At 40.4% G+C, this 248,624-nt stretch overlaps 1 protein-coding gene across 1 annotated transcript; it reads right to left on the bottom strand.

Moving 5' to 3' along the window:
* Nucleotides 1–28,014: 28,014 nt before the first annotated feature.
* On the bottom strand, nucleotides 28,015–160,589 carry FIGN (fidgetin, microtubule severing factor). Its single transcript, XM_083153932.1, has 3 exons — nucleotides 159,937–160,589; nucleotides 159,103–159,274; nucleotides 28,015–34,160 (listed from the first exon to the last, which is right to left on the bottom strand). Exons 2-3 carry the CDS (start codon nucleotides 159,125–159,127, stop codon nucleotides 31,942–31,944), a joined length of 2,244 nt encoding a protein of 747 aa, XP_083010058.1. The 5' UTR covers nucleotides 159,128–159,274; nucleotides 159,937–160,589; the 3' UTR covers nucleotides 28,015–31,941.
* Nucleotides 160,590–248,624: the final 88,035 nt, after the last annotated feature.

Here is a 248,624-nt window from a genome sequence, read left to right as displayed (position 1 = left end):
GTAACTCTTTGTCAGTGAAGTAAGTGCTGTACCAGTTTAAGAAGTTAGAGTATTTAAGGTCATTTGGGTATTTATGTAGTACACACAAATAAAATGGTCCTATTGGTATTTATAGATTTCGTTTGTTTACTTAGTTTCTTACTGGTTGGCTAAACCTGATGTAAAGTACATGAGAAAAGCCCCCCAAAAACCAACAGAAGTCCAAATACAGAGACAGTACACCTTTAAGGTTAGTGTTACCACTGTTCAAGGGAGGATTAAGTGAAGAAAGGGTTTAGGTCATTGTTTCCTAACTTTGAGTCAAGGCACACTAACAGTCCATTTTTTAAGGCTATCCATACTTGAACACAGTTGACTTAATTAGTACCTTAGTTATTTTTACTGAACCATCTTTGCTGAAGCTTGGACTATTAAGGTGCGTAATAGTTCAGAAGTTGGGAAACACTTGTCTATATGGTTGTATTCATTTATATTAGTTTTGTAGGCATCTTCATGATGAATCGATATAAATCTGGGGCCCAAAAAAGGAAGGAAAAGAAAGACCATGAAAAGAGAGATGAAGACCTTAAGAAGAAAAATGTCCTTTTTAGGTATTTTGAGAAGAGGCAGAAGACTGATGATGAAGAGAGACAAAAGATTGATGAAGATGAGAGACCGACTTCTGACAAAGAGGAGACACAGAAGTCTGATGAAGAGGCTGTACGTTTAGATAAGTCACCTGAGACTGCATTAGATTCCCAGGATGAACTAAATGCAACTTGTGAAGCATCAACTTCAACCACAGCCATCCAGGAAATACCGTCTGGGGATGTACCTATCATTTCTGATGAAGAAATGTCTGGACCAAGTAATAGGCAGCTGGATGTGGGCCAGAAGATTCCATTCAACCTAAAAGATCCAGGTGAATGGCCTGAAGTGCTTACAGACCATGATCATCAAGTCATTGTGCAAATTGGTCTACACTCTGAAGAAAAACTAAAAGAAATGGTTGGGCAACTTCCTACAGATGTCGATGGCAACTTGTTTCCCACTTATCTGCTCCACACACGTACACCTAACGGAAGAGAAAAGTCACCCAGAGTTTGGCTGTTTTCAAGTCCAGTAAAAAAGACCTTATACTGTGCCCCATGCCGACTGTTTGCATCTACTTCTCAGGCCAAACATGCTATAAGCTCCCTTGCCACAGAAGAAGGTTTTAATCCCGAGAAACAGCAATGGCGGAAACTTTACAGAAGACTTCCAGAGCATGAGAGTAGTTTTCAACACAAGCAGTTTTATTTGCAGTGGAGAACACTTGAACATGCTGTTATGGGTGACAGTAGAGCAATTGACAGTCAACTACAACAACAGCTGTTATCTGAAAAAGAGAAGTTGATTTGTTTATTGAAATGTTTTCTCGATGTCACTATTCACTTAGGATCACGTGGTCAAGCATTCCGAGGCACCACAGATAAAATAGGAGATGTGCATAATGGTAACTTTCTAGGCAACCTTGAATTAGTTTCTCATTATGATAATTTGCTAGAAGATCACTTAGCTAAAGTAAAAAAGAGCCAAGACCGTGGTAAACAACTTCAAGCTCACTATATGTCACACGAAACTCAAAATGAGTTCATTGAATTGTGTGGGAAACATGTCTTAAATGTTATTTTAAATGAAAGAGCCAAATCTATTTTTTTTCGCTGATATGTGATGCTACACCTGACGCAGCTCACATTGAGCAAAATGTCCTGATTTTGCGCTACATTTATAAGGATAAAGAAACAAGGCAATGGTCCATACAAGAAATATTTATTGAGTTTTTTGATTTCTCCCAGAAAACTGGGATGGAAATTGCAGAGGAGATATTAAGACGACTTCAGCACCATGGCATAAACATAGCTGATTGCAGAGGACAAGGCTATGATAATGGCAGTAACATGTCTGGAAGAGTTAAAGGTGTTCAGGCACGTGTTCAGGCAAAACATCCAACAGCGATCTATTCACCATGTGCTGCGCATTCTCTAAATCTTGTTGGTGTACATGCTGCCTCATGCTGCCATGAATCAATCACTTTTTTTGGATGTGTTAATCGCCTCTATGCTCTGTTTAGTTGCAGCCCTGACAGGTGGAGGTTGATCACTGAAAAAACAGGATGTTCTCTACATAGTCAAAGTGACACCCGTTGAAGTGCTAAAAAAGAAGCAATTCGCCCAGTTGCTCGACATCTTCCCGGTATTATTGAAGCTTTAGATGAATTGACTACCACCAAAAGGAAAGAGCTTACCCATGCTGCTTACTCTGAACTAGTAGGTTTGCGTAAATATTTTGCAAGTTTTACGGCTGTTCTAATGGCAGCCATGTGGGTTAAGATTCTTGAAAGTTTTGATGATAGAAACGTAATCCTTCAGTCAAGGGCAATCACACTGGAAATTGCAGCTGCAAACATAAATGACCTAACTTTAGAAATGAGATCCCTAAGAGAACAATGGGAAGTTATTCTCTCTGAAGCCACAATTGTTGCTAATAATTTGAAGATCCGTTCAAAGCTTAAACAGCCCAGAGAAACAGTTGGTGGTGCCCCTCCTGAGGTTGCATTTAAGAGAGAGGTCTTCTTACTAATTATGGATTCCATTATATCAGAACTCACAGATCGGTTTCAGCACATGGAGCTCATCTCAAATTTGTTTTCACCACTTCTAAATTTCCATGTTCTTAGTGAAGGTGAAATCCGTCAACAATGCAAATCACTGCTTGACAAGTATCCAGGTGACCTGACTTCCAGTTTGGAGAATGAAGTAATACACCTTAAAAGTATCTGCAAAGCGACGTTCGGAGAACATGTGTCTGGACCTCTTACACTGCTGAATGCAATTTACAAGCTGCAGTTGGAAGACATTTTCGTAGAAGTATGTGTTGGATTTCGAATCTTCTGCACACTTCCAATTACGGTTGCAGAAGGGGAGCGAGCATTCAGCAAACTTGCCATCATAAAAAACCACCTGCGAGCAACTATGCTTGAAAGTCGCTTAAATGGGTTAGCATTGCTGTCAATTGAACATGAAATAGCACGGAATATTGATTTCGATGATATTATAAAAGATTTTGCTTCCTTGAAAGTAAGAAGACTTTTATAACTTTAAATGCATTAGGACCCATTTATCGTGGCCTTTAGAAAAAGAAAAATGTTGATGTTGTAAAGTTATTTATCACATTGTTTGTTAAAAATATTTATATTATTTTGTATCTATTTAAATGGATGTTCTATTAAAGTTGTGTTTTCATTATGCTACTCTTTTTTTTATTTATTTTTATTCTTGTGTCCAGTAGGTTCTACATGCACAAGAGGGTTGTGTCGGTTTGGGATTACGTGGTTGGGGGGGGGTCGAAGGGCGGGGGGCCCCGGAAATATCAGTGTACAGGGCCCCAAGATTTCTGTTGCCAGCCCTGTCATTACATGATTATTTATTATGTTTGTGCTACAGTGAAAAAGTTGACACATGTCGATTTCTGTGAATTGAGTGTCCTGCTTTTTAAAGTATACAAAAACACTTTCTGAACGGGTGTAGATGGTTATAAAATAACTACCTTGAGATATATTCTGTAAGCAGGTCTTTGAATGAATCTTACCTAAAATGAAACCAACCTTTACATGTTGAAGTGTAGAAAGATAAGCTTCCAATGTGTTTGAGGGCTGTGTGTGGCTTGCAGGTAGTGAAATCATGGTTTTCATTTAATAGGCTGCAGCATTGCTTATTACATTCAGGTGCAGTAATCAGCGTTAATTAGCAGACCCAGGCGTCGGCTCTCATGCGGTATCTCTAGGGGTGGTCTGGAGCTATCTTTGGCGTCTGCCTGTTTTTGGGCCAAAATGCACGCGCTCGCCGATCGAGGCGGTTGTAGCACCGTACATTTTGGTGCACACCCCCGTGTACGCCCATGTTTACGCCCAGTTTTCCTCATTATTCTGGTCGCTCCCCTAAAAATGCCCCCATGCCGTCCACAATGACCGTACTCTTGCGGACAGGTTTTTTCGCACGGAGAGACCCGTCCGTGAGCGGTGTGAGGTCGCCGCACATGCGCATAGCGAAAGCTACGCATGCGCAGATGGAAAAAAAAAACGATCCGCCCATATACGGTCCCTCCGTACCAAGCAGAATAAACCCCTATGTGTCATTGCTGGAGATAATGGACCTCATTCAAAGATGCTTGTTTTTTCTTTTTATTGTGCATTGTTTATCGATTGGCTACAAAATCCTGGTAGCGACAAATCGAGCGGTCAAAATCCTTATGGATCCCAGTATTTGAATCCTGCCCCAAACCCACCTGTCCAGCAGCCTAACCCCAGGAGTTACCTGCGGGATCTGGTGGGATTCTGCTGTCTGTTTAGAAGAATGTTATTTGCACTTGCTTGGTGCAAGCTGATAATGTTCTAATTTATCAAACATGTCGATTTCACCATACATTTCCCGTACGCGGACGGTGAGCGAAAGTCCGCCAACAGAACAGCCGCATACGGACGGTCACAAACACCGACAATGGGGAGTGGCGTACACTTGAGCGTACGCCACCCTATACGGACGGGTTTCCTCTTAGACACCGTTAACTGGCGTACAACAGAGCGTACGCCACCGTATATGGATGGGTCTCGTCCGTTTTCACACTGACATCTTTCGTATATCTGAGCGTACGCCACAGTGCACTAACGGGTCTTGCCTTTTTTCAATGAAAAACTCAGCGTGTGTCACCGATCATGAGAGTGAGCGTACGTCCGTGCACGGTGGCATACCCTTCACATATATGGCACTGCAAATCTTGCCTTTCAACTGTAATTAAGACAATCAATTAATATTCTAACTGTTATTCAATAATTGTTTTCTATTAGCTCAATTGTCTACCTTAATAAAGACCCTAATAAAACAACATTTTAACCCTCATTACATGATTATTTATTATGTTTGTGCTACAGTGAAAAAGTTGACACATGTCGATTTCTGTGAATTGAGTGTCCTGCTTTTTAAAGTATACAAAAACACTTTCTGAACGGGTGTAGATGGTTATAAAATAACTACCTTGAGATATATACTGTAAGCAGGTCTTTGAATGAATCTTACCTAAAATGAAACCAACCTTTACATGTTGAAGTGTAGAAAGATAAGCTTCCAATGTGTTTGAGGGCTGTGTGTGGCTTGCAGGTAGTGAAATCATGGTTTTCACTTAATAGGCTGCAGCATTGCTTATTACATTCAGGTGCAGTAATCAGCGTTAATTAGCAGACCCAGGCGTCGGCTCTCATGCGGTATCTCTAGGGGTGGTCTGGAGCTATCTTTGGCGTCTGCCTGTTTTTGGGCCAAAATGCACGCGCTCGCCGATCGAGGCGGTTGTAGCACCGTACATTTTGGTGCACACCCCCGTGTACGCCCATGTTTACGCCCAGTTTTCCTCATTATTCTGGTCGCTCCCCTAAAAATGCCCCCATGCCGTCCACAATGACCGTACTCTTGCGGACAGGTTTTTTCGCACGGAGACCCGTCCGTGAGCGGTGTGAGGTCGCCGCACATGCGCATAGCGAAAGCTACGCATGCGCAGATGGAAAAAAAAACAGATCCGCCCGTATACAGTCCCTCCGTACCAAGCAGAATAAACCCCTATGTGTCATTGTTGGAGATAATGGACCTCATTCAAAGATGCTTGTTTTTTCTTTTTATTGTGCATTGTTTATCGATTGGCTACAAAATCCTGGTAGCGACAATTCGAGCGGTCAAAATCCTTATGGATCCCAGTATTTGAATCCTGCCCCAAACCCACCTGTCCAGCAGCCTAACCCCAGGAGTTACCTGCTGGATCTGGTGGGATTCTGCTGTCTGTTTAGAAGAATGTTATTTGCACTTGCTTGGTGCAAGCTGATAATGTTCTAATTTATCAAACATGTTTAAGACACTCCCAATTATGCAAAAGTTCTAAATCTGCAGGATTAAATTGCATTGAATTCAACGTTTTAAAAATAAAGCATGTTATCTACTCTCGACAGAAAAACAGCTGCCGGCATATTTATTTGTGTGGACTTTAGAGTTAATTTGAATGTTACAGGCTTCAAGCAAGTTGGCATACCTCCCAACATGACCCATGCCAGGAGGGACACAAAGCTCTGCTTCTGGACTTTCCTCTTAATGTATGATTGCCATCACCTGTGTTGAACAGGTTTACTAATAAGAAAGGTTTTTCACTACAGGTGATAGCAATCATACATTAAGACAGGGGTTCCCAAACTTTTTTGAATCACGGCGCCCTAGAGCACCAAAATATTTTCGAGGCACCCCTAGGCCAAATGCTTCTTATCGAGAAATTCAGAAAAAAATATTAAATTAAGTGCATTGTGTTTATATGTCACAGTTATCTGGTCAGGATTTGCTTCTATTTGTCCACATATATTATGATTGGCAGCCACAAGCACTGGTTTTTCCTGGTACATTGACCATAAATAATATGAATTGATCATGGTCCACCAACCCAAGGCACCCCTGCAAGTGTCCTGAGGCACCCCAGGGTGCCAAGGCACACAGTTTGGGAACCACTGCATTAAGAGGAAAGTCCAGGAGCAGAGCAATGTGTCCCTCCTGGAAAGGGTCACGTTGAGAGGTATGAGTTGGGTACTTACAGTATATGCACTTTCCTGTAATTTTTCTGCATTATCTGCATCTGCTTCTGTTACCTGTATGGGGAGAGAGACACATTTGCTGCCTACTCAAAGTAAAATGTCGCATTTGTGACCAAGGCCCTTATTCAGATCTGATTGCGGTACATATTTGTTTGGAAAATGGGCAAAACCATGTGCACTGCAGGTGGGGCAGATGTAACATGTTAAGGTGCGTACACACGGGGGCAATTTTGTACAATATTGCGGGAAATATAGTCGCTAAGGGCCCATATTGCCCACGATGGGAGTGTGCACCGGCCATATATTGCCGGGTGCGCGCTCCCATTTTTACCCTTGTAGTGATCGCTGGTCGCAGGAACATGCTCCTGCGACCAGCTGATTACTACTGCCGGGCTCCCCTGGCAGTTTCTTTTTCATCAGCGACCATCTCTGTTCGCTGATGAAAAGGAGAAACTGAGCAATATATTGGCTGAGCAATATATCTCCCCCATGTGTACGGGACTTTAGAGAGAGTTAAATTTGGGTGGGGTGTGTTGAAACAGAAATCTAAATTGCAGTGTAAAAATAATGCAGCCAGTATTTACCCTGCACATAAACAAAATAACTCACACAAATCTAACTCTCTCTGCACATGTTACATCTGCCCCACCTCCAAATACTCCAAATAAGTGGCAATGGGTGAAATGTAATAGGATGAGAGATTCAGAAAGTGAGAGATTTGGTAAGAAATCTCCAGTTTTTTTAAAGTGGCAATCATTGACACAGCAAAATCACACTGGTTTTGCAGTGTAAATGATTGCCACTTTAAAAAAACTGGAGATTTCTTACCAAATCTCTCACTTTCTGAATCTCTCATCCTATTACATTTCACCCATTATCTTTTTTTATTTGATTATTTATGTGCATGTGCCTCTAAAACCTATGAGTGCATTCAAATTTATGCAGAGTCTTGCTTTTTTCTATGGAAGTTACTTAATGCAGGACATCAAAAACTGAGTAACAGTCCTTAGATTAGCAGTGATGACACTATTGTCCATTTTAACCAGAACGGAGTCTGTGAAGTTTGCAAAAGGAACCTGACTGAAAAGGAAAGCTCACAGAAAGGGGGAAATTTACTTAAGGAAATTTGTAAAAAATAGGTGTATTTGTATCCAGAAATACACTTATTTTTGACATTTACTATCCCAAAAATACGGCAATTCGTATTGATAGCATTGATAGTAAAAATAAGTGTATTTCTGGATACAAATACACCTATTTTTTTACAAATTTCGTTTAGTAAATTTCCCCCATAATGTCTACCTTGGAAAGAAAATATAGGACTTTGAAGTAAATTTAATAAGATGTTAGTTCTATTGAAGATGGGATATTGCGCATAGCAACCAATTACATACCTCCCAACATTACCCTCTCCAGGAGGGACACAATGCTCTGCTCCTGCACTTCCCTGATAATGTATGATTGCCATCACCTGTGGTAAAACACCTTTCTCATCAATTACCTAGCTCCTCACAGGTGATGGCCAGGGCAGCCGAGAGGAATGCCGGGCCCTGGTAAAATGTTGGGGGCATGGCCTAAGTGTGGGAGGTGTGGGCACCTCCCACACTCATAGGCGTGCGCAGCCCATTTTCTTTGGGGGTGCACCATTGAAGGGGCGTGTCCATCACCGCCTACTGGATGTGTCCATCGCTGCCTATTGGCCATTAATGCAAACTAAATAGAAGGGGACTTATTTATGTATAAGCACTTCACACTGAAATCATTACCCCCACACACATACCGGAAACAGAGACAGTGCGCGGCGAAGGCGCACTGCAAAAATTTACACTGTAATGTCCTTTACACATAACGCCACACATAGTAATGCCCATCACACAAAATGCCATGCACCATGGGGCTCACACAGGAGGCCATATTTAGACAGATTCTGGGGCTGGTGCAAGTTTCAATTGGTCAGCTGAAATTGTGTAGATGCACCAATTAGTACTTCAGCTCCTGTAGTCAATGCAAGTGGGTGTCTCAGCCCTTACATATAAACATACAGGTACAGTATGTATGTGTGTGTGTGTGTGTGATATCTATCTATAGATCACACACACACACACACACACACACACACACACATTGATAAGTCAACACACTCTCTTCACTGTAATTGCTGCACCCCCTCCCCCATATTACACCCTGTACAGTACATAAAGCACATTGCACAAAACACTATAGTATATTACATGCAGATTCCCCCATATTACCATATACACAGCACCCCCTCCCCCATATTACACCCTGCACAGTACACACAGCACATTGCACAAAACACTATAGTATATTACATGCAGATTCCCCCATATTACACATATTTACATATACACAGCACCCCCCTCCCCCATATTACACCCTGTATAGTACACACAGCACATTGCACTAAAACACTATACAAAACACTATAGTATTTTACATGCAGATTCCCCCCCCATATTACCATATATACAGCACCCCCTCCCCCATATTACACCCTGCACAGTACACACAGCACATTGCACAAAACACTATAGTATATTACATGCAGATTCCCCCATATTACACATATTTACATATACACAGCACCCCCCTCCCCCATATTACACCCTGTATAGTACACACAGCACATTGCACTAAAACACTATACAAAACACTATAGTATTTTACATGCAGATTCCCCCCCCATATTACCATATATACAGCACCCCCTCCCCCATATTACACCCTGCACAGTACACACAGCACATTGTACAAAACACTATAGTATATAACATGCAGATTACCCCCCATATTACACGTATTTACATATACACAGCACCCCCTCCCCCATATTACACCATAATACATTGCACACAGCTAATACATGCAGCACATTGCACACAACATATTCAATTATACATAGCTGCCCCATATTACACGCAGTACACACACATGATACACCAGCCCCCATTTCCTCAGTGCACACAGCACTCACCTGGCTGAGGGCTCATGTCAGGGACTTGCAGGGAACCAGCCATGTGGTGAGGGAGGGAGGTGGAGAGGCAGGAAGAGCTGCTGGTCTGTGTAACACGGAGCTGAGTGTGGGGGCGGGCCCAGCCTCAGGGAAGCCCCGACTGCAGTGCCAGATGAATGCTGCCTCGGCTAGGATCGTGGGAGGAAGGGTGACTACCTATGCGCTCTGCACTGCTGGCTGCTCCTGATCTCAACTCAGGCAAGCAGAGCTGGCTCTGCCTGGCTGTAATCGTGCGGGGGTGCCCGTAATTAGGAGGTGCCTGTGCACCCCTGGCACCCCCTGTGCGCACGCCTATGCCCACACTTATGTCCCGCCCCCAAAATGTTTAGAGGAGGGTGAAAGAAAACTCTGAAAACTGTAATCTCAGCAGCAGCACACACCTACAGCATGTGCTGTGCTGCTGTTGGTACCCGGGAGGGACGGAGGGGGAAGGGAGGGGTCGGACCAGGGCCCTGTGGGGCCCCTCCAGCAAGCCTGGGCCCGGGTAATTATTACCCGCTCCCCCCCCCTCTCGGCTGCCCTGGTGATGGCAATCCTACCTTACCAGGTAAGCCCAGGAGCAGAGCATTGTGTCCCTCCTGGAGAGGGTAATGTTGGGAGGTATGCTATTAGAGTCTATGTCTTATTTATTTTTCACCTTCTTAAAATATAATAGTATCTGATTGGTTGCTACGGGCAACATAATCTTTACTAAATCTCCCATTTTTGTAAATTCACCCATTTGTGTTCAGTGACTCATTTGTAGTGTCTATGTTTTAATGAAAAAGTCCAATTTGTTTTCTTACTTAATTTTTGGCTCATATGTATTTTTCTTTTGTTTGGGCTTTCATGTTTATCTGTGATTTTAGGCAAAAGCAATAAATGTAAAATACTGATGCTTGTCTGCAGTTTCTTGGATGCTGGGAGTGATATGATGCAATGATGCACTGGGTAAGTAATGTTATTTGAATTTATTTTTTTTATTTAATTTGGTGTGAGGGAAGATTAGAATTTTTTTTTTAGGGTTTTAGTAATGTACAAGGCATTATATTAATGCGGTACTGTAAAATGGACAAGATGGATTTATTTTAAAGAAGTTTATATGAATTTGGTAATTTCATTAATATACAGCAATCTCTATTCTGTTCGTTATTATTTTTTTAGTATACAGTAAATTAATATATTTAATTTATTACATTTTTTAATACAAGATTATTAATGGAAAGTGTTTCAGTGCATTTTGTGTTTTGAATCAATCATTTGAAAATTCACATATACTACTACTACTACTACTACTACTACTACTACTACTACTACTACTACTACTACTACTGCTGCTGCTACTACTACTACTACTAATAATAATAATACCATTCCACTGCATAAACTAGCTGGTTCTCCAACCCCTTGCCTGTTTACATCCTGCTATCTAGCCACCACCCACTTGCTTGCACCTCTTGTAATCTGTCTGTCTCCCCTTCCTACTAGATTGTAAGCTCCTCCGAGCAGGGCCCTCTTCCCTCCTATTGTCAAAGCCCACTTCTCTTCACATTTCACTCACAGCTCTCCTATACTCAAACACTCAGTGACCATCTTCGTCCGCATACTCATCTCCATCATCGGCCACAAGCCTCTTACAGTATTTTGATTGAGTCCTCACTACTTATATTTAAGCTGTAATGTGTATTGAACTGTGGCGCTCTTTATTTGTACTCTTTTTTTGTTATTCATTCAATGTTATGTCTTTGTCTCCCTGTATTGTTCCTTTGTATGGCACTGTGAAACACTTGTGGCGCCTTATAAATAGATTTATAATAATAAAAATAATAATAATAATAATAATAATAATAATAATATTTCTATAGCACTTTTTTTCTAATAGGACTAAAAGTCTATTTTTGAAGAATTCTTGATTGTGGGCCTCTCAAACCGTTTGGGTGAAACAGCTCCATAGAGTCTGTGCCACAAAACTGAAAGCTTGACCCACCAAACATCCCAGGAGATTGTAGGTACTAATAAAAGTCCATAATTTATAGATTGCAACAAATGAGTAGAGCAGCAAGGAGTAAGAAGCTGCTTCAAGAACCTTGGAACCTGGTCATGAAGGGTTTTGAAAGTCTGTAAGCCAATCTTGAAAACGATTCACCATTTTTCCAGTAACCAGTGAAAAGGAGTAGAGAATGTTATGTGGATGTACTGTGGCTGGTTGGTAACTAGCCTGGCAGGTGCAGTTTGTACCATCTGCCTGCAATACAATTATTTTGCTGGGAGACCAAGGTAGAGGGCATTGCGGTAATCTAGGCATGAGTACACAAATACATGTAGGACTTTAGGCAGATCTTAAGAGGGAAGTAAATGCTTGATTCTGGCAATGTTAGATGAAAAATAAGGATTTGATGGTGGCTAAATCCCAAAGTTTAAGTGTCAAACCACTATTCAGTACAACACGAAGATTCTGCACATGTTTAGTGTTTCTAGTTTTGTAGTTCTGAACCTTTAAGTGTAAGTCTTATTGGTAAGTTGTGCTGCAGTCTTATCCTTTGACCTAGCATAAGGACCTCTCTCTTTCTCAGGGTTCAGACAAACATTTAGGGTTGTTATTGGGTGCTCAGTACCTGGGACAGGAACAGTTATGTTCCCCCCACCCCCTTTGGGACTATGGATACTTGTAAATAAGTTCAATATCTGTTTGTATTTAATACAGAAAAATTATAAATAATATCTATTTATACTGTTAAATGTATGGGGGTGGATGGATTTCTGTACAGGGCGTGGTGAGAGAATAAAATAGTGTGCCAAGCGCAGCAAGGCAACGTGCCCGAAGCATTGCGAGCAAAGCGAGCTATGCGAGGGGCTGCGGTTCACTTCCAACTGTGTCCACAATCGGGTAAAAAAAAACAGGGAAAAAAACCATGTCGACCTCGCGACCTGTCAACGGAAAGTCATTATTTATTTATTTATTTACAGTTTCTTATATAGCGCAGCAGATTCCGTTGCGCTTTACAATAGTAGACAGTGATAAAACAAACTGGGTAACAACAGACAGACTTGGGGGTTAGAGGGTCCTGCTGCAAGCTTACAATCTATAGGTATATAGGAGGGAAACACAAGGACAGGCATCAGTAATACAGATGTATCGGGTCTCATCTTTGCAGGGGATGGCGATGGCGTCGCCATCGCCATCCCCTGCCCCCGTCGCCATCTGTATGCCGGAAGGGGACGCGCGTGCACCTCGTGCGCGCGCGTCCCTTCCGATGGTGCTGCCCTCGGTCGCCCGGTGCCCACACCGGGCGACCGCACCCCCCGCAGCCTCCTCGGGTCCCCCCTGCCCCCTCGATCAGGAGGCGGACAGTAATGCGCCCGCCTTGCCGCCCCGCCGCCAGGATACTGAGAAGTGCGTGCGTGGGGGACGCACGCGCGTCTCAGTCAGATAGCGGCGTCGTGTTGCTGGCGATCCGCCAGCAGCATGCTGCTGGCGGATCGCCAGCAAGGACGAGACCAGTTACATAGCATAGTCAAGTGCCTCAGAGGGTTATGCGTGTAGCACTTAAATATGATAGGCTTGCCTGAAGAGGTGAGTTTTCAGGGAACGCTTGAAAGTTTGGAGGCTAGTGGAGAGTCTTATTGTGCGTGGAAGGGCATTCCATAGGATGAAAGCAGCCTGATGAAAGTCCTGTAATAGTGAATGGGAGCTGACTGTTTCACCTGTACATTCTATATGTCGGTATTTTGACCCTGTCGGGATTTTAAATGTTGGGATTTTGTCCTTGTCAGGATTTTAAATGTCGGGATTTTGTCCTTGTCGGTATTATGACCCATTCAGGATTTCGACCCTGTCGGGATTTTAACCGTCGGGATTTCATACCGAATCCCTACACCAGTGGCGTATCTATAATGGAAGCAGTGAGTGCAGCACACTCTGCACCTAGTTTTTTAATTATTTCCCTCTGGAGTCCAGTGGCAGTGGCAGGAGCGCTGCCAAAATCTCAGAAAAATGGGGTGGCGGCCAAGTAAAACTGTGACACCCATATGCCTTAAAATATGCTCAGAGTAGAAAAACTACATCATATTTGATTTTTAATCCCATTTAATTAAACTTATTTACATATATGCTGTTAATATGAGTCCTCCAGGAGATCAAATTGGGTGAAAATATATATTTTTTAATTAAAAGGGGGTGCTGTACTAAAACAAAGGACACATTGGAGCTCTAGATGTATGATATATTTTCATACACCTGTTCAGCTGTAGATGATATTCAATTATTTTTGACCACGGTATATAATCTCAAGTGTTTATGGTTATTAAAAATAAATTAAAATAATTTCAAGCATAAACATGTGGTTACTAGGAATGGGGGCAACATAAATATCTTGGAAAACAACCAGCTAGACAGACCTATATAAATGACAATCAACACCTATGAATTTAAAAATAGTCTGATGGTTTGTTCTATAACAGCAGACTTTACACATCAATCTCTATAAACATTGATTTATACAATTATAAAATGTACACCTACCAAAAACACATGGGTCAAGGCAAATCCACTGAACAAAACACCGCAAATTGTATTGAAAGCAAGAAAATTAGACCTTGCAGGTCATTTTATGGTGGCTGAAAACCAATAAAGTAAAATGTCCTAACAAGATAAAAGCTTGATATTTGTTCTGCAATTTACCGTAAGCAAGGCAATGGCTGGCTTAAACACCATCACTACAGGCTAAATATCTAGAGTTATGCCATTCCTGTACCTCGGTGACTATTACAGATCGGCAACAGTCTGGTTTGGAAGTTTCAAAATGATCATGACATCCTCCAAGCTTTTCTTTCAATTGCTTGCAGGTCAGGCCTGAAGGTGGCCAAAATGAATTAAAAAATTTGTAATCAGAGCCTATAAAAACATACCGAAATTCAGGGTTAAATGTTATAGTTAAAATCCGGAGATGTGGGATTTCGTGTGACTCTGGATGTATTTTAAAGCAGCAATCATTTACAGTTAAAATATAACCGCCTTATTCTGTGCAAATGCTTGGTGCTTTAAAAATCCAGCCAGAGTCAAACAATATCCCACACTTCCTGGTTCTTGTAGGCAGTTACAATTAGCCCTCAATGTGAATGCTGGGTGAAGTCTGACTATATACAGTTGAGCTGTTTCATGGTAAGTCCACTTATATACAGGAAAAAGGAGAAAAACAATATTATTGCAGGTGCTAGAATGGGAATATTCTATCAAACAGCAGCAGTTAAGGTGTGTACACACGGGGGTGATATTGGCTAAAATCGCTGAGCGACCAAATTGCTAGTGATTTGTAGTGCTGTGGGCGATATATCGCCGGCTGCACGCTCCCGTGTGTAGCTCCTAATAGTCGCAGGAGCATGCTCCTGCGACCAGCGGCTTCCCCTGGCCCTGTGCATGAGTTCACCGGCAAACTGACACCTATCCCCCCCGCAGAGGTCAGCGGCCGACAGAGTCCCTGTGAAGGAAGCTACTTCTGCCTTCTGCTGACACTGCTGCTCCCTCCGTCCCTCCACCTTCTAGCCTGTGTGTGCTGAGCTGCTTCCTCCTCCCCCCACACCCGTGACAGCAGCAGCAGGAGACGATGAGCCAGCCCACCACATGACCACACTGTCACACACCTGCATCTTCCTGTATCACCCGGTCCCGGACCCTCACAGCACAGACAGCAGCCACTGGTAAGTGTTCTGCTCTTTTCCATGAGCGGTTGGCTGCTGGCTGTGTCCCCCTTCGACAAAGTCTCCTTTTCATCGCTGATGAAAAGGAGACACTGAACAATATGATTGCTGGCGATATATTGCTAGCAATATATCGCTAGCAATCATATCGCCCCATGTGTACACACCATTAGGTATTGGTAGTCTCTCCCGAAGTATAAATAAATAAAGAGCAGATAATAAACAGCAGTACTGTTTATTATTTATATGTTTATATTACTTAGAGTTTACCATTTACAGATGGAGCCTTCTTTAGATAGACTTCTCTGGATAGCCATGGTGAGCCATGTCTCACCAAGGCCTATTGTTCTCAGCTTCAATACAATACATAGAACAATACAGTAGGGGATTAGTAGAGGATTAAGTCTGCTCTGGCTCACTTCCTCCTATTAAAGGGCTAGATGAGGATGGCTCTACCTGTACATACAAATCTTGAAATTTCTTACACAGCAACATGCTTAGTAGCAATAGCTGTAGATACAGTAGGTGCAATAGGTGTGGCTCCAATGGAACCTGAGCTGCCTCTATTGCACAGCCCTTCCCCTGCACCCAGTCACATTACTATCTAAGTGCTCACGTCCTGATCCCTGTGTGTGTGTGTGTGTAAGTGTAAGTGTGTGTGTGTGTGTGTGTGGCTTGTACTTTCACCTTCTACATTATATTCCCTCTCTCTCGCCTCATTGATGATGTGGGAAGGTGTGTCCATGCTGAGACATCCACTTACTATGAAAATGTGAGCGAGGGACCTCCAGCATAATTGTGTAATACCCCTCAAGCCAGAAAGTAGGTCATATGTTGATAACAGCTGTCGTTTGTTCCCTTAGTGTTTTACAAACACACTGATACTTAGGATGCTGCCAGCAGTTAAACCCTTAGTAGCAGGGACCGAATTCACTGGAGTAATAACTATAGGCAGACAAGGAATAGCTGGTAGACAATTAATAGGCATATAACTCTAGAATAATATATTGTTGAGGCTAGGTGTATAAATGATCAATCAGCATAGTAATATGCAGACTGTGGATATGAATTTGATCAAAAGTCTAATGTGAATCCAGGAGTGCAGCCAAATGGTTAACCGCTGGTGGAAAGCAGCTGGAGATTAAATACACAGATCTTAATCAGAGCTTGAATGCAGTAAAATGACATAGTATAATAGATCCTGCTGTTAGTAATAAATAGCCAAGGTAATGGAGATATACTCAATATGTAATTATTAGAGGAGTATTTATTTATTTATTTATTTACAGGTTCTTATATAGCGCAGCAGGTAATAAGAAGACATCACAGTTGTAGTCCAATGCTGAGGGATATGTTGTATCTGCATGCACATTCAATGTGAGTTTGCAGTGGTAATTACCCTCGGCTCTGCATAAAAATCAGGATCAGTGATATCCTGTGCCACAGGCTAATCCCAGGTTCATTGCAGTAATATAAAGTAAATGACAACAGCTACAATTAAATATCAAGTGCATCCATTATACTATATATATATATATATATATATATATATATATATATATATATATATATATACTGTATATATATATTTCTATGCGTGCAGTGGTGCACAGACTTTATTCATTAGTGTAGTCACTGTGCCGTAGAGTATACACAGTTTTTGCAGCACCCCTAATTCAAGATCTTCAAATGTGTATATTCAGAAAAATATAATAGGGGTAATTTAAAAGGATGAAAGATTCAGAAAGTGGGAGATTTGGTAAGAAATCTCTAGATTTTTTAAAGTGCCAATTATTTACACTGCAAAACCAGTTTGATTTCAGTGTAAATGATTGCGGCTTTAAAAAAAAAACGTGAGATTTCTTACCAAATCTCTCACTTTCTGAATCTCCCATCATATTAAATATTACCCATTGCTTTAAATAATTTATGCATGTCATCCTTAGGTATACAGTAGTTATATGGAGAGGGACAAGATTTCTTCTGTTTGTCTACATATTCCATGATTGGAAGCCATGAGCTCTGATTTTCCCTATACATTGTCAGCAAATATTTGACTTGGTCCTGGACCATCAACCCAGTTTGGCAAATGCTGTATTAGCGACTTTTCATATAGAAATCTGCCATATACCCTGACAATACAAAATCCTGCACTTGTACTATCCCCAATAAAGCACAATGCACAAACCTTCTTTATGTTTGTCTTTATATAGCTGTAACTCATAACAGCATTGTACAGTACATACTATAACAATTTCCAAAGTGGATGTTTTTGTCAAATTTAATAGTTAACAGTAGCATCACAATGCAATGTTTTTAGACTGCAAGGTGAGGTCTATTAAACATGTGTAAGGCTCACTATATACATAGGAGATATATTTCAGCCTCCCAGTGTTCAGGATGCCGGCAGTTTGAATACTTATTCCGGAATCGTATTACTGGTCGGAAAACCAGCACCAGACCAAGAACTCCAACACCCCTTACAATGCTGATGCTTAAATTCTGACTGTTGGCATCCCAAGTGTAAGTTTGCTGGGGCTTATTAGGGTAAGGCTGGAGAGTAATAGTTAGGCTTTGGTGGGGAGATTAAGGTTAGGCTGCAGGGTGGGGTGTTTGGAACTAAGAATGGAGGATTAGGATTAGGCACTAAGGCTGTATGGTATGGGTTAGGTCATGAATGGCATGATTAGGTATTATTGGGGGTGCTAGGGTTAAGCTGTGTGGCGGTTAATCTGCAGGTAAAGAGGGTAGGGTTGAATACTTATCGCCCAGATGTCAGGATTCTGTGCATCAGGATGCCGCTTCTGGTCTTCTGACTGTTGGCTTTGGGATGGGATGTCGATACCATCATATACACAGTGATATCAAAGTTTGTCAAACTAAACTATTGTAGCACAATTTCCAAAATTGTTCCCATTAAAATTGACAGGATCATTATTGGACATGGCAGTAGATCTACTGAGCAGATAAAGATCACCATCTGTAGCTCGGTATGCCCTGAGCTTGCACAGCCCATCACCAGTGCATGTAATGTTATGACCTATTATAGCAAATACTGGTGGAGCAGAGGAGGCCAGAAAAATGGGTATAATGTGTTTATTAATGAGGTGCCATGTGCCTTTTATTGCATTGTATTGCCACTCTAGGCAAGCTCAAGATGAAAATGGGTGCAGTTGATGCAGTGAATATGCCTTCCTATATGCCTTATGCCCAGTTATGGCTCATAGTTTTTATGTTCTTTTATCTGTTATCTTGAAAGGCTGAGGTGCGCTTCTACTTCTGCTTCAAGTGGAAAACAATCAGACGAACCCTCATACATTGCTTTGGATAAGCACTATGAAGAACCTGACACTGGCCAGTTTAACCTTATACTGTCCAATGTGTTTGTTGTGATGGTAGATACAGTGAAAGTAATACGTGTAGATATGAAATTGGATCATTGTTTATGGTATATAGACATTTAAATATATATATATATATATTACCCAATAGTGCTATGGCCTGCAAGGTATATATACCTTTACTGAGGTGACTGGTGAATGGAGGAATAATGGTACCTTGGATGACCACACCCCCTGATGAAGTCCACTGCTGATGAAATGCATTGGGCGTGGCCAAAACTCACAACGCTGTGCTCTGATGTTCCTTAGCCCCGGAAGCTACCGCCGGTGAGAAGACTGGTCCCAGTCATTCCTGTTTGCGGTATCCGTGGTTGATATACCTCTGGCATGCTGATTGCTGCTGTATGTGAGCCTACACTTTTATTAAAGTTGTTTTAACTTATTGCTCAACTTTGCGCTTCTTCTCCATTTCTGTTTTACACACACACACACACACACACACATATATATACTTCCGGGCGGTGGCACTCACAGACAGATTCAATCTCAGACAGCCTTTAATGGGTCAATGTTTTGAAGCTTTAATGCTGCTTCTTTATCAGGACATACCCAATGTCCTGATGAAGATGCGGCCTTAAATCTTCGAAACGTCGACCCATTAAAGGCCGACTGAGATTGAATTTCTTTGTAAGTGCTACAGCTCAGAAGTGTATATTTGGCCCCACAGCGTAGGAGCATCTGGAGGGCACCACATAGTAAGATTATTTAATCCCCCACCACTATTTCCGACGGGGGAAATTGTGGTGGGTGCCTATTCAATGCTGTCTTTACCAACAGCATTGAAGAGGCATCTCAGCAAATGACCCCAACTTTAAAAGCAGTCAGGCTCGTTTTGTCGACAACAGCTGAGAACGGCTATAGATTGTTTCTTGTGGCCATGCCCCCTGTTTGGTGCTCAGCAGGCGGAACATTGAATCCCACCTACCGATTATGAGTTGAGCAGGCCAAGAAAGGGACAGAGCCACTACTTTCGGGACATCCCGACAGTCGAGACCAGGGATTGAAAATCCCCCTGGGAGATAATATGAAATTGTAAGGGTTTACAAATAACTAAATATGATCTTTGAGGAACAACTATATTTTAAATATTTATTTTATTAAAAAGGATTGGTACTTGTGAGTTATCCGGGCTGCCGATTTCTAAATCGGGTCGGATCGGGCACATCGCATCGCATCGCATGCGACCATCGGATGCAATGCGATGCGATGACCCGATTTTTCCATAGGAATCAATGTTAAAATGGACTGAGTCCATTTTAACATGGAATTCAATGGGAAAAAGGGGTCCTTTTCATACCCCTACTATCCAAGTGGGCATGGAGTTGGATATAAACCTGTGGCGAGCGTAGCGAGCCACCGAGCCCGAAGCGTGGCGAGCGTAGCGAGCCCCGCGAGGGGACACAGAATACCGTCCCCTCGCGGGGCTCGCTTCGCTCGCCACGCTTCGGGCTCGGTGGCTCGCTACGCTCGCCACAGGTTTATATCCAACTCCATGCCCACTTGGATAGTAGGGGTATGAAAAGGACCCCTTTTTCCCATTGAATTCCATGTTAAAATGGACTCAGTCAATTTTAACATTGATTCCTATGGAAAAATCGGGTCATCGCATCCGATGATCGCATGCGATGCGATGCGATGCGATATCGCATCGCATCTGATTGTATGCCTTAACTTAAGGCATACAATCAAAAAATCGGCAGTCCAGATAACTCACAAGTACCAAAGGATTTAATTAGGATGTAAAAAGAAGCAATTTAAATTAATATTTTGAAAAATGGGTCTCCCACAATGGACCTCTGAATGGACATCCAAAGTGCCATAATTGGCCAAATCATGGCTTGATAATAATAATAATAATAATAATAATAATAATAATATTTTACAGCAACCTGTGTGCAAGACCACATTGAAATAAATCCATGTTTACAACATGTACACATAATTAGAATTTCATCCATTACAGTATAAGTTGATACATTCACCGAAATTTTGTGTAATAAAGAATTATTGTGTCATTAACCACTTCAAAAAACAATACAATCAATGTACTTTAATGCAGAATTTTGTTTATTTGAGGTATGCTTGTTCTTTTCTTATTTCATTATATTATCATAGCTATTTACAACATGTTTACAAGAAAAAAACTTTTCATAAAAATATCTGCTTTGAACCACAATTTTGTTATTATATCCAATGGTTATCAATAAAAAAAAAAGAGTCTGGTATGACTTAAAAAAAAGAACAATATTTTTCAGTGGTAGCAAGTATTTATGAAGAGGAATATTCAGTAGGGACAGTTAGTTACAATACTGAGCACTGGTTTTATGCTTTTATATTACTGCTCCAACACCTAAGAAAATGAGATGCGATGAATTACAATTGGAACTGTAGCTACAGGGACAAAAAGCATTTTCAGATCTCCAAGTTAATTGTACAGCAGCTTTCTACACACACATGATCAATCATCTAATGATTCCATCAACATAAAAATCTAAGCAGAAATGTCTCATTTACATTAATAATGTCCACAAATTATATGAATTCATTTAGCAAGTGATGGATAATTTAAGCTTTCATCATCTAAAGCTTGTCTTTTTTCCGAGAGAAATGGACTATTTCATTTTTAATGAGTGAAATGATGATACATTTAGTTGCAGCAGATGCAAAATAAAACACAACAATAATGCTTTCGAACCGGCAGAATCAGTAAACATACGCAAAAGCAAATAAAAAAAAAAAGGTTTGATATCCCTTAAAAATTAAAATGACATGAACAAAGTATAAAATAAAATCACTCATAATTATTATTTCTGTGGTCTTTTGGCCTGCATCATTCACTAAACAAGAATATTGTATGTTTTGTCTAGTATTGTAAAAAAAATATATATAATTATAATTTTTGTAAATTTTGCACTTGCCTCAAAAGGAAAAGCAAATGATTTACCTAATATACAGTAAAATTAATGTACATATATGACAACTGCCCTTTCTTAAGGTGCCGCTACACTAGTAAGATTTATCTTCAGATCTGGCTGGTTGGAACAAAAACATGGTTATGAATGAGTGACAGTTTTTCAGTTTTCCAGCATTTCCAAGCAAATGGTCAACTGTCATGTGCTCTCATCCATAACCATGTTTGGTACTTGTGGAGTATCACGGCTCCCACGATGGCCATCGTATGCCAAAAAATCGCATCGCATCGCATGCGATTTTGCACTGAAAAGCATCCAAATGCATTGGAATTAGTATTAAACATGTTCAATGGCCCCCAACTGGCATTTTTGAGGCTGTACCACCCCCACTATCAACGCAAACCCGAAGCGTGGCAAGCGCAGCGAGCCCACGAGGGGCGGCGGTACGCGTCCTACGACCTTTTCATACCCCCACTATCCACGTCGGCGTTGAGTTGAGAATAGAAAGTGTGGCGAGAGCAGCGAGCCACCGAGCCCGAAGCGTGGCGAGCGCAGCGAGCCCCGCGTGGGGACGCAGATACCTTCACAGGTATACGCGTCCCCTCACGGGCTTCACAGGTGTCCGCGTCCGCTCGCCACGCTTCGGGCTCGGTGGCTCGCTGCTCTCGCCACACTTTCTATTCTCAACTCAACGCCGACGTGGATAGTGGGGGTATGAAAAGGTCGTAGGACGCGTACCGCTGCGCTCGCCACGCTTCGGGTTCGCGTTGATAGTGGGGGTGGTACATGTTGAACATGTTTAATACTAATTCCAATGCATTTGGATGCTTTTCAGTGCAAAATAGTATGGAATCGCATGCGATCAAATCGCATGCCATACGATTTTGACAAAAAACAGCCAAAATCGGTAAAAATCGTATTGCATCGCATGCCACTATATATGGCATGCGATGGCATGCAATGGGAGCCGTGATACTCCACAAGTACCCCATGTTTTTGTTCCAACCAGCCAGATCTGAAGATAAATCTGCGTGTGTATGGCCACCTTTAGATATTAAACTATTATTTTGGAACTGTTGGAGCTCCTGGATAGTACTAGAGCAATACAGTGAATGTTTTTGTTTGTGTGTTTTTGTGAGTGAGCTATCTTTTCTCATGTTGGCTTTAAACACATAGGGGAAATTATATTTCCATTTATATGCTATATGACATCAACAATATCTCTGGCTTAGCACATTAAAACTTACTAACTTGTTAACCTGAACCCCTCTATGGGGTACTGCACAAGAAAAAAATTGTGATCCATCAGCCCAATCACTTCCAGGGTAAATTTTCATGCATTTCTTAAAGTGGGATTTGGCTGAAAACCTAAGTGTTGAATTATTTTGCACGAGTTAACAATGCAATTTAAATACAGAAAGACATATTGACACACAGAAATACAGCATGGATTTTTATTTTGCAGTTTTAATATAAACCATTATGAAATGATATCAGTGTCAAGTGGTTAAAAGAGCACGTAAAAACAGATGATTGACATAATACTTTTTTTAAACCAATCAAGCCTTTGCTTAGTTTATTTTGACAAACACATTTGTTGTTGTAGATTTAAATATAAAAATTAGTACATTTCCCCTATGTATATATATGATAATAGACTTTAAATGTTATCACCATTAAGTAAATACATCACTGATCATTCAATACATTGAATGTCTTGTAATTTCAAGTTTTCTGCCAGTCACAGAATAAATAAAAATACTTTAGTTGGGACATATTAATACAGGTATAAATAAATATCAGAACAATGAGTTATACAAAAGATTCTTATCTTTTATCAGATACAATGATTTCCACATACAGATCTTCAATCAAACGTTAACCTTCATAAAAAAGCCTTTTACTAGAAGAACATTTCAGCACCTTGATGCCTTAAATATCTGAACCCTTTGGAAAGTACCATTTATTTTTTGGTATTTTAGAACACACTGCTCCTTCATGCTGTCTTTGTTTCAGAAGTATTATGACGTGCCTAGATGTCTGGTAAAGCTGAACATTTTTCCCATTTTTTACACTTATCTCTTAATATATTGAAGTGAATTGAAATTTATTTCAGTTCTTAAGCCAATGTAATGAACTAGAATGCACATTAGTGTGCTACTATGCATATATCCTTTGGGTTAATAGGTCTGATAAATATTTTTATAGCATACATTAAATGTATAAACAACTTATTCATCATTACATAATTATTTTAATTTAATTATTATAAGGTTGAAATAAGTTTTCTGAAGTTGCATGATGATTGGGTAAATTAATATTGGTCTATGTCAAAAATCTATTTATGCAGTCAAATAATGGAGTAGGGTGTAACTAGTGCAATACATGCTTTTGAGTATGACTGATTTAGGATAATGTCCAAGGTGTAAAAAAAACAAATTGATATAACGATATCAGTTGTTACAGTTATGATTCCTAAACTGACTCTTATTTAATTTATTTGGAATAATAATGAGATTTTAGAAATGTTTTGACCTAGAAATATTTTGCTATCATTATTATGGTTTTTACCGAGCACCATTTTGGCTGTCCTAGGTTTAATGTTGTCCTAAATGAATGTTAAATCTCTTTAATTCTTATCAAATATGCCATAAAGCCAAATGCTTGATTACACCCCCATAAGGCAGTACATCAGGTTTAAAGTATGAAGGTTTTTTTAAGCCTTTTAATGATGTACATTTTTTTTTAAATAACCCAAGACATCAGTTGTGAGCAACACATACAACCCCTTTAAAAAAAAAAAAAAAAGAACATTAATGGAAAAAAAACTGCATGGAAAATTGGGGGAAGATTGGTTTGGAGGAATATATTGTTATGAAGACAAATGATAAATAAAACCCACAATATTATCTTTTGATAACATGCTTTCCAAGTGGTGCACAAGAATGAGTTCCTCATAGATAGATAAATATAGATAGCTATATATGCCCAAATTGTATTAAATCTAATGATTTGCCATAGTACATTCCCGAATAAATGTAAGTGGTACTGTAGAATTTTGACTTCATTCTAAAGAGAAATACTGTAAATAAACAATTTGTTTCAACACTGCTTTCACCAGTGTATTTTGCTCAAAGTAGCCTTCATCCCTGTCAAATTTGGTAGGAGGCAGATTACAGTGTGACAGACCAGAGACCACACACCATGACAGATTGCAGTTAAACAATATCTTATGGTGATAAGGATGGATTGATGTTGATTGTTATATGTATTATGGACATCTGCTTGCATACAGTTATTTGGTCAATTTAATGTAAGGCAAACACACTCATATCAAATTTGCTAAGTATACAGGCAGCCTGAATATATTGCATGTATTATGTACAAAAGAATGTTCTTAGAATGAGTGCCATGTTCAACTAAATTTCATTGATTACAGCTGGGAAAATTAAGGAAATGTGTTTCCAAGATGCAGTATCCAATAACTATTAAATGTTCTGTGCATATATTTAATATTTTATTAACAAAAGTTCATGAATACTCCACTTAAGTGGTACACATGATGGTAATATAAACACATGGTTTCATTATAAGGATCAAGTACTGGAGTTTAAGCAAATGGAACTTAAAGAAAAAGGTTTGATATTTGCTGCTCTTCAAATTCTAAAATAATTAGTGGTTGTTTGATTAACAAAACAACATAGGAAGTATAGGTAGACACTCATACCTTAAAACTACATCCATTGAGTTTCCTTTATTAATGTTCTGTACATAATTTGTGAGGAAGTCCCCTTTTCCTTTTAAAAAATGGCATTTGATTTCCTTTTTAAAACCCAGATACTGAAATTGCTCTTAAAATACAATTAGAGATCAAAATAAATTAGCATTACATAAATACAACTTCTTGTCTTGAGTGAGTTATATGTAAATCTCTTTTCTGATTGTTTTAGGTCACCAAATCTCTTTAGTCCGTGAGGGGTCATCATCAGAAAGCAAATGTGTTCTTATCTCAGTGGTACTCAAACAATCTGGGATCTTGGAATATTTTTGGTATCGTATTTCAGATATGGGAGACTAAAGAATATAGATGATAGCATTTGTCATTTATAAACCAGTGGTTCCCAATTGCCTTAACACATATTTTTTTACACCTGTTGTGTATTGTTTCACTCTTGGCCTCCACCTGTGTTAACATTTTATTAGATTATTGGAATTATACATTTATAATAATCAAATTGCATCTATTTTGTTTAAAAATATAGTAGTATCATTCTTAATGGACTCATTTCTGTTTATGATGGAGCTCACTTTAATAGGATCATGTAATCAGGGCTGCCATCAGAAATTTTGGGCCCCGGAACTCATTTTCAGTCCATGCCCAGGGCCCCCCCTCCTCACTTGACTTACCATAACCCGGCTCCTGCTCCCCTATCTCCTCTTCCGCTGAGCTGCAGCCCGGAGCTTCTTCATCTCAGGATGCCAGTGGCCAATTAAAATGCAGCACCGGCTGGTGAGCCAATCAGAGCTTGTGGACTAGCGGCTGCTCTGATTGGCTGCCGGTATGCGAGCTCTGATTGGCTGAAAAGCCAGTGCAGCATTTTAATTGGCTGTCGGCATCCTGGGCTGAATAAGCCTGCACTCCAGGACCTGCTCTTTGTTCAGCGCACTGAGTGCAGTGTAGTGGAGGCAGTTGGGGGTTGCAGTGGGCAAAAGTAGGTGCCCGGGCCCTTCCAGAGGCACCCCTAATTGGCGGCCCTGCATGTAATGCAGGGGTACTTAAAATATTTTGCTCTGAGACCCCATCAGGCAATAAATATAATTACAGGACCCCAGCAAGGTCCTTCAGAACTTCATCACATCACATGTGTAGTCAGCAGATGAAACATGCATGACAGCATTGTGGAGGCACAAAATTATGTGAGGAGTCTAAAATATCAGACAATCAAAACAGATTTTCAGACTCCTTGAATCACTTACTGAGATTAGAAAAGTCATCAGTCTGATGGTCAGCAAAATGGAGTCTCGACCCCATGCTGAGAAGGTCGGGACCCACTTTCGGGTCAGGACCCACAGTTTGAGAACCGCTGATATAATGAATCAATATGGTTAAAAACACATTGCTAAAATAAAGAGAATATGAGTACAGATTATCATCTAGTTGGTTAGTGTTTAAAAATAAGTCAATTACAAGTTAAATTGAAGCTTTAGACCTGGGTATAAGTGGGTTAGGCATGATTGGGTGACAGTTATCATGTTAACACTCGTCATGCTGGCATCAAATAATATATGAACATGATGAACTGTCAAAAAATTGTCCCTGGTCGACCACACATGTGTTACCTCCCAATGGCTGTAATGGTGTAGCACATATTTCTGGGACCTGGCAGTCATAAGGATCAATTGTGGTCTAGGTAAAAGTATTCAAGTACAGTATCTCTACTTGTAAACCTCCTATTGCCAATCCTAAACCTCCATCCGCAGTTTTAATTTAATCCCCCATGCAGTGCCTAACCCTAGCCACTTTCCAGTTCAGATATCAACACTCTGAACATATTGAAATTCTGAGGATATCGACAGCTCGCAACTTTCTAAAGCTGACATTGCGGTATGATGAAGATATTTTGATGATCCACATGGTTACGGTCAATGTTTTGATAAGATACAGATGTGTCTTCATTAGAGATGTGCAGGTTCTGATTTACTCTGATTCCAAAACAGAGTTTTATTGGCTATCAGCTGTCATGTGATTTGGGATAGCCAATAAGATCTTGTTTTGAAATCAGAGTAAAGGCCCCCTTACATTTGTCCAACTTGTCATAACGACAAGTCGGACCCGATTGTCCCAGCAGCTCCCCGGGAGGGATCACATGCGATGGCACTTCATGTGCCAAGTTTTGCATGTGATAAATCGCATGCGATTCATCACATGCCACTCCCGGGGAGCTGCAGGGACAATGGGAGCGGGGGACAGCAGCGGGGATATGCCCGCAACCAGAGAGCGGGCGGGGGGGGAGGCTGGGGGGGCTCGCAGGGAGCCTGGCAAGAAGCCGCTGGGCAAGGAGCAAGGGGGGGCCGCGCAAAGTACCAGGGAGCCGGGCAGGAGAAGACGATGCAGCAGCACCACGAGTGGCATGAGCAGCAGAGCACTTCCAAAAAAAGAAATTCCCCATACAAATGCATAGCAAGCCATTGATTGGCTGAGACCTCTCTCAGCCAATGAGCGATTGGCTGAGAGAGGTATCAGCCAATCGCTGATTGGCTGAGAGAGGTCTCAGCCAATGAATGGCTTCCTATGCGTTTGTATGGGCTTTTTTTTTGGAAGTGCTGCTGCTGCAGCGTCTTCTCCTGCCCGGCTCCCTGGCACTCTGCGCTGCCCCCCTGCTCCCGCTGATGCTGCCCGGCTCCCTGCGCCTGATCCCTCTGCTCTGGTAGGTCCCCTGTTGCGGGGGAGCACGGCTCCGGGCAGCACATAAGATTTAGCAAATCTTATGTGCAGCCCGTCCGACCTCCCGTCTCCGATCCGATGCGCACGGGGCCGCGCATCGGGTCGGAGAGGATGTCTCCATATGCGATTTGGGACGATTTCACGGCCCGATTCATCCGAATCGGGCAAAATCGTGCCCAAATCGCATAATGTAAGGGGGCCTTAAATCAGAGTAAATAAGAACCTGCACATCTCTAGTCTTCATACATCTAGCCTCAAGATGTGTCACAAGATGCATTGTGTGAGCAGTTAGCTCCCTTGCTACTCAGTTATCATCAGGCATCATTTTTGCTGGAGATATGTGGATAAAACACAAAAGAAGAAATTGCTGATTACATTTACAGCAAAATGATATGAGGCATGCCTACATTCTGGGTGTAACACATTAAATGCAACTTTACAGTTATTTTCCAGGAAAACACTGAAGGATATAATTTCATTTGCAGATAGAGCTGCAGTTATATGCAGAAAATAGGCATGCTCCTCAAGGTCTGCTTCTTATTTGAATTGTGAATAAGATGCATTTTAATTGAAAACTTTGCACAAAAATATGCACTGTGCCATGGTACAGCGCATCTAGAAGGACTGTTTAACGCACGGTGAGGCTAGATTTACATGGACACATCTGTACCATATTAAGAACAACTGACAGCTATGAAATACATTATATTCATAATACTATATAACATTTACCTTTTCTTTTTTAAAGAGATTTGGGTATCTAATTCTGTCTTATTCATTTAGCACTGCCATACTGAAAACTGTCTGGATACAATGGTAAAATCTATATTTGGCATACAATTTCACTGTTGTAGTATTTTGGAGGAAGATACCATACAGAATTTCTTATACTATACTCCTACAATTTCTCCTGGAAACTATTTTTGTTACCTTTTTACTGCAGGAAAAACATGGAACTCCAACAACTTCCAGGAAACTCATAAAATTAAAATGGTGTATAAAATACATAGACAGAGCAATATATGCATCAGCAAGAAATGTTTATTATAACAGATTTATTTTTAAAAAGCCCAAATTCACATTTGTGTTGCCAACCATGATACTCTTGCCTATATAAACAGTATAATGAAGTTAAAATTCACTGTATACCACTATCAACATACTAATAGGATGATTGGATACAGGTTTTTCAGCAAATTCAATGTGTCCATATGTAAACAGTTTAAAGAATGCATAAAGTATGTGCACGGCCCCTAATTAAATGTGCCAAAAATGTCTGCCAACTAAGTATTTTGGTATATTAGCAATTGTGTTTTCTAGAAACTGCAGAGCTAATCTATTACTTTGGGAATTTTTGAATGAAGCTGTTAGAAGAGATATACTGGTTTATTTAGAGATTTAAATGATAATTTTGAAATTTGACAATTTACCAAGTAGTATAAAAAATTAGGATATGAAAAAGATACTTGGTGGCTACATAAAAATATGCTTCAAATTACTTTTTTTAATTACAATGTCAGATATTCACAATTAAAAAAACATGCAATTAAAATTGTTAATGTTGTCAACCATTTATTTTAGGTTAGATAATCAATGCGTATTGTGGTCTTTGGACGTGCAAGTTAAAGTTTATTTCTTTTTACATCAACATTTGCTTAAAAATATTTAAAACTGTTTGAAATTTTAAATCCTTTTTGGGAGAAAATAAAGAAGCAAAAAGGTACTGGAATTTCTTCTGTCCGACGTTCAGTGCATTTATTTAATGTCTTAAATGTACATCAATTGCCAGTGCGTTGAAACAGCTTTCTTACTGTCTCCATTTAAAGTAAACAAAACAATACATTCAAAAAAGCCAGGCTGCTCTGTTCTCGAGAATGTTGGCAGGCATGGCACAGCTATGTCCTGCACATTGCTCTTTGATCAGAGACATCACCCAACATCAATTAACTATCACTATATGTTGGAAATAAAGAAACCTCAAAAATAAACAAATACAATGGATGATGGAACAAAATAAGAAAAAATGAAGTAAAACAAAATTCACAAGTATAACACAGCATTTAAACAAAATAAAAAATAAAATAAAATACACAGTGAATGTACTGTAACACAGGAAAACGTTGTCTACAAAAAAAGGATTGACTCTTGGAAGCCAGTAATGGCAATCTTAAAAATATTAACTAAGGGCAAACATTTCACAAATAATCTGTCACTGGTAACACATAAAGCAATGTTAAATATTGGTGAATTAATATAGCCAATAAAGCTAATTTTCCAGTTTGGAAAAGTGTTGACAAGGCTGTTTGTTCAGAGATGGATAGGCATGTGATTTATTAAGATTTTCAAAGCCTAGTCATAGAACCAAAGCTTTTTTTCTTGGCCAATTATGTGGTTTCGAATATATGTTTTCTGGACCAATCACAGCTATATGAACCCCACATTACATTTTGTAAAATAGAAAAACAAGTTCATTAAATGCTATTCACTTTTGTGTGTATTTTGGTTGCAAGTCTTTCATATACATCTTTAGACAGTTAATTATATATTTCATTTTGGAAGGATGAGTTGTCTTGTGCATCTATTTAAAACTCAATATTATAGTCTTAACAAGCTATTACACTTTGGGTCTTTATTTAAAGAAAATACTAGTATTTCCATGTTGCCAAAAGACTGGCTGGAGTGATCTAATGTTAATTTATCACCTACAACCAATTTGCTGGTCATCTCGACCAATTTGATATATGCAAATTAGTACAACATATGATGTTAAAACAAGTAATATATAGCCAGCAAATCTAAAGGCTATCTACAGTGTTACTGTTTACAAGTTAGTTTTCTTAAAATATTTTCTAAATGCCAGATTAAGAATTAGTTCATGGTGGTCAATTTTTGTTTGATCTACATAAATATTGAATTAAAGATTATTTGCACATTCCAAATTGATGTTTTTAAAAAACTTTTCATTTAACAATGTAACTGGTCATTCTAAATAGTGTTTCCTTCAAATATGGAGAAATCAGTTACAATGAACATGGCAAGACATCCACCATTTCTCTTTTGAATCAACCAAATACCTTCAAAGTATTATGAACCATGCCACTTTCCAATTTTTGAGGTAAACATATTTTAATATAAAGCCACAATGACGCCAACCATTTTTCTCTGCAGTAAATAGTGCTTTCAACACATTTCTTTGAGGTACTGTACAAATCAACTTTCCTGAGGTTTGTTTTTTGTTTGTCATTTTTGCAAACAGAACATTAAAAGGAATGAACTACAGATATTAAGTTCCAGATTAAATGAGTCCCTGTTTAATTGTTCAGCAGAACAGACAGGATTGAGGAATACTGTTGTTCATAAAATGGCAAAAAAAAAATCAGTGTGTTTCAACTTAATTGTTCATATCTAGTCCAGTAATGTTTGAAGTTAAAGCTCTTTATATTATAGCACATGCCACCAATGTAATTGTGAGGCAAACAATAAAAACAATAATAATTAAGCACCACTTCAGGCACTTGACAGCAACTAAATCTCAAGAACAGCAGAATGGTATCAACAAACAGGGTTCATGTACATCCAAAATCAACCAATGTCCACCCAGTTTTTGAGTGTTGGCTTTGCTTAAACTAAGCATCAAAATATGCTCACTGTTATAGGTGTTTTAGAACATTGGCTGTGTGATGCACATTTATTTCAAGTCTACTGTCACTCTGTGGATGCAAGGTTATTGTGGCTGCCTTGATACCTTTAACAATGAGGCAACTGCCAAAAAGGGATTCAAAATCCTACATCACCTAGCTTTGTGTGCCAGCATTCATTGCAATATTTAATGTTTATCACTGACTGCAACCAAACATTTTGTTCCATTCAATATATGTATCAAGTTCTTTCTGTGATATGCTAGGTTGAATCTTGCAGAATACATTTTCAAAGTCTTGATATGTTACAGGCCTCAGCTGGCTCGGCATAATGGCTGAAAGGTCTGTTGGTGGCATGGCATGAAGAGGGCCTACCACTGCTTCCTGACACAAGCGAGCCACATCCAGTCCAGAAAAACCTTCTGTGCGCTGGACTAGGAGTGAAACCTCTTTGTCGGTGAGACAGTAATTGTGCTGTGAGAGCAATTGTATTATTATCTGGTGTCTGGCTGTGCTGTCTGGAAGTGGAATAAGAAGTCTTTTCATGAAATATCTCCGTAGAGATTCATCTATATCTTCAGGTTTACTTGTGGCACAAATGACAACTATTTGGTCCTCAGCAGAAGACAGAACAGTATCTAACTGCATAAGAAATTCTGTTCTCATTCGACTTATGGGATTGTGTTCTTCATTCACTTGGGAAGAAAGAAGCATGTCTATATCACTTACAAAAATCACAGATGGTTGCCGACACCTTGCCACAAGAAAGGATGCATGGACAATTTTTTCTCCTTCATTTATCCACTTTGTGACAAGAGTAGAACCAGCAATTTTAAAGAATGTGGCACCCAACTGACTAGCTATACATCTGCCCAATAAGGTTTTGCCTGTTCCCCTAGGTCCAAATAAAAGAAGGCTCCGAGGCAAAGCAGTAAGTCCACTGAATGCATCAGAACGAATTACAGGCCACAAAACCTCTTCTTTTATGAAAGCCTTTACTAACTCAAGACCAGCAATTTCATCCCAGTCAACTGGATGTCCCTGGTTGATTATCTCATTTGTTACAAGGTCAATGAGTTGTGTATCAGTGTTCTTCAGCTGTTCGTCCACAGAGTGGTTAGATGAGGTAGCTGTATGCAGTCCAGGGCCTTGCATTGAATGTGGAATGAGCTGTCTATGTTCATCATTGTGTTCATTAATTGCAGATGAGTTATATTTTCCAAAAGCTTCACTTGATCTTGAATTCTTAGCAGTGCTGTATGAGGGTGGTGTTAAAGCTCTAGTTGACTGACTGCTGAATTTTCTTTGTTGGTCTGAGGCCACCAGCTGCTTTGTTGGCTTGAATGATAATGATGAAGACTCAGAACTTCGGTCAAAGCCATTTCCTCTATTTGAGTTGGATATACTTGTATCAGACATTCTGTACATTGGGCTGTGCGAGGTTCTTTGTTGTCCATAACTATAATTTCCATAACTGGAATCTAAATCGCCCTGTCCTGCCATATAGAAAGCTTTTCTTTTCAGTGAACTAGCAGAGCTTGATGGTGTTATTGGGGTTAACCCATGGGTCTGATAGCTATAGCCTGGCACAGTTGTAGGAGGAAGAGGAGTAGGAGCAGGTATACCTGATGGAAGGTAAGCAGAAGGAGGAGGTGCAGTTCCGGGGCTATAACCTGATCCAACACTGGACTGTGGAGGATAGCTAGAAGGTGGATAGTTGTAGCTGGACAGATTGGAGGCCCCATTGTAGCCTGGTACCAAAGCTGATGGTGGGGGAGGTTGTAAAAGTCCAGAGCTATGTAGGGGAGATGGATGAGGTGATGACAGTGCAGATGCAGATTGGCTGCTGTAGCTTGAATGCAAATATGATCCATTATATCCTGTTCCATATTCCTGAGATGGCAGCCCTGAATGCAGACTCTGCACTGTGTGACTTCCACATGTACTACTGGAATAACTAGGTTCTGTCAGGTTGCTGCCCACTCCAGGTGAACTTCCTATGCTGGCAGAGACATCAGATGGAGGTATAGCGGCTCCCACTCCAGCTTTGCTTGCCACAATGACATCAGTAACACAGTTCATAGGATAAACACTTTCTGAGCTTAAAGAACTTTGCCAAGGCTCACCTTCATTTTTTCGGCCATTCACAAGACCCGATTGAGCTTCAGTATAATTACTGAGAAGAGGTCTTTCCATAGAACCTTCCAAAATTCCTGAATATTTTTCAGCATATTTTTTCAGTAGATTTGATGCAGTTAAAGCTGAAATATCATCATTGGCCCAAGCGTACTGATAGGTGCGTTGTAAGTGTCCACGATATGCTTCCACTTTGTGAGCTGGTGATCGTGTGGTTGATGTAATATCAAAGTGCTGTTCCGGCCATTGAGCATGCTCTGGCGTCCACTGCATCTTTAAGCCTATGTAGATAAGACAGATGAAAATAGGTTTTTAGAAAAAAATACTGCACTTAGAAAAGAATAAAAATGCATTCACCTACAGTATCTTGTAAAACCGAAACATCAATAAAATATAGTCATTTTGTAAAAATATTAATATGTATTTTTGAAAAGACCATAACATTTTCAATTTTTTTTTAGAAAGGCTCAAAATGATATATATGCAACAGTTTTCTCTCTACAACATGAGTTTTAGATTTTTTTCCCAATCTAAAAATATGAGACACAGCTGACAGATCGCATCTAGGATACCTCTCTTATTTGGTGCTGAACACCTAGTTAGCACAGCATAATGCACCCTGTGCAGAACAATATGACACAGACACTGCAGGTCATTCCATAATCCAACTCTCATCTAAAGTGGTTCAAGACAGTTTCAAATCTGCTTCGTGGAGTGCAGCAAAGCAATCTCCTAGGCAGCGGTCCGTCGCTTTCATCAAACAAAGCCTACAACTCGGTATGAATTGCAACAGCCTTTTTTCTATTTATGATCTCTGTTGTTGAACCAAAAAAAGACTAGTCCCCCCCAAAAAAACATAACAAAATATAAAAAGACAAGTATCACTTGGCTGCTTTATCTTTAGGTACAGTATCTATTGTGCAAAATATTAAACAATTGGTGACTAACCACCAAAAGTTTTTTCCTCTACACCTTGTAGTTATAACAGCTTGTTTGCTGTAAGCCACATTAAAAGATCAGACACTTACATCCTTAAAACAATTTTTTTTATCATATTATAAAGTTTATACTGTACTTTTATATTGCATTTTCCAGTGGCATAACAATAGCCCCTGCTGTCCCCTTTTGGCTTGGTGCATGGAGTACTCTCATGCAATGTCAGCTCCATGCACATTTGACACTTAAAAGGTGCCACTTGCCAACTGCCATTCAGAGCTCACTCATGAGCTTGCAACATATTTGAATGGAGGCTTGGACTCAGCATAGAGTAGCAGAAGTGAGCACCATTCTCCTTCCCTCAGAGATGGATGTCTCAGGCAGTAGGGGAGACAGCAGTGGTGGCCTAGCAGCAGTGGCTACGGCCGGGGCAGCGAGTACTACTGGGGGCATTATATGAAAATGGCACTATTGCAGGCATTACATGTATAAGCAGCAGTACTGGTGGCATGATGTGCATAAGTGGCACTAATGGAGGTTTTATGTATTAAACATAAATACAGTTAATATGTTTATGTGTAAGTGGTGTTAAAAATCAATGGGGGTACAAAATTCTAAGTTAAACCATTGTGCACATAGCATTACCCAAATGCAGCATCTTCTGCCATGAAACTCCTGGCAATAATCAGGTGATTTAAAAGTAGTTAGCTTTAATGCATCATTTGTGAGTGCATTATTGTGAATGCGACATAAAATGGTGTTATGGGCAGAAATGTGTGTGGCATAATGTGTAATGAGCATGACAGTGTTTGATTTATTGCATATGCATTTATCTATCATATTGATATATGCATCTATGGGGCACACACATTCTTTGTTTTTTAACAGTCTACAGGGGGTGAGGGCATACAGTATGTTTAACTTGGAGCCAAGTTGCCTAGAAACTACCCTGTTTGTTTTCTCAAAATGCCATGGGGTGTGGGGCACCAGAAACATTTTGTCATGAGGGAGCAAAATGTATACTAATACCACTGGCCACTCCTACTCCTGAACTGCTTCTGTGCAGTATAGTATAATCCACACTGCTCCAAGTAAGTATTTCAAACAGAGCAAGGGAAAAACTATTGGCAGTGCAGCCACAAGTAAGGGTCCCACAGCTAGCAGTATTATAGTGAGTCAGACTCACTTGGTGAAGACTATTTTGCATTGCTCATGGATATGCTGATACGGTTACATTGTGTGCCATGCGGTACATCTATACCCTACAAGACCATGCTGAATCAGAAGGTACTAACATTATTGTTCATAAAGATGAAAGCACATTGTTTTTCAGTTTTGGGTGAATATCTTATGCAGATAAAAATAAAGAATTCACAATGCAACATTATGTAGACACATGCTGAGTAAGAATTAAATCCTTCAATAAAAAAGAATTACGTTCAGAATTGGTGTTACTAGCACTAGAGCCATTGCCTAGAATGAACTCTGCTTTATCAGTAGGAGCTAATGTGAGTTTGAATCATGCTTTAATGACTTACAGAACTCCCCTAATACTGTAGTTTCAAAGATAATCTTTTTTCTTAAAACATACAGTTTCAAGATGTCACACGATCAATTAAGTCATCAACTATATAAGTTTTCTGACACCTTTCCTCTTTAATGGGTGACTGAAAAGATGTGACTGAAGAAAGACTGAAAGTTACTGATTCAAATTGGGTACAAAGATGAATTCAACTTGGAAGCCCATTTTGGGGGCCATTCTGGTTCGCTCGCTAAGCAGTGGTAGTTCGCTGCTTATCAAGCCTAATAATGCCAACCCCCACCCCCCCTCCCCGTGGGTAAGAATGCCCATCCCCAGCTGTCAACTTAAGGTTGACAGGGTTAAGGACAACATGAGAAATAGCCTGACATGGCTAAGGATGACAGGGTCAGAAGGTCGACTCAAGCATTATGTCGACATTGGAAAAGTCAAGAGTCAAAAGGTCAACACAAGTTTTCCACATTTTTTGAGCAGACTTGTGTGGACAGTCAGTATTTCATACCTTACCATCCATTAGGGCATGGAGGGAGAATATAATAGTGTGCTGAGTGCAGCTAAGCACCGTGCTCGAATCGAGAGATGTAGTGGTACACTGATACAGTGTCCATGTTGACTTACATCGAAATTCAGGACAACAAATGTAAAAAACTCATGTCAACCTTTTGACCTTCCCATTGCCGACCTAATGTCTGTGTTGACTTCCTGAACCTGCCAACCTTAGTCATGTCAACCTATTCAAGTGTCAACCTAAGCCATGCCGACCATTAGTGGTCGACCTAATTTATATCGACCTTCCTACAGTCTTACAGTCATACATACAACTCCAAAGGAGTTGCACCCTACTGTTCTTCTAATCTCTATTCTTTTTTCCCACTTTTCCTGTTTAGAGGTACATTTATTAAAGCTAAAAATGAAATGAGGTGATGTTGCGATTAGCAACCAGATTCTATCATTTTCTAGGATGCAATAGAGAAATTGCATACAGAATCTGATCGGTTGCTATAGGCAACATCACATCTATTCATGTTTAATAGCTTTGGTAAATATACCCCTTACGGGATTATGAAATCCATGCTGAGATTTCCGTCAATCAGAAAATCTGTACTTTTCGTATCCAATCCAAGTGTCAAATTTTCGACTGTCGGAAAAATATGGTACAGTCAGAAAATTAAACCGATTTTAACGATGCCGAGTCGACTTTAAGTCAAACCTGCTTCAGCAGAAATGCAGGGGAAAAACAGTCGCTTGGAGTATTTACAGTATATCTGGATTTTTCGAGTAGAAGAGAAGAGTTTCAAAAAATCCAGACAGCATTATATCCCCCTAATGCTGTGTACACTCGGGGGCGATAGGGGCTATAATCGCTGGGAATATGGTCGCAGGCGACCATATTGCCAGTGATTGGAGTGCGCACCAGCGATAAATCGCCGGGTGCGTGCTCCCGTTTTCTGCCCCATTGAAATCGCTGGTCGCAGGAGCATGCTCCTGCAACCAGCTAATTACCTCTGCGGCTCCCCCAGCAGAGCTTCCTTTTCATCAGCGACCATCTCTGGTCGCTGATGTAAAGGAGACACTGAGCAATATATTGCTCAGCAATATATTGCAAGCAATATATTGCTAGCAATATATCTCCCCCCCTGTGTACGCACCTTTAATCTCTGTTTCTTTGTTAGTGGTTCACCATACATGAGGGTGTACTAAGCTACTGGATATTACATGCTATACTGTATGTTGTACAAACTATTTGGGATTTTTGATTTCTATATGTTCCGATATATTGTGCTGTGATCTGCTCAACATACAGTACCTTAAAATATATAGATTTAGCATACTTTTAATTTAATTATTTGAGAATCAAGAAGTATCCGATTTATACTGTTGCTACAATTTTTTCCTTAAAAAGTGAGAAAGAGCGATACATAAATAAAAAAATATAATAAGTATTATCTTTTATTATCATTATTAATAATAATAATTAAGACTAGAAATGATACAGACAAGTTTTTACACCTTATTTAACTTCTAGAAAATAACTGGTGGCAGAAAAATTTTTTTTAGGCTGATGTCATAAACTCATCACAAACCCAATTTTGGCAAATGTCTGAAAACCATTACATATATTCTGAATAATTGATTGCCTTGTTATGGATAGGCCGTTCTGTAGTTGACTTGCTAAGTGACACATACATGTCCCTTGGCTTCTGTCAAATTAAATCTGTATGATATTTCTAAAATCTTTTCATGTTTATCTCTTTAATTTGAAAACCTTTTTTGCTTTTCACTTGACATCTCGTACTGCTCAGCTTGATCTTGGGCAAAGCACAGTTTGCTAACAGAGTGGCTATGGATTCCCTACTGACTATTCTTCTTTGCAAAATGTTTGCACTAGAACCTGAAAGTTAATTAGCAGGGTGGTTTAGTGTTAATTGAGTTAATATACAGGATTTCAGTCAAAAAGAATCATACCAAATCTCACACATCTGTCGTGTCTGAAGCTAAAAGGTTCTGGATAACCACAAATGAATAGAAACAGCACAACAAGTAATATAGTACATGCTGCACAATAAACTTACTGATATCACTTAATGTAAATATACTCATTTATTTCCTTAAACTTTATTTTTCAATGCTAAAATATTTCAAATTATTATTTACAAAAAACTTTACAGCGTTACAAGGAAATCATTTACTTTTACTGTTCATTAAACTAGGTGACAATGTAACCACTAATTTGAATACCCCACCTATTGTATTAAATTAAAGCAAACAGTTTTAGTCACCCCATTATTCTATCGGATTTGGTCAATCTCAGGTTTAAGCCTTCAGCCTGGTAGGACTGAGAAGAATCACAGAATTACTGCAAAAAAATAAAGAAAAAAAAAAAATAAAACTCTTGATCTGAACAGTGAAGCTACAATAATCAATTTTCACAGTATAACCGCTGGCCAGTCTCACACCATCTTGCATCTAGGAGCTATTTCGCTTGGCAATCTTTAAACAAGGCCCCACAGGGCCTCTATTGTCAAAGTCGTATGTGGCAACATCAGCAAGCTGCGGCTTCAGCCCAGGCACAGGAGTAAGGTAATGGCTAGTAATCCTACTTTAAGCAGCTTTGGGAAATAAACAGGAAGTCAATAGTTATGCTTTCTATCCCACTTAAAGTTTTGGTACTTATGTAATATCTGGACTCCCGTTTTTCTTATGAGACCGCGTCCCCTCGCGGGGCTCGCTGCGCTCACCACGCTTCGGGCACGGTGGCTCGCTGCGCTCTCCACACTATATAAAATCAACTCCATGCGTAGTTGGATAGTAGGTGTATGAAAAAATGGGGTGCATTTAACATGGGAGCCCAGATAATACAGAAGTACCAAAGTTTTTTGTTTTAATATTGTCTTAAGCATTATTATGATTATTATTTGCACTGATTTAATGACACCACAGATTTCTGAATTGATACAGTAGTAATACAATGTAGACACTTAAAGGACGAAGGGCCCGATTCAGTAACGATCAGTCCCCGGTGTATTCACACTGGGGACCGACGTTTTTGCTCTGCGCATGTATATATTTTCATATGCACACGTGCAGGGCGGCTATGCGGATGCCTTGCACAGTCGCCAAGGCATTCACACAAGGGGGCGGGATGGAAGCGGACAGGGGGATGGTTTATGGGGAAACGCAGCATTTCCTGGGCGCACCTAGGAAAACCCCGGGCATCCAAACGCAGGCATGTGGAAGCTTGCACGGGTCGGGCAGCTGACATCACATGATGTCAGTGCTCGTCCTGTTCTCGGAGCCATCGCTGCAAATATAGGTCAGTCAAGACTGATTTATATTTGTGAACGGGGAAAATATCATTTGATGGTGAGCGACCATCGAGTGTTTTTATCCCGTACGCTCCCGTACCAATGGATGTTTATGCTAAACATCCATTCGTAATGCAGCGGGGATGTTCACGCAGCGGCGAGCGGGGCAGGCATACGCTCGCCGGCAGGTGGAGTTAGATGGCTCTCTAAGAATTTACGCTGCTTAGTGAGGCATCATGATTCACCCCTAAATAATGAATTTTAATGAAGAACCTCAGTTTGCATTGAGATCTATGTAGCAGATTTTTAGCTGCCTCTGGTTCTCCAGCCGTTTTAGGACTACAAGTCTGTGTGCCTCGGCTATCTGACACACACTCACACACACACACATTAGATGTGTCTTATTTTATTAACAAATGTGATGCTATGTATTTTTGCCCTTTAATTCCTTTATCAAAGTATTTTTTTTTTGTTTAAGATGCCCTTTTCTTTGTGCAATTAAAGCAAAACTGCCACATGGTACGAAGAGACGAGAAAGGAGGTAGAAACATTGAAAATGTCATCTTGCAGACAGACTACTAATGGGAGACATTAAGGAGAGTCCTCTCTTAATCTTTGTAAGCCAGCACATGATTGCAAGGCAATGTCTGCATGAGACGAGAGATGTGAAACAGTATGTAATTTCGCAAATATCCCTGTGCTTTAAAAAGTATGTAGTATGAGACATGTCACACTTTTTAGTCAATCACCAAAACATTAATTAATTCAAATACCATATTTACTTAAACTGGAACAAAAGAAATACAAATCTCTATTAGAATGTTTAATTTAAACAAACACTTTCATCATTAAAGGTTCTACGTTCATACAGGTAAAACTGTAAAATAGGTTTTCTGTACACTTTCTGCAAATTGTCATTAAAGGTACACAGCTTATTCTGCTTTATTGGAATCTAAATCGAAAGGCATTGCAGTTTCAAAAACAGCACATAAATGATCCTTTTTGTCCATTTTTAATTTTAGACTTCGGGAATGCAAGTTGTGTGTGGAGTCTGACAATGAAATTTGTATCTTTGAAAATGTGTGGCAATACTTATGGTGACACGAAGCCTATCTGCGACTTTTGTTGCTGGTAAGGGTAATACAATGCTACTACGGGGTATATATACTAAGCATTGGAGAAAGACAAAGTGTATAAAAGTACCAGACAATAAGCTCCTGTCATGTTACAGGCTTTGTCTAAAAAATGACAAAAGCTTGTTGGTTGGTACTCGTCAAGCTTTAGCAAATATATATATATATATATATATATATATATATATATATGCAAGCTTAGCATTCCATGTTTGTCTAACTTTTTGTGTATAACTCTTTTTCTTCTTGACAACTACTTTTTCCTGTACCCTTTTCCCTGGTACTTAGTTGTCACTAGCTTCAAATACACACTCCTGGTACAAAAGGGCAGATTTATTAAGCCCGGTGAAGGGATAAAGTGGCTAGTGATAATGCAATAGCCAATAAGCTCCTAATTGTAAAGTTGAATGCATAACAAGGTCAATATGAATAGTTGTAACTGTTGTGCTTAAGCAGAAGGTTATAGTGCGAAATCCCCTTAGCTTGTAGACAACTAAAGCAGATTTCAATGTTGTCTGCAGCATTGCAACAAGGACCACAGAAGATAGCTTGGCTACCCAGATGTGGTCCATTGGCCACCAACTGGTCAAGGGTTTACTAGACAATCACTGGCTCTTTAATCAAAAATCCATACACAAGGGCTTATTCAATTGCAGATGAGAAATGTAAAAACCCTTGCAGCAGTGGGGGTTTGGTATTCCGGGGACTGAAAACAGCACACAGTTATTTATTCCTATCACTGCATTTTTGTTCTTATCCCCTCTCTAGAGCAGGGATGGAGAACCTTCGGCCCTCCAGCTGTTGTTGAACTACACATCCCTGCAGGCCTTGCTACAGTTTTGCTATTTGGCTATCCTAAAACTGTTGCAGGGCATGTTGGGATGTGTAGTTTAACAACAGCTGGAGGACCGAAGGTTCCCCATCCCTGCTCTAGAGCAAGTCTGATTTTTCCTAAAATTGTTAATTTTAGGAAAAAACAATGGTACTTGGTCTGGTACCTTGGCTCTATCCCTTTGTCCCTTAAATGGTATGTTCTAGCACAACTGGAGAATATCTGTATTGTGAATAAAATGAAAAGGTCAAATTGATTCTCGCAAGGGTATATAGTCACCATGCCTCAGTTCTTATTTTTTCTCAAGGGTAATATATACACATATATTATATACTAAAAACAATGATGAACCAATTGTTTACATTGTTTTTTAATTCAACATAAGTAAATCCATCATATGTATCTATAAGAATACTGTATGTGTGCATAAATTGTGAAGGTTGTCTATATGTATATTATTTTACAGTATTAAAAGCTGCATTTATTAACTTAATTTTTCATGAAACATTCAGTAAAATTTAAGTAAAAAATTGGTATTAAATGTTGTTCTTGGACAACAATACTGAGTTTCATCATTTAGCCTCTTATAACAGAGGCCTGGGGTAATGTAAAACCTTAAAACCTAATATATACTTGCACTATTATCTGCAGTGCATAATTCTGACTGCATCTATAGGCAGAAAAAATATAGTATTAGGTCTCAACATATGATAACATTGTGAGTTTACAGGCACAGTGCAGCAAATAATACACGATACTTTATCACCAGGTTATTGCAAGCTCCTTATCTAAATGCAATGTTCAAATTACCCCCACACAGACATATACAAACACATATATTCAAACATATAGGGTCAGTTTTAGTATTCCATCAAGGAAAAGATCAATTTGAGTACATTTGAAAGAAGCTGTACTCAATTTTGACCCAATAGACTGAGCTAACAGGGGTCAAAAAACAAATTTATAGGTCTAATAACTGCAGGCCTTAGTCTCGAATGAACAAGGCATCCCTGCTCTTAAATGACTTTTCTCAGTGTTTAACTTACAAGTAAAATAGTACAATACAGAATTTAAAGGAAAAGTATTCTGTGGTGAGGATAATCTTTGAAACAGTGAAGTAAAATTTTTTGATTTAAAAAAATATATATATATATATTTATATAATGTATATTACAGATAGAGTGTGTTTGTGTATGGTATGGATGGCTGAAGAATACATGATTAATGTACCAATAAAAAGTATCTTACCATAAAGAAAATAAATAAATAAAAACTATGTTGATAGGACAGGGTGACATAGTGCATTAATTCCGTGTCCTTCACTCCAGAGACCTCTGTATAATTTAGTCCCCATCTGATGGCTCGGGAAGAAACTACATATAAAATTCATTTGTGTGAGCTGAATGGTGTGTTCTTTCACAAAGAGCTCTTTATGAAGATAAACTAGCTACCAGTAACTGCTTATGGACTATGTGGTAAAGGAAGACCTTCTTCATGGAGTAGGACAGATTTATTCTCCAGTCCAACAAAACTGCAGACCTGTAAAGCGTGTCTACAGAAAATCAGTTGGATCTTGATAATGTAAGCACACAAAACATATTATTGCATATCTGTGCCAAATACTTTAAAATACCAACTTTGTTTGGTATGAGGATTATATTTTATTTGTTCTACAATTACCGGCGAATATCATTCCAGAATAAAATTGGTGAGGTCCACATGTGTACTCTGGAAGAGGGAACAACTTTGAGATCTATAAGCTAAGAAGGCTGTATTCCCACCTGCAGCTGTGTCTATAGTCAGCAGGCCGATTAAACACATGTTTAACCATTGATTAGTTGTTAACTATCGATGGCTTCCTCATTATGGTTTATGGTTTGATCATTGAGGAGGAGGTCTGTTGGCAAAAGCCCATTGATCACCAATACTGAATTGTATGTACATGAGCAGATCTGAACCACCTGTGGTTCCCCAAAAGGTAAATCCTCATCAAATATTGATGACAAATCAATTGATGGTCAACTCTAAGAGAGGCATTACATTAACCAAAAATAACATTAATGCACATATCTACAATTAACTTTTTTACATATTTTACACTTGAATTATATACAATGGGGGACATTTACTAAGATGGAAGTTTTGCATCGGATGGGATGTTGCTATGGGCAACCAATCAGATACTTCACTATCTTATTTTCTAGAAGGTGCTAAATAAAAATTAAGTAAATTCTAATTGGTCACTCATAGCAACATCCCTTGTGAAATAAAACTCCCATTTAAGTAAATATTAGATGGGATATATATATATATATATATATATATATATATTAGCACTTTTACTACATCAAAGTATAACAAAGCACTGCGTAATATATATGCGCTATATAAGAAACTGTTAATAAATAATAAATAAGTAAATAAAAGAGCATGGGGACAAGTTAAGCAATACAGACATTTCATAATTGCTTATAGTGGGTAATAGGGACAAGGTCCATCTTTTATGACACCTCTGGCATTTTATGCAAAAATTACCATAGGTTGGCGTATACAGTATCTGTCTATTACTTTCACAGGTGTTGATATTTTCATTAAGAAGATTTCTTAAACCTTATAAAGACAGGTGTAGGTGTTTTTACTTTATCAACCAATCAGATTCTACCTATAACTGATCTAATACCTTCTATAAAAATGATAGGTATAATCTGATTGGTTGATAGGGGTAGCATGTACACTGGTCCTCTCCCCTCAAAAACCCTAATTACCTCACTGTTATTACTTATCACTACAGTGCAGATGTGAATGATCAAGTGGATTACAAAGGTGTTATTCAACAGCCAGACTTCACATACTGCACTGCTGAACACCAACACTTCCATGAGGCAATGGTACCTCCTCTAAAGTGACTTTTCACAACATAGATATAAACTCTCTAAAAATGCTGCCTGGGACAAGGTTTTCACTTTGTCTAATGCAAGGAACAGCCCTAACAGTCACCTTAGAATTATCTTACAACTCTAATTCAGCATATAAAAAGCATAAAATTACAAAATAAAGGCTTTACACAGTATGTAATTTACTTAAATTAAAACATGCACACCTGACAAGACTAGATTAATAACTTGTAACCTAGGATACTGCCTATGGTCAGGAACTGACAGTACGGTAAAAAGATGACAACATGACTGAAAGTGGTAGTTCTATGTGACAAACACTAAGTCAGTTTTGAGATTTTGAACAAGTCAAAAAGTTGACTCTACAAAAGACCATGTACAATATTGTTTACAATAGAGTCAGGTTTTGGAAAAAATGTGGACCTAACTAAAATGATTACATTTCCTTTTTTTGTAATGGTTAGTGTTCCAGCCTCCTGTTTGATTCCCAAGGTCCAAAATTGTGTGGAATTTGTACCATCTAGGGAAGGAACTGATGGTAATGACTATACCAGTCTTTGTAAAGCACTGCAAAATGTGTTCATTACTACAGTATATGAATAACTGGTAAAAAAATATATAAGTATATACTGCAAACATTCTATTTATTGCAATGATTTAAAGTTGTACAGGGGTACCAGTGGTATGTAACAATGCCTGGTATTAAAGATGCACTAACCAATCTTCAAAGCAATTTCTGAATTATTCTTCCAATAAATCACACCACAGGTTTTCTTGCTAAATTAAGCAACAGAGCAGCCGCACAAACACACAGCCATTATACTGTATATGTTTCAAAATGTATTGCAAATTAGTAATGTATTAAAGCAATAAGCAATACGATTGTTGTCTATGCAATAAAGACCATCACCAATGACCCCCAAAAATACAGCCCATAATGAAAATAAAAGTGATGCAAGGTGTAACTGTTGGATAATAAGTGGACATGTAGAGCTTAAAAAACCAAGCACATCAGTGACAGGGGCTGCCACTTTTGTGGCTGAAGTTCTTGGTTTGTTTACCTCCCCCCTCTGCCAAAAGAAGCTACAAATATGCTTAACTAAAAAGAATTTCACCTGTCGCACGCTGCGCTCACAACCTAATACATATATACATATAAGTCCGTGGGTTTTTTATAATCCTTTCAACTCTTATCCAGTTGGTCACTTCTTCTTTTTGTTCTTTTTATTCCTCCATGATTGGAGTATATGAAAGAGAGAAAAAAACGGATATGGTGTAGTACGTTCGTATAATTCTATAGGCATATGTGACTACCACCCGATAGAGATGTGGTTTGTTATATAGAAGGGTGGCGTACCCTACTCACACCAAATGAGAGTGCATTCTTCTTATAAAAGGTGTCTTTGAAAGTGTACAGGTGTCGTACCGAGACTCACATGGGTTGGATGTGGAAACCTCACATAAAGGCATCTTTTCCCCAAGCCAGGTTCACCTTCACCAAGGGTCTTGAGCACTGTGATTACAAGTACAAAAAGATATGGATGCGGACGTACCCCACTTACACGACACAGTGCAATGTCAATCCTATAAAAGGTATCTTTATGGGGTCATCAGACCCAACACTCCTTCCCTCATTGAAATGTCAGTCGAAAAAGCAGAAAAAAAGTACAGTACTTATGAAATTAACAAGATGTAATTTATTTGAAAATGACAGTTAAAAAACGATACACAATTTAAAATAGGGGGTGTGGTCAAATGAAACTATCTGCATGATAAGATGGAACTATTTAACTTATTTCAGGTCCAGACTGATACCCCTGAATCTGAAGTAAAGTGCCACTGGAACCCCACGACTCTCCACCTACGTGTTTCAACCTATGCAGGTCTTCACTAAGCTTGCACTAATTACGGCACACTGGCAACTAACAAACATTTTTTTTACGGGTTTTAGTTTTGTACCATGCCTTCTCTGTACAACACAGTCCATAACAGTCACAGTAATAGTGACACAGTAGTGCTTGAACCCAACAGCCCTTCCCTGACATGGGGTGTATTGAATGACTTTTGCGAGCTGTGGCAGCGAGCAGTGCTGAAAACTTGCCATCACAGCTCGCAATCACAGCTCGCAGAGTCAGTATTCAATTGACCCCCTGCACACGGCTTGTGCAGCCGCTAAAACAGTGAGGCTCGCTGCTAAATGCAGCGGGCTCACTGGCGGCCAGTGCGGGGGTTAAATGGCGTAGGACACTTGTTTTCGGCGATCCCACCTGTTTAACACCCTTGCCGGCCGCATTGAATACGACCCATTGTTTTAGCTCTGCAATCCACAGCCTTTCAGTCTGCAACAGCACAGTTACAGTAGTTGTACAAATCAGCCCTTTAATGTCACTTAGGGCCTTATTCTGATAGGTGCGGATATTCCCGAATTCTTTCGGTGCGGGCCGCACGCATCGCTGTGCGGCAGCGTGCGGCCATCGTCCGTAGAAACGCCCACGTGTCCTCCGCATTCGGACGGACTCACTCTGTAAGAACAGGGCGTGTGTACGGACGACATATAAACCATGCGTGTGCGGGGGAAACACTCAGATTCTACACGGTCTGTCCGCGTATGCACGGCCTTCCCGCGTCAGAACGGACGCGAACCGGCCACTACGCACAGATGCGGTGTACATCCGCATACAACAAGACTACTGTTATCAAAGTTCCCACATAGATCACATGACACACTTATGCAATTAGCAAACCACTTTGAGAACAGATTGTTGCTCCTGGTCATCTGTTATTTAGCTAAATGATCCTGGTATGGTACCATTTGTTTTGTTATGTATTTTCATTTTTTGCCTAAGTTTGTTTAATAAATGTTATTTTGGCCCCACAAATGTCTGTATTAATTTAGACATGCAGAAGTGGCATGTGTATTAGTATTAATATTATTAAGTTGTGTGCATTATTTGCAATGTTAAAGTGTGTGACAAGTGCAGCATGTAATGTTCCCTTTAAGCTGCAATGCTTCCAATTGTAGCAGTGAGAAGCGTGTAATTAACAAGTAATGGTGTGATTGTATTGGGTTCAGGTGACATTGGTTGAGGTGCGTCCGTCCTGATTAGGCGTTCCGATTGCCTAGCGCATGACCGAGTGGTGTCCGCAAAGCAAGAGTAACCTTTTGGACACCGCACATTTCTTCCCTTTTTGTTCGCGTGCATTCGGCGTGCTGTCCGAATGCACGCCTACCAATATATGTGTACTCCCCCGTGTCCGCCCATGTTTCCGCCCAGTTTAGCCCACTTTTAAACTACGCCCCTGTGTCATTCCGCATGACGCCCATAACACACCCCTATTGGCCGAATGTATGCGGTGCACAGTTCTGTACGGGATTAGTGAGAACAAGTACGGAGACCATGCGTGGCACATGCGCGTCGCGTTCTCCACGCATGCGCAGACGGCTAAAAAACGCCATCCGAAAGAATGCGGAAAAGTCCGCACCGATCAGAATAAGGGCCTTAGTACAGCAGCCCACAGCCCACCCTAATTCTCCGTCTCTCTGTGTAAAAGGAATTTTTATAGGATCAAAAACTTGAGAGATCCAACACCACAAAAATGATGTTTTGCCTTATTCTGAATATGAATCTGGTGAGAGATACACAATTACTTTACTATACGAAATTCGGGTGAGGTTAGTTTACAGAAAACCGAGCAAGCATATACTTTGATTATTTTGGATTACAAGGATACACTATTTACTTATTTTCCAATATTTATTCTTGGTTGTTTGTGCCTTATTTCTTTTGAGTCTGATATAAACACACAGTAAATGAAGATGCATTTGTTCTCGCTCTTCACAATACCAGAATGAAATTCCTATCATCCCCAATGCTGCTACTCAGCACATATTGCTAGGCGTTCTTTTATAGCACTCATTTTATTACCCTATACTAGTTCAGAAATGTTTTTATCTAGCTCAATGTCAAATGGCATTTTTTTTTGAAGGCATATGCTGAAGATGGCACAAAACAGCGACTGGCCTGTGGTGTCCGCAGAACTTGCAAATGCATTAAAATGTTACTGAAGCAACCAGTTGATGAAAAATGACAGCTTAATCACCATAAAGCAATTCACATTAACAGAGGGTTTTTTCCAATTTGAGAAGCAATGTCTCAGAATAATTTAATGGGGGTTAGATATTTAATGTTGTTAAATAACCTACATTTTGCTCCTAAATCGAGTGTATTATCTATTAAATATTAACTTACAAATTTTAGAGCACCGTAACATGTTTGGAAGAAGTAATTGTGTAATATAGATGAATAATTATTTTATGGGCTTCTGCTATCATATAAAGAATAATGAAAAAGAGAAATACAATGTAAAAATGTTAAAATGAAAATATATATATATATTATCAGTAGCACGTACATACAAACATATTGTACACACATATACACTTTGATATATAGATACTGTACAGAATCCTACAATTTATTTTCTCATTCCACACACTGTATAAACATGAATTTTAGGTCTTTTGTAAGCAAATGGGTATTGTTTTTAATGCTGTCCATCCAGTTTTCCAGCATAAATTGCCCTAAGACTCATTTTCAACTCATTATGGCTATAGAAAGGTAGGATATATAATCTTTTTTTTCTCCTTCCTTTCTTTTCCTAAGCATTGAATGTGTTGCCAAATCAAGTCACATGTAGTAGATTTTTCTTGCTTGACAAGTTGTTGTAATTGAAATGAAGTCTAATCAGACTCATTACTGTTTTCAGCAATTTGCACCACCGAAGATGCTTATTAGGTAACTGTGTTTAATAAACCACCCTCTAGAAAAATAACAGTAATGAGCCCTTAACAGTCAATCCTCAGTGTGAATGTAATTTGAAAAGTGTTACTGGTGCTGAATTGATTTTCGCATTTAGTAGTGTCCTAATAAAGTCATAAAATTGCCATAGAAAAGGCCAAGAAGAGGTAAGTTGCACAAACATTGCTCAAAAGAAAATGGAATATCTGAATTGCAGAGTAAACTACCGGGACAAACAATCAATGGCCTTGAACAGCTATTGCTTTTCTCTGAGACAAATAAGGCTGCTTAAACAACAAAAATCGGCTTGTAAATAGATTAACCCTTTGAGTGCCGGCGAGTGTCAGAGATGTGCACAACATCTGCTAAAAATGCCAGTATTGCTCACATTTGTTATATAAATTCAAATAAAAAAATGTTGTGTAAAAAAAGATTATATTTCCTATATAAGGTAAACATTACAGGTCATTATGATGAATAAAAATGTTTGCTTTGCAATTTTCACACCTATTTTGACAAATTCACTTGGCCCTCAAAGGGTTAATTTTTTTGTATTTATGGAAAACCCATCAATAACAATATAGTAATTCTAATAAATGTATTCTACATTTTCTTTACCTTGAAACCTTAAATGTCTACTTCTTACAAAACAATTGAGCCACATATTTAATTTTGGCCATCATGATTCCATTTAAAAATGTTATGCAAGCACATTTGAATGCATAATCCAATGAAGTGTATGGATCAGTACTAAGATGACCTCTAACTTACCTTTCTTCTTAATTGTTGGTTAGATTTTGGAAATAGTATAATGCATGTGATTACAGTTGGGAAATATAGCAAAATCATTTATTAATAAAACATTTAACTATAGATCATAAAGTAGCTTCACACGTATCTGTCTTCAGGGTTGGACTGGCCCCACTGCATGAAGAACCAAACCCTTCTATTTTCACAAAATGCACTCAAATAATACCTTATTATTATGTTAGAGGGTCCATTAAATGGTCACTTATGGTTGCAAGAGCCACTTTGGGGACTGATTTCACCTTGTGCTAACTGACCACAACCGGTAAGCATGGCCCCTACCACTGCATTTCCCTGGTGGGTCCTTCATCTGCCTGTGTAACAATCAAAGGTGAGAAATGTGCAGCTGGTACTGGGGTTGTCAGCCCCGAATAAACAAAAGAATAATGATCAAGCAACACAGGCTGTATGACATATAATAAAAAATATAACAGTATCTTTCAAAATAAACAATTTTTAATTAGTCATTTTAGTTCAATAATTAAAACTTGTTTAATTTACACCCCCCCTTGTCCAGTGTGACCAAGGGCCCATACAAATTAAATTTTATTGTTTGTTCTGGTTCTGGTTGATACATTGACAGTGTCTAGGTCGACAGTCAATATGTTGACCCCCTATTGATCGACAGACAATAGGTTGACACATGGAAACGTTTGAAATGCAAAGGTTGACATTGAGAAAAGGTCCACACAACCAAAACATAGACTTGCTAATTAATGGTCAACCATAAAAAGGTTTTCCACAATTTTTTTTTTTTTTAACTGACTTGTTCTTATGTCATGATCCGAGTGGGCATAGAGGGAGAATATCATAGTATGCCCAAAGCATGGCAAGTGCAGTGAGCCATGCGAGGTGACGTGAAACCCTTATACGGTGTTCATGTTGACAGATGTCGACCTAGACAACAAAAACTTGAAAAACTCGTCTGCCTTTTTCTGTGTCGACAATTTCCATGTTCACATTTTGCTTTATTCAACCTTTTGTCAATGTCATCCTTCACCATGTCTACCTTTTTCATATGTCAACATATTGCCTGCCGACCAATAGAGGTTGACCTATTGATTGTCGACCTTATAATCCACACTTGCTTTTTCTATTAATATAAATAAACAAAATGATAGGGGAATTATACTCGGTTTGCTTCTGTTCCAATAATCTATGCTTCTGCCAAGCTAGCAGCATGCTCTAAGCATGTTAACTGCTGGATGAAGAGGTAGGAGGTCCATACATACTCGTTGATTGGTGTATTGTTAAAGCCATTCACCAATGTGTTAAAAAAGAGCTATAAGAAAGCAGTAACTGTCATCATCTTGCTATCCATCTCCAACAATTAGAAAATTTAATGACTCCTAGACAATTTGTACACTAGTAATACTTTCATTCTATTGAAACCGTGGGCACTGATGACACAATATGTAAAGATGTGCTCATCTCAATTTATTCCCCATTTGGCTCAAATATTAATTCTAATAACCAGGGCTTCCATCAAAAAGACCATATAGGCAGTTACCCCCCCCCCCCCTTCTACCAGAATAAAAAAAGACCCCCACAGACTAGATGAAACGATAAACCAATAAAATTATATTGGCCGCAGGTATAAATTAGGCACACACACTGATAGATAGCAGTAAACAATATATAGCCAAAATCAAGCTCATGTTCAGCTGATAGGGGAGGGGGTCATTAATGATGCGCGGGAAGCACAGGGCAGAGAAGGCAGGGCTAGGGGGGCATAGGGCAGAGAAGGCTGGACTAGGGAGGCACAGGGCAGAGAAGGCAGGGCTAGGGAGGCACAAGGCAGAGAAGGCAGGGCTAGGGGGCACAGGGCAGAGAAGGCAGGGCTAGGGGGGCACAGGGCAGAGAAGGCAGGGCTAAGGGTGGGCAGGGAAGGCAGGACTAGGGAGGCACAGGTTAGAGAAGGCAGGGCTAGGGGGGCACAGGGCAGAGAAGGCAGGGCTAGGGGGGCACAGAGCAGGTAAGACTGGACTAGGGAGGCACAGGGCATGAAAGGCTGTACTAGGGGGGCACAGGGCAATGAAGGCTGGACTAGGGGGGCACAGGCCAGATAAGGCAGGGCTAGAGGGGCACATTTCAGGAAAGCTTGGACTAAATGGGTAGAGGGTAGGGAAGGCAGGGCTAGAGGCACAGGGCAGGGAAGGCTGGACTAAGGAGATTAGGAATATGGCATGGAAGACTGTACTAGGGGGGCACAGGGCAGGGAAGGCTATGCATATACATATTCCTCTTGATGCCATGTGGGCTCCTCCTGCAGTAAACATACCACGTGACAGAGAATTCTTCCCAGTAGTGAATTGCAGGTGGTGGGGTCACACACAGTCACTGCAGAGAGGAGGGGGAGGGGGCTAGACACAACTTAGATTGGCTGGGAGTGCTCTCTTCATCTCTGCAATCTGCTGCTGTCCTGCTTCTCTCCCCGGTGGTGTGTCACTGTGCTGGGGCAGGGAATAATATGCTCCAGCCTCCAGCCCACACAGCAGCATTGCAGTACGAAGCTGTATCATCACAATCCGTGTGCCTACCCGAGCCCTGGGATCCACCAGTACACAGTAGGTAACTCTGCCCAAAGCCAAGATCCTGCAGCCTCCGTTCCTGACTCGGTGCTGCTTTATTAAAAAGGAATAAATGATTAGCAGCTGCTCTGATGGCGGGTGGGGAATGGCTATGCTGCACACCCTGTACCTTGAGGAATCTGCCGCTGCTTCCTCCATGACCCTCTCAGGCAGTAGCTGCTGCAGAACATGTGTACTCTGGTCCCTGGCCAATCACTGGCAAGCAAACAGCTTCCCTCGGAGCATAGAGAGAAGCTGGGGACTGGGAAGCGTAGCAGCCTCCCGCGACTTCTATGTAAACAGTGTGTTTGTTCGCAGCATTGCTTACTGCTGTAGCAAAGAGGTAGAAGCCTCTGCACTCTGTGGGGCCCTCTCTGAGCCTGGGGCCTGGGACTGTTGTACCCCCACAGTACCCCCCTGATGGCGGCCCTGCTAATAACTAATGGCCTAAGCATAACAGCAAGGCTAGTCTTAGTCTTTCTTGTCTGCTACCAAATTAACACACTCCAAATGTTGTGTTATTGTCTCTATGGATAAATTATATTAGCTGGTTCACATGTAACTATCCACTTAATGCACAATAGGGCTTATAACAAGTATATTTTCAAAGAAAAATTGTATAACCTACATAAAAAGTGCCTCAATAAGCTATGGCTTGAGGACCACAGGAAACACAATATTATAAAGCACTGACATCAATCTGCTCATGTGTTTTTAGAGCATTCCTCAATACACTGCCAGAGAAGCAAAGCTTGCCCACTGGAACACAGCAGCTTACATTGCCCTTGAGTGATCAATACTGGTGGGCCTGGTGTCTGGACTGACAGTGGTAATTTTGGTCCTGCGGTGTGCTGTGCTCCTCCATGACCTATAGAGTTGTAACCACATGACACCATAGAGTATCAGTAACATTCATTTGGATTTGTGGAGTGATCAGCCCTTGCAGCTGGCAGCCTAGGCACTGAAGTGATTCATTTCTTGTGCTGCAGCACAATTTTTAATGTAAACTATCGGCACTAGGTGCCATGTACTGCATATGTATATTTAATAATGTGTTTTTAATTTTTGTTCAAGCTCATGCTGTAGCTTAGAGCTAACTCCAGAAGTGGTGATGCAAGGTGTGTTATTCTCGGGTGTGCTGTGTAAAGGTATCAGCCAGGGGCAAGGTGCATCACTGGAGTAAGGAGTGCTTAATTTTATTACTGTATAAAGGGCTGACATGGCCTAAAAGAGTGTGTATGAACATCAAGGGTATTGTATGAATGAAGTATGAATACTTGTATGCTCTGATGGTCCCAAGCACCTTTAGCAAGGGACTACTCCAGGGGTGGGCAATAAGCGGCCCTCCAGCTGTTTAGGAACTACACATCCCAGCATGCCTTGCATCAGTTTCAGCATGGTCAAATAACAAAACGAAGGCAAGGCATGTGTAGTTACTCAACAGCTGGAGGTCTGCTTATTGCCCACCCCCTGGACTACTCTTTTAAAGACTTTTGAGCAATTAACTTCCTGCCTTAAGATGCATTTATCTGCTTCAATCCTGTGACTACCAGAGAAACTCCAAATAGTACTCGGTTCTCGAGCTGTTCGGGATTGAGCCACATAACTTATCCATAGTGAGAAACCAGTGTGAATTAGCCAACAATAACCAGGAAGCATTACAGAAGCATGTCCACAATACTCAGACGTAGGTGGTTACAGGTGCTGGTGGTAGGTACCTGTTTAAAACAAGTGGTTCTTTCTGCTGGTGTAAAAGCCTGGAGGTCACATCAAGTTACTAAACCACTATGTACTGGGAGGCGTCAATAACGTGATTACTGATGGTAAGCGAGAATCCCTAGTGATGGCCAGTAAGCAAACTCAGGTCACTCAGAGACATGTAACCACATAATATCAAATGTGATGTTCTTGACAAAATGGTAATGGTAGAAAAGTAGATGAACTGGTATGGAATCTGGAAGTACTGTATGGATAAAATGAAGATAAAGATTTTAACAGATGAAATCAAATTGGAGTAAATTGACAGTATCAAAAACCAGTAAAATAATAAAGTAAGTGAAAGTTGAATAGCTACTGATGGAAAGAGCAGAGAGAAGATCAACCACTACAGAAGGCAGTTCTCTCAATGTTCGCTCAATGAAAACCAGAGAGCAAAAGCTCCAAAAGATCATCGGTGTGAAGATAGATGAAAATGAGCAAGGCGTTTTAAAAACTTGGAGGTCAAGAGTAGACTGGAAACAGTAGCAAATGGACAAGTGGTATGGGTCAAAGCGTTTTGTGTAAAGGATTGGAGTGAACCATGCATGCTTACATGAATAGAGAACAATTCAAGAAAAATTACAGATGTGGATAAGTACAGAGATCATGAGGGGGCTAAGGGTTGAGCAGTTGAACAGGTATAGGGTCGTGAGTGCAGACAGTGAACGAAGGAGAGATCAGGTCAGTTCCAAGTCATAAGAGAAATGTAATAAAAAGTGGATGTTCAAGGTTAGACAGGATCAGGTATTTTTCACAGAGATGATTAGGAAACTGTTTTTATACAAAGTCCACTTTGATTATGACGAAGTTCACAGATGACTTGCAGAGAGTTAATGGAAAAGAGGAAGCAATAGAAGGATGCAAATAGTTAAAAATTAATCTAATCAACATGGCCTGGCTTATCTTATTATTGTTTGTGGTAGCACTCATTATGATGGGTGAAGGGAAATAGTATTGAAGTACAGTATGAGGTTAAGAGAATAACAAATCGCCAGTAGGAAAAGAAAGTGAAAATAAACCATACTCAAATATGGATTCAATATTTTATTTAAGGAGAAACAAAATAATAAATAATATTTTATTATTTCCCATTGTCATGGGCAGGGTGCATAGCAAAGTTATAGGAAACCTTTAAGTTTGCTCAGAACCTCAACAAAGATAGTAAAACACTAGAGTTACACCTGATACACACTCCATATACCCCTCGCTGGAGAAGATCACAGGCGAAAAGGGGGCATGTTCTAAGTTAAAGGTGAAATGGCCTCCTTGGGATTCCTGATGACATCACTGTGGAGGACAGTGCAGCATTCCTGGAGATACTGGGCAGCCCCCCGGAGACTAGTACCTAGGTTGCCTTTCTATGACAGGAGCGGGGTGCAGCAGGACAATGTCACACTGCAACACCTTTCTATTGCCACTGTTGAGAAGATGACATTTTGGAGTCAACCCTTCTGAGTTTGACACTGGTTGTGGCCCTCACCCTGTGCATCCCTCTTCTTAAGTCACTGATAACACTGTATGTTTAATATAAGCATCCCACTGTTTCAAGCCACTTATGCAAAGAAGAATGTTTGAATTTAGCGCCCTTTAAACATTTTGTTGAGTATTAGAATCATGAGTATCAGTCCTACCATTTTTCTCTAATTGCATATATTGTATGTAACATTTCTGAATGAAGCACAACATGACAAATTCACACTATTAATACAATGCAGAAATACTGCATTAGTCATTAAGCAACAATGCAATTGAAAAAAATATCCTAAAATGATTTCTTTAGTGTAGGATTTTATAGTCTTAAAAGTGCTGTCTACAGTATGTGGAGAGGTTGGCTTTTATCTGTGATTTCTGCCTTCCAGCCATTACTCTTTTTCCGCAGCTTTTAAATCCGCAATTGTTTTCCCTATTGCACAGCTGTAGTGAGGGAGAGATCAAAGAGGAAGTTGGGAAGGCTGCGGATAGCACCAAGAACAGGAAAGAATTATACTCTGTGGCTGTGCCGGCATGTCTGTGATTGCTTTTTATAAAAACTATGAACCTGATCAGTGTTATTCACTACTGCAGAAGATAGCCTTATGAGGCCGGCTTCTCCTGTGGAGAGGGAATAGCCTTCATAAGCAAGTGGCCACCATTAACAGCATACAAAGAACAGGCTCTCGTTACCGACAACCATTTACTCATTAAAGAGACAGCAGGGGCAATGAAAACTTTTAGTCCCTCTTTTTTAAGACTTTGCCATGTTTTTCTTTTTTGAGTCAATGATAACATGAGGAAAAAAACATGGCATTAAAAAAAAAAATCACACCAAGAATCACAATAATATATACTATACAGTATCTATCTATCTATCTATCTATCTATCTATCTATCTATCTATCTATCTCTCTATCTATGTATCCTGTCATCTACAGCATACTTGCCTACTTTTGAAAACTAGTTTCAGGGAGATTATAGTTGCACAGCGCCCCATTGAGAGGGGGCATGTCATGCTCCATCCAAAGGGCGTGTCTAGTTCTAGTGTCATATATGGAGAGATTGTGAAAAGAGGAATCTTTTAAAATGACTTATATCCAAATGTAGATGAGCCCCAAAGCAGTTAGTAAGAGATACTATACTTGGTAAAGTGCTGGGAAATGCTGATGATGATTCAATGTAAATGTATCTATCTCTCACTCCTTTTTCCCCCAAAAAATGTAACAGTGTAATGTCGGCTAGGTGACATGAGGGAGATTGATACACTAATGAGGGAGATTGCTGCTATTTCATGGAGTCTCCAGCAGAATGCAGGAGGGGAGGTAACTATGATGTAACAGTGTAATGTGCGCTAGGTGATATGAGAGAGATTGCAAGACTAACGAGGGAGAGAAGGAGATTGCTGCTTTTTCAGGGAGTCTCCTACAGAATGCATGAGGGTAGGCAGCTATGATCTACAGTATATATAAATATATCACTTAAAAAGAGTGCACCAGAATCCAATTGTGCATGTGAAAGAGAGTGTGTGTGTGTATCTGAATTTGCTTGGAACTTTCATAGTCACCAGAGAGAAGGTGCATTTAGAATGCACAGGGCATCCTACTGACACATATAAATGCAGCATCCAACACTATAGTGTACAGTACAGTAAAATACATATTACCAATACAGTACTTACAGTATAATGTCACAGTGGATCTTCAATTAAATGGGTGTGGTATAGGGTTCTGACAGTCGGGATCCTGACTGCCCGGACTCAGACAGCATGGTGAGCGCAACAAAGCCCCTTGCTGGGGAAAATAGCGGGTGGCCGTCAGACACCTGTCTGTCAGCGTTTTGACAGTCAGGATCCCGACATCGGGTAAATGACTGTTGGGATCCCGACTGTCAGGAACGCGTCCGGCACCCCAATTAAATATAATGGCACCAGGACACAATATGCATTGTTTTAGCTTCTGTGCAATGGAAGAGACATATTAAACTCTGACAAACTGGAATTATTTTAAATAAACTCTCATGCTAATACAATACTTTAAAACACTGCATGATTAATAACATTTAATGTTTCACTTTGTATCATTAGGAAAGCATGTATTGCTATGATTATATTAAGTGTGCTCCATTATCTTCCTCATTGACAGTATAATCAGGCTGTAAAAGCAGACTGGCCAAATAATATAGAGAAGCACAAAAAAAAACCAGAATAAATGAAATTATATATTGTTTATTTCATGCATTGTTTCAAATTAGAAGGGACCTCCACCAGCACTGTAGGGAGTCTGTATATCCCGCTGGTAATTCCATTGTCAAGGTTTAGTTGTACTGTTCAAAATGTATTACACATCCATAATCAACACTACACATCTGAATCATTATTTATATAAACCAAACATCTGTTAGGATCCTTTTCTTAATTGTTTGTATCAAACATGGAATGATGTTATAAAGGATCACTTGTGACTGGTATTCACCAAAGCTCTTCATCAATAATTTTACTGGGCAATCCTAGCTGAATGCAAACTCTTTATTGGGGAAATCACAATGAAGGTGAATGAAGTAAAATTGAATTAACACAATGCAATCACCAAGTGCCCTCTTGAGTCATAGTCATCAAGGCTTAGTCATCATAGTCATCACTTACTGATGGAACCATTACTTTATGTACATTGTGATAAAGCGCCGGCTGGTCATTCTAAAGCCAAAGTCTCCTTCACAGGCTACAAGCACTAAAACTTACATAGCAGTTGTATACCCTTCCTTACATGCACATGGGCAGTATAAATAGCGAGTTCCAGAGCTCCCATACACGTGTGTTTAGCATAATTACAATAAGAGCTACGTGTGTATTAGCCTAGAGCGCCTGGAACCTTTAATCAGGCCCTAATAAATGCTGTTCAAAATGTATTGATGCACTTTAATGTACCACAGGTAATATGCCTGCTTTTTATGCAGTGATGAATAATATGTAATGTCATCATTGCGCAACAGTATTTACAGCCATATACAGGTAGGGTCTCCCTTATCCGTGTATTCCAAAAACCAAAATATTCCGAAAACAGTGGATTTTCAGAATATTTTGGGGTCTTTTTGTATGTTTTTTATCCCCCCAGCCCCTTTTTTCATACTTACATCAACCCCGATGTCCGTGGCAGCCTCAGGTATCTTCAGTGGCATCTCTGCTCCCAGTGGTGCATTGCACGCCGGTGATGTAACCAGCACACAAGCGCACTCGCGCAATGCACCCCTGGGACCGGAAATGCTGCTGAAGAGGATCCTGGGGGCCACCGGGGAATACCAGGGTACACCGTGGACATCAGTAGACCATCAGGGCACCACCAGGAGACCAGGTAAGTATGAAAAAAAAATATTCCAAAATCCCAAAAAATCCCTTATCCAAAATGCTTGTGGTTCCGAGCATTTCAGATAAGGAATACCCAACCCGTACTTATGTCATGCAAGCCATCTTTTTGCTCCAGTTCTTAAAAATCAATAAAGTTGTTTTAATTAAAATAATTAAAATTGTAAGTAGTTCACAGTGTTAAAGCAAAACAAAGCTGACCCTATGAGACATTAAGACTACAGTACTCGGGACTGTAGTCTTAATCCATACATCTGCTAGAAAATAAAGGCAAGAAAAAAAATGGTATTTGACAGTTAGTACAAGGGGAAAAAAAAGCTATTAATGAACATTAAACTTGCAAATGTATAAATATCATGTGGCCCAGTCTCTAAGATGAAGAAAAAAACACATTTACAAGAAAAATGAGAAAGGTTTGTTACAACCGTTTTAAAGCCTATCAATAAATATTCCATTTTGCAGTAGCTGACTGTAAATCAAATGTGCTTTTCTCTGGAGGTAGACAAAATGTTAAAAAGGTGCTGCCGCATCTCGCGTCTAACATAAAACTACTCATCCGGATCTGAAAATTCCATAATGATAAGGTGGATAATGTAAAGCAGATATGCATTCACTAGCTTATTGAGATTTATATTTATTTCAATAAAAACTATTACACGACAAGCAGAAACAAATACAATTCAGTTAACTTAATCATATTTTTACAGTGTATTCACATAAGAAGTACGATTGTAATATACAGTATATACAGTAGCTGAAGAAACCAATTTGTAGCAGGAAATTCAGTTTGCAGGTTAATTCTCAAACCAACCTTAGGAAGTTGCCACATTTTATGACCCCTTCACAAGAACATATGTGAATTATACCAGCTGCCTCTTTGAATAGTTTTATATAAGTGAAGGTCCTAATTAGCAGAAAGAACACATGGGTCACAATTTTTCTACTGCAAATTTACACCCACTACAGTATTCTCTAGACGGCCTCAACCTACTCTAATATACTCCATCAAGCACAAGTATTCCAATGAATACATCCACTTGAACATCTTCTAGGTATGTATTCTCCAGACAGCTTTCACCATTATCTGTGCCTGCTCTACAATGTTCTTGAGACAGCAAATGTGTCTTACAACAGAATTTTACAATATACAAAAGATCCCTATGTTGTACAATAAATATTCATGGTCTTCTGCAATACAACAGTGCTTACCATTGAAAAAAATGTGTCCATCGTTAGGATCAAACTATATGGGTATAGTTTATTAGGTCAACAGTAAATAGGTTTACAGTGTTTAGGTTGACCACAAAAGGTCAACTTGTACAACAAGACCTTCTCCAGGAGGGACACAATGCTCGGCTCCTGGAATCCCCCCTTAATGTATGATTGCCAACACCTGTATTGAACAGGTTAATTGATAAGAAAGGTGTTTCAACTCAGGTGATGGCAATCATACATTAAGAGGGAAGCCCAGGAGCAGAGCATTGTGTCCCTCCTGGAGAGGGTCATGTTGGGAGGTATGCCTAAGCCATGAATTTTAATTGCTACTATTGGGCTGCAAATCAAAATACATGATATATTGGCATTTCTGGCTTTTCGATTAAAAATGCCGGCATCCCCTTCCCACTGCCATTAATTGAATAACCACTATGTATTATGTGTTCTACATTGATGTGATGTTAACAGTTATCATTGACCAATTGAATAAAGGAAGCCAAAATGTATACACACGTACACACACACACATGTATTTATTGGATTAGATTATTATTATTTGTTGACTACAGTTCTGTAGGCTTAATGATAAACGAGAACAGTCATTTGTACACTAATTTTAAGTGTAGATCTAGAGGTTGTGCAATTCAAATCCAAATGAAAAGAAGAAATCTTTCCTAATGGCATTTAAAAATGAAATGTACTATTATGGAAAACATTTCTAATTTGACTCACAATGAACTAAAACTAAAATAAAAAGAAATCTTTCATGTTTACAAAATGACTTTTGACCATACATGGTTAGAGGGAATTTGCTGATATTTAAGAAGTACGTTACACTAAAGAAGATTTGAAGGGCCATTTTACATTATACAAAACCAGATATGACATTTTCTAAAAAGGTCTCATGGCTAAGACGAAGGATGCCCAAATGGTTCACTTAAAAACGGTTGTTAAGCTTGACTGCCTTTTTAATATATGTAATGTTTTTGATAGAAAGACAGTAATAGCGGACATGTTTTTCTAATATAAATCTCTGGTGAGAACTGGGTATTTTCAAGATCAGTTACATAGCATACTCTAGGAATGATTAAAGTGTCTCCCACAGTACTTTCAGTGATATACTATTTGAGGGAATGGACTAGCGCTCTGTGTTAGAATCCATGCTGTGATTAATAGGTTAGAATCCGTTCTAGGATGATGTTTTATAATACACAGCACACTTATTATAGGGCACTCTATAACTTTTTCTGTCAATCTTTCTAGCTTATAGAGAAATACTTGTCCTATGGTGAATGCAAGCCAGGGAAGACTGTAAAAGACCCTCAACCATTAGGAATAAACAAACTTCCAACAAGGCTCATCTTTATGGAAAGGCAGGAAATTTTATTCTATATTATCTGCAGGTATAAACTCAGCAAAGGACACTCTGATGTTAATGTTAAAGTTCATTTTTATCTAAAAACTCTTATTTCCATTTTTGAAGGAAAAAAGCTCTGTTAAATGAGGCATGCTTCTTGAACATATGTAACACTCTTTATCTGTAAGATACACTAAGGGGCAGATTTATTAAGCTTGGAGAAGAGATAAACTGGAGATAAAGCGGAGAAAAGGTAAAAGGAGATAAAGCACCAGCCAATCAACTCCCAATTGTCTTTTTCAAACACAGCTGATTGGCTGGTGCTTTATCTCCTTTTACCTTTTCTCTGCTTTATCTCCAGTTTATCTCTTCTCCAAGCTTAATAAATCTGCCCCTAAATGAGGTGATGTGACTGGCAGCCATTGTTGTCCATTACACTATGTAGAATTCTAAATCACTAACTGCAGCCTACAAAAGCAAAAATACAAATAAATACAGATCTTTTTTTTTTTTGTCACATTGGAGATACTTCATTAGTTACATGAACTATAAGAAATATAAATACATTATCAATAACAAATATATAAGAGACTAAAAAAAACTTGGATTGTCCCAAAAACAGTGGCACAGTCTTGTCCTTGTCATCCTATTAAGATGAGGCTGCTAGAGGGACACAGGGAGGAAAAGGTTGCTGGAAAGACACAGAGAGAATGAGGCTGCTAGAGGGACACAGGTAGGATGAAGGCTGCTGGAGAACCACAGGAATGATGAAACTAATAGAAAGACACAGGGAGCACGAGGCTGCCAGAAAGATACACAGATGATGAGGCTGTCTGAGAGACATAGGGAGGCTGAGGCTGTCAGAAAGACACCGAAAAAATGATACTGCAGGTCAGATGCAGAGATGATGAAGCTGCTGGCGAGACACAGGCGGTATAAGGCAGAGAGCAAAACATAGGGAGGATGAGGCTTCCAGAGAGGCACAGGGAGGCTGATGCTTCTGGAGAGACACAGGAAGGAGGAAGCTGTCAGAGACACAGGGAGAATGAGGCTTCCAGAAAGACACAGGGCCAGATGCAGAAAGCTTCAAAAGCGATAAAATGGAGAGTGATAAGCAACCAGCCAATGAGCTCCTACCTGTCATTTCACAGGGTGGGTTGGAAAAATGACCGGTAGGAGCTGATTGGCTGGTTGTTTATCACTCTCCATTTTATCACTTTTGAAGTTTGATACATCTGTCCCACAGGAAGAATGCGACTGTATGAAGCTGCTGGAGAGATACAGGGAGGATGAGGCTGCTAGAGAGACACAGGGAGGATAAGGTTGCTGAAAAGACACAGGGAGAATAATGCTGCTGGGGAGACACATGGCCAGATGCACTAAGCTTCAAAATTGATAAAATGGAGAGTGATTAAAAAACCAACCAATCAATCAACTACTGTCTGACATTTTTCGAACACAGTCTGTGACAGGACAGGTAGGAGCTGATTGGCTGGTTGTTTATCACTTACCATTTTATCACTTTTGAAACTTAGTGCATCTGGCCCACAGGGAGAATGAGACTGCTGGAGACAAAGGGATAATGAGGCTGCTGGAGAGACACAGGGAGGATGAGGGTGGGTTAGGATTAGGCACTATAAGGAAGTTTAAGGTTAGTCTGCAGGAAGCGAGGGTTAAGGATTGTGGGCCAGATTCTCTAAGCTTCAAAAGTGATAAAATGGAGAGTGATAAACAGCCAGCCAATCAGCTTCTCTCTGACATTTTTCAAACACAGTCTGTGACATGGCAGGTAGGAGCTGATTGGCTGGCTGCTTATTACTCTCCATTTTATCGCTTTTGAAGCTTAGAGAATCTAGCCCAGTATGTGAGAAAGAAGGATTTGAGTTAGGCTGTGGGTAGGGAGCATTATGGTTAAGGGGAGAAAAAGGAGAGGATTAGCCTACTTACCTAATGGTATCAGGTTTATAACCATCGGGATACTGCTGTCTGTATTCTGACTGTTGCGATCCCATACCCAATCCACTAGAAACAGCATACTGGGGCAGACGTATTAAGCCTTTACAAGAGATAAATTCAGGGTTATAAAAAGAGATAAACGTCCAGCCAATCACCTGCTAACTGCCATGTTACAGGCTGTGTTTGAAAAAAGTCAGTAAGGAGCTGATTGGCTAGACGTTTATCTCTCATTATCAGCCTTGCATTTATCTCTTGTTAAGTCTTAATACATATGCCCCACTATGAGCTATAACTCACTGTTCCAGCAACATAACCACTATAATTGTGTTTTTGCTGCTACAGATTATAACATTAAAGAAAAACAAAATAATAGCGAATTTCATCAGAAAGGCTATTGTCCTCCCAAAACTCTATACCCTTTTGGAATTGCAACCAATTCTTTCCCAGTTATCCCCTGTTATCATAATATATAAACTTCACATGGCCAAGTCTGTAACTTTGCAATTTAAATTGATATATTTTACCTCTCTTACAAAGAATACCAATGGGAGGTGGGGGAAGGCCACTTACATTGTTACCTGCCATTATGTCTTCTGGTGACTTAAGAAGAGGATATCTTAAGTGGCGAGACAAGCTAAATTGTAGGTTTCATCATCTGAAATTTGCCAAAATGAAGACTCGTGTCCACATAAGCACGTTAAGTGAACTGTGTCAGGAGAATCCACATGGGATCAAATGCTAGAATTGTTTTCAATAAAGATCACATGCAGATAATGTCAACAGCTTTATGTATATTAAATATATTTGCAGTGCTTGGATTGACACATAGGGAGCGTGGAAGGACTGAGCAAGGTTTTAAAGCTTTAAGGTGATTCTACCCACGGAAACAAGACAGATATATTTTTAAACGCCATTGCATTCATTCTGTACTTATAGTACCATATTTTCAAGTTAAGAGATGGCAGCAGAAAGAATTAAAGTCATAGCTGGCACTTCTAGAGGTCGCAAAATGCAGCAAAAAAGCAAAAAAAGGGGTTTCCTGTTAATCAAATGCCTTCTTTAAAATGAGCTAATCTGTGCAAGTAAATATCTATTATACAGTACTGTTAATTTCACGTACATAACATTTTCAATGATAAAATAAGAAATCAATGATTTTTTAAAACAACTTTTACTTTCTATGCACATACTGTATGTAAATAGTTTCCAAAATATTTAATTTAATTTGAAAGTTATATGTACAGTTACAAATCCAATCGCATGCTGCCCCACGGAGGAGAAATCATACAATGATCGCTAATTTTTTTAACACGATGAATGTGCTCACTGTGGGGCTTTGCACATGCACATAATTGCGCATGCGCAAACACCCAACATCGTCTGGTGGGGCTAATTTGGACCACAACGAGCAGATCTGAATCACCCCTATTATCATCTCAATACATCTTTAGAACAGAGTATGCACCTTTATTTATTGTAAATTATTTTTATATATATTGTAGAATCAACTACAGTATACCATGAGTAGCATTTTAGCAATAATTAATTACATTGGCAACAATAAGTGTTTTACTCCTATTTACGCAATGATCACTTGCATGCACTCTATTGCATGGCACATGGGTCTACTCTTGTCAATTTGGTCCATCTAAATTAAGGCCACGTTTAGAAGTTATTTTAGGGCTATTTTATATTTTTAATACACCCACACTCAAGAATTAAATGTCTCACTTGGTACAAATAGTACCCAAAGCTAGTAGCTACCTGTGATTTTTGACTGCAGAAATGTGCAGAAACCCACAATGTCAAGAATGAAGGGGGTGATTCATTAATGGGGCCGAATTCAATCCCTGTTCCGATAGTGAGGGGTCTTCGAATGGCTACAGAGTGTTACACACTGTCCGGGCTGTTTGTTGCGGGGGTGGAGGGCATGGGGCAGATGGGGGTGGACGGGGGCTTGCCCATGGGAACGCCCAGCATCTATGGGCGTCCCCATGAAAATGCTAGGTGCTCCCATGGGAATGCAAGCGGCCCGATGCCTGCCAGTGGTGGGCAGCTGACATCACAGGACGTCAGTGCCCGCCCCCTCTTCGGCAGACCCAGTGAAGGAAATAAAAGTCAGTTGAGACTGAATTTTATTTCCGAAGGCAAGAGAGTGCCCATAGGGATATGCAGTGTTTTACTGAGGATAACTGGGCACGTTTTGTCATTAAACCATACAAAAGTAAATCAGCAGAATGCAGGAAAGCCAACAACACTTATTGCAGTATGTGAAACTCACAAAAATTCAGCAATCTCCTGTACTAGAGCCATAATTAGACATTTTGGTGCATTGTGTAAAAGGGTGGCTTGTGGAAAAGGGTGTGGCCTCACAGTATTCCTGGATGTACTGGGCTACCCCAAGGCTCTTTTCCACACTTTATAGATGCTGGTGAGAGCCTGGAAGCAGCCAAGCAGAGGCAGAGTAGTGGTATGAAATCCCAATGCTGCAGGGAGAGTAAAGCAGGGCAGGTATCCTCTGGAGCCATCTATGCACAGCAGCAGGTGCCCAGCAATAGGGACTGTGGCGGCATGATGCAGTGGGTGACCAACGCTTGTTCCATCCTACAGAGCATCCTGCCTGAAGGCATTACTGCACCACCCTACTTACAGCCCTATCCTTGAAACTTTTTGAGAGTGGGTAAGTATTGCCCATGTTAAATGGTCTTATGAACTGTTTCCCCACATTTCCAAGATTAGAAATTCTTCAGGATCATCGTTACTTTTTTTATATACATGTTTGTATTATGTTGCTTTCAATGCCCCAACAGCTCTGTATAATAAGCTGGTACTTTATAAACCAAACTTATTCAATAATAATACATGATTTTCATTACGGTGGATTGTTCCGGACAATACAATATCAATGCCTCCAAATATGTTTAAATATAATTTGATTCAGACCATAACACCAGGTGACTGATCATCCATTGACCACCAGAGCGAGGAACATCCCTGTATAATAAATATTATTATCATTAACCGGACCTTTAATCTTTAAAAACAAAAAAATGCTAACCCAGATGAGAATTCAGATATCTGCTTTGGCAGTAAATCAAAAAGGAATAAAAACGTAAATCATAAAAAAATGTGACAAATAGACAATAGAAAAAGAACAAACTAAAAGTATTCAACCCTCTAAAACCTCGACAAAGATGTTGATACATTCCATAATACACAATCATTAAGATCCCTGGATGGTAAAAATAAATAAAAAAAAGCTGTGCGATATTCATTATTTAATGTCCTGGAACATATCCAAAGTCAACAGAATAACAAAGCACAGATGGAGTTGTTTAGAAGGCAAATAATTGGCTTGACACCAATTGTAGAATAATTAAAACCCGTTAATTCACCATTCACCATATTAAATATAATCAGTTTACACTCACATCTTTACGCTGTAATACACATCATGATAATAGAGTCTTAACTGTTACTTCGGTATTTGTGAATTATACGCATTCCGGTACCCGCTTGTCTGTTAATTTGATGACACTTTGCTAAACTGGTTTATGTTCAGCCTGGAGAGTTAAATTGCGTATTTAGCTAGCCATGTTTATTTAATATTTACCACCTGTGTCTCAGAGGAAAAGATCATGTAGCAGAAATAAAGGAATGCCAAAAAGTGCTGCTGCTTCGCAATTCTCACTTTGAATGAAATGTCATTTAGACTTGCTTCATGTACCCTGATACTACTTGTCACAAAATGTAAAAATCTACAAAATGATTCAGTCTAACTACAAAGCTCACATTTAAACAATAACAAATAAATGCTAACACCTGTGGGTGTTAAGAGGGCAGAGTGAGACACGTTTTATTCATCACTATGGAAAAAGTGTGTCAAACAATGGTTTTTCAACCAATTAAAAAGAATCTTTAAAGTTACCTAGGTTTTAACAGCTTTATAAACTGGTTGGTGACATTGATATTACTTTGAAGATAGTAGACATATTCTATTATTACTCATCGATCTACAGTAGTAAACAGGAGCAAGCTGGTTACACATGCACGTTTCTTTCACATATTTTTATGTATTCAGTCACGGAACATTTCCCCACCAAATCCTTTCATGCTACAAATGGGAGGCAGGGCCGTAAGTAGGGAACTCTTGCTGGGGGTGTCAGTAATGTGTGCTGGGGGGGAGGGATCACTAATGTGACCTGGGAGGGGGGTAGGGGGGTGTCAGTAATGTGTGCTGGTAGGGGAAGGAGCTGTCAGTAATGTGTGCTTGGAGGGGGGGTGTTACTAATGTGCTCTGGGGAGGGTTGGTAATGTGTGCTGGGAGGGGGTGTCAGTAATGTGTGTATTGAGGAGGGGTGTTAGTAATGTGTGCTGGCAGAGGGAGGAGCTGTCAGTAATGTGCGCTGGGAGGGGGGTGTAACTAATGGGCTCTGGGGAGGGTTGGTAATGTGTGCTTGGAGGGGGGGTCAGTAATGTGACCTAGGAGGGGGATGGGGGGTTTCAGTAATGTGTGTTGGAAGGGGGGTGTAATGTAAATTGGTACTACTATGTGGTTAAACCCCTTCCTCATAAGCCACGCCCATACATTTTTTGGCATTTGCCCCTTTGCTCCGCAACCTAACCATTCCTGCCCCCTTTTGAGTGCCTAAACCTTATGCTTCCCAGGAGGATTTTGTGCTGCCTAAGCTTGCTTACATGGATTTTACATGCACCTAACATGCACCTAACATGGATTTCTAGTCGCACCTCAGGAAATTGCAAACAGTCCTCCACATTAATTGCACTCTGTGCTTACAGCACTGGGTAATTGAATAGCTCTGACCACTAAAATCGCTGGGAGATGCGGCTTTCTGTGGGATATAACTGATAGCTCTGGATATTTCAACCAAATCGCACTGATATCCCTCTTTCATTAATCCACATTCCCTTTACTGGACATAGTATGTTTTAATTTTTGGGGATAGGGGGCATGGCCATACTTTTCCAATTTGGCCACGCCCCCAGTACATAGGCCTGTCCCCACTTCCGACAGCCATGTGCATTCATAAGAAAAGGTCATCCCCTTTTTCACATAGATCTTTCATCGTGCACATGGTTGATGTTATTATAAAACCGAGCATAAAGATGGAGGCAGTCTGGACTCTGGGATGGTTAAAATGCTTCATATGGGCTAATATGCACATCTAGGGGGTTATTTTGGTTCACTCTCTGACAAATTCCTTCTTAGATGGACAAAACCATGTGCACTGCAAGGGGGGCAGATGTAACATGTGCAGAGAGAATTTGATTTGGGTGAGTTATTTTGTTTCTGTGCAGGGAAAATACAGACTGCTTTATTTTTACACTGCCATGTAGATCTCACTTTGAAGTAAAACCCCACCAAATCTAACTCTATCTGCACAAGTAACATCTGCCCCACCTGCATTGCACATGGTTTTGTCCCTCTAAGAATTTGTCAGAAAGAGTGAACCAAAATAACCACCCTCGTTCCAAGCATGTAATGTGGGAACGAAGACAACTTGCATTCAGCTCTGAATAAGCTTTCTGTATATTCTTTTCCTGCACACTTCGCATCTTATCCTATTTCTGACAACCTTCGTTATTCCATTCCACTAAAACTGCCTGCTTCCAACACAGGGGAGATTTGTAGTCATAATATTGTACATGATTTGTATCGATTTTTATTATATTGCGTAACTATTGCATGACCCCAACAAGCATGCACACAAAATTAAAACTAAGTGTTTGTGCCTATACTTTCCATCACAATCTTTTAAATGCAATCACTACAGATAGAACCAAGCAAGTGAAATAATAACTCACCTACAGCCATACAGTACAGCCTTATACCTAAGTGCTCATTTTTTTGCTTTCTCACATCTAGACTAACACAGCTACTATGGTTGCATCAATTAATTTTGATATGAAGGGATACATCAGATACAACTGTGGAATCCAGTAATACTGATCCTATCAAGGTGATTTCCAATCAGCTGTGCAATGAAGCAGAAATTATTAGAGTGAACTGAGGGAGACCCTTTCATTTCCTTTAATAGTGCTCTTTAAATTGTGAATACTAATCCAGAAATCAACATAAATGTCTGGTTAGTATACACAATTATATTCGAAATAGTCATTTCAGAATTTAACAATAAGTTATTTTGCTGTGAGAATGGCTAATGCATTGCAATTTCAACATGATAACCTAACGGTAACGAGTTTAGCCCCTTTCATTTCAGCGTAACAAGAGTAAAACCAATGACAAAACATTGCAGCGGAGAGTGATGTACTTCAATAGTGTGATCAGACTATTTTAAGCATATTCATATTTTCGGCATTCACTATGCTGAATATACGCCTATTCCTATTCATGGCACATTCGTACTCGTATTTACGAATACGAATGTATACGCCATCAAATAAATACGACTAGGAATCACAATTCTTTTGAAAGGTGATTCTTACTTTACTAAGCTACCGTATTTAACATAGCGGGATATGGGCGCTAATTGCAGGCAAAATACGTGTATGAAGTGTATTTGGAAGGCTGCAGTGTAAAAAATAGTGAAAAATAAATAAATAATAAAAAAAAAAAGGCGTGGGGTCTGCCCCCACAGCCGTAACCAGCCCCGGGCTCAAAGAGTTGGTCCTTGTTTAATAAATTAGAGAACCAAACAAGTAGGGGTTCCCTGTATTTTAAAAAACCAGCACCAGACTCAAGTGCTGGTTCCCAAAATACTGGGGGACAAAAAGAGTAGAGGGTCCCCCATATTTTGTGAACCAGAAGCGGGCTAAACAGCCAGCAGAGTAATGACACAGCTGGGGACTCTTACTATACAAGGTCCCGTGGCCAGAGCATTAACCCCTACTGACCAGTCAGCCTGGGCAGGGGCATCCTTGGGGGAGAGTAGAAACCCCCAATGAAGGGGTCCCCCCTCCAGGGTTAACTCTGACCGGGCTGAAGCCTGGGGCTGTCCCCGATGGCCCTGGGGCGGTAGCCGCCAGGCTTATTAACATGTGTAAAAAATAGAATAAACTATTGGGCGATTGAGTTGTATTCATATTCTTAGTAAATTTCCCCCCTAGACTATCTCCGAATGGATAATTTTTACCAATTGGCTTTTAATGTTCAGAACCTTATCATCACTTAAAAATAAATGACTATGGCACTGGTTCCCAAACTGGGTACCTAGGCACCCTTGGGTATCAGGATACACTTGCTGGGGTGCCTCAGGGTTGGCGGTCCAGTATGAAATCGAATTATTTATTGTTACCAGACAGGTAAAACAAATTATAAAGTATGTGGGCAATCAGAACACGCATCAAGCCATAACTGACCCTAAGGATAACAGGAAGGTACAATTTATTTATTTATTTAACATTTTTACCTAATAAAGTATATTAAGCTTATCCTAGGCATGCCGTGAAGAAATGATTATACTCCAGACCACCATGATTTAAGAAAGTTTGGGAGCAACACTACTAGGGATTAATAATGAAATACAGTATATTCATGTCTCCTAAATGTAAAACATATAAACGACACATCTGGATATACTCCCCAATATTCTACTGGAAGTCTATTCTGCTTGCAGGGAACAAGGATTAAGGGAAGTGGAATATGAGCGATTTTCACAATGATGCTTTTACAGTTTGCAAAGTGCTTAGTCTTCATTTCTAAAGTATTATTTAGTGCAAGTCTTGCATAGCAAATAGCTTTCAAAGCTATCTGTATGTATGGAGGGATATGGACACTTTCCATTTGTTGCAGTCCAAGCAATGAAATCGTCCATGTATTACATGCCTACTTTTCTGGAATGGCTGGGAAGTTCCTGAAAATTTGGAGACACTTCCAGCTGCTTGGAAGGGTAGGCAAGTCCCTGGAGCCTGCCACCATTTACATACAGCCAAGCAAAAGTGGGCAGTCCAGGTGGCTGATTTTTGTACTACCCTCAATTTCATGGTAATCATGGCATTGTGTAGCAGGGCAGGACCGCAATGATGCCCAATACCTCCTCAGTTAGGTTCCTCTGTGAGATCCTGCTTAGTGGCAACATGTCACCATGTCTATCAAACATATGTATATGATGCCATATGAACTAAGATTTGGAGGGAAAAAAGTATCAGCTCATAACTGTCAAGTTACAGGCTGTGGTTCAAAAATGATATTTAGGAGATGATCGGTTGGTACTTTATCTCTGTCAAGTTTATCACTGTCCAAGGCTTATGCTGGATATACACAATAAAATTATCTATCCAATCTTTCTGGCTGGAGCTAAAAATTTGGTAAGGTATGTAAGCAAATGATAATCAACCATTTGCTCCCAAAAGCCGGGAAATGGGAAGAATTAGTAATTAAGTTACATTGGTTAAATCAAATGCGTTTAATCAATTTGTCTAACTGTCCATTTGTGTCCCTATTATAGTGTTTGGGAGCAAATGGTCAATTGTTATTTGCCTCCAGACATTTCATCCCAACCAGAAAGATTATTCAGATAATCTGTATATCCAGCTCAGTACATATATTCTAAATAAATATAAAATTAGAACATTTCTTTAATACTGCTGAGAGATATAACCTCACACTACAACTGCAACAAACACACCATCTTTCGTTGATACTTTTACTCTGTACTTTACTCCATTTACTTTTAGATACTTTTTATGGTGTGTTGAACTGGACTCTTATAAAGGGTGCACAAAAACTCATGGAATCATTCATTAATTTAAAGGTATACTGTTGCTATGAGAGGATTTATAGATGATTAGGAAAAGACTTAGTAATAACTGTATAATTTGGGGTTGAATTTTATTTGTGCAGTCTCTAGAGTGCCATGTGGCTACCATGACAACCACAGTCACATGGCACATGATGTAGTGAGCACTGAGCATAATGGCTTTTAAACTCCCCCTGAGCAATGGTCTTTACTTCAAAGTCCTCTGTCTATTTATGACATGCAAGTCTGTGCATGACTGAAAGTTATATGGATCTGCAGTCCAGAGTATACCACACTAATACATATTTGTCAGTTTTTCAACAAATGCCTCATGTCCTTATATGGCTTATCTCCAAGAGCGTAACCTTCACAGTGCGCCCAACACGTGTTCCTCTCTTGGTACACATGTGGATGAGATGAAAATACTGGATCCATTGGCATATCTATAATGGGTGCAAGGTGTGCGTGCACACATGCCCTGGGTCCAGGAGGACCCACATACTATACACCCTCTTTAAATCATACTCACCCCTCCATCACACCAGCACCATCATCAGCAAAAGTCAAAGGGAAAATGGTTGCCACAACCGTTTTAAGATGATTTGCGCAACAAGGCAAGGGCACCATGTTCCAGGAGACCTGCATGCCTACCGATACCTTACCAGGAGGCAGAATCGCATGCAATATATCACATTGCATGTGATATAATGCATGCGACCCCGTACCCCACCAGGGAGTTTAAGTAGAGCAGGTAGGTCCGACCTCCGATAGGATGCAAATGGGAAAGAGCATTGTATCGGTTGCAATGTCAAACACATGCAATTTGGGCCGATTTCACCCTATTCCTCGGCCCGATCTGATGGAATTGGGTGAAATCAGCCCAAATCACATAAGTGTAGGAAGGCCTTTACAGTGCCTCATGCACATATCTGCCTCTCCTGGCACCTTGTTAGGGGTGGAGTACCCGTAGAAGTTACTACGGAGTACCCGTAGAAGTTATTACCCAAAAAGTATGCACCAACAATACATTACTTACTTTTGTTTTACCGTATTACTTAATTACTTAACCGTTTGTACTATGCACTTTTGGCCTGTAAAGTGCCTTGCATCCTTTGAGAGAAAGAGCGTGATAATAAATAAAAGTATTCTTAATATTATTAAAGTTGTGGAAAGTATAGTAAGTAATGTAAAAATTGGATTGGGCTTTTTTCTTGGTTTCTTATTGGGGAACCGAAGGAATATGCAATAGGTGTTTGATTTTTTCCTTTTTAGTTAAAATGCTAAATTAAAATACCAATAAATATAATTGGAAAACATAATATAAATATTTGTGGTCAGCTAATTTAAAATTCACACAGGTTTGAAATTACAGTCCATTAAGGTCATCTCCTTAAATAATATATGTCTGTTTATTTTGGCTATTTTGTCTTTGCGCTCTACATTCTTAAATTTTGTTTGATCGGGATCAATTGGGTAGGAATTGTCTCGGTACATTATGTGTCAGAATGTGAAAGTAACAAGACCAGACAATAAGGCAGGAGGGACAGAAGCTTTACACCTAAGAGAGTTAAAAACCATTTTAAAAAATCCCATTAGCTTCAGTGAGAAAATTGATTTCCCAGATAATGAAAACTCTTTTTTATCTCCCAGAAAAGGATTCCAAAGCCAAGAAGGGAAGCAGTCAGAATACTGTAGATGGATTATAAGAGTGAAATAGATGCATCCATACTATTCTTATACTATAAAATGGTACATTTTAGTACTGCTTTTCTTTCTATGGACAATATGTCACAGTGAATTCCTAAACCTATTTTTTTTCTTTTACACAGTTGATAATTTCTTTAAACATATCAAAGTTAAGAATTAAAAGAATCATTGCAATCAGAGTACAGTGTTTTTATGTGCTGCTAAGTTAAAGTATCTTATTACAGCTTTAGGATGACCATTTCTACTGGCGCCAATTGTGACATACTGTAGTCATAGATGTGGCTGCAGACTATCCTCTGCAAAGTAAACATTATGCAAACATGGCTACAAATATCAGAATCATCTTATTTATTTAGTGCCATCTAAAAAAATCAAAGTATCTGATTGGTTGCCCATAGCAATAACCAAGGGCGTAACTACCATAGGTGCAGGGGGTGCAGCTGCTATGGGGCCCAGAGCTGAAAGGGCCCACTTTACCTGTCAAAGTATCATGTGCTGTATACATTTTTCAGCATTAGGTGATAAAATAGGGGCCCTAACATAGTTTTGCTATGGGGCCCACATGTATCTAGTTATGCCACTGGCAATAACCCATGTGATATATAACTCCCTGCCGTGTATTACAATGAGCATTGAGATAAGAAATTAAAACAACAGGAAACTGTACATGGACAATCTCATGGTTATAGATCAATCTTCAGAGACAATGATGTTTCTATTTCAACTTCATTTCATGTTATTTGTTGAAACCACAGCACTACAGACAACTAAAGGTGTCACTAAGGGATGGTGACGCCTGCTGCACCACATACTGTACATTGCGTGCACTAGTCTACAAAGGAAGTGCTGAATCAGGGTAGGGAGAATAGTCGGGGCTGCAAGATAATGTAGCAGTGCGGCACGTGGCTCCCTGCCACTGAGGACCTGTCATTTTGGTGCCAACCCATGGTTGGGTGTTACCTGGGTTTGTTGCACACTATTTGATAATGCCAGTGCAACCAACTTTTTCTCTCAGAAATTAACTTTACTTATCACTGCATATACATATTTTTGTTGAGGGTTGGTATAAACTTGTGGTTCCCTGGAAATGGACTTAAATAAGAGCCATCCAAGTGGGGAAAAAGAAGTAGCAAAGCCATCATGCCATATATGTGCACTATGACCAAGATGCAATGGGTAATGGGTTTACTCCCACTAATTTTAGAGGTATTGCAAGATGCCGTAGAAAAGCAGGCTAACGCCATCTAAAGAGAGAACTTTATAGCTATAGCCAACATGTTCAAGAAATCTAAGCAGTTTGGAACTTGTCGCAGTATTCTATGGAGAGTGTTCCAGTGAAGACTAATGATTGGAAAGCAGGGCAATGGCAATTGATATATTCTAGAATTGAAATGCGAGAGCCCTCTGACGAAGTCCAGGTGACAAAACATGTAGGGGCTGGTGTGGGAGCAAGTGGAAGGAACTGACAGAGCAATGTTCTGGTCTATCCATATAGTGCTGTGCACTTTATTATGATTCTGTAGGTTACCTAAAACCACTCATTGTGGTATGTGTTTTTTAAGCCTTTGCCTTTTTGTGTCTGAATAAAATCTTTTTGAATCTCATTCATGCACTATAGAACACCTCTTCTTTCGATTTTAGAGTGTTTTTTACCTGGAGGATACAGTATTTATTTGAGAAAGGAGCAGAAGGTCCATTTGGCATGATCGAAGTGCAAGGAGAACTTGGAAATCTCATTAAAAAAAGTGTATATGGAAAATCATCGATATGTTCAGAGAACATAAAATTAAGCTTACAGTAAAACACAGGGGAGGGTGATTGTTATCCTGGAGTTCCTGTGCTGCAATGGACACCATAACATTTGGAAATAACAAGGCCTTATTGCTCTGCAATGTTAAATCCAGTCTCTGAAGGTTGACTTTCTGTCATGGACAATGTTGTAACTACCTGGTTACCGGGGAGTGCGGGGGTGTGTGCAGTGGATACAGGTCCTAGAATACTTCCAGTATCCACCCTCTGCCCCATAATCACCTCACTAAGTCCATTGAATGGCGAGCTGTCACTTCTATTAGTCCATAATCTGTAAAGAATGGCCATACGTTGAAAATAAAAGCAGCTGAAATGATTACAGCCTTCTGCTCTAAGCTCTGATGTCTTCCTCTATGTCACACTGGGGTGTTGCTACACAAGGCAAGTGAAGCAAAATGGGGTGCCGCCAGATGCTGCAGCTGGGTCTCTCAGAACCAACATTTCAATGTGTTCCCCAGAACCCACCTCCCTATGTGTTCCTCAGAACCCATTTCCACATGTGATCCCCGCAACCATGACTGAGGGGTCTGCGGGGCTATTGTTACGCCGCTGTTTACCAAAGATCAGAATATTAAACAATTATGAGTTTGTAAATAGTTACCTGGTTATTAGCTATCTTTTGATTCCCATGATTCTTACGGGTATATTTACCAATGCTTCTAAATATAGGAAGGAGGTGTTAACTATAGCAACCAATCAGATTCTGTCTATCATTTTCTAGGATGCAATAGACAAATTATAGACATAATCTGATTGGTTGCTATGTGCAACATCACAACTTTAAATTTTTAGAAGCTTTAGTAAATGTAATAGTTGTTACTGATCAACCATTTAGTTGTTAATGGCAGATTATATGGGCCAAGTGGTTCTTATCTGCTGTCAAATTCTATGTTTCTATGTTTACACTATCTAGTGTACTCCAAGACAAACTAATACACGCAATTTATGGTATAATACAGTATGTTATTTTGTGTTTTATTCAGTCATGGATTTTCATTTGATGAAAATTTGAAAAGAATTTCTGAAACCATTATTTTTAGGTTCTGGTACCATTGCAAAGTGCTCATCAGACCAAATTCTCCAATTGAATTACTTTTTGTCCTAAACCTCCACAATTTATGACTTTGACTTTGCATCAAATATTGTAGTTGTGGGTGATTTACAAGATGAGTTATGGCAGCAAGATGAAATTGTGATGGAAAACCATGTATCAGAAAACAGAGGTCACAGCTATATACTCATGATCAAATTGGATATTCTTGTTTATTCTTTAATAATTTAAAACTGGAATTAGAATCATTTCACTCCAAAAACAAATTTAAAAAATGTCAAAGTAATGACCGACTACAAAATGTGTTTGTATAGATGCTAGATAGATAGATAGATAGATAGATAGATAGATAGATAGATAATCCAATATAATAAAAGACTAACACTGCTCCTCGGCTCTTTATGGGCAAATAAAATGTTTTTTTTTGTGGTGGTGGACAATAGATGGTGCCCTACTTAATTATAATAATGCACAAATATGATAGATTTATTAATTTATGAACAGTTTCTTTGATAGCGCACATATATTCCACAGCGCTTTACAGAGAATAGTTGAACACTCACATCAGTCCCTGCCCCAGTGGAGCTTACAATCTATGTTCCCTACCACATGTAAACGCACATACACAGACATTCTAGGGTTAATTTTGTTGGGAGACAATTTGCCTACCAGTATACTTTTTTGGATTGTGGGAGGAAACCGGAGTACCTGGAGAAACCCACGCAAGTACGGGGAGAATATACAAACTCCGCACAGTTAGAGCCATGGTGGGAATCATACACATAACCTCAGTGCTTGGATGCAGTAATGCTGACCATTACACCATCCGTACTGCCCCATGTACTATAATCTGTAATGTGTGCTCCATAAAATTGAATTTCATGATTCTTTTGCTGGATTCCCACTATCCCCCGATCATTTTTCTCAGAAAAAAAATGGCTGATGGTCATTATCAAGGTATCCCATAAGCCTGTTTTTTTCAGGAGAAAGAAAAATGTTGTGTTTTCATGCGATAACACATGCGATGGGGAATAAGTATCCGGTGCATCGGGGTCGACTGGTTATCAGGGCTAATTGGCTCGCCAACGGAAAATGCATCGCCCACCAAAAGTTGCCATGGCTAATTGGATAACACCTTTTATTGGCATGATAATGTTCTGTTGTGCTAAATGCAATACTTATAAATGCTACATTTAGTAGGTCATCTTATAGCAGCAGTCATTTCTCTGTTGTCTTCCGCCGATGCTATAATGCACCCATTTAAAGCAGTAGCAAAAGGAGCAATAATTCATCTAAGACCGGCATGGCCAAACTGTGGCCCTCCAGCTATTATGAAACTACACATCCCAGCAACAGCTGGAGGGCCATAGTTTGGACATGCCTGATCTAAGAGAACAGATGTATATGGTGAAATTGGTTTTAGGATGAGGACATTTCTGAAATATGTACGAAGATTGTTTTATACTGTATCTCATGAGCCTTATGTATTTCCAGTAGGACAGCTTAAACATGGCATACATTTAAATACATGCAGTTTGTGAAATCAAATTTATTAAGTAATTGTAATCTGCAGTTTCCAGTGTTACATTACATGATTTTATCTAGGTTTCCTGCTTGCACTCATGAAGGGAAGAAAAACAGTAATGCTGCCTGTTATAAAATCCCTTACAGTACAATTTAGGCTGGTACCCAGATTTATGCCTAGACCTTTCTGCTAAATCATTTACAAGAAATAAATTACTTGCTCTGCTCCAAGGAAAATGTATTTTTTCCCAAGTCGGATACAGATCATATAAAATATTTTGCAAACATAACCCTATGGGAATATAGAAGTGAACAGCAACTTAAAGAAGGCTGCGATACACTTCTGTATGGAGACCCTAAAGTTTCTCTTATAACAAGGACATTTATATATGTGTGTGTGTGTGTGTGTGTGTGTGTGTAAGGTAAATGGAAGAACTGCACAATGAGCATAAGTTCAATAAAAAGCTCACATACACATCAGTTTAGAAAATGAACATAGGTAGCAATCACCACAAAGTGTGTACAGTGACACCCAGTTGTTCAGAGAAGGTGGCTGGATGCTTGCAGACACGAGCGATCATTGGAGACGGATTGACCAGATGTGGACCCGGCGAGACTGGAAACAATGCTCTCAATGCCCTACATCACGAGGAACTTTGTCAGGAGTCCCTCGTGGTGAAATGCATTGAGGGCGGGGTTTCCAGTCTTGCCGAGTCCGCATCTGGTCTGTCCGGCTCCGATGATCGCTTGTGTCTGCCTACTCTGAACAGCTGCAGCTACCTGGGTGTCGCTGTACACACTTTGTGATAATTGCTACCCTATGTTCCTCTTTCTAAACTGATGTGTATGTGAGCTTTTTACTCTTACTAAATTTTTATTGAATTTATGCTCATTATGCGCTTCTTCCATTTTTCTTCCATGTGAAATACTCGAGTGGGCTTGCGTAAGCCCTCATTGGAGGATAAACTGGTTTCGGAAAGCTGAGACAGACACTCCTATTATTTGGACTTTGCGCAGTTTGGACTATTGTATAGATATATTCTTTCTCAGCCTACATAAATCTATGCTTCTGATTATAAATACATCATCCAGTGGCAGTAGTTGAGAAGTGGCAGAAATGGGATGGGAGGCAGAAGCATTTTTCCGCATCATGCTCCAACTGCAATGACAAATACAAGGTCATTCCTGTAATGACCACAACAACTGTCCAGAGATGCTCACCCAATGTGACCTCAGTGGCAGAATTATTTACCTGAAAGTCTCCCCAGGAAACCTTTTGCGCTACTATGAGCGTGCATATAAAATCTTCTGGAATGTGTAGAAGTGCCTTGAATTCTGGTGGCTCTTCGTGGCTCCTGAGAGAGTAAACCAGTCTCCTGCATGAATTTCACATTGGCTTGTATCATCATGGTAACAAACTCCCATATTAAAGTGGCACCAATTGCTTTCATTAGTGAAGTGCATAGCCAAGACTGATTGTGTCATTACAACCCCTCACACCTTGGATATGGGACACCCTTGGCTATTCTTGGAAGGGGCTTTTTAAAAGTCAACAAGTATGAGTAGAAAGTGGGTTATCTGACTGCTAGAGGCACAAGCAGAAATAAGAAATAAAATCCTGTAATTATACACAATGTGCACAATGGAACCTTGGTCTTAATTGAATATACCCCTTAGAGACATTAAGCACTAGTGCTAACAAGCTCTTCAAAGGGGTGTGGTATACATTATCAACATTTATCATGTTGACATTCATTCATTATGTTGAGAGGAGAATCTCCACATTGACCATATCGACATTCATCATGTGGACACTGACAAAATAATCCCTGTTGGTCTAGTGGTGAGGTCTAGTGGTGAGGTCTAGTGGTGAGGTCTAGTGGTGAGGTCTAGTGGGGAGGTCCTGATTAGCTTCAGTTGTTGCTTCTGGGTCACTTGTAGAGCAGTTACAGCACAGACATCTGATAAACAGCTTTCTGGTAAGTCTTCGTCCATATCCATAACCCGAATTCCTACATCTCCCCTTGGTGTCACTTTAACCCTGCTGTCCCACAGCCTAACCCTAATTTTGACATCCTGAGAATACTTGGATTTCACATCATTAATGAAATGTTGAAAACAACATATCAAAATCTTTTGAATGTTGACATTGTGCACCATGTTGCCTTCAACATTTTAATGATGACTTAATCAGAACTGTCAACATCGTTGTGTCCATATTATGACTGTAGCTCCTCCCAAGAATCCTCACTAAGGGGAGGTACACTCCTTCTGGCAAATTCCTTCTTAGATGGGCAAAACCATGTGCACTGCAGGTGGGGCAGATGTAAAATGTGCAGAGAGAATTAGATTTGGGTACGTTATTTTGTTTCTGTGCAGGGAAAATACTGACTGCTTTATTTTTGCACTGCAAAATAGATCTCACTTTGAAGTAAAACCACACCCAAATCTAACTCTCTCTGCACAAGTAACATCTGCCCCCCCTGCAGTGCACATGGTTTTGTCCATCTAAGAAGGAATTTGCCAGAAGGAGTGAACCAAAATAAACCCCTTAGTGTACTTCCGACAAGTATCTGCTATACATTTTTCACAATATTTATTTGTGGATTATTTATTTATTTATTTATTTATTTACAGGTTCTTATATAGCGCAGCAGATTCCGTTGCGCTTTACAATAGTAGACAGTGATAAAACAAACTGGGTAACAACATACAGACTTGGAGGTAGGAGGGCCCTGCTGCAAGCTTACAATCTATAGGGATATAGGGGGAAACACAAGGACAGGCACCAGTAATACCATAGCAGTCCCACCAAGTTACAAGTCCAGAAGGGTAGCTATATAATACATAAGTGCCTCAGAGGGTTATGCATGTAGAACTTAAACATTATAGGCTTGCCTGAAGAGGTGAGTTTTCAGGGAACGCTTGAATGTTTGGAGGCTATTGGAGAGTCTTATTGTGCGTGGAAGGGCATTCCATAGGATGGGAGCAGCCCGATGAAAGTCCTGTAATAGTGAATGGGAGCTGGTGATCCGTGGATGATTATAGTTTGAAGTTGAAAAGTCATTCCACATCGATCAAAAGTAAAACGATGAACTTAGAATGCCATTATAGATTGTAATTGGTCCTTAGCACAAACTGTGAATCAAGTTTTTATCTCTGTATTAATTTAGTCTGCTAGTGATCTAAACTATTATTTACAATAGATATACAGTATATTATATCTGCTTTCTTCAGCATTGGGATGCTATTTAGTTTGATGTACAGTCTGCTTGCAGAGACAACGCTGACTTGCTTATAATCCTCGATTCCTGCATCTTTGACAGAGAAGCTTGCCCATAACTTTGAGGATGCTTGTGTTTAATTGTGACAAGCTCAGAGAGAATGGCGGAATGACAGATAAAGAGCCCAGTTAACAAGGAGAGTCACCAAAGTTCGGTTTCTCAGTGTACTGACGATAAGCTTTGTTTAAAGATGTCAATCACCGAGACGGTCTAGAAATTATTTAAATATGTATTTGCCATATGACAGATAAATCAGTCTAAAAAATAATGTTTGGCAGACTCCCTTGAAATGTTCTGTAGCTCTCTGTAAGAGTGGAATCTATCTACATGGAAAGTCAAAGAGTGTCGCTACCTCAATATGACAGGAGTCTTTGAGATAAAATAAAAGAATGACAAGGAGCAAGAGGTATTGTAATCACTAGTAAACCAAGACCAAAGGCAAAGCTACACAACAAGATATCAATGCAGATATTATTATAGTTAAAAAAAAGCTACCACTTTCACTATCTCAAATAAAAATATTATAGGGATATAATACTTCCAGTACTGTAAGTTATGGAAATAGTAGCTAAATAATTAACATCTGATACCTAATATTTAGGTCAACACGGACGTGTAATGGTTAGCATTACTGCCTCACAGCACTGAGGTGATGGGTTTGATTAATACTTAACTTTGTGGAGTTTGCATATTCTCCACGTGCTTGTGTGGGATTACTCCGGGTAATCTGGTTTTCCCCCACAATCCCAAAATATGCTGATATTGGCTCCCAACAAAATGAACCCTAGAATGACTGTGTGTGTGTGTACCGGTGGTAGCTCCACTGGGGCAGGGACTGATGTTAACCACTTGAGTGGTATGCACGGAAGTTTCTCGGGCTCAGTTGCGCTGCCGCAGCGGGCTGTCCTGGAAAATTTCCAGGCATACCACTAAAATGAAGGTGTGCGCCAGTGGTGTTCAGGTGTGCACCACTGGCGCATCACCTGTCTGGGCACCCCCCAGTGGCCACTCTGCTGTCCCCTCCCCTCAATCCCCCGCACCTCGTCTCAGCTCCGGTGTATATGCCGGAGCTCCCCTACCCTCGCCGCCATTAGTAGTAGTAATTGACAGGCGGCAGGCTCGGGGATGTTCGGGGCGGCTCGGGGAGACTCGGGAGAGTTCAGGCACCCGAGTCCTCCCGAGCCGCCGCAAAACATCCCCGAGCTTGCCGCCTGTGTGATCACTGACAGGCAGCAGGCGGCAGCGGCGGTAGGGGAGCTCCGGCAAGCTCTGGCATCTCCATGATCTGTGGTGGGTTTTGGGGGGGCAGGACAAACCTGCCCTGGTAGATTTGTCCTGCCCCAGCAAAACCCACCACTCAAGGGGTTAATATTCAATTATTCGCTGTAGCAGCAGAATATGTGTGTGCTATAAAAATAACTGGTAAAAAAAATTCTATATATATTTATATGATTATATAATATTTCATACAAATCTAGTTAAGGATTTTTGTAGTCTTCAGTAAATTCTGTTTACTTTATAAATAATGTAATTGCAAGTCTTCTTTGGGTGTACTGATCTCGGCTTACTCTACAGTAATAGTATATATATGCAAGTGATCCTGATGATGGCTCTGTTTTAAAACTACAGACAATGGGCGGGATGTATTAAAATACATTGCCGCCCCTCGCTGCACTACCACAGTGATGCTCTCTCATATGTACTAACATATGCGACTAGCATTGCAATGCGGTGATGGAGCCCCCCCGCGATGTGATGTGATTCAAGTTCTCCTCTGGCCTTTATGGGAAGCGGCTGTCCTGTCCCCGGAGCCTCCTCCTCCCCCCTGCAGCTGGAAGGACCTAAGGCTGTAACATGTTGCTAGGAGGAGTTTAATGCAGGACGGGACTCTAGAGGGGTCAGTGTCTTCAGCGGGAGGCTATAAGAAGCCCATAGGCTTCTATAGGGTATCGCCACCCGAAGGTGGCGATACCCTGCCCAGCGAAGACGCGGCGGCCGGGTCTTAGTACATTTTTATCTTAGTACATCCCACCCAATGTCATATTGTTTTAAGCAGGTGCTGTGATGCTTTAAGGATCTGTTTGCTTGACTCTGATTTTTCCCAAGGGAGAATCTCATGTGCGTAAGAGTTCTTGAGAAAGGCATGAGCAGTCGCCCCCATCCCCACCCCTGCCATTTCCCAATGGAGAAACTTTTATGCTTTAGAGGCATTTCCAAAACTTACAGAATAGGAATATGGCCGGTGAGTGACATTTACTAGATGACTGTCTCACCTAGTTCCTTCATGGCACATATTGGAAGACAATGCAGTGGCACATATTGGAAGACAAAATTGATCACTAGCCACGCAGTTATGATGGAATATCAGGAGAGTCTATTAAGCAAATATAAAAGTGTTATTCAAGGAAAGTGGGAATCATTTTAAAGTGATGGAGCTTACATGTCATCTTTGACAGATCACAAAGCTTAAAACATAAGTGGTTTTATATGAAGTCCTAATAGCACTGATCACACTGTGCTGTGCAGATAGTGAGGTCAAATACATCTATGCAGATTGCACTGAATGATAAAGGGGACATACTTCCCAACATTTTATATTACCAAAGCAAGCGTCTCAAATAACGGACCTGTGATTTCTGAGCAAACCATTTACATGGCAGTACTTTAAATACAGCTTCATCCCCTGGGAATTCTGAGCAGAATAATATCTACAGAAATACTGATTGACCCTACTTGAAGCTCATCATCCTGTGAAAAGCAAAAACCACAATATCACTGACAAAGTGAAAAGGGTTAGGTACATCCTTATTTAACCCTTCTCCCTGAAAAATGAATACTGTCATGTCAATCGTGCTACAGCCTCCTAGACCATGGGCTGGTTGTAATACCACCTGAGTTTGGTGGCAGTTTGGGATGCCGGCTGAACGCTGAATTTTTTGTAAAGGGGCATTCATATACAAGGCATGGTTTTGCCTTGAAAGACTGCTCCTTTCAAAAAATTGTTCAAGTTTGGCCAACATGCCACACTGCCGGCAGACTCTGGCAGCATTACATTCTGCCCATTGTATTCACACGTGGAGCAGAAGACTCCACACCGTATAAAGATGTGTGCCACTCAATGGGGTAAGTATATTTAAGAGCTTTTAGAAAGATGAGGCCTTAATATTAATTCTCATTAGTGAATGTATGTATATGCAGATTAGACAGTTTAAATGAACATTATAGCAGAATAACTTAATTATCGACAGATTTATGATTCTACCCCTGAATTTTAAGCATGCGAACTATATTCATATTGGATGTCAGTGTTTCCCTTTTTAAATATACTGAACAATAATTGCAGATTATTTAAATAAATACATTTGTATTTAAATTCAACTTTCTTCAATAAAATATATTTAAAAATGTTATGGAATGAATCCTGTGACGAATACAGCTATAGAAATACAAATTTGTTTTGCAAATCCGAGAGATTTTGGAAAACTATAATTTAAACTTTACAGGATCATTTTCTGGAAGGTTTCTTGTTACAGTGTGTGTTTTCAAGACACCCATATTGAGGTTTACTATGTAGCCATGAAGAGAAAAAACGTTCACTTCCTTCTCTAAGGGATCATTATGTTCTAAGGGTATCCGAATGATAGATCTACGATCTCTAAGTATACACTCAAAGAGTCGACACCATATGGTTGACATGCATTAGGTAAACAGGTTCAAAAGGACAACGGGTACAAAAGATCAAAAGATGAAAGTTTGATAGGTAAAAAAGGTCAAAAGATAAAAGGTTGACAGGTTCAAAAGGTCAAAAGAGGAAAGGTTAAGGGGTACAAAAGCTCAAAAGAAGAAAGGTTGACAGATACAAAAAGGTGAACAGATGAAAGGTTGACAGGTGCAAACAGTCAACAGGTTCAAAAGGCCAAAAACAACAGTCGACACACAAATGATCACCCTTTTAATTTATGATTTTCCAACATTTGCTTGATTTACTCTCCAAATAGAGTACAGTTGGGAATAATAACCTGTGGTGAGTGGAGAGAGACACCTTGATGTAGAAAGTGAGCCCCCCAGGATATATGTTTCTACTGATGCTGGTTACATATTACCAAAATTACAAATTGACCCAAAAAAAATGAAAAACACTTGTCAACCATTTCCCTGTCAACTTACTGACCCCGTAAACCTTCTAACTGTTGACCTTTTGCACGTGTCAACCATACTCGTCCAACTTATCGCCTTTCGACATAGGCACTGTAGATCTCCTATATGACACCTGTGAGCACAGCACAGTCATATAGCGACTGAGGAAGAGGTCAGCAGACAATGAAACATGGTGCTATTTTCTGCTGAGCAGTATATATTCTAGAACAGTATTCTTATTCCTTTCTCCCTCTTCTTATAAGTAACATTTTTTTTTTTTTACCATATAATTTTTTGCAAATTATCTTTAAACTTTATAATACATCTTTATTTTAATTTATTTAAACAGACTGTTTATTTGTATTTATTTATTTGCACTTATTACTGGATTTATGGGCTGGTTATAGAATATATTTCATACTGTATTACACTGACGAGCATCAGGATAAAGTAATATCCAAAGCTACACTATCGTTTATTAAAAGGTGAATGCAATCACTATAAGAATCTGCAACCATCACTGGGTTTTGAAGGATATACAACTTTGTGGGTGAGATTTAATAGGATGAGAGATTCAGAAAGTGAGAGATTTGGTAAGAAATCTCCAGGTTTTTTTAAAGCGACAATCATTTACACTGCAAAACAAGTTTTATTTTGCAGTGTAAATGATTGGCGCTTTAAAAAACTGGAGATTTCTCACCAAATCTCTCACTTTCTGAATCTCTCATCCTATTAAATCTCACCCATTGTCTCCTGAATTTTGGAACCATAATACTGAACAACCACATGTAAAGAGGACACACTGTTGCTGGGCAACCACTACAAGAAGACAGTGTTAAAAATGTCCAATGTCTACTTTTAGTTTTTATATGGTGACTTTTGTTTTTATATACCACCATACACCTATACAACTGTAACTGAACAGTACTATGATCTCACTTTATTTTCCTTTCAGTTTATAACCACATTGCTGGGAGAACATTTTATTACCTTTACACTCTAATAAGACCGATAAAGCACCAAGACAAGACTCTATCGATACTCATGTCAGGGAAACCCCAGCTTGGCCTATTCTGTTGAAGGCGCAGTTGTAACTGAACAACTTACTGCAGAACTGTAAATTTTCAGCATGAAAAAAAAAGTCAAATACTTTGTAAAAGAGAAAAATAAGTTTCCAAGTGGTAGAAGTGAATTTATTTCTACTGATCAAGGACCTGTGTGGTGTCTACATTCACCATCAGTGGCAAACGCAGGATTTTTAGAGGGGGTTCAAATGTAATCCAAAATCTATCACTCTGTAGTGTGAGTAAGGGGAGTGTGTAGGGGAGTCTGGGGAGTGGTAAAAGCCCTGAATATTGGTCTTTTTATACACTGGATACTGTACGGAATACAGTAATAATATTTAAAGGCACAGATGGTCTATAGTATAGACTGTTTCAAACACTTAAATAAGTGGTCACTTTTTTTATTATTATTTACAGTTTATTATATAGCGCAGCAGATTCCGTTGCACTTTACAATAGTAGACAGTGATAAAACAAACTGAGTAACAACAGACAGACTTGGAGGTAGGAGGGCCCTGCTGCAAGCTTACAATCTATAGGGATATAGGAGGGAAACACAAGGACAGGCACCAGTAATAGCATAGCAGTCCCACCAAGTTGCAAGTCCAGAAGAAAAGCTATATAATACATAAGTGCCTCAGAGGGTTATGCATGTAGAACTTAACTATGATAGGCTTTCCTGAAGAGGTGAGTTTTCAGGGAACACTTGAAAGTTTGGAGGCTAGTAGAGAGTCTTATTGTGCATGGAAGGGCATTCTATAGGATGGGAGCAGCCCGATGAAAGTCCTGTAATAGTGAATAGGAGCTAATCATCCATGCAGAAGAGAGACGCAGAACTTGTGCAGAGCATAGTGGTCGAGATGGGAGATATTTTGTGATAAGTAAAGAGATATAAGCTGGTGCAGTATGGTTAATAGCTTTATATGCGAGTAGAAGTGTTTTAAATTGAATATGGTAAGATACAGGCAACCAATGGATGGACTGGCAGAGCGGATCAGCAGATGATGAGCATCTTGCAAGGAATATCAGCCTAGCAGCAGCATTTAAAATGGATTGCAGTTGCGAGAGTCTGTTCTTGGGAAGACCAGTTAGGCCACTATTGCAGTAATCAATGCGGGATATAATGAGTGCATTGATTTAGTAGTGTTTTGTGTAAGATACGGTCGTATTTTGGATATGTTTTTTTAGATGCATGTAACATGATTTGGAGACAGATTGAATGTGGGGAAGAAATGACAGTTCAGAATCGAGGATGACCACTAGGCAATGAGCTTGTGGGGTAGGGTAGAGTGTCGAGTTAACAACAGTTATGGAGATATCAGGATGGTAACTGTTCTTGGATGGTGGGAATATAAGTAATTCTGTTTTGGAAATATTGTGTTTGAGTTGGCGAGAAGACATCCAAGATTAGTTTGCCAAGAGAGGAAGATTGAGTATAGATTGAGAAAAGCAGAGGACCTAAGACTGAGCCTTGTGGAACTCCACCTGACAGAGGTAGTGAAGGGAAGTAGAGTCAGAGAAGTGAACACTGAAAGAGCGATCAGATAGGTAAGATGAGAACCAGGAAAGGGGTTTATCATTAAGACTTAGGGAGTGTAGTGTTTTTAAGAGAAAAGTGTGATCCACAGTGTCAAACGCAGCAGAAAGATCTAGAATAATAAGTAGTGGGTAATGGCCTTTAGACTTAGCAGTTACCAGATCATTCACCACTTTAGTCAGTGCTGTCTCAGTGGAGTGTTGGGAACGAAATCCTGACTGAAGTGGGTCTAATAGGGCGTGAGAGTTAAGAAAGTGTGTGAAGCGAGAGTAGACAAGTCTTTCAAGTAGCTTGGAGAGGCATGGGACCTGAGAGATAGGACGGTAGTTAGAGAGAGAGTTAGGGTCAGAATTGTGTTTTTTCAGAATGGGAGTAATCACTGCATGCTTGAACAAAGAAGGAAAAGTACCAGTAGCAAGAGAGAGATTGCAGATTTTAGTTAAGGTTGGAATAAGCATAGGAGATAGAGTTTTAATGACTTATCCTAGGTATAGGATCAAGAGGAGAGGTAGTAGAGTAGGGGGGTAAAAAAAAGGTTAAACATATAATAAATAAATACACAAACATAATGGAAACAGTACTGCACTTTCTAACCTCACAATCTCCCACTTTATGGTAAGCCTCCTGTCTATTCCTCCTGGCAGCTACTCTCCATTGTAACGTTTGAGGGCTCAGATCCACACATACAGTAAATGTGGTAGAGAAGCTGGTACAATGAGCATGTGCAGCAACCATACTCTGTCCCTTACACTGCATGGTGCTGTGGCAGCTCTATTGATCATATTATATACCAGTGCTATTGTCATAATTTAAGGCACTTGCCAAGAGGAGGGATGTTTCTGGGCAACCAGAAACCCCCCTGCGTTTGCCTATAACCATGAAATAACTTGCAGCAATGTTCACTCTGATTTTCAATTTTGGGATAGCTCCTCACACTACTTATAATCATAGATCACAATTACCTTAATGAAAGCAATGAGGATAATTTGTATTATAATGAAGCATTGTAAAGTTATGTTAAGTGCTAAATGTTGTGATGAAAGAAAGCATACATTATATAGTGTTCATTCTAGCACCCGCCATATTTGAAAACCCATGCAGTTCCTCTTCCCTGCCTGGGGTGTCGCTGTCTGCTGTAGTGCTTCTAGCACAGTGTGGTCTGTACATCAGCACTGATATGCAAACCAGACCTGTGCTAGAAACACCACAGCAGACAGCGACACCCCAGGCAGGGAAGAGGAACTGCATGGGTTTTCAAATATGGCGGGTGCTAGAATGAACACTATTATAAATAGGTCAATTGCAATTTGCAAACTGATATTTTATTTCAGTGTATAAAAGTAATAGATGCAAGACTAGATCTAGGACACATTTCAATATATAATGCAATGCATATTACCCGTGAGTTTACTTGTTTTAGCTAAAGGCTTTATGTTTGCTTCACTGGTAACTAGGATATTTTTTTATATATATTTTTTTTTAATTGAAGATCTGATACACACCAGACATTATTTTGCAAAAGACATGAACAGGAAAGTACATGCTGTATGCCATGGTAATACACCACACATGCGTTTTCTGCAGATAATGACTACCCCCATTCTCTCATTGGTGTATAGCGAGTGGGTCAGCTGCTAGACTGCATACTCCAACCAACAAACCTGCCACTGGCCGGACCTGTGTCCTGTGTATGGATGCATGCTCAGTGTAGTGAGAGGAGGAGGAGGTCCTTGATACACAGAAACAACAGGTCTCACCACCTGTGACCCCGGCTCCACCGGTCACAATAGTGGAACAGGTGGCCATCAGCCATAGTGTTCCCTGAGTGACCCTCCCTACCACTGCCCCCATGCAAGTCCATCCATCCGCCTGACCGCCGCAGCTACAGTAAACACGGGCTGTTGCTAGAGTAGTACAGGTAAGAAAATGAGAGGTGGGAGTGAGGTACAGGGGGTGAAATCTAAGGAGGCAGTGGATTGCAGGTGTAAGAAGTGGAGGGTTAGAGTAAGCTTCCCTGTCCCTGTTTAAGGTTGGTGCTATACCAGGGTGGATTTCTTCTTGGTACACAAATGGGAGAAAATATCTTTATAGTTTTAAAGTAATAATAGTTACAAAAATAATATAACATTGTTAAATACATCCTTCAGTTTATAAGACATGCCACCACTATATTTACACCTCCCTGAAACATCTATCCACAGATCAGCTCTAGTTAACAGTGAATGAGCTATAGCAGCCATTAACAATCAATAGATCTGTAGAGTTTACAACAACCAATGTGACATTGATCTTTATGTAAAAAGCCATAAAAAGGACCTAGACACTGGCCATAAGCATTTACAAATAGCACAATTAACACATTCTGGAACCGTGCATTCAAAACAGGTCAATAGTTCTGAAGTACTGTACATCGGAAACAATTGTGGTCGCCTTTTGCACTGCTAAGCTGCTAATAAGGTGTGCTACATCCGCCGCGCTGTGAAATGTTAACAATTACAGATGTGTTTACTGCATCTCCAATTATAAAAATATTGTCAACAGTCGATCTGTGAATCTGTGGGGGAAAAAAAAAACAACAAGAGCCATAACATTTACAGGCAGTAAACAATTATTCCAGCAAATGTCTGTATTATTAGGCTACTGCCCTAAGATTTATTGGTGTGCAAAATATTGTGAAAGCTTAAAATACATTTGTAGATGAAATATGTCTTAAAATGTATTTACTGAAATTAATCTACAAATTTATGCCAGGAATAATTCCCAATACTGTTTAAAGGGAAACTCTTTTAAATGATTTCAGCACAAACATAAGCACTTTGCAGTTTTCCTCTTCATTGTGATTGAAATCTATACCTCTTGCTTACAGTTACTAGTCTAAAGCTGAATACACACAATAAAATATTTCTTAACGTTATGCTCAAGAACGATATTGTCATAGGCGTTTATATAATTAGGGCAGCTTGTGCGGTGCACATGGGCCTCTTGGTCCAGGGAGGGGCCACACTGCACACGATACACCCATTTATAATTATTAATAGTTTCTCAGCTGCGTTTTGGTCCCTAAGACAGAAATTAGTTGAAAAATATCTGCTGCTTTATTTCCGTGTGATTTGCATATGTGCATTGTATATGTAATTGGGAACCAAGCTCCCAAAGAACTGCGCATACACAATAGACTCTGGCATAATACCAGGGACTACTCATCATCAGATAGGAGGGGGCCGGCAGCGGAGGCTGTACGTGGGTCTACTCCTCTCTTAAAACACCCCTGGATATTGTCAACAATATTATCATGAATATTATCTAGTATGTACACACTATGGGCCAAATGCACTCAGGTTCATTGCTCCCTGAAGACCCAGCAAGGGTCGATACGCATTGGAAACACCACCCACCCTCAACCTCTCTCCCCACACAAGTCTCCTCCACAGCTGGTGGAGTCGAGCGCGTGCCACTCCACAGACTCTGCAGCTGTCAGTGTCGAAGGAGCATGGACCTACAGCTGATCACACTGCCAGCCGGGCAGGTGACAGCAGGAACCGAGCAGAGATGCGGTGAGGGACGGTCGGACTAGCAGGAGCTAGAGGGTATCAGGTACGGGTTACAGTGCCCCACCAGAGGTTAGGGACGCCAGCCTCTGGTACCACTCTGACACTACCTTGACCCCCACAGAGACTTCAGCCGCACAACCCACCCCCGGACTCTGGTTCTCACCCACCAGTTACTCATGGGTGCTTCCCCCATACCCCACTGTGACACGGACCGCAGACACCTTTTAAGGTGCAGCGGTGTGCACAACAACCTGCCCCCATTCCCTCACCTACTGTATTAACATTTTGTTAGTAACCGTTTTATAGACCATTATCAATAAATCTTTTTTCAGTTTTCAACCTGCATCCCTCTTGTGCTAGCTTTGGGAGGTTTAATTAACTATGGGGATTTAACATGGCTAATTGAATTCCTCCCAAATTGTATAATGTTAGAATTTACAAAGACAAAAATTGTTGATATACAAAATAACATTTAAAAGAACAACAATTTTCAGTCAATTCAGACAAATGTATACACACACAAAAGAAACAAATAGAAACGTATTGTTGTTTGATAAATGTATATAATAAAACTTAATATAGTTAATATCAAAATCTACATTTAAACAAGGTTTACTACTCCTCACCTCTATGAGATGAAGTACTCCATTGACCACTAAAGGCTACGCAACAGACCAAAATTACTCCTTTGTGTACTAAAAGATGTCATAACAGAAAGTGAAAGCATTTTTTGCAGGGACAATGATCTGTTTCAAACTTGCTAGATATGGAGAGAAAACAGGATGACAGAAATTGGAGGTAGGAGCAGTTAGGGACTGGGGGGGTTTGTGGGCTAAAAACTGTTCCAGCTCAAAGTGAATGTTAAAACTGTCAAAGATCAAAGTAAAAGTACTGTACATTGCAGAAGCTGTCATGTTGAGGATTTTTTTTAACTAGTACAGTTATAATTTAACATATAGCACTTACAAATGTTGTGTTCTAATTTATATTGAGAGTTAGCAGCACATGGCAGATTCCTTTTTCTGATCTTCGAATAGTAACAGGCATTAGTGCAGTACTGTAGGTTATTATACATTTTTGGGATTGCTACAGAGCTACTGTAGATACAAGATACAAAAAAATAAATTTTGTTGAGCTATTAAGGCAATGACCCCCTGGTTAAGCCATCTTTTGTCCAATGATTTCTTTATTGCATAGTCTATTAATGAAATGATTGTTGAGTCTAAAGACTTTATATAGTTTATCTTACTATCGCTTAATTCTAAGAGCATTAAATGATAACTAAGAATTTATAACAAAGTGCACCTCCAATTGAGATTAGATAAAAATTACATTGAGTTCACACAATGTGCTCAAAAAGGTGAATTAATATTGTCTACTGTAAAATAATATTTTTTTTCCAATTTTCAATAATAAATGATGTACATAAGATATTAGTATTCCTACATTTTCACAGCTTATTCAACAAAACTTGAATACATTTAAGTCTGGACTCATCCAAGTAAATGTATTCCACATAACTGAAGCCCATATTTCATAGAACCCATACACTTAAAACGCAATAGCAATTATATTCAGTCCGTGCATACAAATCAGTCATAAAAAGACAAGAAAACCTTTCCTAATAAAAACAATAAAATGGAGTTTGTTAAAGTTGTGACAAATGCACTGAATACACATTTAAAATAAATCTGTTTAAATGAAGTGGTTCTTAAAAATGAAAGTCATCATTTGGTGTTGGATGGTGATAATAGCTGCTTTGTCTACTGTAAGAAGTACCACAGGTTTCATCATTGATGTGGCATATGGAATAATAGAAATGGTAGATTGGACCGGTATCATGGACTGAAGGGTGAATCAGGAGTCACAAATCAGTTTATGTCAGGGTTGCCGACCCTCCCGGAATTTGCGGGAGTCTTCCCGAAAATCGGGTCCTTCCTCCCGGCCCCCGGAAGGGTGGGCGAACCCCATTTCAGAATCAGGGGGACCCCCACTGAGCCCCCCCGATCGCAGCATTTATATGCCGCAATCCGCGGGTCTCAGGGGAGGGGGCGGAGCTAAAACGGCACAATTGTGCCATTTTAGCCCTGCCTCCTCCATGGATATGCTATTTCGGCTATTTGCTGTAATGGGGGTGGGGCTTAATTACGTCACTGTTAAGCCCCACCCCCAAAACTCGAAATGCAAGATTCCTCTCCGGGCTTCTCCCAGAGAGGATTTTTTGAAAGTCGGCAACCCTGGTTTATGTTGTACCTTCTTAGTTCATGAGATGGTCTTCTGGTTAGTACATAAAGCACTATATAGACTGCCAAGCTAAATCGAGAGTTCAGGAGGTATCAGCATTATTTTTCCTAGGGATCATGGGGCAGATTCTGGTTCACACAGAGTGAACTTAATTGGGCCCCTGTCCCGATGGTCAGGGTTTGCGCATGTGCATACCCTGCCTGCGAACGGCCTTGTCGAGTTGCAGTGTCACTGGACCATTTGAAGTGTGAACGGAGGGAAGAGGCGGACCGGGGCGGTGGCAGCGCTGGGGCATAGGAATGCCCAGCATTTCCATGGGGATGCCCATGGAAATGCTGGGCATTCCCTTGGGTGTGTGGGCAGGCAGAGCCTGCTGGGGGCAGGCAGAGCCTGCTGGGGGCAGGCGGCTGAAATCAAATGATGTCAGCCATCCGCACTGTCTTAGTCCCGGGCACCCGCAAATATAGGCCTTCACTGACTTTTATTTGCAAAAGTAGGAGAAATCATTTAATGGTCGCCGACCATCCAATGATTTTTCCGTCTGTGGGCACATGCGAGGGGAAGTGTCTTCATAACACATCACCTCACATGGTTGCCAGGGGAAACGGTGGCTTACAATTAGAATGACCCCCATATGCAAATAAGCCACTCTAGGAAGCACTTCTGGGTACTGCCAATTACAAGACAGCAACAAAAGAATGCTTGTGGATGCATTATTTCGAGCAGGCTGGTGGTAGCTAATCATCTGAACCAAACACGCCAATTTCATGGTAAAAAAAAAAAAAAACACTCAGACAAACATTGACCCATATGGCTGTTAAATATTTAAACAAGGTGATATAATTTTATAAAACTGCTCCCGTAAAATGTCCCTAGTTTTTAAGATGTCAGTCAGCCAAAGAGATGTTATGATGGAGATCAACTAAATGGTTATGAAAATGATTAGTAAAAATGTTTGTTACATTCAAAGGGGGACATTTACTAAGATGTGTATTCTACGTCACCTGTGATGTTGCTATGGGCAACCAATCAGATCCTGTCTACTATCTTCTAGAGCAGTGATGTTCAACCTTTTTACCTTGCGGCACACTAAATAAGATTTTTAAATTGCCAAGGCACACCATGAGATCCCCACAGGGCAAAACACATTAGCCCCCACAGGAAAAAAACCAAACCTATTGGCTCCCATACAACAAACAATCACACTGGTCCCCACAGGTAACACATATAAAATACACTGGCCTTTTACATGAAAATAAGAGACCAGCAAATAACAGTTGAACTGGTGGTGGCTGTAAACTGGTTTGGGCATCTCTAGATCTGGGGGCACACTTGAGAACAGCTCAAGGCACACTAGTGTGCCACGGCACAGTGGTTGAAAAACACTGTTCTAGAGGGTGCTAAATAAATAAGAAGTAGATTCTGATAGGTTGCCCAAGGCAACATCACATGTGAAGTAGAATACATATCTTAGTAAATTTCCTCCAAAGTTACAGTACATCTCAAGTCATCCTCAAAAATATTGTGATAGATTTTAATAACTAGTACCATGGGCACCAATTATGAACTAGTTTATTCATACAATATGTGTTGACTAAATATTACTTTTACGTCTTAAAAATGTGATAATGTAAATTAGTATCCTAAAGCCTCATAAGAAGATAAGTATACTTTAAATGATAATATGCAAATGACAGCAAATGCATTTCCCAATAAGTAGGCCAGACAATCCCGATAGTCATTTTCTTATCACGGCTTTTTCTTGTGGGATGTCTGTAGTTATCTCTGGTTTTCTAATTTGTAATTCGGACTTTACAATTGGATTCATTTATGATTGACACTGCAGGTTTTATTTAAGAACAAAACTGCAAGAATTCCAGCATGAATTATTGATATTTTCCTATTATTTTTTTTGTAACAATTAAAAATAAAAGAGGAAACACACTTCTGATTATAGATTGAGATATGTTGTTTATACTTATGGTTTAGAATTAATTATTCTTTAAATAAATAAAAAAAAAATGAAAAAATAAAAAATCATCCAAATACCCAAATCTAATTCTAAGCACAGACACACCCTAAGGCAGGCATGTCCATACTATGGACATCCAGTTGTTGTGAAACTACAAGTCCCATCATGCCTTTCCACAGTTTTTCTATTAGGGAATGCTAAAACTATGGCAAGGCTTGCTGGGATGTGTAGTTTCACAACAGCTGGAAGGTCATATTTTGGACATTCCTGATCTAAGTAAATGTGTTTAATTTTTAAACAATGCATATTTATCTATCTAGGGGGGTATACATATATGTGATCCTGAAAGTCGGGATGCCTGCAGTCTAAAGCCATCCTGATACGGAGGATCCGATAAAAGCTCTGTAAGTGCCCTACCCTAACCCTGTCCCCCACAACTACAACCTGTCTGGTGCAGGGGAATGCCCAGCATTTTATGGGTGTCCACGGTGCCTACTCAAGGCCGGTGGCTGACGTCACATGACAACAGCGCCTGGTCCATCTGTTTGGCGATCTGCGAACACATCCCCTCATATGGCAGGAAAGGGATTTGGAGCGGGGAGCTTTGTGGTTGTTCAGAGTTAAGGTGCTTGCTTAGCATTGAAGTGCCGCTGCTTAGTGAGCCAACCTGAATTAGGCCCAAAGTGGAGAGAGATAAAGAACAAGCCAACCAGCTCAACCAGCTCCTGTCTTTTTTCAAACACTTTTCAAACAGGTTCCCACATTCTCCAAAGAGAGCAGGGCACCGTCCCGTGTTGCTTAGTCAAGTGGGCAGTGTGGGGCTTCAGTAACTTGCTGCAAAACTCACCATACCCTTTCACTGTTGTATGGTGCCGCACATTACAGCATAACAAAACAGAGGGTGGGGACATCTCAACTTAAGTGACAGGAAACAAGAGATGGTTTTTAACCAATATTAGTTATTGGGCTATTCAATTAAAGTCTGTTTTTAAGAGTAAAATGTTCCATTTTTTTGCGATAACACATGGGATCTGGCATAAGAATCTAGATCCCAAGTGTTTTCGTGGCTAGGCAGGCTGCTTATTGGGAATTACGCTTTGCTTGCCTGAGACGTGATAAGCATAATCCCCAATAAGTGCTAGCATCGGGGCTATTTGAATAGTCCACACAGCAGCTAATAAATACCGGCCTCTGGGCCAGATGCACTAAGCTTCAAAAGTGATAACATGGAGAGTGATAAACAAACCAACCAGTACGTTTCTGTCTGACATTTTTCAAACCCAGTCTGTGACATGGCAGGTAGGAGCTGATTGGCTGGCTGTTTATCACTCTCCATTTTATCACTTTTGAAGCTTAGTTCATCTGTCCCTTTATCTGTAACTATAAAATAATCTATCATTATTACTTTATTATGAAAATATACAATCATTTTGTTATATGGAAATAATTGTGATTTGTGAACGATCATAAATATCCTGAGAAGCCTTTATATACACAATTAATCCTACCTAAAGAATTAACATATAGAAAATCTATGTATATTACCTAGAAACAACACAAACAGAAACGAAATATCAGAGAAAACACAACTAACGTTATTACTCTTCCTAAGGCGGTAATCATCTGTTCACAAGCTTTTCAACATGGCCATTGTACACTTTGAAAAATGTTACCCAGTGGTACACTAAAGTAAAAATAAATAAGCAATAAACAAGAGAAATAGTGATTGTATATGACGGCGATCAACGATGCCAGGAAAGCAGGAGCAAAATATGTGCTTGCCGTTTTCCTACCATAATGTCAATGATTGAGGATGGGCAGCCATTGCGAAGCTGTATTAAATATATATCTCTGCAAGACTAACTTATGCTTAGGAAAAAAACACAAACCATTTGTACATTGCATTCGTACATAAACCATTTGCAGAACAATTTCAACAAGTTCTACACATTTACCTATTCTTCTCAAGAAATAAACACTTGAAATATTTGCAGCTTCAATTATCAAAATCAGGGTCCCAAGAGGGGGTAAGTGGTATAATTTACCTATACAAGGCCTGTCTTTGTAGTGTCTGGCTGTGGTGAGGTATTTGGGAAACAACCACTGTATACCATTTTCACCAGATAATAAGGCACACAGTTATCAAGGCTTTTATATCTAGGGGCAGTAAAAGACTCAAAATTCCGCTTGACGGCAACAACAAACATTTTTAAGATTTGCCTGGAGATTTTTCTGTGCTTCCACAACTCCATTTTGAAAATCATATGCACTGTCTACATGTAGGCAATCTAAGGTACCATGTACCAAAATAACCCACTAGTTTTAATACTGTACATACGGTATATATTAAGCAAACCTTTAACAGCTACTTAAAATAACTTCAATACAGTTTATTATAAAAAGTGATACAATTTATCTCCCCTATATAAACATACTTTTGGGGGTATCCTATTAGCAGTGATGATTCAATAATGATTAATAGGTTCGTCCGGGGCTATCCTATTATCCCTAATGTTGGCAGCCATTCCCAGATGACAGCTGTTATTAGGGGTTATGCTTCACTTGCCTGTGGCGGGCAAAGCATAATCCCCAATAAGCAGCCACCAGAACCCAGGATAACACATGGGATCCCGGACATATTCCTGATCCAATGTGTTTTTGCCTAATTGCGGGTCAATTTTTGACCGATAAAAACGGACAGCGATTGGATGCGACAATAATGACCATCTGCCATTGTTATTGATATCCGGATGTTTCTATCAGTTGAGTCGGCTTCAGAGATAATAGGATATCATCTTAGAATGATTATTTATAATAGATAGGAGTCAATATTGCTGATAAAAAGCTGAAGAAAAAAAAAACCTTCAACAATGCCAGTTTATCTTCACCAAGCTAAAGTAGATACATTTCTAAGAGCATAAATATGTAACTTTAGTATTTATCTGCTCTTGGAAAACAATGAAAATATCACACACTACGGAATGCAGAAACCAGCAGAAGCGGACTAATAATTGTTTACAATGAGATTCCCCACTTAATCCAAGGTGTTGATTTGTACAGTAAGCAAACATTCTGTTATTGTTTGCAAGAGACATTCTTTCAATTGTTCTGCACTTTCACAGATGAGAACCTTTAGAAAACATTGAATGCAGGTACTGCGCACATCATCTACACTAACAGTATGGTTGCCTTGAAAGTGTTTTGTTAAAAACAGTTATAAATAATGCGATCCTTAAAATCTAAAATCAGGTCCTCAATTCAACTTCAAGGTCCCCGTTCCTTTAACAGATATACTTCAGGGAACTAGCAACTGAATTCTAATTGTGTTTTATTTAGCTTCATGTTGTATCAAAGAGAAAAATCAATACCATTTGTACAGCAATGAAGAAAAATGCAATCTATAAAGTGTTCTTATTGAGTAATTAAACACCCTATTATTGTCAAGAGCAGTGAAACCATGAATTTGATGAAAAGCTTTATTCAAGAAAATACTGCAGTGATTAATACCACCCTATATATTAGATAAAAATGACGGTCTTTTGTGCCAGGTAGCTGGCAGCCACATAGGAATAAGAGGACTAGATGCTAGGAGCACAATAACAGTGTAACCTTGAACTGAACTTCCATCCTCAAGAAATTAAATGCTTTAGCGGGACTTTAAATCCTTCCACTTAGAGCTCATTTGTGTTTCGTGTCACCTGCAGTTCCTGAAGAGAACTCATTATCTTTTTTTTTTCTCTCCTTTTTTTTTTTTTAAAGGAAGGGGGGAAAAAAGACAATCCTTTTATAATTTCTATTATAAATATGAATTTTGTTTTAACAAAAAAAATTGTGTTTATGTCTGGAAGGGATCACAGTAATAACACTCTGAGCACGGCAGAAAGATTTCAGCTATTAATGTGCTTTCCTCATTTCCCTGGGAACACGAACAAAGAAAATCTGCTACAAGACACAAAATGAATAACAGAAGAAGAATGAAACCGTATTGTTACTTTTATTGTATTACTACTTTTTATATCCCATGCCTTTACTCACCGGTTATTGTTTTGGCTTCATATGAACAGACAATCACAGAATTTAGAGTTGTTGATAAACAACTACTGCAGCTCATGCTGGGAGTTTAAAAGCAAATTGAGAGCTACTGTATGCTTTGACTGCTTTTGAGAAACAGATTTCAGCACCTGGACAGGTACTGTACCATTTGTAAACCTAATGCAATAGGGGATCTAGCACTTGTTGAAAGTCAGTTTAACCTTTTGGGTTGCAAGCAAATTTGTCAAAATAGGTGTTAAAATAGCCAATCAAACATTGTTATTCATCATAATGACCTGTAAATGTTTACTTAATATAGGAAATTAAACCTTTTTTTTACGCAGCATTTTTTATTTGAATTTATATTACAAATGTGAGCTCCGCTGACATTTTTTTAGTCAGAGTTTTTGGCACGCAAAGGGTTAATGCTTAAAATGCTGCAGTTTTCAATCTTCAGACAATTTTATCTCTATCTGGACAAAAAGGTATCGACGGTTCTCCAATACTAGAAAATACATATACAGTACTGTACTGTAGTGATTAAATGAACTTCATGTATTGATTTCCTCCTTAGATTTAATGAACTAAGCACCCTCCACAATAGTACAAAAAAATTCTTCTCCATTACCTAAAGTCAAGAACAGTCTTGAGGTGCTGGCTATTCATTTTGATATAACATTCAGTATCGTTTTAAGTTCACAGTACACTCAATCACCTAATAGCACAATTATCTCTCAACTGAGGTATAAAGCTGGGTACAATAAATGATATGCATGATAACGATATTGTTTTCGATATTATAGTGCATATTATCTAGTGTGTATGCACTATATCATTGGCGATGCATGCTCCCATGAGTCATTGACAAAACCCCTGTAATCTGTACATGCAGTAAAATTTCGGATATGTCATTGACAGCTAGGTGTGTACGAACGAAATTCCTTTGACAAAGCTGCACTTAGATACAGGGAAACGCATCAGGAGCAAACCCTCAATACTTTACCCAGCACTTTTATTATACCACCTTTTGGATCCGGACCAGCCGCCCCCAGTGACTTTCTTGCCACCCATTCCATCCTCCTTTTCCACCTCTGGACCACATCACCCTTTTGGAGAAATGTCATGCTGCAATGCAATCCGATTGGAACAAAATCTCCAGGTGACAACAACTGTGGTAACTATAAAATTCCACCACCCACACATGGGGACTGCGTTACTCAGTCTATCCAGAGACAAATTTGGAATATTGGAGCTTATGTGGACACTATTGGCGGTATACATAGGAACGGATCCTCCACACTTTAATTGAAGTGTTTTAAATTGTTTTATATGTTATTAAATGGTATACTTTAAATGTTCACTGGTGTAATAGTGCTACTTTATTCTCTTTTTTTCTTTATCTTTCTGTCGAGGGATTACTCACCCCTCTCAAGTAGCTGCTTCGCAACACACCCCTAGCCAGCGCCTGGTTTTTTGTTGCTCTGCAACTTGTCCTGCAACTAATTAAGGACCCAAAAATATGCCAGATTGTAAAAGCTAAAGAACCACTTTGTTTAACAGCAATGAAAATTAAGTACTGTAGGTTCCTTAAAAAGTAGCCATGTTTCCAAGTGATGGAAATAAGAATGCAAAATCTACAGTAAATTTATTAAAAGGAAATAACCATGGAAGACAAATTATCATTATTTACTAAAATGCACTACTTGTACAGAAGGAGCATATTTAAATGTCCCTGAACAACTACTACTACTACTAATAATAATACAAGCACTGCATTCCCATGAATGTTGGTTAAAACTTATGCCCAATTGTATAATGGACACGTGTGCACTTTACCCTTGAATTTGCAAGCCTTAGATAATGGACAAAAAAACAGACTGTAGCGGAAGCCTGGACCTCTCCAGAATTGAGTATAGCATATAATGCGTCAGACTCTGAGTTTATATTGTACTCTAGTGGGGCAGCACCGGCTTATACTGGAGTCAGAGGGGTAAATATACTGTACTAAGATGGGAATTCTACTGAAGATGGGATGTTACACAGATCAACAGATTCTATACATTATCTTCTAGAACGTGCTAAATAAATAATAGTTCAATAGAACTCAATAGAACTCCTGTCCTTTACTCCTAGTAAAATTAGCCCCATGAATCTAGGATGGTTAATAATACTTCTCCTTCATTATCACCTCAGAGTAGAGTAAAAATGATGCAGTCTATAACAAACTATGAAGATTGTGTGTCTGTTGTGGTAGTTGAATTACTGGTATCAGACAATAGTAACAGATCCCTACACAGCTACAGCAAAGAGTAGGGCAGATGTATTAACTCCTTCACCGGTAATCCTGGAAATTTTCTGGGCTATGCTTCAGTGCCAACACTGGCATTCCTGGAAAATGTCTGTGCTGAGCTGAGCGTTTGATGAGCTCAGCTTCAGTTGCTGCCCAGCTTCGGCTGCCTGGTCCTGGCTCCTTCCTCCTGGCTGACATGCTTGCTAATGTCATGCTGCACACAGCCAGGGGCAGGGCTGGGCATGGGCAACATCTGATACATTGCACAGCAGAGCTGCCCAGCCCCAGGACACTCAGCAGTGGGGATTTTTTAGGGAGCACTACCCACAGGGCAGATTTTTGGGGGAGAGCGCTCCCTAAAAAAACCCACCACTGAAGGGCTTAAGACTTAAAAAGAGGTAAATAAAAGGATGAGACAGATGGAGCCAGTTTCATTCATCCGGCAGGAGCGCCAAATCTTTCTGTCTTGGTGCGCCATTCACCGGGATGGGACGTGTGAGCGTCTCACATGATTGCATGTCCATTGCCGCTAATGGGGTGTGCGTGCATCTCATTCGCACCATAGATGAACGTGGCTCCATCTGTTAAGAGTGATAAACATCCAGCCAATCAGCTCATAACTGACATTTTTCAAACACAACCTATAACATCTCAATTGGGAGCTGATTGGCTGGATGTTTATCACTCTATATCACTCTTGCGTTTATCTCTTTTATAAGGCTTAATACATCTGCCCCATTATTATAGATTGCATTCAGAAGGCTTCTGGGAAAACTGAAGGTAGAAGACAGCACAATTGTGTAAATGATGAGTGCTGTTAACAACAGGGAGCACAGAAGATGATTCCTTTCTACAGAATGAAAGCGTTGAACACAGAATTGAATAAGCAACAGAAATAGAACCATAGATACCTGGAACAGATACAAGAAGGTCATGAACAGAGAACCGGTCCTGAAATAGCGGATCAAGCAGACCTACAAGATCTGCTGTACTGGCAATGATCACGTGGCAGACATTGAATTAAATAGGGCGCTCTAACATAGGATGGGATATTGGAGTCATGTGATGGGCAGAGAGACACAGGGAAATCCTGAAATGACTGACCAGTGGACACATGACAGTTAGCACATTGGCAGCTCCGGGTGTGGTAAGAGCGTCTAAGCACCCAATTTGCGACACAATGGCTACAATTTAAAATAAATTGGGAGAGATATATGGAAGAGAGAGAGAGAGAGAGAGAGAGAGAGAGTGAGATGGCATGTACCAGGCAGAAATTTAATGTGGGAATAAAAAAGGGGCAGGAAGGAAGGAAGGAAGGAAGGAAGGAAGGAAGGAAGGAAGGAAGGGTATGGGAAATATAAATACATTGACATACAGCTGTGTTAACGAAGTGTGGTTTTGCTAAATATTTGTAATCATCTGAGGTATACAAAGGGAGGGAAGGATATAAATGTTGATATGGTGCACAATCGCCATGCTTCGAGTAACAGCAGCTTCGTGTCATGTCAGGCAGCTACATCGAAAATGAACCAGACACACCTGTGTTATCTGGACCATTCCCCCACCCTCTTGTCGCTGTTACTCAAACTGTCCCTAAGCTGACCTTGCACCAAATAAACTCAAGTAGTTAATGCAATCATATACCAACACCAGAAGCAAATATGCATCTTAAAAAGTATCAAAATATTAGCGCAATGCTCTAATATGCACTTCAGGTCTGTAGGAAACATGGCCAACATTGAACTTGGTTTAATATTGGTTCCTTAAGATTATTTTTACAGAAGGCAAAATAGTTGGATGGACAAGTTGTGTCTTTGATTTTCAATACAGGAGAAGGTGGTGTACCAGGAAGACTAAAAGGCTAGTTGATAGGGGCATATTTAAAAACCGTTTGCATTTTATAAGTGCCCCAAGTATTCCGTCAGGAGACAACACATTAAGGAATGTGGGTATGGGTCACAGGGTTGGCAATAATAAGTTTGAAAGTAAATAGGTAGACCACTATTGGTCGACAGGCCATAGGTCGACACCAGAAAAAAATGGACATACTTTCGGTCGACATGGTCCAAAGGTCGACAAAAGCAATATGTCAACATTGAAAAGGTCAACATGAGTTTTAACGTTTTATGGGGTCTATGTCAACATAGGTCAATATGGAAACTGTCTAAGTGTACCGCATCACTTGCATTGCTCACTATGCTTCGGGCACACTATTTTAATGTAACTCTATGTCCACTTGGTAAAGTATGATAAAAAAACACCTTAAAAAGAACTTGAAAACCCACATCAACCTTTTTCATGTTGACCTTCTCGACCTATTGCTTTTGTCGACCTTATGAACTTGTCGACCTAAGGGAAGTCAACCTTTTTCCTGTGTCGACCTATGGCCTGTCGACCAATAGTGGTCAACCTATGGACTGTCAACCTGCCAACCGCATCCCTTTTTAACAAGGTTTTTGAAAAATAATAATAGTTGTTTAAAGTCAAGTTTCAGAATTATATAATATACATATACCGGTATATATATGTTTTTGAAACACTGCCATCTGTTGGCAGTCAGTGGAAGTACATCACTTTCTCTCTCACACATGCACAAACACAGAGGCAATCACAAGGCAGCAGACTAGCTTTCGAAACATTTTCTTCAAGCGGGCTTACTAGTTGCTGATAAAAGGTAAAAAAAAAAAAAAAAACAGCTTAAATAAATTATCACCTTTACTACATGGATCTTGTCAATCAGCAGATTCAATAGGGCAAAGACTAAATTTTAACATAAATTACAAGGAGCATTACTTGCAGTAATATATGGATCTGATTTACAAAATAAAGTACATTATACATTCACTTATATATTTATATCAATAAAAATAAATTGATTTGGATTAGAAGAATGGCTTCATAGAAACTAGAAATGATCTGATTTTAAAAATACTCAGAATAATTCCCAGAAGATGATAAGACCAGTTGACCACCTGATACTTTTCGCTGAGCTGAAAAAAAAATTGAATGATTTCTTGGATTTGCTTGAAGGATTTTCCTCTATATAGTACAATATTTTTTTTAAACTGCACAGCAAAAAAATAAGATCATCATTATCAAGGTTAATGTACATCCTGAGCAAATTACATGTTAACAGCAGCGACGGAAGCAAAATATATATTTGCTGTTACATACCACAACCAAGGCTGGTATTTTCTACCTTGCTGTCACAGTAAACATGCTGAATTACTAACAAAGTGGCAAGTTCAGCCACATGCATTTTCCCTGCATAAGTCCAATGACTGTGGGTGTTGATGCTATGAAGCCGCATACTCCAGTTTAATAGCCTAATGACATGAGATACTGGAAAAGCAAAATAACAAAGAACATAATATGTATGTGATATTTAAAACATACATACATACACAATACTGTACTGTCTACATATAATAATGAATACAATTACAGTATATACAGTTTAACTCTGACAAAAATGTGTTTGTATTGAAATGTTGGCCTTTGTAAAGCAGCATGTGATTTCATACCTTCCAACAGTCCCGCTTCCCGCAGGAACGTCGTGGTTTTCGGGCACAGCATCTATTCCCGCAGCCAGAGGGGCTAGGGGCATGGCTAGAGGCTCACAGAGCCTTTGGGCCATGCCCCCACAGCATCAAAATGGGGGTGTGGCCTCACAGGAAAATGGAATTATAGGCCACGCCCTTTAATTTCAGGTGCCTATGTCCCTCTTCACTGAGCCTGGAAGTTGGGAGGTATGTGATTTATTCCTGAGTGCCACTGTTTGGGATTGCTATATTATATCACACATGATCACTTTAGAGTTCAAACAGTTATTATCGTATAAGGTCTTTACCACACTCTGCTGGCCCCACCCACCTGAGAGCATCACATCATGTGAAGGGGCGGGGCCTCCAGAGACTGGAATTACAGCACATCCTGGAGCATCCTCAGGATGGTCCAGGGGGCATTAAGAGCTACAGGGGCCGATTCAGGATTGCTCATAGCGATCCAAATTCGTCCCTAGACCCTATGGTCAGGGTTTGCACATGCGCATCTATGCGCATTTGCAAACACCAGCTCCGAATGGCTTCAGCGAGTTACACATGAGTTACAATGGGCTGTTTGTTGTGGGGAGGGAGGAAACATGGCTGGAGCAGGGGAACGCCCAGCTTTATATGGGCATTCCCATGAAAACACTGGGGGTTCTCCTGGGAATGCAGGTGGGCCGATGCCTGCACGGGAAGGGAGGCTGACGTTACACATCATCAGCACCCGCCCCCTCTTCGGCGGATTCCAACAGAAATAAAAGTCTCTTTAGACTAAAGTTTTATTTCCGAAGGGGAGAGAAATCATTTGATGGTTGGCGACCATCAAATGATTTTTCTCCTCTTTGACCGGATGCGAGGGGATGTGTCCACATACATCCTCACACATGTTCCCAAGCGGAATTCGGCAGCAGGGGGCGGGGCATCAAGCAGCAAACTACCCCTGTTCAGTGAGTGGTACTGAATTAGGCACGCAGTGTGAACCAGCTTGTTCGGCTTAGCTGGATGATGGTTGTGGAGTGTAATTTTCCAACATTCTCAATTAGACAGAGATCTGATCTTTATCTTGGCAATTGTAGAACATTCACCATTTTGCTGTTAGTCTTATACACCTTGGAAACAAAAATCTCTTACTATAAATAGTAAGTATTGAAAAGAAAAACCCGGCTTCCAATATGTGAAGTAGTTCAAATTTACTTCCTACCGAAATTCTGCAATTTTAGTCAAAAATTTTTTAAAAAAGGGAACAACACAATTCAATAGCATGTTACCCCTACTTGCTAACATTCACAATTTGCTTTCTGGGAGAAACCTGGAGAGGACACATATCTTGCTACTGTGGGGGGTGTGACCGGGCTGCAAATAACTCATCCCTGCCCTCAAAATGTTATCAACACATTTGCATCATTTAGCCTTCACTAGGAAACAGGCAGGATGCGGGAGATCTGGCTACTCAGGAGGCTCCTGGAACTTGCGGGAAGGTAGGCAATTGATGCTACTGATGTTACTCTCCTGGAATGTCTGTCAAACTCACAAATTTTGGTCTCCAGAAAGAGTAGGCTAGCCTCCCCAACCTGCAATGGCTGCAAATCATGACATTGAGCAGTGGAAGGTCTCCAAACATCCCCCCCCCCCCCACACACACACGTGTTAGGTAGGCAGCTATGTAAAAAGTTAACATCACTCTCACATTGTTGTTTATGAAGCATCAAATATTCAATAATTTTTTCACAACTGCACTAAATATCATATCATGCTACTATAAGGGGACATTCAATGTGCGCCGATATTTCCAACAGTCAGAAATATCGGCTCACATCTATTCAATGTGGCCATTTTCAACTGTATTAAAGCTTGTGCAGATTCGACTTTTTAAAAAGTTGAATTTGCATGGTCAAAAATGGATGCCGGATTGTCCAAACGCCGTCTGTTTTCTGCAAAATGCATGTGTATTCGACAATGCACGTGTGTTCCAACTGTCAGAATGTTTCCAACAATCAAAACATTAAATTCTAACTGTGGAATTAACGTTGAATTGGCTGTTATTCTGACTTTTGGAAATGTTCCGACAGTCAGAAACACCATTGAATAGCCCCCGATATAGCAAAACCTGTTAAATGTCCACTGTTTTATACTTCAGTGATGATGTTCCTATATCCTGACTTTTGGTTACTTTCCGTTGTTTTTCTTTGAGAAAAAGTGTCTCTGCAGTCATACGCTAATAAGACCTTTAAGTACAGTACTCTTAAACACAATCAGAAGTGGCTTTTAGTCTCTCCCTATGCTATACCAACAAACAGTATTGTCAAAAGCCTACTATATAATGTCACGGCCTGATTCTCTTTGAAACCCCGAGCTTTCAGTTCCTTCTATCTCCCGTCTGCAAATTACTCCCGTTATTTTTCAAACACGACATAAAACCAGAAGGGAAAATGTATCAATAATAACATTATCATATTACAGTTTTATTGAGTAGTTTATATATTAATTGCCTTACATTATATTTGATTCTTTATGAGAGTAATTAAGACCACATGCTAAACATTGATTTACTTGTTATTTTCATTTTACTACATGTATAGCTTAATATACATTTTATGTGTTTTGAAGGAAAAAAAATAACCAAGTTAGTTTACAGATAAATGTAATGATCTTAAAATAAGATTATCAGCAAAATCCAACAAGTGGTAAACTCTCAATGATTGAATTTCTAACATGATTTTTCCAAACATCACCGAAGCAGTGCAATTCATGTATGGGTCCCATAAGCAAAATGGACCATTGCTTTGGCAGATTTTATAAAATTGAATATTTTTTGGGGAAAAAAATAATAATAATAATGGTCAATATTTATTGTTGTTTGTTTATATAGCATCATTAAAATCATTGCTGTACCTTAGTCATTCACAGCTTGATCACCATACCCCCCAACTTTGCCCGTTGTGGTATTGAAACCCGCTATGCATCCTCTTCTAGAAAAGGAACAGGGCTGCAGGAGGGCTGGACAAGGCCTTGGCTATAGGGGTGTTTTCTAGCATCACAACCCCTGTTTTCCTTATTTTGGGGCATTTCCAACACTCCCCAAGCATCTGGGCAGCCCCAAACTTTACTCCCTGCGCAGTTATATGCCATGCTTTGCAGAGCAGCGGTGATAACAGGATCCTCCAACTATTTCCGGCAGGACACTGTGACTTGTGGGTGGGACAGAGGGAGAGAGTCCAGTTAGCTGTACAATTGGTAAGTATGCATTACAGTGAAGCCTATGGTCCAAATATCCGGCCAACACACATACTAGGGTCCACGCTTGCCAAACCTCTGTCCTCTATCCTTTTAGCAGCACACCTGGATTAAATCCTTGCAAATTACAGAACATACACACTTGAGGGGGGCATTCAGACCTGATCACTGGGCTGCTAATTTGCAGAACCCTGCACTTAGGTCATCGCCGCCCAGCCAGAGTGAAATCTCACCATGTGCAAACCTGCGAATTGATGTGCAAGGCTTATGAAAACCTTATGATTAGCATCAAATCCATTTGCAAGCCTCTTACCTCTGAATGATTTTTCCAGTGTGTGAAGTCTGTGTGTAGCCCAGGACTTTATCGATGGCTGTGATACATGGCTCACATCACATGACTTCCCTTCAAATGCCTGGGCACGCCTGTGTGACACTCCCAGAAAATGACCAGTTACCAACCCCCAAACACTGGCTTCCTGTCCAATCAACTTGCGTATGGCCAGCGATAGTAAAGCTGCAAGATTTTATCGTAGGGTGGTCTCAAGCAGTACGAATGTGCAGCTGTCCTGTGAATTTCGCAGCCATGCAATCAGGACTGAATAACCTCCAACCAGACTCAAACATGAGATCCAAGGGCTGTGAGGCAACAATACTAGACAGTTTGCAATACACATTTTTATATTCTGCTTTTAACAGACTAATTCATTAATTAATGGAAATTTCCAGCAAGAGAAGTCTGCCTATGGGAAGTGGGGTGATGCTGTTGAGAGGGTACCAGTGGGGCATTAGCTCCTATGATTCTTTATACAAACTAACATAAAACCTGCGGTTGGCAGAATGTAAACATAAAGTGCCGTGTTGTTGACAGTAAGATGACTCATTTTGGTTCACTCTTGGGAATAAAAGAATATATTTTGCTGAAGTTCACTTATGATACACAACATGTTTCCATGAACGATATCTCTGTAATCACTGCAAACACACACACACTCGTAACAGGCAATGTGTAATCATTAAGCCATTATTGATCACCAACTGTAAATTAATAACTAAAAATAAACCTGGACTTTTCTATGGAATCCACTAGCACAATTTGAGATACAAGATTTGTTCAGTTATTGCAATTACCAAATCCATTTCTAAATTCATTAATCCTGAAGAAACAAATCACTTTTAGCCCCATGCTTGCCAATATGCAATTGTGAACAATGACAATATTTCCTTTTAATAAGGTGTTACAAAAATATACTGTATATAAAAATATATTTGAATATATTTACACATGAATTATCTTACCGCACAGATAAGCTCCTACAGCAGTGGTTCCCAATGTTTTTTCTCTCCCATACCCCTTGATTAGGCTTTTCATTTATGAGTACCCAGTCCTCTCAATTTGATATATCCACAGAATTTCTGAGTGGAGTGGAAATGAGCGGTATGTGTGTACTTATATTAAGGAGTCGCAGAGGAGTAGTGTTTGGTCAGGAATCCGTTCCCTCTATGTCTGGCCGCTGGCTGTGTCTGAGGTTCCCCCTAACGCCTGAAGAATTAAAGCCACTGTTTCCTCCATCCAGGTCAGATCGCTGATATCTGAGGGTAGCTCCCAGTGGATTGCTGTTCACACAAAAGCACAAGGAGATGCTGATGACACTGCTGACATAACCGGAAGTGACGAACATGGTTTGTCTCTATGACAATGGGAGATTTCTTCCACCATCGGGAGACTTCATTTTATTCTTCTGCCATTACCAATATTATTTTCAAGTACCCCCAACAGGTCTGCAAAGTACCCCCAGGGGTACTAGTACCCTGGTTTGGGAACCATTGTCCTACAGCACTCTCTGTCTCCTACCCCGCTATCCCTCTCTCAGTGATAAAGTTGTCAGTTGCCTTATAAATATTTCCAAACGGACTACATAAAGATGACCGTCAGACCAGGCGCCGGCATATCTACCAACATTTTCTCTGCTGCACCCAAGATCCCTGTTTGGCAAAGCTGTGCTGGCACTGAAAGGGGTTGTGGTCTTGTCAAAAGGGTGTGTGGTTTCATGGTCCTAATTATCAACGTACACCCTCCTTCTGAGAGCCCTTTCTCTCTGTCTCAGTGAATAGATGCAGATGCATAGCGCCTGTATACTACTGCTCAGTTAAGGAAAGCAGCAAGTGACTGTCCCATGACAATCAGGACAGTTAGGAGGTATGCACTGGCATACCAAAGGAGGGAATCTCAACAGGAATCGAGTAAGTATAATTACCTTCCATTGTCCCCTTCCACAGACGAACACTCACTCTATTTCTCCCCTGCAGCCAAACCTGAATCCTCCCCTATACTGCATAACCCTTGCACCTTTTTGTCTAAACCGAACCCATGCCCTGCAGTCTAACCGTAATCCCCATTCTAAGTGTTCTAATCCCCGTTCTAACCTTATAACTCCAATCCCACAGCCTAACCCTAACCACCCTCAGCTCAATGCTATGTCCCCTGCTAGTACCTAAAAGTAAACATGCCACCCCTAGTCCCAATGATAGCCCAGCCCGAATACTTATGATTGGGATCCCAGCATTCAGGATTTCGGTGTCAGCATTCCACTGTCTTCAGGCGATTTGCCAGCAACAATATGTTGATTGCCAGCATCCCATCTGCCGCGATGTTAACTGCATCTCCTCTCAACCAGTTGTGGATGTAACCTATGGGCTGTAGGGCTTAATTTTAACCAATCACATGTGCCACCTCAGTGAGCCAGTTGCTGTCAGTGACTGTACTGGCTACACTGTGACTGGCATTGGCTTCTTATTGCAAGTGTTACCCACCACTCACTCAAAGGACAGGCAGTCCAATTGGGAGGTGTTTCCTCCACTGGGACTACCAGTACGCAATGTGATTAGTAGAGAGAATTTTTCCTGTGGGAAGCCACGCCCTGCCTTTTGGGCAGTCTTACTCCGCTTCTATAGGCTCCAAACAATGCAGTGCATAGAAGCTGGTGGTTTGCTCATGTGCAGTCCACTGTATTTTCTATTAAATTAAAAGCTGAGTAATAGCTGGTGATAATTTAAAAGTAAAAAACACCTTTCAATAAACACAAACTTAATATACAGTATATTGTAATACTTAATATATATATATTGCATCTCGTTAAAGCATTAAAGTCAATAAATTATTTTAATCTCATCATCAGAGTGACATTAGCATATGTTAATAGGATAAAGAATATATCAATATGATCTCTGTTTATTTATTGAACATAACATATGTCAGAGTGCTCTAAATAAAAAAATAATTGCAGTTAGGAGGTCATTCTGGTTGGCTCACAAAGCAGCGGTAGTTTGTTGCATTGCGAGCCTTGTAACACCACCCATTGGGCATGCAAATGCCTACCCTCGGCAAATGTCCCCTCCGCACTGCGAATTAATGTTTTGCATAAACATCCATTCGCAGGCTTGCGTGCAGGCCTGAAATCATTTGATGGTCCCCGACTATCAAATGATTTCTGTAGTGCTCACAAATCTAAGTCAGTCTTTGCAGACTTAGATTTGCGGCACCCTGCTCCACGAATTGGGCGGGCAGCTGACATCAGCCGCACATCCCGGAAGCCAGGTGCCCACCCGCGTTCGCATGGGGATGCCCAGAGTTTTCCTGGGCGCACCCAGCGTTTTTGTGGCTACGCCAAGGAAATGCAGGCAAATGCAGGCAAATTACACTGGGGGGGGGGGGACATGGAGGAGGTGTACTGGGGGCCAGCACACCTCCTCCATGTCCGTCCCCCCCAAGTGTGAGCGCCATGGAGACTATGCAAGTCTCCGAAGGTGCCTGCACAGAAGCCCTGCACATGCGCATAATCAAATATGTACATGTGCAGGCCTTTTCACTGCAAATTCGCCGGGGACCGAATGAATCAGAATGACCTCCTTAGGCACATCAGTCACTTAGCTATATACACAGACACACACACACACATAAGATCACTTTAGGTGGTATCCAATTACAGATGCAGCCAGCCTCATCATTGCCGCGATGCATATGCATTAGTGAAACAAAATCCCTGATAACTGTCCCGTTTCTTCATATTTCACTGAATCTGTGTGTTTTTGCGAGAAAATTTATTTTTTCAGGCATCCAGATTAATTGCCTCATAAAAGCACATCGGTGAAAAGCCAGGGAAAAATGCAATAATTTTTTGAGAATAATTGGATACCCAGCGATCCTTCTAAGTGATTTTGTCTATATAGTCAAAATTGGTTAGAAGGTTAGTAAAGATCGATGTCAAGGTTAGACAAATCGCCCTATAATATTGCTTATTAAAAAAGAGTTGCCAGGCAAGAACATTTAGACAAGATCGCTGGCTGTCTAGTCAAAATTGCTGGAATTCACTGCTGAGGGAGATAGTCACTAGGCGATCTGCAATGAATACCAACCAAGTATGTTAATTCTATTATAGTCAAAATCGCCCATAGACAAATCACTTAGTCAAAATCGCTTAAAGTCACTCACTAGCAAAAATCGCTCGTGCGTACACCCCTTTAGTCTATAGCCCCATACACATGGTGAGATATTGTCTAATGGCCAAGTTTGACTAAGCAATTCTGACTAGATGCACAAGAGATTTTGTCTAAGGAATGATAGTCTATGATCAAGTCACAATTGCCTTGCCTGCACAGTCAATCTATGCTAGACAATATTGACTAAGCAGTAGAAAAACTGGGAGATTTTTGCTAAATTTCTAGGAGATTTTGACTATCTAGTCAAAATCTCCTGTCAATATCTCACCAGGGGGTAGATTTATTAAGCTCGGTGAAGTGATAAAGTTTCTGGTTTTTATCACTGGCCAATCAGCTCCTACCTGTCATTTTTTAAACCAAGCCTCTCAATTCACAGTTTCTAATAAACCTTCTAGCATGTCTTGACCATTGGAGAATAATACCTGTGCACTTGGAGGAAACTCAGCCAATCCCAAAGAGACTATAAAGTTAGGCCTATGGGATGTAACCTTGCTGTATATTCTATCCCTAATGAATAGAGCCTCAGAACCTTTGCGGTGCCAAATAAATAATATACTGTATGATAATTAGGCATATTCATAATAGTTTAGCTTTATCTTCTTTGTTTTCCAACACAAAGATTTCTGTCAGCTGTCAAACACTAAGGACCAGATATATCAAGCTTCAAAAAGTGTAAATGTAGCGAGTGATAAACAACCAGCCAATCAGCTCTTACCTGTCATTTTTCAAACCCAGGCAGTAACATGGAAGTTTGGAGCCGATTGGCTGACTGTTAATCACTATATATTTTATCACTATTTGAAGCTTGACACATCTGTCCCACAATATGACCTTTGTTAACTCTTTAGCACAGTCAAATGTGGGGTTTAGTCTCATCCTAATCTATATAATTTATGAGTTGGGGGTAAAATCAGCTTTGGCATATACAGTAGACGCAATCAGATGCCTTTGTACAATAACTTCAATACTAATTTGTTGGTACATTTCGATCATAATACATAAAGAACCATTAACCCCTTCACTGGTGTTTTTTTTTTAGGGAGCGTTCCCCGCAGGGCAGTTTTTTTTTTTGAGAGTGCACCCTAAAAAAAAACCCGGCTGTGCACTGTATCAGCCGTTGCCCGGCCCTGCCCCCGGCAACCCGGTTGTGTGCGGCATGACGTTAGCAAGTTCATGCCGCACACAGCAAGGAGGAAGGAGCCGGAGCAAGACAGTGGCTGAAGCTAAGCTCATCGCTAGATCAGCTTAGCACAGCGGTGTTGCCTGGCTCCAAGGAGGGGAAGACCGTCGAAATCCAGGAAATTTCCAGGAATGCCAGTGTTACCACTGAGGCATAGCCCTGAAAATTTCCAGGATTGCCAGTGAAGGGGTTAATACACACAAAAGCAGCACATGTAGTAAATACAGTACACATGTATCATGACAAATTAAAAATGTAAAGGCGTTATAAAAAACACACAAACACAACCCACTAATGAAGGGGGCAAGGCAAGGGGAAACTAGAGTTTCATACTATTGCAATTTATGTTTTTACATGTGCAAAGGCCTTAAATTGAATAACAAATTGCATTTTGCATCTTTTATTTTAATATATAGGTTAAACATTATTTGCTTTCAGAAATACGTTATACTGCAGTTGTTACTGTGCTGCTGAAATACACACACACACACACACACACTAGACAGCTGTGTTTTTAACTTTTGTTTACATAAGAATCTTTATAGAATGTGAACTATTTATATGAAAAATACTTTGTATACAGCACTTCCCTGACAACAGACGATAGAAACAGGATACAAAAACATAATATATAAAAAAGTACAAAAAATAATGATAACAGATAAGTTTAGCAACCTGCAATATACTAAAACACCTGTAAAAGAGATTATGCAGGTGTTGGAAGATTGTTATAATAGGATTGTTTTTTTTTTTCCATAGTGTTCGCGGTAATAAAATAAAAAAAACAAACAAAAAATAACTAATGGAAATGAATGCACAACCGAGTCAGTGTTATAGGTTTGCTCAGTAGATCAAAAGTGCAATGACCCTTTGTATCTCTAACTCATTATCTTGAATCTGAGTTCTGCTTGTAGGAATTGGGATTTGAATTTGCACACCAATGTGGTGCATTTCAAGATCTTGAGCACAGTAGACAGATGGGTCACAGTGAAGTGGAGGATGGCTGCCCCTGGAGAGGAAGAAGCTGAATGAGTGACTGTCGCACAGTTCAACCAGCCGACATGCTGCTGACTCAGGAGTGGTCGCTGACTGGCACCTCTGCTGCAGTCAACACATCTCTACTGGGAGCACTTACAGCCCACTCATGCTGACAGGTACATACAGAGTAACGGAGAGCATTTTTCTCATCTCTTATAGTAACATCCTCCTGTAATTCATAGACAGATGTGTAAGGTATCCGCTTTAATAGTTAAATAAAGATCATAATAGATGGAAAGAAACAAAAGTCTGCAGAGATCTTCCAGAAAACAAGCACAAACATTAAAAAGCAATTAATTCTATCAAAGGTGTAACATTTCATTGTACAGTTGTGATCAAGAGACAGTTAATTGGCACGGCTAGTCCTAATGCTATATGACAATAAACGCTGTCAATCAACTTTTAAAGTGAAACAAAAGTTACATAACCTTTAAAGGGCCAGACAGTCCCCAAGTACAGCTCCCTTCCATCTTCCTAAGTTACGGCATTCTCCCTTGATGCAAACGCTTTATTTATATATTGTAACCAGTCTCAGATGATTCCACCAAGCTCCCAGTATATTTGTCTCATGCTCTCTCACAAGAGATATGCCCATTAAACTACTGTAACTGCAGGAAGAAGAGCAGAGTGATAGCATCATCCACACACTAATGACAGTGTGCTACAGTAAAGCTGTGCTTCCCAACACTGTGTGCCGGAACCACCACCAACCCATGACATCACATGGAAGGGGCGGAGCTGGTGGCAGGAGCAGTGTGAAGAGCTGCCGAGATGCTCCAACCGGCTATGCAGCAAGGAACAAGCCCAGAGTGATCCCTGGATGCACACTGCTACCTAGATTCAAGAATCATGTGGGTCCTGTACTCTGAAAGACTTGCATACCCCTCACTATGGCCTTCAAATATTATGACTCAAATTGAGACAGTTAAAAGGCTCATACAATATCACCTAGACATGCCTGGACTATAGGGCCATGTATTTTTTTTCTTTTCTTGTAATTAAATCAGTTTCCTCTTGCCACTTACAGCAAGGTACATGTGATCTCAGGGACATCCCTGACTGTTTATTTTATTTCATTTACAGGGAATGTTGATTTCACAATTTGGGCAAATAATAGGTACCAAATGATCTTATCTTAAAAAGTGGCACCCCAGGAACTGGACCACACAAAGCTACTGAAGAACCAATTGAGAATCAGAGCTTTTCAATGTTGTAATGTCTCATATTGAGTCCTGTTGAAGAAAGTCCGCTACATAAATAAAACTTAGTTACTAATTACTTGCATACATATTAAAATCTCATGTATTGAAAACTCTGCTCCTATATCATTTCTGCATGTAGTCAATATACTGCTGCAAATGAGTTTATGACTTTATACACGCACAAGCGAAGATGGGCAGGGAAGCTTTCGGCCCCCGCTCCGCTCTGTCTTGCTGATGGGGACGTACAAGCATGTGAGCCACTCGTGCGTCCCTTTCAGCTGGTCTGCCATCCGCCAGCCGGCACCAGCACATGATATCAGGCGATTGGGCAGGCTGGCTGACAGAGGCTCCATCTGTATATTCACAAGATAAACTCATGATTTATTTATTGTGTGCACCAATTCACTTATTGTTAAATATTAGACCCAATTTTAGACATCCTAGTGTGCTTGTCTCTGTTGCGGCTCACTTGTTGTGGGGATCTTGACAAAGGTCTAAATTCAGGACCAAAAGATCGACTTTGATTGTTCTTCTTACACATAGTTGCATGTGATTAAATGTACTTTTTTTTAATGTATATTGAGTGTCAATGTACATAAATTGTGCTTATGTATAGTCTACAAATATTATTGTTCAATCACTATTTCTAAAATAAGCTTCTGCTTCACCATCTGCTGACCAAAAGTGGTATTGCATCTATTTTGTTTTTTACAGATCCACTTCCAGAGGTGAACGAGGATGACAGGGAGAAGCATTTTACTTATAGGTAAGATCAGGGTGTGATTACAGGTACAGAAAGCCCTCTAGATCAGACCCGAGTATGGGTTCACTGCCATTTCTGGCAGGAAGCAAGCCCTTATCCTTTTGCAGGATACAATGTATATACAATATACATTACATGCCACATTTTCAGAAATTGTGTTTAAATAATTTGGCACAAGGTAAACTTGGAATCCCCTTATTAAACTCCCACTTGCGTGTGTTATCCTTCTGAACGAGATCTTGTATGATGTTGTAAGCTGTTCTCCCGTGCCCTTTTCTCTATGCAAAACAGATGTCTGTCTTAGCTTCACAATTTATTGAATCCCAAAGAAATCATTTTAGGCATAATTGTCTGAGCAAACCAGTCATTTTCAGGTTTCTAATTAAAATGTAAACTGTGTAATGAAGACATCAGGTTTTTAGGCAAATGTCTTTTTCCTTGGCACTTGGGGTATGGTAATTACCGGAGCAGATCTATGGATGCTCCTGGATTGAGCACAACTCCAGATTAAATGCATTACTGATAAACCTTGCTTCTTACACTAGGGAATTTCATTCTCTAACCCACTCCAAGCGCACACATTTCGGCACAGGATATTTAACAGAGCAAGACATGACACATACAATAAAAGGATTGTTTGATTTTTTCCCCCCTCTTAGTTACGGCCCTGTAATTATGCTGTAAAGTTATATTTTATGTTTAGGTGAAAGGAGATGATTAGCAAACCAACGTTAAAGATAAACAAGACGTAAAGCAATATAGACAACCCAGGCACATTTTTGGAATACGCTGTTAAGTGAAGGAACACATACAAAAACAAAACATTAAAATAAATTCAAAGTTAGCTTTTTTTTTTAAATGATATGTATTTTTCAATCTGTGGGGGTAAAGGTCATTTTGATTTCCATGTAAAATATATCCACTTACGAAGGATAAAATATTATGCCGTACGTCACTCAACACTCTTCATTGGAAAACCAATCAATTAAAATAAGTGACTCATTGCACTTTCTATTAATCTATTGGGGGTGGGGGGGGGGATTTCAAGTCTTAGTTTGTGTTTTAGAAGAGACCAAGCAGAATTGTTGTGACTATCTGATACGCTAAGAATTTAACTGTATCAAATATACACAACAATCTCGAACGTGGTGTCAAAACCGCCTTATAAATTAAAAATAAATCTGCAGACAGCCAGGACAACAGGTCCCATTTCTTAACACTACTAAAACACAGTAGATGTTGGCCTTCCAATGGTATCATTTGAATAGCTCTTGGTCACAGTGCATTAAATGTAAAACACTGATGTACACAAGAAATAGATAAGTCTGATACATTTCATTACACAACAATGTAGCATGCCATTAATACATATTACCCCTTATTGATAGATTTAGCTTTTCAATTCTAAAACGTATAGAATATATATTTTACAGCAGGCATTTACCAAATGCTAGAACGTGTTTGATCCTAAACAAGTAAATCAATGCCCTCGATAACATGCTGCAAAACTTTTACTGCTAAGAAGTTAATGTTTCTCTTTTGTAGACAGGATATATGTTATGTTTGCTGGAAATAATATCACATGATGAGAACGCTGATACAGTAGTTGAATCCCTGGTAACAAGGAGAGCCGGATACATCTACTGAAAGAATTATTATTTTTTTTCCCTCTAGGTCTCAAAGTCCACAATCTGATGGCTAGAGCCAGCCCTCTTATTATTTTTACATAAATGCCAGACAAGCATGTCTGCTTAGCTAAACTGGCTTGTACATACTTAAGTGACAATCTAAAATGTTCGGAAGCAAAAATAAATAATAATGTGCATTCCAGTTACTGAATATATAGAGGCAGTACACATTGATAAGTAGGCTTGTTAAATTCCAATATGTTCTATTAGTATGAAATACAATTCTGTTGACAAAATATCATTCAAACACTAATATACAGTGTATATATATATATATATATATATATATATATATATATATATATATATACACACACACACACACACACACAAATTGCCTTATTAATGTTATTTAATTGCCTTATTAATTATTTTATAAAAAATCTGAAGCTATCTCGAATAGTAATTTGAAGATAGCAGGATAGAACTACAATATTTTCTGCACAGAAAATCATGTTCTTAAGATGTGTGTAGTAATCCTTTACAGTAAACAGGCCTCAGGTCACCCAGCCATTGTGGATTGTCAGATTGTAAACAATAAGATTAATAAAGCTTTTCTTTTTCAGTGCAATTTGCTTATATGGTATCAGTATACTTATAAGGAACTGTTCTTAATGTGCATTTGATTGCATTATGCTTTTATTTTTTCGCAATTATTAGTCTCAGATTTCCATTGACATGTAAATGAATGAAAACCTCCACATGGATTAATAAGGAAAGAACGGTTAAGTTCCAGGCAGGGTGTAATACGTATTTTTTTAAATTTGCCTGTGCCAGATGCTGTCAGTCAGAACAAAAAACTGTCCAAGCAGACGATGTATGCGTCTGAATGTTGATCGTGTTGGAGGGAAAGGGGGGAGGGGGAGAGTGTGTCAAGGATTCGCGGTCCTTCATCTTTGCAGTACAGCAAACACGTCTCTCCGTATAGCGCAGACAGCTGCTTCCACTTTCTAATGTGCCCTAACTTAGATCACTGAAAGAATTGTCAGCACTGAGAGAAACACACAATGATAACACAGTCAGCTGCCATGAAAAGGGGGGGGGGGGGAGAGCACAGCTAAGAAGAAATGGGATTCATTCCATTTGCATGATGCCGGATCCCCAGGGCCCCTCTCTTTCATATCCAAAGCACAAAAGACAACACTTAACATATTTGCTTAAAGATGACAACCTCATGTTGATTTGATTTGGATGTAACAGTGTCAGGATTACAGCTATAGGAATACATTATATCTATAGCTGCGGCTGATAAATGTAACTGTTGGTGCAACTGTCTGTTTCATCTGCTTATGCAGCCAGATTACCCTCCCAAGGGTGTTGTAAATGTAGTAACATTAGAAGATTGAAGGTCTAATTTTATTACACTGTTTTTCAACCCACTAAACAATATTATTTCTAAAATAGATCATTTTTATTGGAAGCCTCCCTGATGAAAAATCCATTGGCCGCTAGAGAATTTATGAACTGTATGGGTCTACTGAACTTCATAGCATTCACATTTTTAAGACAACTTGCAGAAGTTGTGTAAAAACGACTAAAGGTCAAATAAAATATCCTCTTCTTGGATCGGGGAAAAAAAATGGGAGCAGATTAAAAATGAAATGACATTATATGTAGCAAAATTATTTTCCTGCAACAAGACTGCACTCTTACACTTACAGATTCTGCAACAGGAATTATATAATGTATTATGGGCAGCACGGACGGTATAATGGCTAGCCTCACAGCACTAAGGTCATGGGTTCGATTCCCACCAAGGCCATAACTGTGCGGAGTTTGTATATTCTCCCCGTGCTTGCGTGGGTTTCCTCTGAGTACTCTGGTGTCCTCCCACAATCCAAAACATTTACTGGTTGGTTAATTAGCTCCCAACAAAAATTAACCTTGGAATGTCTGTGTGTGCATGTGGTAGGGAATATAGATTGCAAGCTCCACTGGGGCAGGGACTGATGTGAATGTGCAAATATTCTCTCTGTAAAGGGCCATGGAATATGTGTGCACTATATAAATAACTGTTAATAAATAATAAATAATGTATATATCACATAATGCGTTGCCACCGCTCCGCAATTGTGTTATGGAATTTTTTTTTTTTTTAGATACATACATACATTTATTTAAGTCACCTACTACAGATATAGCGGTTATTTCTACAAGTTTCAAATGCAATTAATTCACTCAAAGCAACAAAGAAATGTTGAATGATATATGCCCAATAAACAGGAACACAACGTTATGCTGTATTTTCATTTATAGAAAAAAAACAGCCTGTGTTTTAAAAAATAAAACCATGACAAGGTTTTTTTTTACTGGACCATAAATCATTGATCTTTATTTTTAGTCCTATGTGAAAGTTAAAAAGAAAGCAAATGAAAAAAGCACAAAAATAAGAAAATGGAGTAAAACTGAAGAAAACCATGACAAAACAATCTTGCTACTATAAGCTGCGAAAAAATGCAACACAAATATACAGTCTGACAATAAAAATGATATCTTCTTTATCTGGTATTAAAGACAAGGGCTTTAATACCAGAATTTATTGTGTACTTGCAGGAACAAATTATTGTTTCTATGCACCGTTTTGTAGATGAAATCATTCTTACTCGGCTATAACTGCAAAGAGGAACCGATTGTAGACAAGTGCACTTACGCAGAAATTAAGCTGTAAATATCTGGGCAGGGCCATTATTGAAGCCTAGAAACATCTGGGGCTATAGCAAGAACCAAGCCCTACTCCCACAATTTCTTCGTAATTGCTTATATGATTTATAACTTGCTATTTCTATAAAAACTGGCTTTGTAAAGAACCATTCAAAAGGTGAAGTATGTAATAAAAAAAAGCTAATCTGTGCTCACAGTTTATGAAGGCAGATTTAAAAAAAAAATAAAGGAAATAAACAGTCTTGGTTTAGGCTTTTTTTTCCACATTAAAAAAAATTCTTCGCATTTTATACATTTGGTTGTTTCCACCCAATGTTGTACTGTATGATTTGCAAGCTTAACTTGCATGAGAGTTAAAATAATAATTACCTACTGTATAAATGAAGAAAACACATACAAATGTCATTTGTTTTTGTGGTATAAACCCTGTCACCTTCAGTAATCCAGTGCTGGTACTCCTGACATTGAGGGGAGTACAGCAAATGGAAGCTATAATGTCAATTTAAAGCAATATGGTGAGAAGATCATAAGATTACCGACTGCAAAATGACTAATTACCTTTTAATGAGATACAGTTCGGCTGACTTGGCGTCCTATCTTGAAATGTCACTCAATGAGCAGTACAATTCCTTTTGTCTAATTTCATGAAAAGTCAGTAGAGCAAAATGCTTTTAAAATTTAATTTAGTTAAAATTTTGACTTACTGTAGTTTGAATTTAAAGAGCATTGTTTCTATGTATCACTCAGAATACAGAATGAGACACGGGAAAATATATCCGCAAGTTTGGGAAGACCATATACGGTACAATATAATAAATGACCAAGATACGGCCAGCATCTTGGTGATATCGTCAGTATCCCAGCGGTCATAAATCCAACGATCACAATATCAATGGATCAAAATGCAGACACATTAAATGATAAGTATATGGGTTGGGTTCTGAGTTAGGCTATGAGGCATTATGTGGGGAGGAAGGAATAATTGAGACAGGTAATTGTAGAGAAAGGGAGGATGGTTACGGATAGGCTGGGGCAGTAAGGGTTGACCATATAATACTTCTTCCCCATTGGAATCTCGTTGCCGGTATTCTGACCGTCGGGATTCTGACTGTTGGGATTCCGTACCCAACCCAAATGAATAACTGCTGTCAACTAATAAAAACGTTTTAATACGCTTTTCTTGGAGACATTTTTTTTACCACGTGTGCATTAAATTAAGCCAAAATGCAAGGAAAGCTAACTTTCATTGCGCCTACTTTTCACCAATATAAACTACTGCATTGTCTGGGTGTTGGCACAGGAGAAATACTGTAGGTCATGTCCCATTGTAGCATTTCAAATTTAAAATTTGATTTTCTAAAGCATTAGTATGAAGCTGAAGAGCCAATTTATTAGCAGGTAGAGATGAACGAACCTTTAAGCTACAGTGGTCTTATGTTAAAAGGTCTGCTTTATTTTATTACCTTACACCTTTGAAAGTGCCATCCAAATGAAATATAGAAAATGTTAAATCCCATCTGTAAAAAGCAGAATGGTAGGGCTCTAAATATGTCATCAAGGTTGTTTGGGAGATAAAATGATTCTGGACGAGACTCTGCTGTATATATATCATTTATCGAGGGCGCAATCTTGATGGCTGCAGCAGACCTTTTACAGAGAAGTATATCTCCCGAAAAGAGGGATCTCAAATACCGGGTTCCTGACACTAGTAACTGAGGTTAGGACCCTGATAAACTTTGCTACAGGTCACAATGGGACCAGAGGATTCCCTCGTTAGTTGGGACAAAATTTACCAGAGACGAGGGAGGTGGTCCTAAGCTCTCCTGGCATGTTAAGAGCATGGGAACTGCACAGAGACCCCTACTGATTAATGATAGGAAGAGCAACACAATGTCGGGGCAGCTCCATGAAATACCACACTAGAAGTGTGGGAGGGGGTGTCAGGCCCTATAATACACTTGAATTTCATAATTGTCTCTGTGATACTTTGTGCATCCTAAAAAAAGGATCCAAAAACTCAATGTATTAGGATTTAATTTACACTAATTTAGCCCTACATCCTGCTGTACCAGCATTAAATGCCAATACTGATCCTCATATAAGGTGCAATCACAGAAAAGATTTATGATTATTAATATAATTATTATTATTGCATTTCTTCCTTTTATTAGTTTCACAGTGGCCAACAATGGGCCTGATTCATAAATGTATGCTAATGCATTGCAGCGGTGATCACATACTCCGCAGGTGTGACAATATGCTGATGGTTTAGCCACCTGGTAATGTATTGAGATGCTTCATAGATCCCAGCAACTCCTGCAATAATCAACCATCTCAGTGACCCTATGGTCGCGCTGAATGGATGTCGGAACTGGAACTGAGGCACTGGAACCATATTTTCTGTGTATGGGATCGAAAAAAGGTCGCAATATGCCTACATTGTTGCCTCCACTCCCCGTAATGCTCCCTGACTGTCAATCACAAATATATCCTTACTGCAAGCATCATCACAATGGTGCCTTGCTTCACAGTTACCCAATAATTACTCAAATGCATAAACATCGGCATTGCATACATTTCTGAATCAGTACCACTGTTTCTTAGTATCAGCATCAGTATGGAATAAAGAAGGTCATTTACAAATTGCTAAAAATAAGTAACAATCCAGGTACATAAATACCTGTATAAGCAAACAGAAAAAGAATTACCAATTGAGTACCTAGTGGTATAATATGATAGAGTTTGACTTACAATTAGGGTTATTTACCAGCTTTGTTGAAAGCTGCAAATCAAACTGTCAATCATAGATTTGCTTTCATTTTCTAAACTGCACTAAAATCTAAAAATTGAAGTACTCTTTTTGAGCCAGCTTAGAATTGATAAAAATGTCTTGTTTTATCAAATATTAAGTATTTAAATTACGTTTTACAACCACTTGCATGTGTGAATTATATAACTGCTAAGCTGGTACATTATTTTAATCATTACATCATTATTATTAATCTGTTACTGTACATCATTATTAATGTTTAACACATAATACACATTTAAAATTAAACCTGTTGAAATTTGTGTAGAAATTGGCTAGCAAACATTTTTATTCATCAAAATGACCTTATAAGAAATATAATCTTTTTTTTTACAATAACAGATTTCATTTGAATTTATATAACAAATGTGAGCAACGCTGGCTTTTTTAACTGATATTTTGCATATCCCTCACAGAGATGTTGGCACTCAAAGGATTAAAAAAAAAAAATTAAAATATTTTGTAGTATTTTGAACCGCAAACATTACAGTGAACAGGCTCAAAATTCACGGTCAAGACTTACTGCAAGTTTAAACAAGGTTAAACTTGTTTTCCTTGATTGAATTTACCTCTGCTTTTCCTAACTTGGGAACTGGCAAGATGAACTGGTTGAAAAATTACTTTTAAACAATTTCAAGCATCTGCAGATTGAAGTGACTTGTTGATTGGTTGCTACTTTATGGTTAAACTTTGGAATTTTGAGCAAAGTTAGTAAACAAGCTATAAGTTCATGTTCACCATTTAATGTAAAATGTTAAAAAATGCCTGGTACAGTCATTTAACACAGTAACAGATGTACTTTATATGGTGTCTCCATTATGCAACTCTGGACAGAGCCAAGTTCTAAGCAGATCAGTTTTATGAAACTCCTTTTCACTCACATTACGATCCATGATTTTAAAAACTTCATGCAATAATCTTTTATTAGTTGAACGGTAAGCATATATGGATTGGGAAGTTACACACATGTATGGGGCTGGGCTGATGACGGGTGTGTTCTGGGGTGGTAGTTCAAGACCAATTCAAATTATTTATGGTCAATGTAATAGTCTAAACCATTGCTTGTGGCATCCAATCATAAAATAGGTGGACAAACAGAAGTGAATCCCATCCATCAAAAATATTTGAACCTAAGGATGGCATGCTGTACAGGTATATGCACAATTTATTGATTTGTTTTCTGAATTTCTCCGTAACAGATTTTTATACTATGAATGCCATGAAAAAATTCTGATGCTCTAGGGCACCATAATTCAAACAAGTGTGGAAACCACTGTCCTAGGCTAAAAGCTGGGAAGGGTTTAACTGTGCCCTACCTACATTGAAAAGTTGTCAGTGAAGCCAATAAGATATCAATCAGGGATTAAGCAATCCACTCCAGCGCCATATCAGGGCACTTCCCAATGATGTTGCTGCCCATGTACATGTGACTTCATAAAGTCAAGATGAGGGGGTCTGAAAGCAGTAAGCTTGGCACCATACCAGTTGCCCCTAAAGGCAGCATGATGCCCTCCCATGCTCCCTACAAACATAAAACATGTTCCACAGGAGTAAAGCCTGTATATTACAATCCCCCGTGCCCCCCCCTCCCCCATCTTGTGTCCTAGACAGCAGCACTGGTGGTGGTGCTTTTTTCAATGTTGCAGATAGTGTACCTCTTCTCAAGCCACTTCTACAAGCTTGAGATCTAATTTAGGGCGGGATGTATTAAAATACATTGCCGCCCCTTGCCACACCACTGCAGCGATGCTATCGCATATGTACTAACATATGCAACTAGCATCGCAATGCGGTGACAGAGGCCCCCGCGATACCTGTGATGTGGTGTGCGGGGGGTCTCCGCCACATCCCTGGGCTCTCCCTCTTCAAGCTCTCCCTGTATGGGAAGCATCTGTCCCCGGCACCTCCTCCTCTCCCCTGCAGCAGGAAGGACCTCCGGCTGTGTTGCTCGGGGGAGGAGAAGTTTGATGGAGGTGTATACCAGGGAGGAGTAGTGGGGTCAGTGTCTGCGTCGGGTGGCAATAAGAAGCCCATAGGCTTCTATAGGGTATCGCCAACCAAAGGTGCCGATACCCTGGCCGGCAAAGACGCGGTGACCAGGTCTACGTACATTTGAAAATGCAGTAAAACCCCCGAAAACGGGTGTTTTACCGCATATTTCCCTTAGTACATCCCACCCAGAATCATTGTTTGCTCTTACGTACATAACCAAAACAGAACTTATTAAATGATTTGGTACTTATGTAATATCTGGGCTCCCGGTTTTCTTATGAGACCGTGTCCGCTCGCCATGCTTCGGGCATGGTGGCTCGCTGCGCTCGCCACACTATATAAAATCAGCTCTATGCGTAGTTGGATAGTAGGGGTATGAAAAAATGGGGTGCATTTAACATGGGAGTCCAGATAATACATAAGTACCAATGATTTATCAAATGAATGCTAAATTAGATATATTTAAAATTTTTATTACTAGTCATTGTCGAACCTATAGAGCAATAGCATAAAAAAGGGTAAAATAGAATGTAAAATAGAAGCAAAACTTTACAGTATGCTTACTTACTTTCCAATATTGCTTCTGGCAGATATGAAAAAGGTACTGTAGGCTTGACAAGGGGCAGCTTGAGAGAGAAGAGGGCCTATGTGCAGGCCCTCTCCTCTCTTGTAGTGCAGTAGACTCTGGCTTTGTGATTGAGTTTAATATATGTGTACCGAACTACAGGAACATGACACCCATGTCTTGTTCCCATGGACTTCTCTACTGCGTATGCACAAATCACCAGGAAAATGGTCACTGCCCCACCAACTGCCATAAACACTGAGACACAGATGTATTAAGTGATAAAAAGGATAAGAAAGTTATAAAATGGAGAGTAATAAAGTACCAGCCAATCAGCTCCTATTTGTCATGTTATAGGCTGTGTTGAAAACATTCCAGTTACAAGATGATTGACTGATGGTTTATCACTCTCCATTTCATCACTTTTCAAGGCTTAGTACATCTTACCCTCTCTCATAAAGTGGTATAGGTGTGATGACACAATGTAAATGGGTGGGAATTTGCATTGTTCAAGTAATATCTATGCACACCTCTTGGCCAGAAAAGAAAGTTGCCGCCTCTCTAGAAAAAGTCCTGGAACCTCTTGGGACATTATTAGCCTGAATTTGAGTCACATGTTAGTTTGAATGTAGCCGTATCTACAATGTTTCAGCAACCAGTGTATGTGCTGTAGCGAACACACACACGCACCTAAGAAAACATACACATACTATATATAAAGTACAGGGAGTTCAGAAAGTCTCTCCGCAGTGACTGTGTGCTAAGTAATATAACAACATATTTGTTTCGGATATGCTTTAGTTGCATGAAATAAGCTTAAGCATTATGGTATCTGGTGACCCTGTGATTCCACACTACAGACAAATACAGTAGGTGGCTTTGGTACCTATAGACTACTCTTGCCTATAGCTTTTATAACACTTACACACATGCCCAGATTAAACCCTTTATTCATTGTATCGAGAGGTCTTTAACTCCTAAAGCATCACACGTTCTATAGCTGCACAACTATACCATCAATACCTAGCTACTGGTCTTGTCGAGTCTCACACTTCTATGAGACCATGGGAGTAGTGTTCATTCTAATATCCTGCACCTTTCAAAACCCTGTGCAGTTCCTCTATCCTGCCTGAGGTGTCACTGTCTGCTTTGGTGCTTCTAGTACAGTCTGGTCTGTACTGAGATACGGACCACAATGGGATAAAGACCCCATAGCAGAGTGCGACACCCCAGGCAGGAATCAGGAACTACAAGGGTTCTAGAATAACCACTAGGAACAGACTTGGCAAGGGCTGGTGCCAGCTCCTACAGCGAGTTGGGATATATCTTATTATTATATTTATATACACATACAGATGTGCCCACATACAACTAGCCTCTTTGTGTATTAAACAGCCCCTTTAGTCGTGCCATGTCATGGCGTGACTGAAACACACATACCTCCGTGGCACAGATTAGGAACAGTAGTGGGTACAACCAGCCCATTTTAGTATACAGCATAATGTAGCACATAATATTAACACGTCTCAGACACAGTAACTTCAGTGGTTTAGAGAAGCACTTTCATTTGTTAAACTGTATTAAGTATACTTGTTACCACTGGATGATGCATGAAATTCAAAACGAACAAGAACACTCAGAGAGATGTAATGTTTGAATAACACTTGTGCTCTAAGAGCCAGAGAGATCAGGAAGAGCTTCAATGCAGTTTTCTTTAAGTTGTGATGATTTGAACCTGTCAACCCTACACTGTGCGGATGTTACAAGCTGACATCAAAAGGCATCCGGCAATCCCCGCAGCATCTATCAAATTAAATGCAGATTACATGTGTTTCTAGTACTGCTGTCCAGTTTAACATTATTAGCAGTTGCTTGAATCTAATTTGCAAATGTTTTTCTCTGCAATATTGACACAAATAGGCTACTGTTGTCTACGCCGTTACTCGGACAAACTATTATTCCGATGCGGAGCTTCCATTTGAATTTCTCTTGTCAGTCATCAGCAAATACCTTAATTTATTCGCAACACTACAAATTAGAAAGACAAACGTGTCAACTGGTCCAGCTGGTATTTTAACAGTGGTAATATTCAACAAAGTGACATTTAGCAGAAGTGTGTGTAAGCAGCGATGGCGGAGATCATTAGTATACTGTACTTTCCGTTGTAATGCCAGCTCTCGTTTGGGAATTCTCAGTGTCATTTGCAGGGACTTATCCGATTTATTACAGAAAAACAAAAGTAATAAACTGTGGAAACAAATCGCAAAGAAAAAAAACATAATAGAAATAGAATATAAATACAGTATAACCCTAATACACAGTTATCCTGCTGTATAAATCCTTTCATCCGTCCATTAACTAATCGGATTACACCCGGCTCTATGGTAATAAATGTGTTACTGTGAGAAAAACAGATTTACAATAAAATAACACAAAGATATAATGCACGCCTTACTGTAAATATTACTGTATGGATATTATGAGTCCCGGAAGATATCTGGGAACATAGAATCACATCTGCCTGTAGGCATTTTGCATGTCATACTGTATATGATGAACTGACATTATATTATGTAGCTAAATTATTATGTTGCGTATATAAAAAAATACAATAATCCAAAGAAAGGGCCTGATTCAGACCTCTTTAGTAGGCCAAGCGAGCAGGTAAATGCCGAACGCCCGCCCCCACAGTGTGAATCCCTGCATTAGCATGTGAGTAAATGTGTACGCTTTAACATCCAATCGTATGCGGCTGCATGGACAAAAAATCATTCGATGGTCGCTCACTATTGGATTTTTTTTCCCCCTGCAGATAAAAGTCAGTTTAAAGTGACTTTTACCCAGCCCCCACCATGCAGGCATTGAAACGCTGCAGATGTACAGCCAGCAATTCTATGGGCGTGCCCATACAATGCTGGTCATTCCCTTGCTTCTGGCCCATGCCCGCCCCCTTTCCCGCCCCTCTTGGAGTGCATGGCCCGGCAAGTGTGAAACTCATCAAAGCCGTTCGCTCCCAGGGTTTGCACATGCGCATATTCGCGCATGCACATATGCAAACCCCAACCATCATGGATAGGGCAGAATTTGGCCCGCTACGTGCAGGTCTGAATCGGACTCAAACTTTGTAAGATGCTGTTCTGTGCTCTTAGGCTGGCTATACTAGAGCAATGTGTAAGCCTATCAGACAGCTGATAGGAGCCGGCATCACCAAGTGCATACAACCTCACATAAAGCAGGGGATGGTACAATCAGCAGCATGGCATCATATGCAATATTTTCTGGCTGGCTGTACAGCAGAGATGACCAGAAAATACCACATGCATAAAATCAGCCATTAACATTGAAGGATCCACCTGATATGTTTCAATTTGTCTAGAAACATCACATACTGTAGGTCCAAGATCATTCTAGTGTGAACTCACCCTTAGGACGAGATAACCCCTGAAAAATGGTAACATGTAGAGTGATAAACCACCAAAAAATCAACTCCTACCTGTCATTTTTCAAACACAGCCTGTGATATGGCAGTTAGGAGCAGATTGGCTGGTGGTTTACCACACTCAATTTTATCACTTTTCAAGTTTAATATATCTGGCCCCTAATCTTTAGATGCTCTGATTGGCTATGGGTTAGCCTAGCCGCTCCTAGTTCAAAGTTATCAATCCCTGCAGAGACAAAGGTGTACATTTACCAAGATGGGAGTTCTATTGAAGAAGGGACGTTGCCCATAGTAACTAATCAGATTCTACTTCTTATTTAGCACCTTCTAGAAGATAATAGATAGAATCTGATTGTTTGCTATGGATAACATCCCTCCTTCAATAGAACTCCCACCTTTGTAAATTTACCACAATCGATGTTGGAGTGGAGGTAATCTCCACTGCTCTGTATACGCTTTTGCTGGCCAATGAATCGGTATACCACACACTTACCAAATACCAACCAGCTTCCAATAACACTGATACACCTCTGTGACGCAATGGGGAAATTCAATTCTGTGCAATGCGCTGATGGGCATTGCTACCGTGTCCGGTTGTGCACATACCAGCTAGTTATGGTAGTACCAATATCACAAGGTGCAAATTTGTAATGCCAGTGGAAAGATGTGCCATTTTGGAATTGTACATCACCTCGATGCAGAGGAAATTAATACATCCCCCTTTTTACAAGAGTTGAGGCTGCTAGGTGCAAACACTGATCTTATAAAATTTGGCCACTTATGTGTTTATGTAATTATTTTCCAAGATTATGAGACCAGACAAAGCAACAAGCAACATAATGTGTCTGGCCAACATAATGCTTTCCTTGGTACAGGATGTTCTAAGCCCTCACCCCTCATCTCCTCATAGTCTGAAGAAAGTCTAATGGGTGGTCTGACTAGTAAGACGCAATACTTTATATCATGTTGGACATTTGAGATAACAAGGATGGTATATTTATTTTATACAGACATTCCTCACTTAACGACCTACCTGTTTATCGACCACCCTGACTTATGACCCGGCGTTCGTTTGCAACTGCTCGTACTTACGACCCCGCCCGCTCGTATTTACCAACCGCTTACCTACCCACTCGCAGTTACGACCCACCCAGACTGTTTAGCGACTCATGTCTCAGAAGTTTACTTTACACTTTATAAGAGTATAGTACTTTACTTGTATTAAGGGGTTTTATATAGGTTCGTTTAACGACAAATTCGCTTAACAACTGGGTCGTAGGAACGGAACCCAGTAAGTGAGGAATGTCTGTACCCACATTCGGGAAAGTACTATAAGCAGAATGCTAATATGATTTTATGATGGTGCATGACACCAGTAAATAGAATGTTCCCATTTGTCCCTCTGTGCACAAGTAGTGATGTAGAACCTTCTTCATTGCTATTGGCCCAGCAGACAAATCATCAAATATGAATGTTCAACTATTCTCTGTAAAGCGCTGCAGAATATGTATGCGCTATATAAGAAACTGTTAATAAATAAATAATTATTGCCTTGTAATTGGTGTTATCCTTAGTTCAAACACCCAGGAGAACACTTTACAAAAAATATTGTTGATACATTTTAAAATTACAGATAAATGTTCATTTAAATTAGTTATATTAGTATATATATATTTTAGCACTGTTTTTTCTTTTTCTTTTTTTTTAAATTGAGTCTTTATTTCTGATTTATTACAAAATACATTTAAGACATACAAAATAACATACAAAACAGGTCATAACATACAGCCATCTTTAAACTAATGTTTTTTTTCTTTTTCAATACAAGTGTCCTTTTGAATAAGTGCAACGGTTTTAAGGTATATCGCATTTTAGTCTTAACTTGCTAATATATTGAGCACAGAATCCCCCTCACCCAGATCACTGTCTCACAATAGTAAATTCTCCTCTCTTTGAGGAATGCGAGCCTTCCAGAGGAAATGGGGCTGAGATAATTAAAACTTTCCTTTGTTTACTACAATCTGACAGAAAAATGCTTGTTTTCAGTTTGTTTGACAACGAAGTTGTGTTACAGACAAGAATGTGTGCAAGACAGAATTCCATTAGGGAAAACTGGATTTTTGTTTCCCTTTTCTATTCTTTAGATGTTCGGCAGAACATATGGGTAGCAGAGTGTGAGCTGGGCCCCTGCTAATGTAAAATTGAATATCATCTAAAGACTTTAATGAAACAGTGCTCACTGGAGGCCAAGTTTTTGTATAAATATTTGATAATAAATATCTCTTATTTATTTGTATCTCATTCTTATAATTAATCAGTCCCTATGAGATATGTCACATTTCCAAAAAGACATATTTTAGGTTATTAGGCTAGATTTAATAAAGTAAAAAAAAAGCAAATAATTGTGTGTCTGCAACAAACTATGTTTCTATGCAAGGGCGGCAAATACATAAATATTGTTTCTCTATAGGGTAAATACTGGCTGCTTTATTTTTACACTGCAGTTAGATTTCAGTTTACACATACCCCACTGAAATCTAAAGACCCCTTTATACCAGAACAACATTGGACCCAAAGTCCAATGTCGACTGGTTGTGCGATGGATTGTGTGTACATCATGAGCACATGATCGCACAATATGCGGTCCCGGCACGATGCGCCACAGGATAAGACATGCTGCATCTCTCATCCGTCGGCTCTCAGGGCGGGATGTACTAAAGGGAAAATGCGGTAAAACGGGGGTTTTACCGCATTTTCCTATGTACCATTACCCGTCCGCCCCGACTCCGTCGAGCAGGGTATTGCCACCCTTTGGGTAGCGATATCCTATAGAAGCCTATGGGCTTCTATTGCTGCCTGCCATCCGTGCGACCCCCCCCCTCCCGTCCTCCATCGATCTCCACCTCCCCCAGCAGGTGTCACAGCCGGGAGGACATCCGGCTGCAGGGGGGAGGAGGAGACGCAAGGGGGCAACGACAGCCGCCAGGATGTGACGGAGACCCCCGCACACCACATTACAGGTATCGCGGGAGTCTCCGTCACCGCAACCCGATGCTAGCCGCATATGTTAGTACATATGCGGTAGCATTGCGGCGGCTGGGTGGCGAGGGGCGGCGATGTATATTAATACATCCCGCCCTCATTGCGGTCAAACAAGCGATTGTATGTGCTTTAAAGCACATACTATCACTCATTTGACCGCTCCACGACCTGCATACGACTTGGTTGTATGCAAGTCATCCCGATGTATGGCTAGTTTTACGCTCTCTAAACATGTTACATCTGCCCCACCTGCAGTACCACATGGTTTTGCCAATGTCCATGCTTTTTGGCTTTGCTAACTAAACTGGATCATGCCCAATATACCTTTTAAAAGTTGCGAAAAGGATTTTGAATAGGGAACGGACAGATTAAACATTTCTTTGTTTTGGTTCAGGATAATAGAGCCACTGGTCCACCTTATAGGGCCTAGTCTATCTTTGAGAAGGAGCCCGTCATCCTTTTACAGTACAAAAATGTAAATATACTAGTATTGATATAAGCTTCATAAAAGCTTATTAGTTCCTCACCATTCTATCAGCTTTTAAAAATCCAAAAAGCAAGGCATTTATTAGTGTACTGTACTTTAGAAAAAAAAAATATTACACACTTTAGCAGGAAAAGACAATAAATGAAAAACCCCTTGTGAAGAATCCAGGGAATAACTAAAATCCTTTGAGGGTTGGACCCACTGCTTCACAACAGACCCCTGGGCATCCCGGAAATCTTGAGCGAACATGACTCCATTAATTTCAGAAATCTCTAGTGAGCATGGCCCAGTGAAATACAGAAAGCCCTGGCAAGAAAATGCTCTAAAAATTGCAACTAAACTGTTTAAGGATAAATATTTTCATTTACCATGGTCTGCTCTCATTTTGACTAAAGCTAGGTACATACACAAATATGTATCTGTCCAATCTGTCTGGTGGGAACAAAAATCTGGTAAAGTAGGGGAGCAAATGACAACCAACCATTTGCTCTCATGCTTTGTAAAATGTGATTGTTCTGATTAGTTTGTTAAATCAAATGGCTTTAACCAAATTGTCTGAATGATTATTGTCTGCTTTCCTGTATTTAAGAGCAAATGGTTCATTGTCATATTCTTCCATACATTACCAGATTTTTGTTCTAGCCAGACAGATTGGACAGACATATCTGTTTGTGTGTACCCAGTTTTAGTTAACTTACAAATCTTTCATATATAAGTGCATCATCTGTCTAATAATAACCTACAGTTTCTATGTTTCAGATAGGACTACAAGACAGCATACTGTAGAGCCAGGTGACCTTCTATGTCCAGAGAAATTGCGCAAATGGACACAAATGGGATCAAGGAAATTTCAATTTAAGTGAATTTAAGTTTTGGAACAGTGTTTCAGTCTTAACAAAAAAAAATATAGATACACAGATGTTCCTAAGCAATTCTGAAATGAGATTACTAGCAAAACAAACATTCACACCTTTCATTATTCTATATAATAAAAGGCTAATAATGCTCCTCACCTCGATGGGTTGAGTTCAAGTGTTCTGCACATCAACAGCCACTAGATGGTGCCCGACAAAGCAATTCAGATATTGCTCCATTTGGATGCGCACAGCTGCTGGTGCGGATATTACGGTTATATTGTTCTGTCATTTTGGAGGGCTGGTAACTAGTAAAGAATACATGTGTCCCTCACTCCAGCAATACATTATTAACAGGTTAGCTAATTAATGGGAACACAGGAATTTCAACCCCCAAAATTACACCTATTTTGCTATTTATCAATAGTGAACTCATTTTGTTTGCATTTCTTAGTCCGTTTACTTTTACAATATAAATAAAAACAGCATTTTATTGTCAGAGTAAAATGAACAAATTATTAAATTAGCTAAAAATTCATCGGAACGATGTTGCAGTTCGTAAAACATTTCCTCCTGTTAAGCACAGATATATGCAATTTTGCAAAACTTTGACAAAGTATACATAGCACTTATACACTTAGCGAAAATAAAATAAATATGCTTTCGCTACAATAAACAGCTAAACCAAAATGGTCTTACGGCAGAAAATTAGAACCTGGTGTCAGAAGCCGAAACTAAAACATTCTGTATACAGTTGTTAAAGCTGCAACATTTCTTCCCATGTATCTGGTAATTTGACTTTATTTTGCCCTCCCATTTTTATTTCTTCCTTTTCTACCCGCTGAACATTATTATGGGCAAAAGGTTCTTTCAAAATTGGTGAAAATCCCAGTAAAACAGAACAGTATAATTCTTCACTCTGTCCTTTTGGGAAAAGAGGCTTCTATTTCTTTAATGCATTCTAACTCTCCCAGCCTTAGGCTGGTACTGTATCCCAATCGTTCTCTCCAGAAACCAGTTCACCTACACTAGCACTGCTTATCTTTGTTTTCTGTTTAGCAGAAAAATTGCTTTTATAAGGCAGAGCATTATAGAGGCATCAATCCTTCCTAAGTCAGCTCTTACTCGGCTTGTATCCCGACTTTGCTCTGTAAGCAAGGAATACAAAAACGATGTTGAATCTACCATCACAATTCACCTACTTAGATTATTTTACATCCATCTGATAAGAGGCCAGTGATAAATGTCATTTATATTACAGCGCAGCAGTGGAATATAAACCTTTTTTTATTCAATTTCACTACCTACAACTGTTTTGGCTAATTACTAGTGAAATATATTTTTGGCATGTTAAAATTAATGACACCGATTTTTTTTCACACACAGTATAGGGCAGTACGGACGGTGTAATGGTTAGCATTACAGCCTTACAGCGCTGAGGTCATGGGTTCAATTCCCACCATGGCCCTAATTGTGCAGGGTTTGTATATTCTCCCCATACTTGCATTGGTTTTTCTCTGGAGGGGGCTCAGATTTCCTCCCACAATCCAAAAAATACTGGTAGGTTAATTGGCTCCCAACAAAAGTAACCCTAGAATGTCTGTGTATGCGTGTACATGTGGTAGGGAATATAGATTGTAAGCTCCACTGGGCAGGGACTGATGTGAGTGTTCAACTATTCTCTGCAAAGCGCTGCGGAATATGTGTGCGATATATAAATAACTGGTAATTATGCACAGGTGTGTGTGTCTGTGTCTGTGTGTCTGTATATACACACTCCATATACATAACCCATTGCTAAGAGTGAGATTGTACTGTCATTTTTCTGGTTTAGCCAAGGCAAAAATAAAACCTCTCTCTTATATAACCATGTTCATGAGCTGCCATGTAAATGTTATGCATGGTCTTCTGCATGAATTTAAATACAGTATGTACATACCTTTTATAATCAATAATTAATATACAGAAATGAAACCTGCATGCACACAGGGTTTTAGAACATTATGGATTTCTTAGGCTTACATATGACTACATTTATCCAAGGAAAGTGTATCTAACCAACCATACAGTATAAGTGAGGTAGGGTACCTACCTCACTTAATACCAGAGCCAAATTTACTGTACATAAATGGCCCCTCCCCTCTGCAAGCAGCACAGTAATGGGCACCAATACATAACTTCTCATGGATCAAACTGCCTCCAAACTGTCTCACTGGGTAATAAATAGCATATGGGGGCAAGGCACAGGGTAGCTCATGGTATAGTGGGGTAACAAAAGGAACTGTATAATGCAAAGCATGGATAAGACATGTCAAAGTTGGGCACAGGATAACACATGCCACCGGAGGCACATGCTTATACATACTACAAGTGACACAGGTTAACACATAATAAAGGGTAAATTATGGCACAGGTTAACACATGGCACAGTGGGGCAGCATATTACACATAGTAATACATAACACACATGTTTGCACATGGTAACACGTGTCAACATTGGACACATGGTGATAAAAAAAAAAGGGGTTGGGGAAAACCAGGTAACACATAGCATGGGGGGATCAGATATTAGTAAATAACAATAAATAAGACCTTCAGGGAGCCAAAAAACATGCCCGCTTTTGTGCTAGTCTGTTAAAGCTACTGGCATTAGTCAGATCACATGACTAATTTAGAGGACTAATAGGTACAGGCCAGATAATACTTCTAAATAAAAAGTTACTAAAATACTGGCTGGATATTTCAAGAAAAATCTTAACAGGATATGTCCATCATGCCCTCTCTTACCTGCAGTGGATTACCTTGCTACAGGGTGGTGCTTCTCCATCAAGCCAAGTGACTGACAGATGGGTGGACGTGCTTTGCAGAAATGCATAGCATGGATTGGTTACTTAATAAACAGGGGCACTGTCAGTGGTGTCAATTTCACATTTGTCAACTATAGTAGATCCCATCAAGACACAGTTTTAAAGATGTGGGTAAAATAACTTAGCAGACTTTAACAGAGCTGTAATTGATCGCCAATGAACATTGAGCAAATGTATTTAAAATTTACGTTTTATGTCTAAAAAATATCAAATAACTTACAAACAAAAGAGGGGGCCATGTTTTATGCTCAACCAGCCTACCGATCGCCTATGAATGTTACTTATAACTTGACAGGATGTATATTCTTTCAGCTCATAAAACAAATGCTCCCACTGGATATATGTGACCGGCCACTGATTCTTCCAAAAAAACAAAAACAAACCGCCAGTTAAACTATTGTAACAATATCAGCCCAAAGAGTTCAAAGTTCAATAAATCATTATATTAGGGGACAATTGGACTATAAAAGTTTTGATTTGAGACATTCCATTTACCTATGTGATTACACATTCTTTATAAGAACTACATTTGAACAGAGCAATTAAAAATATAAAGGCTTTCTACATTGTTCCTCACATTATTGATGACCTCTGCTAAGTTGACAACATGCGAAAAACATTAGCCAATAGCCAAAGAACAAGCAACATTCTGCTCATTGACACTCTATAAATACAAATGATTATATTCAGCTCTTTAACGTCTACATGACTCCAACAGACAGTTTTAACATATTCACATAATGGATATTATTGAAAACAGATTTTGGAGCTGTATGCCACATCTTTAAGTGATTATGGTAGAGCATAGTGCGCTTTTGCACAATCAAGGAAACAAAAACAGAAGATTAAAGCTGTAATGCCCATTAATACAGTCTGAATTTGTTCTACAAAATATCTGTAATATTGGAACGCACATTCATTAATCTGTTGGTTCAAGAAAAATAAAATCTTGGTTCTTTCTAAGTTGAACAATAGGCAATTATTGCACTTCATTCTGTGTAAAACTAGCTAGATAAGGGGATTTAATTTAACTCATAAATTCCATTGTTTGACTCCTCTGGACACTTCCAATCAAATTGTCTAATAAATTCAAACTTTAAATTATGCTTTGCAGTTCTATTTTTAATAAGAAAAAAAAACATTTAATAGAGATTTACAAAAGAAAACCGTATTTAAGAGCAGAAGTTTTAACGTATATACTGAACACATTAGGGAAACTTTTTTTTTTGCATGTAAGAAGCACATTCTTAGCCGTAAATGCTGATGGTATAGTTCAGTATACACACACAAGAAAAAATATTTTATTAGCACACTATTAAGTCACAATTCTTAATTCCTTTTTTGGCTTTATACATTAAATTTAAGAGAAAAGCACCATTTTCTGCATATCAAGTTTTAGCCAGTGGAACAAGCCATATCACAAAGTTTCGTGATTGGTACGCCATTCTGTACATTAAGAAAATTTGTATTTAAGCCAAGTAATTAACAATACAGGTGGGACAGTGGTGGTCAATCCATTCTCCTGGCTTAGGGTTTGGAACTGCTGGCAAAACATGGCAAAATTAAGCAACTGGATGTGAAATAAAAGAAATACAGATGTAGCGCTGCTCATTCTTGCAGGGGCTGGTGATTCCATTGCCAGCCATCATCAGGGGGTGTGCGCACGAGACGCGCACGTGGCCCGATGTGACAGAGCTCCCCGCCACCTCTCCTGCCTCCATTGCCAGTCCCATCCGGCGCCCCGAACTCCCCCTAACCCTGCCTGTCTCCCTGGGCAGGGTCCTGCCGCCCAGCCACCAAGAGCCTGGGACGTGCGTGCACATGAGGTGCACACGCGTCGCAGTCTGATGGAGTCCCTATCTGCCAGGGGGGACGTTCTGGTGAGCGCCAGGCAAGCATGAGAGGGGCTCCATCTGTATTTCATTTTTTTCTCCATGTGTACTCCGCTTTCACCAAAAGAAGCAACCAACCAGGTTTTGTGTTAGCTAAGTAAAGAAAGTATATGATTGGTTGAGAATATTAAATGCAAAAGCGCATATGTGATCAAAGTTTATAAATAACTCTCAGATCTTTGAGTGGTTATGGGTACTTATAATTCTTAACCAAAATAATAAATAGTTTTCATTACACATTCCAAATTGTTATATTTAACAAATCACTTTATAGTAGAATGAATAAAAAAAAACTGCAACTCTTATATATAATGAATGAATAAACTCCAAATGCCATGAGAAAAATGTTAAATTTTTTTAGTCTTTATTAGAACAATTGACACCTTAAAATCTAATTATATTTAAGTAATTTGCATTTACGTGTGTGCACTTGGCTTTTGTTAAATACATGTCACATAAATGAATGTTGCCAAACACAAATGATAGTTATGCAGTAAGCAAAAGATTCACAAGGTTCTATTGCTGGAGGCTTTGCCCTTAATGTGAGATGCTTAGGGCGATAATTTAGAAACCATTCTGAAAGGTCAGGATGCCAAGGCCCCTCACAGTGTGATCGGTTTCAATTAAATATCGTAATTGGGACACAGAGCCAAGAACAAGATCCTTGCCCATTATTTATTATAGATAAAAAATGAATACAAAATAATTTTTGGAAGTTATATTTCCTTCATTTATATAAAATAATTGGTATTTTAGTTTTACATTTTACAAGAGATAAAAGCCGGCAAAAAAAAAAACATATTTAGAAGAATGTAGAAGTAGCTTGAGGATGGTGAAAATTCACCTCAATATTACAATAAGAATCAAAGATATAGGGAGAAAGAAGATGGACACTACAATTTCCACCTTGGTTAAATACATTTTTTTTTTAAATAAATCTCAAAATATAGTCTTCCTGGGAAAAAAATATCTTTTTTCTGACACAAAAAAACTTGGATGTCTTATTTGGAATATTAACCTCTACAATGCAGAAAAAAGTGTATTTTTTTGTCAGGATGAGGGTGGGACCGGGAACCATGGTATTAGCCTCTCCTTATGATGTAAAAATATTGTGATTCAGAGGTCTATTGGGAGGGGGTGGGGCAGAATAACATGAGACTATTTGAATAATTTTTGTTTAAATGTATATAAAGTTTCTTAAATAGTGCAGCATATTCCGTTGCGCTTTACAATTGGAAACAACAGTGATTAAACAAACTGGGTAGATACAAACCGACATGGAGGTAGGAGGGCCCTGCTTGAAAGCATATAATCTATAGGATATTTGCTTCAACGCCTCCCCATTGACCAACGAATTGTGTAAATTTGTCATGGGGTGGGGGGGTTTGGTGCCCGATCTGCCATCTTTTGTCTGTTAGGGCATTTCTGTGTAATCCGACACCCCCTGCCTGCACAACTGCCAGCAGCAGCAGGCCATCCCAGCCATCATTTTTATGTCCACAGCCATAATCATTATTATCTGGCCTTATGCCCACCCCATGTCAAGTAGAAAGGATTCCATCTCAAACCACCCCATCACTATCTACATGCTGGGAACAAGCATGGAACTTAGCTGCAATGCATTGCACTCCCACAAGATAGAAAATTTCTCTGATATTCATGATCTCCATGCAATTACCAACCAAACACTCCCTATTCATAGATAAAATGATTGGCTCGAAAGACTGAACAATATGTCCACTCAATTTCTGTCCTTGGCACGGTGCACAGCATACTCAAAATCAGGCTCATCCCTCTGCTTTCTTAATGCATCATAGCCCTTTAAATATTGAAAAGAGTTGCAGAGAAAGAGAGTAATGGACTTATTTGGTTACGTACACACCAGGTTCTTTATGTATTTTATTCAGTTGAGTAATACACAGTCTATGATATATATTAATGTCAGAGTGAAATTATTTGCCCTTTAAGTCCCAAAATGTTGTCTTTAGTCAAAAGCAATAAGATATATTGAACAAACCGATTTCAGTGAGTTCAAACCAACATAACAAAAACAAAATCACTTAAACTTATATCAAGTTTCTTTTAGCTGCATCTCTAGAGATAAACACCTCTGTAAGAAGCATAGTATATTGGTTAGCAACAATATTCTGAGTATTAGAGAATTATGTTACAGATTTCAGCATGCTGTCAAACCAGAATGAAGCACATATACAGAGTTCTCTAGTGTGTATGGATTGAACCATCATCCTTCGAAATACCACACCATCTGTGAAATGGGCAGATGAACGGCAATTAAGTAGATTCATCCAGCATGCTAAATATTATTTGGCAGGCGATAGCGACGTGGGGGGCCGCACATTGCTATCGCTAAGGCCCCTACAGACAGAGCAATGGAAGGGCATTTTCTAAGTGATCTAGTGAGATTGCTTAGAAAATGCCCTTAAATTGTCCCATGCGTAGGCCCCCTAAGGCACACAGGCTGCACTCAACTCCAATTTCTTTTCACCTCCTCCTGAGAAACTCTGGGATAAATTTGGCATTCTGCCCTTATTGTGGTTAGTGAATAGTCCAAGGCTACTACACTCCTTCTTGTACAGTAAAATATTGAGGCTAATTCCGCCCAGTCCTAAGTGGTAGATTTCCAAACGCTTCTAAACCAGGCAACTGGTGGTTTTGCCTATGGCAACCAATCAAATTCTTTTTAAAATTTTCTAGAATGCAAAAGCGAAATGATACCTATAGCTAGAATCTGATTGGTTGTTAGGGGAAACATCCTACTTTTAATTTGCGAAACTTTATTAAATTTACCCATAAGCCTTATTATGTATATATGTACAAATAAAGCCAGTATATTGAATTGACAAATTAAAAGCTCCTCCAAGAAATATACAACTATAAAAAAAGGTACTTGTTCGATAGCACGGCGCTCATCGCATTGTATACCATAAGGCTAAATATGGTATGCGATGGGATGCGATGTTGTACAGTAAAAAATTATATGGCATTGTATACCATACAGTGCCATACAATGCGATGGTATACGATTTTTTATTGTACAACCACCCAGATGAGTCCTTACAATGTTAAATGCACCCCCCCACTATCAACGCCAACCCGAAGTGTGGCGAGCGCACCGAGCCCGCGAGGGTCGGCAGTACGTGTCCTCTGACCTTTTCATACCCCCACTATCCACGTCGGCGTTGAGTTGATTTTATATAGTGTGGCAAGCGCAGCGAGCCATCGAGCCCGAAGCGTGGCGAGCGCAGCGGGGACGCGGAATACATGTAAAGTAATACACGTCCCCTCGCGGGGCATGCTGCACTCGCCACGCTTTGGGCTCGGTGGCTCGCTGCTCTCGCCACACTATCTAAAATCAACTCCACGACGACGTGGATAGTGGGGGTATGAAAACTGGAGATGCGTACCACCGCCGCTCACCACGCTTCGGGTTTGCGTTGATAGTGGTGGTGGCGTGGGGGTACATTTAACAATGTTAGCACCCATTAGGGTGCTTATACAATAAAAAATCATATCGCATCGCATGCGGCTATATGGCAAGTGATGCGATGGCATAAGATGCCATAAGATGAAAAAATTGGGCGCCATGCTCGGAAACAAGTACCAAAAAAAAAAACGGTACTTATGTAATATCTGGGCTCCCGTTTTTCTTATGAGACCGTGTCCCCTCGCGGGGCTCGCTGCGCTCGCCACGCTTCGGGCACGGTGGCTCGCTGCGCTCGCCACACTATATAAAATCAACTCCGTGCGTAGTTGGATAGTAGGGGTATGAAAAAATGGGGTGCATTTAACATGGGAGCCCAGATAATACATAAGTACCAAAAAAACTATGTTTTATAGGACACATTTAGAAGCAAGTATAAGTGTGTCAATAGCCACCTGTATAATTGCAAATCCATCACCTATTAAAAAAAATTATAATATGCACAACAATATACAATGTCATCAGCCATGCTTCCGAATTAAATGTTCGAAAGTATAGGTGCTACAGAGTTGTATACATGTCTTTCCCATCTACAGTGCATATCCGACCGAACAGGCTCACTTGGCTTATAAGTTTAGTGATGGCATGTCAACACAACTGCTGGCCATGCAGAGTAGACTCTCATGCTTCCAGATGCATCATTTGCACCAGGTGTAGGCTACTGCTTGTCCTGGTGATAATAATGATGATGACGATGATGATGATAACTAGTAACAGGTGAAGAGTACATAGGTGTCTGAAGCACAGCAAGATGTGTACCATTCTGCACTGATTTTAGTTTAACTGTGAGTCAAACTCATTGTGTGTGGGCATTGGAGACAGTGAAGGATGCCAGGGAAAATTCAGTCTGCGATATTTATTTTGCCAGTAGATTTAGCTGAGTTTGCTACTGTAAATCCTCTGTATTCTACTGAGTGCTTCTGTACGAAATTAGTGTACTCCCAAATTCAATAAAAATTATTTATAAGCATGACTAATGTGGAATTTCACTAGAAGCATGCTGAAAATGAAGACGCCACATAATATATATTAAAAGAAGTGATCTCCTGCTGTTTTACTTCCTGAAATCACTTGCAAGGCATTTAATCATTAATGAGCTCTAACTATATAAAGCGAAAAAAAAAAGTGTTGCAGGAAACGCATACCATACTTAGCAAAAGTACAATGTACAGGCTTAAATGACCCCCATACAGCAGACAGACACCTACCTCCCTGAGGACTTTACATATTCCTCAATGGTTTCATAACAGTTGTCATTGCTTGTACATTCTAATGAGTGTTAGGGCATTTATAACTAACTAAGCTTTTGTAAGTCTCTGTGTTCTTTTGTCCTACTATATGTGCAGCAGATCAAATTGTTTTACCAGGTTATGCTTATTTAGGATTTTTATTTGATGATATTCTGATGAGTGCACTTATCATATACAGATTGGAGGCAGCATGCAGTGATTACATTTGCTAGCAACCAGTGAGCCGATTGGTTACATTCTCAGAAATATTGACACCATTGTTTGTATTGGTGCGCAATGTGTCCGCCCAGCTGCCGGGGGGGTGCATGGTGGCGATATGGCTGCCGTGCTGCTTGGAAGGGGGGGGGAGTGTTTACTCACCGAACACCTGCTCCTGCTCCTTCCTTCGGCTCTCTGTCCTGCTCCTCTCCTGCTGCTGCGGTGGTAGAGCTTTTCAGCTCACTACCGCCCTCCAGTGGCCGGCACCCTAGGCAAATGCCTAGACCTGCCTAGTGGTTGCACCGGCTCTGATTGGCACTAATTCAGACTTGATTACAGGACAAATTTGTTCCCAAAATGGGCAAAACCATGCTGCACTGCAGGGGAGGCAGATGTACAGATAGAGCTATGCTATTTGGTGATCCGGCACGCTGAGGCGACCCTCCTCACTGCGCCGGGACAGGGACACGCAAGCATCTCACATGCTCCTGCATCCATTGCTAAAGGAATGCTCAGATGAGCGTGTCTCCATCTGTAACATTTGGGTGGGGGTTGTTCAAATTGAAATCTACATTTCTGTGTATAAATAAAAGTAGACAATATTTACCCTGCACAGAAACAAAATAATTCACCCAAATCTAACTCTCTCTGCACGTTACATCTGCCGCATCTGCAGTGCAGCATGGTTTTGTCCAGTTTGAGATCAAATTTGTCTTGCGATCAGGTCTGAATTAGGCCCATTGACTCCACTGATACAGTTGATGTCTGCAATGTGTGCAAAGGTACAATTATTGTATACAATTTGGACTAGATCGCATCGCATAACATATAAGTTTTGCAATGCAATGAGATGAGATCTAGTACAAAAGGTATGCATCTCATCGCACCCAGCGATTGTACAGTGTATGGGCACCTCAACATATATTTCATGTATTCATAGGCAAATCTTTCAACACAGCAAATTAATATAGGACCAAATTTGTGGCTAGGCCTTCCCATATACAGATGTGTCCTTCTACATTCACCCACAATGTGCCATGTATATGATATGCCTGCCATCTGTATACAAGGAATGAGTCCTTCACCTTGGGGTCTATGTACTAAGTCTTTGAGAGGGATAAAGTGGATCAAACACCCAGCTCCTAACTACCATTTTTCATACATACACTGTAGCATGACAGCTGGGAGATGGTTGGATGGTACTTTAACTCTGCCCACTTTATATCTCTCCAAGGCTTAGTACATCGACCCAGTAATACAACACTGAAAAAGCAATCATGGACTGTTCAGAACATCCACTGAATGGAATTTGTATTTAAGGTGCATACAGTATAAAAGGGTAAAATCTTTATAATTAGACTTTTAATTTTGCTCTATTAGAGGTCATTTGGGAAACCAAGTCTTTATCCACTTTGGCTGCATCCGATGGGACACAGTTAGTGTGGCTGAAAGACCTCCAACAGAAGATATTGTTATATAGGTGAAGTTAAAAGATGCCCCTCCCCCCAGCACCAATGTGTATCTGATAGGTTGATCAAAATTGGTTTATATTTTTCCCATAAGATTTCTTGCCAATCACGTAATAGATTGTAACATCTTCCCCTTTCTGGTTTTGGTCTGTTACTCAATACTCAATGTTTGTTGCCAAATGTATTCGGAGAAAATAAATGAAAATAAAAATATACAAAATGATGCAAAATATATTAAAAATAATACAAACAGTTATGATACCAACTGCATGTGAATTATGTCTTCGTTCCTCAAGTACCCCCAACAGTTCACATTTTCAGGGTCACCCGGTAGGTGCACAGGTGCATTCATTACTCACTGACACGTTTTAAAAGATCCACAGGTGGAGCTAATTATTTCACCTGTGGTTCTATGTGGAGACCTGCAAAACGTGCACTGTTGAGGGGTACTTGAGGACCGAGGTTGAGAACCACTGATCGAGACAGCCCTGTAGCTGTCCATACAATTTGTTGCATTATCCTTTCTATAAGGGAAAGGTGACTCAACATTACTAAGATGGATATTCTATTTCAAATGAGCTGTTGCTATAGGCAACCAATCAGAATCTATATTAATGATTTAGCACCTTCTCGAAATAATAGATAGTATATTATTGGTTGCCCATAGCAACATCCCTCGTGAAATAGAACTCCCATCTTAGTAAATGCCCCCCCCCCCCTAGATATGTAGCCATGAGTGAACTTTGATCACTACAATAAGCACACATACAGCACTATATACAACTGTACAACACAATGCAGCCATGTAAGTTTTTGTACTAAGGTGATCAATAAGTTACTATTTTCACAAGAGCCTGGCAGCTCTAAAACACACAATTCCCATAATGAGACTTGTTAGAGACGTGTTACATTGCATTGATCTCGTACTGTCTATCAGAGCTTTCAAGCAACCTAGATAAATCTTTATGTGTGGCCAAAGCTTCAACATCAACTCACCTACAGGCCTCTTTTTGTGACAAAATATAAAAATACACCTATTTCTCTATCTCTTAGTTTACAGAATATTGGCACATTCACTTCATTTAAATGTTAACTGCTAATTATTGTTCATCCCACTTAATGTATTTAAACTGTCAACATTAGTCAAACAAGTTGCGGGATCTATCTTTGATTAACCATGTCTGCACATATGCCAGATTACATGCAATGTTATCACAAGAGATAAGATTAGAATTGTACAAACACTTCAAAGCATATCTGTCGTCATGGAGATATTAAACATTCCAGAATATATATATAAAGAATACCTATACTAAGGGGTAAAACTACAATGTTAATTACTTACAATAATAACCTTGTAAAACTTCTGTAGCGTGTCAGTAAGGCTAACTTTAGATAACAATAGTATCCACACAACTATATGATTCTACATGACTTTTCGATTCTATTGAAAAGACCAGTTCTGAAATCAAGCTACATTTTCTCTATACAATTGAAAAGAAGGGAATAGATAAAATTGGTCTTCAAAAAATTCTAAAGAAGCCAAATTGTTCTTATAGTCGCCTGGAGCTGGAATTTCCCCACTGAGACTTTTTGCTGTTAATTGCCTCATTGTAGAGAAAGAGGATTCCTAGAGAGGAAAATAACTCATCTCAACTTGCCTTGTGGCATTGAAACCACCTGTTGATATTTGCAGCCTTACGTAAGTGGGTATTTAAAAAGAAAACCCTTAAGAATGATCAGGTTTTGATTACAGAATAAAAAAGTAAAATGGTCTTGTAGCTCCGTATGTATATGTTGGTTTTCATGTGTGATTATTCACAAATGCAGGGCCTGCAGCAATCTGACACATGACCAGTCAAACACGAGCAATACACTCAGGCCTGAACCCCAACACAATTATTCAATTCTTATCACTCGGAGTGGAAATATATAAATAAAAAGATTTAAAAAAAACCCACTCATATACAGTAGTTGGCTGTTTTTCTTGTTTGACAACTTGACTGTCAAAACTGATTTGCTAGTGCACGTAAGTTTCTAAAGGAGATCATGTGATGCAAGCCAGCCAATGAGGGTAAGTCTTTCAATTTGGACATACCGTATGCCAAAATAGTTCACCCCCCCCCCCCCAAAAAAAAATACAAATCTTCTTTTTTTATAATGGTGCAGGATCACATCAAGAAAATTCAGGATCAGGTCTGGATCTCACTGCACTGATCAGGATCATGACAGAACCCAATGACACTTAGCACAGACATCCAGTTGAAACAGAGGCAAGAAAATGATTTGTGTACTATCAACATCCAGGTGAAATTATCATTAGTGGTAAATGCAAAATGTTCTGCTACAGTATCAAAGGATTTCCCCCCTACACACATTCATACACACAAGCAACAGAAGATTAAATATAGGCTCAATTCTTTCTATTCCCAGAAACAATCTTTAAGCGTCTGGGTTTGCAGAGGCATAAAAGAATCTAGTTACCTTTTTTTTTTCCCCTTTTGATTTGGCTGTTCATAGCAGAACCGTTCTTGAGTGATGTCAAAAATAGCTTTTGAAAATAAATAGCTAGCCAACAAGTGCATTCAGATATATTCTTGTTGGACTTTCCATTGCAGATTTCTGCTGCAACTTGAAACGGCTGCTTGATTTAAATGTATCTTAGACATCACATTGTGATACCAATAGCCTGTTAGGTCTATGGAAAAGCCAAGTGTCCCCAGCGAAGTCTACAAATAGAGCCTCATCAACCAACAGCGGGATGTCTAACCCCTGGTTCCAGACAGTGGTGCTACTCAAAGCATCACTCATTATTTCTCAGTTAGAAAGAACAATAGCTCAACAAAACAAACCTCTACATTATAGGTAAATGGGTTACGGTGGTAGAATCACTAGACAGAAAATAATTCAAGAGAAAAAAATAACTTTTTTGAATTTTTATCCGAAAGGAAAACATATTCCTCAAACTTCTTAATTCCAAGGAGCGGTTATATAATCAGTGAGTTCAAGTTCAAATTTTCCTTTCTTACAAGACGATAAGAAATAACTGTACTTGTGATGCTACTGCTGGTTCTCTCATCTCTAAGCAAAAGAGTATGGCATTATAAGATACAGAATTAACTTACAGTGTCCTCAATGAGAAAATGCAGCACAAACAAGATCATTCACAAAGCAACCTCATGAATGACACATTTTAGGGTACAGAAAGAGGAAAGGATGCTGTGTAGCAGACAAACCAAGTGTTGCAAATTCACAGCTAGTTCTCTAAAACTATCTTTGCAGAGCTGGTATTAAATTATTTTTTTTTTTATTGAAAATAAAAAAACACAATAATAATCAAAAGACAACTGCAAAAGGAAACACACAAAGAACCAAGCAAAATGTATATAGAGCAGAAAACAAACAAACAAAAACACAAATTCCTCTGAAAGAGGGGAAAACGGCAATTAGGAGATAGCTGATGGAATAATGAACAACGCATTTGCAAAAAGGACTTAACACTTTCATTACCAAGGTTATCCATAATATGAGGGGTGAGGGTGAGGTGGAAAGTGCTTCAGTCAAAGCTTAATTATACCATAATATATAATTATAAACACAAGGAGTATAGAAATAAAGAATATCTTTTAAAAAGACGAATATACCCCCTGAAAAAATAAACTGAGGCCACCACCTCTGACACCCCTCCCCCACATACATACATTCCCTTTGGATCCCAGAAGATCTGACACTAGCACTTTCCAAAAACACTTGTTTAAAAAAAAAATCAAAATAATAAATAAAACAATTGGCATAATAAGACTGTCCAAGATACAACACATACTGTAAATGAAAATGAATGTGTAATGATTTGTATAAGAAAGTGTACCTGTAGCACACACGAGGCAATGTTCATCCTTTGTGATTTCTATTGAACAGATGCTCCTTGATTGTTTTATTTCTATAAAGTTTATACATTCAATATCATTAGCTATTTTCGTAGCTAAGAATGGCCACGCATATTTGCCTGCTACAACCTGACTATATGTGTGGTTCTTGACATATCTTTGAAGACACCTGATATCCATCCTACCTACCTCTATCAGCAACAGGTAGCAAATGGATTCTATGCAGTTTTAGGACATATGTAAAACAGGTCTTTCCCCGTAATCCACTTCACCCGTAACACACTTTTCTTCTCTGAACTTAACTCAGTTATTTTTCAAATGCAGTTAATTATGCTGCACTAATGAATTGATGCTCAAACGGTATTAAATAATTATTTACAGATTACTTCAGTTGGAAAAAACAATAGTAGAGGCTATTTACAATGCATTGTCCATTTTTTGTATAAGTTAACCATTTGTACTGCAGTAAATATACACTTTACCTCTTATCCGAGCAACTACACTACCATTTGATATAAATGCCCCTTAATGGATGGTATGGTTATCCCATGGGTAATATTAATAGGCCAAATGGTAGATACTATATACTGAACAATTCTGTCTTTAGCATTTACACAATTCTGCATTCTAATCCGGTTGAAACTTTCTTACTGTAACAAATGTTTACTCCTTGGAAACTGTGTACAAACACTTCAGCTCATTGATCTCATGGTAATGATCACTCCAAAGTGTTTCATAAGAAGAAAAGACGATAATTAAGGAACAAGAATTATATTAGTAGTCGGGGCTGCAGTCACAGTCAGTTCTATTAGAGTCTAAGGAAATTAACTTATTTGTCAAACTTCATCACAACACATGTGTCCAATTAAGAAAATAACAGAATTTGTAAACACCCAGCCATTCAGACCCAGAGGAATGATCTATATCCACACATGTGTGGCGCTACTTCACAAATGGGGGAAAAAAAACACACACACTAAGAAATAAATAAACAAAAACATATGTACAACATATGTACAATCTCATAAAGCTATTGCAAATATTGTAATATGTACAGACAGCACAAATGTTATGCCATTAGTTATTGCAGGTTTACTTGCTTTACTGCAACAGGTGGCCAGTACCAATTGCACAAACTTTCATCATAGAATACTGGAAAGATTCAGCGATTAACATAGTGGCAGCTATATTTGTGCCAGCAGTAGACACCTCTAAGCCAATGAAAAATATTGTGTGCTTATATATATATATATATATATATATATATATATATATATATATATATATATATATATATATATATACACACGCATACACATACACACACACACAAACACACACACACACACAAACACACATTCAAAGACAATGCTTCTATTTCACACCATTTTCATTTAACAATAACAGAATTAGAATCTAGATCTAAGACTAATGCTTCCTTTGACATTAAACCACTCCTTAAAAAAGGGCACCAAGACCAAGGTCTACCAACATGCACCCTAAATTATGTCCAAATGTTGCAGTTCATTATAAATCATAAATCAGTGTACATGGGTTAATGGTAAACCAGAATCTACACAATATATATATATATATATATATATATATATATATATATATATATATATATATATATATATATATATATATATAATGGTCCTGAAATTTACAGAATAATGGGATCTTAGAACAGAATTAGTTCTAAGTTTTTTTTCTAGTTTTAGAAAAGAGCTTTTATACACTATGTGCGAAAACAATGTCCACCGAGTGACATTGGAGGCTATACAATATTATAGCGCATATTGGGGAAGTGAAATAGTGCTATTGTACCGGCTAATTATTACACAACTCATTTAATGATATTAGAGCAAATTCAAGCTATGGTAATCATTCTATGTTACCACGTTAGCGCATGTGGGAGATTTTTTTTCTTCTATGGAAATCTTCTTTAGCCTGCCCGGATGGGGTTAAGTGAAGTCATTGAATACCTCATTCAAGCCACATAATTAAACCTTTTCCCCAAATAGGTACTGTACCATGAGGAACTGCAGATGCAGATTCATTGCAGACACCAATTCAGAGAAATGCCCTTTTTTATTTGAAAACTAAATGCTATTTTCTAAAGTACCACTGGCCCGTAAAACATTTCCTTTCCTTATAAATACTAATAAATGACCTTACATTTAAGCAAGTCAACATTTCAGAAAAAGGTTCTGTTTGCAGACTGATTGCTCTGTACATGGAACCAAGATAAACTAAAACAAACAATGCCCTAACTTTGTGGAGGTATTAACACATCCAACTGTGGCGTTGAGTGGGTTAAACTCAGGATTGAAGTAAACATGCTGGCATGGAAGATTTCACCCATCCATGTCCCATTATGTGACAAATCCCAAGCTTTACAATCATTCTTTCATAGAGAGCAGTGTCAAAAAAATCCTCTTTTGTTCAATGAAAACAAAAACAAAGAATTAGCAGCAGTTTGTGTCTAGCTGTGAACTAAGTTAATATACACTGCTGTTGGGGATGTGAATACAGAGTTCCTGGCAACAGGCAGCATTTTCATGCTGAAGTAATTACAACACATTTTCGTATTAGCGTTTCCTAATTGCAGGAAATTAGACTCATGCTTTATTAGGACAAGCATATCATATATAAAAGAAAAGAAAAAACGCTGGCATACTCTTTAATCCAATATACATAAAATGCATGAAAATAAGACATTAAAAGAACCTTTAAACAAAAGAAAAAAAATCGGAAATCCTTAACTGCAATGCATAAAGCGCTGATATACTACTACACCAAGTGCAATGTCACCTGATAACAGGACCATGTCCCCTATATACTAGCATCAATGTTTTATTAAAAGCATATTGTTAAAAGAGGGAACAAGTCTACAGTTTTTTTACCCATCTATCTCCAGTTGTAGGTGGATTTTGCACGTAACACAATGTATCACCAAGCACACAGTATAGTGCATTGTTTCGGCTATGTGGTTACTCTAGGTTCCACTATGTCCTAAAGCATTTATAGCGGGTATTTATCAAAGAGATGATATTGTAATAGACAGAGTACCAACCAATCAGCTCCTGACATTTTTCAAACACAGCCTGTAACATGTAAGGCAGAAGCTGTTTGGCTGGTATTAGACAATTTTATCTATCTTTGATAAATATTCCCTTAATGTTAAAAAAAAAAATCTAATTTGATAAAAACGATGTTGTGAAAAACTAAGTAAAATCTCGTCTAATGCACAAGTGACCTTATATAGCCCAAATCTTACTCTGATGGGTTTTGCGAGAAATCTATACTCATCTTCCAACATATTAATGAAGGATTATTACATTAAGATTATTTGAAACTATTTTTTTTATTATTATGAATGGGTTCTAGCTGACATTATATTATCTAGATTATAACACTTAAAGGAAAGTTCGATGCACCAAGGAATTATTATGTAATGTTTACACGTTGTTGTTATTATTATTATTATTATTATAATACAGAGTGCATTGACTATTCCACTGCAGATAGCCCTTTATTTACCTGCCTGCTTTATGTGACTGGCAGGCAGCGGATAGTCTGCTTTGTTGTGCAATTTGCAAACACGTGGAGTTTCCATTAAAGTCAGCAGAGGCTCATGAGCCCATGTCACAGAATCTACCCATGTCACAAGCTTGCCCTGAGCTTGCAGTATTGGCAACAGAAGTGTTAACATTATGCACAAACATATGGTTGTCTACCTGAACTGCTGTCTCTTCAAGTCCAGCAATAGCTTTTATCTACAGTATGTTTAATAACTGCAACAAGAAAAGAGCATCTTCTATACAGTAATTGTTCAGTCAATCCTTGTGTTACTTATGCTGCAGTGCCTACTCTGCTGTATTCTGCAAAGTTTCCTCTCTCTCTCTCTCTCTCTCTCTCTCCTGCTGAGAGATTTATTTTTTTCTGCTTAACAATTCATTATTCCATGTGCTGATGAAATTCTTATTCTGTAGATCCATTTCTACAGTTTTACTATCAGTGACTCATGGAAGCAGAAAAAAAAAAAACTACAGATATATCAATTATTCAAGTTCTGCTAATCAGAAGAATACTGGACTTTAATGCCTCTCAAGAGTATCTGAGTAAAAGAGCTGTTTTGTTCCCCACCTCCAAATAAATCAATATATCATAATACAAATCCTGGAACTCCTTCAATATTCTGACAATAAATATAGATTAACCCTCATGCTACCTTGGAATGGAGTATTGTTTGCACCACTGTCGTCAAAGTGTTAACATTTCAAGTGTAATTTAAACATTGTCCCTTTGGGAATTTAAACATTGTCCCTTTGCAAAGGATGCTCTTTTAACCCCTGCATTGCGGGGATATAAAAAAAAAAATCCAATTTTATTTTTCAGCTGCAAACACAATTTATGTATTTTTTTTTGTTTTCTGAACTGTCATTGTTTTATTTCCCCCTCCTATGGTACAGAACAGCTATTCTTTCAATCTTTAAGACTTTATTTTTTTTACAACCATTTTGATTAGCTGATTAATTGTTGATTAGGAATGCGGCAAGATCAATCATTTTTGCCCAGCTCTTCATGAATACTTTCCACTAATTGAATCTGACAGTCCAGATTTTTCCTTCCACTAAATTTAAAATACAAACACATGCAGGTCCCTGGCGAGGTCTGTGGTCAAAGGGAGTTCAACATTTACAACAGTTCCAAATGGTGAAAATAAGAAAAATTTGTTAGCTCCCTACTATAAGGAACACATGATACCTGTAGGGGACTAGCTTAGCAAATAAAAAACAAACCCACTGACTAACTACAGTAAAAGCATAATATTAGTATTATCAACCACAGCTGAAACTTAGAATAAATCTAAAGATAAGTTCCATGATAATGCCAGCAAACTCATTATTATATTGTACTTTAGGCACAATGGCACAGCAGTAATGTGTCAAACGGAACACACAAACTTTTGAGTACACAAAGAATTCAACTAAAATGTCTCTCTCCAAACTCTATTTTCTAAACAAAGAATAACCGTCATAAGTCTATAATGCAAACGTCACCCATTGGATCAAACATACCTTCTTAATGTAAGTCATTATCTGTCACCTACCTACAGCCTATAAATGTAAAAAAAGTATTTAACAGTACAGTGGAGTACTAATATGAAGACATAATATCCTGTAGTACAATAATATAACCTGACCAGAAAAATAAATATTTTACACATATAAAAAATGACTATTGGAAATTAAACCAAATATAAAAAACGCACCAATGAAATATGGTCCGCGAAAAAATATTTCGGATTTCCTGCTCGCAAGCGACAAACAAAATCAATAGATAAAGGAATCATTGAGGATAGGCCAAAATTAAAAACTACATGGAAATACTATCACTTTTGCTGGAGCCAGTTTGAGATTATTATACAAAAGGATATAAAACAGTATTAGTGAGGGTTTGTTTTTTTAAATAACAGTGAAAAAAGTTAGTTGAATTATAAAGCTACCTGTTGGATTTATCAAAAGCAACACATCAATATTAATAGCCTAATGATAAGATGGGAGTACCAGTGATACAACACAAACATTGCTGAATGTGGTATTCATTTGTGTAACTGCTTCCTTTATGATAAATGACTCTTAAATCACCTATCTCAAGTACTCATTGTAATATCTCAATGTACAACACAGGCTCATAAAATGTGTTTATGCTATTTAAGACATCTTTGTATGTTTTATTTAAGAATAACAAAATATTGGAACACATGTTTATCGACTACTTATGTCTCAGAAGGTGACCATAAAAAATAATTATCGCTATAGGATAATTCTCGAGTTCCTTCTGACTGTTTTCTTTAGCAGGAAAAAAAAAACACACACACATAAAGTCCTAAGCTAAACCTTGACATAAATCACTACACAATCAGCATAGCACAAATGTAAACAAAACAGCTACAATGTACACAGATTACATGTGCTGTATCGCTTAAGTGCTGTTAGGTTGTAAACATGATATACTTTTACATATGTGCTTTGCCTTGTTATTTTTTTTTTTCTATTTTGTTTTTTTAAAAAAACAGTGCAGAGCAAGTCCTTGTTTTGTTTTCTTAACTTGTTTTATAAATTTAGGATTAAAAAAACATCAAAGCAGCGTTCACATAGAAGCCAAGTTTTAGAGGATCAGTGTGACAAGTCACAGCGTGATAGATGTTGTTCTTGATAAACGACTTGTTCAAAAGACACACTGTAGCTTTCATTTCCTGACCGAAACACACTTTTAATTTGCAACAGCAGAGTAGGCAATAGTGTGTTAGTCCCCAATTCCCAGCATTTCAGTCCAAAACAAAATACTTCAGCTATGCTGAATTGAACAGGCATTACTTACCCCTGGGAAACTTTAGGAGTTTTTTTTTTTTTTACTTCTAATCCAATGCATATTAGAAATGATGTTGTGTTACTGTGATTGTCAGTAGGTTGTACGACCAGTTTAACAAAACAGCAGTTTTTAATTTAAAAATACAATTGTTCACATGGAGGGTAAATGCAGATTTCTGCACACAAATATACACAAAATATAAAATACAAAATATATATTTGATGGAGTAAAATAAAATTAGGACAGCAAACCTCAACCCTGTAAGTGACCCTCCTGTGCTTTGTACTACTGCTGATTTCAAATTTCTAAAATGTAATATCCTCATCACCAACAGAAGTCCAATCTGCTCAGAATATATATTACAGCTTTAAGATCACACAGGGAAATCTCCCATCTGGCAATCAAATTCGCTTCAACAGCTTCGGGAAAAGCTTTTGCTCTCCACAAAACATTTCCCACTCCAGATTATGTGCATGCAAAATAAACAGTCTACTTATTGATCTTCTCATGTCAACAAGTAACACAAATGCAAAAAGGCAATCAAATAGGTTTCATGATAAGAGTGTGTATTAGCATCCTCTTATGAATAACCCCACAAGTAAAATGTTGACAATAACTGTCCTTTTTTTTTTTTTTTTAGATTTATTTTGGAAAAAAATTGGGAAAAGCCTTCTAGTGTTATTTGATAATATCTTTATATACCTAAGTATTTATTGTGCAGGATAACAAGCCGATCTACCCAAAGTTTCCTATTTTTATGTTATATGCTGGATGCTCTAAAAAACACTAAACCCAAAAATCTCTTTAAATCCTTCATACTTCATCTGAACTGACCTTTAGCATGGAGAGGTGGGGATAAGGAATGAGAAAGAGAGAGAAGGTTAAAAAAATGTCAGTAGCTATTTTCCTCAAACAACAATTAAAAAGTACAAAAAAAAAAAATCAAAAAGAAACAACATTTGCAAAATAACCTTTGCAACTAGATCATTAAGCAATCGATCACCGGCTATTTTGAGTTGTGAAGAGGATTTTATCAATTATACTGATGCTGGTATAATGATATAATAGGCAAATTAAAAAAAAATAGTGATAACTATAAGCTCTAGGACAGACGTGGTGAAGAACACTTTAATACACTATGTTTTTGTTTTTTATTAGCGTACACTTTTCCTTCCCTTCTGTACCGTAGGTGATGGTTTGTCCATTATATAACTTTAAACCGATATTAACATAAACAATAAACAGTCATGTGTGTAAAAGAGTAACCGAAGTGGCTAAATAAAAAATATTGGTATTTCAAACCACTGTGTGTTTCCACTGGAGTCTGTAAGCAGTGCACAGAGTTCCGCTCTCTTTCCCAATGCTATTAAGCTGTCATTATTATATTACACACATGTGAAGTAAATTCCAGAAGTGACATACCATATACACTGCTGCTGCTGATCATGTCTTCAGTGCCTGCACGGGAGGCGGAATGGGATTTTTCACAAGCAGGAATTCCAAAGGTTGATTTTCATTAAAGCCACTTTTTTTCCTCGGCTATCAAATGTCACTGGCTTGAAACGTGGGCCCTGTCGTCAGGTATTCATTTAACCTACATGCATATAATTAAGGGTAGAAAGCAACATCAACAGAGGTCTCAAATCAGCAAAAGCAAGAACATGCAAGGAGCAGTGAAACAAAAAGCAAAAGAAATGCAACACTGTCAAATGCATTCCCATTGATACCAACAGGAGTTCCATTAATAACATCACATTATTAAATTATGCAGCCTCCCCCCCCACCCTATATAACATTATGCCCACCATGCTTCTGCCCCCCCTCCCCCTGCAAAATGTTGCTGAACATATTTCCCAGTAGTAGATTGTGTCATTAACTTTTTTATTAGCAGAGACCTAATATCTTCTTCAGAACCACTTAGAACTTTAGTTATTTAAAAGCCTCAACACACCCTGCTGTTTACAGTTCAATTATATTACAGTTAAATAGACAATTGTAACAGAACAATAAATAAACATAAAAAAAGCCCATTCTCACTGTGAATGAGCCACTGGTACAACCCCATGATCCCAGTCCCTGGTATAAGCCAGCTGCAGATGCAGGCTGGGTGCCGGATAATACACACGCCTGGTTATTGATACATTGTTTGCATTATTTGTAAGCACGGTACTTACAGACCAAAAGACTCATCCTGCAAATAAACAGCACCAGACTGGACTATGGCAGAACACAAGTAGATGAGAAGTCACCACTTACCTGCATATGTGACACTGGGAGCAGATAGGTTACTGATGCATCGATCTGCTGTGTTAGCTGATGAATAAGGGAATCTCTGCAAGTGGAAACGGCAGCTCATGGCTTGGATGAGAAACAGAGAGTTCTGCACATGGTGCAATAGAGGGACATTCACTCTGCTCCTGGAATATTATTATATATATAGCAATATATTTTTTTTCTGCAGTTCCACAGAACCAATGCAGTCAGATTTAAAGGGAAGGGGAAATTAAATAAAAGCTGGAAGTTTAAGTGTTGTGTTTCTGGTATAAACCCCTCAACCAGGGTCGCAATCTTGTTTTCCTTGTAGGTGGGGGCTGGACTGGTGGAAGCATCAGGCTGGCGTCTGATGGATGTGGAGTGGTCACTCCCCTTGTCCCAGCCCCTCTCTCCCCAGCCTGAGGTATGCAAGGTCTGTGGTGCTAGCTAGCACTTCCCCTTGTGTGCTGCTGCTGCTGCTAGGCTGAGTGACCCAATGCATAAGGAAGCCAGCTAGCATCTGTGCATTGTGCATGGACAGTCAGTATCCTCCAGATCTCTCCTTAGGATCAGCACTGACTGGGTGAGAAGGAAGAGATGTGAGCAGGAGGCAGCAGCATGCAGTAGGGGGTGTTTGCAGAGCTGCTGATTGATGACTTCACACTCTCACAGTGGGATTTTCGACTAAAGAAGCATAAGGGGGGGGGGGGGGGGGCTTTGTGGGGTACTTACCAGTGATTTACTGCAGTGCATGTGCAGGTTTGTTGTCCTATTGTGTATATTGTGGGAGGGTGCTGCAAATGATTCTAGACGCTGCTGCAGGTACACTTTCACTGTTTATACAGTAGCAGCAGGGCTTAAATAACAGCAGCCAATTGCAGATGGCAGTTTATGGAATTAAAAAGAAGATAAAAACAGATGCTGCTGCAGAACCTCTTGATGTGAGCTGGTAAATAATAATGACACAGCTCTTAAAGGCAGTTAGGTGCATTTCCTAAAATGTACTGCATGGATGTCATCCTTTCTAAGAGGTTCTGCAGCATCTGCAGCCTGATTATTTTTGTATTTGTGGACTTGCAATGAACTCAAAACTGTATTAATGGGGAGAAAAATAATTTCCAGAAGTTCATCTCCTGACAAAATAGTTAAGTCACACTGATATAAGACTTTATGATTAAATCGTTGCCACAATGTATGAATAAACCCTGTGGTTTGGTCACCTATAGTTTAAGGGTAGGGTGATAGGCAGTGTCCCATGGCGACATATTATGCCATGGCATATGCTAGAAATACAGTCCGCATGGAGCAATGTCCAGATCCAAATTCAAAACTGCCTGTAGGGTTAGACTTGTACATGGAAATGTAGAAATAGCCTGGGGTTGTAAGAGAGGCACATAGACTGGGTGAGATTGTAGCTCGTGTACAAGATTCCGCTTTCATCAACCATAATCATCTCTGGACATATGATCTAGAGGTGATGCCATCAGCCGGCTATTTAGAAGATAAAACAGGTTAGATCGGAACAGAGTTTTATTAAATTGTGTATTTATAAACAAAAACATGACAAAGTACAAGCTATGTCTGTAGTTGTATCAAGGGTTAATGACATGCCTGTAACGCAACGAGACTGGTCGCATTTTTTCTGCTTTAGAAGCCTGAGACATAATTACTTTATCATTGATAGTTAATTATTTAAATGAAGGAAGCAGCTTAAAGAATTTTCCGCCTCTAGGTGGCATTAGTTTAAGCTACATTGCAACATAAACACCCTCCTGCAACTAAACACGGTATATTGCTTTAACTTTGTAACTGTGCTTTTCAGCCATATGTATTACTCAGACAGTGTGGAGGTTGGAACCTACTGAAATACGATGGTGGGGCTGTGTGCATGCGCATTTCTGCGCATGTGCATATGCAGGGTGTGTGCACCCATGGTGAACATTCTGTTCGCCGGGTGCACGCAATCTACAGAGCAGGTGGAGAGGGGCGTGGGGCACCAGGCAGCCTCATTACCATATGGGAATGCCCATCGTGGGGCGCCAGACAGCCTCATTACCATATGGGAATGCCCAACGCTGGGCATTCTCATGGTAATGAGGCATGAAGGACAGGCGGGTGGCGGGCAGCTGACATCACTGGATGTCAACTGCCTGCCTACTTCCCCCGAGAGGACTCGCATATGTAAGGTTGATCAGAGCAACCTTACATATGCGTAGGCCATCGCCATCATTCGACGGCGGAGACCATCGAACAATGGTGGTGGGTCCCCAGAGCCCAGAGTTTATGTTAAACATCCATTTGCAGCCAATGTGGGCAAACCTGCGCTGCGAGGGGGGGGGGCGTGCGACCCAGCATTCATCAAGCGGGGTTTGGGGGACTCGCAAGGCTGCGAATTTGCAGCCTTGGGAGTCAACCAGAATAAACCCATTTGTGTATTCTCACCGAGTTCTCTGGTTTCCTCCCACATTCCAAAAATGAAAGCCATACATCAGGACGACCTGCTCACAATCATGATTGTGTCAAGATTTCCCTTTATCTCCCCAGCAGTCTCAGACTCATGAATTGAAAACTGCCACTCAAATGATGCCGGTTGTATGAGCCATCAAACGCAAACACGACCTGCTCCAATTCACAACTGTTCAGACATGCAGCAGTCTGATCAGAGGACCAACCACTCAACCCGCGGGAGCATGCATCGTGAGTAAACACCTCATGATGTGCACATGAAGTGCATACAACCCGTCACACGACCTGTCGGGATTGTGCGTTTGGGCCCAATGTCAATCTGGTGTATAAGGCCCTATACCTGTAGGTTAATTGACTCCCAACACTAAAAATAAGCTCTAGTTATGGGAGTATCTAAAACTTTATAGGTTCCATAGCAACATTTTGAAAGGACCCAATACTTCTACAGAAACACCACGTGCAGCATTTGTTAAGTTTATGTCCCATAAAGTTCACATCATCTCACATTACAGGGATGCCAGAACACATTGGCTCTCATTCAGATTTGGTTGTAGCGGCTATCGCTGCTCTGTTGCTCTGTATGTAAATGTCCAAAGAATTACCTTCAAAGAAGTAAACATCCAAAAAGGTAAACATATGTATGTAAATGCACAAGAAGCATCTGTTATATGTAACAGTTCAGTCAGAGGCGTAAGTGCATCCCAGCGGCCCATTGGCAAGCTGAAATTTGGTGCCCCCCTCCCCTTAAAAAATGGCTGGTGGATCAGGGTCAGACTTACGAGATTCAACCGTCTGCAGCATGAGTGTGCGCCGATTGGTCCCTTCTCACAGTTCAGCAGCAGGGGAGGGTGCTCAGGGAGGGTAATCAGCTGGTCGCAGGAGCATGTTCCTGCGACCAGCGATCACCACAGGGGCAAAAACGGGAGCGCGCACCCGGCGATATATCGCCGGTGCACACTCCCATTGCGGGCAATATGGTCGCTGAGCGACCATATTTCCCGCGATTTTGGACAAAATCGCCCCCGTGTGTACGCACCTTTACTTGATCCCTAGGCTGCGAGTACATGCAGTGAAGTGAAGTGTTGAAAAGATTTCAGGAAATGTTGGGCCTGATTCAGACCTGATTGCTAGAATCAGGTCTGAATCAGGCCCAACATTTCCTGAAATCTTTTCAACACTTCACTACAGTTCTCTCCACAACTATTGCAAAATATTACCATTGTCAGTTTTTGGATTGCATATTACATAGAATAAATATAATGCTGCATATTTGTTTCACAATTAGGAAACATAGGAACATAGGAAAATGTGCATTCAATTATATTTTTCTTTCAAATATTGTTTTTCCCATTTTCTCATTTTGCTATTATTTTCTGCTTAGCCTTGGCAAATGATATTACTTGGGCAGAACTGTCTGTTATGCTTTTATGTGAGAGAAACAGTAACCAGTGTCTGCAAAAGACAAAAAAAAAAAAGATCTCTGGGGAAAGGGTTCGGGTCAGTATATATTTTTAAAAGAACAGACATGAAATATTAAAAGCAACATACTTTAATAGAAACGGCCAAGCTCTCGCTGTTATTTCTGTCATACAAGATTCTGTAATATTGGAGCTCATGCAAAGTAGGTGGAAAGATGGAGGCCCCTTGATCCAGGTGAAGCCATATTGCATACCCTGTATCCATGCATTATACCAGGGGCCTCCAGCTGTTGTTGAACTACACATCCCAGCATGCCCTGCAGCAAGTTTAGCATTGCCAAATAGCAACACTACCAGGGCATGCTGGGATGTGTAGTTCAACAACAGCTGGAGGGCCGAAGGTTCCCCATCCCTGCATCATACAGTACTTACCTCACTGGAGTCCAGCATTGGCAAGTGATAAAATGAAGAGTGATAAACAACCAACCAATCAACTCCTGCCTGACATTTTTCAAACAAAGTCTGTGACATGGCAGACAGGAGCTGATTGGCTGGCTGTTTATCACTCTCTATATTATCACTTTTGAAGCTTACATCTGGGCCTATAACTGAAGAAGCCAGCATATGCATAGTAGACTCCTGCATGATTCCAGAGTCTTCTCACCTGTGCCTCATCCTCTTTGAAACTGCCCCATCTCAAAGCATATTGTATGGTTATACTGATTAGAATGCAAACAGCCAATCACATGTGGTTCTCTAGTACTGTCATTATCATCATCATCATCCTACTTTTACCTACAGTTCCTCTGACACATGTGAGACACTCACATGCCCCATTTGCGGCAATGGGACATGTGAGCGTGTGAGACGCTTGCGCGTCCCCATCTCAAAACGCTGTTGGGATGAATGAAAATGGCTCCATCAGTATATCTCATTCCAAATTTGTATGTGTTCATTTTCACTCCCTGCACCTTTCAAAACCCATACAGTTTCTCTTGCCTGCCTGGGGTGTCGCTGTCTGCTTTGGTGCTTCTAGGGGTATGGGTCATAGGGTTGACCTGCATTAGGTAGACATGCATTCGGTCGACCACTGAAGGGCAACATGGCTTAGGCATGGATGGAAGGTCAACACACAAGCATTAGGTCAACAATGGCTAGGTCGACATGTGGTTTTTACTTTTTTTTTTGCCCTTAATATCGACATAGTCGACTCGAGAAAGTGTCAAAGTGTACCATGTCCCCTCGCCATACTTTGGACATGGCGCCTTGCTTCGCTCGACACACTAGTCTATTCTCCATCCATGCTTTAGTGGATGGAAGGGCATGAAATACCACCTGTCGGCACATGTCGGCTCAAAAAATAAGTGAAAACCCCATTTCGACCTTTTGACTGTAGACCCATTTCAGGTGTGGACCTAAGCCATGCCAACCTTCAGTGGTCGACCCAGTGCATGTCGACCTTTTGGTGTCGACATGCATTGGTGTCGACTGTATACCACTTCTAGTACAGTCTGGTCTGTATTGAGCTATAGACCACACCTGTGCTAGAAACACCACAACAAACCATGACACCCCAGGCAGGGAAGAGGTACTGCACAGGTTTTGAAAGGTGCAGAGTGCTCAAATAAACACTACTCATTGCACTTGGCCGGTTCCACCATCCTGTCCATTCCCAAACATAAGTGGCAGCATGACTGCAATTGTGTAGAAGCATATTGGATTGCACAATGTCATACACATTATGCCATGCCAAATGGCACGGTGCTCAATATGCATTAACTCCACTGGTTTCCAACCCTATATAAGACAAGTCCGATGTGTGTGGTTGGTATAGTTTATATGTGTGATCATTTCTGCACCTGTGGTTTTTACTCTGACTTCCCCCTCAAGAATTTGTGTGTCTCTGTCATAACTATATGGTTCCATTTGCCTTTTCTGTGTAGGTCACCCATTATTCCCATCCCATCTAACACACACCCCACTGCTTTTCTGCATATACTCTACAAATTATGCTTTAAGACCCTTCTGGTCAGAGGCTTCACATTTCAGATTTTGTGTGATTACCGATTTTCTCTGGGTAGATCATCACAGAGGTTGTGGCTATTACAGGTTGTGGCTATTGCCACAACTCTGCTTTAACTTGATACAGTGTCAACATTTTCTATTTATCCTGTGTTTTATCCATCTTAAGATCCACATTCCATTTACAGTACCAGTATGAAAGACAACAAACACTGTTTCAGCACTTACGTCTTCATGGACAGCTCTGATCTTACAAGTACACCTTTGCTTATAGCCTGTGTGAGGGCTTCAGGGGACTGCCCCACAGGGTTACATGAGAAACCCCATAATGGGCCCCACTATCTGAGGGCCCACCACCTACTCTAGGGATCAGGTTAAGGATGGTGCACTTGAAAATATACAGTATCTTACATTATTCTGCTCAGAACTATGATGTAGCTTCTACAGTGCATTGCTGTTATTAATCTGGTTCATTATCTTGCATGTACTAGTAGTATTTACTACATAAAAATAGGGTATGTACCGCACTCTGGTTAAAAGCTGCTCCAGTTTCTCAGTATATATGTAAGGTGCGCTAATTGCAATAGATAAAAAGAAAAATAAATAAATTACTGATAAAATATAAATAGTATTCAAATAAATGTGACATGTAAGAAAAACATGGGGGTCATTAAAAATAATGTTTACACTCTTCTTAGAAGTGGTGGAGTGCCTGGTGCCAACCTGTCTATCCCTGCTAAAACGGCAGTGGTCTTTTTTCAGATCTGCGGCTGAGTTACCTTTCGGCGCGGCTTCCTTTTTCTGAATGATGATTGACAGCGGAAGGTGCCAAGAGTCTTCTGCCGGATGTTTGCTTTGCGGCCACTGTATTGATGTTTCTTAGCCGCAGCTCCCTCCGTTTGCAGCGAGATTCAGTGGAGTTGCTTGTAGATAAGCTGCTCCGGCGTCCCGGCATGCAGTCTCTCTTGGTGGTCGATGGTGGGCTTCTCCAGTCTGCACCAACGCGTTTTGGTGGTTTATCACTCTCCATTTTATCATGTTTCAAGGCTTAGTATGTCACGCACAATATATACGTGTCAAATAAATCAGGGCAGCATCTTGGTGCATCCTAGTTGCATTGTATTTTGTTTTCAGCAAAAAATGACACCTGACTTTAGCAGAGCTGCACATAACTTGGCTGCCCATTCACTCGAGGCCTCTCATGTTGCTTGATGTATTGACACATCTGTAAACACATGTATGCATACCCTCCAAATGAACCGTTTTTGGCTGTTACAGTAGCATTTTTTTATGGTCTGTACCATCCAGTTTTCAGTGTTTCCCAGCTCTTTTGATTCCTATGACAGAGACAAGGCCACTGCCCCTTTACCAGTAGCTATGCCCATTTTGCTCTTTTGTACTGGTTTTCTGTTCAGCCATGTTGGAGGGTATGGTGTATGCAGTGCAGGAACATTAGCCGATATATCGCTTATAATGCAAAAGTTGGGACCGGAAGGGACACATCAATAGTGCTGTGAGAGAGAACTTCTCTCACAGCACTATTGTTTTCTCTTTCTACCTGTAATTTGTGCCTGTATTATCCTTCCCTGGAAGAGGGGCTCCTCTATGCCAGACTAGGGACCCATTTACTATAGGATCACATATACAATGTGATCTGTGTGGGATCTACCGCCCAGGATTGCATTGCAATATGTGACCCTATGGGCAAATTTATGTCCAGGCAGAGGCAGGGACAGGGACTCCAAAAGGAGCCCGTCCCTACGAACTGCTTAGCCGGGTGCCGGCAGATCTGCATATGCATGGTCAGCACTGACAGTACTGTCTCATTGGCTGAGGGGTGCTGGGGATAGGGTTAGGCACTAGCGGGAGGGTTAGGTTCAGGATGAGGGGAGGGAGGGTTAGGGGCTGAGGGTAAATATACTGATTGCCTCCATTGGGATGCTGGTGTCTGTATTCTGACCACTGGCATCCTGACCGCTGGTCATACATATTGGGCCTGATTCTGATTGACTTGGTAAATTGCGAATAATCCACCCCCCTGCCGCAGTTTCACCTCGCAGCCATGTGTACCAAAGACATATCCCCTCGCATGATGCCGCTGAAGGAGAAATCATTCGATGGTAGCCGACCATCAAATGATTTCTCCTGCCTTCGCAAATATAATTTAGTCTCAATGGACTTATATATGTGGCCTCCGGGACAAAGACAGGGCGGGCGGATGGCATCATGTGACCCCGGCAGGCATCGGTCCACCCGTGTACCCATGGGAATGCCCAGCATTTTCATAGGGATGCCCATGAAATGCTGGGTGCTCCCATGGCCCAGCGCTGACACCGTCCTCATCCGTCACCGTCCCACCCTCCTCAACGTAAACCTGACCATCGGGGCAGGGGCCAAATTTGGATCACTACGTTTGATCCAAAACCGGCACCCTATTATTCACTTTTATGGTAATCCATAGATACCTCATTATACGAGTTGTTTTATGTAGCTCTATTTAATGAGTGATAACCGTTATTTCTACTATTTTCTCCCCTATTACTTCCACAAATGTCACTACTGTGTGGTGTAATGTGAATAGCGGACACTATCACTACTCTACGGTGTAATGTGAATTGGTACTATTATGTGGCCAAGCCCCTTCCCTTTACAGCCAAGCACCGTATTTCTATGAGCACCTTTAGCGAGCATTTGCCCTATTTTCACTAAGAGATGGGCACCAGTTCCCTTTCTGGAACACAACACCAAAATGTCTAGTTACGGCACTGCATAAAATGTGTAAGCTTGCATGGCAATATCAGTTTTCTTTAGAAGAACAGCAGATGTTCTTTTTCAGTTTGATATGAAGTAAACACAAAATGATCTTGCAATGTACCCAAAACATATCTGTTTAATCACACAATAAAATTGATGTTTTACAGAAAATTCATCATTTTAAAGCAATTGCAAATAACATTAGGGAACCTTTAATGTTTCTATTAGAGTAAATCACCAATAGTCGTATTCACATTATCTAAGAGATGTGCTGTATAAGTGGTTATAAATTTATAGCAAATGGTTAATTACTAGTGACAATGACATTTACAATATATATTGCTTGGGTCCTGGGAAGTAATTGACTTTTTTAGTCTTGCAAACGTTAGCTGACTATACATTTTACCATTGAGAGTGCATCACGACAACATCACATCTTAATCTACTACTTTTATGATTAACCTTAGGCTGCATAAAACCAAGTACAGGTACAGCATTGTACTAAGGGGGCAATTCAGATGCGCTCGGTGCGCGCCAAATTCTCTACCCCGTCTGATGTTTGCGGTTTGCACATGTGCAAGCGTGAATATGCGCATGTGCAAACCCCCAGAGCAAAAGTCTTTGGCGAGTTTCACACTTGCTGGGGAGTTCGCTCCAGGATGGGTAGGCAGGGGGCAGGCGCATGGGAACTCCCTGCGTTTCCTGGCGTGCACACAAAAATCGGTAAGCGCACCCATAGAAATGCTGGACGTACCCCAGTGAATGCAGGCATGTCGATGCTTGTTTGGGGCAGGTGGCTGACATCACATGACGTCAGAACCTGCCCCAAATTTGGTAATCTCCACTTGGAGGATTCCCCTTATTACCGGGATCTGATGTTTATACTGGACATTTACGGATCAGAGGTCACGAGTGACTATGATAATAATTGATATATGCACCTTCATCTATCAAGATTACTTTTGTTATACTATTTCATTTATTTTATTGCTTTATTTTCATTGAGCATTGTATTTAAAAAATTCATTTTATTTTTAAAAAACGTACTCCGTGACTCCCCTGATTCATTTTATTTTATTTTTAAAAAACGTACTCCGTGACTCCCCTGATTTATTGCTAGGGTGTAAAGCAGCTAATTTCCTAATTAGTGCCCTTTCGATATCAGGCATTACGTACTCAGTTATGCAACATTATTTTTGGATATTATTTATCATTTTATAAAACATCCATTTGACGTCAACTTTCTTTGTACGAAGAGACACAACAACTACAAACACATGTCTTGTCAGTTGTAATATAACCACAATCTGACTAGTGGAGTAAACTCACTTTGTTGGATCGCTATTCCCCATACAAAAGTTTCCAAGCAATGGGAACACTCAAGACCAGAAATCATCTAAAACAGATGTTGACATGATGTGTTTGTAATTAAACAGGAATTTAATAAATTTACAAATTACAACACAATCTCCTATGACTAATTCTGCTTTCATATCTGCAGCAACACTACTTTTGAGACAATATATATTTTAAAAAAAACTTTGATACTGTAGGTAAGAAGTGGACATGTTGCCTATAGCAACCAATTAACTTTTAACTCATAAGGTCTAATAACCTTCAAAATAGTGGATATCAGGGCTGTCTTAACTGCATTGTAGGCCCTGGACAAAGCAATGCAATGGGGACCATAAGTTCTCATTCAAGGGAACCAATAAAGAAAATCATAACATGCTGCTCCTGCAGTCCTGCTCCATCTCTCCACATGCTTCCATACAGTGATTGTATTGTCAGCACTCTGATTTGTGGATAGCTCCAGTCATCCACCAATCAGCAGGCTGGCAGCCATTCACTGTCTGATTGCAGACTGGGAGGAAAATAGAGAATGTTGCCCAACTGCCCTTATTGTGTGATCACTACCCACCCCTGCTTGAAAGTCTTTAGAATTGTGTAGCAGTGGGAAGCTACCCAGTTTGCCTATACATTAGGATGGCCCGGGTGCATGTTACCCTTAGTTGGGTATTCAATGTGAGGGTCACGGCAGGGCCATGACCCAGTCCCGTTCTCGGTCAGCTCGACCGAGAACATGCAGGCAGGACTCAATGTCCCGCCTGCAGTGGGACAAGAAGAGGTATGGCCGTAAGTTGCGGTCGGGAAGAGGCGAGCTACAGCCGGCAGCTCGTCACTTCCCGGCCGTTCTCGGCAGAACAAGCCCGGCAGCTTGTGATGTCAGGCTTGTTCTGCCGAGATACCCTGCTCAATGCTGTTGGGGAAGGCAGCATTAAATAGGGCCCAGCGGGCATCTCCCCGACGGGAGATGCCCGCCGGTGATTGAGTACCCCCCTTAATCTCAATAAGGGAGATAAATAAATACAGAACTTTATGAGGAACAGAGACAACTCTTTCTACAATGGTGGAATTTTATGCCTATGTCTATTTAATGCATTATCTACAGTAATAGTGATTTCAAGGCCATAACAAGGGACAGACTTTTAACCTGCCAGTTTGACTATGATGTGATAGCAATTGCCAGGTTCTCAAAAATCTGGATGTTAGAGTAAGACTTGCAGGGAAATGGGGGCCCTATATGTTGGGCTGCAAGATTAAATGCATTCATCAATCCATGAACCAAATCCCCATAATATATAAGGACAGAACAGTGACGAGAGTATCCCTTGAGCTCACAAGTTATGGAGGAACAGTTGCAAGAAAAAGTATGTGAACCCTTTGGAATTACCTGGATTTCTGCATAAATTGGTCATAAAATGTGTTCTGATCTTCTTCATCTAAGTCACAACAATAGATAAACAGTAGTCTGCTTAAACTAATACCACATAAACAATTATATATTCTCATGTTTTTATTGAATACACCATATATACATTCACAGTGCAGGGTGGACAAAGTATGTAAACCCTTGGATTGAATAACTGGTTGACCCTCCTTTGGCTGCAATATCCTCAACCAAACATTTCCTATAGTTGCTTGTCAGACCTGCAAAACTGTCAGGAGAAATTTTGGATCATTCCTCTTTACAAAACTCTTTCAGCTCAGCAATATTATTGGGATATCTGGTGTGACGTCATGCCACAACATCTCAATCGGGTTGAGGTCATAACTCTGATTTCGCCACGAGAAGGCGTATTTTGTTGAAGCCATTCTGTTGTTGATCTTCTGTGCTTTGGGTTGTTGTCCTGTTCCATCACCCATTTTCTGTTGAGCTGGTGGACAGATGGCCTTAAGTTCTCCTGCAAAAGGTCTTGATAAACTTGGAAATTCCTTTTCTGTGGATGACAGCAATCTGTCAAGGCCCTGAGGCAGCAAAGCAGCCCCAAACCATGATGCCCCCTTTACCATACTTCCCAGTTGGGATGAGGTTTTGATGTTGGTGTGCTGTGCCTTTTTTGTGTGTTCCTTCCAAACAACTCAACTTTGGTTTCATCTGTCCACAGAATATTTTGCCAGTGGTGCTGTGGAACCTCCAGGTGCTCTTTTGCCAACTTCAAATGTGCAGCAATGTTTTTTGTGAACAGCAGTGGCTTCCTCCGTGGTGTCCTCCCATGAACTCCATTCTTGTGTAGTGTTTTACGTATCGTAGATTCGTCAACAGAGATTTCTGTAAGTCTTTAGCTGACAATCTAGGATTCTTCTTCAATTCAGTGATCATTGCTGTGCAATTGCAGTCATCTTTACAGGACAGCCACTCCTATGAAGAGTAGCAACAGTGCTCAAAACTGGTGTGTGTTTTTTATAGGGCACGGCAGCTTAACCAACACCTCCAATCTCGTCTCATTGATTGGACTACAGATTGGCTGACTCTTGACTCCAATTAGCTCTTGGATAAGTCATTAGCCTAGGGCAGGGGTGGCCAAACCGGTCCTCGAGATCTACCAACGGTCCACGTTTTCCAGATCACCCAGCTGGTGCACAGCTGTAGTCATTACTAACTGTCACATTTTAAAACCTGCTGCATTCATTCCTACTATAGATCCACAGGTTGCCTGGAAAACATGCACCGTTGGTAGATCTTGAGGACAGGTTTGGCCACCCCTGGCCTAGGGGTTCACATACTTTGTCCACCCTGTACTGCGAATGATTGCATGGTGTGGTCAATAAAACGATGAGAACATATAATTGTTTGTGTGGTTTTATTTAGCACACTGTGTTTTTCTATTGTTGGGACTTGGATGAATATCAGAACACATTTTATGACCAATTTATTCAGAATTCCTGGTAATTCCAAAGGGTTCACATACTTTTATCTTGCAACTGCATTCATCTATTCATCAAGTTGCACATCAATTCACCCATTGTGATAGTATATTTCTTTGTACACTAATGCATACAAACGCAAACACACACACAATCACGAAAATGTATGTCTTTATGCCACATGTTATTCTGGACATTCATTAAATTAAAAGCAATAGCAAAACTCCATTCAATATTCTTGGTAAATATGATCATTTTTGATTGCAACACATTTTTATAATAGAAGACAAATATACTCAAAGCACCAACATTGATTTTTCTAATGATTTCATCCCCAAACCCACTCAGGATCATTGGTAAATGTCTGTAACTCATGTTGTGTTGGGTAAGGATTCATTTAGAAAACTGAAATGCAGAAAATTCAATCATTGGTCATTATTCATTATATGGATTTGCTAAAAAAAAAAGTAAGTTATTGTAATTGCAAGCAACAAATTCTCTGAAAAAGGTGAACCCTAATAAATTTCACTTTAAAAAAAATAAAAAATAAATAAATAAATTGAACAGAGTGCAGTGTACATTCTTATCTGAGAATGTACACTGCACATTCTCAATGTGCAGCATACTTGCCTACCCTCTCGGAAAGGCTGGCAGGCTCCCACAAATAGGGTCCCCCTCCCGGCCCACCGGGAAGGTGGGCAAGTCTCCCGCATTGCCCCGCAGCCCCAGCACCCCCTTACCCGCTGCATTAAATGTCCGATTTTCACAGGTGCACGAATCGCGTCATTTTAACCCCTCCCCCAATCTGCGGACCCGCAAATGACTGTCATGGGGGCGGAGCTTGGTCATGTCAGCCTCATTCCGCCCCCTGACAAGTAGCCTCGTCCTGCCCCCTTTCACTCCTCTCTGGGCTTCTCCCAGAGAGGAGTGCAAAAAAGTAGGCAAGTATGATGTGCAGTGTACATTCTTACCATCAAAACTTGTTTGAACAACTTGTTTAACAACCAGAAAGAAAAAAAAAAATATTGAAAATGTTTGTGAACACTGCATAGTTTTTTGAATATTGTGCTTTAGTTGCTACTGTACATGATAGGGTGTGGGCTGCACTGGGTGACACCATCTGTGGGGGAAACATCAAAGTAGCACAGCTGCTCTGCTATTTGTGTTGTCACCCCCTTGCCAAGCAACAGTGAGATGCATCATCCTCTATGCAGGTAAAAGCTGGGTGCTACCCAGCAGCTTCCAGACAGGCAATTCCAGGGGGAAGTGTTTACTTCCCCGACACTGTCTGACTAGAGCAGGTGCTAACAATTTGATGCATTAGGCAAGATTTATGTTGGTCCACCCTAGCACTTCTCCCAGAATGCTGTGTATGGCCAGAAGAGAATTGCTAGAGAGACAGCCACTAACTTGAATGATGATTACTGATCTCATCGCCCTTCATTTAAACTGATGACACCACCACCACCACAGGTCCCATCAAAGTTTCCCAAACTCTTCCATTATGGTCCAGGTTTTAAGGGGGATATCCATGCTTGAGCCCAGATACTGTAGCTTAATCAAATTGACTGAGGTATTACATAAGTCAAAAAAAGTGTAGATCCAAATAAAGAAACATTTAAAATCTCAGACCCTTATGTACACAGAATCCAGCCAGAATCACATAAAGACACACTGAAAAAGCCAGATCCATTCAAACAACATAAAAAAGCCAGAACCACAAAAAATACATTGAACATGCCAGATCCTTGTAAAGATATGTTGACAAAAGCCAGATCCACATAATATATAAAAAATACCAGACGCATATAAAATACATTTATAAAATCCATATCCACTTAAAAATACATTGATAATTCCTGAACCACATAAACATACAGTACAGTATGTTCAAAAAAGCCAGATCTACAAATGCCAGACCCAACCCCATGGATGATGATTGTGTTACAATCTCCACCTTACGTTTGTACTAGTGGCAGCGTACACATGCGTTGGGAGGCAGACTTTGTAGGTTATGGGGGGGTATTCAATCCCCCGCCGCTATTTCTGACAGGGGAAATAGGGGCGGGTGCCTATTCAATGCTGTCTTTCCCGACAGCATTGATCAAGCATCTCAGTAGAAAGGACCCAACTTTAGAAGCAGTCGGGCCCATTCTGCTGAGAACGGCCATGGATTGTCGAGCTCCCGGCCATATCTCGATGATCCAAGGCCATATTTTGCAGCCAAGCACACTTATTGGCATTTGTCAGGCGGGACTGGGAGCTGGTAGCGACTAGGGTTGCCAATCCCGGAGCATTTTTTTAATCCCGGAATTCGGGATTGAAAAATGCCCGATCCCGGGATTCCCGGGATCCCGGGATTGGCTTCCCTAATTAAAAAACTCGCCCCGGCCGCCCCGCATATTTACTTACATGTGCGGTGCGGCCGGGAGGGTGGTCGGTGAAGCTGGGAGGGTGGGCGGCTGATTGATGCCGGGAGTCGGGCGGGTGAGCAGCCGGGAGGCAGGCGGGTGAGCAGTCTGCAGCAGGAGACGGTCAGGCGGGCGGGCGGGCGTGTCATGCTGGACGCGTCTGCTCTGTGCAGCTGCTTGAGTCTGCGCAGCGTGACCTCTGGCCTCGTCACGCTGCGCAGAGCATTACTGCCGGGTAAGGGAGAAGCCGGGCATTAGACTGCGCATGCACAGTCTAATCCCGAAAATGGGAAACTCCAATCCCGGGATTAAAATCCCGGCGTTTTAGGGGCCAAATCCCGGGATCCCGACGATCCCGATCCCGGGATTGGCCACCCTAGTAGCGAATGTAAGTCTGACCTGACAGTCATGACCCAGGATAGTATACCGCCCTATGTGTATGGGGACTTGCAAGCCAATCCCCCCTACAGTGTCCATTTCCCCAGGGTCAAAGTCCAGTGCTACAGCCACCAGCAACATGCGTCCCTTAGCCTACATCTGGCCCCCCGCACCCCTGCATGTGGCGGTAAGCCTGGCATTCTGGTCACATCCTGCTAATGTGTACACGACTTGTGCTCCAATCCCCCCCCCCCCCCCAGAGTGTCCGTTTCCCCCAAAGGCAAAGTGTGGTTCCAGGGCTGCTGCAACACATGTCGCAGTTCCAGAGGCTCTGTCCAGTTCCATGCCCCGCCGGCAGTGTCTGGCCCTTCACTTCTGTCACATCCACCTTTGGGCATCCCCATGGATTGAAAGCAATGTTTTTGGCTGTAGTGGGAGGAGCTAAGCAGCCCCAGAACCTGCATTAGCCCACAGTATATGACAATGCCCCCGGGACGGTGTATAGCAAGCCAGGTTACAGGGCTGAGCAAAGGGTGTGTGTGGGAATATGAATGCAGTCATAACATGCATTGTAATGGTAGCATTGAGCTATAAATTACATGGGGCAAGACAACATGGGGTTCTTCTGTGCTTTTTAAAACTTTAGTGTGCTTGGCGCTCACTGGTGGATAGGGCAATAGTAAATATAGGTAAACCTTCTGGGAAAACTGTAGCATAATTTCTACAGCGGTTTGTGAGATTACCACATTCAGACAGACAGACAGACAGGCGTTCTTTTGAGACTTTGCATTATACTATGTAAGGATTAATGTATATGCCAAATTATTATATATGCACTTATTGTATATGCAGTGTTATTATATATGCAGTAATTGTACTGTATATACACTGTGGTTTAGAGAAAACATGAAGGCTCTGAATTTATTTAGAATTATAATGATTTCATCGTAATCCCTTCTATTTGTAGAACATACAAACTCAGTGCCCAAGTGGGTGGATTTTTCAGGACCTCGTGTTAGATTTCACTGCAAAAACAAAACAAAACACTGTGACCAAGGCACAGTGGATGTTGTAAATACTGTATTAAGAAATTAAAACTGGTTCAAGTTATTAACTTTAACTTCTACACTGTAATAAATGATATTCTTTCTCCGAGTGATATTTATGTTTTTGATGTAAGTAAAGTGGGTTTTCGATGACATTACACTTCTAGGGGAGTTTCATGTCCAGTAATTTTCACACAGGGATTTATTTGCAATTGTTTCCAAACTGTCTTGTAACCAAAGGTTATTTGGATGGGCAAAGGTTGCGTTACTGACAGAGACAATGACAGCTTTAAGCAATACTTCTATAGTATAAAATTGATCTTCCTTAAAGCTCTATTGCTTTTATGGTAAAATTAGAACAACCCTTGAATTTGTATTGGGCTGAAAGCTTTCTTTAATAATATTATGGACACATTCTAATACCCCTTTCACATTGCACTTTTAAAACGGTATATTGCCGTTTTTTTCCCATTTTAAAACGTTTAAGGCTGTAATGTGAAAGTGCCAAAGTTGATTTACCGGTTAAAGATAACCGGTATTTCAACACGGTTAAAAAGCAGAGTCCTACACGTTTTAAAGCCGTTTTTTTGGCAGTGTGAATGGCTCTTGTTCAATGGCTTGAAACGTGTCCCTTGGGGGTTAAACGGGTTGAATTTTGAATGGTATTAAATGATTTTTAAAACGGTTTTCACCTGCAATGTGAAAGGTCTCAAGGCTCAGACCCGTTTTAAAGTCCCATTTAAGAATACCGTGTCATTACCCATTTCTGCAATGTGAAAGCAGTATAAGTGTGCAAGAACTAAATGGTTTGTGTTTGTGTGTGGCATCACGGAATACATATTTTTTTCCCTGAGACTTGCTCATGATGAAAACAAGAAATCCTGGTACTTGTTTCCTAGCACGGCCACACCGATTTGCATCGGGGTGATCGTGTCGGAAAAATCGCATGCGATGCGACCAACGCGATCGACCTGATTTTTACATTGATTCAAATGTGAATAGGGTCCCTATTTTACATTGGATTCAATGTAAAGTATTCCCCAGACCCCCAATTTAACCCCCTTAATCAAGTCCATCTCATCTTGTGCCATTATAATGGCACAAGACCGACGTGATGCTCCCGATTTCAATGTTAAAAATATTTTAACATTGAAGCCTATGGCAAAATCGCGGGCAACGCGTCGGTCGCGTCAGGGGCCATGTAAATGCACGCGACCGACGCGATGCCCGCGATTTTGCCTTTGCCGGCAAAATGGACCTGATTTCAAAGGAAATCGGGTCCATCGCGGGCATCGTGTACCTTAACTTGTAGGAAACAAGTACCGAAATCCTTTTTCAATATCTAAAGTGTTTACTATTTTAGACGGGTCAAGAATACTCTCCAATGGATAAATACAGGGATAACAAAAAAGATAATTGTTTTTTCTATAGTGTGCCAACAGCGTGCTTAGCATTATGCAATTACATAATACAATATGTGGACAGCCTTGAAGTTGATTGATTCCCATGCAACATAACAATGAAGTCATTGAAAAAAACCGATGCTTGTTTGCAAAAAGCAACTGATCATTGTTAAACCTTTTTCTCTAACATGCTCTGTAAACATGGTCTGACAATCCGGGTTCATTAATAAAAACACCTTTTGAGAGTGACCTTGTTCAGTCGCTGATTATGTTTGAATGTATCAAAATAATATTTTTGAATGAGACAAAATCTCATGACACATTATAAGACCAGCAGACTGATTTAGTCATGATTAGTTTTTTTTTTTTTTTTTTATTATTATGAATGTGCTGTCAAGAATTTAACGAGTAGTTTTTGTTTAGTATTTTAGTAGAAATGTCTTTCAGGAGACATCAATTTCTGCTACTCAAATGTATTATTATTTTTATTATTATTTTGTATTCAATGCTTATAATTCTTTATACCTTTACAATCACTTATTCCAATGTCATGTCAGTATAGAAAGTTCTCATGAAAAATGTAAGGAAACCAACAATGTGAATTTCAATAGGCTGTATTCAATTATACATTGTCTGTGGCCATAAAATACATGTTATTTTGGGAGAGAATGTTCCTACAGACGTAGAAAACTTGAAGGATTCTCAAGTGAATATACTGTAGAAAATGCACCTTAAAGGGCTTTTATCAGTAGAATTGTTAGAGAAAGATTTGCAGATCTAGATATACTGATAAAGAGGAAAGAACTATATATGCACAGCTCTTATTTAAAGGAGATGCATATAACAGCAGCTCAGCTCACACAGTCTATTTTAACTGGGAGTAGCTGGTGTCTCACACGGGGACCGATGGTGGCGCTGTGTGCATGCGCATTTCTGCACATGTGCATACGCAGGGTGCGGGCACCCACGCTGGACAGTGGGTGGGGGGCAGAGAGGGGCGGGGAGTGGTGGATGGCCCCATGAGAATGCTGGGATTTCTCATGCTGATGAGGCCATGACGCGGGTGCAGGGGACGCGCAGCTGACATCTCAGATGTCAGCTGTGTGCCCATTTCCTTCCCAGTGTGCACACTTCAAAGTCACTTTTATATGCGTGCACGCACCACATCTTTCGACCAACGAAAGATGTGGGCATTCCCCCCTGACCTGTGAATGGATGTTACTGTTTAACATCAATTCACATGCCCTGCACTTGCGAATGGGTGGCGCCAGCCAACCATTTGCAAGGTGGGGTTTGGTAGACTCGCAAGTCTACAAATTCACAGCCTTGCGAATCAACCAGAATAATCCCCATTATGAATACTCACAGCCTTGAGTAGATACTTTAAAACTCTACCCATGCTGCCCATTGTTCACTCTAAGATTAACGTTCTTTAAAGTATGTTGTTTAGAATGGGATATAGGAAAAATCTATTATCCAGGGTTAATGATTCTCAAAACAAAACTACAGCAAAACTACAATATCGCATGAGGAGTCCATGTAGCTGGAATGAGGCCATCAGCTCAGAAGGTTTGAAATTCTTCCACATTGACCTAGTGAATAGGCTGGCTCATGAGCAATGAATCAATGTTTGGGCTTTATTTTTAGCATTTAGTGGAATTGGGGTTTTAATGCAAATGTATTTTCCTCCATGCATGGTCCTATTTGCAGAGTTGCAGGTGGACTATCATCGAATGTTACTCTATAGATTCCACTACATTGATCATTTCACTGTTTTATCTACCATCTTAGCCATCTTAGAAGGAACTTTGGCACCAACATTGATATATTACATGCTGCTGATTAAACACCCAAAGATGGCCCAGAATGTACATATATATATATATATATATATATATATATATACATATATATATTTATATGTATAGAGATAGCACTCTCCAATCCACTTCAACAGCCGGGGTGCCATATGCCAGAAAGTCACCACCATTTTGGAGCTTCCATATCCATACAAGAAATATTGCAGACACTCACCGGACTTGCTTGTAGCTTTTTTAATAAGACATCACCTTTACATGCATAACAGTGGGTACAGGTCGACGTTTCGGTCCCATGCTGGACCTTTCTCAAGACCCCCTTCCTGCTTTCTCCACACGCTGGAGAAAGCAGGAAGGGGGTCTTGAGAAAGGTCCAGCATGGGACCGAAACGTCGACCTGTACCTACTGTTATGCACGTAAAGGTGATGTCTTATTAAAAAAGCTACAAGCAAGTCCGGTGAGTGTCTGCAATATATCTTGTATATATATATATATATATATATATATATATATATATATTTATATATGACAAGTGCCGGATCTACCAGCTTGAAGGCTTTTAAAAATATTTAGCTTCTAATTTTGTGCCTTCATGTGAATTGTGCGTTATTCAAAATATCAATTTAATAAGATTATTACTATTTTATATTCAATCTTATTGGTCTATGGTTGAGCAACACCAGGAACAATGTTTGTAAATAAATATATATATATATATATATATATATATATATATATAAATAAATTGTTTGTACCAGTTATTCAATTTAAATAATTATTGTGCTAAAGTGACGCATTGTTTGATATTTTGCTTATACTTTGTAAGGTGGGTACAGGTTAACAGTCAATGTACAGGTTAACAGTCAATGTGGCAGATGTATCATAGCAGCGCTTATCGCGCCGCTATGATACTTCCTGCTTCGCCTCAATAGCGAGGCGAAGCAGGAAGGGACATCGACAAGATGTATTAACATCTTGTCTGCCGAAGCGGGGGAGCGTTAACTCCCCCCTCCGGCGATGTCCCTTTCTGGAGATAGCGCATCAGTTAATACTGATGCGCTATCTCCTGTCCCCCGGCCGGCCGCACTGGGCATGCGCGGGATCTCGCTGTTCACGCGAGATCCCCAGCGCAGCCCACAGCTGACAGCAGGGACAGCGCTGTCCCTGCTGTTTAGATAGGGCTTCGCCAGCCTGATGCTGGCGAAGCCAAAGCCGGCTTCGTGTGGAACGGTCAGCGATGCTGACCGTTCATACATTCGGCCTGCTATCATTTTGATAGCAGCGCCGATATGGACAGGGGCGCATAGCGCCCCTGTCCATTACCGCACGCTGGCTGCTTCATACATGGGGGAGAAGCGGTATCAGTGCACATAACGTGCGCTAATACCCCTTCTCCCCCATATCGAACGTTCATACATCTGCCCCAATGTTTTGACCCCATATTGTTGACATGCATTAGTTTGACAGGTACACAAGTTCAACATGGTCAAAGAAGTAACACACAAGGTATCAAAATATGTTTTTTTCATGTTTAAAAGTGAAAAGTTTCTGTGAAAAGTCCTGGGAAAATGCACAGGCCTGTGGATTTTCGCTGATTTTATGTATTTTCATATTTCAATAATGAGGCACTAATCGTGGTGAAAGAAATCATACATAAAAAAAAATCGCAAAAAAAACCCTTGGTATTTGGACAAAGGTGAAGAAACAAATTAAAAGACACATAAAAATGGCAGACAGAGAAGCATGGAAATATAAAAGGTGTGAGGACAGAAACACATATGGGGCGGAGGACAGAGGCATAAATGGAGATACAGATAGAGAAAGGTACACATACAAAGTTGGATGCAAATGGACAAAAGGAAGAGAGTTATGGAGTCATATATATTCTGGGATATAATGATGGTCAGAGAGATGCATGCACATAAAACTTAATAAGACAAACAAACATAGAGTGGAAGGATACTGGGTAGATGGAATGACATGGTATGGGCTGGCTTCTAATCACTTTCTCACTTGCGATAATTATGGCAAAGGACAGCTCTTGCGTTAAGAGCTGTCCTTTGCGGTGAAAGTCATGGGTCCCACCGAAACCCGGTGGCTCTCCCCTCCCTCCCTTACCCGGTGCTGCTGCTGTGCCGGGCTCTCCTCCTCCCTGCACCCGGAAGAGGATCATAGTGCAGGGAGGAGGAGGTCACAGGTCCAGGCAGCACAGCTCTGTGCTGCCCGAACACATTTGAGGGGGGTCGGTGCGGGGCGGCTATGAGTCGGTGCAGGGCGGCGTTGGGTCGCGTTAGAAACCCATAGGCTTCTATGTGGGCATCGCCAGATTTTTCTGACGATGCCCCCCCTTGCGGTAACCCAGCGGGGGATGCTTAGAGCATCCTAGAATGCGGTAAAAACCCGATAACTGGGTTTTTACCGCATTTTTAGTTTAGAGAATCTCTCCCAAGATGAGAAGTGATGATTATAAGAGTTCACAACTTCAACACACCAAAAGGCAGTGCATAGATCTATGCTGTAGAATTACAATTGGCATTGGAGTAGTGATCAGCCATCCTCCGACTAATCGACACTCATCTGTGGTGCAACAGTCTGTAAAACAAAAAAGAAAATGCTCTATAAGGAAGTTTAGTTCTACATATTGCAGATATTAAACTGACCAATTCACAACAAAGTTCCTTTGTGGCTAGTCTTACACTAAATAAAAATAAATAAAAACGGTACATGTTTCCTAGCATGGCGCCCGTTGGGTCCCATCGCATACCTTAACTTAAGGTATGCGATGGGACCCGACCGACCCGATTTTCGGGCTTTAAAGAGGTTTTTAACGCACTTTGAAAATCGGTCGCATCGCATGCCATTATAATGGCATGCAATGCGACCGACACGACCGACCCGATTTTTACATTGGACCCAATGTAAAAATGGTCCCTGAGACCCGATTTTATATTGGACCCAATGCTAAATGCCCCCCAGACCTGATTTTTAATTGTAAACCCACCCTGATGGTTAATTATGTCAAATGCCCCCCATTGTTAGCGCAACGCCACGATTAACGTCAACCCGAAGTGTGGCGAGTGCAGCGAGCCCACGAGGGGCGGTGGTACACGTCCTCTGACCTTTTCATACCCCCACTATCCACGTCGGTGTGGAGTTGATTTTATATAGTGTGGCGAGCGCAGCAAGCCACCGAGCCCGAAGCGTGGCGTGCGCAGTGAGCACCACGAGGGGACGCATAATACATTCGCCACACTATATAAAATCACACTATATAAAATCAACTCCACGCCGACGTGGATAGTGGGGGTATGAAAAAGTCGGAGGACGTGTACTTCCGCCCCTCGCGGACTCGCTGTGTTTGCCACGCTTCGGGTTGGCATTGATCGTGGCGTGGCGTTAACAATGGGGGGGCATACAATGAAAAATGGGGTCTGGGGGGCATTTAACATTGGGGCCAATGTAAAATCGTGTCTTAGGGACCATTTAACATGGGTTCCAATGTAAAAATCGGGTCAGTAGGGTCGATCGCATCGCATCTGATTTGGTTGCATGTGATGCGATCGACCCGATTTTTGCGACCCGATTTCACACAATTAAAATTGGTGGAGCCATGCTAGGAAACAAGTACCATATAAACATGCATTTCTATTTTAAAATTATTAAATTGATCATTTCTATGCTCTTTGGGTTACGTCCTAACTGCCTGAAGCTTTTAAAGGTAAGTACTGTACATCACATGCAATAGCAACAAATTCCTAGTGAATCTCCTGATGTAAGTTGGATAATAGAATATATAAGTGGACAAAATTAATTGTTAGCAAAAAGACCTGTAAATTATTGCACTTTACTACAAATTGTAACATATAGACAAAAGAAAACTATTTTAAGCTTTGCTCTGTACTAAATATCTTATTCTAGCCTATATGCCAGAACAGGGGAGTGATGTTTTGCGACTGCGCATGCACATAAATTTGTACGTGCATGTGCAGCCACTTGGTGCAAATTGCTTATTCGCGGGCCCGTTGGCACCTAGCAGTGCAAGTAGGGGTTGTGGGGCGGCAATGAGGTGCTGCTCCCTTGGGAACACCCAGTTTTTCATGGGCATCCCCATGAAAATGCTGGGCATTCCCATAGAAATTTGGCGATGATGTGGGCGCGGGGGGGGGCAGGCATCTGACATCCGTGTATGTCAGCTGCCAGCCTGCTTCTCTTACTGGGCGCCTGCAGTTCTAAGACACCATTGAGGTGTCTTAGATCTGCGAGCGCTTGCAAAATCATTCGATGGTTGGCAACCATCGAATGATTTTGTCCCTGCTCGCAAGCCTGTGAATGGATGTTTATGCTAAACTTCCATTCACATGTGTGTGGGGATATTTTGCGTGCGAGCGGGGCGGGTGGCCGTGCGGGCGGTGGGCAGCATTTAGAGGACTTACAAAGCTGCGAAATTCACAGCTTTGCAAGTCAACTAGAATAACCTCCTAAATGTATATTCTATTCAAAATAGTTGTTGAATGTTAATTCACATGTTTGTAGTTTTTAATATTGTGGAATATTTGTGAGAGTTCACAATTCTTTATATGTACTTTTATGACATTGTGAAGAAGTGTATTTTCTCTTGAATGACCATAGCATGTGTTTATAGGCAATAATATTAATTTTTAGGAAGAATTTTGATCCAGAATGAAGTAGTTTTTGTCCAGTACTTAAGAAATAAGTCAGAATCATTATAAAATTCAAAATGGAGAAATAATTGTCTAGTACAAAAAAGTCAGTTACAATTTTCTATGTATATCATTTTAAACATGTATTACTTTCTGTGCAATATGATGTTTTAGTTTATTACAATGTGTATATAAACTATATACTATATAACTGGTAATGATCACAGACAAATACTGGCTTGCTGGCTACGGGGATAAGGTATATGGAAACATTAAAGCCACATGGGAATTAGCTAACATATTCTGTGTATGCCTCATGCACTGTACCTCTTTGAATTGGTACAGTATGTGTTCATGGAATGCCTAAAGCAATGCGTTGGGGACAGTCTGATGTGGAAAGTAGACACTCTAAAATCCAGGAAACCCAGCGAGAGATCACCTTAAATTTTATTCTAGAGCACAGTAAGGGATTTTCTCTAAATTCACTCTATGGAGGAAATTTAATAGGCTGAGTGATTCAGAAAGTCAGAGATTTGGTTAAAAATCTCAAGTTTTTTAAAGCAGCAATCATTTACACTGCAAAACCAGTTTGATTTTGAAGTGTAAATTATTGCCAATTTAAAAAAAAAAAACTGGACATTTCTTGACAAATCTCTCACTTTTGGAATCTCTCATCCTATTAAATTTCACCCTATAAATTGACTGCAGTAGTTGAATTTTGAATTGACTGGATTTTAGGGGGAAATTAACTTGAATAGGGGTAAACATATTTAGACCACCTATTAGTACAGGTTGAGTATCCCTTATCCAAAATGCTCACGACCAGAAGATTTTTGGATAATGGATTATTCTGTATTTCAGAATATTTTTATATTTCAATGATGTAGCTTGAGGTATCTTGCAGTTATGTTGTACAAACACATCAAACACATGAAATACACACAAATATATTTTATTTGTGCATAAAACAAGGTTTCAACACATGAAACAAAGTTTGTGTACTATCTGAGGCACTGAATGCCAAGCAATCATTTTGTGCACATATTTAGTGCCAGTTACATATCATGTCCTCAGTAGTGCCAGTTACATATCATGTCCTCAGTAGTGTCAGTTACATATCATGTCCTCAGTAGTGCTGTTACAGTAGTGCTTTTGGAAAACAAAATATTTTTTTCACTTTCTGGAACATATGGTTTCAGAATAATTTGGATAATGGATATTTGGATAAGGGATACTCAACCTGTATAGAATTTTATTGGGTTTTGATTAATGAATTCTATTAAACCGAATAACACATCACATGTTTATTAGCAACAAGCCTTTGCAATTTCTTCTATTACTTAAAAATATTAACATTATTTCCTCAAGAAAATCCTCAAGAAAATCAAGTATTTTCTTGCAGTGAACTAATCATATATCCCATATCCCGTATCGCATGAGATGATGATGTCATCATGTTTACATGTAAAGACAGTTAGTCTGAGTACCTTCCAGTAGACAGTCCTGAAATTAACCATTAATATTATCGCAACATTATCCACAACCAAAAGATGTACGTACAACAGGATAGAAGAATGGAAAAAGTCTGACAGAGATGCATAGACCACATACAAAGAAGTAAAGGACACACTGTAGAGGAGAAAAGGTGAGGATGTCCCAAAAGGAATATACAGTCCTGTGTGTAAAGTTGACATGAAAATAATAAAATCCATATAATAAAATCAAGTGAATCCAAAAAACAGAACTATAATATATACCTATTTTTAGAAAAATGTTAAACATCCATAGAAGTACAGTAAATAATTCAAGTAAGCCATTTCAGGCATTAGTTATCTCATTTATCTGTCTATCTATCTATATATCTATCAACTATAAATCTACTTTTACATGTACTGTATACATATTTTCTTATGAAGTATTTATAAATCATTTCAACTCCCCAATACATCTGATGAAGAACCTAATATAAACTTAAGAACAAATTTTTATTCTTTTTCTTTTTTCTTTAAAAAACAAAAAAGCCTTGACATCTTAATTGGTGTATGAATGGCCTTAATATTACACTATTAAGAGATGATGGTGAATTTTGAAATGAGTACATCAAGCATGTTAAGCGAAAACACGAAACATGCATTATTCAGTTACAAAAACACTGCAAAGACGTAAAACCATATGCAATCATTTTATAAAAAAATATATATAAAAGTACTGTATAATAAAGCAAATTTTCTCAAAATGATTTAGTTAACTTACTAAAAATGAAATATCGTCTGCAGATATTTTCAGTGGTTATATTGCTAATAAAGAAAGAGCAAACAGCCACTGTTTGCTTCTGGTCAATTCTGGAGAAATTCCAGTTTCTCATCTGGGACTATAATCTCAACCTTAATAGAGTACAAAAATATATATAAAAAATGATATTCTGCAAGAGCGAGCTGATACAGAACACGGTCAGAATACAGTATTCCTTTCTTTTCATGTCTCTCTCTCTGCAGCTAAGCTGCCTTTTCTTTTTCTAACAGAGCTATAACTATTAGTTAAACCAGATGGAAGAATGTCAAGAGTCCATGTTTTGGCTACATTCCAAGCTGGTCATTATCTACTGACTACACTTCCTGGTTGACTAGAAATCCATTGCATAAAAGCTCATTTTTTATAGTTCCCTGCTCTGTCTGGTGTGCAAACGATGTAAGTATGAAGATGTTATTCCAGAAATGTTATGTGATTATTATTAGTCTAGATTACGTAGAGTGGAGGAAGCATATCTACATCTGCTCTTTCAACAATCACTTGTAACTTGAAGATGGATTTAAGACAATGGTGTATTTGTCGCCTGCAGCCGCTTACATGGGAAGTGGCAGGGTTTATTCTACAGATGGAATTATTGACGTAGAATATCAAATAATGAAATGAACCTGGGGCACCTTTACTATGCAAAGCCAATCATGTACTAGATTTATGCTACAAGGGAACTGAACCCCTCTAAAGTTTAAATGCATACTCAAAGATGGAGCCAATACAGTGAATTTTAGTTGGTAGTAACTCTCCAGCTTGTGAGTTTTTTGCAATCCAATCTAAGGCAGGGGTAAGTCCAGGATTTCAAGAAGGCGGTTTCAAAATGCTTGATTCTCAAGGCAGCATAGTAATCCAAACAAGTGTTGGCCAATTTCTAGCCACATGCATTCTGCTTTTGAGGTCATTTACTGGGGCAGATGTATTAGGCCTTAACAAGAGATAAATCCAAGGGTGACAAGGAGAGATAAAGATCCAGCCAATCAGCTCCTTACTGACTTTTTTTCAAACACAGCCTGTAACATGGCAGTTGGCAGGTGATTGGCTGGGCATTTATCTCTCCTTATCACCCCTGGATTTATCTCTTGTTAAAGCTTAATACATCTGCCCCACTGTTTGGAGTTTTCCATTATGTTGCCCTACATTACAGACCATCATACAGATCTAGGTGGAAATTTACTAAGATAGAATTGGTATGAATGCATTTATTCATACCCATTTGATGTAAAATATGGCTGGTAAATTAGCATCGGACAAATTCTTCTGATTAGCCATATTTATATATGGCAAGCTCAAATTCTGGTGTACAAATAAATATACCATTAATAGAACTCGGCCGGATATGGCCATGACTTCTATGTGGGTGTGCTCATTTACTAACATTTGTACTGCTGTATTTGGCAGGTAATTTAGCAGAAAATAGGACTGGAAAATACTCCTTATTTTCCAAGCATATTTGGCTGAAGCATGCACAGATCAGGCAGATCCGTGGGATGCTTCTTTGTGTAAAAATATAATATTAATGAAATTATAAAAAAAACATAATGGGGTCCCCCCTCCCAAGTATAATCAGCCCCGGGCCCATTGAGACTGTCCTGGTTCCCAAAATATGGGGGACAAGAGGAGTAGGGGCCCCCATCAGAAACGATCACCGGGCTTTAACAGCCAGTGGTGTCACCTCCAGGGGACCCCGAGCTCATGATGAAGCCCGGGGCTGTCCCCAGTGTCCCTGGGCTGTGGACACCTGGCTGATGGTATAAAAAAGAGTTAAACTAAGTTCCAGCATGCTTTCTGGGCCTTGTAGTTCTACTAAAGAACCCAATATATATTTTTTACAATTAGTTTAACTCTTCTTTACAACAGATTTGGGGGTCCCCTGGAGGGGGTGGGAAGAGAACATATCTGGGACATGAAAACTGGATGTGAGAGGGCCAGAGGAGGAGGAGGCAATGGGTGAGTGAGGAAACACATGGGTGATTCCCCACTCCCCCAGGTAACCAGCCTGGATGACCAGGATTCACAAAACTACAACACATGGCAGCAGGCTGGGAAGGGGGGGGGGGTGTGCCCAGCACAGGGCAATGCATTTTGCAGGCACATTGCTAAAGTGTGAGTGTTTTGCTATACAGCTTCCAAGTCGGCAGCAGCGATTCTCATACCAACCACATCTGAATCAGTTCCACTATGCCACCAAAAGAGGTCCCCTTTACAGATAAAGTAATAATGATTATACTTTCAGACATGGTTACTTTGCTGTATATAATTTGTATTTCTCTTCAAGCAACATTTAGGGGGAAATTTACCAATATGAAAAACCTAGTTTTTCGTATTGGTATTTTCCCTACGACTGCATACGACTGTTTAAGTCGTATGCAAAGTCGTGTTCCGGAGGATCAGTTACAAAGCAGTCATATACGACTGCTTTGTAACCCTCTGATGTCGTAGGAATTCGTATTAGCAGCCGTATATACGGCTGCTAATACGAATTATTTGTAGGCAGTCTGCACGGATCAGTCAGATCCGTGCAGGCTGCAAGGTGTAAAAACAAAATTAAATAAATAAATAAAAAACCGGCGTGGGCTCCCCCCCACAGCTGTAACCAGCACCAGGCTGACAGAGGCTGGAGCCGGTAATTAAAAATCAGGGAACCCGACAAATAGGGGTTCCCTGATTTTTAACAACCAGCCCCAGGCTCCTGCTCTGGGGCTGGTTCCCAAAATACGGGGGACAAAATGACTAGGGGTCCCCCGTATTTTAAGAACCAGCCCCAGGCAAAACCAGCCAGCAGGGTAATGCCACAGCCGGGGGGAGACTTTTTATGCAAGTCCACCCGGCCAAAGCATTAACCCTACCGACCAGTCAGCCTGGCCAGGGGCCCTGGGGGAGTGGGGACCCCCCCAATAAAGGGGTCCCCCCCTCCAGGACTTACCTGACCAGGCTGAAGCCTGGTGCTGTCCTCGATGCCCCTGGGCGGTGGGCATCGAGCTGATAGCGGTGTAAAAAATAGAAAAAAACTATTGTTTTTTACTGTGGCACTACAAGTGCCAGCAAGCTGGGACTTGGATAACCACAAGTCCCAGCCTGCTGGGCATTAAAGGGCCCGCTGGGTCTTGTAGTGCCACAGTAAAAAAAATAGTTAAATAAAACAAACTGACACCCATTTTAAATAAAAGTTTAATACACACATTACATACATACTGATACTTACCTTACTTGATCCCGTAGGTAGCCCTGGTCCTGATGTCCTGTGTCGTCCTCCAGGTCCATGTCGGCTGTCTGCGTCGTCCTCCAGGTCCATGTCGACGGTCCGTGTCGTCCTCCAGGTCCATGGCGGTATCCGGGTCCGAAGATATCCATGTTGGAGCTGTGGAAGGAAATCCTACTCACCTGGTCCTGCGCTGAAGAAGTCTTCTCTTGATCCGACGTAATCCAGGTAATCTTCACAGCTGTCGGCGCTCCCCGCTGTCTCCGCTGTCTCTGCATCGCGCTGAGGAGAGATGCTGAGATGTTTCATATTCGGCGCCTCTCCTCAGACTGAATTCTATTGGCCGCCTAGCAGGCCAATCAGGAGCCGAGAAAGTCGGCTCCTGATTGGCCTGCTAGGCGGCCAATAGAATTCAGTCTGAGGAGAGGCGCCGAATATGGTCAGGTAAGTCCTGGAGGGGGGGGACCCCTTTATTGGGGGGGTCCCCACTCCCCCAGGGCCCCTGGCCAGGCTGACTGGTCGGTAGGGTTAATGCTTTGGCCGGGGGGACTTGCATAAAAAGTCTCCCCCCGGCTGTGGCATTACCCTGCTGGCTGGTTTTGCCTGGGGCTGGTTCTTAAAATACGGGGGACCCCTAGTCATTTTGTCCCCCGTATTTTGGGAACCAGCCCCAGAGCAGGAGCCTGGGGCTGGTTGTTAAAAATCAGGGAACCCCTATTTGTCGGGTTCCCTGATTTTTAATTACCGGCTCCAGCCTCTGTCAGCCTGGTGCAGGTTTCGGCTGTGGGGGGGACCCCATGCCGTTTTTTTTATTATTTATTTAATTTTTCTATTTTTTTACACTGAAGCCTGCACGGATCTGACTGATCCGTGCAGGCTAAAACGCAAATACGACATGAAAATGGTGTTCTATTTTCCTGTCGTATTTGCGTGGGTGTTTTACACCACTAAGCAGCCGTATTATCAGTACGGCTGCTTAGTAAATCAGAAACCACCATTCTTTTGAATGGTGATTTCTGTCGTATTCTATCGATGGTGTAGACATTCGTATTTGTAAATACAAATACGAATGTTCCATCTTTAGGACTACGAATTGTTGTATTTTTGGGATTGTAAATCCCGAAAATACAAATTCGTAAAAAAAAGGTGTATTTCTCCCTACGAATACACCTTTTTTCTATGAATCCATTTTGGTAAATGTCCCCATTAATGTTTAAATAAACAATGAAATAATAACTATAAAGAAACTATTGAAGCAGTGGATAAGCAAAGCCGTAACATACATGTATACTATTCTGAGAAAAGGTAAGCAGAGAGCAAACACAGTTACATCAATTCAAGTTGAAAAACTGTATTCTTGAATCCTATTCAAGCTAAAAATCTGACATTATTAAGTGATATGTGTGTGTCAGTGTCAGAGAAAAATGTCATTGTTGAAGACACTTTTCAAGTTATTGTTCACTACAACTAATATCTTTGCACACATGTTACAATGATTAAATGAGTATTGTGCTGCATTTGTGGCAAGAACTGAATGGCAGAACAGAGCAACATACAGTATAGAAGGGTTGTTTTTTAAGTATATCAATTAAAAAAGGACATAACTGTGAACTGTAATCATATTACACTGCAGGTGGTAGGGGTGTAATGTGCAAAGAGATTTAGATTTCTAAGGGGGGTCCTAACTGAAATCTACAGTACGGTTTAAAAAAACGCTGTATAACATTTTAGAGCTACATTCAAAAGCAGCCAGTATTTACCCTGCACAGGAAAAAATATAAATGTATTTGATCCACTTGCAGTGCAGCATGATATTTCCAGATACAATGTTATTGTATTCTTTTTCATTCTTTGCTTATTTTGCTTTACTTAGATTTAGGATTAATTCACACAGTCAGATCTTTACCTATACATTTTGGTGCACTAGCAGGAAAGATCATTGGTGCCACCCATAGGCTAAACAGGGACAGAGGGGTGTGGTCTCAAAAGAAGGCGTGGGGTCACACAATAGTACCCCCAATTAAAATTACACACCATATTGAAACCTTATTTATATTACACTGCACAGTAGTGCTCCTTATACATATTATAGCACACAATAGTAGTGCTGCTTAGAACATATTTTGCCCATTATATTGCTCTTTATTCACATTATGTCAGTAGTGCACTATGCAGGAAAGATCATTGGTGCTACAGTAGTCGTGCTTTTTATAGCACATTATGCCACACATTAGTTGTGCCTCTTATAACATATTAAGCTACACAGTGCTGACCCTTATACACATTATGCCACAGGCCATCCTTTAGGAATAATTAGGAATTTTACTATAAAATGCTAGTCCTGCTCCTAGATGAGGTTTATGTAATCTGTTGATCTACATCTGATGGGGTGTTCTTTTACGAACACAGAAAGCTTGCTTTGTCTTTCTGTACTGCTGCGGGGGACAGTGGAACACATATAACCTTAATCTATAATGTAATCATGCCTTCATACTAGCCCCCCATGGCTAGGAGCCTCCTGTTTTATTTTCGTCTTGTTTCAATATTTCAGCTTTTTTTCTGTCTCCCTCCCTCCACCTTTGCTCTACCAATAAATGTCTAACACCACTTTACTTCAATCTTCTTTTTTTCTTTCTTGCATTCTCTTGTCCATCTTTCCAATTCTTTTTAACCTTAATATAATTGTGTCTGCCTTCTTGGTCATTTTCTGATGCTTCCCTTTATCTATCATCTCACTGTTCTTTTTCTGATACTCATATCTTTCAACAGATGTAGCGATGCTCATCTTTGCTGTTAGAGCACAACCCTGACATCCTGGACCTGCCATGTGCAATTTCTTGTTATGGTAAACTATGGTGAAGTATGGCGTAAGCATGCAAAAGCATGTAATTACACTGCTTCACAGCTAGGAGGCGATTGCTCCACTAATGAAAACTACAGTACAGTGTAGCGGATGGATATGCATATTACATTAAATACAGTTTTTAATAAGATAATATTGCATACATTGACAAACCCAGAGCGCTATCGTTATTTACTGGCCACCTTCTTACAAAAGATTTCTGAGTTCCTGCATGAGGTGTGAATGAGATGTCAGGCCTGTGATACCATAGCTCTAAAGGCTTAGCACTTGTTCCCTCCCTTCCTTGTCTCTCGAACTCTCCTCGGCTTCATACTTTTTTCTCCCATTCTGTCTCCAATTCCACTCCTTCTTTTTTGGATTCCTTCCTTATGGATTTTACCTTGTCTCTGATCCTTCTTTGCCATCCTGCACATCTGGTTCTATCATCCTGCCTCCTCTACTTTTATCTATGCTCATCATCTCACCTTTTTCCTATTTTTTTTTGCCCTCAGCTTGAAGAAAAAGCCACCATACTGCACCTACCGCCAGTGGTTTCTTGATCAAGAGAGGCACTGCGGTGATAATAGAAAATTACTTTCTATATCTTTTATAAATATAAAAATATCTGATATTGTACTGCCACTCTAGCTTGTACCCAATCTTATTGCTCAAACTATTATAAAATGCAGCCAATCTGTATATTTTATGATTATTATTAAAACTACCATTCTATTCACTGTTTAATTGTGTGTTTTTTCCTGTACTACAGTGTATTTCCACCCACCATGTGCTATTCCTGTAATGTAAATATGTACCTCCACTGATTGCATACCCTGCAAGCAGTGACCTATGCAGTGCACCCATGCTGGTTGCCTCGGATGGTTCTGCCATGGACACTATCAACACTACATTGTGCCTACTGTGCTCTCATGTCTGTGTGACTTATCTATTGCTGTACTACCCAAAGCCTATGTATTATGTGCATTGTTTTGATGTCTGTAATATATATATATATATACAAAAAATCTCTAAAATTGCGCTATTAAAATACAAATTTAGGTGGTCGCTGTTGACACTCAATCCACTACTAGTTGGGACTGAAAACACCAATTCACACCACCAATAGTGTCTACAGCGCCCTCAATAAGTAATGTCCATCATACAATCTAATATTAAAAATATATACATAAATAAATAAACTTGTGGTTATTCTCTTTGAAAGAAGCTTTTCTTTTTATTTTCAATACACGTGACCAGTACCCAACGCGTTTCGTCTCTTAGAGACTTCATCAGGGGTTCGTGATCTAAATATACGTAACATACATTTGGTAAGAAACCATGGTTTTTGAACATTACACATTCACATAAAAATAAATATAATATTTACATAAAATTAACATAAAAAACATAAATACATTACAGGACATAAATGGAGGGAAATACATGAGAGGACTAGTTCTATAAGAGATTTTTTTATGTATATAGGAGATTTTTGAACAGGTTTAAAGGTACATACCTTTTATAATATATTGAAACCCTTCTGGGTCCAAAGATAAAAAGCCACAATTCAGTGAATAGATGATACAGTATCTAGAGTCCAGTTGGAACACTTCTGGTGGACGATTGGATTCGAACAGGAGCCTAATACATTTATACAAGGGGATTTATTTTATATAAAGCACATTCATTTGTTGGTTTTATTTTTATTATTGTTTTATTTTAATAGGGACACATACCTTCTTTTGATCTCTAAATTGAAACCCTTAGATACCCTGGTAAGGGAGTGTATTATGTAAAACCTTAGTTGGAAGCCTAGCACAGAAAAATATATATCATTATAATATACCCCAATCAAGGGTTAAATATAAATATTAGGCTCAAATTGTGAATTTAATCTCAGATGATTATTATTATGATTTATTCCATAAGAATATATATATATATATATATATATATATATATATATATCCGTAGTAACATACCTAGTGTGTAAATGGGCTTTTTTATTGAATAAAAAAATGTGCAGAGGCAGTTCTGTGCAGCAGGAGGTGAGTGGCCAGGTTGCTTCACTTACAGGACACTGTCCTGCATTGGTGTCCACATGTGGTTCCACTGGTCCCATCCCATCCCTACCACCGCTGGTCCAATCCCTGATGCCACTGGAGCCCCACCGTGCACCAACTTGGGGTGCATCTGGTTCCCATACCTGTTGCCACCAGAGCACCGCCAGGTACCTACATGGTACAATGTGCCTGATTGCCGCACCTGCCACCACTGAAGCCCTACTGGGTGAACATGTGAGGTGCACCCAGTTCCCTTACATGCCACCGTTGGAGCCATGTGGGATGCCCATAAAGTAGGTCTGGTAGGCTTTTAGACTGTACCTTGTGTCCTCTCCCACCCTATGCTCCCTTTTTACACTGCACCCTCTCCTACAATGCTTGTCCCCTCTCATCCTTCATCCTCTCTCACCCTGCATCCCCTCCTCTCACCCAGTGCCACCGTCCCTTGAAGCCTTCCTCCACCATGTGTTTCCTCTCTCACCCATTGCCCCTTCATGCTCTGACCCTCTCACATCCAGTTTTCATGTCCCAGATATGTTCTCGTCCCACCCCTCTCACTTAGTGCCACCGTTCCCCTCATTCCTTCCTCCACCATGTGTCCCTTTCCCCCTCTGTCCCTCTCCAATGCAGTGTTCCTCTCCCCCACTGCCAGATGCACTAAGCTTCAAAAGTGATAAAATGGAGAGTGATAAACAGGCAGCCAATCAGCTCCTACCTGCCATGTCACAGACTGGGATTGAAAAATGTCATGTAGGAGCTGATAGGTTGGTTGTTTATCACTCTCCATTTTATCACTTTTTGAATCTTAGTGTATCTGGCCCCTAATATGTTATCTTACCCTGCATCCTCCCTTTTACCCAATACTTCCTCCTCACTTGTCCTCACTGCCCCTCAGTCCTTCCTCAACCATGTGTCCCCCCTCTCACCCAGTGAACTCTGTCCCTCTCCCATCAGTAAACATTAATATTGATGATACCATACTGTGTTAAGTACTAACTTGATAAAGTAATTAACTGAATAGATGGTAACGGGATAGATTGATAGCAGGGAGATGCAACTGCAATGATGGGCAATCTTCGATTATTAATATGTTTCCATAAATTAAATGTTACTGAAGCAGTGATTTAGCACAATACTACAGTGCACAGCATGGTATTGCTACCGGTATTGCTATCCTCAGAGACACTGATCAGTGAATTACAGCAGTTGGCAGTATGGATGGTGTAATGGTTAGCATTACTGCCTCACAGCACTGAGGTCATGGCTCTAACTGTGCAGAGTTTGTATATTCTCCCTTTTTTTCCCTCTGGGTACTCCAGTTTCCTCCCACAATCCAAAAATATACTGATAGCCTAATTGACGCCCAACAAATTAACCCTAGAATGTCTGTGTGTGCGTGTACATGTGGTAGGGAATATAGACTGTAAGCTCCACTGGGGCAGGGACTGATGTGAATGTTCAAATATTCTCTGTAAAGCGCTGCGGAATATGTGTGCGCTATATAAGAAACTGTTAATAAATAATAAATAATAATAAATAATAAATAAAGTTCATTGCTTAGTTACTTTTTATATGTACTATCACTATTACATGTATATAACAGTATATACAGTATTTTTATTTTACTCTGTTCGATGGCACCTAGGTCTCTGGTACCCTAATAGTTACTTCAGTGTTCTATCCCTTGATGTAACTATCCTTATTTACCATGAACTTGTTCTTATTTGCCTTGTACTATAAGCTGTTCTTTTCTTGTCTTGCTAATTTATGTATTTTGTTAAGCACTGTGGAACCCTTGTGGCTCCATATTTATATAGCTTTAGCAAAGTATTTCAATGCAACCATTTATCTCCTGCCCACTACACCACCCCTGCATCATTGCCCCTGTCCTTTTAAGGACCCACTCTTGTGATTGGACAAGCTCATTTTTTGGAGCGCGCTCCCCTTCGGTGTGCCCAACTGTACACCCTGGTGTATACACTATGGGGGTTCTTCTGTTTGGTACGTGAAATGTACGTACGGTCTGTCACACCGTACGTTTCCCGTACGCTCACGGTGAGCGTAAGTCCGCCCACAGAACAGCCGGACACGGACGGTCACAGACACCAACAATGGGGAGTGGCGTTCACTTGAACGTACGCCACCGTGTACGGACGGATCTCCCTCTTAGCCACCGATACCTGGAGTACATCAGAGTGTACGCCACAGTGCACGGACGGATCTCGTCCGTTTTCCCACCGATACCTTCCGTATATCTGAGCGTACGCCACATGCAAACATGTTCTAATATTGTTCCAAATAAGACTTTAGAGTGTGATAGGCAGATGTTGGGATCCTTTGTTAGAGATATGTGATTGCAATAATGTGCTTGGTGGCATCTTACATACAGAATGTGCTACATAAAATTCATAGCAGATATGAAAGTGCATAATGTATGTTGTTGGACAAAAATATAAAGATTGTGTGCAAAATAGTGGCCATGGCCTTAGGACATTGCTCCACCATTGCAAGTAGAAGAGTCCAAAAACATCCTTGTTGCTCTTAGATGTGGTTTATATCTCTTTTTCATAATGAAAAACGTATATGTTTGTGTTACAGTGAAAAAGTTGACACATGTCGACTTCTGTGAATTGAGTGTCCTGCTTTTTAAAGTATACAAAAACACTTTCTGAATGGGTGTAGATGGTTATAAAATAACTACCTTGACATATATAACCAGGTCTTAGAATGAATATTAGCTAAAATTAAACCAACCTTTACATGTTGAGAAGTGTAGAAAGATATGCTTCCAATGTGTTTGAGGGCTGTGTGTGTGGCTTGCAGGTAGTGAAATAATGGTTTGGACTTAATAGCCTGCAGCATTGCTTATTACATTCATGTGTATGTGTTTGAGTAGTAATCAGCATTAATTAGCAGACCCAGGCGTCCGCTCTTATGTGGTAGCTCTAGGGGTGGTCTGGAGTTATCTTTGACGTCCTCCTGGTTTTGGGCCAAAATGCACGGCGCGTTCGCCGATCGAGGTGGTTGTGGCACCATGCATTTTGTGTGCACACCCCCATGTACGCCCATGTTTACGCCCAGTTTTCCTCATTATTCCGGCCGCTCCCATAAAAACACCCACATGCCGCCCACAATGACCGTACTCTTGCGGACAGGTTTTTTTCGCACAGAGAGACCCGTCCGTGAGCGGTGTGAGGTTGCCGCACATGCGCATTGCGAAAGCTATGCATGCGCAGATGAAAAAACCTGATCCGCCCGTATACGGTCCCACCGTACCAAACAGAATAAACCCCTATATCCCTTTCAATTCTCCATACCCCTAATTAAAATTTCCTAACTCAACCATTTTATGCAGTATATATAGTAGGCTGGATTGAAAAGTTATGCCTCCATGGCTATAATTTTTTTATTTGTGAATGCATTTGAACATTTTTATGTACACTCAGTTTATCCTCTATGTAATGCACTATTCACTTTTCAACGAAGTCCCCATCCCTTTCCACACATGTGCGCCTACACTTGAGAAGTCTTTTCCTTGAGAGATTTGGTAAGAAATCTCCAGTTTTTTTTTAAAAGTGGCAATCATTTACATTGCAAAACCAGTTTGATTTTGCAGTGTAAATGATTGGCGCTTTAAAGAATCCTGGCAATTCCTTACCAAATCTCTCTTTTTAAATCTCTAATCCTATTAAATTTCACCCTATACAGTATGTGTAATTTAGAGGCACTTATTTGTCATCAGACTTCTTCATAAATCCATTTAATATTGACTATGCTTTCAGACAGCTACCTAACTAACTCAACTGGTAATTGGTTATTAGTTAAAAGTTAGAAAATTTATAATTACCAATGTTGGAACAAGAATAAGAACTGTTACAAATCACATTACTTTTTACCATTTACAATTGATTCAGATTTTTAGATGAAAAAAATCCCAAATAGCATAAGCAATAGCAAAGCTAGATAATGAACTTGGAAACAAAACCAAAAGAGGGGTTAATTTACTACTCTGTAATCATATGTGATATATGTTGGTTATTCATTTGAAAAATGCTTTGCTGTATGTTTTACAACTTTTTGCATGCTATTCTGTACATACATCAATGTCTAATGGAGATAAACTGAGGGTTATATGCAAAAGCATACATTTTATACATTACTCTTTTTTACTACAAAATTTTGACATGCAGTATAAATTTCCCATACCCTCTCCTGTTGTTCTCTCCAGTTTCACTTCCTGTCTCAATTCCGCAGGGAACTCATGTATTGGCAGGTGCGGACAGTTTCCCGACAGTTGGGATCCCGACAGTCATTACCCCGACACTCGGGGTCCCGATGGCCACTGGCTATTCTCCCCCATGGGAGTCCACGACCCCCATAGAGGGAAAATAAAATAGGTGGTGAGCGTAGCGAACCACCGTCCCCGCAGCGTGGCGAGTGCAGCAAGCCAGCAAGGGGCTTTGTTGTGCTTGCCCCCGCTGTTGTGCTTGCCCCAAGTCCGGCTAGTCAGGATCCCGATGTCGGGCTAATGAGTGTTGGGATCCCGACTGTCGGGATCATATAACACACCCGTATTCACAGCCAGCGAGCCGGTGAAAGCCGCCACATGCCCCGCCGAACATCCTCCCATCCGCCGGCTGAATCCGCTCCCTAGCATGCGAGCGGATGTGTTCACATACACATTCACTTGCATGCGCCTGGATGAGAGAGAAATCATTCGATGGTCACTTACCATCAAATGATTTCTCCACTTTTTGCAAAGAAAAGTCAGCCTGGACTTTCCAGCGTACGCTTGCCAATGAATTTGGGGTGGGCACTGACATTAAGTTATATCAGCCGCCCACCTCCTACCCACCCCTCTTGGACCAAAGCCCCGGCAAGTGTGAAACTCACTGAATGTGTTCGCTCTGGGTGTTAGCACATGCACATATTTGTGCATGTACTGTACAAACCCTAAAATCAAACAGGGGAGTGAATTTGGCCCACTACGAGCAGGTTGGAATCACCTCCTCAGTTATGACAGAAATGTCCTAAATTTTGCAATGGGACCCAGAAGTATGCTTTGGAGATCCTTACTTCTTTCCTGAGCAGGAGCAATGTCTGGCGTGTACACTGGAGATATTTGGATTTGTTCTGTTCTGGAACTCACATTATGTATGCTGGAAGAGATGAGTATGAGCTTCCAGAGCTAATTAATTAGCATCATTGGGCTAACCTCACTCTCTGCCCTATAGTACCTTCATGGGGTGTTCCGTCACTTCTTTATCTACTGCATTCTGTGGTAATAACATTTTCAGATTGTCTGGGTTACCATAGTTTGGGTGTGATATAATAGATCTACCGGTTTTAAATAGACTGTTGATCCCCATATTTTTGACATGTCTATAGGTAAAAAAAGGTTAACATGATTAAAAGGTTGACATTGAAAAGATAGACAGTAGAAAAGATCAACAGGTACAAATGGTCAACAGGGACAGAAGGGACAAAGAAATGGTCTACAGAAAAAAGGTTGACACACATTTTATTAACTTTTGCATGTCAGTGCATTAGCTAACACAAATACCCCCACAGGCTTGCTTTACATGACATGCTTTGGGCAAGGTGCCTTACTCCACTACCCTTGCATTCAGAACAATTTACTATTCCAAATCATATTCCATGTGAATAGCGAATCAAACAAAAGTGTAAATACAAATGAAACCCAAAAACTTATGTTGACCATTTTCTTGTCAACCCTTTGAATCTGTTGACCTTTTGTACCTGTTGACCTCAGACACAGTCAACCTTTTAACTTTCAATCTTTTGACCACATCAACCATATATTGTTGACCTATGAACTGACTAACTTCACAGTGTCTATCTATTGACTGGAACCCCCTAGTTTGAATTTCAGTATCATTTACATTAGACCAACAGTTTCCAACTTTTTGGAGCAGTATGTGGAAAGGAATCGGTTCCCTCTGTGTCTGGCTGCTGGCTGTGTACTGTCTCAAAGGTTCCCTCTAACACCTGTTGGATTAATGCAACTGCTTCCTCCACCTGTGTCACCATGGGGCAGGTGAACGCTGATATCTGAGGGCAGTGCAGCTAGCTCCTGGTGGATTACTGGTCAGGCAAGAACACGAGGAGACACTGATGCTGCTGCAGACGGAACTGGAAGTGACGCAAAGTGGTTCATCTCCACGGCTTCCACCATCGGGGGAATTCTTATTCTTTTTCCATCATTACAAATATTATTTTCAAGTACCCCAACCAGTCTGCACTATATTAAAACATTAAATAATAATAACAATAAATTATAACATCATACATGAGAAGTATGACAATCTCCACTGTGTCCTGTGCATGGGAAAGATATTATTCCATTTTTGCAATTTCATATAAAAGTTTACTGTAATAAAATATATATATAAAAAAATAGTTTATTGTGTTGGAAATCACCACAAAAACTTTTTTTCTTTTATACAAGGTGATTAAATCCATCAAGATTTGCTTTTATTTTACATGTTCTACAAATACGCTAAAAAATAAGGTAACACAATTTGTGCCATAACTGCCAATAATACCAAATGGTTCTTTCCTTTATCTACCCTTTGAGAACTTATCATGTCAATAAATCCTCTAAAGAATTATTAGTGTAAACCGTTCTTTATTTTTTAAAGAATTTGTTTCCATAAACATACAGCTAAACAGATATGGTGACATTTGCTTGTAATATAATCAAGTTTCAGCATTCTTGTTTAACTCTGGGGAGAATGTTATTGAGATTAACCTACAATGTGACCTTAGGACATGATAATAAGGTCCTATAACATCTAATTTTCAGCTTTGAATTCTTAAGAGTTTATTTAGTTTGACTGACTGTAGTAGATTAATGCCAGGCAAAGGACGCCTTAGGTTACTGTTGGTGTTCTCTAAAGAGGTCATGATTTCTGAGCATATAACAACATTCATAGTTCAATGCTTGCAAATATATCATTTATATCTCAGACTTACCAGTGTCTCATTTCAAAATAAGTGGTAATGTGATGTAAATGCAAACATTCACATAGTCTTTGCAGTATAAAGGATTTTTTCTAAAAAGGGGTTACCACATTGGGTATGGTTTTAACACAACCGATCCCTATCCCCAGATAAATATATTGGTCAAAATAACTTATTTGCTATTTCCAGTGAAGAAATTGTTCCTTGTACAAATAAAACAGGATTTATTTCTATATATTAAGTGGGAGGTGATTAAAATTGATGCTGTTGATATTTATTTGGTGCATGTGAGATAAAGCATAAATTACAGAATACAATAAACGAATACTAAATTGATAGCACAAATTCTCTGCTGGGAGTGGAAACCAGCCCTTATTATTTATTGTATGATGTTAAAGCAATTTGGGAGAAGAGGAAAAGACTAAAGTTGCCTGTAAATGCTATAAATTAAATTCAGTAAATAAAAATAAATTGTTAAATAAGTATGTACAAAGTTTAAAAAATTCTCATTATTTTTGGAGTGCTGTTTAGGTCCTTTATTCTGTATATGGTGAAATACCTTATGCTATTTATTAATTAATTAACCGTTATTTATATAAAGCACACATATTCCGCAGCACTTTACAGAGAATATTTGAACATTCACATCAGTCCCTGCCCCAGTGGAGCTTACAATCTATATTCCCTACCGTATGTACACGCACACAAACATTCATTCTAGGGTTAATTTTGTTGGGAGCCAATAAACCTACCAGCATATTTTTGGATTGTGGGATGAAACCGGAGCACCCAGAGTAAATCCATGCAAGCACGGGAGAATATACAAACTCTGCACAGTTAGGGCCCTGGTTAGAATTTAATCCATGACCTCAGTGCTGTGAGGCAGTAATGCTAACCATTACAGCATCCGTGCTGTCCCAATTCTAGAGGACAATTATAAAAAAAGACATCCATATTGTAGTATATTGAAACACAATATTTATTCATATATAACTTAAAGGGCATTGCACATCTAATCAGATGGTCCACCTGCAACCTTGACCCAAGTGCTTTCAATTATTTAGATATGATTGAAATGGCCAGTGGATTAGCATTTCAAAACTGTTAAAGATCCACAGCATTTTGTAATGCTGCAGTTAGTTTATGACTTCACTAAGGGAAAAGCAAACTTATGCATAAGTATTATTAACTATATTAGTTATGTTGCAATCCCTGGAGGGATCTAAATCATGACAACAATATAGCAAAACGGGAGCAAATTAACTGCCTTGTCCAGAGACTGGCTTTAAAATCACATAAAATACATGGCTTGATTACAACTGTTGCACAGATTGCAATATCTACAAGAGAAGTGCTATCAGTCGCCATCCATTTTTCACTCAAGGATGCATTACTTGGATCCCATTTTCTAAATGTATTAAAATGTATACTGACTTGGGTGAGATACTGCTAACTGAAATATCAGTGAGATTTTTCAAGAGGATACTCCCCATATGTTATACAACATTGCCTACATGAAGCAACAGAAAAATCATACTCTAATAGGATCTTCAACCAACGATACCAATCATGAATGACTTCACATTCTGAAACAAACTCATAATTCTGCATTAGAAAGTACTGGTATATTAGGTTTACATTCCGATCATGCTGCTTTGGAATCTGTGAATGCTTTATTTAATGCCTTAGGTTTATTGTATGATGATCCAGACCAAGTGGCTTCAGCAGAGCCAAATTTACACACTTTAAAACAAGGATGGAATTCTGCAGAAGTACAGTGCACTTAATCCAGGCGTTGTTCCACTGATAGGGGGTGGAATAATCTGGCACTCTATAGCCATTTCCATCTAGGACTTTCAGAGCAAATTAAAGACTCACTGGTCCTATATGCTCTCTTTGAGTCATTGGAAATATGCATGCATTTAACCACCAAAATTGACAGATGAATTAAAAAATGAGATCTGGAGAAAGATCTGCTTTTTGTACTACTACTCCCGTAACCGTGGAAGAATCTGTGCAGTCTATGCAGTAATAGTTTAATTTAGGTTTTTGTCTCGTCTCTTTCAAAATTTGTTTTGCTACCTGCTCAAATTTGTTTATTATTATTAATAATAATAATAAAAATTATTATTATTATTTTATTTATATAGTACTCTTTCATCAATATTACTCAAGGCGCTTAACAGATAGATTGAATGTGATACAGTACAGGAACAATGAAGTACACAAAGGCTTTTTTTACAAACAATACTTAAGGGAATTATGGAAAGTCTTGAGTAAAAAGTAAAGTCTTGAGTCTATTTTTGAAGGATTCTAGAGTGGGGGCCTTTTGAACTGTACAGGGAAGTGAGTTCCATAGAGTCAGAGCCACATGGCTAAAATCTCGACCCCCAGATGATTTACGGGAAATTCTAGATACTGCTAAAAGTCCTTCATCTACAGATTGCAGTAATCGGGTAAACTGCCATGTTACAGGCTGTAATATCAGATAAAAGTGTGGGTATTGACTGTCTGCGCAAATGAAGCAGCCTGTATTCAAATTGAGATGAGGGTACCACCTAGTATCCCTATGTGGTCATGGACAAAAAGAAAATATCTCAATCATAAGAATATGGGCGCTTATATAAAAGGAAAATTTGTACTCCCCCGTATATGTCACTGTCCCTTGGTGTCCTCCGTCTTCTCTCTCGATGACAATGTTATGAAAAGACAAGAGGGAAGATAGAGAGCACGTCTCCTCGTGTGATATAATTACAGTAGGTGTGTATATTCAAAATAAATTATTTCGTTTACACGATTCTGGAGTATTTGCGTGATATTTTATATGTATAGCGGGGTATGCCCCCTTTTCCATACACTCACAATATTAATCAATCAAACAGGCTTATCACCCCACTCTGGAGTATTGTGGAATCCTCAAATGAATAAGATATGATGGGGTGGACCACCCCTAAACCAATTACTCACGTGGAGCTATACGATCAAAGGCATGTCAGGCAAATCTTTATCCTCCCGTCCTGTCTCCAATTCCAAACGCTCCTAAATGTGGATGCGCAAAAAGGCAGGCGGATACTGTACTTAATAAAAACAGATATCCTTTATTGATACAAAAAAAGAAGTAAAAAAAGAACAATTTGCTGGGACCTCATTCATGGAATGTGTCAGTTCAGAAGGCTGAGATGGTTTCCTGAGACTCTATTTGGGGCCCCTTCTAGAGTCAAAGTTATAGTGCAGCCTCTGCTGGCATTCCAGTCCTGTGGTTTCCCAGTCAAATTTGAAGAGAGAGCTCCCACCAACGCGTTTCGATCTCTTTGGATCTTTTTCAAGGTGTAATTTTCTCTCTCAACTGACCAGATTATATAATCTGGTCAGTTGAGAGAGAAAATTACACCTTGAAAAAGATCCAAAGAGATCGAAACGCGTTGGTGGGAGCTCTCTCTTCAAATTTGACTGGGAGACCACAGGACTGGAATGCCAGCAGAGGCTGCACTATAACTTTGACTCTAGAAGGGGCCCCAAATAGAGTCTCAGGAAACCATCTCAGCCTTCTGAACTGACACATTCCATGAATGAGGTCCCAGCAAATTGTTCTTTTTTTACTTCTTTTTTTGTATCAATAAAGGATATCTGTTTTTATTAAGTACAGTATCCGCCTGCCTTTTTGCGCATCCACATTTAGGAGCGTTTGGAATTGGAGACAGGACGGGAGGATAAAGATTTGCCTGACATGCCTTTGATCGTATAGCTCCACGTGAGTAATTGGTTTAGGGGTGGTCCACCCCATCATATCTTATTCATTTGAGGATTCCACAATACTCCAGAGTGGGGTGATAAGCCTGTTTGATTGATTAATATTGTGAGTGTATGGAAAAGGGGGCATACCCCGCTATACATATAAAATATCACGCAAATACTCCAGAATCGTGTAAACGAAATAATTTATTTTGAATATACACACCTACTGTAATTATATCACACGAGGAGACGTGCTCTCTATCTTCCCTCTTGTCTTTTCATAACATTGTCATCGAGAGAGAAGACGGAGGACACCAAGGGACAGTGACATATACGGGGGAGTACAAATTTTCCTTTTATATAAGCGCCCATATTCTTATGATTGAGATATTTTCTTTTTGTCCATGTTACAGGCTGTGTTTGAAAAAAGTCTGTAAGGAGCTGATTGGCTGGATGTTTATCTCTCTTTATCACCCTTGCATTTATCTCTTGTTAAGGCTTAATCTGCCCCATTGTTACAAAGGCTGTATTTACTGCAGTGTATTTCTGTAGTTATTATTTTCATTAGTTTTTATTTTGCTGGTGTACTTTTTTCTCACTACATTCTGTGTAATTGTGTGCGAGATTGTTATTTGTTACTCACACTATAACACAAGAAGAATTTGACCAGTGCATATGTTTTGATAATCTATGAATAAAAAAAAATATTTGATGAACGAATGCATGGTCTCTTACAAAATGTATTCAATATCCAATAAAACAATATTAATAAACCAAACTGGTAAAAGTGGATTATATATAAAAACAATCAATGCCCCACCTTTCTTCCTACCTGCCTTACCTTCTCTTACCCCCCCCCCAATCCACATTAGTCTCATTACAGATGTATGTGATCTTAATTGCTTATTTTGTTTGATAATTTTTGATGTATCCATTTGTGCAGCAAGGAGACTATGCGCATCACGAAAATTTGAATTATACTATATATAGTATCAGGTAAACTGCACATTGGGGTTTATTCTAGTTCATTCTTTCTGACAAAATCCTTCTTAGATGGACAAAACCATGTGCACTGCAGGGGGGGCAGATGTAACATGTGCAGAGAGAATTAGATTTGGGTGAGTTATTTTTGTTTCTGTGCAGGGAAAATACTGACTGCATGATTTTATACTTCAATATAGGTCTCACTTTGAAGAAAAACCCCACCCAAATCTAATTCTCTCTGCACAAGTTACATCTGCCCCACCCGCAGTGCACATGGTTTTGTCCATCTAAGAAGGATTTTGTCAGAAAGAATGGACTAGAATAACCCCCATTGTATGGACTTTACAATGAATCCTTACTGTTATTTGATTGAATATACTTACTTGAATGCCTACGCACACCCTCTTGTTGCTATGGTGTGCATGGCCTTGGTTTATGTGTTCAATTTTCATACGTCTGTAGTGAATAAAAAAAAACAATCAATGGGGATCCCCCTTTAAGATAACAGGTATGTTGGAGAGTCTGTTCCTATAATACCCCTAGAGAAACATATGGTATGAAATAGTTACCACCCTTGATAGGGTACGTGAGTCCTCCACTGAATGTCCACCTACCTTTGATAAAGCCACCAGGAGTGGCAAAACACATCAGAGAGCTGCTTAGAAACCCCCTTTTATGCCTTTTAAATCCAGATTGCAATCCAAAACAACCCCTGGATTTACAAATTGATTGCCTTTACCAAAGACCCCACTTGCCCTGCATCTCCATCCTGGGAAAAGCCTTGGGTAACATACCATCTATGAGCTACCTTGGAGATCATTCAAATACCACACAAAGCAATAAGTCGGGGATTTGAGCTAATCCTGGGCCGACCTGTGGACATTCAGTGGAGGACTCACGTACCCTATCTAGGGTGGTAACTATTTCATACCATATGTTTCTCTAGGGGTATTATAGGAACGGACTCTCCGAAATACCTGTTATTTTAAAGGGGGATCCCCATTCATTGTTTTTAAATATAATCCACTTTTACCAGTTTGGTTTATTAATATTGCTTTATTGGATATTGAATACATTTTGTAAAGGACCATCCAATCGTTCATCAAATATTTTTTTATTCATAGATTTTTAAAACATATGCGCTGTTCAAATTCTTCTTGTGTTTTTGTGTATTGATAGGGGACTAACTATACTGGCATCTGTGACCATTGCTTGGCAGGGCCCCCAACTGCGCAGCCCTCTGTGACACAGCCTCCTGTTGAATCTGAGTGGGCGTCTTCACTGTACTCAGCCATGAAAGAGCTGACTTTTCAGCTGGCAGCTGCTAGACCCGCAGCTCCACAAGTGCCTGTAACCAATGTGGCTACGGAACCACCCTGGGTTCAAGGACTGTCACAGTCTGTTCAAGGATTAGTTCAGTTTTCCTCCTCTCTACAACAGATTTTGGGTGCACCTCAGTCTCAGAGATCCGCCCACCAGGAGACTTCCATGTCTAGGCAGATAGTGGATTCTCAAGAAGAGGATTCCCCTGATTAACACACTGATTCATATGACTTAAGCTAGTGTGGACTCTTTGATTAAAGCTATCAGAATGGGTCAAGACTACCACATTACCGATCCTGGATGTGATTTCACTCCAAGACTCGGTTGACAAGAAAATTGGACATTTCTTAAAATCAATTTATACCAACACAGGTGCTTGGCAAGTCCAGCAGCTTGGACTTGGTGGTCGGTCATTGGGCCGACTCACTTAGGTTTGCAATCTGGTATTCATAGATTGGATATGTTGACCATTGTGGACAACATTAGCCCCTTCCTGACACAGCCAGTTTTTGCCTTCCTGACAGAGCCCTTTTTTTCAAATCTGACATGTATCACTTAAGTGGGGATAACTTTTTTTTGCTTTTACTTATCCCAGTGATTTTGAGAATGTTTTCTCGTGACACATTGTACTTCAAGTTAGTGGTAAATTTGGGTCGATACAGTCTGTGTTTTTTTGTGAAAAATACCAAAATGTCGTAAAAAAATGGAAAATTTAGCAATTTGCAAAATGTTAAATTTTCTGGTACTTGTGAGTTATCCGGGCGCCCGATTTCGAAATCGGGTCGGATCGGGACATCGCATCGCATCGCATGCGACCATCGGATGCGATGCGATGCGATGACCCGATTTTTCCATAGGAATCAATGTTAAAATGGACTGAGTCCATTTTAACATGGAATTCAATGGGAAAAAGGGGTCCTTTTCATACCCCTACTATCCAAGTGGGCATGGAGTTGGATATAAACCTGTGGCGAGCGTAGCGAGCCACCGAGCCCGAAGCGTGGCTAGCGTAGCGAGCCCCGCGAGGGGACACAGAATACCGTCCCCTCGCGGGGCTCGCTACGCTCGCCACGCTTCGGGGTCGGTGGCTCGCTACGCTCGCCACAGGTTTATATCCAACTCCATGCCCACTTGGATAGTAGGGGTATGAAAAGGACCCCTTTTTCCATAGGAATCATTTTAACATTGATTCCTATGGAAAAATCGGGTCATCGCATCCGATGGTCGCATGCGATGCGATGCGATGCGATATCGCATCGCATCGCATCTGATTGTATGCCTTAACTTAAGGCATACAATCAAAAAATCGGGCGCCCAGATAACTCACAAGTACCAATTTTCTGCTTGTGAGACAAATAATCATACCACTCAAAATAGTTAATAACTAACATAGACCATATGTCTACTTTATGTTTCCATCATTATTTCAACTTCCTTTTAATTTTTTTGGACACTAGGAGGCTTACAATATGAATAGCAAATTCTCAAATTTTCAAGAAAATTTCAAACACTGATTTTTTTAGGGACCAGTTCAGTTCTGATGTGACTTTGAGGGACTTGTATGTGAGACACCCCCATAAATGATGCCATTTCAAAAACGGCACCCCTCACAGTATTCAAAAGAGCATTTTGGAAGTTTGTTAACCCTTTAGGTGTTTCACAGGAATTAAAACAAAGTGTAGGTGAAATTTCAAAATTTAATTTTTTTTGCAGATTTGCAATTTTAATACATTTTTCTAAGGAACACAGTAGATTTTACTAGAGAAATGTGACTAAAAATTGATTCCCCCAATTCTTTTGTTTTCATAAATATCCTATATGTGGCCCTAGTGTGCACGTTGACCAAACCACAGGCTTCATAATAGAAGGAGCACCTACTTGATTTTGGAGCCTCCTTTTTATGAGATTATTTTTTAGGCACCATGTAGGATTTTAGGCACCATAAGATGCTAAAAGTTTGGAACCCCCCCACAAGTGACCCCACTTTGCAAACTACACCCCTCAGGGAATTCATCTAGGGGTATGGTGTACATTTCAAACCCCCAGGGGTTTCACCAATTGTGGTACAACTGGGCAGTGAAAATGAAAAATTAAATTTTTTACACAAAAATGCAGTTTTGGTCAAAATTTTTCATTTTCACAAGGAATGAAGGAGAAAAAGCACCCCAAACTCTGTGCCCCAATTTCTCCCGAGTACGGCAATGCCTCACATGTGCCATTTGGGTGCATGGCAGGACTCAGAAGGGAAGGAGTGATTTTTGGATTTTGCAGCTCAGATTCTGGTGGAATGTTGGTGGGTGCTATGTCGCATTAGCAAGACCCCCCAAGCACCAATACAGTGGAACCCCCCCACAAGTGACCCCATTTTGCAAACTACACCCCTCAGGGAATTCATCTAGGGGTATAGTGTACATTTCAAACCCCCAGGGGTTTCACCAATTTTGATACAACTGGGCAGTGAAAATGAAAAATTACATTTTTTTACACAAAAATGCAGTTCTGGCTCAAAATTTTTCATTTTCAGAAGGTATGAAGGAGAAAAAGCACCCCAAAATCTGTGCCCCAATTTCTCCCGAGTACGGCAATGCCTCACATGTGACCAAAAAACACCATTTGGGTGCATGGCAGGACTCAGAAGGGAAGGAGTGATTTTTGGATTTTGCAGCTCAGATTCTGGTGGAATGTTGGTGGGTGCTATGTCGCATTAGCAAGACCCCCCAAGCACCAATACAGTGGAACCCCCCCACAAGTGACCCCATTTTGCAAACTACACCCCTCAGGGAATTCATCTAGGGGTATAGTGTACATTTAAAACCCCCAGGGGTTTCACCAATTTTGATACAACTGGGCTGTGCAAATGAAAAATTACATTTTTTACACAAAAATGCAGTTCTGGCTCAAAATTTTTCATTTTCACAAGGAATGAATGAGACAAAGCACCCCAAAATCTGTGCCCCAATTTCTCCCGAGTACGGCAATGCCTCACATGTGACCAAAAAATACCATTTGGGTGCATGGCAGGACTCAGAAGGGAAGGAGTGATTTTTGGATTTTGCAGCTCAGATTCTGGTGGAATGTTGGTGGGTGCTATGTCGCATTAGCAAGACCCCCCAAGCACCAATACAGTGGAACCCCCCCCACAAGTGACCCCATTTTGCAAACTACACCCCTCAGGGAATTCATCTAGGGGTATAGTGTACATTTCAAACCCCCAGGGGTTTCACCAATTGTGGTACAACTGGGCAGTGAAAATGAAAAATTAAATTTTTTACACAAAAAATGCAGTTCTGGCTCAAAATTTTTCATTTTCCCAAGGAAGGAAGGAGACAAAGCACCCAAAAATCTGTGCCCCAATTTCTCCCGAGTACGGCAATGCCTCATGTGTGACCAAAAAGTGGCAGGACTCAGAAGGGAAGGAGTGATATTTGGATTTTGCAGCACAGATTCTGGTGGAATGTTGGTGGGTGCTATGTCGCATTAGCAAGACCCCCAAAGCACCAATACAGTGGAACCCCCCCACAAGTGACCCCATTTTGCAAACTACACCCCTCAGGGAATTCATCTAGGGGTATAGTGTACATTTCAAACCCCCAGGGGTTTCACCAATTGTGGTACAACTGGGCAGTGAAAATTAAAAATTTTATTTTTTACACAAAAAATGCAGTTCTGGCTCAAAATTTTTCATTTTCCCAAGGAAGGAAGGAGACAAAGCACCCCAAAATCTGTGCCCCAATTTCTCCCGAGTACGGCAATGCCTCATGTGTGACCAAAAAGTGGCAGGACTCAGAAGGGAAGGAGTGATATTTGGATTTTGCAGCACAGATTCTGGTGGAATGTTGGTGGGTGCTATGTCGCATTAGCAAGACCCCCAAAGCACCAATACAGTGGAACCCCCCCACAAGTGACCCCATTTTGCAAACTACACCCCTCAGGGAATTCATCTAGGGGTATAGTGTACATTTAAAACCCCCAGGGGTTTCACCAATTTTGATACAACTGGGCAGTGAAAATGAAAAATTACATTTTTTTACACAAAAATGCAGTTCTGGCTCAAAATTTTTCATTTTCAGAAGGTATGAAGGAGAAAAAGCACCCCAAAATCTGTGCCCCAATTTCTCCCGAGTATGGCAATGCCTCATATGTGACCAAAAAATACCAGTTGGGTGCATGGCAGGACTCAGAAGGGAAGGAGTGATTTTTGGATTTTGCGGCTCAGATTCTGGTGGAATGAATGGTGGGTGCTATGTGGCATTAGCAAGACCCCCGAAGCACGGTGAAATGATGAACCTAATAATCCATAGATGTGTGGTATATTTTAAAACACTTCTTTATACATAGGCCGGGTTTGTCGGGGCAAGTGTCACACTGGAAAATAGTTTGCTTTCTTATTCCCTTTTTATAGCAAACTTTGCACCTTTTTTGTGTCCTGCCCTTTTTTCCAGTGGAGGGGATTTCATCTGGAAAATGCTGCCCTGGTACAATACGGGGACCAGTACTAGAAGTACTGGGGCCCTCTGCCTGCTGGTTCCCAAATATTAGGCTCTTTATGACTTCCTCTTGAAAGTGCATAAATGTCCCCCTCTGGCTGGTAGAACGGAATAGCACGTAAGCGTTATACAGTGCCATCTGGATGATATACACGGCCAGCTTCTTGTACCAGATTTTTGTTTTCCGCAGGGCACTGTACGGCTTCAGTACCTGATCTGAAAGATCCACTCCGCCCATGTACTTATTGTAATCCAGGATACAATTAGGTTTTGAGGTGTGGGTACTGGTACCTCGTACAGGGACGGAGGTGGTACTGTCTCCGTGAATTGTTGTCAGTATAAGGACATCCCTCTTGTCCTTATATTTGACCAACAACATATTTTCGGTGGATTGTGCCCTGCTTTCACCCCTTCTCATTACTTGGGCAATGTGCGTTTTTGGGAGGCCTCTTTGGTTCTTGCGCACAGTACCGCAAGCTGCTGTACCTCTTGAACCAAGGGCCTTAAACAGGGGGATGCTGGTGTAAAAGTTATCCACATAGAGGTGATAACCCTTATCCAGGAAGGGGTGCACTAAATCCCAGACAATTTTTCCACTAACACCTACGAGGGAGGGGGGGCATTCTGGCGGTTCAATTCTTGAATCCTTCCCTTCATATACCCTAAACCTGTGGGTGTACCCTGAGGTGCTTTCACACAGCTTATACATTTTTATGCCATACCTTGCCCTCTTACTGGGAAGGTACTGGCGGAATTTAACCCTTCCTTTAAAATGTATAAGGGACTCGTCTATGCAAATGAATTTATCTGGGATGTACATCTCTTCAAATTTGGCACTGAAATGATCAATGACCGGCCTGACTTTGAATAGCCGGTCAAAGGTGGGATCATCTCTGGGTGGGCACTGTGCATTATCGTTGTAATGCAAAAATTTAAGGATTAACTCAAAACGAGTCCGGGTCATGGCCATACGGTAAAGTGGGGTGCTGTACAGAACATCTGTACTCCAATATTGCCTAATTTCTGGCTTTTTTACTATGCCCATATGAAACACCAGACCCCAAAACGTCATCATCTCTACTGCATCTACAGGGGTCCACCTAGCAAATGATGACGTGGGGTTTTGAGCAATAAACTGCTGGGCATATAAATTAGTTTGGTCCACCATTAAATTTATAAAATCATCAGAGAAAAATAATTTGAAAAAGTCAATTTCTCTGAGACCTGTGGAATCAAATTGGATTCCTGGGATGGCCAAAAACTCAGGAACCTGGGGCTCAAAATTGTCTGGTGGTGGGGTCCATACGAGATCAATTATTGGGGGGGGGGTCTCAGCTGCTCTACGGGGGCGTCTTTGAGGGGGTCCCTCATCACTAGAGGAGGAAGAGGAGCTTAAGATGAATCCTTCAAATTCCCCGCTTGCCTCACTGGCTGTGTCAGAGTCAGAGGCAAGCATGGCATATGCCTCCTCCGCTGAATACATTCTTCTGGATGACTGGGATGACATTTGGGATGACATTTGGGATGCCATTTTTATTTTTGTGTTTCTGGTAGTGAAATGTTTCAACACGTGTATAGTGTAGGGGGGGTACAAACTTTATTTCAATCCGGGGGGGTATGTAGTGTGTAGTGTGTATGTAGTGCAGAAAAAAAAAAAAAAAAGGTCCTGCGCCAAAAATTGAGCACAGATGTTGGTCAGTTACGTCCGTCACTGAACAGCGCTCAAAGGCAACAGGAATTTGATAAAAAAAAAAAATAGATCAACCCTGTGCCGAAAAAGCTGATCAGTGATGTACGTCACTGATCAGCGCACAGTGGCCACAGGACACCCACAAAATCACAGTGTGTGTAAAAAAATAAATAAAAAAAAGACCCCACAGCACCCTCAAAAAAAAAAAGGTGATCACTGATGCGACACTGATTACCAGTGAGGGGCAGCAGGTGCACAACCTTTGGTGCAACTGACAGTGCAACTGGCAGAAACTGACAGGTATATATAAAAAAAAAAACCTGCACCCCCAAAAAGTTGCTGATCAGCACAGATATACTGATCAGCACAAAAGGGGGGGTAGCAGACACAAAATATAGCACTCTCTATCACTCTCTGTCACTATCTCTCTCTATCTCTCACTATCTATCACTATCTATCACTCTATGACACTGCAGCAGCAGCACTGACAGTTATATATATATAAAAAAAACCCTGCACCCCCAAAAAGGGGGGGTAGCAGACACAAAATATAGCACTTTCTATCACTCTCTGTCACTATCTCTCTCTATCTCTCTATCTCTCACTATCTCTCACTATCTATCACTCTATGACACTGCAGCAGCAGCACTGACAGTTATATATATAAAAAAAAACCTGCACCCCCAAAAAGGGGGGTAGCAGACACAAAATATAGCACTCTCTATCACTCTCTGTCACTATCCCTCTCTATCTCTCTATCTCTCACTATCTATCACTATCTATCACTCTATGACACTGCAGCAGCAGCACTGACAGTTATATATATAAAAAAAAACCCTGCACCCCCAAAAAGTTGGGTAGCAGACACAAAATATAGCACTCTCTGTCACTATCTCTCTCTATCTCTCTCTATCTCTCTCTATCTCTCTATCTATAACTCTATCACACTGCAGTAGCAGCAGGAAGTCACAAGAAGTCAGATCCAGGAAGCATCCAGCACGCTACAAGCAGTGATCAGGTGATCAGGTAAGTATTTGCAAGGATCAGGTCAGTATATCACGGCAGATAGGCACGGTGACCGCACTGCACGCAATTCCAGACCGGAATGGCGTCTGCAGTGCAGTCACCGTTAGTTTAAATCCCCCTCCATGGCTGTGATTGGTCCGTCGGTCCGACGAACCAATCACGGCCTTTGGGGGCGGGTGGGGCGAGGTGGGGTGACAATAGTGTCACCCTTACACCCCGTGGTGATTGGTGCTGTACTTTACAGCACCAATCACCACCGATCCCTGTGTCACCGGCGAACGTTATTCGCCGGTACACAGAAAACGCTGTAATTGGCTGTTCACATTTGAACAGCCAATCACAGCGATCGCCGACGGGGGGGAGGCATCGCCACCCCCCCTGGGCATGCAGGGACATGTCTGCTGTCAGGGACAGCAGACATGTTTAAACTGTCACCGCGTCTATAGACGCGGTGACAGTTTAAAGCCATGACGTACATTTATGCCATGCGTCGGGAAGTACATCCCGGCCATGACGTAAATGTACGTCAAATGTCGGGAAGGGGTTAGAGAAGCAGGGTCCTATTTGATTTAATGTTCTTTGGACCTGGGTATATTTGTCTCCAAGGTTTCAGCATCATCGGTAGCAGCACATCGTGCCTCATGGCTCAAATCTTGGAAAGCTGATAATGAATCTAAAAAAGCGTTGGAGACACTTCTGTTTTCCAGTTCAGTACATTTTGGTCCAGAACTGGACAAGATAGTGGAAAATATTATGGCTTGATCAAAGTCAACCTTTCTACCCTCAGGTCCACAAAAACCTAGGCAGAATACTTATTGGACTTTTCATCCCATCAGTAAGGCACAATCCAGTCTTTTCAACGTCCTCAGCCTTCCTTCCAAAAAAGTCAAAAATCCAAGCCCAAACAACATCGACATCAGGCTCCAAAACAGCCTGAAAAGCCAACAGCTTGATGCCAACATAAGCTTACCTGTGGCTTTGGCAGTGGGGTGCCTCTTTTGTTTTGTATGAGTCAGGCAAACATCAACTCTGGACTTTTTGGTCTTACAAGTTGTCTCAAAAAGCTACTCACTTACCTAACAGTCAAGACCTCCGGTTCAGTTCTTTTCAACCGGGCTCCCTACAGTTGGGAAGAAGGCCACCGCTTTCTAATCAGCCATTTCCACGTGTCTGAAGTCACAGGTTATTGTGCCTAAAGTTATGGTCCTAAAATTCCGAATGGAACCCTGCAATCGATTCTTCAGTCCCTAGAACTGTCAGATTACTTGGCATCCTTTAACATCCAAGACACATACCTCCACATCCCAATTTGGGAGCATCACCAATGCTTCCACCATTTTGCAGTGAGGGAGACCCACTTCCAATTTCAGGCCCTTCCATTCAGACTCTCCACAGCCCCGAGAGTACTGTATTTACAAAAGTCATGGTGGTGATGGCGATGTACTGTAACTTTCTTGGATGTAGTTAGTGCATTGCAAGTTTATGTGTCTAGGATAGAGACCTTACGCAAGACTGATTCTTTCAACAGAAAAGGGTTATGGAAGAAAACCAGCGCAGAGGTTCACAGAGACTTGCTTGTGAGCAGGAGTTTCGGGACACAGGTGCTGTGCTTTAGTGGGCTCAATTCACCTCACTTACTTTATAATCCCAACTCGCGTTCACATAGCAGTTTCTTGTCTATCATTTACGATATGCACCACAGGCTTTTCAGATAAAAATGCTGGTAAATCAGACTTACATTAATATTCTGTCACGCATTCACGTAACAGTTTCTTTAAGTTCCACTCCAAGGACTCCAAGATCAGGGTATACCTATTTATTTTACAAGCAGAATTCCACACACAAATAAAAACCGCACACAAGCAGGTATCACCGTGATTCTCCAGTCAGCCAAGATGTTCAAAGTCCCCGGCACTGCAGACGCTGAATGGGAAGCTCACTATCGGACCACGGACCGGCACCTGCACATGAACTTCTGACGGCGGGTGACGTCAGGAACACACGTCAACGCGTTTCCGAATACCTCCTTTCTCAAGACGTCTTGGTAATCCAGAGCTGCTTGCTGTCAAATGGGCCTTTGGGGAATGCAGACATTAAGGGTGACATTCTATGGGATGAGATAAATGCTCATTTTTTTATCTCGCACCACATCGCCGCTCTTCGCACTTTTTTAATTCGCATTTTTTGGCAATAATTCGCATATTTAATGGGATGCGATTTGGAGGCTGAAAAGTGCGATGTAGTGCGATTTGCGGCGAAGTGGTGCGATTTTATGACACCAAAAAGTGCGATTTCTTCATGTGTGAGTTTTGGACCAACCAGAGTGCGATTTACAAGACTGTCTCCGCATGACTAAGAACCCCTTAACCTATTGGCCCACCTCTGTCCCCCCCATTATGCATCACACCCCCTATATAAAGGGGCACTGGCGCCATTTCACTCTTTGATAGGAAGTAAGGAGCATGGAGAGGAGCAGTGGCAGTGTGAGCAGAGGAAGAGGTGTTGGTGGCAGAGTGAGGAATGGCAGAGTGAGGAGTGGCAGAGGGAGCAGTGGCAGAGGGAGCAGTGGCAGCAGCCAGCCAAGTGGGAGAGGCAGCAGAGGACTGCTGAGGTCGTCCTCCATTACAGGGAGTGGCAGCAGTGTGGCAAGCAGCATGGCCACAGCAAGCCCAGCCCAAAACCAGGCCCTGGCGGACCAGCCCCAGCAGGAGGAGGCGGAGGATCCGCTGGCATCCCCATCCTATACCCAGGACTTATTGCTCTGGGGTAAGTGTGACCACATGCAATCTTAAACATACATGGAAATGTTTTCAAACTGTAATGTTCACTTGTATTGTTATGCTAAGTAAAGTGCTGCTGTGGAACTACATAGCCCAGCAAGGTCAGGCACAAAAAATTGCCTGCTCCTACTTTCAAATTGGTCATAATGCTGGGCCTTGTAGTTCCACAACTGCTGATATTGATCAACACTTTAACATTATTTCTAGCAGCTTAACATGTATGTGGCCCAAAAAACATTGGTGTACTGGTGGTTTAGCTGCCATGCCTACATACCACAGATTATCCACCAGTTGTAATGTGTCAAATAGTTTAATAATAATCCAACAAAAGATTCAGGTGTAAAACATATGTCAAATAATATGGGGACTAAATAATGTAGTCCTTAACCAAAGGAAGTATGGTCCAGTAATGCCATTTCAATGCATTTTTGGCATAAATGCTTATCCATTGCTAGGTAGATAATGGCTGCCCATCTTTCCTTTCACAGATTGTCCGTCCCGAAGTGCTCACGCATCACAGAAAAGAAGGCCTGTTGGAGCAGAATCTGTGGAAGCAGGTAAATGAACAAAAAACAGGCCATTACACATACAGTACACACACCCATTTCACATCAACAATATCTCACACTACATTCATCTCCTGCTGCTACATTGCAACGGAAATGAATGTAATCTGACCTAGCCATCTCACTTATTATTAATCTCAATGTTACATGCAGTATTGGGGTACATGTGTAAGTACATAATACCCCTAGGTATGTGCATTCAGCATCTCAAGCCCTTTCAAAAACAGTACTGAAGAGAGACTGGCCTATATATGCATCAGTACTTACCTCTTCATCTGTATCCACAGGTACTATACAACTAGGAACACAACCAACAGAATCCTCTATTATGATGTTGGACGAAATGGACATCATTCTAGAACCCGTGGAGACCTTGAAAAGGAAATACAGACGTCATCACAGAGTGATCTTCCCCCAAGTGGGGTGACTCCCAACCCACCCCCACCCACAAACACACCCAATACAGCAGCTTCTGCTGCACAAGTAGCTAACTCCTTGGTAAATTTCAAGGAGAAACAAATTGAATTTATGTCCTCCCAAAGCCTGCAAAAAGGGAACATCCAGGGGTACATGCGTCACACTTTTCTTCAATTAAGAAAAATTTCAAGGAGTGTACGGGTTGGTGTAGGTACTCATGTGCGCATGGCTAATAGCATTGACACCCGTTTTGCAGATCTTACTTCTGCTGTAAAGGAACAGAATAGCCATATTGGCAGCCTTGCGCTTAGCCAATCGTGTACAGCGCAGACCAATGCCTTAATAGGTATGCAGGCACAACTTCAGCAGATGGAAGGCAATGTCATAGGTGCAGCAGCATCTACATTGAGTAGTGTATCTAGTACCCCAGTAAGTGGCTCCCCCACTTCCCCACCCCGTCGGAGTATTAGGACCCGGGGTGGCCTGGGTGCAGCTTCAAGAAGTGGTTTAGGGTGGCCTGATGGTGGGAGAAAATAATTCATATTTTTTATAGATTTTTAGTTTGCATGTAATATGCAATACATCTTGTTACATACCCCGACAGTTCGATTGTTTGAGTGACAAAAATGCAGGTTGTTTATGACATACTATACTGCAGTAAAAATGTCTAAACGCATACCATTTTGTCTGTGTATTATTTTTAAAGCAATTGTTGTGTGAAATATGACATAGCGTAATGGTATATGACAATGGGATTGCTGAAAAGTAGTGTTGGGTAACTTCTGGCCCGTCAAAGGTTGTGGAACTACATATTCCAGCAAGCTCTGGCACTCATTGTTTGGACTGTAATGGTTATAGTGTGTCAGGACATGCTGGCACGTGTAGTTCCACAACACCAGGTGAGCCATGTTTTAGAGAAAAATTAATTCATACATGTTACAAATGTACTTACAAGGTTGATTACAGCAAGGGATAGGTCAGCACCACCAGCTGCATAAGTTGGGCTCTGTGTATTAGGCTAAATGTGGGTGGAAATAGATGGTATTGCTAAATCATTTGTTTATGAGTACACTTACAGCAAAGGTACATGTTGGAATACAGGGCACATGTGCTTACCAGAAAAGTAACGCCTGATGATTGGTGTACGCACCAGATTCCCCCTCTGCGTACCCCTCACTACCCGAGGTGTGGTAGGTTGGGCTTCCTGCATGACTGCTGCATGTTCCTCCTCCACATAGGCAGGTTGGGACAGGGCTATGATGTGTAACATGCAGCAAGCCTGGACGATCATCACTACTTTTGCTGGGTGGTAAAGCAGCGTACCCGATGACCGGTCCAAACACCGGAATCTACTTTTCAATACGCCAAATGTACGCTCCACCACATTGCGGGTTGCAATATGGGATTCATTATACTGGTGCTGTGCAGGGCCCTCTGTGGAGCACAAAGGTATCATGAGCCAGGAAACACACCCATATCCTGAGTCACCTAAAACACAGATAGGAAGTTATTGCCTTATATGGTAAGGTATGTGCGTTGTGCAAACAGGAGACACTGGGACAAGAGCAATATGCTTGTGAAACTGGAAACACACATTTGAGCAGGTACAAATAAGGACAGAGAGGGTAATATGTAAAAATGTACTTACCAAGTAGCCAGCCCTCTGGCATTTGTTGTTGGTTGAATCGGTTGCAGAGGGCTGAGTGCCTCAGAATATAGGCGTCATGGCAGTTCCCAGGGAAGCATGCTACAACACTTAGGATTTTGAGGTGAGCATCACATACCACCTGAACGTTCAAAGAGTGCCGCCCACGCCGATTGACATAGACGTATCCCCGCACATGCGGTGCCCTAATCCCAATGTGTGTGCAGTCTATAGCTCCCAGCACGTGAGGGAATGCTGAGAGTCTATAGAAAGCCACCTTGTGGTCCTGCCACTCCAACTCAGAACGTGGGAATCTGATGTATGTCCGCCACAACTTCTTTAAAGCAAGTAACACTTGAGTAAAATGCTTAGAGAAAGTGGGCTGTGATACCCCCAAGGACCATGAGGTCAAAGACTGAGTGGAGCCTGTGGCCAAATAGTAGAGGGTACACATTAATTTCTGCAGCCCAGACACTGCATAGTTGGCTCTCCCGAAAGGGTCCAAATCATCTCTCACCTGCTCATATAAGTCCAACAGGTTATTGCGGTTCAGCCTAAACATCCCCACAACCTGTTGATCCGAGAGGGAGTCCAGGTACAGCCGAGCACGATACATACGTGGGGTACGCAGTAGTCGGGGGGCTACCTGGATCTGGTGTGCAGCTTCCTCCCTCCTGCGCAGCTCCTCCAAATGGGCCACATCACAAATGAGCAACTCCAAACCACTCTGCAAAATCTCCATGTCTCAAACCCTCACAGGTGTCCTTAATGATGTTGGGGTTTATGTAGGGGTGTTTCTGAGTGAAATTGAGGGCACCTGTGCTGAAATTAACCATTTGTGCATTTGACCAAAGTGAGTTCTGGGCCAAATCGCCCAACAGAACCTGCTCTGAAAAAAGTGCGATTATTAGACACCTTAAAAGTGTGATTTGCGAAAACGCATCCCATTAAATAAGCGATTTGTATTCTTTTCTGTACGAAAACATCTGGATGCGATAAAAATGCGAATTTTTCACACACTTTTGGTCCGCATAAGTTATCGCACATAATATGCGATATCCGTCCCTTAGCGCATCCTATTAAATATGCGATTTCAAGGAAAAATGCGATGTCGCCATTTTTTTACTAATATTCGCCAGAAAACACAAATCTCATCCCATAGAATGTCACCCAATGTATGTAATTATGGTCATAACTGATGTTTGTTATACAGTATATTAAATATGCCAGGAGACTCAATTCTAGATAGGCACATTGGGCTTCATGCTTTACATGAATATATTTTGTTAACCTTTATACCAGTTTCAAGAAATTTCAAGGCCGATGCCTTATCGCATACTTTAGCATCCTTCAGAAAAAGGAGGTTAATTCTGCTAAACTGCTCACTCAACCACACTCAAGGTAAGCTCCTGTAGAAATATCTCATAGTCTCTTGTATGTTCCTGAATAACTAATTTTGTCCAAAATGAACACTCATGAAATGGATGGTCATTCAGAAATTTCTAAGACTTTGTAGTTATTACCTTCTGTTAAGTGGCCTACTAGCTTTCAAACATTAAATATTTTATTTAGATTTGTGAGGTCTATGCAAGAAATACTGTAAAATGGCTGAAGCCCTTCAAGCAGGCCAGCTATTACCAGTTTCCCATGTTTGCCTTCTTAAAAGTCTTTTGGAATTGATAATATTTTCTTGTAAAAAACATTTACATTGGTTTCAAACCTTAATACACACCTTAATATACAACAATAGATGTATCAGAATTGAACCAATTAGTTGACAGGACAAGGTGATGTCCACCTATATAAAAAAGCACATATACAAACTTCCTACTGTGTAAATTCACTGGAAAACATGTCTCACATACTTATGCCCACCACTAGTGCCTGTCATGAAGCTACTAATCACTGAGCCCTGGAGGAGCCTAAACCAGACTGCAGCAGAGAGAAAATGCAGAGTCACAATGTTAAAATATTCTGATAATCTGTAGACAGCTATATTGTTTACAAATGTACTTAAAGATTGATATTTTAAATATTGGCCGTTGATGTAAACTGGAACAGTAATATTTACCTATTTTTTAAATATGATTTGCTTGAATTTGGGTGGACAGTAGAGTCACTCGCTAGTTCTAATACAGCATTTACCACCTCTTTGTCATACTGAGAAACACACTCACTAACATCATTATTAAAACACATTTCTTATTTGGGGAAATCTTTCCTTTTCTTGCAATGATCCCCACAACCAAAGTAAGTAGTTGTAATCATACATAAAATAAAAAGATCTACCCTTTTAATGTGTGAGAATTAAACCATTAGTAAGCTTAATCATAAATACAACAATTAGTTTGACTATTCATAAATTCAAAAATGAGTTTGCCTATTCATAAATTCAAATAAAAATGTATTTCATTACCAATTTTATTTAGAGATTTTGTATGACACTATATGAGCACAGTTAAGTATCCAACTATATAAGCAATATTGTGTTGTTGTACAGTGTTACAAACTGTTAATTGTTATTTTTTAATTTCTCACTAATGGAACAGTTACTGTAGAGTTTTTGTGTTCCAAACTGCAGAAACTAAAATTCTATACAATTATCACTGCATGTATGTTGTCATTTTTGTTAGGCTGCTTTAGCAATAATGGTGAAAATTACTGTACTGTATGTGTAATGGTAGGGGGAATATTTGGAATATAAAGTTTTCATACAGTATGTGTTAATAAAATGGGTACTTGTTTCCTAGCACGGCCACCCCGATTTGCATCGGGGTGGTCGTGTCGGAAAAATCGCGTCGGTCGCATCGCATGCGACCAAATCACATGCGATGTGACCGACGCGATCGACCCGATTTTTACATTGAAACAAATGGGATTTTTTGATTTTACATTGAATCAAATTGGATTCAATGTAAAATATTCCCCAGACCCCCAATTTTACCCCTTCAACGCCACCCCACGATTGACACCACTTGACACCACTTTATATTCTCAACTCCACGTCGGCGTGGAGTTGAGAATATAAAGTGTGGCGAGCTCAGCGAGCCACCGAGCCAGAAGCGTGGCTCGTGCAGCGAGCCCCGCGAGGGGACGCGTCTAACTTCACAGGTATACGCGTCCCCTCGCGGGGCTCGCTACGCTCGCCACACTTTATATTCTCAACTCCACGCCGACATGGATAGTAGGGGTATGAAAAGGTCAGAGGACGCGCACCGCCGCCCCTCGCGGGCTCGCTGCGCTCGCCACGCTTCGGGTTGGCGTCAATCGTGGGGTGACGACGGGGCCATATACAATGTGAAATGGGTCATATTGGCCCAATTCACATTGTTTCCTATGTGAGATGGACTTAATCAAGTCCATCTCATCTTGTGCCATTATAATGGCACAAGACCGACGCGATGCTCCCGATTTCAATGTTAAAAATATTTTAACATTGAAGGCTATGGCAAAATCGCGGACATCGCGTCGGTCGCGTCGGGGGCCATGTTAATGCACGCGACCGACGCGATGCCCCCGATTTTGCCTTTGCAAAAATGGACCTGATTTCAAAGGAAATCGGGTCCATCGCGGGCATCGTGTACCTTAACTTTAAGGTACACGATGCCCGCGATTGTGGCCGTTCTAGGAAACAAGTACCATAAAATGTTAAAACAATTAACAGAGGTAATGCAAATCTACTCAACTGAGCCGTCCCCAGGTTTAAGGCTACTGCAATGGGTTGCAACGTTAAGCCTGTTTATACTGTAAAGTTTAAATAGCCTCCATTTACCCACACTGGTTCTTTTTCCTGTTTCAGTTTATTGACTTGTGCTCCTGAATCTTCTTATTGTTACTAACTCCAACAATATAGGTGTGGCCACTGGGGACACTCAAAAGCGCTGGTTCCTACAGTAGATAAATGAAAATATAATATTTTTTGGTACTTTAACCAAGCTGCAGCCTCCTATTCAGAGGAATTGTGTACCTCTCAAAGAGCAAGATATATAAATGTTGGGCAACCAGTAAACTGGTATCCCTAGGTGGCGCTGCTTAGTCAAAGGACACAATTTATTCATTCAAATCCATTGGAATAAGCATAAATTTATTTAAAAAATACAATTCATCATAAAAAACAACATTTACCTACACACACATGACATACTACACATAACATACAATATCAGGTATTTGGGCGAAGCTGATAATTAACTTTCTGAGGCTTAATTTTTCAGATTGAGTCATATCATAGAGGCAATTTCGAATGTTGAGGCTTATATAGTTACCAGTCCCAAGGGCCGTTGGTAGTGATCAGATTTTTCACAGGTTTTATACTGCAATGTCCTATTGGACTTCCTCCCTTTATCTGAGCCAGATGTTATATTGTAATCCTTTGGATGGTCAACCTTTAATGATAAAGGGACCGGCTCCAGGTGGTGTCCGTCCAATGGAACTTTTAAGCTGTTTACACAGTCAGTACCGTGTGTACACTCACTGCGGCGCTGGGCTGGATTGCTTCCGGGCTGCTATATGCGAGGCTCCTATATGGGAGCCTCGCATATAGCAGCCCGGAAGCAATCCAGCCCAGCGCCGCAGTGAGTGTACACACGGTACTGACTGTGTAAACAGCTTAAAAGTTCCATTGGACGGACACCACCTGGAGCCGGTCCCTTTATCATTAAAGGTTGACCATCCAAAGGATTACAATATAACATCTGGCTCAGATAAAGGGAGGAAGTCCAATAGGACATTGCAGTATAAAACCTGTGAAAAATCTGATCACTACCAACGGCCCTTGGGACTGGTAACTATATAAGCCTCAACATTCGAAATTGCCTCTATGATATGACTCAATCTGAAAAATTAAGCCTCAGAAAGTTAATTATCAGCTTCGCCCAAATACCTGATATTGTATGTTATGTGTAGTATGTCATGTGTGTGTAGGTAAATGTTGTTTTTTATGATGAATTGTATTTTTTAAATAAATTTATGCTTATTCCAATGGATTTGAATGAATAAATTGTGTCCTTTGACTAAGCAGCGCCACCTAGGGATACCAGTTTACTGGTTGCCCAACATTTATATATGTTACTAACTCCGTTCTGTATATTGTTGTGTTGTTTTCCATATATTGACCACATTTTCCTACAGTATTATTTTTGTCTTTAAAATCCTTGACCTTAGGAACTAGTTTGTGAACAGATCCACTGAGCCCACTGGCTGGCACTAGTTGTAAAATGCAGTGACCCAATTACATAGCATGGTCCATGAAAGTGAATTTATTTATTTATTAACAGTTTCTTATATAGCGCAGCATATTCCGTTGCGTGTTACAAACGGGAAGTGAAGGCATTGTGAATCACATTACTGCTGAGTCAGTATAAGTTCTACTTCATGACCACTTGCCATTTGTACGCTAATAGATATTATTTTACTGAATAACATCAAGTGTCGTATTCTCAGCTTGTGTTTATATTCAACTAATTCTACTAATAACATCTAAAAGACATGATTATTAACATTCTAAAAATAAAATAATACTTAATTAGTTGTGGCCAGAGATCCCTTGCACATGATAAACTCATGGCCCAATTTTTGAAATGGACGAAACAGCATTAGGCATCATATGCTGTAAAGGTATATATAAATAATGAAAAGTTATATGCTACAGTAAAGCAGTGTGTGCAGTTGGGGAGTAATTAGAAAGCATGTGTACAGTAAATGCATGGACATTGTACTTACTGTATGAGGACTGATTAAGGTATATTGTTTTAAAAGTCTTTGACAATTCAGAACAAATTGCGCTTGGGGCTTTTTTACGTACTAAAGGAATTTATGTGTATGAGGGCACCAGCAATGGAATCTCTCTACAAGCAATATATTTGACATGCAACCCAGGGGAGTATTCCAGTGTCTTTGTGTAATCGTTAGAGAAAAACAGGCCAATAGAATGTTGTTTTTCAGAATTTCTTCTATCGGGAACCTTCTATGAAAGGAGTGATGTAACTGAAATTCAAATTAGATTTATATTCATTACCTAGTCTCCACTGCGGGTGATACTGTAGATGTCAATTTTGATCTGGTTCCCGGATTCTCCTCCTCTCTACCTGGTGGGGCCACTTTTGATTAGTCAATACTACCTGCTCCGTTTTGGTGTAATGCGGTGGTAATGAGATTTAATAAATTCTCCTGTTCCTTCAGCAGGGCACCACTAGATCATCTGATCTCTGTCTATGCACTCATTTTTTGCTTTGTTTTCCAGTCTCCTTTTGATCACTTTGTTCATGGGTCAATACCAAACGGGGGTCCATATTCCCTAACATGTTTCACTCTGCGCAGGGAGCTTTTTCAAAGAATGGAAACTGAAATTGAATTTCCCCAGTATATGCATGTGACATATTATTAAAAGATTAATAAATAAAAATCTATTAGGTCACAATGAGCAAACTAATATGACTTCGGTTTAAGATAAATCTAAGCACATCATTGTTGATATGGCTGTAAATGAAAAAGCTAGTAAGCATTATTTAGATTATTTAATTGCACAAATAAAGACAAAACAATAAAAAAATTAAACATATATATATATTAAATATGTTGCTAGTACAGCTTTACCTGTAATCATAAATAAATACATCAGACAGTATTTTAACTCAACAATTCTTTTTTATACATTTGAGAGTATGACTACAGGTGAACAAATTTCCTGTAGTTAAGTTCATAGACCAGTTTTAAAAATTGGGACAATAGGACTATTTTTAGTGAATTGATTTGTTCATACCAAAAATATTGTATTATTATATGTGTCTTTTTTTAATCACATTTATGTGCATGACATTTTTCACACTTGTAATAAATGTTAATTTCATAGTAAAAATTATAAGGTGACATTTAAAAGGATGCAATTTTTAGTAAGGTTTTGAAATTGCACCTTATAGCATTTTTTTTCAAATCGACAATTTAATGGGATACGAATTTATGGCTGAAAATGCGATATGGTGCAATGTGGTATGAATTTTAATCATGTAAATGTGTAAATTTTAGTCATGAAAATGTGCAAATGAATGCACATCTGTGATTTGTGAAAAAATAAAACTGCATAGAGTCCCCCCTCCTGAGCATAACCAGTCCCGGCCTCAAAGAACAGGTTCTGATTTTAGAAATTCAGGGGTCAAAAACATAGGGGATCCCCAAACTTTCTAAAACCAGCACCAAGCTCAAGGGCCTGTCCGGGTTCCCAAAATACGGGGACAAAATGACTAGGAGTCCCCCTTCCTGTCTTGAGTTCACATAGCAGTTTCTTTAATTCAACAGGTAACATACTGTGGAGATTGGAGGCTTATTTGAAAGAAACCGCTACGGGCACGCGAGTCTGAATACCAATGTAAGTGTCACCCATACCTTTGCTGAATATCGGTGTATTAAGGAGGAGTTTTAAAAGATACCTTTCTATGTACTCGTGAAAGGATTTTAAAGTAAGTGTCTGTCTGAGAAGGGGAGATCCATTTACCTGTTGAATTAAAGAAACTGCTATGTGAACTCGAGACAGGATTGAAAAGTAAGTGTGGTTCCACTGACCCACTAAGGAGTTTCACCTGTCTTTGAGTATCCAGTTCACAAGCAAGTTCTGCTATAGCGCTGGTTATCCTACTCTATTATTCACCATATTGTCTGTATTTTGGAGAAGTGGATGGTCTCCATAGGATAAACGCAGCTGCTCCCCACTAGCGCCAGTTTTATATCAAATCTTTCTGTGTTACAGGGTAATGCCACAGCTGGGGGAAACTTTTTATGCACGTTCCCCTGGCCAAAGCATTCATCCCCATGGCTGGTCAACATGGGCAGGGACCCTGGAGGAGTGGGAACCCCCCAATAAAGGTGTCCCCCTCCAGAGTTTCCCCTGCCCAGGCTGAAGCCCAGGGTTCAAGATATAAATGTGAAAAAAGAAAAAGATTTTGTAAGTGACACAATACATATATTTAATTAACGGTGAATTTAAAGGGGACCCAGGTGCTCATACCAAACTCACAAAAGGATAGGAGTAAACGTGTATCAAGGTTTCTTTAATATTCCTTTTATTGGGCCACCATTTAGTGAGATTACAAGCAATGGTATACCAAGTTAAAGCTGTGGTTCATTCGTTTCAGATGCGCACCGTACTCACTAGGCAATGGGCATTGTGAAACATATAAAGGTTTCTTTAATGTTCAGAAAAACGTTAAAGCCAGCAATGTATATATTACTGGCACCACTGGGCACCAATAATAATTTGCAGTATTAGCCAGTAATATATACATTGCTGGCACAGGCCAGCAATGTATATATTACAGGCACTACTGGGCTTATTAGCCATATTACTGGCACCACTGCCCACCAATGATTTATTTATTAGCCAGTAATATATACATTGCTGGCACAGGCCAACAATGTATATATTACAGGCACCACTGGGCTTATTAGCCATATTACTGGCACCACTGCCCACCAATGATTCATTTATTAGCCAGTAATATATACATAGCTGGCACATGCCAGCAATGTATATATTACAGGCACCACTCCTACCAATGACTTCGTTAATAGCCAGTAATATACACATAGCTGGCACAGGCCAGCAATGTATATATTACTGCCCAGGAGGAGGTGGAACGTCCAATCACCTTGCCCTGCCTGCATCATTAAAGGAGACATCCTGCAAAGTGGTAGTAGACCCGGCTGTCTCAGAGCATGTCCAACCATCCGCTGTGCGTCTATTTTGAATGACACGCCTACTTGCAACTTGCGAGCCACTGTTGCCTGATTGGCTGCGAGTCATGGACAGATGGACCTGCTCTGAGGCATTTGGATTTCCCCACCACTCTGCCCAGGGATCTCCTTTAGTGATGCAGGCAGGGACAGACCGCGGGGCAAGGTGAGCGGAAGGAAGCAGAACCGCATAGTGCAGTGCACATAACATGTTATCCCTGGCACCGTGCATGTTAACCCTGGCACCAGGCATGTTACCCCTGGCACCGTGCATGAAAACCCTAGCAATGAGCATGTAGGTAAGCGCCACTTACGTGGAATTATATGTAATGGGCATTATGGTGTTTGGCATATGTGTAATGGGCATTATGGCGTGTGGCATAATGTATAATGGGCATTACAGTGTGTGGTATATGTGTAATGGGCATTACAGTGTGCATAGTCCCATGTCCCACAAAGCCATGCCTTAAATTTTTCGCAGGCCAGCAATGTATATGTTACCACTGCCACTGCCCCCCCCCCAATATATATTTTGTTATGGCGTAACATATAAATTGCTGTCGCAAGTGAATGGATTTCTCCCTACGTGCACAGCTGCAAATGAAATGTTTGCCGTGCACATGGGTGGGATTTTGCCATCAGGGTGCTGGGGAGTTTACCTGATTGCTGGGCTCCGAATATACACAGCCCATCAATCAGTTCTGAATCAGGCAGCAAGAACAGAAATACACCAAATAAAATGGCCGCTGCTCCCACCCTTGTAACTCAAACCCAGCTTATTATGTAAATCTCCTTTTATATGAAAGATTTTCAGCAAAGTCTATCGCCTCCTGAAAATCTCTTGCTCTTTGAGGAAAATAGTTCAGTGTATACACACTACTTTGGTGTTTTGAAATGAAAATCTTAAAGTGTGTATGGGCCTTTAGTACAGATGTGTCCTTATATGCTGTTGCCACAATGTGTATGCATCATGGCATACAACACACAGCATAGCGGGGCATACGGTATGCATATGTTATTGCTTTTGCATTGACTTGAATGGGAGCTGGCTAGCGATGCATATGGAGCAACATGCTGTGACTCATATGCATAGATTGTAAGCTTGCAGCAGGGCCCTCCTACCTCTAAGTCTGTCTGTTGTTACCCAGTTTGTTTTATCACTGTTTACTATTGTAAAGCGCAACGGAATCTGCTGCACTATATAAGAAACTGAAAATAAATAAATAATTGTGGTCCTGCTGCAGAATACTGCAGAATACTGCAGAATACTGCTATATGTAGCAACAATGTATCAGGAGACATTTGTAAATTACCCTCTTTTTTTGGGATGCAAAGAGGAAAAACATGTAGATCAGACACCAGATCAAAGGAATACGACTCTTTCAATTATCTGTATTCAGAACTCAGCACTGAAAATACCAACAAATACAGAGCATAATTTTTAGATTTTCTCTACATTTTAGATTTCCTCTACATTTTAGATTTCCTCTACATTTAAAAAAGTATACTAATAAATAAATCAAATTATGGATAACGGCTTATCCCACTAAAAAATACTACCAGTGGCGGTTCCAGAAGTGGTGTGCTGCAGCACAGTTCAAAATTCAAATAGGGGATCCACACCCACTGCCAGTGAGTCAGTTTGGAATGGAAGCCTCTAAAGCGTCCACTGTCTATCTATAGGATTAGGTCTTCTGATGCACTAGGGATTTTAATTACAAAGTGTATGAAATAATAAACAGTTAAACTAACAGTTAATAACATCCACGGACATCAAGAAATAATCTAACCAGCTAATGTCTCATCCAGCATCACCTAATTTTTTTTTATACATATTGTATATTAAATTTTAATAGGTAATTTTAACTTTAACTTTGTGTAGTTAAATATTTTCTTCTCTTTAAGATCTTTCTTTTTATTTAATAAAGAACAGTGTTAAACAAATCATTTTCATTCATCACTAAGGGGGTTATTCTGGTTTATTCCTTCTGGCAAATTCCTTCTTAAGCTGTGTACACACGGTACACTTATCGCTGGCAATATGGTTGCTGAGCGACCATAGTGCCAGCGATTGGAGTGTGCACCGGCGCACCAGCCCCTAATGGAGTGTGCACCAGCCCCTAATGGTTGCTGTTACTTGTGCATATTTTCCAGCTCATCTCACATAGAGCTTTATTCTGGTTCACTCCTTCTGGCAAATTGCTTCTTATATGGACAAAACCATGTGCACTGCAGGTGGGGCAAATGTGACATATACCATACAACACTTAGCTTCAGCCTTAAGTCTGACCGCAGAATGGGCAATATTTGGAATTATCCCTGTAGGAACACGGATTACACAGGGAGTACGTAGACTCCTAATTGGTTACAGCCTATAGCCCCTCCGTTTTCCCTCTTTCTTAACAAATTACATCATATATTTAAGATGGAGTGGTTAGAAGCATCTTTGAGAAAAGATATAGCGACTGGGAAATTTTTCAACACATGGGAAAGTTATATTAATACCCAACCCAATATTGTGAAAGATCAGATTTGGAAAGGCTTCCGGAATACACCTTGGTACGAAGCACGTATTAATGACCAGGACCCACCGATTCTCTTTGGGTGAGAGAAAACAATACTAATAGTGTGGAGTATAACATGGAAGTGTGAAATAATAGGGATAGGGATTGGAAATGTATTACTGGACCCCCCGCGCTGTATAGTGATACATGATATTTTATTTTTGATGTGTACATGGACTCTGTAAGATATGCAAAAAGAAACAGTACTGACTCTTTTGTTTTTCTAACTATGCTTCAATAATAATAAAGAAATTAAAAAAAAAAAAAAATAGTGCAAGCTGGTCAATCGTATATTTTGTTCAAATGATTACACATGCTTTTGGATTTGATCCTGTGTGCCTATACTGTACAGTATATTAAAACAGAGCACTTCAAATCTAATATTGCACCTAAAGGAGCAGAGAGGCACTTTAGAGCATTTGTTAAATTATATTTTGCTCCTAAAGCTAAAAAGTTTAGCATGTGCCCCATTGCCTCACACTGCAAGGGAGATGGAACAGACTAATAGTGTGTACACACGGTCCGATTTCCTTTCCGATGTTGACGATATAGTCAACATCGGATCGGAATCGGATGCAGATTTCAAGGGATTTAACCCTTGCGATCCCGATCCAATACCAATGCGCGTTCACGTATCGGAAGCCAGAAAGTCTTGGCTGCCTTGTCTATATAGTGCAGATCTGCACTATATAGTCAAGATAGGATGCAAATCGGATGTGCCTTAAGATCCTATCCACGATCCTATCTGATCGGATCGTGGATAGGATCTTAAGGCACATCTGACCGTGTGTACACACCATTAGGTATAGGAGGACTGGCTGCTGGGACAAACGCAAGCATTACAGGTGGGCAGATAGGATGGAGCATCTGAGACGGATGGTCGAGCTGGTATGCCAGAAGAGTGTGTGTGTCTGGGTGTCTCTGTTTGTGTGGGTGTCTCTTAGGGGGTAGGTAGTTCAAAAAAGAATGGAAAGGGCAGAGAGAGTACATGGTGGGATGTAGTAGAGCGGGGCGAAGATGTGGTTATCTAGCATAAGCCAGGTCTAAATTTGCCTGAATTAATGGCTTATAAATCATTTGTTCTAATTAGGTGTTTTCATTGTGTTCTGTGTAGGTCAAAAAGCACTTTTTTCATGTTCTTACGCCTTACTTATTTTGTACTGAAGGAAAAAAACACTTGTGTAACAGATCGCATTGTTAAAATGTTCTAATGATTTAAAGATGCATAACAGTAATGACAAGTCCGGTCTAGATATGATGATCACCTCAATCGCCCACGTTCAGAAACATGTTATTTTCTAGTGCATCAGTTTAGCACAGATAGCAGTCAGTATGTATTTCAGCCTCAGTATGAAGTCAGATGCTATACCCCCAACACATTTCACATAGATAAAGAAATAGGTGCATGTCAAGCAATTTCAGGTTGGTCTTCATAAATGAGGTATTTGAGAGTGCAAATAAATGCATGGCCTTGGCAGGTTGAAGACTGTACATTTATGTTGTGATTTATTTTTCTGGTTGCCTTTATGATAGATGTACAGTATCACTGCTATGGTGTTATTTCATTACAACTGAGCCTGAGATTGCAAATATATAGTGGTGGTAATATTTTCGCAGAATTCTTTGATCACTCATCACTCCAGTTTTCTAGGTAATCATACATAATAAAAGCAACCAATAGAGGGAACCTGACACACTCATACACACCTGCTCAATGAGATAGAACCCTGGCTCCCAGCAGTACTGCTGCACTCACCCTATATGGCACTTTGGTGCCAGCTTCCCCTCACCCCCTCATTATGGTGAGCACTTACCTCCAGATCCCCATCAGAGGATTCACCTTTGAAAAGGAGAGTACTGTCACAACTTCTGTCCTAGTTGGCTCTTTCTCCCTTAGTCTTCACTGATGTATTACTGGTATGGCCATACTAAGCCTGATGTGACATCCCAGAACCACAGCCATACAACCTCCCATTAATGCATCAGTGAAGAGAGACTAGTGGCCAGATGTACCAAGCTTCAAAAGTGATAAAATGGAGAGTGATAAACAACCAGCCAATCAGCTCCTGCCTGACATTTTTCAAACACATGTGACATGGCAGGTAGAAGCTGATTGGCTGCCTGTTTATCACTCTCCATTTTCTCACTATTTGAAGCTTAGTACATCTGGCCCTAAAACAGAAGATGTGACAGCTGTCTACAGCAGCAGGCTGCTAGGAAAGGTGAAGATCCAAAGGTAAACCCTTACCCATGCCTCTATCATGTTTGGCGAGCTGAGGAGGCTCTTGTAAAGTGATCACCCACCTACCTATAATCTGCTCCTGTTGTCCATCATTTTGGCCAGCTCTTAACTAGTATAACATAATCCACTTTTTGAATATACATATGTGTGGCTTGAGGCTGTTTTTTCCCACAACATTTCTGTGAATACTTAAAAGAGACAATTTCAGAACATGTTTTCATTAAACTATTGTTATTTTTTTTAAATAATTTTGACATTGTGTGTGTGTGTGACGGTAATAAACTCACTTAAGCCATTTAATAAAATGTGGGAGAAAGACTGGGTTAGTAAATACTACAAAATGTGTAAAACATAAAGTCAATGCAGAAACCAGGACAAATTGAGTGGTGCTTGAAATTAATGAAGTGTGTTAAGTAGACGAACCGGCTCTGGCTTGTCTGACTCACATTCTAGAACATTTTTCTTAAATGAGGCATATGTAACCTGAGTAGAGAGGTTCTCTGTCCCCAACACTTTCTCGTCAGATGTGCGCCTTTCATACCAAAGTCCAGGCACCTAATAATTAGAAGCATATTTACAATGATGCTGCCATTTCAGATGTTTATTTTGATTGCAAGACCTTTGACCTTGTCCATGAGTAGCTGTTATTAGCAAATTTGGAGAGCAAAGCTACTAAAATTGTATCAAAAGGAATATGTTTGTTTAATTTTTAGTAAATCAGTGAGATAGTGTTCAGCAGTTTTATGTGTAATTAGAAGATCCAGAGGTGACAGTGTCATAATTCAGCCAAAATTATAATATTATTTTGGTGAGGTGGAAAGCCAAAATAAAAATATAGTTAATAGGTCACATCCATGTGAGTAATTGCCAAAAATTCTATGTATAAAGTATGATTTATAAAGACATAGATAGATAAAGATATACCATATTACTCATCAATGGACCGAGACTATTTAATCATCCACTTCAGTTCATTTCTACTGTAGAATGTTTATAGGCTTTAATGTTACGTTACTAAATGGAAGAGTAAACTTGTTTATTCTAGATTGTGCTTAAAAATATGCATACAAAATTAAATGTAATAAAAATTAAAGAGTACAAACTATTCCTAAAATTAGGAATATAAAAATGAATAAAAAGATGTATTGAAAATCTCCAATCGAAAAACAAAAACAAAATAGTTGTCTTCACACAATGTAGAAAATACACAATCTTTATGTATTGTGTTGTTTGATCTGCTTTTTATACAGTATATCAATTATGGTTCAAGATTTAAGAATATATAAAGAGATATTAAGGGGGTATTCAATGTTCGGGTCACGGCAGACGAGCTTGCTCGCCTGCCGTGACCCAGTCGCGTTCTCGGTCAGCTCGACCGAGAACATGCAGGCGGGATTCAATGTCCCGCCTGCAGCGGGGCGAGAAGGGGGCGTGGCCGCGAGTTGCGGCCGGGAAGTGACGAGCTGCAGCCGGCAGCTCGTCACTTCCCGGCTGTTCTCGGCAGAACGAGCCCGACAGCTAGAGATGTCGGGCTCGTTCTGACAGGAAACCCTGTTCAATGCTGTCGGGGAAGACAGCATTGAATAGGGCCCGTCGAGCATCTCCCCCACGGGAGATGCTCGACGGCGATTGAATATCCCCCTTAGAGTCAGGATTGCACCTGCAACCTGCGATGTGATTTTTTCTGTCTTATTTCAGAGAGAACATTTTTTATAGATAATAATATTGTATCCAAAAGAGTTTAAGGAAGAGACGGTATAAGTATCACTACACATATTATCAACAATCATAGATGTATGAGAGAGATATACAAGAGGTAACATTCTTTTCAACCTGATTGCTTTGGACTGAGGATAATCAGGTCAAATGAACTATAATTAGCACTTATCTTTTCCTGTGTGTAAAACTATTGGATTTTTTAGTGAATTGCTGTTGGATGCAGAGAAATGAATTTCAATTATATATGACATTTTACTTAAATGGTTCTCAAACTTTTGAAAATGACAAAATCAAGCTTGCATTTCAGTAGTGTGAGCTTATGGTTATTTCAGTTTTTCTAATATATGTTGCCTGTTTTCTCATTATTTTCTTTATTATTTTTGTAGTAATTTTCTATGTTTTTAACTATTCAGCTGAACGGCTTAAAGTTCTAGTATTGTTTCCAATGCACTCATGGTCATAGATCATCACAGGTGGTGCTCCCATCAGGCACATATTATTTCAATATGGTCCAAATCCACACAATTTGAAATCAGGGCACTCACCAAGCAGCAATATTTCAAGTGCTTTTTATTCCATCATAGTCAAGTTGTAGTAAGCCGACGTTTCGGGCCTGTTACAGGCCCTTAATCATGGCGTCCTGTGTTCCACATAGAATGCAATTGATCTACAAGCCACAAGCATCACACCTATATAGGGCAGTAATTAAGCCAACTCAGTACACCTACGTAATCAGGAAATACCTAATAACATATACATCCAGTGACAATTGTGTCAGCATATAATAGGTTAATTCCAATCCCACAGGACACAATACCACTATTATAAACATCTATAAATATAGATACTGGGGCACCTAGACTTCACTTGCCATTTGAACCTTAAGGAGTACACATGCACCTAGCACTAGAAGGTAATTGAATTGGTCTACTCTTTTGAACCTAATGGTTGTTTCAAGATTGATCCTTGTTAATCCCTTGATCTCTGTATACTTATTGTTTGTTAGGAGTGGTTTCCTTCTGATTGTCTATCAATTTGAACTCTAAAAGGTGGGAATACATATCCACTATTAGAGGTATGTTGAAATTTTAAATCTAAATTTACCTTGTCATCTAGGAAAAACCCTTATATAAAAGTAATAAGGAATAAAATAAATTAATTTGTATCCTTATAGGATTTAAAAAGGATTTTTATTCCAAACTGGGTCATATAGATGCTTATGGAATCATTTATGTGAGCATGAATGAATAACCGCAAAATCCTGTCAATATAACCCGTTAGTAAACGGTATGTATAAACATTTTTTAACTTAATGAGTATAAAAATAAAAGACATATAAATGTTAAATATATGTTATAACTTTATTAGGTTCGGAAACAAAATTTACATAAAAGGATTCACATCCAAGCTACTAGACATTAGGAAGGCGTTAAGGAGCTTCCAATAAAAGGTAAAAACATGAAATAAAAATAATACCCATTAATGGTGGCTGTACAGAATGAGTGAGCACTGTATAAATGTATTACTTTTATTAACATACATTTAGTTGGGTGTAGTGTTGAAATTCTGTTCTGATATTTGTAGAAATACTAAAAAGACAACAGAGAGTTTACAAATAAACTGAGAAGACGTATCCAGTTTATATCACTTTAAAGATTCTTCCAGGTATGACACCAATCTCCATCTGAGAAATAACAGATATCTATATACTTCAATGTTAAAATGTCTCCATCCCCTAAGAAAAAATGAAAAAATTCTATTTATCTTTGACCAGTTCCTTAGATACAATGATAATAACAATTTGTTACGAATATGATTGTCCTTGAGCCTCTGTTCCTTATTCCATCTGTCCCTGTTAGTACACATTATTGTTTACTTACAATTGTTTTTATTATTGTTAATTGTTTGTATATTAATATTTTTCCCTATTATGGTATTGTACCTTTTTTAGATTATTTCAAAATATTTGGCACACCCCTGATGAAGTCTCTTGAAGGAGACGAAACGCGTCAGTTTTTTATATATCATCCATAATCAAAGGATAATATCAAAGACAAGAATTAACTGCAAAAAAGTTTGGTTATAATGTTTTTATGTATGTGTCAATAAATGTATTTTACATGAAAGAAAAATCTTAGTGTGTACAAATTGGACAAATAAGGATTGGGAAAAACAGAAATTAGTTCAACTCTAAATTTATATAAGGGCGCCATATAACACTATTGTAGGGTGATATATATATATATATATATATATGTTAAAATGTAAAATAGAGGATAGGAGGAGCGCTTCATAGCATATAAATGATATTTAATAAAAGACAAGTTGTACTCAGACCAAGATATTAAATGCACTGTGGGTTACTACAAGTTTCAACATTGACAAGCCAGGCAATCTCCTACCACCATCCGGGGCACTGTTGAGGATCACGAACACTCGCTGCATTCGCAGATAATGGAGACAGCGTGTCGGGAACCCAGCCAGGAACAGACGCTGGCAGGGGAGCCAGGCACAACAGGAGCAGAGGTCACCAGGCCCCACCCTAACGTGTTTCGTATAAAAACTTTGTCAGAAATTGTCCAGATTAAGCCTGCAAATTCATTTCATGCTGTGTATAAATTACATAACATATGTACCCATGTACCCATCCTATGGCAGATGTGATGGAGCTATACATTCCTGCTGTCCATACACACTGCTCTATCTGGGGAAAGAAGGCATCATATATTGTTCCCCTACAGCCTTCCAATGTGTCTGATAGCACAGGGTCATCAGCCTCAGATTGAGCAGCATGTAGGGCCAACCTGATCACTCCATGGACGACACCACAAGAATGCATAAAGAGTGATTACACTGGAAAATTTAAACCATTTGTCGCTCCATCAAGCAAATCATTCACAATACTGTCTAGTTTAAGTGTGCCCCCACAAAGAGTCCTTTTCTCTTTCTTTCACAATAATTTACTATATTGTGTTTTAGTCTGGGGAGCACCACTAACCATATCAGTTATACCTTGATTAAATAGGGTAGGTTGGTTTGGGTTCTGGATTAAAGAAAAGCTCGACAGTTGACCTTTTCCATATTGACCTCTTGATCCTGTTGACCTAATGTACGTAGGCAATAGAGTGTTAACCTATTGACTGTTGACCTATTTATTGTCAATCGTTTAATCCACACCCAGTTGGTTAACATGACCTTTTGCCCACATTTTACACTTAGTCTGCATTGCTCTTTTCAATGTCACATGTTTATCGTTCTATTTATTTCGTCATTTACTCATTCTCCTTTTGGCTTTTTTTGCTTTTTCATTCATATAATCAATGAATATGTTTGCACCAATCTGCAAAGGTGAAGAGACTTTTCAGGTGTGTTCTTAATATTACTGCAATTGTATCTTGAAATAATAGTTTGACCCTGTATTGTATTAAATCTTGCTCAGATGTCTAATGTGCTCTTCTATCACTGTAAGATCACTTATCATCTTATGTAATCAGTGTCTACTACATAAGTTATTAGTGTCCCTATACAGCATACAGTCACAAACAGTAATTGTCATACTGATCATATGCAGCTGTGTCAAGTGTCTTATTCAACAGTCATTGAGCAAATTATCTAGATTTTCATCTCTGCACTAAGTAATTCAGTAATATTGATCCATAATATGAGCCGGGGCAGTCTTCATATTTGGCCCACTGTTCCTCAAGGTGAAGTATATATACTGTACATTTCATTTATATTGAGGTCCCTATTGAAAGTACATTTTCTATTACTGAACACTTATCCACCTCATTATGATACTAAACCACAATGTGATTGTGTTGTCTTTGCAGAGGTTTTGTAAGAGTAACCATTTCTGGTTAATCATACAAATCAGCAATGAGAAGGATCACCAGCTAATTTTGGAACTTATTGATATACAGGTTTTGTGAATGTATGCACTGATACTATATCTAGAATCTAAAGCAATACAATTAATGATTCTCTTGAAGGCCTCATATTGCCATCCACGGACATACAAGAGTTAAATGGTGAAATTAGAAAATCTTGTCTCTATAACTCCATGATTTGTAGCAGTGAATGGTTTTGTATTGAGCTATAAGAGCTGACACAACCCTGTAGAGTAGGTAGGTTTTGAATTTTTGCAATGAAATGATGTCAAATTTGCCTACAGTGGTTTTGTGAAACATTTAAAAGGGGGATCTGGTTGTTATGATTGATTGGGACAGATTCTCATTGTCCCACTTCATTTACATTAGAACAGATGACCACTACTGTATATATTTTTTTTTGCTTTGGCAAAAGGCCTCCAAAAATATGTGTTTAAGTGGATTGTTCCTCATACACCAACAATTAATACGCCTTATGGTGCCCAGAGTGTGGTTTCTTAATTGCATAACAGACACAGCAAAACACCACTGTACACCACTGTACTTGAGACATTGGGTTGTGATTGTAATAGTTTTATTGCTGCCAATTGAGTGAGAAGGACTCTTGGAGCAACCAAGATGCCCAGGACCTGGAACATGAAGAAGTGTTTTACAGTATGCATGCCTGAAGCCACAGTGTATGACAACACATCTGTATATACCGTAGGTGTTATAGAAGGCTAATTTAGATATATTTTGCATGTGTAATTTTATACATTATAGTGTTAGTAGGGTAAGTAACCTTCTAATTTTAATGATTCTGTCAACAGGGGCATCTTTAGAGATGAGGAGATCCATGTGCAGCACCCTCCAGCAATGCCCCCTTCTCTTTGCCAGGAGCAGTGCATGAGCACAGTGTGTAGTGGGGTCTGCGCGCTAAAGCGTAAGACCCTGCTGTGCATGCGCAAATCTCCAGAAAAATGGTGTAGTGGCCAATTTTCTGGTGAGTATTGCATAGCTGCTGCTGCAGCAGCACAGCATTGTGGAGTCTGAGCACTAGAGCGCTCAGACTACACTTCGCATGCACAGATTTTTCTGGCGAAATAGGTGCAGCATGTGTACCATGCACATTGCACCCATTATAAATATGCCACTGTCTGTCAAATGTATTATGTGTACTTATTATGCATTGTTATTTGTTCCCTTCAATAACCATTCAATTCTAGTTTTTTTTCAGCAGTTCGAAATTTTCCGACCTGCTGAACACCAGGTGGTTTGACCTACAGTAATAGCTTGCTAATCCACCTGCTTTTGATAGAAACATGGCCAAAACCGAAAGGTTTTGGCCATGTTTCCAGCAATCTCAATCCAACATGAAAACATGCCGGATTGAGTCAGGGAGGATGGTGCCGGGCGAGCAGCAGCTCCTCCTGTCTGCCACTGCTCGCACCCTCCCGCCGCCTCCCATACCATCAATCCACCTCCTATCGTCACCCATACCCAGCCCGCCACACTCACCTGATAAGAGCAGCTGACCCGGACACATTCAGCCTCCCGCTGCCTCCCGCCACCTCCCATCGCTGTGTTCACCCTGCCCCTGCACCGGCTGGGTGAGCCTCAATCAGCGGCCAAATCTGACATCCGGATTTGGCTGCCAATTGAATAATGGATGCCGGATCCATTCCGGCAAAAGAACCTCAAAATGGACCCAAGCATTGATTGAATATACCCCTATATTTGAAAGAAAACGAAGACATTACAGTTTAAGTACAGTTCAAATACTCCAATTGTCTGACATGTGAGAAGTGCTGATAATTGCAATATAGATCACGTCCCAAAATAATTTCCTTATATTCCTCCCCTTCATACAGTACGATGCTAAAATTATCATGGAACAGTTTCAGAATTTACAGAAGGTTTAAGTTAAAGGTTAGATCATTTTCTGACTACGTCACAAATCAAATACACTAAAACATACTTAAATGACAACCAAAATTAATTATATCAATTAACAGAAAATAAATGTTTAGAGGGTTGTGAAAGATTTCTGGTTTTAGTCCAAATTTCCAATTATTGCTAAATGCAAATTCTAAATCACATTTTTTTTTACAATTTGCTAACTTGACCTCTTCATTTCTCAGAGAGCTTTTGGCATAATGTCATCATACCTACCAAAGTTACCACAAAGACAGAACTTGGAGCTTTTGTCAAAAAGTTTTTACCATTTGTTAATTTAGAACAATTAGCAAATTGGTATTAGTAGTATTATAGTGATATTGACAATATTTTGCATATTAGCTGTATTTTTATAGAAAAACAAAATACAATTGTGGATTTTTTTTATATTATTAGTTCTGCAACTAAACAAATGATATGTCATTATAAAAAACCTTATCATTTTATAAAAAGCCAGTAGGGATGTTTAAACCTAAAAATACTGCTTGTTTTGATACAAATACTATTCCTCCATTGCCTCCTCTACTACTACAGATGTGCCCTGGTACAGACATGTGGTTTTTAGTAGCATGCTGGAGGGGATTGTGATGCAAATGTGTTACGGCATGCCGCAAGTGTTCACATTAAAGCTGGGACCCATTGAAGTGAATGGGAGCATGTTCACACTGGCATAACTAATTAAGGTCTATTGCATAGTGGGAATATGTGATTTGCTGCACTAATACTACTGCTGATACTACTACTACTACTACTTCGACCACCACCACCACCATCACCACCACCACTATTTCTACTACTATAGGACTACCACATCTACAGTATTACTACTACTACTACTATTACGTCTTTTACCTTCTAATTCAACTACAACTACTACTACTACTTACATTTTTTTCTAGAGTGTTCAACCTACCTCAGAATTCGCTTGTTCTATTTTGAGTCTATGCAGGACTTGAAAAAACACTACTAATACTACTACTTCTAGCACTTCTAGTATAGTACATATAATGGGCGGGTCCTACCAGACGCCATTGTTTTGTGTTGCCATCCACTATCCATGAGAACAGAGAGGGAAAAGTGCGCCAGCAAGCCCAGCGTGTCGGAGGTACACAGTTCACGGCAGCCTTACCCAATGGTTCTCAACAGTGCGATTAGAAGTGGATGCGGTAATTGTGTTTTATAAAAAAAACATGTGGTAGTTTCTAGCCCACGCTGATGCATAACATGGTACGAGTTGTACATTTTATTCTGAACTTTTAAATTGAGAAAACTATTCTCTTATTAAAAAGCAATACTTGCACTATGAAGCGCTTCCCCTATATTATAAGGGCATGGTCGTGCCCTTATATTAAGGCTGAATCCAACGAACGGATTTTTCCCATAGGGAACTTTTCGGATGGGGGCATGGTGTTTGAGGGACTGCACCTCAAAAGTGACTGGGCGTACTGAGCTGAAATTTGGCAGGTACGCGTAGAATCGTCAACCGGTGCTGCGTGCCAAATTTCAGGGTGAAATATAAAAAATGAGCAATTGGGAGCGATCTAAACTTCCAACTGCCAGTTTTTTTCTGACACTTCAGAAATGACACTTTGTCACCCATGTTAGTCTATGAGGGTTTTTTTGGGAAGGCATAACTTGTAGGGGAACAATTGAGACTTGGGGTTTGTTTTATTAGGTAGATATTGTCCCAGTGGAGTGCCTTTTGGGGTTGAGGATTTTCAGATAGGTACAGTTTTTTTTATAATTTAGTGAAACATGCCCCATTATAGAGATAGGAGCTCCAACTTGTTGCGCAGCCGCAGAAGTCATCAGCTGGGGGAGTACACAGAGTGGCTTCACTTGGGTGTACCAAGATGGCCGACTCCTGCTCGCAAACTGAAATTCTCCTCTGTAAGTGGAATTAGCAGTGTTTATGTTATAAATGTGGTTGGATGTGGGGATGGGGATGGGTACTGAGTGGTTATTAGCCCTGACATTGCTTTAATTACAGAGTTTAAGGTCCGTGCTACCCCTGTGTCAGGTGGCTGTAACTAAGCTGACGTCATTTAATTTATTCACTGCACTGCCGGGAAATTCAAAACAGATGAGTCTCTGTGCCCGGCTGGTGGGAGCTTGCGATGCGGCTCCGCTGCCCCAGCCAGGTGTCATCCCTCCTCCCCGCTGCATGGGGAGCGCCTGGGCAGCCTGCACGAAGACGCACGCCACCATTGCTGACACTTACAGTATATATTGTAGACACAAGTGTGCAGCAGCTGCTGCTGCCTCCAGTAACACACCCGCCCTCTCCCCCACCACTTACTCATGTAAAGACTACTGTATGTAGTGCTACTATGGATAGTCTGTGCAGCCGAGCTTGGACGTGTAGATTGTGCAGGAGCTGGCAGAGAGACTCCGGATCTTCCCCAGCGCGGCAGAGACACCGAGTCTCTCTGCCAGCTCCTGCACAATCTACACGTCCAAGCTCGGCTGCACAGTGGTGGGGGAGAGGGCGGGTGTGTTACTGGAGTAGGCGGCGGCGGCGGCGGCAGCAGCAGCACACTTGTTTCTACAATATTATATATTGCAATGGGGGCGGGTGAGCTCGTGGTCAAAGGGGGAAGGATGCAGCAGCGGCTGCTGGCTTAATGCAAGGTACACAATGTGAGCGGCTGCTGGCTTGTTAATAGTAGAATATACTGTCTGCAAGGGTCCTCCTCTGTATGTACACTCTACGTGTCCAGTCACCCTGCAGCAAAAATCACACTGCTGCTGTCCCCTACAGGCTGACAGGACAGGGAGAGACTGAGAGTGTATATACAGAGAACACTCGCAGGCAGAGTATATTCTAGTATTAACAAGCCAGCAGCTGCTGCTGTCTCCTCTCCAGCAGGGTAGATGCTGCTTCTTAGGAGGACATCTGATGACATCACACCCACGTGACCCTCTGTCATCAATGGGAGGAGTAAACTGAGTTCCTTCCATTCTTCGTTTCCTACTGCAAGCAAGACAGGAGCATGTTGTAGACTGTGTGTGGTGCTCCAGAGTATCAGGTACACATACACCCAGCGGCACCCCTTCCCCTCGCCCACACATTCTGCCCACACACTGTTCACTCCTGCACACACTGCCCCCCCTGCACATAATGCCCCCACACTGCCCCCCCTGCACATAATACCCCCACACTGTCCCCCTGCACATAATGCCCCCACACTGTCCCTCCCACTGCACATAATACCCCCACACTGTCCCTATTGCACATACTGCCCCCACACTGCCCCCTGCACATACTGCCCCAACACTGCCCATACTGCCCCCACACTGTCCCCTACACATAATACCCCCACACTGCACAACCTGCCCCCCCTGCACTTAGAGCTCTGTTGACTCCACTGTTCACTCCTGTTCATACTGCCCCCCCCCCCTGCACATAATACCCCCACACTGCCCTCCGGCACATAATATCCGTTTGTACGCTGCCCCCCCAGTGCCCCGTGTGTGTATGCTGCACCCCCCAGTGCCCCCGTGTGTGTAAGCTTCCCCCCCCAGTGCCCCCGTGTGTGTACGCCGCCCCCCAGTGCCCCCCGTGTGTGTACGCCGTCCCGGCCCCAGTGCCCCCCATGTGTGTAAGCTGTCCCCGCCCCAGTGCCCCCCGTGTGTGTACGCTGTCCCCGCCCCAGTGCCCCCCGTGTGTGTACGCTGTCCCCGCCCCAGTGCCCCCTGTGTGTACACTGTCCCCGCCCCCCGTGTGTATGCTGTCGCCCCCCTGTGTGTATGCTGTCGCCCCCCCCGTGTGTACGCTGTCGCCCCAGTGCCCCCGTGTGTGTGCGCTGTCCCCCCCAGTGCCCCCGTGTGTGTGTGCTTTGCCCCCCCCCAGTGCTCCTGTGTGTGTGCGCTGTGCCCCCCCCCCCGGTGCCCCGTGTGTGTACGCTGTTGGCCCCCCGTGTGTGTACGCTGTCCCCGCCCCAGTGCCCCCCCTGTGTGTACGCTGTCCCTGCCCCAGTGCCCCCCGTGTGTGTACACTGTCCCCGCCCCAGTGCCCCCCGTGTGTGTACACTGTCCCCGACCCAGTGCCCCTGTGTGTACACTGTCGCCCCCGTGTGTACGCTGTCGCCCCCCGTGTGTACGCTGTGGCTCCCCGTGTGTACGCTGTCGCCCCCCGTGTGTACGCTGCCCCCCCGTGTGTACGCTGTCGCCCCCCCCCCCCGTGTGTACGCTGTCGCCCCCCCCCCCCGTGTGTACGCTGTCGCCCCCCGTGTGTACGCTGTCGCCCCCCGTGTGTACGCTGTCGCCCCCCCGTGTGTACGCTGTCGCCCCCCGTGTGTACGCTGTCGCCCCCCGTGTGTACGCTGTCCCCTCCGTGTGTACGCTGTGGCCCCCCCGTGTGTACGCTGTGGCCCCCCCGTGTTTATGCTGTGGCCCCCGTGTTTATGCTGTCGCCCCCCGTGTGTACGCTGTCGCCCTCCGTGTGTACGCTGTCGCCTCCCGTGTGTACGCTGTCGCCCCCCGTGTGTACGCTGTCGCCCCCCCGTGTGTACGCTGTCGCCCCCCGTGTGTACGCTGTCGCCCCCCCCCCCGTGTGTACGCTGTCGCCCCCCCGTGTGTACGCTGTCGCCCCCCCCGTGTGTACGCTGTCGCCCCCCCCCCCCGTGTGTACGCTGTCGCCCCCCCGTGTGTACGCTGTCGCCCCCCCCGTGTGTACGCTGTCGCCCCCCCCCGTGTGTACGCTGTCGCCCCCCCCCGTGTGTACGCTGTCGCCCCCCCCCCGTGTGTACGCTGTCGCCCCCCGTGTGTACGCTGTCGCCCCCCGTGTGTACGCTGTCGCCCCCCGTGTGTACGCTGTCGCCCCCCGTGTGTACGCTGTCGTCCCCCGTGTGTACGCTGTCGCCCCCCGTGTGTACGCTGTCGCCCCCCGTGTGTACGCCGTCGCCCCCCCAGTGCCCCCGTGTGTGTACCCTGTCCGCCCCCCCAGTGCCCCCGTGTCTGTACCCTGTCCATCCCCCCAGTGCCCCCGTGTGTGTACGCTGTCCCCCACCAGTGCCCCCGTGTGTGTACGCTGTCCCCCCCAGTGCCCCCGTGTGTTTAAGCTGTCCCCCATCTCTGCATCCTATGCCACTCTGTATTCCCCCTCACTGCATCCTCTGCCATCCCTCATCCTACACCACCCTGCGTCCCCTCTCCCTGCATGCATCCTACGCTACTCTGCATCCCCCTCCCTGCATCCTACATCCCTCATCCTACACTACCCTGTGTCCACCCTCCCTGCATCCTACGCCACTCTGTATTCCCCCTCCCTGCATCCTCCACCACCCCGCATCCTACACCACCCTGCGTCCCCCCTCTCTGCATCCCACGCCACTCTGTATCCCCCTCCCTGCATCATACGCCACCCAGCATCCTACGGCACTCTTCGTCCCCCCTCCCTGCATCCTACGCCACTCTGCATCCCCCCTCCCTGCATCCTCCACCACCCCGCATCCTACACCACCCTGCATCCCCTCACTGCATCCTACGCCACTCTGTATTCCCCCTCCCTGCATCCTCCACCACCCCGCATCCTACACCACCCTGCGTCCCCCCTCTCTGCATCCTACGCCACTCTGTATCCCCCTCCCTGCATCCTCCACCACCCCGTATCCTACACCACCCTGCGTCCCCCCTCTCTGCATCCTACGGCACTCTTCATCCCCCCTCCCTGCATCCTACGCCACCCTGCATCCCCCCTCCCTGCATCCTCCACCACCCCGCATCCTACACCACCCTGCGTCCCCCCTCCCTGCATTCTACGCCACTCTGTATTCCCCCTCCCTGCATCCTCCACCACCCCGTATCCTACACCACCCTGCGTCCCCCCTCTCTGCATCCTACGCCACTCTGTATCCCCCTCCCTGCATCCTACGCCACTCTGCATCCCCCCTCCCTGCATCCTCCACCACCCTGCATCCTACACCACCCTGCATCCCCTCATTGCATCCTACGCCACTCTGTATTGCCCCTCCCTGAATCCTCCACCACCCGCATCCTACACCACCCTGCGTCCCCCCTCCCTGCATTCTACGCCACTCTGTATTCCCCCTCCCTGCATCCTCCACCACCCTGCATCCTATGCCACTCTGCATCCCCCCTCCCTGCATCCTCCACATCCTCCACCACCTCACATCCTACACCTCTCTGCATCCTACGCCACTCTGTATTCCCCCTCCCTGCATCCTCCACCACCCCGCATCCTCCACCTACCTGCATCCTACGCCACTCTGTATTCCCCCTCCCTGCATCCTCCGCCATCACTCATCCTACACCACTCTGCGTCCCCCTCCCTGCACCCTATGCCACCCCACGTCCTACTCTCACCCTGCATATTCTCTAACCCTGCACCACCCCCATCTCCAGTTACACACTTGTTATTTAAGGAAGATGGCTGGTGAGTAGGATTTCTTTCAAAAGGAACATCACCTGGATACTACTGGACAAGGGGACCAAACTACTAGCAACATAGGTAAGTATCTAAATCATACCTCCCAACTTTCTGTGCGCCGGACCCGGGACTATGGGGGCATGACCCAGAGGCTCTGTGAGCCTCTAGCCATGCCCCCAGTCCCCTGGCATGTGCACAGCGTTTATTCCCCGCTGCTTAGCAGCAGACAGGGGGGACTCCCAACAGCCCCCCCTCAACGCGGGACACTGCCGCCCGCGGGTGGGACAGCGGGACAGGCCCTAATAATCGGGACTGTCCCGCTAAAATCGGGACTGTTGGGAGGTATGTCTATATGAATGGGCTCTGTATGCATTAAAGTTAAATTTTTCAGGTATGTGTGTGTGTGTGTTTTTATTTACCTATTTGTACTGATGTGGGACTACAAGTCCCAGCAGGCCCTTTATTGCCCTGCATGGTGGGACTTGTGGTTCTCCAAGTCCCACCATGCGGTGCAGGCTTGCTGGGTCTTATAGTTCCACAGCAATACACAATAGTTTGTTCTTTTTTTACATCAGCCCGATGGCCACAGCCCATGGCCATCGGG

This window comes from Crinia signifera, chromosome 7, assembly GCF_055691185.1.
Source record: "Crinia signifera chromosome 7, ASM5569118v1, whole genome shotgun sequence".
In the NCBI taxonomy this organism is placed as follows: Eukaryota; Metazoa; Chordata; class Amphibia; order Anura; family Myobatrachidae; genus Crinia; species Crinia signifera.
Note: the sequence above shows the minus strand (reverse complement) of the source record. Positions and strands in the feature narration are given on the sequence as shown.

Coding starts and splice junctions, on each gene's coding strand:
- FIGN (XM_083153932.1), bottom strand. CDS start 159,127: ATGATCAGCAGCAGCAGTGTATATG. Junction 34,161..159,102: donor CAGCAGCAGCAGTGTATATG/GTATGTCACTTC, acceptor TTATCTACATAG/GCTTAAAGATGCAGTGGACG.